Source organism: Echeneis naucrates, chromosome 11 (genome assembly GCF_900963305.1).
Source record: "Echeneis naucrates chromosome 11, fEcheNa1.1, whole genome shotgun sequence".
Taxonomy (NCBI): domain Eukaryota; kingdom Metazoa; phylum Chordata; class Actinopteri; order Carangiformes; family Echeneidae; genus Echeneis; species Echeneis naucrates.
Window position 1 is genome coordinate 4,702,838 of NC_042521.1, and position 288,358 is coordinate 4,991,195.

At 42.1% G+C, this 288,358-nt stretch overlaps 10 protein-coding genes and 1 long non-coding RNA gene across 16 annotated transcripts; 7 read left to right on the forward strand and 4 right to left on the reverse strand.

Annotated features, from left to right (window-relative positions):
• Nucleotides 1–5,476: 5,476 nt before the first annotated feature.
• LOC115050916 (prolyl endopeptidase) lies at nt 5,477–14,727 on the reverse strand. Its single transcript, XM_029514055.1, has 15 exons — nt 14,563–14,727; nt 12,298–12,372; nt 12,076–12,209; nt 11,875–12,005; nt 11,558–11,767; nt 11,343–11,464; nt 11,135–11,240; nt 10,407–10,598; nt 9,005–9,202; nt 8,444–8,547; nt 7,861–7,997; nt 7,316–7,410; nt 7,035–7,166; nt 6,278–6,434; nt 5,477–6,062 (listed from the first exon to the last, which is right to left on the reverse strand). The coding sequence occupies exons 1-15, from the start codon at nt 14,602–14,604 to the stop codon at nt 5,768–5,770; spliced, it is 2,130 nt and encodes a 709-aa protein (XP_029369915.1). The 5' UTR covers nt 14,605–14,727; the 3' UTR covers nt 5,477–5,767.
• Nucleotides 14,728–27,631: 12,904 nt separating this feature from the next.
• prdm1b (PR domain containing 1b, with ZNF domain) lies at nt 27,632–37,983 on the forward strand. Of its 2 annotated transcripts, XM_029514230.1 has the most exons (6): nt 27,632–27,732; nt 31,341–31,460; nt 32,961–33,201; nt 34,698–35,623; nt 35,738–35,866; nt 36,297–37,983. In XM_029514230.1, exons 1-6 carry the CDS (start codon nt 27,682–27,684, stop codon nt 36,855–36,857), a joined length of 2,028 nt encoding a protein of 675 aa, XP_029370090.1. In that variant the 5' UTR covers nt 27,632–27,681; the 3' UTR covers nt 36,858–37,983. The 2 variants fall into 2 exon arrangements, with proteins under 2 accessions (XP_029370090.1, XP_029370091.1); XM_029514231.1 differs by lacking the exons at nt 27,632–27,732; nt 31,341–31,460 and adding an exon at nt 32,511–32,597.
• Nucleotides 37,984–43,802: 5,819 nt separating this feature from the next.
• Nucleotides 43,803–77,812, forward strand: crybg2 (crystallin beta-gamma domain containing 2). Its single transcript, XM_029513397.1, has 24 exons — nt 43,803–44,089; nt 49,151–49,256; nt 53,576–53,728; nt 53,844–56,272; nt 62,129–63,248; nt 63,783–64,541; nt 68,379–68,426; nt 69,493–69,611; nt 70,737–70,935; nt 71,727–71,866; nt 71,988–72,114; nt 72,204–72,239; nt 72,366–72,505; nt 72,668–72,794; nt 73,717–73,871; nt 73,945–74,071; nt 74,152–74,184; nt 74,755–74,867; nt 74,971–75,100; nt 75,175–75,314; nt 75,590–75,713; nt 76,162–76,320; nt 76,405–76,564; nt 76,808–77,812. The coding sequence occupies exons 1-24, from the start codon at nt 43,896–43,898 to the stop codon at nt 76,894–76,896; spliced, it is 6,927 nt and encodes a 2,308-aa protein (XP_029369257.1). The 5' UTR covers nt 43,803–43,895; the 3' UTR covers nt 76,897–77,812.
• A 142-nt stretch (nt 77,813–77,954) lies between these two features.
• Nucleotides 77,955–83,552, forward strand: anxa14 (annexin A14). The gene is made up of 13 exons (XM_029513398.1): nt 77,955–78,859; nt 79,149–79,188; nt 80,009–80,105; nt 80,231–80,319; nt 81,024–81,137; nt 81,217–81,307; nt 81,405–81,484; nt 81,640–81,678; nt 81,905–81,995; nt 82,076–82,171; nt 82,254–82,309; nt 82,926–83,033; nt 83,121–83,552. Exons 2-13 carry the CDS (start codon nt 79,162–79,164, stop codon nt 83,178–83,180), a joined length of 948 nt encoding a protein of 315 aa, XP_029369258.1. The 5' UTR covers nt 77,955–78,859; nt 79,149–79,161; the 3' UTR covers nt 83,181–83,552.
• Nucleotides 83,553–87,159: 3,607 nt separating this feature from the next.
• Nucleotides 87,160–88,386, reverse strand: LOC115050547 (uncharacterized). Its single transcript, XR_003841207.1, has 2 exons — nt 88,200–88,386; nt 87,160–87,754 (listed from the first exon to the last, which is right to left on the reverse strand). It is a non-coding gene; the product is annotated as an uncharacterized LOC115050547 (long non-coding RNA).
• A 771-nt stretch (nt 88,387–89,157) lies between these two features.
• LOC115051265 (secreted 45 kDa protein-like) lies at nt 89,158–91,639 on the reverse strand. The gene is made up of 2 exons (XM_029514595.1): nt 91,523–91,639; nt 89,158–89,954 (listed from the first exon to the last, which is right to left on the reverse strand). Exons 1-2 carry the CDS (start codon nt 91,586–91,588, stop codon nt 89,547–89,549), a joined length of 474 nt encoding a protein of 157 aa, XP_029370455.1. The 5' UTR covers nt 91,589–91,639; the 3' UTR covers nt 89,158–89,546.
• A 2,537-nt stretch (nt 91,640–94,176) lies between these two features.
• Nucleotides 94,177–99,204, forward strand: LOC115051044 (mediator of RNA polymerase II transcription subunit 30). Its single transcript, XM_029514302.1, has 5 exons — nt 94,177–94,360; nt 95,092–95,327; nt 96,930–97,088; nt 97,288–97,377; nt 98,236–99,204. Exons 2-5 carry the CDS (start codon nt 95,103–95,105, stop codon nt 98,329–98,331), a joined length of 570 nt encoding a protein of 189 aa, XP_029370162.1. The 5' UTR covers nt 94,177–94,360; nt 95,092–95,102; the 3' UTR covers nt 98,332–99,204.
• A 1,419-nt stretch (nt 99,205–100,623) lies between these two features.
• Nucleotides 100,624–172,259, reverse strand: ext1c (exostoses (multiple) 1c). Its single transcript, XM_029514106.1, has 12 exons — nt 172,069–172,259; nt 161,793–163,221; nt 112,277–112,370; nt 109,051–109,158; nt 107,076–107,195; nt 104,968–105,100; nt 104,636–104,754; nt 103,955–104,050; nt 103,499–103,585; nt 103,227–103,387; nt 101,441–101,612; nt 100,624–101,352 (listed from the first exon to the last, which is right to left on the reverse strand). The coding sequence occupies exons 2-12, from the start codon at nt 162,737–162,739 to the stop codon at nt 101,167–101,169; spliced, it is 2,223 nt and encodes a 740-aa protein (XP_029369966.1). The 5' UTR covers nt 162,740–163,221; nt 172,069–172,259; the 3' UTR covers nt 100,624–101,166.
• Nucleotides 172,260–174,402: 2,143 nt separating this feature from the next.
• LOC115051020 (probable thiopurine S-methyltransferase) lies at nt 174,403–177,605 on the forward strand. 5 transcript variants are annotated; one of them, XM_029514259.1, is made up of 9 exons: nt 174,403–174,478; nt 175,046–175,171; nt 175,681–175,773; nt 175,941–176,073; nt 176,409–176,461; nt 176,529–176,603; nt 176,846–176,931; nt 177,049–177,093; nt 177,270–177,605. In XM_029514259.1, exons 1-9 carry the CDS (start codon nt 174,450–174,452, stop codon nt 177,395–177,397), a joined length of 768 nt encoding a protein of 255 aa, XP_029370119.1. In that variant the 5' UTR covers nt 174,403–174,449; the 3' UTR covers nt 177,398–177,605. The 5 variants fall into 5 exon arrangements, with proteins under 5 accessions (XP_029370119.1, XP_029370117.1, XP_029370118.1 ...); XM_029514257.1 differs by having other exon boundaries at nt 174,412–174,478; nt 175,013–175,171; XM_029514258.1 differs by having other exon boundaries at nt 174,435–174,564.
• Nucleotides 177,606–186,919: 9,314 nt separating this feature from the next.
• sdc2 (syndecan 2) lies at nt 186,920–226,179 on the forward strand. Its single transcript, XM_029514951.1, has 5 exons — nt 186,920–187,393; nt 219,056–219,170; nt 219,944–220,116; nt 221,190–221,319; nt 223,720–226,179. Exons 1-5 carry the CDS (start codon nt 187,334–187,336, stop codon nt 223,881–223,883), a joined length of 642 nt encoding a protein of 213 aa, XP_029370811.1. The 5' UTR covers nt 186,920–187,333; the 3' UTR covers nt 223,884–226,179.
• A 58,852-nt stretch (nt 226,180–285,031) lies between these two features.
• On the forward strand, nt 285,032–287,800 carry LOC115051313 (uncharacterized). Its single transcript, XM_029514679.1, has 2 exons — nt 285,032–285,163; nt 285,972–287,800. Exon 2 carries the CDS (start codon nt 285,976–285,978, stop codon nt 287,767–287,769), a length of 1,794 nt encoding a protein of 597 aa, XP_029370539.1. The 5' UTR covers nt 285,032–285,163; nt 285,972–285,975; the 3' UTR covers nt 287,770–287,800.
• The last annotated feature ends 558 nt before the right edge of the window (nt 287,801–288,358 follow it).

Here is a 288,358-nt window from a genome sequence, read left to right on the forward strand (position 1 = left end):
CCTTCTGTCTTTATCGACTCCTCCACTTGTTTTTTCTTTTTGAGCATTTAAAGCGTCTAATTTCCCCCCGCCAGCCTCCAGGGCGTCATCTCTGTACCATAATCCTCCTCTCCAAAGGCACTCACAACCGTGTGTAATACTCTGTATAGGACTCAGGCCAACTCTGGAAGAAGGCCCGATTCACTTATTTATCCATATTTATTTATGTTTACAGACTGTAACAGGAACCTCTCCAGAAAAGGTTTATTTAATTTATAGTATTTAAAAAAAGAAAGATGTTAAGCAAAGCAGTCGTCTTTTTGTTTTGTTTTGTTTCTGTTGGATTTGTTGTCGATTTTTTATTATTATTATTTTTTTTTTTTTTGTTCTACGAATGTGAGTTCCTGCGTGAACAGGTTAATTGTTTTGACAGGAAGTGAGAGGAACACAGGAGGATTTTATCTGTCAGCACACAGCATCTGTGTATTGTTCAACACCGGGTTTGCTACCGTTAAATGTACGTCCATCATCATCGGGTTTTGCCGTGTTACTTTCCAGTTTTTGTGTTGCGCTGTGGGTGCGGTTTTCTTTGTCGCTGTTGGATTCTCATGTTTAAGTTTATGTTAGTGTGAATATCACGCCGTGCTTGCGCTCTTTTCCAGCTGCCCCTTGCCTTTTCTGTCCTACCTTAGCACAGAAAATTCGAAGGAAGGAGTTTATCGGGGCATTATTTGATTCTCATCGAGCTTCACAGTCGAGGGTGAACACATTTTTGACTGGAATATTGTAACAGGTTTGTCTTTGGTGCAAGATGAGTTGTTGATTTGTTTGTTTGTTTATTTTTTTGTTTTTCTTTCTCCTTGTACTCCCTTTCTCTCTCTGTAAGTGTTTTGTCAACTTAAATAAACTCATACGTCCTTATTGATGTTATCACACACATGTTAACATATCTGAAGAAACACTCTGAAGGTCCTTAACGCACACACAAGACAAAGACGCACACACAGTCAGAAACAAACAACAAACTGGACCTCGTCACCGATGAATGAAACTCAAAAGTGTTTCCCCCTCTCTATCCCCACCTCTCCGTTACTGTGACCATCATATGTTTAATATTGTAAATATGTATTTGAAAATGCTAAATCTATTTTTATAATTTGTTTGAAGAACAATGTGTTGAATATAATATCTGCTCACTGTGTAAGGGTTTTATTTGTTTCAATTTAGGGCCATAGCTGAGAAACTCTGGTGTTTGGAATATAAAACAACAAAAAAAAAACTTTCTTTTTTTTTCCTTTCTTTTTTTTTTTTTTTTTTGGTTAGTTTTTGATGATTTTTACTTGTTAGAAGAAAATCTGATGGCTGTTGCAATATTGAAATGTGTTATTAAAAAATCTCCAATATAAGCAAAAACATTTTTTTTGCTCTCGTCCTCTACTTCTGAACAGGAAGTGAACGCCTGAGTGATGCTGTCTGTCTGGGCGAATGTCAGTATGTGGTAGTTTAAAAATATACAGAGACAAAATGATGTGATATTTCTAACACAACAGTTTTTGTTAGCATTATTAGATTTTCAATCAGAATTGTTTGTCCGAACAAGAAACAGAATTACATTTTTCACAAAATTTGGACCAAAGTAAGTTTAATAGCTTTTAATAAACAATTCTGTGAGAGTTTAATTGGTAATTTCAGTGAAATCAGTTACTGATTTTTACCCTAAATCCTAAATCTATAAAACTTTTTGAATTTCAATCGAAAAAAAAAAGACGATTATTGTTTTATTTGTTTTTCATGGCAGCTTACAGGAGTGCAGTTTCATCAAAAATTGTTCAAATATGCAGTCTGAGTCTCAGAACATGTTTTTCTTTTAAACCTGCCTTTGACCTTGGCCTTGGATTTTTTTTTTCAGAAAATCGTTAACTTCCCAAGACCCGGGAGACCCAGTTTCTTATGACTGCTTCTCTCAATTTATTTATAAATTTTTTGTGTGCAGTAGGTAACATCCTGCACAAGTTACACTTGGGGTTGAGGCAAACATCTGATACATCTCAAATTAACCACAACAACTGCATAGCTCGCTCCGCTTCACAGCTGAACCTTCAGGATTTCAGTATCTGGACGGAAGGGAGCAGAAGAGAAGAGATCAACTTTAAAAATGGACGAGCTTTAAATCCATGTACCTTTTTAATGAAAAAATGAACCAACAGTTACTCTCTTGTTTACCCTTCAGGCCATCTGGGCCTCGTCTATTTATTTATGTGCTATGAGGTCAATGCGCTGTATCAACCTAAGACAGACTTCGTCCTCTCCTGGTCTTTTTCTGTGATGGGGTTAGGGTTGGTTTTCTCTTACATACTCTCTCTCCACTCTTATTAAGTTCCTCTCTCGCCAGGACGCATGTTATATTACTTACTACTTTATTATGAAACGCCCACCTTTTAGACCAGCACGGAGCATATGGGAAATTATTGTAAATGCAAATTAACTTTGTGTGGGATTGCTGTGGGCAGCTGTGTGGTTGTGCAAATGTGGGCGCCTTGTTCTGCTCTGAGTCAGTGTGTGCGCGTGTGTATGTAAATGTGCTGTAAGTGTGTTGCCAGGCCAGGGGCATACATCCGAGAATCACATCTTTTTATTTATTTCATACAGTTGCTGCGGCAATCCATACTTTTTATATTACAGTCTTATTGGAGTGGAGGATTGGAGTTTGACACTTAATGAGTTTTATCTCTGAGCCATCGCTGGCTGCGGCTTTCTGAACCTCCCACGCAATCAAACATCACCTCCCACCTGACGCTTCTTAGCGGACCTCATCTGAGCAGCATCTGAACTTGTGCTGAAGTAACACCAGACTTGGATAAATCATTGTGAGAGGCTCGTAGCGGTTTGACTCGAGCTTGCATTCACAATGTAACATGATGAAAAATAACAGCAGGAAAAAGATTTTAGTGGCTTCATTTTGTGTTTTGATTAATGCTCAGCTCTGTTACACTCTAGGCAGACACCTGTATCAGACTTATACACTGAAAAATATGTTGCAACATAATGTGAAGGGTGAACTCCAAACAGCACTAACCCCTGACCCCTGACCCCTGACCTCTGAATCCTGCCTGCTCTAGTGAAAATTACCATAAACCATCTTTGCATACAAGCAAAACGGAGCAAAGCGCCGGTCTAATCAGCTTTTATCTGCCTCCTATTCCTTTGGAGTGAGATATAATTGTTCTTGGTTTCAAGTTTGGTGTCTTAGTATGCAAACATCATATCCCACAGTAACCCTCCTCAGTGTCGAGGCGGGTTGTGTCTTTGCTGATGTTTTATTAGGCTTCTCACAGTTTGAGCGTAAATCTTCAAATCAGATTTGCCCTGTTTATTCACTGTAAATGAGAGTGGGGCAGAGCGATGGGACCGACTGAAATCTGTGCTTCAGAATGCAGAGCTATAGATAGGAAAACCTGAAGTCCATCACTTTATCCAAATCAAGTCGACACTCGAGACGTGTGAGGCCTTTGAACAATGTCATCTGATTTTCTGTACTGTTTAACCGTCAGAATAATTTAGTGTGATCCCCTCAGGTCAAAACTTTGTTAATATATAATGACAGACAATTTTGACTAAAAGTGTTTCCATTATTACGCAGAAATTCACGAGCATTTCTAAAGTGAAGATTTGTTACTTAGTTTTGCATCATTGCAAATCATATATCTTTTGATTCTTTAAATGAGCCACAGCGCTTTAAAGTGACACAACATTGTGAAGGGTAATTGAATTACTGCTTCTTCAAGTTCTACAGCCCAAAATGTGCAAATGATGAATTGGAAGACTAATCAACAGATGTATTAATACTGAAAACAATCGTTAGCTGAAGCCCTGATGTGCAAGTTACAGCTGCCATCCTGTTTCATATTGCCATAGATTTGCTTTAGTCCTACAAAACCATACTATTTAAAAGAAATAAATAAGAAATAAATATATAGTACAAATAGTACAAAGAGAAATGTAAGAAATTCCAGCGAGGTAGGGAGAGAGGTAAAAGGATACAGTGGCACCTCTGTAGAGACATTAGTGATTCCCAGCTGTGGTGATAGGAAGAGAGAGCCCTCTACTCTTCTTGTCCTCCCTCCATCCCTCGTTCCCTACACTGTGTGTGAAGATTAAAGCGAGCAGAATAAAGGGGAGTGCGCTCCACCTCTAAGCTGGTGTGAAGGGGAAACTTCCCCCAGTATAAAAGTTCTGCTCACCGCTCTTTGCCAGAGCGTGCCGGAGCTCAAATCGGCTTTCAGAAATTAATCCCTGCATTATGGAGAGTAAAGTAAACAAACAGAACACAGGAAGGGGACCTGAGAGTGAGACAGTCAGGCTTTTGTAGGTGAAAGCTTGTTTTTCCTCTGAAGGCCATTTGCGAACGGAGAGGAGGAAGAAGGAGCTCAGAAGGTGACGAGGGGGTAAAGGAGAGAAATCAAGCAGCACAAGCTTTAGCGATCCGGTGGGACACTCCTGGGTGAAAGGCGTCACAGCCTTTTTTGCTGCATGATCTCAAAGCTCTCTGTCTGTCCCTCACATGTCCAGCTTATTACCGGCTTTGTCTTCCCGTGGTTTCATTCAACCACTTTTCCCCTGGGGCAAATATTCATTGTCTGCAAATCCTCATCCTGCTGCCTCCTCTGCTTCCCGCTCTCCTTTTCCCATCCTGTCTCTCTGCTGAGAGGTACTTAGATAAAGCCTGGGGTTCAGTCTGACGAAATCAGAAGTTCCCACTGAGCCGAGATTAAACTCTGAGTGACCGGATGGACAACTTATCTCACTCTCCGTGGTCGGCTGGCAAAGAGTTTCCATCTCTTTTTGACAGTTTAAACACTCGTCCGTCTGGCCGCCTCCTGAGACTCTCCATAAGTGCACTTTAAGTCTCTCTCCGACTCTCCATATATCTGCCGTCTATCATCGCTCCAATTCTGCACACATACTCCTGAAGATTTGTCCGCACTTATCTCCCCCTCTGCTACCATTTTGAAACTTTACAGAGGCACTTCCTCCCTTACATCTCCATCATACACATCTCAATCTAGCAGTGATTTGACCCAGTCCTCCCCCCACCACCACCACCAGACAGGCCGACAAAGATGGCTGGCTCATAAACAATGTAAAGGATTTAGCAGAGTTTTGTTTTGTTTTTTTTTGTTTTTTTTTAATCTACAATCCCTCTCAAAGAAGCAGCCGAGCAGAAAGACAGCAGACTGACAGCCAGCCTTTGACCTGGAGGTGTTGGCAGAGGGTTGATCGCTGCGGTGCCACACTGCCACTTGGTGGTACATGTGAAAATTAGATGAACTCATATATAAAGTCTGATACATGTACTGCACTTTTCATGCTTAATTCTACTTTATAATTCAACTACTGTACATCTAATTGTTTGGCCACAGTTACCGTTTCCATGTCATTTCATTAACATTGACACAAATCATAGTGCAAATCAAGTTTTATTGAAACTTTTCAGTTAAATTAAAATTTTGAAGCGACCATAAGTTGCTTTTTGTTTCGTTTTTTTTTTTTTTTATGTCATAGTTGGGAGCATTTCATTAGTAAAACAAATGACACTGAATAGCTGTTTCAAAAGCAGCGTTACAGTGAGTGTCAGATTTGTGTAATACCGTAGCCGTTGGTTCTTATTTTCTTTATCTTTCACTTATTTCACCCCACTCTGAACCATCAGTTCTACCGTTTCTATAAAAATAAAAATATATCAACATCCCTTTTGAAAAACATTCGTCCTCTCATTGTGATGTTCTCCTCACTCCTTCCAGCTGAGCCCAAGGGTCTCAGCAATGAAGGAAAAGACGTCAGTCTCCTCCAAAATAGCTTTGGCGGTGGGTTTTCCTGCACCGTGGCCGCTGCGGGTGTCCACCCTGACCATCAAGGGTTGCCGCTGCACTGGACTGCTGCCCACGCCGTACTGCAAGGAGGCGCAGTACTTGAGGGTGTGCAGAGGCACCACGCGGTCGTCGTGGTCTGCTGTCAGAAGCAGGACAGCGGGGTATGGAGTCCCAGAGTAAACTGGCTTAGGCAGATTGTGGAGAGGAGAGTACCTGAAAAGGAAGACCAGGTGGAAGGAGAAATGTGATAAAATGACTAAAAGGGAGCTGACGCGAGTGAATGACACGAAAGTGAAGTGAGCGTCAGGTGAGTTGTATGGTTATTTAAAAACTACCGTACTGCATTTCCTGTTAGGTGATGCCGGACAGGACAAGAACAGCTGTATTCTTTGTGTTCTAGTTAGATGTTGTGATTGTGTGTTTCATACTTGATGAGCCATTTGAACTGCTCGGGGTCCTCGGCGCAGCCGTAGTCGGTGGTCCAGGCGTGGCCGATGGTGAACTTGTGGAACTTCAACATATCCATCACCCCCACCTCTGCCACAGCACAGCCGTACAGGTCTGGACGTTGGTTCACGCATGCAGCTGTGTGTGTGTGCGAGTTTAAAGGTTGTGTCACTGATCTAATGTGCTCATAAACACACCCACCCACCCACACACATCCTCTTTACTAATCACTCCTAAATAGCCACTTTCATACCACAGAAGAAGACATTATTTGGGTTTGTGCAGTGCCATATGGCAGTTGGGCTTTAGTAAACGATGTGACTAATCACTGTTTAATGTTCTGTTTAATTACTTAATTAATTGAAGCTAAGCAGCTAACTGCTGTTGGAGGAAGTTGACATTAGTGATTGTGACAAAAATCCCCCATCAAGAATACAAAACATGGAGATCAATGCAGCTGGCGCTTTGCTTTGAGTTTCATGTAATCTTTTATTTGGGGGGTGTTTATGTGTTGTTTTAGTTAAACTGTGAGAGCTGTACTAATAAATTGGGAAGAAGAAAAGTAAAGCTCCATCAAAATATAAAAAAGAATTGTATAGCATGGCATAACAATGCATAGTGTTTGTATACCTTTAAAAGCATTCACTTGCCCATGCGCCCTCCCACCCTCTGGCTTTATCACTTCATTAGCCACCATATAAAAACTATTCACACACACAGAGCTGGTACAGTACTTACCCACTAGCAGCCCTCCATTAGAGGCTCCATTGATAGTGATGCGGCTGGCTGTGGTGTACTTTTCCCGGATCAGGTACTCTGCTGCACACTGGAAGTCGTCAAAGCAATTCTGCTTGTTCGCCAAAGAGCCAGCTGCAAAAACACAATAGAGCGTGCACATAGGCGTGTCGACCAAAAATCAAATCACACACAACTCACTTTTAAATTTTTACTTTCTCTCTGATGCAAACAACTTGTGTCTTGTGTCTTTGTATGTAGGTCGAGTCATCTTATATCTGAACCTTTGTGCCACGTGAGGCCGTACTCTCCACCCCCTCTGATGTTGGCCACTGCCAGAATCCCCCCCAGGTGTCTCACATACAGCAGGTATGCAACACTGAAAGAGGTGAAACAAACACACACATTGGAAAAAAAACAAAACAAAACAAAAAAAAAAAAACACAGATTGTTATATTCTAAAAGAAATGTGTTCACATTTAGGTCACAAGGCAATGCATCTTAGTGCATCTGGCTCTTTTTAGGTGGTTATTGTGTACATATAATTCAGCATTCAGCAGCCGTATGCAGGCCAACGGGTTGGTTTTATTTTGGACTGCGTTCATTATGTGAAGGCTCACATAAACTAAAATAGATATTGCATCTATATACACAAAGCTGATACAGGCGCCTGCATTGCTCACACTGTTTATACAGGAAGACAGGAAGACAAACAGTTACTGTTGTCATCGCTGCTAGTTTATTATTGATTGCTGGTCATCGTGGTTGGCTCAAAAAAGTTAGTGGTTCCAGAAAATTGACAGATTTTGTGTAGATGAGTTATACTTACTTATAATATGGCTGTATGGAATGCTCAAAGCCTCCATATCCATAGAGGAAAACGGGATGAGTTCCATCCTTTTCCAGGCCCTTGGCATGAACTAAGAACATCGGGATCTTTGTTCCATCTTTACTGGGATAAAATACCTGAAAAACATGCCATATTTTTTATCGAACACCTCTTCTGGATAGATACTGTGTGAATGCTTTGTCTGAGCTCTGCTTGTCTGTCTTTCTTGTCTAAAACAGGCTGTTCTCACAGACCATTCACCACTTCCTCAACCCGAATGAATGCAGTTCTGGGAACTCTGCATCATTGTCAAGAACGCAAACTGATGATGTGGTAACACATCAGAAACACAAATAAAGTAGAAGATATCGGCGCAAAGAATGAGTAAAGGGGAAGTGTGAACATAGAGATGCGTAGTTGGCTCTACAGATGTCTTGTTTGTATATTCGTTGTATGATGTGACACAACAGACAAATGATGACATTACAAAAACTAAGAACCAAGTAATGAGGAAGTGTGAGCATGGAGATGTGTAGTCTGCTCTGGGGAAACCAAGGAGATCACACAACAGGACATTCATTACCTGGGTGGTCTGGTAATCCTCTTGCTTGATGCCTTTTACCTGCACCTCCCTGAACACTTTGGGCTGTGGGTTCGGTTCGCTCAAGTCACAGTGGTAAATGATACCTGGGCAAGACAAATGAGGTTTTACAGGCTATTGCATGTTTCACCAATTATAATTTTGCTAATTATAAATTTAATTTTAATCAGGATCGGTCACAAGCTCGTGACTAATTACATTTCAAACTACATAACCTCCAGTCGCAGCAATATAGGTTATTTTATGCAGCATCTGGTCTTTATTTTCTGACATTTAATGTAACCTTTACAGAGCAGTACAAGTAAAAGAGGTTGTCATTTTAGTAGACAGAATTAGGCAGCAAATGTTTTTAATCAGGTAAGCAAAACTGCACAAAATACACTAGTTCATGTTCAGGTGTCAAGACTTCCTGCTATTCTTTATATGTTTGAGTTTTGGACCTCTGGATTTACATAAGAAGTCTTCAGACACTTTATATTTTTCACCAGTAGTAATTTTGCTAACATAGACATTTAAATACAACATATTAACTGGAGGGGTTACCTGGCGTGGTGAAAGAGGTGAACTTGTAGAAGAATTCGGAGTGTTTTTTCTTGCAGCTCACACCAGCCACCGTGCCAACGTCCAGCGGCAGGTCCCTGACCAGCCGGCCTGAGGACAACTCGTACACCTGCAGGATGTCCTTCACGTCATGGATGAAGTTGACCAGCAGGTGGTGACGGTTCACACAGGAGACAAAACCTGCAGGGGGATATAAAGATGAAGTGGTGCAAAGCGAACATGACGGTAGGCGGTTTTGTTGAAAACTGTCTCCCACTATCTGTGGGAGACTGAATCCGTGTTGTCAGACTTACTGAGTTATGAGTTGCATACAAAGACAGTGAAGGAGGTTTGTTTTTAAGGGCATGTGTTGTTGTTCTTTTACTTTTTGTAATTTGTACTTTTGAGTATTTGAGCAACATGGCACAAGTAAAATGTATTATTGTTATTATTATAGTTTGTGCTGCTATGGAGTACATCAGTGACCTCACTGATTACTTTGGTTAATTTGGATGTTTTTGTGCACGTGCAGCACAGAGTGAATGCAGCTTCAGACCGTGAATCCTTTTACTGGGAGCCTTTACTCATCAGGACCAGGAGGGGGCAGACTATTATGGTGTAGATGCAGGGCTGCTGCTCAGTAGATAGCAATGGTGCCGCAGAGGTTGCCGTTTCTGCCATTCCTTATAGCCATTCCTTTGAGTGTTGCCATCATCAAAACAATAAAAATACACGGTACACTAATTGATCAGCTCCTCTCAATTTACGCAGAAACCCCCCGCCCCAAAAAAAAACCACCAAGATGTTGTCACTCCCTGGCCATGCATCATTGGCAGAACTCAGTACTAGAACTCTTTTTAAAAGTCGTGGATGAGAATGGTATCAAATATTGAAATGCTGCTTATGGATACTGAATTCATTTGTTCCTATGCCAATAGTCATTTTTTTGCTATGATATATTCAATCATTTATGTATGTGCTTACGTTTTTTCTCACGCTACTCGCACAAAACAGATGTTCACTTCAGTGCATTTTGTTGATTTCAAAAGACCTTTACCATCATTTGAATGACTCACGGCAACAAAACAAAAGACCAGTGTGCTTATGGACCGAATTTCACTTTTTGAGCACAGTTCCCCAGCTGACAAAGGTGTTTGACCACAGAAACAGAACTTTCCAGTTGCGGTGGTTGAACTGGTGCTGGGACAGAAATTCAGTGAACAAGCACTGCCCATTTGTGCAGCTTGGGGGAGTTTTCACACAAGCAAAGTTCTGTCTTATAAACTAGCTGCGTACTATTAAGTCACAGATGTATTACATTTCCCTAAAGTGAACTGATACTTAAACCACAATGCTGACCTCATCTTTTGGTTCATGCTTTAATGAAATTTCCACCAAATCTCACCTAGGACATCTTTGTCATGCTGTGGTATCAGGGTCATCCAGTGCTTCCTGTCTGGCTTCTGGATATCTATGCTGATGAGACAGTATCGAGGAGCGTCCAAGTTGGAGCGGAAGGTGAATACACTTCCCTCATTGGTGACATAAGAGTACTGGGCGTCAAAGTTGTCAATCAGTTTCACCCATGGAAGCAGGCCTGGAAGAGTGAAGTGAAAAAAGCATACATATTCATATTTAAAATAACATGCAATAATTTTTATTTTCTTACATTCAGCATTCACTAACATTTACATTTTTATTTTATTTTATTTTTTTTCTGCATTACACTGAAAAACTGTTTCATAATATTCTAGCGCTGAAAGTTTCAAAACTCCAATGTGTAGCAAAAGCATTTTTCACACCAGAAGAGAGACCAGAGTGAATTTCTACATCTCTACAGCTGGTGAAGTAGTCACTGAGTCACAGACATTGGTTTCAACTCCTCTCTTGCTAATACAGCACAAATAGTGTGTTATGTAGATGGAGAATTAATATCTATTGATGCTCGTTCTATAAAAAGCTCACATAAATTTAACTGTTTTTCCAGCTGTTCAAATGCTACAAGTGTATTTATGTAAAAACTAAGTCTCCTGGGAAAAGCATTTGCTGTATCACTTAAACTGAAGATTATTTGTTTTTATTGGTTGCACAAAACAAGATGTGAAGACATCAAGTCAGTAACAAAAATCTGACCTGTGATGCCATTGGGGAGCTGCTGAAGGTCACAGTACCAGAGCTGGTTGACCGGCTCACAGCCTTCGGTGATGGACAGGACAGCATATCTACCATCATCTGATATCTGGAAAGATAAACAATGAAAAATAGGCAGAAAGATTAAACTGTAATGAAGCTTCAAATGGTCTCGACTATAAGAAGCGACTGAAGATGACTGCAGACTTACGGTTACTGAGCTGTGCCACTTTGGATGGTCAGGAAACTCTGCGACCAGAATGTCATCTGCCTGTTTGGTGCCGATGACGTGATAGTAGAGTTTCTGGTTGATGTTGGCGGTGGTTTCTGTGCCTTTAGGTAGATATAAAAAAAAGTTGAGATTTGGAAAATATAATTCCTATTAGTCTTTGTGTGGATGTTAAACTGTTTGCGTCGCTCCCTAACCATCTGTTTTTCCCTCCTGCCGGGGGTAGCGGTTGTAGAAGATGCCCTTTGCATCATGAGTCCAGGCCAGACAGCTGAATTTAACCCTCTCCAGAACATCAGGCAGTGGGCTGAGGTCATCAGCCTTCATGAAATGCACCGTCACCCAGTCTGAGCCACTGCTACTCAAGCCATATGCAAAATATTCACACTCCTCCGAAAGACGGCCCACTGGATGGAGATGAGGACCAAGGTAAGGGGGGGAAGTCATCAGCAGTGTAAATCTATTTCTATTCATCTATGAACGTGTGTTTTTGCACAATATGGGTGTGGCTCACTCTTTAGTGCCACAGTGCCATCTTCTGAGAGTTTATTTGGGTCGAAGAAGACAGTGGCAGGGGCATTCAGAGAGTCCTGCACATACAGCACATCCTGGTTCTGGAGACCTTTGTTGTGGAAATAGAAATACCTACAAAATAAATGTATAGGTCACTTTCCAAATATTTAAATTTGCTGCGCACTTTGCATTTCAACCCTACCTCTTTCCTCTTTTGTAAGGGCAGCTGTATTTGGGAAAGTCATAGAGCTCGGTGAGGCGCTGGTGAAACTGAGCCCGGATGGTACACTGCTCCAGATATGGCATAGTCAGTTTGTTTTGCTCCTCAACAAAGGCCTGAAAGACAAACGTGAGGTAAGGAGGGATGCAAGAGTGATCTCACGAGAGAAACGGTTTCTGTTTTCTGCAGGAGATCTTTGCATACCATAGTTTCCGTGCTATCAGGGTCTTCCAGCCATGCATAGGGGTCATTAATCTTAGTTCCATGGTAATCATCTACCTGTTGATAAGAAATACAAGTTAAACAGGAATTGACGGAACCATTTCCTTTTTAAAAGATGTTCTGTGGAACTACCTTGGATCTGCTTTGCCTTTGTCAACTGTAAATACATCAATAACTGCCTTGTTAGCATTAGGTTGGACAAACATTTTCCTTTTAAATTTGCCAACCACAACGCACCATTGAGTTCCTTAAACACAAGTATGTGCATGCCCAGACAAACCACCTGAATTTCTACTAACGGACAAATGTGTGCCTGTGGTACGATGATTGATATGAAGTTTTAATGCTGACATACTTCTGCTATCACTTGAGTAAAATATTATATTTCAATATTGTATTGCAGTTGTGTTGCGCATGGTGTTGCCTAATATCCAGGCTGATCACTTGGAATTGATAGATAAGTTGGATTAGCACATCTCTATCCTTCATAGGATTGAAGCCCTGAGGTAAAAAAAAAAACATGAGATATCTCTTTGAACACAACATGTGCTGCTCCTACCTGCTAGTTCTCAAGAAATCGGGGCTTTGCCCAGACCACAACTTTCACACAGCAGCATGCTGCACATGAACTATCCCACGATCTTTATGTGAATGTATGCTGTCATAAAGGTCAGAGGATTCATATATTTCAGCTTCCCAACTGTAATTACAACATATTAGGATCTTACGACATTGGATGTAGCTGAGCCAAAATACATAATTCAGATATCACATTCAGATATCAGGTTGCAGGATTGGATACTTAAGATAATAACACGTGTCTAAGTTTTCTCAGGTTCATTATTGCACTGGTGTGGTGATTAATACCCTGATGTATCTTTTTCTAAAATGAAATATTCAGAAGAATCTAAGAAGCAGAACTTTCTACATTTTCTGTGCACATTTTCAAATGGAACAGAAAAGCCACGCATATACTTTATTTTATCATAAGCAAGGTTTAAACTGGGAAATTACTGCTTCCAGAATAAACATAAATGGCTGCTGCACACATTTTAGCGTTCAGAAAACAGTGAAAATATGCCAAACTTATTTTTTCTCCCTCGAGTAAAACTGTAGTGTAAACGCTATGAAATCGGAAGTTGTTGTTTTGTTTTTTTTTTACTTTATTCAATATTTGCATCGATTACAAGTTTGCATATCTTGGACATAAACGTATCACACTATGCAAAGATTATAAAATAGAATTTCCGGGATGTAACATAGAGTTCTCGGTTGTGAGTTTTCGTGAATGAAATCCAAGCTGGCGTGTTTTTCATGGAGTTGGGTCTGTTGGAGATGATGGAGAGGAAGTTTGTGAAGCCAGGGGAAGTCCAGGGGAAGTCCTCTGTCTGTCCTAACAGACAGAGGACTTAAAACAAGTGGATAGAAGAGAGGGGCATTTCCTATTTTGTATTTGGAATCAGAATAAAATACTGAAAAACTGCTTACAAATAGTTTTTGTATAAATGGTCAACTAATTCCTCAGATTCATTATCTTGACTGAGTTTAACATTTAACATTATCACATTTAATTCCTAAGTAACCTCAAGGCTCAGGATTTATAGGGGTTAGTGTTAGGGTTAGGTGTGTGGCAGTGCTATATGGCAAAACAAATACATAAAATGATGGAGCTGGCATCAGAATCAGATTTATCGCCAAGGAGGTTGGAAATTATTCGACGAATGAACAGCGATTATGGAATACAAAGGATAATAATCGTATGAAATTATCCTTAGCTGATGCTAAAGAAGAAAAAACAAAGTTATTATTCTGTCTTGTGCATCCATTTATTGCATTAGCATTAAATAGAAATAATAACCTTGACTTAATTGATGTTTATTTTGTTGGGGGGGGGTGGGGGGGGGGGGTTATTAAAATATTAAAACAGCAGATACGGCCCTGCAGCCAACAAGTTAGCAATCGATGCTAACAGTCACACGGACGAGCTGATTCACCGTGACGTCACTCCGCACCGAAAGCGCAACACGACTACTTCGTGTTGAGTCTCACACCCGTGTGACACTTTTAAAGTTAGCTTTTGTTGTTGTTGTTGTTGTTGTTGATGATGATGATGATGATGTTTTTGTTTTTCGTCTCTCTGTCTCGCCATCGCCCTCTCTTAGCACAATCCCCCGACCCGTAGTTCGCCTTTCTCTTCCTGGTCTCGTCTTTTCAGCGTTTCTCTCAGTCGTGACTCGGACAACTGACCTTATCGTCATCTCTCCGTGCAGCCGGGTACTGAAAGGCCATCCTGGGGTTTCTCAAAGTCTTCCTCTGCCACGCTTTTCTCTTCCAACACTTTTTGGTTTTTCTCGCTTTATGCTTCTTTTCGCCCCGGACGCTCCGTCGACGGTGAATCAATGAGCCCTGAAGTGAAAGTGAAACCACAGCTCTCTACACACTCACACACACACACACACACACACACACACACACTCACACACACACACACACACACACACACAAACAGTCTGGGCTTGTTCTCTAAAAACATTACTTTAATTAGAAAAAAGAAAAAGACAGCATGTCTGCAGAGGAAAGTCAAATCCACCGCCCCAAAAAGTTTATTTTAAAAATGACAAAGTGGAATTTGTTTGTGTGAAACTAAAGAGAGGAAACTCTGAAATTGTTGATGACTACAGCCTGGTGCAGACGGCCTAAATGCACTGAATCATTATCTGTGCTGCTCCGTTTCCTGGGAGCACATCATCACTTCAACGGCAGCTGTGCGCCATCACACGCCTTTGACTTTACGCATTAATGTTATTTACTGGATATAGTCTACTCATGAATATTATATTTCCTTTTCCAGGGCAGTAGGGATAAGAAGCTGCATGTCTTACAGTAAAATGAAAACTAATGGCTCAGCTGTGTGACGAGAAAATAAGTCATGCACCTGCTGACAAGCGTGTGGTGTAATTAACAGTCTGACACACAAAGACACAAAACAATACTGAAACCATGAGCATATGGACACACCTGAGTCAGGAATAATCTTCAATTTATAGCCCCACACCAGCATCTCTAACAAATACAGCTATTTTAAATGTTTAATGCAAATCCTTGTTTCATTGAAAGGTTCTGTATTTACTGATTTGTTTCTCAATTTTCTTCTACAAGACCAGGTGCTGTTCCATCACTTTGACTGGATCAACCTGTTTTGTTATGGATACAGCTGTAATGGGTCTAAAACATGTTGAGGCATCGCACCTCTTGGATTAAGACCCCTGCCCCTTAAAAAAAAAAAAAAGGAAGCAGAGGGATTGAGAGAGAGAGAGAAACAACAAAAACAGAGTTTCAGACGTGTAATCTGTCTAATCCAGAAAGCTGTTAAAATGACTGCGGAGGAAGGAGGGGAAATATGGAGGAGAAGGAGCTATGAAGAGGGCTAATTTCAAACTAATTTAGCTAAGGTGATTAAGAGACACTGTGGCTTGATGAGAAAATAAGCTGTAGGAAGGCCTCTGACCTTGTTTCAGAGTATTTACCTCTGTAGAAAATGATTTCACAGACACTACACACAATAATTTGATTTTCAATCGTAAATTATATTGCTATTAAAAGTAAGACAATGTGAGCAACTCTTATATTTTGTTGTGCATACTTCATTCAGAAGAAAGATGAGCTTCTTCAGTCTTAGACATAAAAATAAACGTAAACGATAATTCATGTTATGAGGGAGATAAATCAGTCTTATAATGGTGTTTCGATGCTGACTGCATATTCTGTATCATTCATTCATTCATCTTCTACCGCTTGTCTGTTTCTGGAGGGCGTGGGGTGCTGGAGCCAATCACGGCTCAGATTGGGGCGAGGCCCGAGGTACACCCTGGACGGGTCACCAGTCCATCGCAGGGCCAGTATATTCTGTATAGTCACACCTGATTTGCTAAAACCTGTTAGGGTAAACCTTATTCTTCTAATCTGACTTCTCTGCTACATCTAATAACGCTGCATATTAACAAATTTCATATTATGTTTTATTAAGAGGGAATAATAAATAAATTAAGAGACATTTGGTGCTGAAGTGGCCAATTTAACCCCACAATGAATCACAGCTACGGCGATTACCTAACCACTGTATGGCAACAAGTGCTTTAATTGGCAGTAAAGCCTGCAGGGGATCCCTAATCTTTGGGACTGGTGGGGATGAAAGTGGACCAGGCCAAGCCAAAGGCAGATGGGCTGTTACAGCAGGTATTTGGGGCCCCAGACAGCCTGAGCCACCAACGAGCCGTGCAGCAGGCCGACTAGGTTGGCTGGGCCCCTTATGGAGGCAGGCTTCAGCATGGCCTGCATGGCGTGCTGTGCAGATTGGCCCTAATTGGCTGCAGAGAGCCAGGTAGTTTACCAATCTGCAAAAACAGAGAGATTAGATTAGCCATGCCAGATTACAGCGGAGCAGAGTCAGACAGTGTCATCTGACTCCCATGAAAAGCTCCAGACTCACCCACTGAGAGAGAGAGAGAGGATGAGAATGAAAAGGGTGGCGGTGGCGGGGGGTAAATTAAAATTAAATAATTATACAAATTAAAAAATAACACCAATATCAAAATATAAAAGCTAAGAATCTGTCTGGGAATGATAAGAAAATATAATGGGTGAAAGAACAGCAGATGTAAATAAAACGTACAGAAAAGTGAACGACATCATTTACCCTGATGGCTGCACTCCTCAACAGATGGTCCAGAGGGCAGCCGCGGAAACAGATAATCTGTTATTATTCTGAATATTTTTGATTATCGTCCTTGTTGTCATTTCAAAATCGTACACAAATCATCTCCTAACCTTCGCGTGATCCTGGGTTTACTGCTGCTCCAAAGCTAATATTGTTGGCTCAGGGGCCCCGAAGCAGCATTGTAATATAACTGAGAGTGCTATTCCATAAGCTTCTCATTTTAGAAATTGACAGCGTTAGAGATTGGGGCAGATTTGAAGAAGTTGTTTACAATTGACTGCTTACGCTGCTGCTGCTTTCAAGTTGGATTTAATCCACAGACACACACACTATCTCTCTTTCCAAATGGCCCTGCAGTCCATCTTTTCATTGAATTGTTCTCTCTATTAACTAAAAAGTGAATGACAACACAATAGTTTGAGTTCTGAATTACATTTCTTTTTTTTTTTTTTTTTTAGTATTTCTCAGTCTTCATTTCTTGCACTTTAGAAACTAGAAAATTTATGTACCCCAGTCTCTTTTTATTTCAATTAAACCCATAAGCGCTGCAGGCCAACGTTAATCAATGACGACCATGATGCAGTTGTGGCCTGATGCCAAATATTGATCTGTGGTTCGTGTTTTTGTTCTGCGGTACGCATGACGCCCTGGGGGACAATAAAAGACGAGTGAGATTAAGACAATTAGGCGGTTGATTGTTATCCAAAAGACGAGAACAAGAAGAAGATTAAATGAAGAGATTTGGGTCAAAGTGGTGATTTCCAGAGCAGGGAGGGGGGAGGAGGAAGGGTAAGGAGAAGGAGGAGGGCAAAGAAAAGGTACGGAGGAGGAGGAGGAGGAGGAGGAGGAGGAAGTATTGGGGTCAGAGAAACTGATCGCTGCAGTGTGAGAGGTTGTAGGAAAGAGAGTGGTTGGAGGAGGGACTGATTTATAGCAGCTACATAGGCTTAACCCAGAGAGCAAGGAGCAGTGTTACCTGGTTTATCTGATTCCTACGTTCGACACACCTGTCTGGGGATTTTCCTTCCCTGTCTAGACTTCTGGAAAAGCAGCTGCTTTGTTTTTTCTTTTCTATCTTCTCTCTCTCTGTCTCACTCTCATCCTCCAACCCCCCCCCCCCCCCCCCCCCCCCACACACACACACACACTTTGCTTTTCCTGGCCAGCCTAATTAGCAGACATTTTTATTGATCCGCTGGATTTGGTGCCGAAATCCCCTTCCCTGTCTGCCAGACAGATCTTGGCTAAAGTCGTTCTCCTTAGCTGCGGGTCTGCAAGATTGGGGAGGGGCAGATAGTATAGTAACAGGGCCCACCTGTTTACCACAAGCCAAAAGCGTGCACACCATGTTGCGCTCATATCACTATATTTTTATCCCAATTCTCCCCATCACACCATCCTCTACTCTCCTGATATCTTCTATAACCCCTTCCCCCTCCTACTGTCGCTCCTTTTTTCTGGAATGAAAAGTTATTAATTGCACATGTTGCAGGAGATGACTAGATTTAGTAATGATTATGGTTTTAGGGTGGTAGACTCTTATTAGTTGAGGAAGTGGGGCATTGAGATAAACACCCCTCTGATAATTGAATGGTAGGAAAATATTATGGACGCATTATAAACTGTAAATTAGCTGCCTCACAGGAGCTAATAAACTGCCATCTGCTGGCATTTGTACGCTGTTTTTTTGTTGTTGTTCAGAGTGTTGCGTAACAAGGATTGGTTTGACCACCATCTCTGCAATTCTTCCCCTCATTTGTTTCGCTCAAATGCATAGAGGGTATAACCCTCAAAAAATACAAAGCCACATTTCCAACCAGAGTTTCTTTCAGAGAGATATTTCTCCTCTAAACTGCTCTTAAGGTTTCACTTCTGCTAAAGGCCCAAAGTAGTACCTGTCTAATTTGTTTGCAAAAAGAGAAATTAAAGTAAAATGATTGTTAATGAGTGTTAATAATCTCACATTGTCATGTATATTAAGATGTCAGTCACTCCCAAAGAGTACTTGGGACATTAAGTTCATGTCATGTTTTGTTTTCAAGAATGTCCAGTTTTGCCATCTAACAAATGACTCAGTGTCTCACTGGCTGGGCTTGTTACGATTTCTCAATCTGCTAAGTGTGACATATCAGAACATGCGAACTGTCCTTGTGTCTACAAACATGCCCAACAAGTCGAGCATTTCATAACTTTATACTTCTGTTGTAGAACATTTTGAGGGGTACAGCACGAGAAAATGTATAAATGAAATATAGTACATGAATCTATTTTCAGAGAGAGAAAACTGTTGTAAGTGGTGCAGCAACATCCATGCGTTCCTATTTTGCCACAACTGTTGTAAGTGTGAACATTCACATGTGTAAAGTGAGAGAATCACAGTGTCAGAGATATATCTCACATTCATCCTCAGATTGAGCTGTTTTTTTAACCACCAATCTATCTCTGGAGATGTTGAAAGTGGGAGCTAAAAGGCATTTTTAAGAGCGGGAGGGGGACGGTGGTTTAAAAACTGACTGTGCAACAGAGAAGTACCACAGAAGAAGTGTTGCTGGTGAGCGCAAGATCAGTGTTGTTTCTCAGGAAAGGGAAAAAAAAAAAATGCATATGTCTGTGGTTCACAATCATGGGTATGCAATAAGTGTTAAATTTATATGAGCATGAGCTATGAGTTTGGCTCGATGCCTCATTGGTGTCAGATAAACTTGAGTTGACAGGGAAGCCTGCAAAGGTGCAAAGATTGTTGTGTTTTAGTCAACATTGATTAATGCAAACCGTTTGAAAGCACAGTGGATACTTTGCGTGTACAGTTCCTATACGGTTCATAAGCACTGCATGCATGGTAAACAAAATGATGATGATGTTGCAGATGAGGATGTTGTTTGTCGAGGCTTCTGGGTTGTCCATCTTCCTCCTTCCTCTTCTGTGATGGCATGCAACTGAGAAGAGGTGTGAAAATGTCAAGGGTTATTTTGGTCCATCACAGTTAGTCTCTGACAAACTCTGCTTCTGCTGATGAGAAAGTGTTCTCACTTTCATGAGTTCTCACTTCATGTTAACTTTGGGGAATGAGCAGATGTACAAAAAGCTTAAAATAAAAAATTAAAATAAAAAAACAGAACTCAAACTTCTGGGATCATTTGAAGTCATAACATTTGACTCTATACTGCGTTAATGACTGTAAATACAACGTGTCATACATGGTTACAGTAAATTCATAATTATTTTCCAGTGTCAGTTTTCATTGCTGCTTTGACTCATTAATGAAGTGCTCTGCAAGAACAGCAAAAAACAGGCACAACCAATACATGCAGCACAGTGTGTTTGAAACTGGATGATGAAATAGTTATTGCTTCACAATAACCACGCTTTGCCTGTAGAATGAAGGCATATTTTACATTTGTACTTTTATGATTAGAAATGTTAACAAAAAAAAAGGGGAACCGCAGTGTCAGTATTGTTAGTTTGATAAATCTGAAAGATAAAGTCTTTGAGCCTTTTATTTCCTGTTGCTTCATACCTAAAAATGCAGATTATGTTTATGCTTTCCCCACGACATGAATGCATTTTTATCTATAACCCTTACAGAAATGAAGGCTGCACTCCTTCCTCCTTTCATCTTTTTGTTTTGATTGTATCTATAAAGAGCAAATTTCACCCGCACACGCAAGAGCTTTTCAGCTGGCATGATGCCATGTTTTCAGTATAGTATGCTTTAATGGAATTTAACAATGATACCCCCGCCCTCCAGAAAAAGACAAAACAAAACACACAACACAGACGACACGAGAGGAGGAGGTGGAATCTATGAGTAGCAAAAACAATTCCCTACACATTACACCAATCTTAAAACAGATGGAGAGAAATAAGTTTAAGTTGTTTTGATTTAATCTTTTAGGGTTTAAAAGTAGTTGACAACACATCACAAGCCACCGCAGTTGTCTACTTTAAAACGCTGGCAAAGATTAAATATCAAGATTAAAATTCTGCCGATGTGCTTTAAATCACACCTGGATTATATATGTTCGCTGCTTTGACCTACAGGCCTACATCACAGATAAGACTTTTATGTACTGTCTGCAAAATATGATTGCTTCGATAAACTCTGTAATGGCATTTATCTGGAATTTATTTGTCCGACCCTACATGAAACCTTCCAGTGAATTTTCTCCAAACAGGCAACTTAACAGGTCAGACAAGTTCACTATTACTTGGACAAAGACCAATGTTGGCAAAGATTAAAATGTACAGTGCGAACCGTAACTGTGCACGATTCTTCAGCATTTTTCGGATTAGAAAATAAGGTGACGCGTCTCATTGATATATTGCCATGCCAACAATCGATCACCCTGTGGCACAGTGGGGCCCAAAGTGAAGTGATGTAAAAACAACAGCCAGCAGAGAAAAATCGTACAAGGCGACTTGGATTTCACACACACACTCTCTGACAACAAAGGGATTTCCAACCCCCGAAAGACCTTTGCCCATGAAGTAAGTCGGCCTCACAAAACGAAGATGCTTCCAGGGAAAACAACTGCCAACGCATGTCAGTGATGAAATACAATAATAACATAATCTTACATATTTAAGGATCAGCTAGTACGGATAATCCTACTGGTTAAAGGGATCTGATGGAAAATAAAGCCCGGCCTGGCTGTGTAAACAACAAGCCACCGAAAAAGGTGCTGGTTACTTCCTGTAGTAGGTAATCCACATCTCAGTGTGGGTGTAGTTGTATTCAGGGATGATGTAGTCCAGTCAGATGATCCTCTCTTTACCTCTGAAGGCATCAGCTGTTTACCATAGAAGGGCTGGAACAACAAAATTCAAGAGAGTGGGGAGGACTCATAGAGTCATAAGGAGTCCTGGCATGTAGAAATGAAGTCATCTAAACATAGTGTTGGCCTTTCTTATAATTTATGGGTAGTGCTTTCTGAAATATGATCAACCAGCTGGAACCAAAGTGAGCTGTCACATTTCTTCCATGACTGTATTGTTTCCACTTTCATTCTCAGTGAAACAAAAACAATGACCTGGACAACATGTTATTGTTACAGTATCCAAATGTGGCGCTGGTGCCATGCCTTCTCTTCTTACGGTGTTGAGACCCAAAAAATAAGGCTTTGTAAGAACTTCCTGAAATCTGTTTTGTCATAGGTATACTAGAATACAATATCATGAAACTAACTAACCAACTAAAAGTCCCCTCTGTTGTTTTGTTTATCCACAAGGGAGATGTCCTACTGTGTGATGTGTGAGTAAAATAGAAAGTACGTAGGACGATCAACAATGACTTCATTTTTCTCTACATGCACGTATTAAGAGTAGAAATTAGATTTCTGTCCTCTAAATCTCATTTATGTGGCATCTTGTAGTTCCATATAGTATATTATATCATATTATATTATATTAGGGCTGTCAAACGATTAAATTTTGTCACGTGATTAATCACAGGGCAGCTGTGGATTAATCATGATAAATCACCATTCCTAAGTGTGACCAAAGACAATCTAATTCTCTCTGTATATTGTTGGAACAGCAAGATAAATGACAGGATATATATAAATATGTATTTAACGCTTGTTTTTCATTTATGATAAATCCAAATGAAAAACCATTGCTGTTTTTTTTTTTTATTATTATTTTATTTTTTCAGTAAAAATTAGATGGATGGATTTGATGAAACTTCGCAACCGTTTTCTGAGCTGTATTTATAATTGAAAGCGTTCTCACCAACGTATCTCGATCGGGAAATGCCTTTCAGATTTATTTCAAATCAAAAGAAGCGTTATAGGGCTGAGGGAACACAATGCCTATTTCAGAAATACAGCCTAAATATTGATGATCAAATATTTTAATTGTTTTTCACAAAAGCTGTTAATGGCCTTTGATTTGTACAACAAGATTAAGATGAATCGTTGTTGTTCACCTCATCATGGAGGTGAAGGGTGCGGCGAAGTGCCAAAAGAGCAGCACATGACCAATAAGATAAACTCAGCCTGTTAGTGTGTTAATATAAAAAAAATTAGGCATAGCGCACAGCGTTACTCTGGATTAACTTGAACATTTTGTTCACTTTAGGATTGATTGTCATTCCTTTAGTGATTTCCTCCAATGTATCCAATAATTGACGCCAAACTAATAAAAATTTCCATCAGCTGTGCTGTGTTTAGAGCTAATAGCCTAATATTAACACGCTAACAGGCGACGCATATCTATAAATATTGTGTATATTTGACAGCTGTTATAGTTACCAAGTATCATGTTCAACTGTTTATCTATTTCCGGGTCTCGGGGGGTGCTGGAGCCAATCCCAGCTCGGGTGAGGGTGGGGTCACCCTGGACAGGTCGCCAGTCCATCACAGGGCCAACACACAGAGACACAGAGACCAACAACCACTCACACTCAGCCCTACGGACAGTTTAGAGTCAGCAGTGAACCCAAACATGATGTCTTTGGATGATGGGAGGAAACCGGAGTACTCACGAACCCACGGCCATCTTATTGTGGAGCTACAGCGCTAACCATTATGCCGCCGTGCTGCCCGTGGTTACCAGATACAGTAAAGTATAGTAAAGTACCATGGCTGTACACTTTGTCACTAAAATCAAACACTCCATTGGCCGCCTGATTAGTGACACAAGCAAAATCTGATAATGCAATCCAACCTGAAACTGAGCTTGGCTTTGTACCTCTAACTGCCCTACAGCTATTCCTATGCATTAATGTATAGGAATGAGAGCAGTCAAGTAACAGTCACTGGAACTTTCCCAGTTTGCACAAGCTTTTAATGCCTCAGGATTCCTGGAACATATTGCTCCCACTGACAAATAAGGACAGGTTCGTTCCTTCCATTGCTAAAGGCATTTTGTTGTGCCACACCTACTCGCACACTTTACCTCGTGCCAGAGGGTTAAAGCGATGTCGTAATTCCCTAAAAATAGTCAGCATTTTCCAGGTGGGTATATATCTTTGGGGATTTTCAAGATGAAAATTAAATCAATGAACCAAATCAGTTCCAAAGGTCTGTATTTAGTCATTTGGGATGGGCTTTTCTTGTTAGTGATCACAAAAATAGTAACATCTGTGTTGGCTGATACTTTCTGCACTATTTATCTGCCCAGCTTCACAAAGGGCAGGTAAAAAGACACCAGGTATGTTTTTTACATTCTTCAATGTGTACCAAATAAATTTAGACCGAGACTGAAAAGTCTAAATATGTGTGACAAAGCAATTCAATTAATTTCTGTTCCTGTGCACATTAACAGGAATAACCAAAACTCTGAAATTGACATAAAAGACACAGTTGAAGGGCTATAAGTTTTTCAATTCTATATTCTATATATATATATATATATATATATATCTTATCTTTATCCTATCATGTGTTCAAAACCACATCAAATTAAGGATTCAATAAGAAGTGCCAAATTAGTTAATCATTTACTGCCCATTGTTTGAGGCACATGTGTAATGGTGGAATCAGTAGTTATTGATGGGTAAACAATAGGATTAAATACTTGATTCTCCTAATTGCCCTGTTTGTTTTCTTGTAACTTGGCGGAAACAGTTGCACTGCATCCTCATCTAACCTTTACACCTTAGTTGTACTTTGCTTCTGATGAGTACTTTCGTTTGGTTTATCATGTTTATGAGCGTATTTGGGTTCATTGCACTGCAATCAACCATGTTTTGTGGTTGTTGGTCGAATGTTGAGGGCACTGGAGGGGTCTTTTTTTTTTTTTTTTTTTTGCTGATGGCGTGAACCAATACAGGACGCAATGCAAATTGCTTGTAAAATCTACGTTTGGTAGAACAGGTGTCAGCTTTCTCTGCACTATTGCTGACAACACTTGCAGTGAAGAAATAGGATGCTCGGCATTCAGACCAGACAAGGTAACATGCTCCTGGTACTTATCAGCATGTCGCAGGTCAGAACATTGTCTCATTTTCTACGTCTCAGACAGCTTCAATATAGCTGACCCCAGGTCTTTCCTCAACTTATCCTTTTCGCCTTGTCTGGTGCCCTCCCTTCATCCCTCCTTGTGCTAAGGCTCAGTTCCCCCTTGCCCCATGAGTGAGGTTTCCCTCCCTTGAAAGAGTGTGTCTGGACTATCTAAAGTCCCGGTTGTGATGTGCATCCGGGAGTGAGATGAGTCGCCTAACCTGCTATCCTGGAGTGACGGGTCTTTAGCCTCTGAGCCCTGAGCCTGAGTCCAGACTGTCTGCAAATTAGAGAAATTAGCTCAGTCAGGCGAGGGCCAGTGAAAGAGCCCAAATCCCAATTTAACCCTCCCTCTTCTTTCCACCACACACACACACACACACACACACACACACACAGACTCCTTCTACCAGCCCCATTACCCCCACGCCACACTACACAGTAAAGCTCCAGTCTTGGAATAGCAATCTTGCCATATGGCAAGTCAAGAGAGAAAGAGGAGGGGGGGCGGGGAGGTGAAAGATAGATTCAAATATAGTTATCATCTGTTTTTATAGTTACAATCTTTAATGTGTGATATCACGCCATTCTGTAATTGCATCCGAAGGGTTTTTTTTCGCTGACTTTTATGATATATATTCAGTATACGATGACAGGAATGGATCATACAGAGCGGGAAAAAAAACCTCTTTTTAGGAACTAGGAATTTAGTATTTGAGTCCAGGGTTGCCCTCGTAATGTCAGCTTTTGCAAAATTTACCCAAAAGGTTGTGCAACATTCAGTAAATGTGGGTAAAGAACCATCCTGTAAATTCCAGTAGTGAAAAGTGGAGAAATTTGACCATCAAATCACGATTGATAAATTTACCATGCAGTATTAAAAATGTTCATTCATGAGCTGTAAGATGTGACATCAGAAAACTTCAATGCATTTTGTCATGCGCCCAAAAGAAACATCTTTATTTTACATTTGATAGATGTAAATATAATAAATTTTATTCGTTTTAGTATTTTTCCAAGCGGTCCCATTTCCACATTCTCTTTTTTTAACACACCATATGTTACTTTATCTCCTCTCTCCTGTCTATCTTTATGCAGACCGCCAGGTGAGCTGACCCAGAGCTACATGTTGTTCGTGTGTGTGTTTGTGTGTCTGAAAGTAAAGGGGACACTCACCAGACAGGTGTCTAAGTCTCTTTCCTGCATGCTGGGATGACCTGCCCTACATCTGTACCTTTGAATAGCACCAATTACCGCAGAGCATGCATCTGGAGAGGAAAAAGAAAAGATCAGTTCACTTCATATCTTAACTGCGCCACATCAGATTTGTGAAACATTCTCCAGACTTTACTGAACTCAGAGCATTGTTTAAAAATGATGCTCACATGCATTTCAATGAATCCCAGTGTTTATTTTGGAGGTGTGTGTGTGTGTTTATGTGTGCGAACGGGGTCTTAGGGGTCTTAGTTAAAGACGTTCTACAGTGAGATGTAGGTCAAGAAGATACAGTGGCAGCAGATTGCTCATTAAGTGCCAAACCAAGCAAAAGTCTATGAGTATGTTTTTCAGTGGCAACAGGCCAGCCATCTGCTCTTCTTTTATTCATTCATTAACATGTCTTCTTTGTGTGTGCGTGTGTGTATATGTAAGCATTCGCCACAACAGCCCCTGTGCTGGCCAAGTGTACAACGTCACCGATGTTGTTGTCTGAAACCAACAGTTGTGTGTCAGATGGCTCGGTCATGTGACCGCCGCTGCCCGTGATTGGCTGGGGCGTTGAGCTAAAAAAGCTTGGCGCAATCCGGCCTCATGAGTTTCTGGTGACGGTGGAAGAGTGGCCGCAGCGAGAGCGGATACCCAAAGGATCTAAGTGAGAGGAGTCCCCGAAGAAACACTGGAGATAGAAGAAGGAAAAATGAAAACCATTAAGGGATGACATAGCCAAAGAAATGAGGATCCCACAGCCGAATGAATGTGTGAAAGTAAGTCACATTGTTTATTTTTGGCTTACAACAGTAACTTTGGATGGTTTAAAAGGTGGATAAATTACAGAGAATGAGCAGGATAGGCTGGTTCAACTGAATTTACACTGTGGGGTTGTATGCCAGCTGCAGTGTCAGTGAACTATGATTCTTTATGGCTCGTACATTTGAATGCCTGCCAGGAGGCATTCATAAATCAAAGTAAAATCTCAGGAACAGTATGGTGATTTTTTTTTTTTTTAAGTCACACCAGAAGATATAATTAATTATGATACAGGTATTACTTGTGTTGAAGCTTTTTGTCTAATATTTTCTAAGACTAATAGATTTTATAGGACGAGATCTTCCCGTTTTTATTCCTTTTAATATATGTGCTTAATCGTTGTGATATCATTTCTGTGTAATTAGATCTCTCTTCACTAAAATCTCTCTCCTTCTATCTCCCTTCTATCTTTTTTCAGATCTTGAGCTTCAACCAACATACCTAAGACAAGGGACCTATCCCAACCAATCCAAAGTGCTTTTATACCAAAGCAGCTGAAACCAAACAGAAAGAAGCCACGCTAAAGGTCTTAACGCCAACAGTACATTCTGCAACTTCACGATGAAGCTGGAAAACACACCAGGAGACATGAGCGGATGGAGAGAGGTGGACTTCGCCCTCAACTGCACCTACATAGTGCCTGACCAGGTGTCGGACCCCAGTTTCAGCCTGCCCAAGGCCATGACCTCCATCCCCCGCAATCTCACCTTCGAGTACGGCGCCGAAAACGAGGTAAGACTAATTCCGCCGCTTCAAATTGTTCCCCCACTGAGTTATTTGAACGTCTCTACTTCTCAGATGTTTTCATAAAATGAAATACAAATCACCTTATGGATCATAATCATTTAAGCCACAAAACTCTAAATTAAACTTTAAATTAGTCACCATTGCTGACAGCCGCATGGGACAGTCAGATTTTAGAGATTAAAGCTTTATACTTCAAAATAATAATACTTGTTACATAATATTCTGTTGGGCCATCTGCATTGGGCTGCTTGGAACAAAAGATCTGCTGACTAATGAGTTCTTCGCAAATGCAGTGAGGTGCACAGGCTTTGTGTGTGTGTGTGTGTAAATGTTGGTCAGTGGACATGAGGCCATTGGCAGCTTGAGGTTAAGGCCCTTTTTATGTCTTCTGGTCGCTTTAACTTCCATGATGCCATCCAAATGGTTGCATCATTGTATAGTTCCTGGCGAGCATATTGCCAGTAATAAACAAACACACACACACACAATCTAATTGCATTTAGATTTCCTCTTTTATTTCTTTTTTTTTTTTTACCTTTCCTGTGCTCTTTCCCTTTTATCTTTTATTTCCTTTCAGGGAGAGCTTACACAATATTCTCACGCTGCTCTTCAGTCAGTCGGCTGTTCCTGGGGTAATAAAATATGCCTGGACATATCTCGGGCTGCGAGGCTTTGCAATCATGAATAATAGCAAAGGTTTTAAGGCGAATCCTGGACTGTAGCCAAAGAGTAAAATAATTACCTTAAAAGGAAGAGAGAAAGCAATCTTACACTCACTTCTTCTTATCATTCAATGCCGATGACTGTGGTTAACTTCGCTGTCCCCTTCCTCTTTTTCTCTGGGTGACACTTTCTGCTGTCGTTCCTCTCTTTTTGCCTGCTGTCTTATCTCTTCTTCTGCCCCTGCAGTATTTAATGCTGCAAGGTGTGAAAAGCAAACTAAACCATTGTGACAAAATGACACTGACAACTTGCAAATCCTCAGCCCTTGTTTTAATGCCTGACACGCTTCGAAAAACCAATCACCACGCTCAACCTTTACACAGCCAAAACTTGAATTAGCGAGTTTAGTAGTTTGTTTGTGCTCACATGCAGCGATGGTTAATAACGGTGATGTTTTAAGGAGACTGTCTTGTTTTACCGACAAAAATTGCAATTCAGTGCATGTACCTTGGGATGTACATATGAGATCAGCATTTTGAAATGATTTAAAATTAAAAAATGAAAGATGAAAACGCAAACAGACACACACACACACACACACTCTCTCTCACATGGTTGCCAGTAATCAGCTTTGCTCAAAACCCGTCCATTGAGTAGTTTCCCTTCCTAAAGATGGTGTCATGTGAACCTTCCTCCTTGACTCACTGTCGCCAAAACTGGGGAATTCATTTCCCTTGCTTGTGAAACAAGCTGCTCCCAGCTGTGGCTTTGTGGGATGGTCTGCATCTCCTCAGATGTAAAAACACAGTTTACACAATTGCCAGGAAGGGAAGGAGGGACTTTTTGCGCAGGTGAGTAGCTGCATGACACTGAGACTGAATGAAAACAGAGAAAGGATTCGAACTTTGTACACGGAAAAATATCGTCATGCAGCTCAGCATGTTGGCTGCACTTTTCCGGCACCTGTTTGGCTGAGATTACCAGTTGGTCATTTTTTAACCTTGAAGTGTGCTGGGGGGGGGGAAGCAAAACAAACAAACCAACACCAGGTGAATTGGGCACGTGGCAGATGGGGCGTTAGCAACGAGTACCAGTACTGGTGTGGGGAGGAGGGTGTGTGGGTGTGTGTTTTTGTTGGAGAGGAGTTGGATTTAGGTTAAAACCAGATGATTAACTTTCATCAGGGCCTGATGCCAGGCAGCCAGCTAAGCATCAGGCCTCAACTCGGCAGACGCGCAAGCTATTTCGAGAGAATCCAGAAAGAGGACGAGGGATTCAAATTGGTGTGGGGGGTTGTTGGGGGGCGTTCAGGAGTGTGATAGCGTGGGTGCAAAAGACGCCCGTCCTCCTTTTCTTCCGATCTTCGACACCCTCTCCTCCCTCCCAACCTGGCTGGACTGAGCGGTTAAGTAGCAGCAGTGGTCCCAGCAGCCGCGGCAATTCGTTAGTCACGCAACGCCAGCGAAGCACAATGTCCTTGTCACACTGGCTCATCACATCCAGGAATCACATTTCTGGCATTGACGGCTGCTCAGTACACACACACACACACACACACACGCACAAATATGCACGAACAGGCACGAACAGGCACACACGTACACAGACACACACCCTTGTCGTCTTCTTTGACCGGTTGTTCTAATAATTAACAGCTTTATACAACAACTGAAAAAAAACCCAACTCCACCCATTATGGCACGCGAAAGTCTTTAAGTGTTTGTTCCTGTTGGTTTTGTCTTTGAAGGGCTGGCATTTATGCATGATGCCATGGAGATTCCTTTTCGTGGTTAGTTTAAATTTTAATTCCTGAATGGCAGGAAGCGAGAGTGCATGTTTATACTTGATGGGGGTCAGGGGGCATTATTCAAGGACCGGACACAAAGCTTCTCAAGAAAGCCAGGCTGTGCGTCGTGTGTGTGTGTGTGTGTGTGTGTGTGTGTGTGTGTGTGTGTGTGTAGGGTGGACCCCAACCAAGCCTGTGTACTTTACGCCAAGTGTGACCCGTAAATCAACATTTCTGCTAAATCTCAAAGATTTTTTTTTTTTTTTTGACAGTTGCTTTTTTCTTAGTCAGCTCACCGAAAAGAAAAAAAAAACACCTCAAAAGGTCAAACATGACACAACAACCTACAGAGAATAACAGCACATGACACAATACCATATGCATCACTTTATGCCCCAAAGCAACATATTCACATGGGTGGAAAAAAATCCCTTCATGTTTCCTTTCAGCCATTCAATTTTGATGCTTTAAATTACTGATTCCCAAGAATCCGCTTATTGCTCTGACTCATTTATACAATAAGGGACATTTTGCTGCCACATCTTTGAAAAGGCTTTGAAAAGATAAGTGTTCTCAGACTTAGCAGTCTCTTCTGTATTTGTGGCTTGTGTTTGAAACATGTGGTCTTTGATCAGCTTCAAAACCGGTATTTAATGAAAGAACTGGGTGTTCATGAGAATAACATGACAAATAAACAAACAGCAGCTACCTCTGTGTGTGTGTGTGTGTGTGTGTGTGTGTACGTGTGTTTGGTGTTTATGAGGACAGCAGGTCAGTGGAGTAAGTCAGGGAAAGTGTAATTCTCTTCATTCGTTTAACTTATTAGTGTAGAAAGTGGGTCACCTTGTGGGTTTTAACGTGACTCTGGAGCCGTCTGGGTCAACATGACAAAGCCAGCGTGACTTCAGCTCAGGCCAACAACCTGCCGGGGAGATACAGTGTGTTATACGAAGAGGTTTAAAATGGTACAGATTATTCAGCTTCGGCAGAGCTTGGAAGATAAACTTCTGCGTGCTCATGTGCCTCAAAGGAAGACTTTTTGTTTTCAATGAAGTAGGTCGCCATGCAATATTCCATGATATGATGAAGAAGAAAGATGGAGTTAGGACCCTAAAACTAATGATGTAATTGCCCTATTTCTCAGGTGACCGGTGTGTTCAGCAAAGAGTACATCCCTCAAGGGACTCGGTTTGGCCCCCTGCAAGGAGACATCTACACCAAAGACAACGTACCCAAACAGGCCAACAGAAAGTACTTCTGGAGGGTAAGGGAAAGGATTCATACACTCGGCTCGCCAACTCTGCTCAGCATGAGACTGGCTCTTAAAAGTTCTCAAATCTAGTTGTGAAAAATTGACCACAGGAAGAATCGTTTTTCTTCCTCTGTCGCTCCTGAAACATAAATAATAATAAGAGTGGTTGCCAAGTTACGTGCTCCACGTCATGCGTCAGTAAAATAGGAAAAACAAAAATGCTTTCACATAGAAAGGGATTTTGAAGAAAATTTTAGAGGAAGTTAGTCTACGCTGGTGGCACGTAATATTAGATTCACTCTCACACAGTCATCGGAGTCTTACCGGCACTCAGGCCAAATGCAACATGTGTCACACACAGAAAGGAAAGGCCTATTGTTCAGCTAAAAAAAAAAAAACAAAAAAACAACACACATCCACTCTCAGACAATCCTCACACCACTGCCCCCTCATATTTCTTTTCTGTCATATCCAAAGCTTGCTTGTGTCATTAAGGGAATTTCTTTCGTTTCTCCTGAGTCAATTCCCCCTCCCCAAAAAAAATAAAAAAATAATAAAATAGGGCATTATGCTGCCACCCTACTTTTTCTTTTTCTTTTTTTTAAACAAACTTCCGGCTTTATTTCCTGTAAACCTGCGCAAAGGTTTGTTCCTTCCGCAGCAGTGAAAGTCTGACGTGTAGTCGGAGGGATTATCTGATCAATCACATGACACAGGTGAGCAGAGGGAGGACGTGTGGATACAGGTGCTGCGTGCGTGCGTGCGTGCGCGCACGTGTGTGTGTGTGTGTTGTGTGTGGGGGGGGGGCACATTTGGCAGCCTCCTAACGGTTACGTTTCTCTTTCATTTTGTTTCGTTTCACGAGCACAAGCATACATGTCTTTATTATTATTATTATTACAATCAAAGTGAGCCATCGCGGGCTTGTGAGCCGTGACGGCGATCACAACAGCACCGGCACTTCAGACCGGAAGAGAGCGCGCGTGCGTGACGTAATAGCTGGGGCCACGCCCCCACACGCCTCAAATACTGAGAGAGAAACACACAGGAGTCAAAGAGACACAAAGAGCAGAGCTGTCAGTCAGAGGCCACAGGAGCTAAAGATCAGAGCCGAAGACGATACTGGATATTTAAGTGTACATGGCAGAGGTGATTATTCTGACTTTTTCCTTTCTTATCTTCATAATACATTATTATATTATACACAAAGAGAGACAGATAGATAGAAATTGGTGAGTGGTCTTTTGTCTCTATGAATTATTTTAAGGTTTTAATGCATATTTTTAGTAATAATACTGACTCATCTTTTAAATGATTTTTTTTTTTTTTTTTAAACAACAGAGATGTATGCGTCCATTGCAGGAGAGGGTCGAATTATATTTTAGTGAATTTAATCCACAGCTGATGTGCCTTATATTACACACAAAAATGTGTCCTCTTTGAATAATTTAACCATTTGATCATATTTTCTCTTTCTTTCTTTTTTTTTTTTCCCTCCCCTTTTCCTTGCAGATTTACAGTTGTGGTCAACTTCAAAACTTTGTTGATGGCTATGACGTCCACAGGAGCAACTGGATGCGTTACGTCAACCCAGCCCGCTCTCTGGCCGAGCAGAATCTGGTGGCGTGCCAGAACGGCCGAGACATCTACTTCTACACCATCCGGCCGGTGGAGCCCAAGCAGGAGCTTCTGGTCTGGTACAGCCGGGAGTTCGCACAGAGACTCTGCAGCCAGCAGGACGACGTCAAACAGAGTGAGTGCAGCCTCTTTCTGCATGCAGACGAATATGGACATAAATTGAACAAACACTGACGCATTTGAAGGGACTGAGCTTATATATTGGGTTTTAACAGTTGGATTTCTTGGAAGTGCAGCACAACGCTGTGGCTGCCCAGCACTTGCAAAGAAACAGCAACCATCATGCTTGGTGTACTTGATTCCCCCCGTGATGTTGCTTTATTCTTTTTAGGTAACGACTTAGCGAGCAGGAGTGAAAGACAGCTGACATTTCAGTGATAAAATAAGAGATTTAGATCTGCCTCATGACTAAACACAGTCTGCATCCAGAGATGAGAAATGTCACCCGCAAAATTCTTTCATTTCAAAGTGAATGAAGGCAGTAATTATTCTGTGAATAAGACCTGATGTTATCTTTCACCAACCATTGGTCTGTTACTGTTTCTTCCTGTCTTGCTTTCCCAAGAGAGCTAAATATTTATGTAAGATAATGTGGAATGTGTGCACACCACGCATAGACCAAACAAGTCTCAGTATCACGAGATGTGATAAATGTTGAAGCAGGGTGGTGAAATCTTCAGGCACTAATGGGTGGCCAAAGTACCTCCGTGAGTCATTTTTGTTTAGTGGCAAGTCATACTGTCGTTGTCCTGAATTGTTGTCAGTTGCCGCAAAGTCTAATGAGTCACACCAACTGGATACACCAGATGCATCATCATGGATCGTGGTGACTAACGCTAAGGCGGTATCATTACATTGTTTAATCAGCTTAAATGATCTCAAAAGAATTCACTATCCATGTCATGTCAAAGTCCAGGTATGCTCAGTGTTTGTCCTCAAGTTTGATTTTCTGATATAATGTGAATGCAAACTAGGTGTTGGTTGTTGAAGCTTAGTGGCACGCAAACCCAGAGGAAATTTTGAATAAAAGGAAAATAGTGGCTGTCTTTAAGATTAAAGACATCTAAAGGCATTTTGACATGTAAATCTCTCGGGTATGCTTTTGCAGTAAATTGACAAAAGTGTGCGAAAACAGTGGCGTTGTCCTTTAAATGCCTTTATATGAGCAAAAGATTTTCTCACAAGAGAAAGAGAAGGAAAGAGGGAAGAGACGTTTCACATTTCTTGTGGTCAGTACGGGAAGACAGCTATACTCAGAAAAAGTTTCAAGCAACAAAACTTAGAATCATGCCACAAAAGCACACATAGATGACATAGCACAAAGACACCCACACAACTTACCACCAACTCATCCTCCCGCACCCAAATTACTACTGTGATTGACAAACAGAAACCTACTCTATACCATTGACTCGTCAACTCAAAAGTGAAACTACTATCATTTACCATAAGTGGGAGAGCCTTCTGTGGGAGGATGTCGGTATTTTCATGTGAGGCCTTTTCACTCACTGAATTTGGCACATTTCTCTTCAGATATATGGAAATCCGTATTAACACTTGTTTAATGCCATTGTACACTTATCGCAATGTATCACAACTTCTTCCTCACAGAATACCTGAGTGCTGAAGAAGACCAGGAGCCTAAGCACCTACCTCAGCAGATGTGGCTCAACAAAAAGACGAAGGGAGACGTGAAAGAAGAGAAGGACGAAGAGGCAGAGGAAAAGATTGATGTGGAGATGTTGGAGAGGGACACGCCCCCCGATACACCTGACGAGCAGATCGTGGACTTCAGCAAAAAGGTTGAGAAGCAGGAGAGGGGTGACAGGGATGCAGAAAATCGAGAGATTGTTCCTCCCCCTCAGTTTGAACACAGAGAACCCGCCCCGGGCTCAAATCACCCATACCTACCGAATCACCACCCGGCATTCCCACACCGAAGTGTCCCACTTCATCTCCACGGCCTCTATGGGCACAGGGAGGGTTTGGTATCCTCGTACCCTCTTTACCCCCAGTCCAGACCCCTACAGCACCCTTACCAGCTTCTCCCCCACTACGGCCCACAATATCCTCGCTTCCTCCTCCCGTCGTACTCCCCTCCCTTTCCTGGGATGCTGCCCTCAAGAGGATCCCTCCCTTACAGCGGATATTTGGGCACAGACGGACTCCCATACCCTCCAGTAGGCTCACCCGGTCTACTCCCAGTGTCCCCCCCATACCCTCTGTCTCCACAGGGAGGTCTGAAAGAACTGACACCAAATGTATCGCCACCACGAGGTGCCCCAGCCACCCCAGAGCTTTCCCCTCTCCCTAAGCCTAACAGCCAGCACCAGTCCCCAGAGCAGTCCCCAGAGCAATCACCCTTCAACTGCGAGGAGGCAATGAACCTGAGCCTGACTACAACCAAAAGCACCACAGCACCTCGCAACGGCCCTGGGCACAAATCCCTGCCCTACCCGCTAAAGAAGCAGAATGGAAAGATCAAGTACGAATGTAACATCTGCTCAAAGACTTTTGGACAACTGTCAAATCTCAAGGTAACGCTGAATTCCTCTCTTTTGATTCTTATCGATTTTAAAGTGTCCTCATCATATTTTTGTCATTTGACACTAGAGCTCATTACATTTCTTTGCATGTGTGTGTTATTGCAGGTCCATCTCCGAGTACACAGCGGTGAGAGACCATTCCAGTGTAACTTGTGTAAAAAGAGCTTCACTCAGCTGGCCCACCTCCAGAAACACCACCTGGTCCATACGGGGGAGAAACCACATGAATGTCAGGTATGCTGAAAATCATTACCCATGTCTGTCTTTTAGTATCGCTAACTTTGACGTATATTTACAACTGCAAGCCATAAAAGAAACACTGCATACACAATACACACAAATCTCTGACTCGCATACCTTTCTGGCAACTCACAAGTTGTTTGTCATTGAGCAACAACCCACCTTTTATGTAATGAAGCGTCTGTATTGTATTTTGTTTGATAATGTGACACCTTGGGTGTGAGAGCTTTGTTGGATACAATGAAAGTAAATCAATTTGTCTTGTTAAATGAAAATACTCCAAAGAACAGGAATAACATGGTCGACTCTGATACTGCGCTATAAATAACATCAGTCATCACACTCAACTGTGCTTCCAGATAATCTCAAACTTGTTTGTGTTGGGGATCTGTCAGGTGACCATGTCTCATTTCATGTTTTCCAGGTGTGTCACAAACGCTTCAGTAGCACCAGTAACTTGAAAACACATCAGCGGCTTCACTCTGGAGAAAAACCGTACCAGTGCAAGCTGTGCAGCACTAAGTTCACCCAATACATCCACCTCAAACTGCACCGCCGCCTCCACAGCAACCGCGACCGGCCCTACCGCTGCCAGCTCTGCGCCCACGCCTTCTTCCACCGTTTCTCCCTCCGCATCCACCAACGTAGCTGCTGCCTGGCTCCTGTCAACATGCATATGAAAGAGATGGTGGAGCGATTTGACGCGAGCCAAGAGGCCGACACACTAACAGAAACGGCATCCGCACCGCTGGTGGAAGAGGCCGTCGAGCGCTGGTTGGCTCGTACCTTGGAGGGCGAAGGGAAGGAGGATCAAGAGGCGACCATACTGCTGAAAGCTTTCACGGCGGCTATTAACACACCAGCAACGCCCGTGGCCCAGCCAGCGCTACCCGCCTCGCATCACAGCCCTCCAACAGCCTATCAGGAGAGGGCCAGCGTTGTTCATCTGAACAAACGGCTAACAGTGAAGACGGAGGGACAATGAAAAAGAACTGGAAGATGAGAAAATAAGAACATACATACAGCATGTTATCAACAAAGAAAACAGATGTAGCCAAATAAAACTTCCTGTTCTGTCCATGGTGGGCATAACAGGGAATATGTACTTTTATAAGCAACTGGGCACAACACCAAAAGAAGAGCATTCCAAAGACTGGGCGAGGGTATTCACTGATTGTACTTCCTCCCAAAACTCAGTTTAGAAATTCTGAAAGGGGAAGGCATTGTTAAACTGTGAAGTATTTAAAACTCTTTTCACTCAGGTAGAGTTGTTTGCTTTTTGTGCTTTAACTTATTATTTATTTAGTTTTATTGTAGTTTGTTTTTGCTGTTAGTGGGTTGTTTATTGTTTTTTTTTGTCTATGTTGACAACCACAAATGGACTCAGGAACAATGACAATGACATGAACCTGTGGATTAGTCTTTGCTTGATTTTGTTATTTGACAGTGCGTTTGAGTTTCGGGACGAATGTGCACAATGAGTGGAAGTATATGTGATAGAGAGGAAATGGTGATAGCACAAATCTTCCTGCTCCTGAGCTGTTTTATTTATTGATGATTAAAAAGGGAAAAACCAGCCAGATTGAAACTGTGCTAATAAGAATTTTGCCAAAACTACAATCAAAGAATGTGTTTTTTGGATCATTGTTAAACTGAATTACCATTAGGAGATAAGATTCATATTGAGCATTATGATGCTATCTGATGTTTCAGCTATTCCTCAAAAATAGTGCAAACGCTACTCTGTGAATATCTGTAAAGCTTCATCCAAATCTTAATCCAGATTTCAGTACCTCATGTTCAACACTGGACAACAGAAACAAGCAAAACAGCAGCACAGTTTTCCAGCATTGTTAATATTTTTTGTCACTTAGCACACTCTCTGCGTTACGTTAAATAAGAAGATGGGAACTATTCTTGAATATTGCTAACAAGTTGGTAATGTCTTTTCTTATTTTGTAGATTCTCTTTCTTTCATCCACTATTTTTCGATGCGTAGTTTATTTTTTGAAACAGGTTATAAGATGTTAAGAATTTATATGTGAGAGAATATTTTGACGATACTTTTATATTTACACAATGTAGCATATTAAAAATATTGTTTCTAAATACCTGGTGCCTTGCGTCGTGCTTTTTTCACTGTGAGAAAATATAGCTTATATACAGGAAATAAAATCCACTTCTTAAATTCTCATGATGAATGAAGCATTGCTTCTGGTAGTAAGACAAGTCTTCGATAAGCATTACATAATCATAAGTTGCCTACAATGAGACAATAAGTCAGGAAAAGTCTTGCAAAATTTGGAAGTTGTTGCTGAAATGCAAGATTTTAATGATGTGACAAATCTTTTGAAGCACAAAGAGGTAACTGTTCAAACATGACAAGACAAAAATTAGAGCTTTTGTGAAATGTAGTCTCGTCTTGTTATGAAGTTATGAAGATTTGCCAATAATGGCAAAGAAAACTTTAGAGACAAAAAAGAGAGCGAGCGTGAAGGAGAAATTCAAAGTCAGAGAAACACCAGTGTCAGTTCAGATTAATACTTTGTGAGGACTGTTGGAGCCTGATCAAGGTTAGGGTGATGACTTGCTGTGCTCTAAAATGTCCTCTAATTAGCTAATGACACAGAATGAACTCATTTTAAGTTCTTATGAGAACCATTTAACTGGAGGAGGTCATGCTTAGTCATGCTAAGTCATGCCTATTTTTATGGTTTTCTAGGTTTGTTATTGGAAGTACACTGACTCTGCCATCGCTGTATAAAAAAAAAAAAATCACCAGTTTCCCAGCACACATGTTGGTACACAAAAGAACACACTAACACAATAACTGAACTTCATGATGGTGCAGTTTCTAGGCACATACACCTTTCACAACATCCTGCTCACTCCCCCTCTCTTGCTGGTAATAAATGAACCCCAGGAAGTCCCATGCTGCATCCGTCTGGTTCACTTTTCTGTTTCTTTTTCCAAGGAAAGGCAAGGAACTCGACAAAAATTCAAAGCAAAAGCACAGTCCATTCATTCTACCAAAAAAATGTGACAAGGGTGACTCCTGTTTCTGTTGTTCTTTGCACTGATTACTTGGAAAGAGAGGGGCGTGAATAAAACCACTACTGACAGTAATTACACAGAGAAACACTGCAGGTGTTGCACCTTTATCGCCTGTTTAGCTTTGTAATAGTTGCATCAGTTTAGAATTGGGTTCGACTTCCATAAATGGAAGAGTCGCATGGTCAGACGTTTCAAGTGAGGTCACAAGCAGTGATTATCAGCTCGAACTAGAGCGCCACTCTTCACACGTATAAAACCACGCTCATTTCTTCTGCTTGTCTTAAGACAAGAACAGCGTGATACATTGTGCACAGCAGGCATACCTGAATGAACATGAAACCTCAAACTTGATCATTTTAGTCCCATGGCAATGAGACATAGTTTCAATCAACAAATTATATAGCAAAATTACTGTAAGCATGGTTCGTTCTTTACAGTAATTCTTCTCTCAGCCTTTCTCTCTCTACCTTTTTTTTTTCTGTTTCTCAAACTCTCTGTCTCTTAACCACATGCTTTTTTTTCTGCTGCGCAATGACTCCTCATTCTATAGTATTTCCTCTTCTGATGTATACACCTACACACCACTGACCAGAATAAAAACACCTCAGGCCTTTTAAAGTGTGCCGTCAAGCTGCAGTAGTGACAGGAAATCCTCTCGCTCTGCCAGACTGCCTGTCTCCACCTACATATTTATACTACTGTGTTATTAAGGCCCAGAAGAAGAAGAGGATATAATAAAGTAGATAAAATATCTGTGCGTTCTTCTGATAATGGCAAGAAAGGAGAACCGTGTGCCAGCCTATTTATACACCACATCCTCTGTCGAATAAGCTGCATAATATGCATATCTAGCCTTTTTTGATTATTGATATCGCTTTGGTCCGTAAGTATCAATGGATCAAAATGATAAAAAGTAGTTTTTCCTGAAATTGTTGTAAACTGTGTATAGTGTCACATGATATCGGCTGCATTAAATTTCTCCTTCTGTGCTTCCTCCAGTAGTTTTCCCGAAGTTCAGGCTGTGGACGTTGGTTTGGCTTCAGCGAGCCTTCGGACGTTAAAAGTCCAGCCAGTTAACCTTCTTAGTCAAAAAGAAACCTCCTGTTGGCTAAGTTAGCAGCAGGCCCCCTCTTTTGGCCAAACCAAGTGCAATAAGCCTGTTCCTGTGCACTTTCTACTGTGGCTGGTCTGTTTTTCACCCGTCAGGGACATTTCCAGGCCTACAAAAACAAAACAGGAATTAGATCATCACGATGTGTACTTAAAAAAAAAAAAAAAAATCAGGTGATTGTATCTGGATATGATAACCTAACCGCTGCCGCTGATAAACCAGCAACAAATCATAAATATAACCTTTAATTTATATTGCAAAAGTTTGACTTTATAGAAGTTTATTAAAAGAAATTTTGTAAAAAAAATGTGACGATCTGGGAGTTACGTGATATATGCATGTACACCATATACATATCATTATAACAACGCTGAATCTGATTCCAGTAAGAGCTTGTTCAATTAGCTACTGCCATTTACAGTAAATCCACAGCACCACTGTGGTGTGCACCACCAATTAATTAGGCGATTTCTGGGGTTAGATTCCAAGAATCCTTCAGTGACTTCAGAGATCTCAAATAAAGACGCGGTGGAGCGGGAACACACAGCAGCCTGCTTTCATGTCCAACCCGGGGCCTTCTGCTTCGTGTCATCCCCTTTCACTCTATCCTTCCCTTTCTCTCTTTCACTATGGCTGTAAAAAGGGCGTAAATACCCTCCCTCCGTCTCAAAAAACGATTAGTCCATGAAGAGTTCATCATCAGGTCACAGGATAATACGTGAATATTTCGACGTTACAGTCACATATTGTATCCACAGAGGGACAGTTTCCTGCACATTCGTGGATACAATCGGAAATCAAAAATTTCTGATTCTGATAGCAATTGAAATTTCCATTGAAGTCATTATCTACTGTTACTTTGCACTAAGCGTCATATCAAAAACGTATTTCTGTTAAACTCCGCTCGATCTGTCCTCCAGGGGGGAATTTGATGCTAAGATTAGACACATTACATCTCAATAAGTCAATATAATCAGATCATTGATTTGCATGAACCTCTTTCTCAATCACACTGAATTACTTGTTCCAAGTTTAAGTCACTCTGTCTGGGCGTTTAGTGTGTCATTACCATGACAGTCATCGGGAGTTTTATTGAGTGTTGTTTGGACACATTCATTGTCAGGTTCAGCCACCTTTCATATCCATCGCTTTGGAAAAAAAAATCAGTGATAAAATCAGAGTGATTCAGCCCATGGGAGAGGCAGGAAAGGAATGAGAGAAAAGAAGGAACTGCAGAACAAGAAATGGAGGCAGTCATTTGCCTGAAGAACAGGAAAGCTTCATAGTATACGCAGGAGGTGGCTACCTTCTTCACAAACAGGATATGGCTGGTTACAAAAAAACTGATTCATACAAAAAATTTTCTCATGATGACTTTGGTTACCGTATTACAAAGCAGATGGTTAGAAAGGATGATTATATTTATTATTTATGAAATGTGTTTTAAAAGACAAGGAGGGTAAACTCAAAAGCAAGATGTTAAATTTGCCAAGCCTTCTTACTCTTACCTGGAAGAATCTTGGCTTAACCAACCACCACAAATGTTTTAATTGCTTTCCATTTCATTGCGCTTCAGAACTCATTTGTTATCTTTATCTCATATTCCACTGAACTACACAGGAACATGAGATGACTTTCTGGTTTTAGCTGACTTTAAGCTTCAGAAAAATGCAATGCCACGCTCAGTTCTGAATTACTGATAGGCCGGCCTGTCGTTGTACAATGGATTCGCTGCTTTTCATTTGTAAATCACTTTGGGGATTTTTTGAGTCATGCTTTCGCTGACTTGAAGTCAGTAGTAAAGGCCATATATATGGGCGTGAGGCGCTGATGGTATGGTGACAGTGCAGCAAATAGCTAAATGGGTCTAAAGGTACAAAGGCACAAAGATAAAAAAGAATGTTTATGTGACTGTGTTCGGAGAGTTCACTTTGGTAAGGAGGGTGTTCAACACTACTGATCATTTCTGTCTACTCTGAATGATTAAAAGAGACCATGCTGATAAGCCATGACATATAAAATACTTTACTCAAAAAAATATTTTTTTAAAAATGCATTTCCCTGCTTAAGCTTTTTTTTGTTGTTATGGATGGATTAAGTATCAGCTGACTGATCAAGGCTGGATATTTGCCCTGTGGGTTTGTACTAAGATAAGCTAAACAGCTGCTGGTTGTAAAGGACATAAAAATGGAACGGCAACAAACTTTATATTTGATTGTCTTCTGGAGAACTAATATATTTGTTGCTGTATGTTGACCTTTGCTTTGTTTTGGGTCCTTTTTTATTACCTGACGTTGGAATCTTCTGTCGAACTGTATTCAAGATTCACATACTGGTGATACTGTTAAGATGACACATGTTGGGTTCTCCTACTTGCAATCAGTTTCCACACAGAAATTTTGGGGAAAAGTCTGTTGTAAGAATATGATGCACAGCGCACACAGATTAATTTGCCACTGGATTTATTTATTTATCCCCTCATTTATTTCTTTATGAGACTAATTTCCCTATCAAACAGGAGACTCTCAGTCTCGTTTTTGGAAATGGCTGGTGGATTCCAGGGGATCATATAAATGCTATGATGTCACTTTAATTAGCCTGAAGTCCAGATAAAAAAAAAAAAAAGATAATCTTTTCAGTCTGTTATCTCGTCTTATCAATTCATCAAGCTCGTGAAGTCTATCCTGCTTTCACTTGTGTTTTGCTTCACACTGCCTTGTCGATATGCTGAAACTCCGGCCTTTCACTGCATTGCAGCAGACGTTATGTCAAAAACATATGTTTAAAGTGAAAAAATAAATTAAGTTTAATAACGAGCAGGTGATGAGATGAAGTTTATTCCAATATACTTCACCCGTAAGGGATAAAAAGGTCTCAGCAGTTGCGCTCTGATATTTAAACTAATAACGCCTCACTCTGGCTCATCAGTGTCTGTGTTTAGATTGAGCAAACTGGCGGCGCCATCATGAGGCAGAAAGGCCTCATGATGTTTGTGTATGAGATTGGGTTACAAACTGTATGGAGACCACAAGATGTCTCTGTTGATCCAGGTTACTGATGTTCTTGTGTGCTATGTGGAGTATATGAACTAAATCAGTCTGGGCTGATACCTGCTTCAAGTCAATATCAATTGCTGTTGTTCTAATATTACACAATACCAGTCAAAAGTTTGGACTTCCCATTTAAGTGACCAGCAAAGAGTGTCCAAACTTTATGGTGTATATCTCTCTCTCCGACTATCTGATCAATCTTGTTCTTTTTAATGAAGATGGTGACAAACATTTCAACGTTAGAATTAAAATTTTAGAGCATTAAGATGCTATAATTTGCTAAATCTTAGTCGAACCTAGAGGTTGCGCATGCGCATCATCGTCGTTTTATCAAGGTTAAAGGGATTGGTGATTGATTGATTGACACTTTATTAATCCCAAAGGGAGAAGCTGAATCGGTCACCACGCATAAACAGCCTAAACAGCCTACAATAATGACCAACACAATAAGTTATACACATAGTGTGTGTTAAGAAGCACACTGATTGCAGTCTCCAATAACACACACTTTCATATTCCACAATGCGAACTACACAATCACTCATGCTGAAAAGAAATAACCTGTTTTGGTTTTCTTTTTATTGTTTCTGCAGGTCTGCAGGACCCGGATCAGAGTCCCTGCGGTGGGCGTGGCTGGTCGCCCCTCGGGGGGCGTGTCCCAACACCTGAGCTCTGAGCGCGGCCGCGCCAGCCTGTCACCTGTCAGCCAGATCCATCTGCTCCACCGGATCCACCTGAGCCACCTGATCCTAACCCTAACCCTTCTGACCAGACCCAGCCCGGCGCTCGGTGGCACAGTCCGACAGCGATGGCGCACAAGAGCTCACCCAGAAAGTCTCTGAAAAGCCTCTTCTCCAGAGGCGAAGCCCAGCCGGGCCAGCCGGCGGAGAAGGATGCGAGCCAACGTGGCGGAGAGAAGAAGAAGTTTAAGTTCCCCAAGCTGAAGATCAAGACCAAGAGGAGCTCGGAGGAGGCAGACAGCGGGAGCCAGCAGGCGCTCAGGTATGTTTCCAGAATCCAGCCTTCGTTCCTGTGCATGTGTCATACGGCTGCTTTCTTTAAGTTATGTAATCTGCAGCTGTAGAAAAAACTAATTTCTGTTGGGCCAACTCACCTACATCTTTTTTTTTATTTTTTATTTTTTATTTTTTTAACAAATCAACCCACACTGCCTGTTGTGTTTCTTCGTTGTACAACCAGTATGGCACAAACTGTGTGTGCTTTGGTGTTTCTTTTTAGCTGATTCTTCACCCCACAGATGGAAGTGGACTCATCATCATCATCATCATCATAAAACAGGCAGTTCATTAGCCAGCACACAAAAATCCAAAAACTCAGATAACTGACGAAGACCAGTTTCAACTCCAGTTTTTTTTTTTTTTTTTTTGTTGATCTGTTGAAAGAGGGACTGAAATGTTGATGAAATCCAGTCTGTTCTTTTCTAATCATTATGTAAAACTGTGCAAGAGAGCAAATGAGTTGGTGACATGAAGCATTTTTCATTTCTCTGAAAGCTTCTGGATATTTCAAGCTTTTTTTTTTTTTGAAAGGCCTGTTTTTATTCAGGATATATTACAGCTACAGATTGGACTGCTGAAGTTTTAATTTGCGCACGATTCAAGTCTCAGTTTATCTGTTCAAAGTGGTTACTTGGTAGCATGATCTATGTTCCTGCCCCCCTTTAGCGTGGCCGTTTACAGGCTAGTAGTGTCGTTTACTGTTTAAACTGAGTGTCTTTGGATTTTGGATTGCTTGGATTGTAACTGTTTTCAGAATTTTTTAAAATACCAAGCATACATTTACGAAATGTGCGAATCACCGTTAACCTTCTTACCTGCCTACTCCTCTTCATCGCCAATGGCACGTAAGGCTTCAGTGAGCTGTCTCTATTGTGTTGTGCCCCCAGGTGGTTTTGGGGCCTCCCGGGTTTTCTTTCGCCTGGTGGTGCCCTGCCCCGTTCTCAGCACAGGTCCCAGCCATCTTAAACGTCCGTATGCGGTTTCCTTGGTGACGCTGCGGCTCTAGGCGTTGGCGGTGGTAGATTCTGGCGTGTTCGTCCGAGGCAGCCACTGTGGAAAACCGACTTGACCTTAGTTTTGAGGATGTATTTCCTGGACCTCCCGCCCTGAGCCATTCCCAGCTCTGCTTCGATGTCTTTTTAGGCCTTGTTGTCCTCGCTGATCATGCTGCCCACGTCTCTGGAATCTTAACTGGGGGGGCAGAGTTTACGCAGATCACTTGTGTTCTGGAGGTGTTGAAGCCGAGGCCATCTGAGGTTCATCGTTAGCTTCGTGTTTAAATGACTTAACCGAACGAGAAGAACGCAGGACACAAGCAAATTTTGGCAGCTCTATCCCAAGTCAGATGCTGCAAGCAGATTTTAGTTTTTGTTTTAATTATTTAATTATTTTTTTCTGTACAACAACAGCAATCAGCACATTATTGTGATCAGAGCTGCTACAGCCATCTGGAGAAACGCTCATTTGTATACAGCAAATTCAGCTTCACAAACACTTTGATCATCAACTTAAAACTATTATAGTGTTATTGTCAATACTGACTCCTGCACAGCACATATGAGAATAAAATGGATATCCAAAGTGATGATGTATGTTTTCTAACTTACAGTCAATGCTACTCTAAGTGAATTGCACTGATGAGGCGGGCACAGCTACCTAAACTGTCTTTGTTTGAACAGGGATGAAACGGGATCATGAGACAGATATGTGTTACCTAAACATACAGTGTGACCTTTTACATTTGCAGCTGTAGTCATGCAGACAGGGATGGGTTGTTGTTGTTTGTTGTAGTTCTCAAATGAAACTGAAGCCTGGATGTTTTAGAAAAGGCAGCCGGCGGCTGATTAAAACGCCCCCCTGCCACCGACCACACCCCGCCGTTAGACCCTCAATAAATACAGATCCAATGCTCTTCTTCATGAGCCTCACGCAATACACAAGGGAAGGTGTGTACACAGACATAGTTGTGAGTCAGCGTCACATGCCAGGGCCATGTTGTCATGTTGTTCATGAGGTTGCAACAAGGGCAAATTTTAACAGTGTATGGAGGGTTCACGTTCAACCTGGAACAATAAACACACCAACCTGCAACCTTTAAGTCATTTGTTTGTTATTTATTTTAATTCGAACTGGATCAAAGAATTCTTTTAAAGCATTCATGGCATTTACTGCAGCCTACCCATTTTTTTTTTCTTGAGTGGCTGATATTTACAGTGTATGAGTAGGTTTTTAATTACTGGTATTGTAGGTGATGTCCGACATCTGAGAGTCCGAATGGTAGACTGGATCTGTTTTTGTTGCCGGTTAAGGATTAAGTTATAATCCACCTCCAGGGTTTGATCTGGCTGGAGATTTAAGCCTTTCATGGTCTCGGAAATAAATCTTCCAAGTTATTTTATTTTGTTTTGTCTTGGCAGCATTTCACAAAGTTAAAGGATAAGTCTAAGTCAGTCAGGTCTTCGTTTTAAATTCTAACCCCGCCGTATGAATTTCCAAAGGAAACAGTCAACTGTCCTTCTTGGAGCAGCTCGAACACACCCAGACTTTCAGTATGGGGGACTAATAGAGATACCGTATACAGAAACCTGCAACTCCACATGCCTGTTGCATTGTTAAGACGTTACTAATAAATGACCCACACACAACCACACACACGTTCACGATCATTGTGCCTCGAGATATATGCTAATGTGGCTCCACTCACCCGTGCTGAAGTGTTACCACTTCATTCACAATACCTGAATATAAATGAGTCACTGTATTATGGAGCCTCAGCCAGAATGAACTATGACATTATTATGGCCTCGCCTGCGAAGTAAAGGGAGGTAAATGAATAGGAAATATATAAAACAACTGAGACTGATGTATATAAAGTCAATTTATGGGCCATGTTTTGGTTCAGAGAACTCAATGGGCAGTCAGGTTGCTACAAAATAAAAGATAAAATCACATATAATGGGCCTATTTATCTGTTGCTGCGCTAGAAATGCACATCTCAGAAGTAAATCTAAGAATTCGAACCAAACACAGGCTGCAGTACTACAGTAGATGAACACGACAGGCTCTCTCTCTCTCTCTCTCTCTTTTTTTTTTTTTTTCAGAAATTTAAAGTTGGGATTCATCCCCAGTTAATGTTTTGCTTGCCATTGTCGGCCATTATTGACAGTCTGGGTTTGACAGCAGCAGGGGAATTAATAATGCAGGAATAAATGAAGTTAAGTAGGGCTTTGTCTTTAAAAATCAATGGCAGGCTTCGAGCACTGAATCTCAGATACTGCTGTTTAGTTCTATTCAGTCCACTCTTAGTTAAACAGGAGAATTGACTCCAAGCCACACGGCAGCTTAAAGAATTCTCTAACTGATAACATTAAATATCAGTCTGACCAAAGCTTTAGATGGAGGGGGGGGGTGACCTCTGTCTCTACACGTACTATCGAAGTCTTCAGTCATTTCTTGGCATATTATTGGATTTCACTAAATCTGCTGCTGCACTGGTCTGTTGTCCATTATTCCGTTATCTAAGTCAAGGGAGTTGGAGTAGCTCGAGGCATTTTCAGGTTTGAAGAAACACAATTGTTTTGCATGAAGGGCATTACAAAATGAATGTCAACACAACCTCATCCGACCTTTGGCGCGTCTGTATTGAATGGACAGCCGCTGACAAAAATTAGTTGCTGGTCATAGAGTGATGGCTTCGTGTTGTGTAAGTATTATAATATAACTTCTGTATCTGTTTTCCCGCCAAGTCACGGGAGCAAAGTGATACTGACGGTTTTCAATTCAACTGTATTTGAAGCCCAATAAAATACTGAGTGAGTAAACTGAAAAGCCCATTTTGTTCTATTTTTGCATACTGAAAATATGCCATGTGACTGTAGCTACTGTTTTCAGATAATATGCAAATAAATAAAATCTACTGAAGCAGCTCTGTCTATCTAACTCCTCACTCTCTCGCTGTCTGTCCACTAGACTCGTTCTAATACAAACACACACTCAACACACATCCTGTTGAACTTAATCCAATTTACTGTAAGATGTTTAATGACGTGAGGGAGTTTTTCTTTTGGTCGGATTGTGTAAACTCGTACGGTGTCCTCTCCTGGTGAAAAAAAGCTCTGGAGCTTTTGTCACCAACATGAGCAGAGAAAGAAGATGTCTGCGTGACAGCAGATGTTTGCCAGTCGTGCGCGTGCATGAAAATGCACGTTGGCTCAAGTCACACTGAACTATAAATGTGCTGCTGCCACTAATATTTGCTTGTCGCTGACTTCCTGCCTTATCCAGGTGTGCGATGGTCAACAGCCTGCAAATATAAGGACACCTTTGTACTGTTTATTGATATGATGACACTTTCGGCTTATTAATGGAGCTGCTCTGTTGACTGTTGAGACCCTCACATGACGCCAGCGTCCCAGGGGGGGAGAAGGAAATGAATGGAAAGACAAATCACTTATTGTCCCACTTGTTGTTGACAGACAGTAGTGTTGTGTTGATGCATGTGATGCATTTTGATTCTCTGCCTTGGGGCCTTACTGCGTGGAGTTGCTTTCCTTTTGCCTGTGTAGGAATCCCTCGGGGTGCTGCTTCCTCGGACATAATTTCCAATTTCATTTTCCCTAGCCCCCATCTGTGACCCTAACAGACTGGCGGTACAGATTATGCATGTATGGGTGGACTTTTTTTTATTTTTTTATTTTTTTTGCTGTTGACACATTTAGTCCCAAACACTAACTGAGCTGCTCCAAGAAGAACGAGTCACTCTCTGCTCAGCCGGTTTTATTCAACATTCCCCACATGCTGATTCACTGCTGAATTTTGCTAAGCAGCATAGACACCTATGTGCAATCAAGTTGAGACAACTTATAGTTCAGCTTCTATATAGGTCTGTCAGTCCTTCCAACCCTCTCTACCCATTTTTGTCGTACATTAACACACTAGCTCATTGCAAAGGGTCATCTCTGTTTACGTAACCTAAAGAAATGATTAGTTACATGATTTAAGAATGTATATTGAAGAAGAGTGTCTCATAATCTGTCTTCCTCAGTGCTGCTGAACCCACTGAGACTGTTGAGAATGGGGAGGCCTTGGCTGACGGCGTCGTCCCAGACAAAAAGAAATCCTTCCTCTATGCTACCGCACCCAGGTCAAAGGTCAGTTAAGCCATCTTCACCCTTGACCTCTTTTCACAGCTGCTACTACTTATCAAGACTCAGGGAGAGTCCAGCTTTTTATAACTTTAAATTCTTTCAGACACTATTGTTAAACTTTTTTCATGTGGGGTTTAGTGTGTTAGTGGGTTTTGTGTGCGTACGAAATTGTGTTTTCAGAGAACTACAGTACCCACAAGCAACCTGATAGGAATTATTTAAAACAAGCTATATTCAAACACAGTTTCCTGACATTAATAAATTCTACATCAGTCAGAAATAAGTAGTAATTAAAAGCACAAACTCTTAAGATGTTTGGTTTCTGAGGTACATTAAAAACTGAGCTAATATTAAAGATTTTATAAAAAAGCTCAAATCCGGCTCCTGCAAAAAAAAAAAAAAAGTGTCAGTATGATTTATTTATTTATTTATTTACGATTGCGTCTCAACTTGACAAATGACCCTTTATTCACAAAGTCAGCCATCTATTCTGGTTTAGAGCAGGAAGCTGTTTTTTACATTGTGTTGCTCCTGGCATATCAACTTGAAAATGCAGTCTGTCTAGATGGAGGATGAAAGTGAGTGATGGTGAACCTGATCTGTAGGCGATGGTGGAATCCATTCAGACAAAATACGTTTAGGTTGTTCATTCATTCATCAATAAAACATCTGCTCTACTTGCATGGCGCCACTATCCCAGTAACGATATGTATAAAAAGATGGAAACTCTTCTGTCAATCGTGGTTTTCAAAAGGAAAGAGTTGATTGATAACCACGAGTAACCGGTTTAAAGCACGCTTGTGTGTCCTGCCCTGAAATTATCCTCAACCAATGACAGCTATAGAATAATTTCTGTTGGTTTTAAACTCTAAACCATTTGTAAACTTTGACTTATGATACGTAACTTTCCCACATTATATATCAACTTTTTAACGCTAGAAAAATCTGTGATTTTAGTCAAATTTCATTTGCTCATTTGACAACGACAATGATAATGCACATTTTTAAGATATACTTTATATCTCACTTCTAACTGAACGAAGGAGTTTATTCATCTGTTGCCTGGATCTTAAGTTCAGAGAGAAAATGGCTCACATTCACTGCAAGTTGTGTTGTGTCAGACTAATTTAGCCTGAAGCTTTTGTTAGTATTGTGTTTGTATAGTGTGTTATAGACAGAACGAGATGTCTGAATAATTTGGCCGCAGGTAAAAACTTCCCGACCATTTGGATCTTAAGTCATCAGCGAAACAATTGAATTGACTGAACTAAATTGACCCCTTGCTCCAAAAGTTAATATCAATGGTGACAAACACATTCTACAAGAACTCCCATGATTCCTCAGTCCTCACTGATGCCTCCAAATATCGCCCTTTTATTGTTCTGAGTGACAAACTCTTTGTGGCAGAAGTGGCGTACGGTCCGTTTAAGACAACTGAGAATTAAATATTGATCTCTAAACCTCTGATAAAGTTGTCTCCTCTTTCTCTGCAGCCTGAAATTCTGATGAAACTTAGTGGCAATTCATCTCAAGCACACGATATAGTCCTTTATCTCTGTTTGGGTTTCTCCTGCTGTGGGGTGAATCTAAATGGAAGAATTAGAATCAGATAGTATACGCTGTGTATGTTAATCATTTGGATAGTAAAGATAAGAGTTTGACACCAGTGAGCTAAGCGTGTAGCAGTTCAGGGCGCGCTCATGGCTTTGTGTGTCGCTCAGATTGTGGGACAGACTTCTGAATATAACCTGTCTGGACAAGAATAATCACGGCTGTTAAATTCTGTCGGTGAAAGATGAGCCCCCTCTTGGTGCCTTTATGATTCCCTCTTCAACAGCCGCTGCAAAAAATCTCCCTCCCGGTGTTTTATTGTACTTAGCTGTGACTCAAAAGTCACTAATAGCGCCAATATGTGCTATTCAAAGAAGTACAAATATTTAATTGCTGCTATTAGACATGCTGACATTAGACATGCCTGTTTGTGATAGATATGCAGAGAGAGACAGGGAAGCAGGTTAAATATGGAAAAGAGGATTTGTGTTCTGACTGTTTGTATGTTTTTGTGTTTATTTACATGTCTTTTGTCTCAGCTGTGCTTTTTAACTGCCCCTCTGAGATAAAAAGTGAATTGTCTTCTTGCCTCCAGAAGAGGGTGCTAGCGCTTCACTGAACAGCAACGTGGTGAAACTGACTCCTTGTAGCTGAGCAGATGATATAGATTTTTTTTTTTTAAATCCAAATTAAGGTCTCTCTTTTAATTATAATTAAATGATTGTAAAGTTCAATAGGTGAAAGCTGTTGATACTGAAATGTCTGGGCTGTATGTAATGTCAGACATCCCGGCGTTAAAAGTAAAAGTGACTATCAAAAAACTCTAAAATGACTGGATGATTTGATCCCATGTGTTGCATGTCAAACCAAATGTGCTTTATGTGTTTAAAAAAGCACATTCGGTGTGACCATTACCTCTCTAGACCTGGAGGCGTGGGACCAGGTGGACAGTCTCCAAAGTCATTTGAAGCGGGCGGCTTGAGTCGTAAAAACTGTCGCTTTCCTGATTCAGGATTCACGTATAAGGATCATTAATCCTCTCTTGAATGTGTCGGACTCATCCATCATTCTTGTTCGCCACATTTCGAATGAAATGGAGAATAGCTCACTTTGAACAGAAACATTTTAAGCTTAAGTTTAACCGATTTCAACATTGTAGACAAGGACAGTAATCCCCTCCCTTTAAATGCAGCTTTTTCTGACGATGCTTTGTATTGTATTCTTGACCGTGAAGTTGGGCAGAAGCTAAATAACAGTGAACACTAACGCTCACAGACGTGTCCTGTCACTCTGCATTTACTCTGCCTGGTGGTGTAGACTCATTATCTGTCCCATTTTCTGCACAAAGACGTTTACCTGCTTCAAGGCGCCCCAGAGACGTATTTAACAAAGCTTAAGTTACCTCGTCTGTCCACTGAACGCTCAACTCAGGCTACACTTTGATTGTTGTTTTTGCCTCGCATACTTTCCAAATTATCCATCAGAGAAAGAAGAATTTTTGGAGGCACACCCAGTTTAAATCTGACAGACAGCTTTGTGTGCCATTCTTCTTTGTCATCACGGTTCAACAAAGCAAACGTAGAATAACCTCTATCTTTTCAATCAATGTTTTTGCGTCAAACAGCATGCTATAGTTTCTTTTGCAAAAACATCTTGGGGAAAAAAGCCCGAGCAGTGCGAGGTGCTCTTCAAAGATGCGCTGACACTCTTTTACATGGTGGCTCTGCCAGATTCAATCAAAGAAAGTGGAGATGTAGATTCGTCCAATGTCAGCTGCATCTAAATGAGGCAGCCAGTCACCTTTAAAAAGATGAGCCTGTGTGTTATCCTGTCATTCAAAACCAGAGCCGAACAGAGCTGTGCATGTCGACCCTGACCCAGACTGATCACGACAAAACAAGAGTTACTGCCGAGAATGAGAGCTACGGCCACACTTTTGGGGGCTCGGTGGTTTGAAAACATTACAACTCCACTGAGAGTGGTACGATTTGAAGGAGCAGCATAATCGCGATGAATAAAAAGAAAGATGGCCACTATTAGAAGGCCGGGAGCAGCTGCTGCCGAGCAAATCTCAGTATGATCATATGCTGACTCATCCAAATTGAGTAGTAATGGCAGCAGCAGGATTGCTTTTATCAGATTATCCCGGCCTCTTGAATTTTAGGATTGGGATAATGATCCGATTTAGATTTTCTCACAAGGGATGAGCATTTATTCGATTTCCAATCTAATCTTTCCAAATGAAGCCCAGTTAGACGTCTCTGCAGGGCTTGAAGCTGCGATCAGTGAGATAAAATGAGGCTAGACTAAACCTCTATACTGCAGCCTGCTGTACAGTACAGGCCAAAAGTTTGGACACACTTTCCTATTCATTTGAATGAGAAGGTGTGTCCAAACAAACAAACAACCAAGATGCAGCTCTAGGTTAAGTAGATTGTGTTCGACTAGTCTTGCGTTTTGTTTTAGGGTGGAGCAGCTTTAGCTGCCTGGAATGAAGTCAGGGTGTCGACTCTTTTTGTTTACAGGTGGAGGAATTTTAATTGTGGTGGTGGAATAATTCTTAAATGTGTTAAGCCCTCATTCCTAACACAGACATGAAGAATGAGTGAATGTGTCCAGTTAACACTTGGCACAGAAAAGGCTTTTTTTCACACAGACGTTAGTGTGAATAGATACCATGAACACACTTTGCATTTTATTTATCCTCCCCCTTTCTCATTTTCTGTGTTTCCATCTCACTCAACCCCTCCATATTTCTTCCTTCTGCTCAGAGCAAAGAATTCAGCTACTCAGAGTTGGACCTCCGCAAGCCCAAAAGGTTTGCAACCTTTTCTTTTGGACTCAAGAAGAGGAGGAAGGATGAAGACAGTATCTCAAAGAGCACATTTGGCCTTCACAGCCCGGGCATTAAAGAGCAGGAGGAGGTAAGATCTGATGGCATTATGCTTTTCCATATATAATCTGTATCAAGGAATTATTATTACTTCCATCAAAGTTTCAGCATGTTCAGCATTTATGAGTAACAATATATTCTTATAGACTAATCTGGACGTCAGTCAGATGGAGCTGGATCAGGCCAACTCAAAGAGATTCAGCATGTCTCAGCCAGAGCTCGACACCAGCGTTAAATTTGACATCCCCTCTCCTCCCGCTGTTGCCACAAACCAATCAGAGCCGTACTTCACGCTCCCGAACCAATCACAGTCGCTTGTCACCATTAACACTCAACCAGAGTCAGAGGAGGCTCTGAAGAACGGCTCCAAACTTTTGGACGTGCACGAGGAAACTCCGAAAGCTCCCATTGCCTCCATTCCTGAGCTGCAGCTGGATGATCAGGAGTGGAACAATCCTGTTGGCGATTACTCATCCAGTAAGGCTGCCACATTTCCTGCTCCTGTGACTCACGCAGCAAGCATCTCTGTTGATACTCAGGCTGCACCGAGCCCTCCGGCCCGCCAGCATCCGGTCACCCATGACGCCTCATCTCCGGAAGCAGCAGTTCTCACCCCTCGTGATAATGATTTCCTCCAGCAGCCTTACACAAACAACGAGATCTCTCTCGCTGAGTCCACCAGTGCCACATTATCACATCATCAACCTGATGCCCCAGACACAGCCGATGGCGGGGAACCCCCCTCGTTGAGTGTTGACTCCAAAACTGACGCCACGATTACAGAGTCGACCCCTGTTCCTCACGACGACGATGACAGCTCTACCATCCGTGAAGTCTCAGCATCTTGTACAGACGGAATTCTTCCCGAAGCTGCCAACAGTGTCACAACAACCTCAGCTATTAGCAGCAAAAAGATGACTCCTTCCAGCGCCGATGTAATTTATGACACGTTGTACGAGTCGCTGTTCCCTCAGAGTTTTACCTCCGAGGTAATGTCGTCCCTCTCAAACCCTCCCCCTCAAATCTGTACAGATGTGAGGCAGCTGAAGGCCAACCCAGAGCCCATCATGCTTAAAACCCTTCACGAACATTACAAAGAGACTAACTTTACGTACTCTCGCCCGTCTTCTTCGCGCGACTCTGCGGCCTGTGGAGTGGATCAGGCCGAAAGACGTTTGCCTGAGAACTTTGAGGTCGCCACGTCGAATGAGCGATTCACCCGTCACCAGAGTTCTGCTGTGACTGACCCTCAAGCAAACAAAGATATCTCCCCCTCACACAGTCCAGCAGGTGAAGAGATTCCTTACTCGGAGCTGATTTGCTCCCAGTCGAAGGTGAAATCAGACAACCTAAGCCTCTTTGGAGATGCTGGTGGGGCAGTCTCTGCGGTTCACAACTCTGCCCCTCCTGCTCCTGAATATGTAACACCCCAGGGGACGGATACTCAGGTTACTGGCTCCAAAGGGAGAGTGATCCTGGTTAAAGAGTCGCTCTCAGACAAAACTGCTGTTGTTTCTGACTGTCCCTCTCCCGTGCCTAATAAAATGAGCACACTTGACGACCTTGAGTTAAAAATTGAAACAAGTGGAGGTCCTTTTGCCGGCTCTGGATTGGTTGAAGCACCTGAGGGGCTGTTGAGCCCGGTGTATCTAAGCTTGGGATCAGACGATGGCAGTGTGGTGGAAGTCTACTACAGCGCCGAGGAGGACCACGTAGAGGAGAGCGGGGAAGAAGACGTGTACACAATACAGGAGGGAGAGGAACTGTGCGCGGCAGAGGGCGTGAAAGAAATTGCAGAGAAAGGAAGAAGCGGGAGAGACGAGGGAGATTCGAGTGATGAAGAGGAGATGCAACGTGAGGCGTCAAAGATAGAAGCTGGAACATCTGAGTTTCTCAGCTGCAATGATGCAAAGAGAACGGAGGTAGAGGTAGCAGCCGCAGCATTTCCACAGGTGAAACAAGAAGGGGAGGAGGGAGGAGGAGAGGAGTTACCGGCCACACTGGTTCGGCAGGGGATGGTATGCGACGTGGGTCCTCCCTCCTGCGAGCAGCATGTGCAGGGGGAGTGTTCAGATGGAAACTTGACCAGAGACCTGGAAACAGAAGACCACTGGAAGGAAGAGAAGCAACCCCCAAGCCAGGAGATAGAAAATCTGGCTTGCAAAGACACAAGGAGTGTCAGATTTGTAGATACTGCCTGCTCTGACACAGCAGAGGATGTGATCACACCCACACCTGGAGAGGCAGGAGAGCAAGTTTCTGCAGACAGGAGGGAAGAATCAAGCCAGGAAACCAACAGCAACGCCACGACAAGCGCAGGAGCGGAGTTTGTCAGGGACGTTTCAGCGCACATCCCTGAGCTGCAATCAGACGCCATCGAGATCGAACACAATAGGGCTCTGCAGAGCAGTGAGTGGGCAGATACAATTACCCCGAGCGCAGGCAGAAAGGGGTCGGGGCCGGAACAGGCAGCAGTCGAGCTGTCTAACTCAAACCCAGAAACACTCCGTCCTGAAGCTGCTGCAGAGGCGACCTCAGAGAGGCCGGCAGAGGCCCAGACTGACCAGGATCCGGGGTGAGTCCAGATTTTAAGCTCTTCGTAAATGATGAACTTGAAGGTTACATCGAGTAGATTTGAAGTCTGAATGAAGTGGTTGTTTTTTTTTGTTTGTTTTTTTAATGGATAAGTTAAGTTGAGCAACTTTTCAGTTAAAGAAATCGTAGCCAATGAAGCTGTCTAGGCATGAGCCTGTAGCCCAGAGGGGTAATGCCATGCAAACCTGCGCTGATATCTTGTCAAAGTGAAGTGATACACATGTGGGCAACCTTAGAAGGCTGCTCTCACATTACCATGGAGCCATCTGATAAGGCCCCAAGTGTGTGGTGGATAAACATGTCCTCCAGCAAAAAGGTCAGCTGGATCATTTTGTTTACCAACAGACCCGAGTCTGGGAACATGTCTGGTCTAATTGATATATTTTAAGAATATAATCTACCATGTGTTCAGGTCTGAGCCATCATTCAGTATCAAGTTGTGAGGTGAAGACCTTGTTGTGATTCAGGCTTCAGTTATTATTATTGTTATGATTAACAGTATTGTTGAATACATCTATACAAGTCCAGAATGATGTCTTCATGTTGGTGCTTCCCTGAATACAGCTCACTTTCACACATATCGTTGGCCAGTCTGAACAAACTGAAGAGATTTGATTTCTTTCTGCACGGCGTCCTTGATGCTGCACCACCTTCACCATCTCCTGAGCCGCCGCCTGCAGTAGTGTTTAAGTCGATACGTAGAATATTTTACGGTCTGCCAGAGAGATTCAGGTGCTCACAACCTTCATATCTGTCAAGCTTGTGATCCACATTTTATGCAACAGCATCAGATGAGCTGAGCCACATCCCAAAACTCATATACGAGTCATGACCTAATTAGTTTATGAAAGAAAAATCCAAAGCACTCCAGTTTCTCAAGTCAAAGCGTGAGGCTTTGCTCTGTTTTATCATCATGTGTTGAATATTTTCAGGTGTTGGTTGTATAAAAAGAATATATTTTTAAAAACTGAGTGTGTGATGGGAAGGGTTCACTGCGATGTCTCTCAGACAATCCATAAATGGAAATGAAAAAGTTAACCCACAATAACAATAATTTGTTAGCTCTAAATACTTGACGGAGTTGTCAAATGCACTGTCACCCGTGAGAGCGGGACTCATACTGGAAATTCCTCTTCGCATGTGAACGTATTTTTGCAAAATGTTTGCTCGGAGCTGGCACATGATCAAGTATTTTAATTCTTAGGAACCAAAAAAAGCAGAAGGAGGTGGATGAAGGAGACATAGCCGCACCTCGTGCAGTCTTCTCCAGTATTTTTTCTGCAGATGTGTGTTTTCTCCGTGGCCCCCGCTCGCTGCTTGATTTAGATCCATGCTAAAACCTTTTCAGGCAGACAACATGACGGCTGATGGGAGAGGTAGATTTTTCTCAGCAGGATGAGATTTTCCCAGAAAACTTGTGGCACATGATGTGACAGGTGCAGCCAAACTGTAGGATCATAATGTGGCAGACGGCACAAAGTAAAAGCTTCAGTCTGCCTCGCCGTAGTCACAACAAAAGTGCATTCTTTTGGCTACATTTATCTCAGGACTTTTCACCTAAAGTTTGCTGATTTTTGTCAGTGTGATCTTTCACTTATTAATTTAGCTTGACGATTGCTCAACGTTGCTGCACAATAAAACCACAAGATGGGAGCAGAGTTAAAGCAAAACAAACACATTAGGGTCTAGTGGACACTTTGAGAAACAGGAAATGAGGGAAGCCAGATTATGTTGGCAAGAAAAGTGAAGCGATTTTATATGTAGTTTAACAAGAACGACTTGAACACCCCTGGAGACATATACAATCAGAATAGGCCAACACAGGGCCTGTCGGCCTGACTTTTTGCTTTTGCATTGAAAAAAAAAAAAAAAAAAGACATTTTCTGATGCTCTGTATATGTTTAGTCAAGTTGACAAGCTGAGATTTATTGCTTATATCTTGCCAAATAGTGAGTTGTGAATGACTGTCAGTGTTATTTATTTATTTATTTATTTATTTCGAAATTGTGCCAAGAAACAATTAGTGGCCTCCAACAGCAACACGGTTCCTGGTGAATGGGCATGCCGATTCTTCACTGGAAGACAAGCAAGGCAGCCAGGATTCCTCTGTAATGAAGGGGAAGGATGAAGTAGAGTCCAACCCCCACTGTGTTCCTAAGGACACCCTGGTAACATGGCATCGTGATTAGTGCTGACGCCCCACAACAAGAAGGTTGCTGGTTCGGTTCCCGGCCTGGGACCTTCTTTCTGTGCAGAGTTTTTTTTTTTTTTTTTTTCTCTGTGTGTTGGCTCTGTGATGGACTGGTGACCTGTCCAGGGTGACCCCGACCTCGCTCAGCGTGAGCTGGGATTGGCTCCAGCACCCCACACGACCTGGGAACTGACGAGCGGTTGAAGATGAATGAATGAATGAACCTCTTCATGAATTGTCGATGCTCTGAAACATCTATGAGGTCTGTTTAATTTGAGAAATAAAAATTGTGAAACCTACCTGCAGTTTCTGGTAAGATTAGAGCTGGAGCCAGTTGAGCCACTTGTAGCTAGTTAGTCAGAAGTCGGGTTGATCCTCCGAATTTTCTGCTTTTGTTCTCCTTTCAAGTATGACTGACTGACAGCTCACCAAACACACAGGTGGAACGACAAACTCGCGAAGAATTCCTCATAGTTGAAAATCCCCATCTATCTGCAGGGTGTTTAAAGTGGGTGTTGGACCACACCTTGACCTGACCTCATCTTCAGGAGGCTGTCCATCCGCTTTGACAGACCAAGATCCAAGGCTAAGTAACTCTAGGAATGCCTTTTTTTTTTTTTTTTGACATCGTACATCAACAAGTAGTTGGAGCCTTTTCAGTCTTCATCTTCCTCGTCTTCTTGTCGTGAAATTCGAGCCTTTGACTTCACTGGCAGCTGATGCAAACCCATAATTTACATAGCTAGTCATTGGAGGGGGAATATTTTAATCTTTAAATTCCAATTATAAACTTATTTTATCGAGCATAAAATAAGAACCTCCATGTTTTTCACCAGCATCATTCACATATTCCTCATATGTCCGTAGAAATGAGTTCATATGGTATTGTTATTGCTTTTAGCCTGATCGTGACAGTAATTATTTGAAACACTGCTCACAGCTCATGTCTTTAGTTAATTGTCTGTCAGCAGCTGAATAGTTGTGATGCAGTTAGTTGTCTGCAGTTAAATTCAGGACTGGTTGCTGATGTGACGTGTAACTCTCTCCCACTGAGCTCTATAAAACTTCAGGCCTTTGCTGGTGTTTGACAGCCAGACAGATGGCGGCTCTCGCAAACATCCCACTGCTCAGCGACAACTGCTCCGCACACACGTTCAAGCATCCTTAAATCCCCAGTCAAAACACGCTAGAGGGCTACACATGCACGTTTTCTCCGCTCATTTATATTCATATGAATCAAATATGTAAGGAAAGACACTCGAGCTGATCTGAAATGTTTATTTTTTTTCTCCTTTTTAAATTACCTTCCTCTCAGTGGCTTCTCATGTGCGCTTCATCTGTTTGCTTGGAGCAAACATCCCAAATCGATATGCTCCACCCGAGATGTGCCGTTTTCCAGGGTGTTTGTTTATGACTTGTGTTAATAGCATTCTGTTTTGAATTTGCAGCAGATTTTTTTTTCTAGCTGTACGTACACATGGTTGTCATTCCCCGACGTCAATGCCAAGGCGAGGGAGGTTAAAGAGAAATTGTAGGAGTTGTTTGTTTGCCATTGTTTTGCATATTAGGCTTGGTTCATTGTGTGGAGGCCAAATTCCAGCTCAGCTATTGGGGGGGCGGGGTTGGGGGGGGGGGGGGGGCCCTTAAATACTTTAACAGTAAAGTATTTAAGGCTGTTGATGAGAGCAGTTACTGTTGAACACAATTTAAAAAAAATTCACTAAGACATTAAGATAAAATAAATTATATTGTTATATAATGGTAACTTTCCTTTCATATGTGACATTTCAACATTTTGTGTCAGTCAGTCCCTGAGTGCCGTAAGATTTGATGTCTGTGTTGAGGCTGGTATTGGCTACATGTTGATGCACGTGTGCGTGTGTGGAGCTTGATTGTCAGATGTGCCAAGCGTTTCTTAATTTAACGCTGCAGTGAACTGGGAAGAGGAGCTTTTGGATATCCGCCATCATTTTTGTGGGTGTCCCGAGGTGAGGGTGTGGCTCTGGTGGTTCAACCAGCGGTGTGCTCACCATGTCCCAGAAGTACTTTTCTTTGGAAAAGAAAAAAGAAGAAAAAGAAATTGAATTCGTCTGGGAGTGGGAGTGTGTGTGTGTGTGTGTGTGGGGGGGGGGGTGTCAACAGCCAATATGAGATCCAGATTTGTTATGAGATGGGGCTTTCAGCGGCTTTCAGTGTAGATTGTGCTGTAGAAAAAAAAAAAAAACAAAAACTCATATTAAAGACTAACTAACATTTTGGCTCCAGTCAATGAGTTGCCAGGTTTTTGTTCAAGGACACTGATACTCAAACAGTTTGCACCCTTTCCCTTAATGATGTTGTGCCCCACTATACAGTTCATATTACATCCTGCAGGTATTTCACATTTTTTGTGCGTTTTGTGTACTTCTCCCTTCTTCCCTTGTTGCAAGTGACTGTCCGGCAGCAAAACGCCACACAAAAAATGACGCTTGTCTAGTTTGACTAATTAACTGGTTTTCAAATCTTTGTGGTGGTGAGATTTTTCTATTCTATGTCTCCCTACGTGTGGCATCAATACTGCACCCATGATCAAAGCACACTGTGACCTTTGCGTGAGTTTTATTTATTTTCTTTTAATCTCATTAAGTTCTACACCTGTTTCCCAACCCTGGATAACTAGATGAAGATGGATGGATGGAAGTTATGCACTGCAATTATTTACGACCTTTTGCATAATCTCCTGTGGGCCTTGACACTCATGCATGCCACCTTTAAACTGTAAAGACAAGTAGCAGCTTCTGTGCCACAAAGTTGAGGTGAAATGTTACTGGCAGTGAGTCACGATGTGTATTCTTTTGTGCGGTCTCAAAACCTTTGAGAAGAAAAGCAGAAAACCTTTTGGTCTTTAAGATAACAGAATCTCTGACTGTTAGAGGTATAAAAGCCAAATGAGTCATTTACGGGAAGTTTAAAATCTGAATCATCCCTTCACTTATCAGATATCTTGACCTTTAGTTGTATGCATATTTTGGCGCAGCAAACAATACAGATGGCAGTGAAGATTTTATTTTGTTGTGAATGGAACAAATCTATAGATATGACTGGTTGTCTCATAAAATAAAATAAACGTCTATATATATTTCTTCTTTTTTTTATTTGAGACTTTCATGCCAACAGCACTAAATTAAACCTTGATTTCTTCTGCAGTTAGTGAAGAAAGAATGACTTTGTTGAGCCTTGAATTATCATTTTTGATTTTTAGTTTATTGTTGGAAGAGCAACATAAAAAAACTTGCTGTCCATTTTGGCTATGTTGACTTTGAGTAACTTGTCGGCTGACAGCGGTTTGTTTGTCTTGTAGCCGCTCCTTCCAGTCCAAACTAATTGGTTTTATTAATTGTAATCTCGATGATTCTCTGTTTAACACAAGCAATCATATTTAACTGATCATTGTCGGGCATACAGACAAAAATAAATTTAGTCAAACAACTGTTGCAATTATAAGAGGTTTGTGGACTACTCAACATAACACATATTCAAATGTGTAATTTGCATTGTTTGCATTATGTGGCCAACACACCCTAAAGGCATCATAGTGCTTTGTGCACACTGGACCAATTGGCATCATTAAACCAGACTGTTTTTCCTTTTCTGCTGATTGTCCAGGTCCCTGACAGTTTCAAGGACGAGTGCAGCAGCTTCAGAAAGTCAACAGACAAAAGTCGATCAGGGATTGGTGGACGAAATGAATTCAGGCTACGGCAGCCTGAGCACCAAAGTGACCATAAAGCACTTGGCCCCCCTTAAAGAGGACGAAGCCACCAATCGATTCCATAAAGTATCTCTGATTGCTGAGGGTGATAGACTCAGCCAGGACACAGAGGACTCAACCAAGACAACCAGAACTGAATCCGATGAGTACAAGTGGAGGAATAACTTTGAGGGGGTTTTCCAGTATAAACCACAGCCAGCAGAGGAGTCGTCTTTTTCTGACTCTCTGAGTAACAAGATATCTGACCCCTCCTCTTTGTTCTCCTCCTCTGAGGCCACAGCGCACAAACCCTTCAGCAGCATGTTTTCCTCCTTCGCCCCTGCTCCAGAGGAACGCTTCACCCTTGACAGCAGGCTTTATGATGGGACGAATGTTTATCTGAGCCATGAGAGCGAGCCAGAGGCAGAACCACAATATGAGTGGAGGAGGAGGAGTGGCCTGGTGGAGCAGGAGGAGCCTGCTGCACCTGTGGGTGAAAGGAGGGGAGAGGCAGAGTCAGAGAGGATAAAGTCACGCTGGGACTCACAGCAGCTCCCTGCGTCCGGCTTCCCCTCGCCACTTCGAACCAGCCACGCTGACGCCTTTGAGGAAGAAAACGGCGACTGTTCATCTGAATTCACTGGAGTGTTCAAGGCCACGCTTGTGGTGCTCGACCCTGCAGCTCCCCCCTCCACTCCCCCCGGCTCCCCCGAAACAGACTCGCCCATCCAGTTTGAAATGGACAACCTGGTGGACACCCTGAGGAGCATGGGGCCCTCCCTGAGGCCCAGGACCATGGGCCAGCGTCTGCCCCCCCAGGGCCCAATATCATCCCTGCCTCCCATAGTCGAGGATGCTTCCAGCCCTGCGACCGCTGATACCCCAGATTCCGTCACCAGCCCAGCAAAGACGATGGACATCACGCCTGCCGAGCCTCTCAATGGAGTTTACCTGCTGCCCGCTGACCTGGGACTAAAGAGGAACTCCTCCAGAGACACCCGCTCACCGCTGGAGCTGATGAAGCAGCAGCAGCAGGTACAGCACCCAGATTCTTCAAATTGATGTATAGAAGTTTAATTCTGCTTTGTAGAAACCTCATATCCATAATTCCTCGATAAGCTTTATGTTTGACTGTAAAGGTTCACCTGGATGAAAAGGTATATTTATTCACCTTTAACAAAACATGGCTGCTGTTCATTTATTTTTCAAAGGTCCAATAACAATATGCTATGAAATGCGTATAGGCCTTCAAACCTACACCATCCATTTGCAGGGGAGGGCCAAAAAAACTGGTTTGTACAGAGAAAATTATAAGCTAACAACCCACATAAACACTGTCCTCCAATTTTGGTTCACAGCAGACATCTCTTCAGAGTCAACGCCTGACTGATGAAAAACTTCTTCTAAAAAAAAAAAAAAAAACTCAACTCACAATGTCAGAGACAAATGTCTCTGAAATGTCTCACAATAATCACATCTTGCATGGCAATATTGTTTTCATTTGTAACCTGGCTAAACCAACCTTTTATGTCATTGCTCTGCTGACTGAATGTATTGGATCACCTGCAGGATCAGCAGCCCCAGTCTGGTGCAAGAGGCCTGAACTTGCCCCAGAGAGCATCTGCCATCAACAGTAATTTAATGAGAAAACCCTCTGACTCTTCCCCCGAGGACTTAAAGTCCCCGGTGCTAAATGGGAACGGACTGCTGTCATCTTCCAACACAGGCTCTCGTCTAGAAAACAGTGTCATCTATGGAGGCTACATGTCATCATCCGTTGATCAGACAGCGGAAAATGGAAAGGCCCAGCGCTCGCTCTACCGCAGTGGCTCTCTGCCAGAAACGGGCCCGTTAAGTGACCGCGTGAGCGTTGGACCAAAAGAGCTCACTGAGATCAGCGCTGGAAAAGACCCGGTGGGGTCCCGCTTTGACCGTATCTCCTTCCTTTTGAGTTCCTCCACCTCGGGCTCCATGACCGGAGCTGAAGACCCCAACGCTCGCATGAGTCGGCCTCCGCCGCTTGGCATCGGCTCACCCACCTCCAGCAACAGCCCCACCCGCCTCCTCAGCCCCACCGGCTCTGTCGACCTTCACAGGCCGTTCGTGACCCCAGACTCGCCCTTATCTTTGTTTAACCAGACTCATGGGATGGGGCTGGGAGCGGGTGCAGGCAATGGGACTCTGGGCACTCCCATCCTGCAGCGGAGCTTCAGCAGCGAGGGCACAGTGAGGGGCCAGCAGACTTCATTGTTCAACAGCGTGCAGACCAAAGAACCTGAGCTGGACAGGAATTCAACTTTGAAATACAGAGCCTTCCCTGATGCATATGTAAGTGTTTCCACTTCTGCCTCAGTACAAAATTCATAAATGATGTATGATGCAGATGTATAATATTGTTAAGGAAAGAGGGAATATTAAAATGAATAAGGATTAGAGCATTTCTTTCTCAGGTAGGTTGTTGAAGTAATTCAGGTAGGATCAGGCACAATACATTTTCCTGTAGTCCAAGGCGAAGGTAAGTGTGTGGGTGCCATAATAAAACAAGCTGTCTTCCTTTTTATTTCACATTTTGTTAAGTGAAGGATATATCCCTTTCTTTTTATTTTTGGAAGCATCCAGCAGATATAATGCATATTTTGTCACCAATGAAAAGTTTCAGCGAGTCTTGGAGTAGCCACATCGGTATGAAAACTTCTCTAAATCTGCGTTTACTGCAGGCAGCTCTTGGCCTCGCTTTTGGATCTGTCTGCCCGGTTGTTGCAAAAAAAAAAAAAACAAACAGCAGATCAGTTTACAGTAGACCAAAGAGATGACTTCATGTGGGCTTTGTTGTGCGCGCAGGAAATGGCCTGGTTTGTGGAGCTGCGGTTGTCGCCCGCATACCTTCAAATACTGTAACATTTACCATATCTAGAACTTCTTGATGCAAAAATTCACAAAGCCACATCAGTCAGTAGGCATGGAAGTGGTTGCTAATGGCTCTAGTAGTAAGCAGTGCATCAGTCATCTCAAATTGGTTCTGCAGTCATCATAGATTTGAAAAAAAAAAAAAAAAAGTGTAGTCACTAGGATCCAAAGTACTAATCGCTACCTGCCAGACACACGTTCTTCCCACTTAGTGTCACAAAATCACCCAAAAAAGGGTGTGTATGTACGCTTATGGTGCTTGTGTGCACTTGCTTTTCCATGCCAGCATTTGCGTGTGTATGTGGAAGGCTGAACTGCTTCGGATGCATATGTTGAAATGGTTTTTATTGGCACTCACACTCACCAAACGTTCGATCTCTTACACAATTTCAGCTATAAACCATTAGAATTAAACAACACACCTTTTGCAATAGTCGGGAACCGCAGAAGTGTCACCTGAGGGGAAAGTTGGGGCGTTGTGACAGGCAGTAAAACCGGCACCTCGCAGTTTGACACTCTCTATTCTCTGCAGCACGGTATTTCATTATTTATCTTTCTCCCTGCGTAGCACACGATGGTGAATTCATATCATGCAAATATGAAAGGAGCATCAGCTGCACTCTGAGGTGTGGTCACTCACTAGTATCCAGCTGCCCTGTGCGGTTTCAACCCAAATGCCAAAACAGAATATTCATTCGCAGCCAATTCATGCAAAGAAGGAGCCAAGGTGACACAGCAGTGTGACCGTATACGTAACAGATATATAAAGTAGCGTCCCTTCCTGTGTTTCCATCTAAGAGGCAGCCAGTTACATGAAGTTCGATCTGTCTTATGCCACAGGACCTGGACACTATCAGGGAAGGTGGTGTGTCGGTGTCCTGCGATGACACTGGGTGTCAACAGGGACGTATTTTACAGCTTCATCCTGCTTCACTTCAGGCAGTGGGAGGAAAAAAAAAAAAAAAGGGAAGATGGATGAGGCATTGTGAACAAAGAGAGTTAGGACTTCTGCCTATTAAAGGATTACATCCTGCAAACTCCTTCATGCAGTCAAACCATCTGTGACAATTTTGTCAAGAGGTGGGCGTTGGATTTAATCTTGGCAGCTCACTGTGTGATGTTTTTTTTTCTCTCTCTCTCTCTCTCTCTCTCTCTCTCTCTCTCTCTCTCTTTTCCCTCTGAACTCTGAGCTCCACACCCATCGCATTTATCTGTCTGTTCCTGCAGAGATATGGCCACACCTCACCTTTTGTGTTTATCCTCATATTTGCTTGATATGTGATGAAGTGGAGTTGACAGAGAGGAATAAGGAGGTGACAAACTGATTATCTGTGTCTGTGTTTGCCTTTGTCCATCAGTTTCCTGACGTTCAAGCATATTTTCAAGCTGCTGAAATTGCACATTTCATCTCCGGTGTTTATGAGAGCAGGACTTGTGCTCAGGCTGCTTGGGGGGGGAGGAGGAATCAGAGCGGGAAAAGTGTCTGTGTGAGTTTATATTTCAGCTGGCCATCAAGGCATCACTCCTCATGAATTATGCAATAATGCAGCGCTGAACCTTGTTTTTAGCTGCACCGTTAAGTCAAGGAGAAGCTGAGGAGGCTGGATCTGAAGCAACAATTTTAGAGTCTGCTTCAAATGCAACAGATCTGATATTATCTTGAAATTTTTATTATCCGAGTGTCACAATGGATTGATTATTTTCTAGTTTGATCTGATACTAATCATTCAGAGAGCAGATTCATTTGTCATTTTGTTGGTACATAATTCAGTTGATACTCATTCAGCAAAAAGGCTTTTTGGTTACTTTGGCTTCATCCTGTGGTGCTCAGGTCTTTTGGGCATTTTCTTTGCATTCATTGTTTCATAACAGGCGTTGCAGACAGACCTCAGTATTTGTCACTCACCAGCTCGGATCAGCTCTTCTGCTGCAACCATCCACGAATGTGGCAGCATGTCCAATGATCCGTTGTCTTTTAGAAACAGCCCCACCTTTGGGACACACATTAGGACATAAAAGCACATGGTTTTACTACATGTGGACCTTAAATAGTTAAGGCATGTGTTGTTGGGTTGACAGCAATGTGGAGCAGGTGAAAGCAGAATTTGGCTGATTTGACAGTTCATTAATGCAAGCATATTCAAAAAGTGTCCAACAACAACACTGAGAGTCTGAAGTCTCCAATTATTCATAAAACAGAGTGAGCCAAAACAATGAGAATATTAAAATAAGGGTAGAAAAAAGTATTTGACGCCTCACCTTTTTCACCTCAAGAGAAAAAGGAATATGCAGGAACTTGGCAGTTGAAAGGTCAAGCTTTTGTACTTGCTGTGTTTTGAAACATTATTTGTTGCACGCTTTGTCAGCAGCAACGATGAGTCATGCCTCTGTTTACTAGGTCAAAGGCTTTCTGACCCCCCCCACTGTCCTCGAAAATATAAAGACACTTTTTTTATTATTATTTACATACAGATGTCATTTTTTCCCTGAAGAGGCGGCTAGATTAAACTGTGGCTGTATTTTATTTTATTTTTTTGAATTTATCTAAGAAAAACTTTTCTGAACGAGCAGAGCAGACTCTGGAGGCGACTGAAATAAAAGGCCGGGTAGCTGGCCCTTTTTGCGGGGTTGGGTAACATGATTCGGATAATAACCTGTTTCCTATGGTGCTCTCAGGGAGCAGGAGAGGCCAAGTGATACCTGAGACCGAACACACACACACACACACCAAATTACATCGATATTCCCGCCAGGATTTGTTCAGCGGGATGTGTGCAGCCAAGAGTGATTTCACTCGCTCTGTTTAGCTCCTGCTGTTGCTGTGGTGTTGGGACGCATCAGTTTAACAAGGTACACGGTAGGAATGTATTCGTACCTGTGAATGAGGCGCTTGTTCTGTTATGAAGGACGTGCTCTTTCCTCGCACACACCCCCACCGTGGCTACCCCGAGAACCTGTTGGACAGGGTGACAAAAACAAAAGCAATGTTTGGATTGCGAGGCATGTATAAATTAGAAACTGTTGTACCAGGGACCAATATCAGTGATTGCTGGGTCGCCCCCACGGTCTAACCTGCTGAACGAGGCTTTTCACTTTTACATGTATGCATCATGAATATGACACAAAATTAGTAAAAATTTGTATTCAACCTTGTGCTGTCAGTGTTGCTTCAGGATAAAAACAAAGGGAATGGACTGTCACATATATTAGTTTGTGAAAAATAAATTGTTTTTTTTTTTTTTTTTTCATTGTCAACAGCTCACGAAAGAGAAGGAGCATGGGAAGCTCAATCCTCGTCCTGGAAAGGTGAGTGTCTGCACTGAAACACGTGGAATACATGTGCAAATCTGCATTTATGCAAGACTTTAAGTGGCACGCATACATGTCCTTATTTTATTTCACTTTTTTTTTTTTTTTTTTTTTTTCAAACAAACAGCATCACAAATACGGTTATAAAGTAGTTTGCAAAGTGCAAAGATCTCTTCCTGTGAATCTCTGTAATCTGACATGCCCCCCCCCCTCTCCTTTACATAACACTTAAGTGGTTTATTTAAGGGAGCAAAAGTAATTGGTACAAGGCTTGACTGTACTTTTTCAGTCTCTTACATAATTGTTATTTCATAGACATTTATTTTTCTTTGTCAGAGACGGGTTGGTTAAGCTATTTATTTGCCACCAGAAAACAAGAAAAGGTCACTAGACATCTTCGTTGAGGTTTCAGGCTCTGATTGATGCCAATAAAATTCCATACCTGTCATTTCCAAGGTGGCTACAAACGGTATTAACATTTAAATGTCAGACCTGCTCCTGCATGCAGCCGAAGAGCTCTTTCATATCCTCGCCGAGGTCGTCCACAAAGGAGCCGGAGCGCTAGAGGTGGAGCTAACATTTAGGTTTACATACTGGGTCCTGTTCCATGCTGCAGGGCCTCAGACCTGAATGGGCGAAATATTTATGAGATATGTGAGCAGGTTCTTTAAGAAGTTCAGCGTTCTCACACTTCACACTTAAGAACCACCTATAATATATTTGTCTAGTGCAAAGATGTAGTCAGCTTTTTCATGCTGCAAATGTTGATGATGATGTTCAGGCTGTACGACGTTTAAACCGTACTGTTGCTGTTTGGGTGAAATGCTTTCTGCTTGGATTTGAAACTGTATATAATGACGTTGGGTGATATTTAAGCCATCCTTTCACTTCCCATGAAGGTTTGTTTTTTCGGTAGCACAGGTTGAGTTCTTGTCTGCAGTAATTCTTTGTCATCTTCATCTGCTCTGCTTTTGTATCGTTTCTGACTGTCTGAAGCAGCTGGCCTTCTAATCAACAGCCCTTTGTCAGAAAGTCTGAGGTGTCTGCGTGTTTTTTGCTCCAGATGTACATTTTTGACCGACCGGGGATGTGCGGCCAGAGGATCGAGGTGTGCAGTGATGTCGTTGATGCTCAGTCCTGGGAGCTGCAGGAGACCATCTCCATCAGGGTTGTCAGAGGAGGGTGAGTGGTTTGCCCCCCCCCCCCCTTCACTACCTCATTTGTACACACAATATGGATGGGAAGGTGGGATATGCGAGTTGCTCAGAAATACCACCACAACAGTCTGCGATAAATTCTTTTCCTCGTTTCATCATAGAGCATTGAGAACTCTTTGTAATTCTAGCGATAAACAAACAGCTCTGTCTTCCTCATGCCACCAACACGCATTTGGCACGGCATTAAAGTTGAGGCTAAGTGAAGCAGCTCTTCAGCAATGCAAATTTTGGTAGACAGACAGACAGACAACGTTGTTCGTCTGGAAAAGTGAGGTGTGAAACTGGACCTTGGCTTTTCACAATAAAGCCCTCTCTGCGGGGCTGCCACTGATGCAGCGCGGACGTGCAAATGCCTTTGATAGCCAACACACCCACGCACACAAGCTTGAACACACTCGCCTCGGATGTGGAATGTTTTCACCGAAGGCAGCCAACAGCGTGAGCCCGCACAGACGCTGATGGCACCGCTCTGACCTGCACACACAGCAGGCCTGACATTTTACTATGAGGTAATAATACTGTCAGCTCCTGCAGCACACACCGCACCGCTGCCCATACCACAGCTAATGCTGTAATTCAAGCCTAATGCAAGTGGCATTTGTACTCCATTAATCCTTGATTAAAACAAAGCTGTGGTTTCTTTCACTGAAGGATTATTTAACCAAAGCAGCGCTACAGCGACCGAGAATGATCCACTTATGCTGCTTTCCACTCTGTTACATTTAAGAGAGAAATATTGAGAGCTGACTTTTCAGTTAACTACTATTGTTTACTCAGAGCCATGTAAGGCCTCAGATGAATGTGGCACCTCAGTGGTTCATTTTATTTCACTTTACCTTTTTTGAAGATGAAAGGGATTTCCAAAAAAGTGTAATCGTGTGTGAAAGTGTGTAAAAGTGTGTCGTAATTTATGTCACAGAACTTTGTTGGCTCTTACTTTCCTCCCACATTTATCATCTAATGACCCCTTTAGTTCATCCTGATGGCTGAGGCCCTAACGACATAGGACGGGAGTATATCTCCCACCGATGAGTCTTGGCCATCTATCTCTGACCTCTACTCCTCCCCTCTCTTCTTCTCTCCCGTACAGATGGGTGCTGTATGAGAAACCAAATTTTAAAGGGGAGAAAATCGCCTTGGACGAGGGCGACATAGTGCTCACCAACCCCTTCAGCCCTCCTGAGGAGCTGCTGCAGAACGGACAAGAGGATGGGGAGACAAGTGACCAGCAGGCAGACACCCAACCGGCTCGGAAGTTTGTCATTGGATCTGTACGAAGAGCTGTCAGGGTTCGTTCCTTCCTTCCTCCTGTTTATCCCTGTTGTCACACAGTCGAGAGCCGACTTCCTTTTTATTTAAGGCTCTTGTCTCATCTCTTTACCGTTGTTGACTGCCAAGTATGTTTCAAGCATTTTCTGTATTGTAGCCTGGAAATAGTTCTGCTCCCTCACTAAAGAGCACCCTCTAGTGTCCAGAATAAGGACAACAACAACCTGTTTGCTCTCTGTTGCTCAGGCTCAGATCGTGAAGCGTGATCTATTGAATAAACTAAAAATGTTCCAGTCGTTTGAAAATAGCCAGGAACGTTTTTATCTGTAGGTATCCAGCTAGCCAGAAATGTTTCTTCTAGATGTCATTATCTATGAAGTAACACAAAGTTGATTTATAACACAAGATCTTAAAGAGCTCTAAGAAGAAGAAGTTTCGTTTAATCACACTGGAACATATAGAAATAATTTCACCATGGCATTTTACAACTGATGTAATCAAACCAATATACTGGTTTATTAGTTTGCTGTATCAGTATTTGAGGTAGTTAAAGAAATCATTGATGGGAGGCATTTTTCTCATCTATATCTTGGTTACAATTCTTAACAAAGCAAAGAGATCCTTAGAAATACAACAAGTATGGGATGACTGAGAAAAATGAATAATGGAGATATTGTAGTTATTGAGAATGGGGCCTTTAATTGGGAATACTTTCCACCGTGCAAATTTTGCAGGTGGCTTCTGAATTCCCTCAGGACCTGCTGTCTCCTGGATCACATGATATTAATGGATGCTCTCTATTCTCCTGTAGGATTACAGTGTCCCAGAAATCTGTCTATTCCCAGAAGAAAATGCCGAGGGGAAGAAGGTCATCTTCCGAGACACTTCCGATGACGCCCGGATTTTCGGTTTCCCCATTAAGTCCAACTCTGTCATCATTAACGCCGGGCTGTGAGTTACGAATCATCAGCTGTGAAGAATAAGTGGCTTTCGCTGCCATTACTAATGTGCCATTAGTGCTGGTCTGCCGCTTTGGGCGGTTTTTACTCACATTAACTTTTCTGCCATCCAGATGGCTCGTGTACGCTGAGCCCTTCTTCCAGGGTGTACCGCGCGTCCTGGAGGTGGGGGGGTACCCCAACCCTGCGGCCTGGGGGGTGGAAAACCCCTATGTGGGATCCCTGCATCCACTCAAAATAGTAAGTGATCAGCTTCTCCATCCATGTTCTTGAATGTGTAAAAGAACATCCGTTCATTGTTGACAACATGTGGATGTATTTCACCACAGGGCGAGCCACGAGTGGAGAACATGCACGAACCAAAGGTAGGAAATCACTCTGCTTTCTGAGATTGCTTCTCTAACAGCAGTAACCTGAGCACTGATGGCGATTATTGAAGCTTAAAAGTTTGCTAATGCATCCCAATTGTGATTGCGGCTACGCGTCTCCAGATTGAGATCTACGACAAGCCGTACTTCTGCGGGAAATCCAGGATCATAACCGCCAACATGAAAGACTTCATGACCAGAACAGACAGGCAGCAGACTGTCTTTATGTACAGCGTCGGCTCCCTTAGAGTGCTGGGAGGAATGTAAGTGCCGCTCTCTAATGTCTGCATTCACTGGTCTGTGAAAAGACACATTAGGGATCATTAGGTAGTTTTGTTAAATGTAAAAGTGCAAAAATTTGGGGTGGGGTTTCGTTCATGACGGCCAACAAGCATCGGCTCAGGTGTGAGTGTCTTATTTTGCAGCTGGGTGGGCTACGAGAAGGAGGGCTTCCGGGGCCACCAGTACCTGCTGGAGGAGGGAGAGTACCACGACTGGAGGGTGTGGGGAGGCTGCGACGCCGAGCTGCGCTCCGTTAGGGTCATACGAGCAGTAAGTTTGTTCGGTAATAAGATCACTATCATCATCATCATCATTTCAATTGCTCCATTAAAGAAGAGGGAAATCTTGGCTCCCACTGGGAGGAAATTGGAGAATTAATGGTCTGGGGATTGTTTTTACGAAGGGGGAATAAGAAAACACTCCAGGATAATGGCATTACAGTATGGGTGGTTGCACACTTGGATTTGCTCATGCAGACCTCTGATCTGCTGGTGACGTCCAAAGTAATGCCAACCACAATATGGGAAAGAAGCCACCACCTCTGCCTGCTATTGCATCAACTGCAAACTGCCTGGCTGCACAACGAGCTGAATTCCTTCTGTTTCATTGTTGTTCGTGAGCTCATATACTGCTTAATGGCATTCTTTTCATTGCCAATAAACTTCTGTTTCTTGAATAACCTACTTGTATGACACGCTATATGGACGTCATTGTCTTATCTGATTTGAAAAGTCACTTTGCCCTCCCGTCTGACGAGCGAAGCGCCTTTGTGATTCAAATGCAGAGTGCCAAAAGTTTAATTGATGCAAACGCCAGATGGCTTTCCAGACGGGATCAAAGTGATTTATTAATCCATTTTAATGCTGCATAATACAGAAATGAAAATGCAACGGCTGCCTGCAGGAATGACCTGAAACATAAATCACCTGACGGGAGTTAAAGCATTCTTAAAGAGGGTGCCTGATTTTATGTGTACTTTTCATCTTATTGAATGAAATAGCTAAATTAACATCTTGTAGTTGAAGTAGGACTTTGGTGATGATATTTAACTATACTTTTAACAGTCAGACTAAATCAGCCATTGTCAGTCATCAGATTTTAGATTTTTTTTTTCTGTCAGCCAGAATTTTAACTTCTCACCTCAATTTTTGAATCCACAGTTTGATTTGTGTAACTTTTTACTGTCCTGCAGGACCTCTCAGACCCCATGATGGTGATGTTTGAACAGCCAGAAGAAGATCAGGACGGCATGCAGGAGAACACCTTCGAGGTGACTGAGGCCATTCCCGACGTGGAGCTATTTGGATACAAAACCTCCACGCGCTCCATCCACGTAATCAGCGGAGCGTAAGTTGATTTTCACTAGTTGAAGTGGGACTCTAACACAGTGATCAGCTAACTGTCGGTCTTTCCCCTGCAGATGGGTTGCTTACTCTCACGTGGACTTCTCTGGGGATCAGTACATCTTAGAGAAAGGGTTCTACAATAACTGCGCCGACTGGGGCTCCCAGGACACTCACATCTGCTCAGTGCAGCCCGTCCTCCAGGTGAGAGCCGGCGTGAAGAGGACGACGCAAACTCATGAGTTTCATACGTCACTCACGTCTTTGCTTGTGTTTCTTTGTAGGCTCCAAGGGACAACATGAGGTCCAGGACTGAGGTGAATAGATTGTCCTGACACTCTTTTTATTTGATGTACATTTTATTTCATTCACAGTTTTTATCAGGGAAAATCGAACGAGACGAAGAGAAAAAAGCCTCTGCTCAAACATCATGCAACTACCAAAGAGATGCGAATGGAGTTTAAAGGAGTGTTCTTCGCCTTTTCTTTGCTCTGCCTTAAGAGCAAATGCTGAGCTTAAAACTTTTGGCACAAACTGACTCATCTGCGCTTAACACCACGGAGGGAAAACTTCATTAATTGCACAGAATGAGTCATTAAACTAATTCACTTCAGGGGGAAAATAAAAAGAAAAGAAAAGAAAAGACGTAAAGTTTCCATCTGTCAGTAATTAGACATGCGGATGTTTGACCTGTTATGTCAGCAATTTTTTTCATCTCAGTTATCCAGTGGAAATATTAAGTAACCGTGTTCTAAAAATAGCTGTACTCTGTGATTATGAGGCTGCGATTAAAAAAATAAAGATAAATATAGCACGAATGGTGAAAGGCTTTATGGCTGTAAATGTGCTGATCTCTCACTCTCGTTGCCTCCCCTTCTGTTCATCAGATAATACTCTACTCTGAGCCGGATTTTCGGGGCCAGTGCCACATCTTTGACCGCAACCATGACTCAGTGTCAGAAAAATTCCTGATCAAGTCCTGCCGAGTGGTGGGGGGACAGTAAGGAACTAATATCTGAAGTCTAGAATACATATAAGAAACAGTTAAATGCGGAGAAGGGAAATTCCTAAAAAAAAAATAAACCGATAATTCTGGGTTTCAGCTGGGTGGTCTACGAGAATCAGCAGTTCTCTGGGAACATGTATGTCTTATTGGAGGGAGACTACCCCAACTTAACCAGCATGGGATGCCCCCCCAACTGCACCATCCGCTCCGTCAAAGTGGTACCAATGGTGAGAAAGCTTTTATAAAGTCTTTTCTGTTCTCTCTTTTCTCTTGCTCTGACCCTCCTTTTTTTTTTTTCCAGACCTTCTCAGTTCCCTCCATCTCCCTGTTTGGCCTCGAGTGTCTGGAGGGCAGAGAGATCACCACAGAGACGGAGATCGTCAACATGGCCGAAGAGGGTTTCAACGATCACTTCCTGTCCGTCAGAGTCAACAGCGGCTGGTTAGTGTTTGGCTCGCTGTGTTTGTGTGTTTTTTAGGGGTGGATGATTAACCACGGGCTGTTTTTGCATGTATTTGAATTTGCACAAATGTATTTCCACTGACGTGGGTTTAAGAAGAGGCTTCGTGCTTTTCCTTATGAGCGGCAGGCTTTAATGTTTTTATGGCAGGCCTGGATATTCAGATGATAACTAAACTAAACAAGAATAACATGCTTGGTTTCCTCTGTACGTGACAGTCAAATCTTTTTTTATTTTTTGTTCTTATCGTTTGCAGCTGGGTGGTATGTGAGCACAGCAACTACAGGGGGCGCCAGTTCCTCCTGGAACCGATCGAAATCACCAACTGGCCAAAGTTCAGCTCCCTCCACACTATTGGCTCGATGTATCCAGTCAGACAGGTTTGGTTCACCAGATCTTTACATCTTTACAGCACTCAGTTGACGCAGCACCCCCTTCCTCCTCCTCCTCTCCTAAACAGTTGGAAATAATTTCATTAAAAAGACAAATCCGGTCGAGGCAGATGGCCGCCCCCTGAGCCTGGTTCTGCTCGAGGTCTCTGCCTCTTGAAGGAAGTTTTTCCTTGCCAATGTTGGCAAGTGCTTGCTCATCGGGGGATCTGCTGGGTCTTTTTAAATAATTTTATAAAGAGTTTGGTCTAGACCTGCTCTATATGTAAAGTGCCTTGATGTAACTTTGTTATGATTTGGCGCTATAGAAATAAATCTGATTTGATTTGATTTGATTTGAAATCTCATCCAAACTTGTGGATTTCAAGTCATATTTGAAAATGAGAATTAGTTCAAAAAGACAATTTGAGTTTTAAACTGGAATTATTGCCTCTTGCAGAAGCGCCACTTCCTGCGCATCAAGAACAATGAGAGCGGTCACTACATGTCAGTCCAAGGCGGCATGGAGGAGCTGAAGTCGGGACGGGTGGTGGCGACAGAGGAGGTGGAGCCGATGAGCGACATCTGGTACTACCAGGACGGCTTCATCAAGAACAAGGTAGCAGCGTTATTAAACGCTTATATTCACGATGGCAACTTCTGGGCATGGCTTGACCATTCTTCCTGTATGTGTCCTCTGCAGTTGTCTCCAAATATGAGCCTTCAAGTGATGGGCAACATAGAGCCGGCGGCCAAGGTGGTCATGTGGACGGAGACTCGGCAGCCCACCCAGACCTGGACAGCCAAGATGAGAGGCCTCATCACAAGCCTCACTTTCCCCGGCATGGTCCTCGATGTCAAAGGTATGAAGACAGAAGGAGAAATTATGGGAACTCAATGATTTAATTTGAATATCTGAAGAGCTAGTATTTGACAGCATCTTATTATATAGCCTGGATTCATAAATCTTACCTCCTCCCTAAATAATTTGGGGTTTTATAAATATTTATATTGCTTTTACTTTATATTTATTCTAGTGCTTCCATGATGGCCTGAGCTCTGCCAATAAGCTCTCTCCTTGTTTTGTTTTGTTTTTATTTTAATAGGTGGCAAAAGTTACGACAAGGACCACTTGGTGATTATGCCTGAGAATGAGGAGCGGCCAAGCCAACAGTGGATTATAGAGTTACTATAAAAGCCTCATTTTCTCCTTGACTCAGCTTCCCTAAGCAGTAATGATATTCCCTTAACATTCAGGAAACCAGCTGCTGTGTCTGCCTTATGGTAATTTATTTCAGTGCCTGTAATTTTTACTGAACTCCATCATCCATTTTACAAGTAAGGCCACTGAAACACTGTGCGCACCCAACAATTCGATGCTTTGCAAACTTTTTTTTTTTTGTTTGTTTGTTTCTGTTAGCTTGCACTCGCGTTGTAAAATTATTCCATTTTCTGTAAGTCAGAAGGAGACTTACTTGTTCGCAAGGGCGACAACCAAGAGAACTGCATGGGCCTCGACCAGCGACAGCGACTGAGTTGGATCGCAAGTGAGATTTCTGAGGATGAGCTGCTATGAACACACCGAGAAAACACTTGTTTTTGGTGATCAAAGAGACGATTTGATGACGATTTTCGGTTTCGGATTAGAGTTTCCCTGTTTGATTTATTCCAGGCCCATACAAAATTTCCTGGCCATCGAAGCAGCTGTAGCTTTGAGACTTTGATCAAACTAAGTCATATTTTTTTCTGGACACAGTTTTCCTGGAGCGAACACCACGTTGCTGCAAGTGTTTTATACAGATGGATGTATGAATGACGCCATGAGGAAGTGTAGTATAGAGACAAGACTTTTCCATGACAAGTTTTTAATTATATTTTTATATAGACACACAGAAATATATATAAATATAAATATCTCAGTTTGTTTTATGGGAAATGTTGCAGTTATATTAACAGGATATGAAACAGGTTTTGGGAGTCCAGTTTCTGGTATTACATTCTGTTACTCATCAGCTGTTTGTCAATATTTGATACTAAATGAGATGTGAAAGGGAGTGGTTTTAACATATTGAAAAATAAATGTTAAATTAAAACAAAGATGACTAACTGATTGGGAACGATTTTGTATTATTTTTTGGATTATTATTTTAAATCTTAAATGGGATAATGGATGTTTGGTTCACTTCTATCTTTCCATACCAACTGTGTTATGACTCTGACGTAAAATGTGTCTGCATTTGATGTCAGTGTGTGCATGTGCTTTTTCCTCCAAATATTTAGCTTCCCCTAATTAAAAAAAACAAAACAAAACAAAACTGCCTTGTTGAGCATGAAGTAGAAAATTAAAAGACCATGAATGAAAAGCTAAAAGCTGTAGATGTGTAGAGCTTGTGAAGCAGCTGAGCAGCACAGAGGGCCGAGTCATTCGTTCAGTGAATGGTCACGCTCAAGCTTTGCTTTCTGTCTGAAATCACTTTACAGTGAAGTGCGTGTACTTCTTGTCTTTCTCTGAAGGAAAAGGAGGCAGATAATTATTTTAGCAGCAGCTCAAAAGGCCTTTTGTTAACTCGGGTGGCAGAAACTCGTCACAGCACAAAACACCATCAGGTTATACATGAGCCCAGCAGAGTAAGGATGATCTGTTTTACCCTGAAACCAAAGTCCCACCCTCACTTCCTGACAGAAATGACTGGCATGTTAACAGATATCTGCTGAATCCAGGTGAAATGGCAGCGGACACCTAGATATTCTTCTCTTAACCTGATGTGTCTCTCCCAAAACTGAAGAATATCTCCTCACTAATTATTTAAAGTGTCGGCCAAATTGGCCACAAAATCTGCAGCCCGTGGTCATTACGCAGCAAACGTCAGCTGTAAACAAACCAGTCTGTCCGGATTCCTCCTCTGTGAGGAATGTGAGACTTTTAAAAGTGGGTTGTCTGAAAAAAAAAAAAAAAATGGAACACGCCGATGTCTTTGTGGATGCTTCGCAGTGATTGGTCAGGAATTTGATAGGCACCTGGTGTAGTGGGAGAAGGCGTGCCATAAACAGGGTGGGACTGAGATACAGAGCTGATTATAGGAAGGTGTAAAAGAAATGAAAAAAGGAAAACTTCACTAGCCCCTCACCTTTGTTCACCTGCCACAGCTTTCTTCCAGGTAGGAAAATCTAAGCATTGTTTTTCAGAAAATGGAAGAAAATGATGAACTGTTGTGTCTTTGTTTTGGTATGTAGCCTCTTAAAGATAAGGTAATATAACTTCTTGGCACAGCTGCACTTTTCAGGGGTGAACTGTCACTGAATGATTCATTTGGACGAAGATTCAACATAACTTTTCTCTCTGGCAGCACCACATTGGATTTTGTGTACATTAATGTCATTTACTGTACATGTTTGTGCTAATAGAGGTCAATAGTATGGACCACTGATCTCTGTTTTGTCTCAAAGGTAAAATAAAACCATGGACCCTGACTACTTCAAATCTTACGTGAGTAGGCTTTTTTCCACTCTCTCCCCCCTCTGCCTTTGTGTTGCTGCTCTGTTTACTATGAGGCCACATTTGTAGATAAACTTTGATTAACGACGTACCTTCTAACTTTATCTACAAAAGTTACTATGAACCTGATGCCTCCAGGCCTGCTGGAATGCCACAGCGTGATTTTATGTTTCCTTGACCATTTTAAGGTAGAGAGAGGCAATTCAACTACTCGGCCAAATTCTTCAATTCAGTTTGATAGTATTTGTACAGTTGTAAATTATCTGTAGGCCCTTTACAGAGAAAGACAAGACCTTCACAATATTTTAAAAACCACCAATGAAGAGAAAAAACTCAATTTTAACATGAGGAAACCTCCAAAAGAGAAGCAGCCTCAGGGTTGTCTTGCCACAACAGGTTGTGTTGAAAGGAGAAGCATTACAGTGAAAATAATAATAATAATAATGCTCAGAAGTGTAGTGGTGTTATTACTAATAACAGCAGTGGTGATTGTGTGTTTACTGCTGCTGAAGTATTCAGTCCTTTTTGTTCTCTACCAGCTTTCCAACCTACTATTTCACAATTTTACAATATTTAACATTCTTCAGATTCAAACATGATTAAAAGTGACTTGCATCTTGCATCTCGACTTCTGCTGATGCAATTCTGGTATGACTGAAAGTCTGTTATCACGCCACTTTGTTCCTCATCACAAATTCCACACGTTTCCTGTCACCCATTTATCACACTTGTGATAGAATCAGACAGGAAGCATCTACTTTTCCATTATTCATTGCTTTGTCTCTGTTTTTGTTCCCCGTTTGCCGTGCAGGAGATGTGCTGGGGCACTCTGGGAACGGTGCGACCCTTCTCCAATTTCCACCCTGATAGAGATGTCTCAGAGATCCAGGCGGCGCTGGAGAAGAAAGGTACGTCTGCTATCAGAGTAGAACTGGTGTGGCAAGCCAGAGGTGCAGACGTTAAGGGATTGTGTGCACATTGCAACCCCCCCCCCCCTCATAACTGAAACGCAAACATTGTGTACCTGATTCAGATGCGGTGAACCTGGTGAGAATCTTAACCAATCGCAGCAACGCTCAGAGACAGTTGATCGCCAGTACCTTTGAAGAGATGACACACAAGGTAAAGAAACAGATAAACATCTTTACAGCAACACTTTTTAAAGTTATGTTATCCAGAAACTAAAGCCTCAAATTCATAAGAGGTATTTCAACCTCACAGCCGCCTCCCAGTGTAGAATTTATCAAACGAAACATCGTTATGGAACGCAACAAAAGAGCAGAGCTGGACTGATAATATTGTGTATGCCTCAAATGGCAACTGTCTATTTGTTCATCTGTAATATCCACATGTTTGCTGATCAAATATTATGTAAAGCAAAAGGCTGTGGACACACCTTTATGTAGAGAGGGAGTTTAGCAGTAAATGGATATCCAGTATAATGTCCGAGTGAGTCGCAGGCTGGGACAGAGCTCCAGTGAATAAATGTTGCCAAAATGTTTTCATACTTTAAATTCTGATTCTCACAAAATGAAATTCTCACAAATTTTTTGTTTCACCTTGCTCAGACAGCCAGGAATGTCCTTCACTTTTACCACCAACAAAAGTTGAAACGATACAGAAGTTGGCATCAATTTGGTCATAACTAAGGCTCAGGTGTTGGTTGAGGTGCTGCTGTAAGGTTTCCTGCATTTTAATGCACTATGAGAACCCCTAAATAAATTTAATATAAAAGTTGTTGTCTGATGCCGTTTAATAAATGTGCATGTATAGAGAAAACCTGAGAACAAATGTAAAATATGACATCTCTCTGCGTGGTCTCCCAGGAGCTGGTAACTGCTTTGAAGAAAGCTCTGTCTGGAGATGTGGAGGTTCTGCTGCTGGAGCTGCTGATGACCCCTCTGCAGTACGATGCTCACCGCCTGCAGCAGGCCATGGCGGTGAGTCAGCACCTGTGTGTTTGCCTACTTAAATGTAATTGTATGTCCATATTGAAGGTGTGTGTGTGTGTGTATGCAGGGTCTGGGCACAGATGAGGAAACACTAATGGAGATCCTTTGTACACGATCTGGGAAGCAGCTTCAAGAAATCACTTCCTCATACAAACAATGTAAATCACTGAGCTTTAACTTTATGTTTTCCTCCATATGTTAAAAAAAAAAAAATGTAATTTTAACAATGTTTGCTGTTGTTTGCCCCTTTTGTAGTTTACAACAAGGACCTGGAGAAGGAGCTGAAAGGAGAAACCAGCGGAGACTTTGCTAAGCTTGTTGTGGCTTTGCTAAATGTAATCTGAGTATTTATTTTCTTTTACCATGACGCTTAGTCTCGGAACTAAAACTGCCTCAAAGATACACTACTGGCCATTCATTTTATCTACACAATTTACCTTTCATAATATTGATATGTACTTGATTTTTTTTCATCACTGTCTCCCAACAGAAAGAAAATGTTGCTGGTGTGGCTCAAAAGGACATTGAGGTATCTGATATTTCAACTTTGCATTATGATGCCAAAATTGGCAAAAGAAAAATTGGCATACTTTGCATAAAAAAAAGCAATGAAATGTTGAACGTTGTCTTATAGAAGAAGAAAACTGGCATGTTGTGCTTGCAGTGTTTGCACAGAGCGTGCAGCAGGTGTAAACCTAAGCTGAGTGAAGCCTCTGAACATCTGATGGTATTTACTTCTGTTTTTATGCTTTCAGACTCTGAAAGCATCACTAGGTGGGAAAAAAGCAGATGTTGGACCGTGGATTAACATCCTGACCTCCAGAGATTCAGACCATCTCAAGACAGGTGGGACTTCACCAAACTTTTCTTTCTTCTTCACCATATGAAAATGCTCACACACCCCTGATCTCACATTTCACTCACAGTGTTCATGGGACTGGAGCTGGAGAACGGACAGATGGTGGCTGAGACAGTGGAGAAGCGATTCTCAGGAGACATCCGACTGGGCTTAAAAGTTTTAGGTAAATATTGTTTGTATTGTGAGGAAATGATCAGTAGATGCTGGGTAGTGACCGTCATCTCTTCATCTCTGCGTCGTCACAGTGCAGTGCATCGAAGCCCCCGATGTTTACCTCGCTAAAAGAATAAACAGCATGAAGGTAAGATGCCGTCATCATCAACTGATTGATTGTGAAAGTTTGATCTCAGGATGCATTTTTTTATTCAGGTCAGATCAGCTGTTTCATTTGTTTTACAGGTAGGTTAAAAAAGAGTCATGGATCAGCTCGGCAGTGAGAGCATTGCCATACACAGATACAGATTGAACATGACATAAAAATTAATATGACAGAGAGATGAGCTATAAATGAAATATAACACCACACACATATGGTGGAGATGTTACTTAAAATATGTTACTTCTAATCCAAAAGTGTAAGAAAAGAACATTGAAACTCCTGTCTAGTTTTATTACATGGTCACTGTAGGCTTAACAAATCTCCATCTATCTATCTGTAACTTTTACAGAACAGTGCTCAGTAATTCAGACAGCAATATTCTGGAAAGCTACTGCCATGTACAATCTTATTTTAACCACCCCACGTGCCATTTGTGGAATCGTGGGGTTAAATAAATCCATATATCGTCTTCTCCATGAAGCGTGTTTGACTTCAGTCACTGTCCTAGATGTGTCAGGATTAAAGTTGTTGTCCTATTGACGACAAACCGTGCAGGAAAAAATACATAAATGTTGAAGCACGTGTTTCACTCTGGCAGACATCAATAGTGCAGGGGATTATGGTGTCTCACTCCGAGGAAGATCTGCTGTGCATCCGTGCTGCCTACATTAAGTTAACAGGCACTTCTCTCTACACTGCCCTACAGGTAGGTCACATCTGTAATATCGTTTTTTCATTCTTTCAAGGGAAAAGAACGACATCTTTACACACAAGCCTCCTCTTTCTCCTGCAGGAACACTTTAAAGGTGAACATCTACAGGCTCTGCTGGCTATCTGTCGATCTGAAGATTAGTCTTTTGTGTTTGAATAAATCATTTTGTGAGTTGTGCATTCAAGTCCTTCCTAGTTGTGTTGAGGTCGTCACACAAACACACGCAACTAAACCTAAGAAAAGAAGCTGTTTGATATGCTGGATATTTTATGAGGGCAAAGTGTGCATTTGTTTTTTATTACTGTTAAATCCTTTTCTGGATATCATATCTAAATGTTTTTAATATGTTTCCAAATGATAACTACACACAGAAAACAATGCACCCTGCGCCTTTCTCTTCATAGTTTAATATAAATGTCTATTTAGCATCAACTTATAACTTATATTTTTCAGAAGTGTAATAATTTTAGATGTTATGTTCATTTCCAAATAAATAATGTTCATCTGAATTCAGAGTTGTATAATTTGGCATTGGCTCACTCCTCCTTTTCAGACTAAACATTTAAATCACTTTTTCCAATATGGTTGTGTTATTGGCATATTCCTGATGCTGCACACAGGTCAGATCCTTCATATGACATGCTTTGTTTAAACTGGATGAATTCGTCAGTACAATCGTGAATCACTCAATAACACAGAGGAATTGTAGAAACAGATCCTTTTTCTCTAAGACATTTTTTCTACTTACTGCTCAACAGCACAGCTTGTACAGCAACAATGGCACAAAGGAAAACAACTGGGAAGCTTTGAATCCTGAGCCTCCATTGTGCCTGGTGAGGGGTTGGGTGGTTGCTATTGTCCTTGCAGTGCTTGGAGCAGCTGTTGTAGTAGCTGGTGTTACAGTTGTAGTTGTTGGCTTCACAGTTGTACTGGTGGTTTGCATTACAGTTGTAGTGGTTGGTGACATTTTTGTTGTAGCCGTTGGTATCACAGTTGTACTTGTTGGTGACACAGTTGTAGTGGTGGATGGTTTTATGGTTGTTGGTGTTACAGTTGTTGGAGTAGTTGGTGTCATAGTTGTCGTGGTGGTTGATCTCACAGTTGTAGTGGTAGTTGGTCTCACAGTTGTTGTAGTAGTTGGTCTCACAGTTGTTGTAGTAGTTGGTCTCACAGTTGTTGTAGTGGTTGTTCTCACAGTTGTAGTGGTGGTTGGTGTCACAGTTGTCGTTGTTCTTGGTGTTGCGGTTGTAGTGGTTGGTGACATGGCTGTAGTGGGCCTGGGAGTTGTCATACCGGTTGTAGCGGTCGGAGCTCTGGTTGTCCGGCTCATGGAGTCAGCTGTAGTTGTGGTGAAGGTCTGAGTGAGAACAGGGGGAACAGATCCTTTTAGGGAGGGTCAGCTGAATTCAGAATAAAGTGGAAAATGACCTCAGCTGACGGTTTATAAATGTACTGCTGCACTAAAAGAAGACAAAAACTGGTACTAATCATGATTCCAGGCACGCAAGAAAGAAAAAAACATCCCAGTTATAAAGTTTTACAGATGAACATTTTGTCAAAGGAAGTCCAGAACTATTGAACATGTTGAATAGTTCTGTGCTTCCTTTGACAAAAAGTATTTCATCTCTTTCAAACAGCAAAACCTAAAATCAAATTTCATGACCCCCTTTGAAATAGCAGAAAAAGAAAAAGTAGTGTTTTGTTTTCGTTCTACTTACCATCCAACTTCATTTGAACATGAAGGGATTTCTTAACTGAATACTTGTTTTTTTTCCCATCAAATGATAATACATTAGCACCACTTTGATATCAACATGAAGTTCATAATTATCCACAGAGATTTTCTTTTCCTGCATTTACATACAAAAATGTGCTGATAAATGGTTAAAAAGGACGTTCATAAAAACTGAACCTTTGTGATTATATATTAAGAAAAATGCCCCCAAAAATTATTCTGCATCTGCAATAAAATGGTTTTAAAAAGAAAAAAAAAAAAAGATTTGATGGTTTATTAATTACGTAGAAAACTCAGCTCTTCCACGTAAGTTTGATGTGGTCATTTCTGAGTTTGTGTAGTTACCTGAACTAATGTCAGCAGAACCAGAACATGAAATCCCAGAGCTGGTGTCTTCATGGTGGATAGTGGAGGGGAGGCAGCGATGAGACGAAGTAGGCTGATGGTCTCTGGAAGTCCTTCGTTTGGAAAATCTCTCTGAGATGAGTGGATGCTCTGTGTTCTCTTTCATACATCATCACAGCTCTATTTCATGACGTGCAGGTTTAGGAGGAGTTAGGGGCATGTGTCTGTCGGTGGCATTCTACATTTACATAAACTTTCTGTACTGACATTGACGCATTCAATGGGCTAATAAAATGCTTCACTAAATTATTACTTACTGTGGACATGAGCATATACATTAGTTATAAGAATTCATTCTCCTATCATAAGAAACCTCTTTACTGTTATATTTGATATATATATTCATGCACTGTCAACTTTGTTTAATTCTTAACCGTAATAATGGTACATGGCATTCTTTGAAAAATTCCTGCTGTGATAGAAATAAATGAAAAACAATGAGTGAACTATTAGTAATGGTCAACAGTTTGGTCCAATGAACTGAGACGCTGAGATTAATCATAAAGATAACATTTTTATTTGGCTTTGTTCCCCAAGGTCGAAAAGACTAATACAAAAATAGCTTGACAATCCCATTTCCACATCAGGGATTGAGTCGGAGGATAAAGGTCATCTTACTTCCTTGAACCTGACTTTGGGTTTAATTTGTAAAGAAGAAACTCTAACCCTTTTTAATGGCTTATCACCTGCTCCTGCTCAAGGCGGTGTGCGTAGATATATATATCTCAACACTGACCTTGATTTGTCTCTTTGTCTTTCTGAGCAGCATGTTTTCTGTGTACAGTCTTATCGAGCACCACGGCGTCCAGGAAATGAGAGTTTTAATGTATTCTGTCACTGACTGGACCTGCTTAGTCTTTTAAGTACGTGCCCACTCATTCAACTGACTGATGCTTTATGTATCATGTAATATAATTTAATATAATGTAATACAGCTCTTTGAGTAGCCCCGTCCTATTGTTCCAGTGGTGTATCAAAAGGACTAAAGGCATTTCTCCTAAGAAATTATTTCTAAAACACAATATAACCTTGATGAAGTACAGGAGCTGATAGGTCAGCTCGCACAGCTTAAGTGTCTCTTTGTTCTCTGAGCTCAGTGCCGCCATCAGTTTCACTTTTGTTTCTTTTGAACTGACAGAAATTTAAACGTTTTAAGTGTAATTGAATTCATCTTGTGCAGAGGCCAGCCTTACCGCTTTGATTTATTTATTTATATATTTTGTCAGAAATGAATTTTCCCCTTTGCTTAGCGCCTTTTAACATTACGCCAGATGATCCTATCAGAAAGATGTGGTTTTTAAGCAGTGATATCGTTTTCACTGTACATGCTGACTCACTGTTTGTTGACCTTTTCATCCTCCTCTTCTTTCATGAACTAAGCGGGCCATTGTATCCTGCAGTAATGGTCTTTAGCTCTGTTATGTGAGATGTCTGAGTGTTTTTTTTGTTTTTTGTTTGTTTTTTTTTTTTAATTAGCGTAAAAATTCTCATTTCTCATTTTCGGTGTATGTAAGAGGCCTCTGTGTTTGGGTGTTGGCTCTGTGTACCTTAGCGCAGCAAAACCTTCCCTCTTGAATAAGATCTATCTCTCTGCCCTGATTTCCCAAATATTATTTTACCACACAGCATAATACCCTGAGCGACTATTGTCCGTGGTGTGTTGTGCCAAAAAAACCTGTCGGACCAAAGAGACTGAGCATATCCATCATTCATATCCTGTGTGGTGAAGCATTTAGTTTTAATCTCTATTAGTTTTTGCAACACGGATGCTCTTTTTATTTTCATTCTGATGAATAAACGTGACTCAAACCTGGTATTACATATTGGTAATAGTCAGGGAATTTATATGTGAAATGTCCGTTCTGTTTATTCAGTGTTTATTGTGCATGCACATTACCCCGTTTTACTTCTGTGTGCAGGTAATTATATTAACACACACACAGACACAAACTATCGAAATAAAGACAACACAACTACAGCTTGACATGACAAGGAAAAAGAGATTTTATGTAATATTATATTTACATATGTTGACTACGTTTGATTAAATAAATAGTTTCAAAGGAGACAACAAATGTGCCAACAGTATAATTCCTTAAAATAAAAATAAACATGCTTAAACTCATAATGATTTCTGGGCTGCTGCTGTTTTTCTATCCCATATGAATGCACGCTGTGACTCCTGCTAAACATTGATAGACTGACTTTTTCCACATTCACCTGTTAATCAATTTAATCATAAAGCACTATTTTGTTAAAGACAAACAGCTCAAAAAGTATTTCCTAAAAGACTAAACTTTCTGCATGCAGCTCAGATATACAAGTGGGCGAGCTCTGACTGTGAATCTGTAGAGAGCACTCACTGCCAAAGTGCTTGAAGAGAAAAACATCCAAGCAGCAGGCTGACAGAGGTGAAGATGCGGCTCTGTCCGTTCTTTGTTGTCATGCTGGACATGTAACCTGTGTCGGTGGGCACAATGGTGGCATTACTGATGGCAGTATCGGTGGATATGTCTGTAAAGGGTTTGGTCGTGGTTGTGGAACTGCCTGTTTCACTGCTGACCATGCTATCGTCCTATGAGGAGATTGAAAGGACAGACAAAACCCAACAATGATGTAACAAACCACTGTAACGGACAGCTCAATATTTTATATATATTTAATAAAAATATTCACAAAACCAAGTTTCTGTTTCAAAACTGTATTTATATTGTATTTATCAAAAATCCATTCTTAATGAACAATAGAGGGCGAAAATACAAAAAAAAAAAGAAAAATGATTAAAATTGCCATTTCATTAGGCTGAATCGTGGCATATTTGGGTGAACTTATTCATTTATCTCAGATATTATTTTTAATCTACGATAAAAGTAGTATAATAGTAGTTTACAGGTTGTTTTTTTTATTGTTCTTTAACCACTGTGACTGAAAATGACCAGTTCAATCAGAATCAGTTATAGTTCACTTCTTTTCTGGCTTCATGTGCATCGCTCTCTTTACCTGCATTAAATTAGTTTTACCTCAGTGCAGACAAATCCCAGCAGAGCCAGTAAAAACAGCCCCAGGACACTGGATTTCATTTTGGATGAGAGCTGATTTCCTCCCCAAGACAAACAGAAAGTTGGAGCGGGTTTAAAACCTCTTTAAGTCGTATGCGTGTCCTTGCTTCAAGTCTTAGTTTTGCAAAGTGCATTTCCAGAGCATGAGCTTTTATAAGGTGCTCAGATTATTCACCTGGTACTGGTTTACTTTCAGGAAGTCTGGCCTCAGTCTCCTCCCCACTGATGGTTGACCACAATGCAAAAACTTGCACTAAACCAAATAAAATCTGTGTGGACTGGGTGGTAAAGACACCAAATCTAAGTTCCTCCAACTGCATACTTTTATCCTGTCAGTAAGGTTAAGAAACTTTTTTTTAATACTTCATATTTTTAAATGAGTTGCAGCAAAAGTCCTAATTGCTCAACTCTGGGCTGGCTCTCTTTGAGGTCAAATACGTATCTGATAATAGAGCTCTGTGATTCGTCATCGATTTTTACTTTAAATACGTTTTTCTTGATGCCTAAAATATTTTCACTTCTGATATTATGCCAGTTTTTTCAGTTTTCAATAAATCGCACAACATGACAATCTGAACACTATATTTTACCAAACCGATTTTTACATACAGACAAAGTTATTTAAATAGATTTGAATTAATACCTGTCATGTCTGAGACTGTCCTTAGGCAGACCCATTGGAGAAAAACAAATCAGAGTCTTGAAGGTGACTTGAAGAAAACATCCCAGTTTGAATACCACGCTTGAATAAACTGAATTTCCTTATTTTTTTCATAGAAAAGCCAAAATGCAAATGAGATCTCAGTTGTACTTGTGCCATTGCTATCAGTTTGTGTGTATCCAAAGTTCTTTTAAGATAAATCTAATTGTTTGAAATGTCTTTTTGCCTCCCGGCTGCTAATTTGTGTTTTGTTTTAGCATAAAGAATAGATTTAGAACCCCATTTCACTTTTATTTTCATTTTAATCCACATAGAAAAGGCATAGAAATTCCATCTCCTCTGTTTACATTCAGCATTTTGTAAAATGTTTGAATCATTTTTAGTTTGAACATTAGAATTATAGTTTTACACATCATTTAAAAAGACTGTGAGGCTATATCGAAAAAAGCTAAATACAAACAAAGCATTATAATGCTAAATATGCGACTGTCATAGAAAAAGCCCAAACTGCCAAAGATTAAATATTTATATTATAGAATGGTTAATATGTGACCTTTTTACCTTCATATACTTAAACAGGATTTATGGATTTTCTGTAAAGGCCAGTTCCTTGAAATGCAGCCTGAGTCATTGGAGGTTGTAGATTTTCAGCCCTGTGAGCTGTAGATCAGGATTGACATGACGGGCAGCAGCATTTGACCGTAACAGCCGAACAAAACAGGTGACGCTCCTGAAGCTGTTGTACCTTCAGCCACGGTACTGCTGGGTGCGGTGCTCCCAGTCGGAGAGGGCTGCATGGTGGATGCTGTCGTTCCAGAGTTGTGGTTCGTTCCAGAGTTCTGGTTCGTTCCAGATGACGTGTCGTTCTGGTGTGAGGTAGTGGAGGTCTTTGTGGTGACAGCAGAGGTGGAGCCAGAGGTGGTAGTTGCCCCTGAGATTGGAGTAGAACTGGAGAAGGTGGAGATCTCTTGAGTGGAGATGGAGACAGGTTGTGATGTGTTTGCTGTAGGTTCGGTGCTGGCCATTGTTACGGTCATATTTGTTGTGCTTTGTCCCTGTGAGAGAAAAGAGCATTTTGCATTGAAGGTCACAATCACAGTAGACACACACACATACAAAGTATCTTCTCATGCGTGTGAGGGGAATAAGATTTAAATTGAGCACAATAAAAACATATGTCACCATTGAACAGCATTATAATTGTCCCAATAACTTCTCGTTTGAACCTTTGTTAGTTATCATGAGCCACTCCCGGGCGACGCTGGCTCAGAGCGGAGCACACCGCAGACAGGTCACCAGTCAACACGCAGAGAAATAGCCATTCACGCTCAGGCCTTCGGGCTATCTAGAGTCACCAATTAACCCAAAGACTTTCAAAATGCTCAGAGAGAACTTTAGTGCTCTGATTCCACTGTCCAGGAGAGTCAGCCGAAATCATAAATATACCAAACCCCAGAACTATATGCATGGCCAGATCCAATGACAAATAAGTGAATAAACACATGTAAACCCATGAAGAAAGAAAATGTGACTATATATGATCCAAGATAGTATTAGGCATGAACTTTATTCTAACATGATAACAATAATGAGAAGATAAAGCAGCTGTAGTACTTGAAAATAAATTTAATTCCTGCCCCACACTCTGTACGCTCGCTCACTCAGTGCCAGTGCCGACATTTACTGTCAGTATTTCCTGTCTGTATCATACTTCCAATCTGTTCCCCAGATAAAGCCTTCCTGTAGTAGAGTCTCTGTGTTTCACAAATCATTCAAAGCTGGTCAAGCACCTGCCGTTCCAGCTGAATATGCTTTGCATGTGACTGTGGTTGACAGAGCCTTACAGTACCTTTTTCCTGCGTACACGCTGTGTCATAATTGCCCACTGAATGTCTGCGCCGTATCCACATCTATCTCTTTTTCTGCGTTTCATCTCCCCTTTAGTTCAGACCCAGAAACATCCAGTCTGTCAGAAAATGGGAACACCCCCCGCGGCTGACACCGAGCAGCTCCCAATGGCAAAAGAAAGGATTAGTGATGGCTGACAAAATAAAGCAGGTCTGATAAATTCAGTTTCACAGAATTGTGACAGCGGAGGAAATATAAATACATTCTCCAGTCGCCGAAAAGTAGATTTGAGGCAGCTGATATAACAATTTAACTTTAAAAGTTTGGAAGTTTTCAGAGGAAAACTTGTTTTTTTTTTTTTGTTTTTTATAATTCGGTGCATCCAACGATGTCATGTTAAATAACCAAAGTTTCTCTTAAAAGTCAAGAATGTAATAACATTTTTTAAATTTGCATTTGTAATTCATTAATCTAGCCCTCATTTTTATACACAATAGTTCTGTAAAGAAGACAGACTTTTGTTTTCTCTGGCAAATACAACCCATTCTGGAACCTCCCAACTGCATAGACTTTGAAATGCATTTAAATGTTAAATTTACCTCTGGTTAATTTGAATGCAACCACATTTAAGATAAAAGAAAGAGCAAGAGTCAGCTAAGCTTTGTGGTGAAAACCCACACAAATCACTGATTCAGTCAGTTTGGAGAAGATTAACTGAATTTAATCTCGGGTCATAAGTTTCACATATTCTCTGCCAGGTTTCAGCGTCTCTTACCTCAGTACTGCAGAGCAACATGCAGGTCAAAAAGAAACAGCGGACAGGCATCCCTGTTTTCATCATCTTGGTTTTCAGTTGCTCCCCCTGAGCTCTATGGTTTTCCCCACCTCTCTCTGTGTCCTTTTATACCTGCTGGCTCACCATAACAATGATGCTGATAATGAGGTTAGGCATCAGGAAGTGCTACGCAAAAATATCCATACTGACATACGTTTCTTTGCCTGGACTGTTAAAATTTATATCCACTGGACTGGATGTGCTGTGTGCAACTTTGAAATCTGTGGTCTCCTCAAATACGTGCAACACTGTTGGTGCCATATAAATCACAAAAACTTTCTTCTGTGCTCAAACTACAACTTTGTGTTACTAAAGATTGTTTTCAAGACTGTTATTTTTTCCTTTACTAGTCAAACTTGATTCATAATATGTGATTATTAAAGCTTCTACTGTGCTTTTTAGTGACCACAATTTGATATTATTGCTACAACTCAAATTGTTATGGTTATATTTTCATTATGATAATTATTACAGTGAAACTTTTTAGTAACAGCAATTTATGTCCTAACAACTTGAAATCCTTACTTTAGTCGACGAATGTCAGCTGCTGCTTGCCCGTAGCATTTTAATTGGAAACGAAAAGCTTCCTATTCACATTAAATTTTTCACTTTCAACCAGGATGAGATATAAACGGAAAAAACAGATAACCAACAAAAAGGACAATGGATAGATAGATGTTACGTGGCTAACACAAGTATCGTTCATTATAAACTCTCATGATTGGATTATTGTGATGAGGATTTAGTGAATAATGCACATTTGAAATCACCTCACCTGTTACCATGCAGCCAAAGGAGGTGTTGGTATAACTGAAGCAGGCATAAAAAGAATATACCCCTCTGATATTTTAGCTTTTGATGCCAATTTTATACAAAGTCTTCAGGTAAACCTATGTGCTCATTAATTATTTTACAGTTAAGAGCAATACTGTGGCACAAATGAAACCCACTACGCCACCGTAATCATCAAACTATCTCAAAGTCAAAGAGATAGGAAGTAAATGTGTTCCTGTAGCGGGATGCTTTAGGTGCTTTGAAATCACAACGTGCCCATTGTGGTGCTTTATCAACTGTGATCTCCAGGCTGAATATTTCCTGGTATCGCTCATTTCAGTTTATCTTTCAGATAACCCAATGTCCCATGTCATCCCTTCCACAGTTGCTGAAACATTAGTTATTGTTACACATTAACGTGTATGTGTCTGGCTCCTCCCACCCATCTTCTTTTGCATGACATTTAAACACTAAACTCTGAATTGCGCTCCTCCTCATCTTAGTGCTACGTGGTCCCTTTTGGTTTGACATGTTTTATTGGATGAGATTTACTTATTGCATTCAGTAACATTTTATTGCTCTTGCAAGTGGAAGGAATTGAAACCCACTATACCACCATCATAAAGAAGGAGAGAATGTAGTTAGGCGGAGGAGAAGCACACATTTCATCTGAAAAGAATCATCTTGAAGTTCACTTAAAATTGTCCAATTTGGGGGGAAATTGTTTCAAAATCAAACAAAGGGTGACAAATGGGAGTTTTAAATTGAGGCATTAAATACTTCATTAGCCATAACTTATTAAAAGGGTTAATTTAATGAACCAATTTATTACCCTTTAACCATTTTCAGTTGCTGGCAGATCTATTAAGGCTTAAATGTAAATGATCTCAGCATGCAATTTTTTTAACAGAAATATTACCGATAATACTTATTACTTTTGTTTTCGGTCATATTAGATTATGACCAATTTATCTTAATGCTATTTAGTATCATGCTGATGTGGCCATTTTTAAACATTAAAGTTCACAAAGGCCCTTTTCAAACTAAACCACTAGATGAACTTCCTTAAAGTACAAAAAATACAACTTTTTGTGTATTTCATGTGAAGACAGCTACATTGATTTAACAAATGAAAAAGCAGCTGAACACATGAATGCTTACCAATTTGCCGTCATTCAGTCTCTTTGGTCTGGCTGACCTGAAAGGCAAATAAAAACTCTAACACATGCAACCTTTATTTATGTCCATCATTGCGTGCCTTTTTTTCCTTCTGCAGTTATACCTTGATAGGTCTGTATTTTTTAACTGTTTGAGTTCAAACAAAACTGGGTTGTCTGCAGCTCTATAGTACTGAATACAAACAATGTTAGCAAAATTGGAAAAAATTTGTTTTATTATTCTCACACTAACGGGCATTATATGTTATGATACTATGCAGAATGGGAGTGTAACTAAGTTCGCTTAATCAATTGTAGTTTTATATTTGATATATTTAACAGACCTCTTTGTACTGCTCCTTACTACTATATTTATCTGCCAGCTAATTTAAAGATTAAGATTTAAATTGAAGACAAACAGTTTTTACATTTATACAATAACTATAATATGTATCTAATGATAAAGAACTAGCTTGTGGTAATTCAAAGTACATTATACTAATATACTGATATAGTTAATGTACTGATAATAAGTCAGTTTTTGAGCCTATGAAAATAATCGATTAGCTTCATTTAAAATACTTCCGCCATCAATTGCAAATTGTTCTTTAAATTAATAGTCACCCAACAACTTCCGGCTCCAGCTTCCCTCCAGGAAGTGACGTCACGGACGCGCTTCCGCTCTGAGTGCATAAGCTTTCCGAAACTCGGCAGCGGAAAGATATCATAATGTATAATTTAAAGTCATATTTATATCAATAGACTGATACTTTTACAGGCACTAAATTGAAGTAAGGGGATATTAGAAAGAGAAAGAGCATCCAACCGAAGGGCATTGTGGAATCAGGTAAGAAGGGTTTTCTCTCTTCGTCGCCACGTATTTAGCTAGCTATACGCTAACTAGCTAGCACGCCTCTGCGTGTGTCCCTATTGTTTGCGCTAACCGGGCTAGCCGCTGATGCTAACCTCTGTCCCGCAGTCATTCAAAACGCGGTTTCATTTACATTCTTCAAAGATTGGCGTGTACAGCTGTGAACATTTTTTTTTGTCTGAGCTGCTTTAGTGATCTTCTGCAGTTGGTGTGTGGCAGATGCCGTGTAGCACATCGTATTAAATGTTAACGGCTTAAAACTGTGGTTTGTCCTGAGTGGTTAACAGGGTGACAATGAGGGTGCTTTCACTCCACAATCACACTTCTGTACAGCTTTGAGGTGCTTCATTTGAGAATTTCTTGAACCCATTACAGTTTGAGCAATTGAAAAAATGTATGTGAATTTGGCACAAGTATCAGGGGTAATTGTGGTGGCAATTATATGAAAACAAATAATTGATGCCTTTATCTAGAAAAGAGTAAATCTGTGAGGAATATATAGAGAAAGTTTATTCAACTTCACCTCAACACTTTTTAACATAAAAAATGTGCCTACAATTAAATGCACAAGTAAACACTCCATTGCATTTTCTTAGATTTTTCGTGAACATGCAATCCCTCTAAATAACTTTGTAGTTGTTGGGGTCGCTTGTGTTTATGGCTTTCATCAAACAATTTCTAGGCTCAGTCACATCCCTTTCCTACAGGTTGTGCCGTTATGGCAGCTTCGTTACCTCAGAAGCCAGGTATGGCAGGGATGCCCCCTCAGCAGCAGCCCCACCTGCCCCCCGGAGCGGCTTCAGCCCAGGGTCAGCAGCCAATGCCCCCTCAGGGAGCGCTGAGAGAGATCTCCCCAGTGTTCCTCTGTCGGATAGGACAGGAGACCGTCCAGGACATTGTTACCCGCACCATGGAGATCTTCCAGATCACACGAGCCACACAGGTAATGGCAGGGCGTCTTACAGTATCAGCTAGTTGTAGAGGCTTGATCCGTCTCAACAAACACTTCTCATCAATATTCTACTCATAACTTCAAAAGCATTTATGATCGAACCTTTGACTCTGAGCACCTATGGTAGTTTTTGTTTGTATTGAATTATACATAAAACCTCAAAGAAGGTTAGAAGCCTCGATAATATGTTTTGGAATTTTTCTATATTTATTTATTTATTTATTTAATTAAATAATTATTATTTTTTCTCCCCACAAAAGTTTAACTTTTAGAGCCTGTGGGGTTTTTTGTTGTTGTTTTTGAATCACTTTTTAATCACCTATTATCTCTGTAACATCACATTGTTGTTGCATATGACTGGAAAAACTGGATTGATTTCCATTAAGGTCATAAATTGATTAAGTAAATAGTTAACGCTAGCTCTCCGTCTGCCATTAAAACTAATCACTAGTTATTCGCTGTCATAATTCATCACAATTCATGTGCATAAAATGGGTTCGGGTTTTTTAAATTTTAATTTGTTTGAGAAAAACCTGAATATAAGGTGTTTTGTTTTTTTTGTTTTTTTTTTAACACTGTCTCCTGGGAGGTTTTGGCATTTACCTTTTGGGCTCGGAAGGTTCTTCTATCCTCTGTCAGTCTGCATTTGCGCTGTCTTCTTTTCTGGTGAATCTACTTGGCATGCTTGTCAGCATCTGTCTTACTCATTCTTCCACCTACACCTGACTTGTGTCTCTAATTGTCTCTTACTGTGTTTCTCAGTTTATCACTGACCTCTTCCAGCTTGTCCTTGTCCATTAAACTGAGTGAGTTGGGTTTTTTTTCTTGAGTTGAAAACTCAGTAAATGAGCGACATCAAAACCACTCGTGCTGAAATGCCTCTTTATCAAGGCTTGATAGATGATCATCTACATGCTTATATCTAACTTAATATTTTCTAGGATTAACTTTTGCATTACAGTATACATGACAATAAAATATGTCTGCTGTCTTGTGCTGTACAAATTGGCCAAAATATATTGGTCAAAACTATTCACCCATCTATTTTTGTGCAAATGGCAAACCAATACAAATGAGACACATTGGCTTGCGCTGCTTGAATATATCTACAAAACCCAAAGTCTCTCCAAACTGTATTTTTTTAAATTTTTTTTATCGAGTGCAGCTCTTATTCCCCGCAGCAGGTTGTGAACTCTCTTCCATCATTACCAGACGGTTGTTGAATTATTTGCTAGTTTCAGCTTGACCTACATTTCATTTTCAATCAATGAAAGCAACATTGTGTGACTCCTGTTTGTCATGCAGTATGTTCAGTGCAGCAGCCCTGGCCCACGCAAGTACTGGGAGCCAGACAGCCACAGTAGTGCTGCTTTTTCTCTCATACTCAAGTATTTATTTTCACAATCAGATGCCTGTGTTTTTTTTTTTTTTTTTTTAATAAACATTTAAATTATATCATCAAATTTATATCTGTTGACATGAAAAACTGAATTTGCCTACTGACAACTGCTCTCTATCTACTCATTAACAGCCATATAAACAAAAAATTTCAACAACTTTTCAACTGATAAGTGACATGTGTCTTTGATGCAGCTTCCTAATGGTGTGACTCAGAGCCAGGCGATGTACCAGGACCGCTTTGGTAAGCTCCAGGAACACCTGCGTCAACTCGCCCTGCTCTTTCGAAAGCTTCGACTTCTCTACGAACGCTGCGTGGAGATGACTGCTGACCTGCAGGAGGGGCCAGCAGAGGTTAGGAGGAAATTCTAAATTTCTTTTTGGATATCATGTTAAATGTGTGTTGGCCTTTTAATAACCAAGATAAAATATGCTGAATATAGACCATCTTTCATCTGCATTTCTGCTTTTTCTTTATGTATGTGTCACATTCTTACAAAGGAAGAGAATATGAGCCATTTAAAACTTCTTTGTATGCCTTCTATGTCTTCAGCTTGTGCCATATGTTGGAGACGAGCTGTCTTCTGTCAGAGTGGAGCCCTGCAGTTCTGCTGTCAACCAAGAGAGAAAAGAAGTTCTAGAGGTGTGTTTCTGTTTTCTTCGTCTAAAGTAACATCAGATAATTATTCCCATTTCTTTAACATGTACATTTTCGCATCCAGGTAGTGTCACATCATTCTTGCTGTGGTGTCAGATTGTTTCTTGTTTTATTTTACCTTTTAAGTTGGCATATTCTGTGTAATGCCAAACATTCTAATAGTTACAAGTGTAGAGTAAAGGTCCTTCCTTCACTGCTGCCTCTTGTAAAATAACACCAGTCTACGTGCATGTGGTAACTACCTGTCATTTGACATTTGACAGAGATTGTTTTGACATTAAAATCCAAACAGGCCAATACCTGTTATATTTTTTAATAAAGGGACAAAAAAGGTTTAAATGACAACATATGAACGGTGTCTCTGAGCAACACCAAGTCTGACTGTTGAGGGGAAAAAATCCCCAGCCAAAGCCTCTAGGTGGCAGTGCTGATATGGGACTAAGACACTGCTGCTTGGTGCTGAAGGAGTAATGAAAAAAATCCCATTATACAGCATGCAGCCCAAGTAAATTTACTGAGTGTTCTTTTTATTCTGTTTTCGTAAACCTTAGACCTGATTTTCTAGTAGGTTGTTTACAGGCGAGTCAAGAGTTTGCCACCAGGCACCCAGTAACAAAATAGAGGAAAATTTACCTGCGGCAGACCAAGCCTTTTACTTTACCGACTACATCAGAGCTTGGCAAAGGCAAAACAGTGTTTAATTCCCAATACTAGGGACCAAGCAAATGTCATTTATGAAGACAGAAAATCTTGTGTTTTTTCTGTCCTGATTGCAGCAGGTTTGAAGAATTGTAAAATGCTTCGTGCCACTAATGGATGTCATGCCTTTTGTTTGATCTGCAGAAGGTACGTCAGAAGAACCAGGAGATGAAAGTTCTGATGGATCAGATGAGGAACCTGCTGTGGGACATCAATGCCATGCTGACACTCAGGAAATAAGTCTTCGTTGGATTCACTTTTCATTAAGAGACAGATCCCTCCACAGGCATCCAAAGTTTGCAATGGAAAAACACAAAATTAAACACGGGAATTTCTCTTGGATTTTTGGATGTGGGACTTTCCACTTAGGTGCACTTCCTTTCTGTTGGCACTTTGTAACTGAAACTGACACGTCACAATCTGTGGCTAATTAACTGTTGAGGGGAAAACTGATAGAGATGAAAGCTAAAAAAAAGGATGCACTTGTTTCAACTTGTTATACTCCAACACAAAGAATGATTCCCTTTTTTTTTTTTTTTGTACGGGGCACTGGTCTATTTTGTGATCTCCAATTGCTTTACAAATGTTATTTTGTCAAGCTGTGTTACGGACCCCTTTGTTTTCATAGTTTTTAAATAATGAGCTGAAATCTGTATCGCCTCAGGTAAAAACAACAAAAGGTTTTCTTAAAACACCATATTCACGGTGTTTTGCCCCCAGGTGCTCACTTGATACCAGACAGGTTTGGATTCAGTGCAGGTAATTCTTATGGAAAACACAGTGGCTGATCTGACAACTGTGTTAACAATAGGAACAATTATTCTTATTATATTCTCTCGATGTAAAAACACTATTTCAGAATTCAAATTAGCCCCATGGCAGCTATTGTATCTCAGGTGCTTTGTACATAAATAAGTGTGTGTGTGTGCGCGTGTGCACATTCCTGCGGGTGTGCATGTGCTTAATGAGATTATGTTGTTGAGTGCTCGGCAGCACACCTGTTTACCCTGAGGGTGTGGAGTCTTGCTTGCCTGTGAATTTATTTTTGTAAACTGTAGAATGAGGTCTGCCTACTTTGTCCATTTTGTATAAAATAAACTCACAGAAAACCATTTCTAAACAAGTGTGTGTGTATATATACTTAAAAGTCTTGCTTCTCGATACAGGACTGGCATACTCATCCTCTTTGGGCTCTGCTTCATTGTGGTTATTCCAACCCTGAGGACTGACGTGGGAATGCATGTTCTCCATCACAACTGAGATGATGCGTAAGTACATCAAAGCGTATCCACCTACGCATAATGATGCACACTCTGACCCCGACCCCTGGTATTCATCTTTGTTTACACACCAGCAGCTTAGCTGTGTGGCGCTCCTACACTATAACGAGGCAGCAAAGTCACGAAAACGCATCTTGCATGTAAAATAAGGTTTTTTCCGTTGCTGTAATTATATTTAGAAAAACTCATTTCGCCCGCTGTTGTCCACCTGATGAGTAACTGTCTTCAGGTCAGTGAGAATCTCTGGATCTCCATGCCAGAGCTACCTTACTAAATCTTGCAGGCCTGTAGACACACCGGTGCCAGGGCTGATAAATGCAGACCTTGGATGGTCAGCAACAACTTACTTGGTCTTCTAAGAATCAGCACTTGGGTGGATATAGGCTTATTTTGTTGTTTCTGATTAATGATCTAATAGCGTGCTCACATATGCCTGTTTGACCTTATCTCTCCCCTCTCTCTTCCCACTCTCCCAATTATTTAGGGCAAGTTATCTCTCTGCAGTGTATAACACTATCTTCAAGGGCTGCTGCTTCGGATTTGAGGTGACATCGTGCACAGAACGCCGTATTGATGGATCCCTCCTTCCTCCTCAATGAGTTCAGCTTCAGCAAACATCCTCAGCATAAGACATCCTGGACTCCGGCGCTTGTGCTTCACCACAAATGGTAAAATTTTTCCTGACACCCAGAAAAGCTGCTCCATTTAAATTCACAGATTAAAAAAAGGGATTTTAAAAGCGGAGGCAAGGGCAGGCTTCACACCACAAATTATCAGTGTACCCAGCAGATAGGAAAGTGTACTTGTCTCAGATGCCTGTTTAACAATGGGCTCGTGCCAGTTGTTGAACTGTAGAGATATAAAATTTGTAGTACGCTTAGTTGAGAGTAAAATTGAAATGACTACTGAATCAACAGAAAAATCATTTGCACCAATGTTGATACTTAAACAAGGGGCTAAAGATTCAGATTTCAATTTCTTACACAGACTGACTGTTTCAATGTGGACATTTCATAGAGCAAATTAGTAATTTCTTTTCTCATTCATTCAAATAATCAATATTGAAATTAGTTAGTTGCTCTACCAGGTAAAATCAGTGGAACCGAAAGCAGGATTTCTAATGCGTGGCAAAATTGATCTATAACTATCTAAACTTTCATCACTGTCGGTGCGACCAGGAGTAGCTGCCCCCTTCAGTGTGAGCCAAGTGAAGTGGGGAAAAATAACTTGAATGGTCTGCAGCAACATTTCAGGGTTTGCATTTACAAATCATTTTATTGGTTTTACAGTTAGCATTTTCATGTGAAATGATCTGTTTCCTTGGCAACGGTCCCCACATGGTAATGTTGAGACACACATTGACATCCAGAGTGCATGACACCAATTTCCGTCCTTTGGGTGCTTCTGGCCTTAGTTATTCCCGTCTTTTTCCTCACGATAATGGCGCTGACATCAGAATCACCCACACGGTGTTCCTGTATTTGCTGTCCAATAGAAATGATCCTTTCTCAGCAAGAAGCCCAATTACGCTCCTTCGAGGCCCCTGACTTCCCTCCGCTGTTGTCTTACCAGGAGGTGGGAGAATCGTTTGAAGCCGTTCTCAAACTTTTGCTTTCGTATTTATATGCATATAGTCCAGAGCAGTCCGCCAGGGTCTGTCTGATGATTGTACTTTGTCAACATCTCAGACAGTCCTTGAGTGCTACATCTTGACTGCCTTGATTGGTCCAATTGTCTGTCCAAAAGGCCACTAGACAGATCTTATGCCCCCTCTCAACGTTTTCTTCTGCCAAGTTCATGCCCTCTCCAGGTCTTTGTACTTCTTACGGAAGACAGACACTTGATCTTTGAACAGCACGGGGTCCAGGCGGAACTGAGAGTGAACCAGGGGCATGTAGCCAAACCAGTTGGCGAAGGTGTTGACACACTCCTGCCGCTGGTTGAAGTGCTCTGGGTTGGCCCAAGGGACGGTTTTGGTACCCTGGGAAGAAAAACAAGATGCCTTCATTAGCCACCCGGTCTAAAACAGTTGCCACAGACTTAAATGACGAGGAGCAGAGGTGGCCTACCTGTGGACCGGGCAACTCTTTGTACTGTTTCCTCTGGGCCACTTTGATTGGCGGCAGGTGAGTTACCGCAGAGACCAGGAAGTTCATCAGGATGTCCTCGCAGTTGGAAGTGCGATCCACCAGAGTCCGCAGAGACTGAGGCAGGTAGTGAGTAAACAGGTAGTGGTAGTACCTGTGGAAATGTGTTTTCAGGATCGTTTCAATGAGAGCAGATGACCTAATGTACTTCAGAGATTAAAGGGACATAGATCAGACACCACTTTAACCAATGCTGCTGGTGTTAATAATAAAAATATGACTGGTTAAATTAAAAAAAGTTTGCTTCGTGGCCGTCAACTGCATAGACACAACAGAACTTTCTGTTCAATATCACTGATTTTGCTGCTGACATACCAGCCTCTTTAGCACATTTCCTGTTTAACATCAACAAAAGGAAACTAAGCAATGAAAGAAAACCTAAGTACTAATTCAGTAAAAGTTTTGACCCTGAAACCTTTACCTTTCTTAAACACAAAGGCTTTTAAATTTTTTTTTCTTATTTTACTGTCAAAGGTGAGCTTGTTGTCTACTATAGTGCCCGTGTTCTATCTCTAACACTGATATAGTTTAACTAAAGGTGAAGCAGCGGTGTCTAAAAATCAATACACATTATTTTTCACATTTAGTTTGGTAATGTTACCTAACACCAATTTAAAAATCAATGACCTACAGGATGACTGAACTTTTCGGCTGACAACCACATGCACATGCTGCCGTTTCCTCTCTGTGACACACAATGCCATGATCTGTCTTGCGTGATTATGAAGGTTCAATAAATAACTTTTTCTTATGAGCAGATCTGCTAAACAGATAAAATGTATTATAGTGAAGAAAGGGATCTCTGCATGATTTATCTCCGGCAGAGGCCAGGCAACAAGCACCTTTACAGCAACAGGGATCAAAACATCTAGAGGAAAGATTAGATTGTGTGCAATATGCTGATGACTTGTATCAGGGACAGTTTAACCATTTATCTGCTGGTTGATATTTACAGTGTACAACAAATCAAACCCCTGTGGTACAATGCATATATTTTTTTTATTCCTCACCCATTAAGACTTGAAGATATGAGCGCAATGTTTTCCATTAAGCTGCTAATTTTGTATTGCATTGATGAATATTTTATTTTTGCAGCCCTTCGGACTGACGTCATGTGCTTTGACTAATTTTGCGAATAAAAGGCGCATCTTAACTCACTCGGCTCCTCGTTATTTCTTCTTGCTAGCGGTGTGAAAGTGTGGTCGCGGTAACGCCGGAGAGTCCTTAAAATATCAGTGGGCCTGATCAATGGGCTGTAAAGATTCAAATTAGCATGAAACTAAATCTTTTTCATGGAAACTGCTGAAGAAAATGACCACATTGTCTCAAAATGTCACAGTTTTAACAGCTTTTAAAGCACCCCGTCTGAGGCAGGGCTTGCTTGAAGTATTCCCCCTTCTTTTTTCTAATTTCTTTTTGCTTTTCAGTTTGATATTCATCTCTTTAAAAACACTGTCCAACTCCTTTAATCTGTTTTGATCTAAGATGCTTAATCATTGTCAGGCCTGTCTGCCTAAATAAGAGTATCTGCACAGTGTGTGCGTGTCTGCTTGTTTTAAGTAAATAATGAAACCATATTTGTGGGAAAATTAACCTCTGTGTTTGTTGATAAATTATGAATAGATCCCTGAAGAGAACTGCCACTGAAAATTCTGTGGCAGGCAAGCGAGTTGAAAAAGGGAAATGATTTTCAATGCTGTTGGCGTACCTGTGGTAGAAGGCAGCTCCAGTTAGGACGATGGAGTAGTCATTGGTCCATTTGGATGTGTAGCCCCAGGCGCGCTTCAGGGGATCCCAGAAGTGGCTCCTGGGAGGGTAGCCAACGATCCGCTCAGGGAAGCTCCTCCACACCAAGAAGGCAAAGTTCACCTACAAGTACGGGCGCAAAAACACTTCCTCACTTTTTCAGGATTATTTTTTATTATGATGAGTGTGCGTATGTCTACTGGGGTGTTTATTACTCAACACGGTGACACATACCTCACTGGTCAGCAGGACTGTATCCTCGTCCAGACTCAGCACCGCTTCTGTCTCTATGGCAACGTGAGGTAGGAACCGACTGGTAGTCTGAGAGAGAAATGCAGTGAGAAATCTTAGTGCTGCTGCTGTAAGGCTGTATATTGAGAGCCATCTGCTTTGAGATGATGAGAATGAGTGAGATAAGTGAGAATCACTCCAGACTTTGCCTTAAGAGCAGTTAAAAAAAAATTAAAAAGTGAAAGAAGAAATGCTGAGGATAAGTGACATTTTTGAAATCGAACGCTCGAAGGATTGGTGGACATGTAAGGCACGTGGGCTGGGGGGAACCAGTGGAAATGGTGACTGAGATATTGTCAAAAAGAGGAGACATAAACGGAGCGACTGAGGGTTTGGCATGCTGTCACTCAAACGTCACAAAGAGCCTTTGTGTGAGTTGCAAGCAGCTTTGGGCCTCACCTTCCTCTTGCCGTCTGTCACGGTGAGCGGGACGGGCATGGGAGGCCATTTGCTCCGACTTGGTGGCGGCTTCTCGCTGTTCCAGAGAATGATGATCTGCAGCAGCAGGAGAGGGGAGTTTTACACATCACATACAGCGATGCATCAGCCTGATCAGAATTAATTACTGACATCGATCAACCAGGAGGCCCGGCAGAGGTGTGCGTCATTAAAACTATGTTAGGGTGATTGGTAAGGCTTCAGCGTGGGTGACTGCATGTGGGCTGAAGTTTTCCTCTCCTTAATATAAACCATCCCACCCACAGGACACTTTGGACTTTGTAGTGCTGAGTTAGGTGTGTTGCAGTGGATACTGGACAAACCATCCACAGTTTGAAAGCTTTAAGTCGCTTGTGCAAAGCATTTTTGGACAAAATACACAACACTGCCACAAATGCTGACAGAGAATTGGTCCAGTCCTGCAAGTTATGACTCAAACGTGTTTTCCCACACTAACGGAAAACGGAAAATCACATTAGTGACATTTCTGTCATGCTTCTGACTTTAAGATCATATAATTTAAAGAGCTGCCTTTCAAAGGAAACCGAGAGACAGGCATGTTTTTTTTTTTCAGCTCATTGGACAAATATGAATGGGGGGTCATTATTTTTCATTTTGGTCAATCCTTTTCTTTTTATTTACCTGCGAGCAGTACTTCGACTTGGAGACCACCTGAAGCAGCTTCATGATTGGCTGAGACTGGGAAACCAACGGGGAGACAGCATGTATGACGGCTGTGAATTCCTGACCTGGACTGGCCCCTGAAAAAGGCCGCAAAAAAAACAAACAAAACGTGAATAAAAAGGGATGACATTTCCTTAAAGCCAAGCGCAGACAAAGAAATATTTGATTATAATTTGCTTGTGAAGTGTTGATTACTACAAATTACTCTGCCACCATGGCGCTGCTATAAGAGTCCAATCAACAAAATTTACATGTTGAGCTGGCTCATTTAAATCAAAGTGTGCGCTCACCCAAACCCAGGTAGTAGAAAGGGAAATGTGCGAGGTGAGTGGAGTACTCTGGGAGGACCAGCAGACCTCCAGGCAGGGAGTTCCACATGTACTTGTTTCTCGATATGTGAGAAAACACACGGTCTTTAATGATCTGGGAAGAGACAGAATAAAACAAACGGATGAGGTTAAATATGGGTTGTAAAGCAGAGGAACACAGTGAGGTAGCTGCTGAGCTCGTCTGCAGTAAACCTGCACTACATTTTTTTTTTCCTCCTTCTCTAAGCTGGGAGATGAGAGTCTAGCAGATTAATGTAAATGACACAGCAATTCAAATCCACACACACACACACACACACTTGTGTTTGCATATTACAGCCATTCCTGCTGGCGTGCCCCGTGTACTTCCCGCTTTGCACCAACAGGAGGTGTCCACGCAGCGGTGAACGCCATCGCCCGCTGTGAAGCCCTGCGCCTGGCTGACCCCAGGCTGACTGCACAGCTGGCTCCCATGGGGAGAGGTTCCCCGTCTACATGCTGTATGTATATAAGCAGCTTATCACCAACTTCCAGAACCTCTTCTTTATTATCTCCAGCACAAATCCCCAGCAGCAAATACACAAGGGGCTGCCAGACTTACATTTATAAACATCAGAGTGCAAAGCCTACCACTCAGTGTGCGATTTCTTCTGATTGTGCCGGGGTTCAATCTGTTGTTTCCCCACATTTTTTATGTACTGAAATTGACTTTGGTGAGGAAAAACGCTCATGTAAGGAGGTTATCGTCCCCTCTCGTGTATCATCTCACCGCTGGGCTAACCTTCAAATGACTTTCTGTTAACTGGAGCAGATGACTTTGGAGTGTATTTCCTCTCAGCTCGTTCAAAGGGAGGCGAAGTTAAAGCAAAAGATGAACAAAAGAAAAGCTGCTGGATGAAAATGGTGACAAAAATAAATCCAAGCAGCACGTTGGTAAATGGCAGTGGCTCTTTCAAAAGATGAAAGTTGACCTGTACTGTTGGGAAAAAGAAACGGCTCCCACAGTCTTTGCTGGCGAGCAGCGAAGGCAGAAACTGGCAGGTTGAGATCTGCTATGTAATGATATATGTTTTTCTATACATCAGGGGATTTCTCTCTCCAGCAGATCAGGATGTGGACTGCTTTGAAAATGTTCACATGACAGCACCAGACGGAGCGGAGATAGTAAAAGAAGCAGAAAGGTAGGTATGACACGGCACGACGGTCCAACCCCGTAATCATCACGATAGAAGGCTGGCTTGAGTCGATTGGGAAAACGCCCAAAAAAAGACTTTCTGAAAGGGGACTGATGACAGCACACAGGCGGTAAACTGCAGAGAGGTGGCAACTACAGCTATGTGCTCAACAGAAAACCTGTGTTTATAACAGTGGCTTTTTTTTTTTTTTTTCCACTAGAGAGGCCAGGGGTGCTGCAGATTCCTGAAGGGATTTGTATGGTGATGACAGACATGCTGAGTATTCAGTCCTATAAAACATTTTTAGTATCCAGCAACCAAAAGCAACATTCACCCATAAGTACTTGCGGCGGTGCCTGAGGGAGGTGGGCGTCAACGCTACGGGTTGATTATGACAGCAAAATCAATTCATTCCAACGGAGTCTTTCGCAGCAAACAAGCAAATGTTTGACCGGTAGCAAAATATCTTTGGTGGGAAAGGAGCGAGCCAGAGGCTGAAATGAAAGACGCTATTGTAGCTTATTACACTATCGCTCCTGTTGTCAGAGCAAGAACTGCATGGGCTGCTTGACAAAAGAAGAACGGTTTTTAGGCAAGTTAAGAGGACTGCACTTCAGACTCTAAGTATATGGATAGTTACACAAGGTCAGAACATTTAATTTGAAAGAGAAGAGTGGATGATCCAGTAAGATGAAAAGACTTTTAATTTGAGTATGTTTACGTCAATACAGAAAGATCTGATCTTATCTGATCTGGATGCCTGAGAATCTCATCCAAATGTTGATTTCTCATCTCAGTTTGTGTCAGTTTACAAAACAATATTTTTATAATTTTTTTTTTTTTTTTTTTTTTTTTTGCTTTGTCACTTCCTGGTCCGAGCGAGCTTTCAGTCTGAATGTGTTGAAGCTGACTGACCTCCAGTGTTGTAAGGACTATCTTGTCCACAGAGGAAAAGTAGGCTTCCCACAACATCTGGGTCCTCTGCCGGAGGGCCAGGACTCTCTCATTCCCAACCGCCCTCACTGTGGAGGGCACCTAAAGAGAAGAGAGATACAAATCAAAATGAAGAACATTAAAAAAAAAAAAAAAAAATCCACAAAAAGCTGCTTGTTTAAATCAAATGATATCTCTTAAAATAGACTGGATAAGACAGAATGGGAAACTGCATAAAGCATATTGATTGGTGGCTTAATCCGGCCCCTGGAAAAAACAATCTTTGATTCAGAGCTGATTTGAGGCTTGCTGTTTAGATAATTAGACGTTAATTAGAACGGTCTAAATTAGGGGTTTTGAGTGAATCACCAAGATTGATTTAAACACTTGAGATCAGTGGTTCAATCAAAGTGGAAGAAAGTGAGAAAAGATGGAACAGTTGACACTTTAATTGTTGTCTTAACACAACAAACACTTTCAGAAGCCCCCCGCCCCCCCATTAATTTTTTTTTTTTTTTACTGTGGTTTAAATAATGTGGCTCTATTAACCTCTCACTTTGTTCTCCTTTACATTTCATGGCTTTAACTGGCTTCCTCGTTTTCTTTTCCCCATGCACATCTAAAGGAACAGCTTCCCTCTCGGTGTGTTTGAAGCGTCTGCCTCTACACTTAGCTTTCTCTGTAAAAGCCTCACACTCCTTAACCTCCGATCATGAACGTGCGTGTGTTCAAAGTGACAGTTTTGCAGGTATGCGGAGTCAGGTTGGCTCATTCAATCCAATTGTCCTAATTTAAAAATGTCTCCGCTTGCCTCAGCTCCCTGGGCGTGTTCCTGGTCATTTGCTGAATGCCAATTCACGGCTACTATTGATCAAGATCGAAAAACGATGCAAAGCAGACATGATGTAATTTGTGTGAAGGAGAAAAAGAGAAGGAGAGGGAGAGCGATAGAGAGAGAGGACGACCATTGTAGCTGAGAGTGAGCCGGCTTTGCTTGCTCATTGTTGTTTATTCGTGTGAATGAATGCGTCTGTGTGAGAAGAGACAGACAAAGAGGATGAGTGCTTTTCAACTGAGGCTGGATTAAGGCCTTTATGAGTGTTTAATCTCAGAGCATCCCAACCTGTAACCACGCCGTGTGATACAGGTAATACCTGCTTTGTAGCCCCACACGGTCGATGTTACCCGCCGTTCTTGATTACATTTATGAGGTGATGTCTTTGCTTCGCGCCAATGTAAAGAGGACGTTATTGGCACTGGGACTGCAAGCCCATGAAGTCTGCTTCATTGCTTTTCTTATCAGAAAAGTAATTTTTCTGTTTATTTTGACCATTAAAATAGAAAAAAATCAGAAACAAATGGGCCTCCACTGTGGTTACATGCAAAACGTGTCTCTGCTGTATCACTGTTGAAGCTAGGATTAAGGAACTCATTGACATTCACAAAAACACAGACAATTTGACCTTTGACCCTGTGCCATCACTCGATTATTTTATCCCATGAGATATTTGTGTTTAAATCTACCATCATAATGAGTGCATACATTGCATGAGGTTACAGTGACCTTGAACATTGATCTTTAACCTTCTCCACGCCAATGAACTCATCTTAGAAACCGAGAGAATGATGTGATAGACAGTCAAACTGAAGGGAGGCATTTCTGAGCTTTTTGCAGCGCAAGCTAATCCTAAACAGGTGTACGGTTTCTTCTTACATCACAGGGGGAAACAATTGTCGGGTTTGTCTGCGAAGATTCCTCCTCGTCCAGGTGGCGGTTAATCTATTGATCAGGACTGAGAAAGGCTTTTGGACGAGAACCAGGGCGTTCAAGAGTCTAACGCGAACACGTTCCTTTAGCGTGGCGCTTACGGATCATTTCTGGGTTATATGGTGATATAAATTCAAGGAGAAATATAGTCTGAATCAATCGGCGTGTGTAATGTCTTATTCACGTTACCTGCAGCAGTAATCGCTCATCTCCTTCAATGACGGCCTGGTTCCACTGTATGATGTCAGAAAATGGCAGCTCCCAGCCATTACTCAGCAACACCGGGATACACGCCGCCTGGACGGAAACACACACACGTTAACACGTATATAAGAATGTAGAGGCAGCGATAATGACAAACCAACTGATACCACGCAGAACAATCCCTGTGCAGAACTTGAGCTCCGAGCAGCTGCAGTTTGACTCCGAGTTCAGCTCCTCTTTGGCAGCGAACGGCATAACATGACACACTACAGCTGCATGGATATAATACAAGCTGTATGAGTTCAGTCCCAGCTGCTTGGCACTGTGATATCACCAGCTGAGCAGATAATATGATCAATGCTCCTGTGTGTAAATGTATGTGCAGCTGGGTGTGTGTGTTTAAGATCCCCATAGGGCAGCTGGAATGAGTTTTGTCCTATCTCTTCTTTCCCAGGAAGCCTTGGAGATTTTGTAAAATACAGTAAATCGCATACATGCCAAACGCAGATGTGTCCGACGGGGCCGCGTGCACGGGAAGCAGGTAAAGTGAAGGAAAAGAGCGAGGGAAGCAGGGATGGGAGGAGAGTATGCAGGAACCAGTCGATGCGCGGAGACACCGAGCTTAATTGAAGTTGATTTTTGATGTTGCCTTATCCCCTCGTTCTCTGACAGGTTTTTGATGTTGTTCCACTTTCTTGCTCTCTGAGCCCTCCTTTGGTCTTCCCGCTCTCTGCACGTCTACAGGGTTCTGCCTCTGTACTTCTTTTTTTTTTTTTTACACTTCTCCGATGCACTCTCATTCCATCCAAGCTCTTTTCCTCTCTCTACTCAGTGTGGTCTGGACTCTGGACTGTTGATAGGTCTGGGTGTTATCTCTCCCCCCACCACCACTTTTTTTTTTTTTTCTTTTTTTTTTTTTTCTAATTAAACCACTCGAGAACAGCAACAGCAGCCAAATTGGTGGAGATCAAACGTTCTCTCCGGCCCAACGGGAGCTTCCACGCTCCTGCATTTCATCTGAGAACAGACCCGCTGAAGGACACTCCGGCAAATTGGAGCCCTTGTATTTGTGTGTGTGTTCCTGTCGGCCACAGGTTACAACAAGGTCACACGAAGGCTCCCATAGTGATAATCCAAGTCCTCTAAATTTGAAATGTAGCTGGAGGGCTGGCTGAGTCTTCTTCCCGAGAGAGAGGAGGAACTATGAGGGTGAGTTTCGAATATTTCAAGCACCCCACTGCCTGGAGGAAGGGTAACATGAAAGCCAGTGTGCTGTATAGTTGTTTCTTGTTTGTTTGCATTGGGAGCTGAAGAAGGGGAGGTTTGGGGCGACTGTGTAAGTGGAGCAGTGGGCAAATGTGCGTGTGTGTTGTGTGTATATTGGAAAGTTGGCAGTAGGTTTGCCAACACACCAGTAATTGCCAGTTCTTTTGTGGCCTTGGCTGGCATTGAAGAAGAAGAAGAGGAAGGGAAAAAAATAAAACTTGCACAACTGAAATTTTTTAAAAGCAGCTTGAATGGAAAAGAGGGCGGGAGGAAGAGAGAGGGAGGGAAAAAAGGACAAAAAAAGAGGAGACAGGAGGCCAAAGGGACCATGACTGCAGCCGGCTGCCAAGCCAAGTGGGTTGTGTGTGGAACTGTCCATTCAGCAGACATCAGCGGTGGGGCAGGCTGCCACTCCTATGGATGCTTCCGGACCATTCATGCACACACACACACACAAACCCCGAGAGCAGTGCTGCCAGGGAACAGTGTAGCAGCCAGAGAGTTCAGTGTTCGGCAGATCTAAAAACAGCCACTACTGCTTCCTGCACTGGTGTGAGACTGTCGACTTGGGTGGTACAGAGAGAGAGAGAGAGAGAGTCAGAGTCAGTCAGCAACCAGTCAGTGTTGTTGACCGGTTTAAACTCTTCACTCATTCCTCTGCCAGCGGTTCATTCATTGTTTGTCCACTTGAGCACAAATGAGCGATTCCACTGGTTTGTGTGTGTGTGTGTGCACGCCTCCCTGTGCGTGAATGGACCCATTTTAGCTTAAAAGGCCTAGCAAATAGCAAATAAAGCCTTTATGGTTAGACTTGTACTCATCACAACACAATGGTCGAGGGTAAGCACTTGCAGATGTGACCATTAAGGTGTCAATGATCAGAGGACTACATAAACATCGGCTCGGGAACATAAACATTCTGCATCCTGTGCATTTCCATGTTAAACTGTATATGAGCCAGAGCTCATTCATCCGGGATGGTATCCTGTAAAAGTGTCATTTGGCTACTCTAAGCATTGTTTAGAGGGAAATTCTGGAGCTAATGTCTGGATGACTGTTGTGTTGGCATGTTGCGTTTTATTGTTTGTAACATCTGGATTTAAGTGGCAGCCGATGTCTATGAGTAAGGGAACTTTAAACTCGTGATGAGTCAAATGGATGTTGATTATTTGATGAAATAAATTAAACTTCAGGAATATACTTGCATCAGGTATTTGGGAATAAATACATAAATGAAGTATATAATATGCTAAACAAATACAACATTACATGGACCTACACAGAATTTTTTTTCTTTGAATTTCTTAATTTAAAATCAATTCATTAATTTTGCAGTTAAATGTGCTGGCTGGGCAGGGAGCAGCACTTGAATTTGATTGCAGTAACAGATGGGTGTGTGTAGGGATTGTGTGCTTTATACACAATCTGGCAACGTGGTTACAAAACAATTGTTCACAATAAAGGTCGAAGGCCGTGCAAATTACAGGAGTTTCTTCTGGGACAAACAGGACATTACATTGAAATACCAGAGACTCTTGGGGGGGAAAAAATGTTGGCGGGTCTGATGAAAACACTTGGCCTGATAACTTCAATGTTAAATTCAGAATTGCTCCAGTTTTACTGCTGCTGCCATCTGGAACGTAAGCAAAACTATCGGACAACTGTAATCAGACTCTGACTCTCACGATCTAAAGGTGGGTTGTCCAATCCTGATTGTTGCCTGGAAATACAGACAAAATAAATCCAGCTGTCAGCTGAAAAGCACTTCAGCAGGATATTTCGTATTCACGTGGCATCCCACCCACCGCTCATAATAAAAATTTGTTTGGGAAAATAGTGTTTTAATATTCAGGGAATGCAGGTGGAGAGGATGATAATATGGCCATTGAGACTTCAATGATTGATATTGTTGATGCTACATAACCTACAGATAATCTAAATTTACCTGCAGCGACTCCAGGAAGCGGAAGGAGCCCAGGCGTCGCCCTCGAGGCACCAAACAGAAGGTGGAGTTGTGGAGGAGCTCCTGGTAATCAAATCTATCAAAAGAAGAGCAGTTAGAGTACATTAATAAACTCCATATGTGGATGTGTTCAGTCCATTTTCATCTTAGAGAGGCAATTTTTTTATTTGCATTAAATGTCTTTCTACTCTGGTTTATCACCTGAGTCTTGCAAAGCTTGAGACAAAAAAAGTGACACCAAGAGAAGATAACTGCCACATATGAGTCCAGGGAGAGCGTTTTTCTGCTCCTACAGTGAAGTCTAACAATCGGTGCAAGAAGTGCTGCGTGGATGGATTTTTAAAACATGTAACCTGATGTGACTTTGAATATATTGAGGTTTTTTTTTTTATTTTTTTATTATTATTCAGCTCTGAAAACGTCGCCACAAGAGTACAGCCGTTATTGACTGAAATAACCAAATGATGGCAGAGAAATCTAATAATCTGCCTGCCAGTGTGGCAGCACACGCTCCCCCTGATATATGATATTCAACATCTGTCACACATAAAACAAGATTTTTGCAGCTTTTCATTTCTGATGTTTAGTCATAATGGCTCAGATTACGAGTCATAAATCTAACCCCCCCCCCCCCCCCCCCACACACAGACAGGTTGGCACCACTACAGATAGCTACTGTGTGTTGGAAAATATATCCATCACTGAGCTCATAAATAAATACACCCTAATCTCTGCTCTGTATTGATTTGTGTTGTGGACACGATGGCCTGAACTTGTGCCAGAGTAAGAAATTTTGAGCGCGTTACTCCCACTGGCTGCTGCTCTACATCAACCGGCGAGCTCCTCCGCTTCATGCTCATATTTCATGCTTGTGCTTTGTGAAAAGAAAAAAGAAAAAAAAAAAAGAAAGAAAGGAAGAAAGAAAGAGAGAGACAGCCCGATGGAAACGTCTGCATCAATGCTCTCCTTCATCCGCCGAGTGGATCGGCAACGGACGAGCGGCGTAACGGTCTCACGGTGAAGAGTCGACGGATTAGGAAACAAACTGACTCTTATGGGAGAGTTCAATTTTCCCCCTCAGTCTGCTCCTCCTCATCTCATCACTCACTCCACCCCGCCTCCACTTTGAGGTTTTATTCCACTCAAACTTTCCTTCATCCAGTTTTCTGCTTGTTTATTTCTAAGAAGGAGCATCAGTGTGAAAAATGCCTGCCATTAATCTTCCCAGTGGCTTTAGTCATTTTATTTAACCCCTCCACGAGTGACGAGGTGCAGGCCTCCTGGGTGAGCAAACTGGAATTTCATTGCTGATGCTGGCATCAATTGCTTCTGATACACACACACTCATGCGTGCACAAACACTGGCATCAAATTTACTGAAAGGCAGCCTTGTTTGGTGTCCCCCCTCTCCCATAACCGTCACACCTGTTGATAGAGCTGTGCCGTTCATATACACTTGTGTGTGGCTGTGTGACGGATGTTTGTGTAGCAGAGGTCTCCGGCGGAGCGCTGATGTACATTTGAGATGAATCTGCAAGCGTCACGGCGGTTAGAGAGTTACACAATGCATTTTCTGAGGGACTTTGTGTTCAAATCTCGCTCTGAGCCAGGGATTTAGGTAAACACACGTGTTTAGCTATGTATGAGTAAATGAAAATGTAGATTGCATGTGTAAATACGTGGCAATCTTGTGTATTTGTGCGTTAGTGAGCAAATGAAAGTGTAACAGAGTGTGTGTGGCTTTCAAAAGTAAATGTATTTGCTTTTTCCAGACTAAATTTATTATACTTGGAAATCGTGTTGAGATTACATTAATGCATTCCCAGTTGTGTGAGTGTGTGTGTGTGTGTGCGTGCTTGCGTGTGAAACAGAGAGACCCCTTGTGTGTTATAAACGTGTTGAGACTGAGCTGTCTAGTCTGACCCACTTCTTTCTCTGTGCCTGCTGTTTGTGTGTGTCTGTGCATGCGCATTTGTGTGCGTCTTTGATAATGCATTACTGCAAGTAGGCTTGCGCATGAAGTGGTGTGTGTTTGTGTGTAAGAGTTTGTTTGAAAATCCAGCAGTGTGGTTGTCCAGTCTGCCTGCTGCTCTTTAATGAGGGAATGTACTAAAATGCAGAGAACAAGTAAATCATTTAACAGCACTTTGTTTGTAACAACAAACGACCAGACCCGCTGTGTCGCTCCTCCGCTCGCTTCCTCCTCCCTTTGTCTCAGCATTTTTGCTGTGAGTGTGCAGCTTTTTGTTTGTTTGCCCACTGGAAAAAGAAAATTGCAGTGTAGGTTTTGTGTACACTCAGATGTATCGTACATTACTATCCATTAGATAATCCTCGATCTGTGTGTTTAAAGGCTGGCTCATAAACATCTGAGGCCATTCATCAGTTTATTAATTAGCAGATTAGAAGAAATTTGGAACCAGTGATGATTTTGATCAGATCACTATGAGGGGATCATCTTAGGCTTTTTTTCGGCTGTATTCTATAGGATACAGATCTACAGGATAAAAAAATTCCTAAAATAATCGACAAAAATAATAATAATAATAATAAAAAAAAAACAACACTGATATCTGTATTTTTTATTTTACTAATTTTTTCCCCATGCAGACTGTTTTGGTTGAATTTTTCCGAATTTTCAATATTTTTCTGCGTTTGTTCAGTTATTTAAAACCAACCGTGAAGAGCATCCTTCCCCAACCACAACAGCTCAGGGAGAAGTCACTGAGAAGAAGACGCCACATGTCGGAGTAAGCTGGAGAGAAGATAGGCCCGTGTGTGTCTCACTGATGGAAGCTCATATAAAACCCATCAATCCTGCTCATTAACTTAGCCTCTTGTGACCTGAGATCTGAGAGCTACGCAGCTCCACATTCAGCTGCGTTGTGGTTTGCAAGCTTCTATCATCTCCAGTGAGTGAGTAAAGAAATGTTATTTGAGTGAATCAGCTCTTGAAGTAGTTCTTCTTACAGTCTATACAGAAAAACAACCCCCCCCCCCCGTGTGTGCCTGTGATTGGTTGTGTTATGGGGGGAGGGGCCGGCTCGATAACAATGACTCACTGTGTATTCATGTGTGTGTAATTGCTTGTATGTCATTTCGTATTGTGCGTGACAGGTACTGTAACACACCAGACTGCCAGCATGTTAATGTGGGTAAGCATGCATACAGTATGTGCGACATAAACACTTGGGCCTGCACTTACACTGGAATACAAAGGGGGTTCAAACGGCTTGTGCGATTGTTATCTGGCAGGCCTCATTGTGAATGAGCTGAAATCTGCGTGCAGATGTGGATTACATTAGATTACATGTCAGTGTTGATATACGGGTAGATTATTGTAGTGTCAGTGTCCACATTTGGAGGAATGTCCTGAATTTACGGGCTACAAATGCAACGAAGGATGCAAAATGACGTATGGAGGGCTGCAAACTAAGAAATATTCTGTGTTACTTTCATTTACATTGTGAAAATGCAAACAAATTTAATTTACAATCGTATAAAAGGCAGCATATTGTTCCACTGAAAGCCGCAATACTCACTGTATTCATATCAGCGCTGTTTCCGAGGACGATGTGTGTATGAAAGGGGTCACAATTAATTATCGTCCGACTGCCGCTCCCCACCACTTCATGGGCCCGTCTGAGCTACTTCAGCTCCAACTTTCATGCCCCCCCGGCATCAGTGACATTTTCTCGACACACCAGGCAGATATATGGAGCAAAAGAAACTCTATTAAGCCCACTGTACTCTAAATTCGCTACGAGCCGGTGAACACAGTGGAGCATTTAGCAGCTAAATGTAGCATAGCAACACAGAGCCATTTTCAACGCTGTGAGTGGCCAAACGAGAAGTAAATACATATTTAAGATAATGGATCCAGCAGATATTTGCTTGTACTAAACAAAAGAGTTGAATAATAGACTTAATTGAGTAATTGCATGAGCACTGATGTGTATAGTCTGCAGAAACACGGTGTGCTGTATGTTCAGATACTCGACGCCTGACTACATTTTCATCCCATTTGTATACTCATTATTGCACATTGTGCGTTTGTGCTTTTCTGCTGAAAGACTCTGATTGTGTGTGTGTGGCAGCATGTGAGATGTGCATGTGTGTGTTTGTGTCGGCGCACGACACCTCACACCTTTTTCCAATCTCCCAATCTCCCCACCAGGACAGACGTAGTTAAATATTAAAGATCCAATATGGAGCCAATCAATTTCAAGGGATAAGAGAAGAAAATTGTGTAGTCACAGCAAACATGCACACACACACACACACACACACACACAGATTTAGGTCTGATGTCTTCACACTCCTATCATTTCTCATAAATTTGTCTCAGATAACCACAGACTCAAAGTGAGACATAAATAGAGACACAGGCCAAAGATCCAGTGTCACACACACACACACACACACACACACACACACACACAAAATTCACAGCGGGCTTTCTCTCTCTATGTCAAAGCATTGGACTCAGTGTGATACCACTATCATCCAAGCTGTGTTTTTCTGAGATGGCAACACTCTGAGTTGCTGACAGTTTGTGCCTGTGCGTTAATGTGTGTGTGTGTGTGTGTGTGTGTGTGTGTGTGTGTGTGTTTTCCGTTGTCTGATAAGCAAATCTGCTTCTCCTCAGCATCATCCTCACTCCCTCTCCCTCTCCCTCTCTCTCTCTCTCTCTCTCTCTCTCTCTCCCCCCCTTATACGGATCAGCCTCGTCCGCCCTGACTTGTTTCTCTTTCTTCTCGTCCTCCATTTTGTCTGAGCCTGATTTTATGCTTTACTTTAATAAACACATCTGCCATTTGCTCAGCTCCTTCCCCATTCCCCCCTCATGCACACTCAACATTGACTATTTAATGAATATTGACTGAGCGTAAGTGGAGAGGTGAGGGATGGAGGGAGGCGGGTGGAACGGAGGCTCCTTGATTGACAGCAGCTTCTGGTCAGTTGATCTCCTGTCTGCTTCCTGTAAAGGTCAGGTGTCAATAGAGCCCGAATGTGTTCTGGGTGTGTGTTTGTGTGCGTTCCCGCGTTTGAAAACCGAGTGTGTGGTTGACCAGGGTTATGGATTAGCTGCCACAGCGCTAACAGGCTACCGTCAATACTTCTCATTGCCATGTACATCTCAGTGAGCACAAAACGACCACAATGACTGTCTTGATAATGTCAACACGCATACATGCACAAACACACACCCGACATTAAAGTCAAAGCACTAAAGCGAGACACACACACGTTGCCGTTCCATCGCTGTAGCTATAAAATACAAAGCACCAGTTTTGTGTATCGTCTTCTTTCATTTATTTGCGCATTGTGTATTCTCCCACCTCCAAATCCTCATTATGAGCTAAGCTTGCAGCGTTGTTTGTTTTAACAACAATTTAATATTCATGTATGGTTGTTAAAGTTAGATCAGTGCAGCACAGCCTTTTTTTTTTTTTTTTACGTCTGTTTGTTGTTAATGGTGAATTCCTCGACTTAAATGAAGCCAATATGGGAATTCATTAAAAAATAAAAGAAGTGAAAAGGTGGCCTTCATTAGATAATAAATAAGACATTCTATATAAATGAAATTCAAGATTAATTAGACTTGTTTGGGACATTTTAAAGGTCCCATAATTCCCTTTAAGGCCTTTCATTTGAAGCTTTGATTCTGTGTGTTTGTGATTTTGAGTATCAAAAAAAAACAAAACAAAAAAAACATCAGCTTTGTTCGCTTCCTCTCCAGACTTGTATCAGCAACAGGCCGTTGAGCCAATAGGAAGAGTCTCCTCTAGTGGGGTGAGCGTTCAAATAAAAATAAATAATATTTAAAGAAAACACACAGGGGGGCCAAATCCTACACTTCAGTGCTGAATACAGCGACAGATTTGCTGTTTACATCTAAAATTGATAGAGATCCTGAGTCTGAATATGGACCGTGAGAATTTCTGTGAACACTGATAATTTTCTTTGTATGAATAATCACAAGACAACATAGAAGTCTCACTTTATAAATGATGTGGACTATAAAGTAGATGTGGGTTCTTTCAGGCTAAAAGCAGAAATGCTTTCAAATGAAAAAAAGAGCCGTACTTTGCCAGTACTGTAATACTGCCCATCTCCTGTATCATAGTGAGGTACGACAGGCATAAAGTCTCCATGCTTCCACTTTGGCTCCACAAAGAAAGAATGGTACAAATCCGAAGCCAATGCATGTGTCAGTGGACTAACTGTTGGAGAGCGTCGCAGTTTGGAGAAAGAATATTTGAAAGCAGAAAAACGACGAGGCAGTCAAAGATGGAGGGAGGACAAATGCCACACGCAAAAAAAAAAAAAAAAAAAGGTGGGGAGGGGGGAGGCGTACAGCAGATGAAGAGAAATGTGTACGCAGCCAGCTGCTCCAGCCTCTAGGACTCAGGAGGAAGGGAGGGCTGGAGGAGTAAAAGTCACAAAACTACAGCTGTCTGCAGGCAATGGGTCAGGACCGCAGTAACAACCTACATAAATATGGCACCCAACGAATGAATCACGATTCGGACGACTAAGTCCTTCCCTCAATTGAGAAATGTGAAGAAGTAATTAAAAAGGTTGGAATTTTTTAAAATGGGAAAATCAGATGTGGGGAGACAGACGGACTGAGAGGCAGGAAGCCGAAGACAGTTCAGGTTTCAGTGTGCACAGGAATGAGTGCTTCAAGTATCCGCTTACGTTAAAGCGAGAGAGGGAGCGCGATCACGCTCATCCTGGTGCGCGGGACAACGTCTCACAGAGGGGGCAAAGCTCATAATCTTACGTTTTTCCTCTTCCTCATCCCTTCTTTATTTACCCCGCCCCGCCTCGTTTCATTAGTGAAAAAAGGAATCATATCAGGAATTGACTCAGCATAATCTCCGCGGTACGGAAAAAGATGGACGGGTGTTAGCGTGTAAGTGAGACATGATTCGACAAGAGAAAGCAAAAGATAAGGTGTATTCAGATGTTAAATCCGATCCTGCAGCTGCTGTATGCACACGTAAGAAACACACACACACACACACATCCAGACCAAGCCTCACTGCCTGTCATGGTAGCAGATGGACAGATAAGCCATCTCCTTCTTATTCCTTCACTTACTTGCACTTCATCACCTTGATGGAACTTTCACAGAACCTGAAATGCAACAGCAGCATCAATACAATTGTGAAAACTAGATTGAAATTTAGTTCTAGAAAGAGATATTTTCCCATAAAAGCGTGTCAAACTGAAAATGGAGCACTATTCACGCGGCATTTGCAATAAATTTTAAAACAAACTTCAGAGAAATCAGCATGAGAGCGTTGTAGCCTGGCTTTCGCAGCCAGTGTGAGATTCAGGAAATGCTGAACGGCTTCATCACATCTTGAATTGGATCTAGTGTGCCTGAACTACGAAATGGAATTTCTATTTAGGGAGAGATCCAGCGGAGATTTCAAAAGAGCTTATCAAGAGGAGGCAACACAAGAAACCAGAGTAAGACATTTCACTCTGATCGTCTGCAATTCAATGACTTCTATATAGCCGTCCTTACTCACTAATTGATCCATCGTTGGCTCATCATGTGAGACGGCAGAAATCTGTGGGTGACTTTTGGTTGCTTAGAGGTTGATCAGAAGAGTCGGCCGATGCATTAGTGAACACTATTGGCTTATATGTTTGCATGCTGCTGATAAATGCCTCATAAGGGGACTTAAAGTAAAGTGTCAGAGGAGGGAAGACGGATTTTTATTAAGTCCTTTTAAAAAGGTTTTCCTTACTTTGATTATTTTTAAGTTAGTCATGAATATTTCATAATATGGAGAAATACTGGTTTTACAAGCTTTATGTCCCAGCTCTTAACATAATTTATTGAAAAGTAATTGACAGCCACAATTCACATCAAATCTTTAAATAAATATGAGGGATTCTAAAATGGGGTGGTACAAAAACGTTTGGCCAGCATTCAAATTTGGCTTGTATGCCCGTCACCGTTTTGGTGTTTCGAGACAGGCGGTGCTGCTTGAAGTCCTCAATTTTTATTCATTTGTGCGCCTTTGCCTTCCTCTCCTCTCTCTCTCTCTGCCCTCTTATCAAGCCCTGGCCAAAACACAAACACACACACACACACACCTACGGCTTCAGAGCAGCGTTTCAGTTATTAGTCATCCAGTGGGGGTTCTAACTTCTGCCACCTCTCTCAGGCTCTCCCAGACAAAAAAAAAAAAAAAAAAAGGACAAGACAGTTATTTCTGATGCCGCCGGTGGAGTCGGCCTCGCTGTATCAAAAGCCACCATTCCTCCGTGTCGCTTCACTATCTGGCAGCAGACTCACTAATGGATTTTCTGCCACGCAGCTTTGTCTTCCTCAGTTACCAAGAGTCATTATTGTTGAAGGCTCGAGTGCTGAGCTAAAAGGATCCCCCCCCCTTTTGTTCTGTCTTTGCATTAGGATGCAATTGTTATTCTCTCTGTGACACTGTACCGAGAGTGTCACTGTTTACTCAGGAGTGACAATCAAATTAAATAAGAAATCTGTTTATGCTTTCCTTTTTGTAACCAGCTTTCAAATGCCAAGTCCGTACGTACAAAGCTCTTTGACCTTTTTATTCTCAAGACACGCTACATAACATTTTCTACCGCGCATATCTCTTAATGAGGGAACCATACATCATTCATTTGGCTTTCCACGGGCTGACATGAATGCAGCATGCCTTCCTCGCCTCTCTGGTGTTGCATTAATCAGTCGACGGCATAATTTACGCTAAAATCAACTCACATTTTCAACTTCGAAATAACATAAATTATATCGACAGCCTGGCAGACAATGCAAACAACAACAACAACAACAACAACAGACTCACCAGATACCTGTTACCAGGGGAGCAACTCTTCCTCAGCCATAATGAACTTGAAAATTTTTTTCTCAGGTTTTATCAGTCAGATCAGCAGGCTTTGCTATCATTTTAAAGTAAGACTCCCAGTGGGGGTGAGATGAATCCCAGGGGCTACAGAGTGATTAGGAAGACAGAGAAGCCACCCCAAAGAGTGCTTTCTCTTTTACAAAATACGTTTTAATTTTAACGTGCTGTTTTTCATGCGGTACTTAAAGTCAAATGAATGAACACAGAACATAAATTCAGCTTCACTATTCATCCACACATATTGCACTGCACTGCAACTTATATTCTCCCCTTCAGCCTGTCTTGTTCATTTTGCATATTTTTACATTCTGGCTTATTCCACCATTTTAAATCTAGTTCAGTGTCTTTTTTATATTCCCTTAGGTTTTTGTTATATATCTTGCCTTAAAGCCGTTTGTGCCTTTGAATGGTGTTGTGTTATGCAGAATAGTGACATTTAAGTAAACCTGCCTTTCCTTCAGAAAAGTTTCTTGCCACATCACATTTTTCTCCCTACTAACTCAGACATTGCTCAGTATGACACCATCTTGAATAAAAGAAATACACTCCCGTAATGTGTGCGAGTTTTATGTTGTCAGTACCAATTTAAATGTGTTTATTTTATCATTGTTGCTCTGTCAGTACTAGATCTTTGTTTCTTGTTGCTATTCAGGTCAAAGACAGGGAGCCACTGATCTAAAAGACCAGCTGTTAGGGAATTAATTGGCTCTTCTATCTTTGAACCTCTGATGCTATACTGTTTTTTTTTGTTTTTTTTTGGTATATGCAAATCTTTGCTGTTGCTGCATTTAAGATTTTATATTCCTGCATTCCTGCCATATCCTCTAGTTATTATCACTGTTGACATTACTGAGGTCCTGAACTCTGGTAGATCCACCCCGTATCCAGACCAGCCCGCTTATGTCCTATCTGTTGTTGTTTCTGGACTCTGCATGCATACCCATCATGTGCACAAATACTCTGACCGCAGAGAACCCTGTCATTATGTACAATCTGTCTTCTGCTGAGTGTGTTATGGTTGGTTACTTTTAATACCACTCTGCATACGCACTCACAGTCCAGCTCTTTGCCTCTTTGTCTTTATCTTTCTTCACTCCCTGTCTCTCGTTAATTACTCAAACGGGAAAACTAAGCTCTCTAATCTGAACGTACATGACCCCACCATCAGCTGATCCCTTAACACGGTTACTGATACCAATCCTGCACTCTCTCACACACACATACACACACACACACGTAGAGAGCAGCACTCAAACAGATAGATGCCTGTAAATATCTAAAATACAAATGACAGGAGGATTTAAATTCTGAATCATGAAGGGGAAGAAGAATAAAGGTGCAGGAAAGTGCATTTCTTAACTTTCAAGTCTAGTGAAGGAAGAACTATGTCACTATTTTCTCCTGTTTTTTTCTTCAAAATAAAGTGAACAGTCTGTTAAAACTAAACTGGCGAGATAGGAAAAGCTTTTTATTTTTACCTCAAATTTGTCCTGCACTCATTTAATAACAGAATTGTGGTTTATGCAGATTAAGGCTACATTAAATACCGTATTTCAAGTAGTTCCAGCTCGGGCTTATCAAAATGCTTTTCACTAAATCTATTTAAGGTAGCTTTAATTTTACATAAATCCTCGTTTTTTCATGTTTAGCTGAAAACTATTGAATAGAGAGCAGCAGAAAAAAATGCAGGTTTTTAGCAAAAAGCCCCTGAAAACTGAGTACAAAAAGACAGCAGATTAAAATGTGGGTACTTAGGCCTTATCTCTACAAGCCCACGCATCCGCACAAATACACTTTTCCTTGGGTATTAACACAGTGGTCAGGAACACGTTGTAGCCCGTGATAGGGTGTGACAAACTTCATCGTATGCGGTTGTTATTTATATATAGAAATGGGAGCACAGCTGTCTGTGCTAAAAGCACAGCAGTACAGGAGCATGGCTGTAAAATCAGTGGCCCGCTTCCCTCTGCAGGACAAGATGACGAGGAGGAAGGCTGGAAAAGGAGATCTCAACATAGCTGCTGAGAGAACTCCAGACTTGGGAGAGGGATGGAGGAAAGGTGCAATTTAAGGACAGAAACTGGTTTAATTTCATTTGGTTGAAGATTAGACACAATGTACAAGATCAAAGCAAAAAGAGGAACAAAAAAGTGAAATACAACTCGAATCTTCATCAACTGTTTTTGGCACCGCTGGGAAACGATCCCCAGACAGTACTGCGAGACCAACTCGCGCTGATGCGCTGGGAAAATCCTCTATCTCATCGACTCATTCTGGCAAACTGCAGCTCTGTTGGTCAAAAATTCACTCATTCATTTATCTTCTACCGATTATCCATTTCTGGGTCTCGGGGGGTGCTGGATCCAATCCCAGCTCACTCTGGGCGAGGGCGGGGTCACAGGGCCAACAACCACTCACACTCACACTCAGACCTACAGACAGTTTAGAGTCTTTAGACGTGATGTCTTTAGACGGTGGGAGGAAACACACACAGGCACGGGGAGAACATGCAAACTCACTTTCAACCTCTATGCCGCCGCGCAAAAAAGCTTAACCTTTCCAGTAAAATAACATCTGTGAAGAGTGCTGCATCATAACGCCACGCGCCGTGCTTGGTTTTAGCTTCAAAAACATCAGTCTGGCATTATGGAAAGACTTGAGGAGAAAACTGATATTGCAGCACTAAAGGTACAATAAATATGGAGCTAAAGCAATCGGTAGCTTACCTTAGCACTTTACACTTATATTTATGTGGACAGAGGGTTAGGGTTAGGGTTAGTTCATTAGTGAGCTTCAGGGATGCTGGACACGTCTTTGTGCAAAGCTAACAGGCTGCAGCTACTTTATATATTCAACTCTTTAAAGGAGTGTTAAAATCTGCCAGTGGCGCAAATTTTTCATCCGTTCTTCAATAAAAAGTCAGTAGATTTAGCAGAAACGAGTGTCGGTATATTGAAAGAAGACAGACTAAAGGAAATGCCTTCACCAGAGTAAGAAAAATTAGACAGGAATATTGAAACACATTTGCATAGTAAACAGGCTGAATTTGTTTATGCTTTGTATTTTTCCTTGTTTGAAGAAAATAAGACTTAATGGCAGATAGAGCAGACTGTGTGATTTCTGCGTCTCGGTGGGGAAAGGTGAGGAAGTTCAGGAGAGGAGGGGGCACATGAGGACAGGAACGGAGAGAGAAGACATACTGGGGCAGAAAATAATACAGCATGCACTCTTTGCAGGAGAGGATGGAAAGAACGAAGGAAAAGCTCAGTCTGCCCACCTCCCCCGGTGTGCAGAAGGTGTCTGCTGCAAGTCTAGCGTGACTGATCCGAAATCAGGTTTTCTGCCTATAAATATAGACTTTGACGCTTCCACTTCTCCTGTTTTTCACACCGTGCGAGTGCGTGGGCCACAACCCCGCTTTCATTTTCCATTACGGGCCCGATACTTTATCCGATGTGCCCGTCGCGGAGGGAGGGAGGGAGGTCAGATGACAGAGGATCCCCCGAAACACACAGAAAATGAGAGTCTTTCATTACTGTGGTTCATACGTAATGATTCTGAGAGGGAAGGAAAGATAGGCATAAGCTGGAAGCAGGAGCATTGAACACGCGTCAAGACGGTCTTTTGGGTGAGACGAGAGAGGAATTATTTATAGTGAATTTACACATCAATGACAGTTTTTTCCCCCATGTGATTTGTGTGCTGCATGCTGAAAATAAAATGTGTTGGGAGCTTGTAAAAATGGTAAGAAACGCTGCACTTGTGAGGCTTGCATATGCATTTCATGAGAGCGAGGAAGAGAAAAACGGTTTGTGTTCATGTCATGCCATTGTGTGCCTTTAATTGTTTAGCCGCGGGAACGTGGCAACAAATGTTCTGTTTGTTTCCTGCCAGCCTGAGATGCAGCAGACTTTGGTCCTGCTGATGAGACAAGCCAACTGCCAGCTCACCGGGAAGTCTATTAACAACGAAACAAAACGCATCACACAGACGCACACGCTACGACATCCACATATAGCGACACAGAGACGCGGACGCCGCCAAATTCCATCAGCTGCACCACCTATAGTCCTTTAAAGCAAACAGACAACAACAGGCATCAGCGACAATAGAGCTGCTTTTGAGAACGCGGTCATTAAAGCTATTTTAGCTCCAAACAAATACAGCCACATATAGACAGGCAGCTGTACTAACAGTGATGGTTGAAACGCCCATACAGTACACAGGTGGGGCCACAATAGGTATGGCTCCCTTTGAAGGGAGCTTTTGGAGACTATGGCATCATTTGTGTGTCTGTCATTATATAGATGTTTAAAATAAACTTTTTATACCCTCACAAATCCCCAAATAGCTTGTCCGTTAACATTAAAGCCGTGACACAGCGTCCGCCCCACCCTAAAGTTCACATGTGATGTCGAAACTCGAGCTCAAAAGTTTCCAGGCTAAACACCTCTCCCACTTATTTTCTACCTTAATGGATGATGCCACGAGAGTCGAACTGTGGCTCTGTAAAAATAGAGAATGAATCTGGTTTTTGGACGTCAAATGGCACCGACTTTAGGTTTTACAATGAAACATAAAACAGGGCGGCTGGTTGGTTTATGGAGCCATCTCTAAATACAGCCTCTATTCATCAAGTCTGTCCATTTATCATAAAGCTTCATGGTCAAATATGTGGGATTGACTCTCAGATGGCATGTCTAAAACTTATGGTTGAGTATCTGTCGTCACGTGGGTGTCCTGGAAATGAGGAACTTTTTCTTCTACAGCCTGAAAGTAAAACAATTAGTTTCGTACTGGTATCCAAATCCAGGCCCCAAAAACGTTTAAAGCTGCACCGATCAATATTTCTAGATTAATGACATCTTAAAAAGCTATCTGTAATGCAAGGGGTGGTTGGCTCTTCGAAATAAAGCTCACACAGAATCACCTTCAGGCTCTGTGGTTAAACACGGCTCACTGGACCTTTAAATTCAATTTTTACGTTATATGGCTCTCAGCTCTGCATTTCTGACTCTCCAAAACCACAGCATTGACATATTATCACCTTTTAAGTCGATATGAAGGAACTTGAACCAACAGTTACCTTTTTACAAATGATTACAACTTGATCAGTTTTGAATATTTATGAATTTATTTATGAATGAAGAGTTGAAAAAGCTAAAATGCTGTGTCAATGTTAACATGACTCTAAGAACGTATGGTCCAGTTTTAATATATTTTATAAACAATTAGAATTTTAATATTAAGAGTTGAGATTTAAGGGAGGAAATTGCTGCTAGCATGGCTGAATGTTACTACACGTCTCTTTAATATTCATCCTCAGCCATCCTCCAGCTCCAAAACACCAAAGTGAAACATATGCACTGTAATTGCATGATATCAACCCAGATTGCTGTTGAGGTTGGAGGTGGGGGGAATGTTATGCATTGTTGCGTGTGACTGCTGAAGATTGTTGAGGAAAATTCTCCACTGAGACTCCCTGGTGTGAACATAATCTGTCTCGCTGATATTTCATCTTCTATTAATAGTTGTGGGGTTTTAGGGGGTTTTGCATATTTCAGTGAGCCGCCTCCTGTACCCAATAACATCAGAAAACAGAGTCATTAACACCAATCTGACGACGTGCACTGATATTTATATGCAAACTGGCTGACTAATGCCCGAGTGTGACGTTTAGATGAAAAAGCATAAAACGAACACAATCCCTGACGATTCCAAGATGATAAAAACTTTAAATGACCTTTCCCGGCTAAAACGGATATTACAGCTACCCAAGAAATACATTTCTGCTAGAATTAATCTCATCCCTTGTCATTCGGGCTTCGGACAAAAGCATCTGCAAAAGGAGCAAACGTAACGTCAAAGTAAATAACATAACGCACAAATCTGACAAGTTTCATCTTGGCAGCTTCCACATGTGGAAGATATCAGCTCGATACAGGGAGAGCTTATTTCAGCAAGGGTTTAGAGGATATTGGAGCTCGCGGTGACCCTTTCACCTGTGAAGGATATTGAATGGGCAAAAGACAGTCTGAGGCCGGGTCGCGGCAGACACGAGCAGATAAGTGAAGCAGAGAGGATAGAAAACTAAAGACGGTGACACAGACAGCGAGGGCCGGGCAGAGAACAGATGTGCTCCTTCGGCAGGGTCATAAACATGGGTCATCCAACTCTGGAGATGGCTGAAGGCTGCAGGAAATCGTATAGAAAAGTGTGAACAGTGTGGAGGTAAATAAGATGGGGGGATCACGACATGCCAGCTGGAGGGCAGTGAATGCAAAAGACAAATATAAAGCTCTTTGATGGGTTGAAAAAGAGAGAAAGGTAGAAGTGGAGAATTAAGAAAGCAGTGAGGGAGAAAGAGGGAGCGATACGGAGACTAAATGGTCTGCTTTCTGCAGCAAATGTGCCAGCAGAGGAATTCATCACAGGAGGTACGGCTGGCAGCTCATCTACACTGCAGCCTTTGTTTTATGGCGTTGACACCGCCACCGCTGCTGGCTTTTCATCAGTCAGGGCCCTGACACCACCCTGGGGAGTCACACATGAACAGGCATATGTGTGGGCGAAGGGCTCAGTGTATCTGCATATGTGTGTGTGTGAGTGTGAGTCCTCCACCTGTATATCGCGGTGTAGTGAGTGATGCCATGTGTGTCGAGATCATACAGATTAGTTTGCTAGATGCTACTATTGGGGGGGGGGCGCGTCGGAGTATTGTCTGCCCCTGATTAAATCCTTAAAGTACTCAAGTAATCTACATAAGCACCTCAGTGTGAGGCAACTGTGGATGTTTCTTTTTTTTCCCTTCTTCTCCTGTGTGGCAGATTATATTTTTCTTTGTGGCGCATGCCTTGCAGCTCCCAGCAGTTTGTATTTCAAACACAAATTCTTCATGCTCGAAGGACAGCAGCGAAATTTCCCAAAGACGCCCTGCCGGGTGTTTATTTAGGTCAGAAAAATCCAAGTGGTGGCATCAGCACTTCCAAAACCGAACGGTTACAAGACAAGGCCTTTATCACACGTGCTTGTGCGAGTGGGAATTTTTAATTGCCTGTACCAGCAGTGGCAGTAAAGCCAGTTACCATAAAATAATCTCATGTTTTTCAGCAGGGATGCACAAGCACTAAGTGTGGCTGCTCCACTTTCTGTCCGTCTTATTGGGCCAGAAATGAATGAATGAAGAAGAAACGTTGTGAAGTGCAGATCTAAAATTGCCCAACGTCCTTAAACTGCTGTATGTGCTCTGAAATCCATGAAGGCTGCTGGTCAAAGTGCCACTCTCATGATTCATATTTAACTACATCTTTCCTCCTTCGCCCTTCATCCATTATGAAACTTTCACAATCACTGCATACTTCTTGTATACATAATATACCATGTGTATGCTATATAAGGCCACTTTATTATGTCTTCAAATCATCTTTTTTTTAAAGAAAACAAAAAGGACATTTGCAGTGACACTGCCATTTCGAGTAAAAATGTTTTAAATACTATTGACATGGTTTTTCTACATTCTCGCCATCGCCATTTCTTCAAATATCTGCTTGTGGCAGCTTGTTACTTTGTGTATTTTGTTGCAGGGATAACAGCATATTCAACCATGTACACACATTGATGCTGCAGAAGCGTGGGTATACCTCATTTGGTTGCAAATGGAAATAAAGCACAGCTCATGCCTTATGAGGCAAGGCGAAGAATAACTTAAGCCTGCTGTGCTGTGGCAGCGATGGTCTTATGAATGCTGCTGTGCATTCGATACGAACACTGCTTCTGTCAGGTGACTATGAATGACAGCTCGCGCGTGCCATTCAGGTTCCTTTAACTTTCCAGGCACTTTGTGTTAACAGTCTTGATATCCAAATGCAATTCGCTTTCATGAAAATTACTGCAAATGAAAATTGTAAGTCAGAAACTGGTAATCATGACTATTCGGATCCGGCCCTCATTCAGCCGCAGCTCATAGATCGTATGCCTACATCTTTCCTACGCCTCCGCCGGCCAGATAACCTGTGCTGCTTTGTTCTGATGCCGTTCACTGCAATTACCTTCCTAATTCTGACTGCTGCCATGCTGTCCACGGTGAGTCTGCTCATTAACCTTGGAAGTGAAGCCTTCACTTCAACCTGTCTGCATATCTGAAAATGTGGCACCTTATTTAACATCAACTCTGTTCAGACTCCTGCAATGTTAAGCAGAGCACAAATCAACAAGGCTGAAGAAGATAACTGAAGAGCTCATGTGTGCGTGACCAGTGGCCCATGCGTGCGTTTGTGCGCCCATCGGTTTCGTGTGTTTTCAGACCCGGACGGAAGGTCATCGGGTGATTACCTGTGGTCGTCGGAGGATGAGGGAGGCCGTGACCTTTAAAGGAACGGCTCAGTGTGAGGTGAAGAGCTGTCCGGCTGGATTTTCAGTAACTCTGATTACTGGTATTGCTGAGGTTGTGTGTAAGCGGGGCGTATGCATAGAACAACTTATATTGTGTAGTCTTTCCACACATTTGTCAGGAAACAACAGATTTTCCTAAAAAGATTGAAGGAAGGTTCTGAAAATACATGTGTACTTTCTGAATTCCTATCCTAGCTTGTGCTTTGTGACCCCTCTGATTTAGCTGGAAAGGCTGCAGTTTATCGCCAGGCCCTTTTATTGCCATGACATCTAGGCATTCTTTGTGCAGTGGGAGAGGAGATCCTTGTATTTGTGCGACGTTTGGAGTCTGCGTGTACACACACACACACACACACACACACACAGTATGAGCATATGGAGTGGCTCTGACTGTGTGTATGACACCTGCATAAACACAGATTGCTCAGATAAATAGCAGACACGAGGGGTCACGTTGATGGAGTCAGTGGGATTTTATGAGTGAGTGAGTGTGTGCGTTTGTGTGTGTGTGTGTGTGTGTGTGTTTGTGCGAGAGCTGGAGGGAACCAGTGACAGGTAAGTGCATGTGTCCAACGGTGTTCATGCTCGCTCTGACTGCCTTACAGCTTCCAGGCACAAACACTATCAACTACCGACCCTTACAGTGTCACCAGCTCACCTACATCACAATAAAACACGCACACACACACACACAAGCTCACAGCCCGGCAAACACACAAAACAGGCAAGACCACACATTGTGAGGTAAACCGCGAAGCATGCGACCACAATTGAGCTGGACACACAGTCCAACTGTGTGACCTCACTTGTTTTGCAAAAACCCGACCATATATCACCAACATCACCACATCTCTGTGGGAGGTATGTGGGGAATGCTGGGTATTTTGCTTGTAGTCTGGGATTCCTAAAACAACTCTGGGAATGTGTTGCTTATGTGAAATCTTTAAGTGAAAGCAAAATTGAATGACAGCTGAAGATATGTTGAGGGAATAATTTGGCATTTTTTTTGTTTCGCGAGGAGTCCGTTAGCCTAGCTTAGCATAGAGGCTGGAAGTTTGTAAAACTGACCTTGTTGTTTAGAGCTAGATGAGAAGACGGATACTGCCGTCTGCACCGAATTCGCTTAGTCTAGCTTTCCGTCGCTTAGCATTAGGCTATTCAAAGTTAGTATGCAAAACAACCAGCCAGGTTTTATCTAGTTAGTGGATAACATCTTAGTCCTCAACATAACAGGAGTTGGTAAGTCTTTACGATAAGCTGAACAAACCTTCTGCTGGTTTTAATTTCATTTTTATCACAGAGACATAACAAAGGTATCAGTCTTCTTATCTACGTCTTGGCAAAAAGGTAAGTAATCCTACTTCACAACAGGTCTCTGGTAGGAAGACCCTCTCTGCCTTCACCCACACCCAGAAATACGGTCCCTAAGCTGTCCACAAACGTAACACAAGGACGCCTCTGACGTGTTCCTGCTCCAGGGTCCATCCACAACCTTCAGTCTGACTACACAGAAACAACTTCTCTCCTAATCACAGCAACAATGATCCATCTGGGATAACAGGAGTGACGTAACATGAGCTTTATGATTGGACGTTCTCGTGGAGAACGACTGTCAGAGTCAGCAAAAGCTACGGCTTGTGTTTGCTCCCCCGGTGAGACACAATCACTCTGACTTTGAAGGGTTGTACAAGCATGTTGTCTCCTCTGGCGGTGCAGGAGGCCGGCTCCCCGGACGAATGCTGAGCGGGGTGGCGGCCCAACCATATGCTCTCATTTCCACCCGAAGGACCCATGAGAACAGGAACTGCGATGGTTTCAATTGCACTTATTACTTCCTGAAATGATTCGTACACTCCACTGTGCCACATACAAAACCATGTGCTTCTGGCCATGCTCCATCTAAAAAATGAGCTCACTCCAAAACAAGATCCAGCTCTGTAACAATGATACAGATTCTCTGCTTTGAGGTTTGTTGCTGAAGGATTATAAGGCTCATCTCTGACATGCATAAGCAGCTGTGTGGCTGTAAAGCACTTCAACACACAAGGCGGCTTCTGAAAATCAGACCCCCACTTCTTTTTTTTTCTTCTTCCTTATATACACTAACAATTTGCGCTCCTGAACAGAAAGCCATTGCTTTCACTTGCACTCAAAGCCTGTCCTTATAAAGAACATTTGCAGGCTCAGACAGGGTCAGCCAAGCCTACTTAAATGTCCACAAAGTCTCTAGTTACCTCTAACAAGTATTTTAGTCATAATACTTTCTGGCACATTCAACCGTGCTGCTAAACAGACAGAAGAGCCATTACACAAACAGCTGTCACCCTTCCGGTGGTGTAAATACAATGAGTTGGCACTGGTTAGTGTTGCCTGATACAAATGTACATAAATGGTGAACTTTGCCCATTTAGTCTAATTAATCTACTTAAAAAAATAAATAAATCAGTGGCTTCAACAGTAACAGTGGCCACTTCAAGTAGCAACTTTGGTGCAAAACTTACATATCATGACCTTTACATACCTTTACAGTGGATTGGTGCTAGTTTTACACAAGTTAAGGACCTGAGTTCGTGCTGCATGAATGCACATTCACATACACGCACGCAAAGTCTTATGACCGGCGGTTTTGAAAGAGCAACGGGTCATGGAAGCACGGAAACATCAAGAGTCCGAGACAGTAGCCCACATTCAGGCTCCCTTCTTGGCCGGGCCATCGCCAACTTGAGTAGCTACTCGGTAGAGCGAGATAGGAGACAGTAGATGCAGTGTGGAGGAACTGGCCTCGCTCCAGAGACTCTCCAGAACATTCCTCTGAAAGACGACTGGCTGGCTGGCTGGCAGGCTGGAGGGATGGTTGCCGGTAAACAAGCCAACAACAAACAACAACATCAGCTCTATGTAATTCCAGCAGAGAGGGAGAGAAAAAAAGATCTGTTCTGAAAGGAGATTAACTCACGCTATTCCTCTGACCTCTGACAATTTTGCCTCAATTTGCCAAATATGGAAAAAAAAAAAAGGCTTGATTATGCTGTGAGTGGCGACCTGCCTGCTGACTCTGTTGTCAGATTTCGGGATCGATGACTTCACTGGAACTGAGGCTTATTTTATCGCATCGTTATGGATAGAATGCTCATAATGTCAAAAACTTTATCTGAAGCGACACTTTGATTGTCGTGGCACATTATTTGGAAACGTAAAACTTGTCTGACAGCTGTATTCCTGTCAGAAAAGGAAATAAATTATCAGGGGTTTTCACAAGCGCCAGCTGTCGACCGGCACAACATCTGATTTCCTTCCAGCTGGTTTGTTATTTAATGGCAAGTTGTGAAGTTGTTGTTGTTGTGTTTTTTTTTTTAAATGCAAACAATTTATAAAAATCTGCTTGATAATTTGAGGATATAGCAGCGGGGTTAAATGAGGATAAAGCTCATATTAGTCTGTGATTTCGGCAGCAGAGACAGCTTTTGTGATATATGCAGGTACATGCAGACTTAAAAAGATCTAACGAGCACAACAGTGAACAAAGAGGATTCATTTACCTCAAGAAATAACCTGGTTTGAGTAATTAATGGTTTGTTATTTGCTGTGTAGTCAGCAGATTTGCTGCAAATCTCAACAGATTAAAACTAATCGGTAAACCAAACCAAACAGGCCGAGACTCGCCCCCTTTTATCTGCAGTTAAGTTGCCCTGTGCACGGCTGACAGCGTCTGACTGACTGGATCTGCACAGCAACTGCTGCTAGTCCACACACATCAATCATGTGCTGAAAAAGCACAGCGTGGGTGGAGAGTGCCGACACTCATTTAACCAGAATAACTTATGTGGCTAAATATCTGCGCAGCTTAGTAACAAGGGTGCAAATGTTGCGTTGACTGTAGATATATTGGGGTTAAATGACACTTTTGGGCGGAAGATGTTCGTAAATAATTCGTAAAACTGGTGTAATTGATATTGTTATAGGAGAAATACACACATCTACCCTCTTTTTTCTCTCAGCTTCGAGCCGTTGTGCTGTTTCTCTGTAGTATCAGCCAGCTGTCAGCACCAAAGCAAACAAGATGACGTCTCCCAACTCTGATTTAACCCTTTAACACACAAGATTTGTTTGTACAGTTGTTTACCGTGTGTTGAAAGACCGTATTAATGGTTAACAACGAAGGAGTGAATTCATCGACTTCTGGCCATTGTGGAATTATGTAATCACCTGATGTTGGCTGCCAAGTGCAACTTGTCAGCTTTCAAAAACCGCCAGGAATTTCTCCGATACGGCAAACATTCGCCAACTTGCGATAATTTGGAGCGAGCGAATAAAAATATAGCAGATTTCGGGAAACATATCCTGCAGGATGGACGGTGGATGGAGGTGAGCTGGGCTTGGGGCCTGCCTGAGAGCACTGACGACCTTTTTGGGACATCACAAAGGAAACAGGCTGTGTGCGTTCCTCCATAGATTGAGCACTGTGATCCTTTGACAGTAATATCTTACCTGCCTTGTAATTAAAAGAGACTTTGAAATCTCTTGGACCTTTAAGCAAATCATGTTTATAAAGCATTTCATTATTTTAGGAAATGTACGCTTAAACTCCTGTATATTGATAATTATAATGGAGAAAAATATCTTTGCAGGGTAGGTGGACAAGCATGTAAGCAGCTATATCTGTGTCTTAATGCATTATCGTCCTGAGACATGGCGACATGACGTCAGTGTAGAGCCGATATGTCCGGCACAGCTGCCGCAGCGGCAGATGTCTCCTGCAGAAAACACAGAAAGATTAAACATCGACTGAAAGCGAAGAGCAACCGAATCTTACTTTTATTGATTCACCCGCCCTTCGGCTAGAAGAGGAGTGCGGTGCATGTGAATGTGCAGCTCTCTGGATGGGAGTCCACCCTTTTTGTCGGTGCACACTAGTGTTTTTTTTAATGTTTTTAGTCGTTTCTCTTTTTTTGTGGGCCACTTTTTTAAAGTTTCTTTTAAACTTGTGTGCATTTCTCTGCATTTGCGTGCTTTGATTGCAAAAAATCTGCATATCTGTGAGTGTGATATCGGACGCACTCTTTATTTGTGTGTGTGCAAGTTGCACCTGTATACATTCCATATTTCTTTATCTTCAGTATGTGTATGTCTCTGTGTTGTGGGGAAAGGCAGGTGGTTTTCGTGTCTCCCAGCATGGCGTTGTGTTGAACGAACAAGGTTTGAGGGTGAATTCATAATGAACATGTGATTAATGAGTAAACACTCCAGTGACAACAGGAGGTCCTTCAGACGGACTGAACCCCGCTGGGCCTGCCGTTGTTAACGTATTGTTAACGTATGGCACCTGTGTGCCTCAGAAAGTAACGCTGTGGATATAATCCCGCCCAGCGTGATTCCCCTGTCAAACTGCACTAATACAAACACACACTCGCAGATACACACACTGCAATTAACGCATTAACACTGCAGTTTTGTTATTGCAGTTGCCACCAAAACATCTGTTCCTGTCTGATGCTGGGCATGTGACAAACACACACACACGGGACTGCACACACAGCCGGGTATAATTAGAAGGCGTGCCTCGTTTGTGCAGTTAGACCACCGATTATTGATTACGACAGAACTGCATTCAGTTAAAGCTAATTACAGAAATCTGGGAGCAGTCTACAGTTTAGCAAGATCCACTAAACCGATTCACCAAATCCAAAAGTCGGTACGTAGAAGTAACAAATGGCATATAAGTGTTGTACAGTGAATCTGAAAACTGAAATCATTTTCCTACTTATGTTTGCTCACCAGAAGGTTAGTTTGAAATCTGTATTGCGTTTCTTTCTCGCTGTCTCTATCTGGACAATGATGGACTTAATTGCCATGAAATATACTACACAATCAGCTAATGTCTGCGTCCCATAATATTCCATTGGATGAAACTGGCTCAGGTGTCACCGCAGTCTATCAATCAATAACTTTATTTGTCTGCAAAGGGCTATTGATTGTGCATAAATGAAACAGTCATGCAGCATTAAAACACAAAGTATGTGAGCACATTAAAAATAAGAAAAAACAGATAACTCATTTATACTGGGGTGGCTGCATAATGGGACGGGACCATAACCTCTCACACAACGGCTGGGACTGCGGAAGTTTTCTGCTGATTTATCCGCAGTTCACCACTCCCAACAATCAGAGACCAGAATATCCGGTGATGTCAGGGGCTCAGATTTAAACCTCCCAAGAGTGTACTAGGCCACCCCTACGAATAAAAACCTGCTTTACTGCCATTTTGAAGCCTGAAGTTTGTAAATTTGCTGTCGCCACATTTGGAAGAAAGGGTGGAGTTGGTATGAGATCTGAGCTGCTCCGGGTTTTCTCTGGCAGGTCGCCGTTTTGGGGTGCCGTCTGTCAGTCACACAATAGCAACTGCTGCCTTCTCATCTATTTTCCTCTGAAAGGGACCGTGATTTTAAAAAATGATTATCATGCTGTATGAAGAAGAAAGAAGAAAGGAAACCTTTTACTGAGCTGATGAATGAAGTGAGATGTGGGAGAATTTCCGAATAGACTTTCATACAAAGTGAATTCTTTTTGCAATCAGTTGTGCATTGGCTCCAGTTTTTGATGTTTATATCCACTTTAATATATAATTTATGGTTAAAAAACAAACAAACAAAAAAAGAAGCAAGCATCCAGTGTTTAAAAAGCTACTACCTGAAGGTGGAGGCCAATTAGGGAACGCCCCCCAGTGTGAAGCACAAAAGTGCATCCATTCTGTAAACCTGAGAAAAAGTGGCACATACAGAGTGACTTTCTGCGCAGTCACTTTGAGATTCGCATCAGCGTCCCACCAAAAAGAAGAACTCCTCGACTCCCCCATCTCCATCTCTGAACCCAGAGGATCACACAACAATCTCACTCCCTTTTGTCCCCCCACCGACTCCTCCACCACCTTCTGCGGTGACACTGGGCCAACGTTTCAGCCTTCCCCTTTGAATGTTTCATTTTAAATAATTCCCTCTCATTTTTAGCGCTGGCAAAAGCCACAACGCACAGCCGAGCCCACACGCAGGCACGACACAAAAAAAAAAACGCACACAAAATGAGGCGTAAAGTTAATTAGACGCGGAACTGAGAGAGAGCGTCTTCCTGCTGTGACACAATCATCGACACTGCACCGCTGGGGGGGGGGGGAGAAGGGCCGGAGTGCATGCATGTTTTTGCATCAATATACACACATATACACCCACACGTAAGCTTACGTACAGCTAAACACACATTAATGCACGCAGGAGTATAAGACAAAACCAACAATGATTCACTGCTGCGAAACTGCTCAAATTACAGCAACACACACTGTCGAGTCATGATCTGACTTTATAAACTGCTCTCAGATGACACAAACAGTTGACCACAGCAGCTTTCTGTTCTTTATATCTAAGCACCGACACACACAACACAGTGATCCTCCGGTGTTTTCCTTGTTTTCCTCAGCTGGGTGCAAACTGAGTCCAGCCATGCACTGAATTCATAGCAGCTTCCTCGTGTCCACATCACCCACAACCCTTTGGAGTACGTGTGTGTTCATTTGTGTGCATTCTCTACATCCTCAAGTTTGAGCTGGATGGAGAATTGGTGGTTTGAAGTTCCTCTGAGAGATTTCTGCCCACTCCCCACTATGATGAATGCGAACAGACCCTTGTTTGTGCTGCACAAAACACTGAAAATTGTTTTTTTTTAATCCAACAGCAACATATTGTTGTGTAGACAATGTTGCTGTTACTCCGGCCAAACCACATTCCTCAATGTAATGATTTTTATTTATTTTTTTTGGAAATACTTTTTTTTTTTATTATTATTCTAACTGGACTTGAGCAGCCCTTCACTGTTACCTTTGAATAAAAAAAGTTTAAACTTTAACAACACACGCTTCATAAATAAATGACAAAGTGTTTTACAAGGACACGAGCCAAGAAGGACTTTTTGCTATTGCTTCTTTATGTGACAACCACACTTTTGGATCACACATATGCCGTCTTGCTGCTGTATACAAATGCATATTTATATACTTAAAATAGTCCCCAACAAATGCTCTACTTCGTAGAAAAAAACAAAAAAACAACGGCGAGAAGCTGTTTTAACTAATTGCTTGGCCTTTTCTGACATGGAAATTATACATTTGTGTCCCATTTTTTTTTTCTCTGTTTCAGTCAACACAGCTGAAAAAAGCTTTAGGCTGAATTGCCAGAGACGGGCTGGGGAGGTTGGAAAGTAGCCTACCGAGCAACAGCCTTGACAAATGGATGGTTGGTTTTGGTCTTTTCATGGGACTGTGACCATAAGGAAAACATAGAATAACACTGGCCTCATATTTCAAATTTTGTAAGCTTCTGAAAATACAGCAGCGTACATTGGCAGGCATGTACCACAGAAGTAGGTACAAACTCGCTTGAAAGCATATAAAACCTTTTTGATTTATTTCACTGAAAACAACAGATGCAGTTTATGTAATTACAGTTTATAAAACATTTCTGAAAAATAACGCAAGAAAGGAAAAACAACTCCAAGCACATCAGTCGCCGTCTGCTCCTGAGACACTGTTACTGCTGATAAATCCCTCTTTCTTCTTTTAATCTTTCTCCTACTTTGCTCCATCCCCCCTAAAACTCCACATCAATATAAAACCGCATGTTTTCCCTTTTCCTGACTTTAATTGTATTTATTTATTTCAATATATGAAATGTTGGTCTCTTCGTTTTATATTCAGGCAGACGTGTGAATAAAAGAAGGGAAAGAATAAAAGAACGGGAAGGGGGCACAGGAGGGAAATGTCCAAATGTTTGTTTATGCCTAATTGGGCCACAGATGAGCCAGCGGCCATCTCAGATAGCAGTCTGTCCAGAAGGAAGGAGGAGAGATGCATGAAGGAAGGGGAGGCGATAGGGGATAGATTTATCGCAGAGGAGAAATGAGGAGCAGCGGTGGGGTTCAAATTAAACAATAGAGAGAGGACGCAAAAGAAGGAGGAAGCTGGTGAAGCTGTTTTGCTCTGAGGAGGGAATATCAAGGACGGGACTGAGAGAAAGGGAGGAGAGAAGCAGTGAGTGGAATTTAAGGCGCGCCGACGGTGGCTCAAGGGAAGTGATATCCAGTAATTAAACAACAAGAGTTGTGCGGTGCGCGTGTGTGTGTCTGTGTGTGTGGCCAAATTACAAAAGTCCTCGTACTGCTCCCCACTGAGCACATTCACAACTACACATCGCATCTAATTAGAACAACATATTGGAGCTACCATTCTCGCTGAACTTGCCTTAAGGGCTCATAGAGGTGCAGAAGTAATGTGCAAGCATACATAAAAGGGCATATCCAACAAATATGCAAATATGTTTTAGTGCAAGGCTGGCGAATCGCCCACAGCTGAAAAGCCTGAATGCTAAGATCAAAGTTGGTGATGAAATGGACAAAAAAAAAAAGAGCCGACTGAGGGATTTTAGAAAGGGAAGCAATGAACCACGTTCACACTGACCTAATGCAGATAAGGTCTGTAATGGAAACATGGAAAGTCAGCGGTCATTGCTATGTGCAGTAAATACAGATTGGGGGAATGTTTTACTGCTAATTTGACCTCCAAGATCTCGTTCCAGTGAAATTTGAATCAGATTGAAACAGACCATGTGATTTAAAAAAAAAAAAAAAAAAAAGGGGGTTTACATTCTGGGTTGGTCGAGGAGAAAAAAAAAAAAAAGTAAAAGGATGCAAACTGAGAAGACAATTATGGCTTCACTAATCTATATTTATATATTCACAACTGATTAAGTCATTATGGAAAAGGCATCACTTTTACTGATGTATCTACACCCAAAATTGTGAGTAGCTCATTTTAATGCCCCCAATGCAGCAGGAAAAAAACCCTCAAAATGAATATGACAGAGCGGCACCTTTATTTAGTGAAAGTTTCAAGAAGAATTTAAGCGTTAAAGAAAAAAAAAAAAAACATAGAAACAGGAAAGCCAAATTTAAACTTCAGTTCATTCGGGGATAAACTTTCCCATGAAGCTCACGGGTTCATAGAGACACAACAACTGACATCAGCTTTCCTCCGCCTCGTTCTATTGGAGTGAAATTGATTACATTCCTCCCCGGCTGTCCATCGACCACTCCCTTCTGGCAGGGGGTGACAAGTCTTGCTTTTCTTATTGTATTTTTTTTTTTTTTTTTTTTTTTTAATACGATGGTGAAAAATTTTCAATTTCCTGTGGGTGGTTCAAGTCTGCTGGCTGTCGAAGCGGGATGATGCTGGGTATTTGATGTCGGCATCGTCTGGTTTGAGTAGGGCGGACTGGGTTGAGGTTTCTCTACGGGGGACACCAAAAGCTCTTGGGGGTGAAAAAGTACAGAGAAGAGCAGGAGATTGAAGTCACTCCAGCTCCCGCCTCAGAAGCTGACAGCTGAGAGATTAGTGGTTAATTAAGTCAGACGAGTTGACTGGCATGCGGGGGTACAGCCCTCAAGCCAATCAAAGTTTCTTTTGGTCGGAAAACAAGAGCAGAACTACCGCAGCCTCTGGGGAGGGCTCTGTGGAAGAAACTAGATTGGAGCAAAATGCTGGATGAATACTTCCTGACTCCCCGGTTTGTCATCCCTCTCACACATCTGGAGAAGCTAGATAAGGAAGATGTAATGAAAACAAAAACGGTGATTGACACATAACTCCTAGCGCTGTGTGCAAATTTCCAAGCCATGCAATTTTACATTCTCAGGTCTAGATGGATGCAAAATAAATGAAAAAAAAAAAAAAAAGAATCAGAGGAGGCAGGAGGTAAAGAATACAGGAGGTGATGCTGAAAGAAAAAGAGAGGACGAAAGACAGACAGGCAGGCAAAGAGATTTGCATGGAGCATTTTGAAAATGTCACGCCTCGGTAGGACCATAAACACCATTATCCGACCTCGCTGCTCGGCCGCACACACGCGGGAAGCCGGAAGGGAAAAGAAAACGTTGAACCACGCACTGAGCACCTCGAATAAACTCTGCAGCTTTTCCTTTTGATAGCTCCTTCAAAGCGAGCTCTCTGCTTTTGAAAGATGTGAATAGCACCTTATTAACATCAAACAGGTCACGGAAATCACATCTAAAGTGCGGGCACGTCTGGTGAAGGAACAAGGTCAAAGCAGTGAAATTATTTTTCCTTTTTTCCCAATTGTTCCTTTTCATGTTGTACTCCAAATAAAGTGAAATATTATGTCACCGTTTTGGGAAATAAAGTCTTTGGGTTCTTGCTCAGGAGTTGATGCCATCGTACACTGAAGGTGCAACAAACTCCACCAACCAGATAGCTTAGCACAAAAACAGTTCGCATGCCTCTGACCTTTTTACGCCTTTACACAAATAAACAAGTTACAATGTGTTAACTTGTGAGCTTTGCAGGTTCTGTTAAGCAGATTTTGTACGCTCACCAGGCGAGCTGCTTCCTCCCAGTTCCAGCCTTTGTGCTATACCATCTGCCGGGTATCGCTTCACATTTAGAGATAAGACGAGTGAGTCAGTCTTCTGGTCTCACTTTCGGGACGAAAGGGACTGAGTGAATTTCTCAACATGTCCCCCTAAAATCGAATCAGAACGACATTTTAACTGCCTTTAAAAAATATGATGTTTTACCCCATGAAGGGCAGCAGCAGTAAAAAGATACACATTTCCAAGCCATATATTACTACAGTGATGTACAAAGATAGCCAAATGTGCTTTAAATTGATAGACCACTTCTTCATTTTGATTTATTTGTAACTCCAGTGCTTTGTGTGCACATTTTAATTTTGCTCCAGACTCAGGACTGGCAGTATCACTTCCTTTATATATATTAAAAAAAAAACAAAACAAAAGAAAAAACCACACACACACACACACACACAGGCACAAAAAAAATCCTGAAGCTTTAATGTGTAAGTTCCCTTTTAATACTGTGCCCTTGGCAAAGTTACCACAGGCGCAATTCTAATGGGTTTAGTTTAATTGTAGCCACTGTGCTTCAGAGGTTAGCCCACATGGCAGCGAGATGATGAATGAGGAGAGAAATGAGCATCCTTGTGTTTCAGTGAGGCAACAAGGGACAGGAGACATTTTAGAGGATGACAGAGCATCGTGGCATCTGTAAGGACGTGTGTGCGCGCGCGCGTGCACGTGCGTGAGAGAGAGAGAGAGAGACTGAGACAAAGAAACCCCTTTGCAGAAAACTGTATACACATTGAAAGCAGAAATCTAATATTTGACATCAAAATAAAGCCCCCCCGCTGACATTCATTAAGTCCCTTCTCTTATCTTTGCAGTATATTATTTTTTGTTGTTACTGTTCCTCTCACCCAAATTATTGTCTAGTTGGCTGTTCTTCCGTTTCATTGCAGGTTTCTGGTGCCAAGTTTACTTTGGCAACAACAACCCCCATTCTCTGTTCTTGTACATTTCATGCTTTGCTGCATCAATCACAGCTTTGTTGCAGCTGATGGATTCTAATCAAGAGTTACCTATGACTTAATGAGCAGCTTCATGACTGAACCTAGACCTCATTTGATATTTATTCGCTTATACAGAATGGTTTCCTGGATGAAAGCATCTGAGTGAGGATGAGGGGCTCGTCATTGTTAAATTTAATTTGTCTTTAGTTCAGCGTTTCAGAAAAGTTGTACTTCCGCAGAAGTTTTCTCCTCAACTTGCACACCGCGCACACACACACTGCTGAAAGCGCCGCTGATCAAATCATCACTTTTACCGACTCGGTTCACTTGGCACAGTCATCATTAGCACCACTTGCTGCAGAGTTTAGTCCGCCTTGCCATTAGCCACCAGCCGCCCTACAGCACCGGAAAGACTGCAGAGCTGAACACGTCCAGTTGGGCCCAAGGTTAGAGCCGAGGGAAAGCGGCGAGAAAGCTTAGAGAGCAAAGGAAGGGAACATTAGGGATGAACTCGAGCAATCAGCCCTTGGCAGAGCAGTGGCTGAACAAGGTTCAGTGAATTAGCAGTATCTTTTCCCAGCATAGATCAATGAAGCATTACCGTAAGAAAGAAGGGGGAGATGGAGAGAAAGTAAGATGGTGCAACAGAAGGAGGGGAGAAAAAAAAAAAGAAACAGAAGGGAGACGGCAAAAAACCAATAATCTGCCTCAGCCTCGAGCATGCCTTTCTCTCTGTGGTTGTATCTTTCAAATCTTTCCAGTGATATCTCCAGTCAAACAGGGAGATCACATATCCAGGATGGCAGGCTTCCAGCCAATAATCAGGGTCAAATCCATTTCAATACAAGTGAAGGCCTGATTGTGAGCTTAATGAATTAAGAGGCTACTAGCTCTATTGTACACCCACAGTCGAACAGCCCACACACACACTAATGTAAATGGATTTGGATTTCCATCGAAGCCCACATATTTATGTGGCCAGAAGTCCTCGGAACGTGATTCAGACACAGCATCATACAGGCCTGCGGGTTTATGAAGTGATAATATAACATTTTGAGAGTAGCCACAGTTGGGACAATCCCAGACACATTTTATCTGCAGGGCCGTACTCACTGGACTCACTTTCCTTCCAGTTTCCTTTCTGTACTGTTTTTGAATAATATGACCACTGCTCACCTCCAAAGTCATGAAAGTTGACAAAAGGTGGATGATCCCCAATACAAGGTATTCATTTGGTTTCATTATAGCCTCTCTTGTAATTGTTTTTCTATTGCACCCAGGATGAAAGGATTCACATGATTGTGCGAATGTCATTACAGCCATTACTCACTGTCAGTCAATCCACAGCCACGACAGGGGAAATGAAACTTCACCAGGAAATAATACCTCAAGAATGATTACAACCTAGCAACCTGGCAATGCATGACAAATTAATAGCCTGACTGAATAAAAGAAGAAATGTTAAAAACGCAAACGCCTAAATCCTGCAGGGATTCCAGAGCAAGGAACTGTAAGTGGATTTGGTTTGAAAGCAATATATTAAATTGTATGCCTTCCTCCACGGCCAGCGTGACCAAGGCCAGTTTCCTGGCTGTGGTAGACTCACTATACACATGAACAAATGAAGGCTCGGTAAAAGTCAGCCTGGGACTTTAAACTCAGTCTAGCTCATGTGGAGTCACGCCGTCGTATCTGGCCAGTGTCACATTAGTCACACTCAGGATTGTTATTTACACAATTCAAGTACAGATTTGAAGTTGATTTTTATAGCAGAGCTTTTTGGATAACGCTGTAAGAAACACTTTTTTTCCATCTCAAGCCACAGATACAACCAGAAAGTAGCTAAGAGCATTTAACTTGGAGCAAATACAGTGACAGATAACCTTGACTGGATGCTTCTGTGATGCAATCCTGCCGCTTATTCGGGACTCACTGAATCCATTCGGCTGCTTTGCTCCTCCTGAGTGTTTTCTGGAGAGCTAGGTGTACACCTACAGGTTCTGTGGGTGTCGAGGGGTGGGCGTTGCACAACTTCTTTTTTTCCCCATCTTAAACATGAATGTCTAGCTGTTCATTGAGACATTCGTGTTTATTTTCATCTTTGTTATTTATGTAAAATGAGTGGGGATCGGCTTGCTGCCTCCACAGAAGCAAGCGTGCGGGGGAGCGTAGTGAGACCACCACAGAGAGGCAGGGTGGGCCGCGCTGCCTGCTCCACTGAGCCGAGCGCCACAGCACAGCCATATCTATCGCTCTTCCTCAGTGTCTCCCTGATGTTTCTTTTTTCTCAGATTGAGCCACTGGCCCAATTTGTGCAGTGGCCTGTCGGGAAAAAGCTCCAGATCTCCCAGCGGCTGTTCTAGCATTGAAGAAGGACATTTATGGGAAGATCACAGTAGAGTTTAGAGACGTGTAGAAGCCTTTCTGACAACTTGATGAATTCATGGATTCAATTTCTAGTTTCAAAATTTCTTAAAACACTTGTTTAAATTTAGGGGTGAGGGGAAAATCGATGACGAAGGAGGGTTTGTCTTTGTGCGTGACCATCGACCCACCCCTCACTTCTCAGCTCCACCTTGTCGCCCAAACATAGCTCCTCTTCTGGTTTCAAAATAACTATACAGTGATGACAAACTCAAGGTTTCAAAACTGCAGACCTGTAACTGACGACATGCTTGCTGGTTGTTGTTTTTCTTTCCATTAACTTGTCAGTTGTTTCGCTGCTGAGTATGTTTGCTGGCTAATCCAGCAGTTGGTAAACTAAGTTTGCCACCCATTGCCATAACTGTGAAATAAGATCTGGAAATAAGAGCTTCCGCTGAATTTAGTGGATCGGCAATAAACTACAGTAAAATAAAAAACATCCTGTGCCTTCTTCAGTAAACCTTAAAGAAACAACCTCCGTCAAGGTCTCTATCGTAGTTTATCTAGTGCCTTTGATCATATCACATAACAATCATAAACAACTTTTCCCAGTTTTCATGGATTGTTAGATGTCAACATTTCCATTTTATCTGAGGACTCGAAGGATTTCCTGTCCATGTCATCGTAAAAGTCTGCCTGCCTCAAAGTTTGTTCTTAACCTTGGGAGCAGCTGTTGACAAAGTAAAGCAGATGCTAAATGGACCTTGAAGTGAATCTGCTGTCTCCAAAAGTCAACAATAGACTTTTGAACGTAAGAGCAAAAGTAATCCAGTTTCCTGTTTCGAAACCAGACGCTGCGTTAATGAACAATGAACAAAATAGAAGAGCGTCTATGTGGGATGGCACAATTTTCACTGCTGCCACCCTGCTGAGGTGCTGCTGAGTAAGACATCCCCATCAACGCCTCTCCCATAGCTTCCCCCTGAACTCTGACTTGGGAGGACTTTTCTTCCTGGATCAATAAAACACAGCATGTTTAATCATCATTGCATTAACCTAAAGGGTGATGTGGCAACGAGGGCTCTCTCACGGGAAGTTGCATTTTATGGGATGCTAACAACATTACTCCCTCTGGCTCATCTGCCACAGCAGCTCCGTAGTAAACCGACAACCACAACGTTGAGAAATCAGAGGCTCATTAGCCAATCCATTCGCTCCTTTTTCTCTCACCGACTCTGTCGCTTTCACTAAGTGGCCCTCTGTTAGAGACACACACACACACACGGACATATGCTCAGAAACCTGGACCTTGTTCTCCATCCTTCACACAAATAAGAAAATGACCACATCCAGTGCCTTCCACAGAAAACCGTCCTTGCCCCATGGAGTATGGATTGCATTCCAGGGAGGGTGCCTCCATAGATCACACAATGTTTATTGGCGCCGTGGATTCCCCTGAGTTCATTAGGCTCCAAAGGAGGAGGAAGAAGTGCAGAGACTGAATATAGATTGACTCCACCACTGTCTGCTGAACAGGCCCGGCTGCTCCATCAGCCTCTACCCTATTAGAGACCATGATGGAGTGTGACAGAGTGTGTGTAAGTGCAAGCGAATAGTAAGTGGGCAGAGGTTGAGTGGCTGTGGGTAAAGGGAGGCGTAACGCAATGGGGGTGTAGGAAAAAGTAGAGACACTTGCTCTGTACTGCATACCGCATTTGTGAATCTCTTGTTGTCTGAAAGCATCTTTAAGGCTCTACTGTCTATCTTGTCCTTTTGTGACTGAAAATCAATATCAGATAAAGTTCCTTGTAGTACACTGAATCAAGCAATTTCAGAGGGGGAACCATTTTACTCCACCACATTGATCTGCCAAAGTGTAGCAACTAGTTGCTTTGCAGGTTCAGAATAATTTATATAAACAAAACCAATCTTTTTGGCCTTGTAGTGAAACACATTTATATTGCAATATTTGACTCTTGATTTCAGCAAAGTATCTCAACTCTTATTCTCCTGAAATGGGTGCTGCCATTCCCAGATTTATGGAAGGATTGAGGCGATCAGACTACAGGAAATGACACGAGGAAGGGCGAAAAATGAAAAGGGGGAAGACAGACAGACAACAGCGTAGCAAAAGACAAGACGACAAAAGAAGGAAAAGAGGGTAAGTATGCAAGGACTCGTCTTACAGTAAAAGAGGGAAGGTCACTACACAAAGAAAGACACAGAGTGATCTGGTTACTGGCAGCCAGTGAATAGAGACAGAGAGTGATGACCAGTGGACAGCTGGACACACAGAGGCAGAGCTATGCCGCCCGGGCACACGGGGGAGGGGGACAACTTGAGCAGGAGCGTGTGTGTGGCGTGGCTCCATGCATCTTGTGTTGAGAGGATGATCAAGAGAAAGAAATGTCAACGACAGGAAAGACGGACCGACATACAAGGAGCATGCATGTGTGTCATCTTGCGCTTGGCATGGGGCGAAATGTTGGGAGCGACACCAAACGCGACTACAGGACTGTTAGAGGTCATTATAGTAGATGCCAACCGCGAGCTAATAGTCGGAATGGCACAAACATATCGTCGCGGGAAATAAATAGAACAGGGTGAGGGTGACCCGACTGTGTAGAGTTCGGTACGGGAGTGCAGGAGGAAGGATACATTTCATTTTCAGGCAATTTCCTCTTTGGCTATACTGGGAAAAATGACCATGATATTCATGTGTGGAGAACATGAGTGCTCTCTGTTCTGAGTCTGAACACTGTGGTTATACTGAATGCACCTGCGGGATGAAGCCACCATCAAGGCACAAAATTAAATAGTCTAAAAACCTGCCAAACTAACAGCATTTCCATCTTCCCTAGCTGTACTTTCCTAATTAGCACTGAGCAGATGCTAATAACATGCTAAACATTACTCCTGCTAAACATCAGCATATTAGCTTTGCCATTTTGACCATGTTAGCCTGATCACCTTAGCAAATGAAAACACGCACAGCTTTTATGGCCGTCGATTGTAATGGTTTATTTATTTAAATTGCCAAAATTATATTAACTCTTAGACACGTCGCTACGTATGACAAAGCAGGTTTTTCCTGCCTCGAAGCACCTGCCGGCACACACAGATGGCTGTGTCACTAAAAGCATGGGACGGTGCAATGGCAGGCTTTGAACTTAATATGCTTAATGGTGTGTATAATGTAAAGGAAATGAGGACTGAAATGAGCAGCGGATTGGAATGAGTCAGGACCTGCTGTAGTGTGAAGGAGCTCAGTGTGCCAAGGCTTTAATCTACAGGAGAGACTTTTAGGTTGAGCAGGCAGAAGCAACATAAAGGCCATTTTTCAAGCAACGCGCAGACCTTACAAAGTATGTGTATATTCAGCGCTGTTGTGCGGCGTGCTGTAGGTGAGCGTTCAGCGTAGTAGGCCATCTGACAAAGCGACGCAACCGGCCATACATCATGCTACTCCGGAGTGCAACCCTGGCCTGTGGCGTTTGTGTCTACGGTGCAGTTTCTGAGACACTACAGCGCAGGAGACATTTTGAGAGCAACTAAGGGGGAAGTTTTCACTCTCTCTCTCTTTCTTTCTCAACTTGTTTCTCATTCATCATAGGTGATGAGGAGGGAGACAGTTGAGAGGTGCAGAGCAGTCCCAGCACGGCTATCATTAAATAAAAGTACACCACCAGAGCTCATGAGTAATTCATAATGTTATACGCATTCTTCATTTGCTAGGTGGCAGAATAAAAGCCCTTATCTGGGGCACACATACTGTATTATCTCCTGCTGGGCTTGGCAAGAGTAGCACAAGCAAACAGACAGTCGTGCACGTGACACCCAGCTCATGAAAAGTGTATTACATTGCATTTAAGAACTGGAAAGGCCTCTGAAAAGCATATTAATCTTTTCCTAACATGTGCTGTAGTAAAACTCTGGGAGAAAACAATATAATAAGGACTTTATTATTTGTAATCATGATTTTGAACTTCGCAGACACCCTTTCTCTGTGTAACACTTTTAGACAAGGAGGTGAAGTTTCCAAACCCCTCTGAGACAGTTGAGGTCAAGATGTTACGAGGAACGACACGTGCACTTGCATACTGGCTCGGAGAACAAACGGCCTTTCCACACCGCCCGTTCAAAAGGGATCGAGTGTACTCCTTTAATACTACTTCAAGAAAAGATAAGTACTCCTCAAATAATGACATGTCAGTCAGGTCAAGTTCCAGCAAAGTCTCTGAACAGTCTGTTATCTGCCGCTAATGCCATTTCAGACACCTACAGTGACGATCAAGTGGAACTGAACCATTCGCTTCAGTGTACAGTGTGAGTGAGAGAGAACAGAGGAGTGATTCTGAAGAAGTACAGCACGAACCAAAGACAAAGAAGCATTTCATTACGGGGGGGGTCGTCTTTATCTGTTGCTTCTTGTGAGGTAGAAAGTTAAAAAAAACAAAAAAAAAAACAAACAAAAAAAAAACCAAACAAAATAACAAACAAGCTCTGCTGTACAAGTTTCATAAACAGAAAGACCCACATATGCGTAGTTAAAGAGCACATCTGGTCAGAAACTCACCCTTTTGAGAGGACAGCACATCAGAAAAAAAAAAAAAAACTTTAGTTCTCCCTGATTGACACAACACTAATAAAGGACAGTTGCTCGTGGATCTGGGTCTGATCCTGGATCTGATTTCCCATAATGTGATTTTCTGTAATTGCTTGGGCTTGGGGAATTTTTCATCTGTGTTTGTCTTTGACGTCTTGGCTCATTAGCTGACGGCTCTCAGCCTTTCCTTCTTAGATACTGCAGGAGCTGTGCAGCTCGTCAACGAAAGATATATTTATTCCCAGAATGGATCAGCCACGCAATACTGGCACTTATCTCAGGCCAGGCTTCAATAGTTTAGCTTTAGTGATTATGTCACTAGCAGGTAAAGTTGGGATAGTGATGGTGCATGTGTGGTGTCGTGGTTCAGAAAGGTTGGCGGGGTGTTTAGCCCTTTGTTTACCCCCTCTGTGTGCATTTGCGTTGGAAGGGGGGATAATATTGTGCGTTAAAGTTGCTTAGTGATGCTCTGCACTGCTGGTGGCTGACTTTAAAGAAAGTATATCCAGCATGCCATCCTGTTCAGGTCAGCCTCTAACTCCTTTAGTGGTTAGTGAGGCTGTTAGATTGGTGGATTACGACCACATGGCCTTTTTCTAACAAACCACAAACGACAAACCAAACTTAAACAAGACCATCTCTGTGAGGCTGTCTGCTCATGATGCTGCTCCGCTTGAGCTAGACATCAACTTAAAGTAATTAAACCTCCAAACAACCATCTGCCAGATGGACTTTCACTGTCTTTTCTTATTACTGTCTATTCCGCACATGCACACAACAGCCTGAACGTTGATAAAAGCTGATTGCACTCAATAATTTAACACACACAGCTGTTTCATTTTTATTCGATTATTTTTATTTAAGGTGAGGTGGCCTTTTGTTATTCTTAGCCTGCTAACATTGTGTTACTGAAAATTTTAATTAATTTACTTGTAGCTTTTGATTCCTCATTCATTTAAATAAATAAATCCCATAATTGAATTTTATGATTTAATCAATTTGAAGCTTGATTATATATAATAATATAGGCGGAAGAATAAGTATCTGATTGGACTCATCATTGGCAGATGTGACATATTAAAGAACACAAACTGAGATCAGGATCAAGACCTCCTTAATAGAAATATGGATAAAAGTTATTTGCGTCACGCACAGAAAATGCTCATAATTGCTGATGTGCGAGTGAAATAATTAAGTGACATACACGGAGGTTTGGTGGGACGATTCATCCAAATCCCAGTTTAACCCCAATATCCCACTGCGTTATTAAAAAAGGGGGTGCATGGATCATTTTAATGCTGATAGTGCAGCGTATATTAGCGAGTCCTTTGAACCCTCCAGTGGTTGGGATTATCACTATGTATCAGTCACTCATCTCAAGACGAACCAATCGGACGGCTCCATTCTACATCAAAGAGAGAGAGAGAGGAAGAAGAAGCTGCCATTAAAAAGCCTTTTCATCTTATTGCAAACGTACACTACACGATATTTTCTGACCTAATTTTACACCACACAGCTCAAGCAATTTAGGAGTTTAGTCAGAAAAAATAAAAAAAATCCTCAAAATGTGTTTGGGACGGCCTAATTGTGTCAAAATCTGGCTTGAACTGTGTATTTAAAAGTCACAGTTTGGCTGCTGGATTCTTTTTCACGCTGACGATTTGATAGGCTGAACTGTTAATGATTTCTGAGACACTTTTCTTTTTGGTGAGGTTTCTCAAAACACATTTTACAAAGTTGTCATCCATTTTCAATTCATTTTAATATTCTCCTCTTGACTCATTTTGCTCCCCAGATGTCAATAAATCAAAAAGAGACAAACATATTACAAGTCTCTTGTTTTCCTCCCCACCGCAATGACTACACTCCCATAGCATGTGGTGGTGAGGTCAAAGGTCAAACGGATGCCATCAGAAAACCACAGTAAACAAGTGAAATCCAGAGCATGAAGTGGAGCCGGGACTACTTCACTGCATAAGCAATGAGAAATGCCTCTCTTTTTTTACCCCCCTCTCTCCTAAACTGCATTGTCATTGTCAAAGCGCTTACGCTCCAGTTGGCCTGGACAAAAGCAGGCAGGGTTGCCAGAGGCTTTTCCTGCTATGATCTTTGTGGTGTTAGCTGGGGTTGATAAAAGGCCCCGATTAGCGAGCTGAATGGGCCCCCATTAAGAAGACATCCACACTACTGAGATAACCCTGGGGCCCAACGGTTTTCCTTAAAAAAACAAACAAAAAAAAAACTAAACTGATTGGCACCTGACAGACGAAAGTCTCCCATTTTATATATGCAGGAGTTTTAGTATTAGTTTGAGATGCAGTAATTGAGGAACATTGAGCTGATGCAGAAAAAGCAGCGAACAATTCAAAAATATGAAACTTTTTTCACCACCAAATTACCGCTCTGGTTTGGTTCTTTCCTCTGTGTCTGCAAACAGTCCAACATCATCGTGAGCTGAACAAAATTTCTTTAGAAAAAGTTCCTTTTGTATTGGTTCATTGCTGGATACAGCTGAAATTTCAGCCACGACAGAAGTAGAAGGGTGACACTGAATCCTATCCCACAAGCTCTACAGCAAAGTGCTCCCATATCTGAGCGGAGCCCATCGGGCTGGACACGTTGCAAACACTGTTTGGAAAGCTGTTTGCTCACAGTGCCGCAATCCAGATTTGAATCATCTGGGAGACACCCAAAACGTCAAGCACAAATCAACCACAGCCAAGTCCCATCCAAAGAGGGAAATATTCGAGCTTCCCTAAGTACCCTGTCGAGCTTGTTTGTGCGTTGTCGACTTCAGCCAGGCGTCCACTCTGTATAATTTCTGGGGAAAAAGACATAAATTCTAAAATACTGTCATAATAGGGTCATAACTTCGAGACCTATTGAGTCCCACATTATCAGTGAGACACAGAGCTCCTACTGTGACTGTGCTGCGCTACTTATCCAGTCTACGTGGATTAAACCTGAAAATCCTTGAAATCCCTAAAAAATAAATTGAGGCTCGGATTTCTCACTAGTTATGGTTTGCACCTGTGCGACTTTAAAGCTGCCATTGCTTCCAAATTCCCTGAGACGATCAGTCAAAAACGGATGTATTTTGAAGTGATCGCATGCGTCTGAAGTTGAAGGCAGCTAAGTCAGCCAACAGACAGATGATATACAGGTAACCAAACAGCTGGACGATATTAGCTCCACAGTAGGACCACGATTTAGGATTCATGAAGACGCTCTATTTCAAAATTACATAAAAAGGTGACTCAGCATCAGTTGGAGAAAATGTTGAGCATAATTCTAGCACTGAAAAATAAATGAAATGAAGACTCGAGTTTTTGTTTGTGATTTTGGCTAAGAGTAAAATTATCAGACTCCCTGACTGCTAAATATGCTGTCAGTGTACTGTTTTGCTGCTGAGCAGTCAGTGTGCAGTGAAAGTTTTTCACTGAAATCAGAAGTCTGTGCCCTCAGGGATAACTAGGAAAGTGATAAAAGTTTACCAGACTGATGATTATTGCTACGAACAACTTCTTTCGGATTTTCGCGTGGTTTTCGTGTTATGAGGTAAATATTAAAAGTCAAACAGAAATCTGAAGTGCAGATATTGACTGTGGCTTCCTCGTTGAGAGCAGCATGTTTGGCCACGACTGATGTTCAAGACCTGTTTTGTTCTTTATTCTACTGAAGTGGGTAACAACTGAAGCCTTGTTTGACGCACCGAGGCTCCCACACCATAACGCATTTCCTCCCTTAACCTTTCATACGCTGTCTGGCTCATCAAAACAGGCGTGAGGGGTGATGGGTGGGGCAGTGCCAGGGCAGCGAACACCTGGATTAGAGAGAGCTCGTCTGCGTCTGCAAGCATGCGAATGTGCGCTCATGTGCGTGTAACTAGCACGGTGGCGTGCCAGACGACTGTGTGTAACACAACTGACACAGCTGTGCTGTTGGGGGGGAAAAAAAAAAAAAAAAAAGAAGTTTTTCCTTCGCAGAGAAGCAGGGTCTGTTGATAAATCATGCATACTGGAGCTCAGAAATATGGCAGGAGGCTTGCAGTCGACTGTAGGAGGGCTGTGCAGCGCAGCGTGAGGACGAGAAAAGGCAGAGGTGGAAGACAAGATGCTGGGAGAACAGTTTTGCAGAGGATTCAGAGAAGGTGTGAGGAAGAGGCAGAGAGAGAGCGTTTCGCAAACTGCAGATATGTTCGTGCATGCAGCCGCCCGGGCCAAACAGTCTATCACAGCAATTAGAGTACAGCGAGTTTTGAATACAAGGATTACATAAAACTCCTGAAAATTAAGTAAAGCCTGAGTGTGCGAGTCACACCTACCAGACGCTTAATGTTGTGATCTTTTTTGTGTATTGAAGCCTTTGAAACCTTGACTGCCTCATTTTGTGCCGTTGCTCCACCGTCACTGGTTTTGCTGGTGCGACTTGCAAATAAGCTTGTTTGTTTTTTTGCTCTCCCTTCACATGAAATGCTGTGAGGCAACGGGGATAAATCATAACCTATTTTGGAAAATAGAAGGGGCGAGACTGACAAGAAACTGACACTGAAATAGCAGCGCTGAGCGAACATTGAGGCTACAAATACGCCTGGAGTTTTCAGACTGCGAGCAGCATTTGAGATAAACAATGACAGGACGGGATGAGAATTGGACCACAAAAATGAGAAATGACAAACAGGTTGCAATTGACTTGTATTTGAGGGCCCAGCATTTCATTTTTTCAAGACGAAGGAATGAAAGCTGTGGGGTTTTGTTGTTTTTTTTCTGCTGTTGAGCTAAACAGTGTGGGGAACTGCAGTGGGGGAGTCAAACAACACAAACCCCTGCCAACACTACGAACACTTCCAAGTTAATTTTACAGCCAAAGTCATCATTCCCAGAAGTCAGAGTCGAGTTAAATATATTTTTTGACCTTACAAATATGCCCCTTGGACTTGATATCATGTATCATCCTCTCTCATAGGTGTGGCTGAAAAACAGAATAACCATCTAGGAATTTCAGATTAGGCGGGACCCAAAACTAACAAATTATTTCATGGCCAAAGTATCTAGTTGGAGTCAGGTCATCTGTATACTTTACTGCACAATGAGAAGTCTTGCAGAAATAAACATAAAATTTTGGAAACCTTATACTGCGGTTTGGATGCAATAACCTGCAATAACAGAAATGTAGTCTCAGATGTGGAGAAACATTATTCATTATAGATCGTGCTTCTGGCACCTGAACAGTTTTCCGCCTTTTATCTCTGATTTTGGTCTCAACCCACTCTCACAGGGGATATTGTCTTGGCCTGCATAAAACATGATGTGTTTTTCTGAATATTAAGTTTGGAAAAGACAGCATAGGGAGACTTCTGGTTCCCGCAATGCTGCTTTATAGGTTGTTTTGTAGTTTTAATATTTCTACTGGCCAGTGGGGGTTTTCAAGTCTGTTTATCACGCATCTTTCAGAGTTGGTGACCCATAAATGTCTTTGAAATATATATATGTATATATATATTGTTTAGCCTGTGGGGGTTTCAGAAGGGTTGTGATGAGAAATACATTTCTGATGGCTAAAAACAAGTTCATCGACAAATCTCTGTCACGGATGGCGAGGTCAAAGGGATCCAAGCTAACACCGTATTAGTCCTGATCAACTATGTTACAGATGTGATTGCGATTTTGGATCGGATCCAGTTTCTCTTTGAAAATTCATTGATGCCAGTCAGCATCAGGTGGGTATCCCATTGCGTCAGGTCAGAGACTGCCAAGACTGTTGTTGCTTTTACATAATATGTGTTGCGCCGCATACAGAAGACAGGACTTCATGATGAGTGTAAAAACAGGAGTTATCCTTAAAAAGAATCCTTTTCTTCAACACATCTGATGGAATACAGAGGGTCATCTTATTTTGAAGGCTTCTCAGAGTCGAGCCAATGCGGTATGTAGCTAAAATTCTCCACCCGTCAGTACAATTGTGCCTGTCTGTCTTCAGGCGGGGAGTGTGCAGTGGATTAAAGAGCTGGAAACTAACTGGAAACACAGTAGATGAGAACAAACCGAACCGTCAAACTGCCACGCTGTAAAAGCAAAACAGCTGAGAGGAACTGCACAGTCCAGAGATGATTCACGAGGTTTGATCACTGCAAGCAACCTCTTTCACATTACACATTGTCATATGATCCATTTCTAATAAAAAAAAAAAACACGAGATTACAGCAGCTTTAAAGAAAAAAGGGGCACATTACCAGTAATGATTAGAAAGACAGGCGTTTGATTTCATGCCCCGGGCCTGACCGGCTCCATAGTACGAAGCACTTTGTGACTTTTTAAATACATTTGACCGGACTTGACAAACACACAGAGGGAGGAAGAATGATGTGTGTGGGATTAAGAAGACACGAGGCTGGAGAGGAGGAAAAAGAACAGAGGATGGAGTGTAAAAGTGCCAGGGATTCATAACGCTGCCTCTCATTTCCAAGTATTCTAAACAGAGACAGCAGACGTGGGCCACACAAACCACGCACGCACACACACACACACACACACACACACACACACACACACACAGACCACAGTATCTTGAGAGGTACAATTTCACAGGCCCTAATTACAGTGGACTGCTGAGTTTCTCCTCTGGTTTGCCAAAATCTCAAAACACACAAGCTGAGCACACACTGTTTACAGATCCAGACACGCACATGCACAGCTGTGCATGTACACACCCACATATTCTTTATAAAATGTGCATGCATTGAAGTCGTAACTACACAGCAATGTGAGGTGGGGTTTTTTTTTTTTTTTTTTTTTAATGTCTGCCAGCAGATAAGGGTGACGCTGTTTTCCTTTCCTCTGCTGATTCATTTTTCACACACCACACTGAAATCCTCATTACACTGCACGTAGATGCGCATGACGGCATAAAAGTTAGAAAATTTCCTGCTCAAATCACATATGCACGGGGGCATTTCTAAAGCATTTCCTTCCAACTTTCAGCGTGGCGAATATACTACTAAATCACTCCTCCGGTCCCGCTTTGTCTGATTAGTATGCCGCATTCATCCTGAACTGTTAGCCAGATTTTCAAGTCTGATTGCCCACTTTCTCTCTTTCGACCTTGAGCTGCTTCAAGGAGGGTTGTGAATAATGACCCATCAGTTTCTAACACCAGCCTTTACATTCACTGAGGCCATTTAAGACAAATAGAGGTAGACCCCCCCTCCCACCCTCCACCAGCCCCGGACTCATTTCAAATTTTTTTTTTTTCTCCAAACCTGTCCATCTCTGCTCAACCACCATCAATTATACTTTAGAAACACCCCCTTGGTTATTTCTCAGTCCAAACTGGAACCTCCGTGGTACCTTTTGTATCATCCCCCGCTTTCTTCCCGCCCTCTCCTCTCTTTTGCACTCTTTTTCACACTTGCTCATTTACATTCACTGTACAATGCACGTTTCTCTTCCCTTTTCTTAGAGAATTCTCCGAAGTGAGGGGAAACTAGGCCATTAGGCTGCCGCACAGCTTCTCCCCTTGCTTCAAGTATCCCCTTCTCTTCCAATTCCCCTCCTTTTTCTCTCTGCCTCCGTCACCCTCCCTCTTGCCCCGTCTCACTCTTGCCTTTGCCTTACGTTGCCTGCGGTATCCCGTTTGTCTTTCCCACAATTTTTTTTTTTTTGTAATCTTCCTCATATGACATTCTCCTTTTCTTTTCCGTCTCTTATTGCCTTGGGTACCACGGTGTCCTACCTCCAACTTGTCTCTCTCAGAGCTGCTCTGTTGTCTGGCCTACCATCCTTAATCCATGCACACAAACGTGCACACACACACACACACACACGTTATTACACACCATCTGAATAGACCCAAAAAAGCATTTCCACACACCTTCTGTTTCCCTATGGCATATATTAATGGGATTTTCAGGTATCATTTACCAACTGTTCAACAGTTTAAAAGAGTAAAATTATTTTAATAGAAATGACTGGGAGGGAAGCAGTTTAACTTAATCTGATTTTATGAACTATTTTACTAACAGCCATGGTGACATTATTTGTTATAAAATCAAAAGAAAGTGCTTTCTACATCTATTCATAAGTACAAAAAAAAAAAAGAGGTTAGGAAAGTAGGAAAACGTCTTAGGAAGGGACTGGCATGGTGATGCCCTCAAAAACAATCTGAATTGGAAGTCTAAATGGTTAATTGTGTTTTCCAACCAATCTGGGTTTAATGAAGGTGGCATATGTGAGGGAAAACTTTTCCTCACCTCCATTTTACCTGAGAACAGAATTCATCGGGTAAAGCCAGGTGCTCTATAATATCATTTTTTTTCTGTGTGCACAAGAGCAGGGAATGCATCGACCTCTCAAACGTGCAAAACAGCCTGACAAGTGAAGGCACATCTTCTCCTTCGTAGCATCCAGTCAACAGCTTTTACCAAAGACTCAAAACATCAAAAGAGACCAAGTGTCCCCCAATACTCGTTATCTCGGTCAGCATCACCCAGCCAGTCCGGTGTCGGCGCCTTCTAGCTCGCACAAATGTCAGAATAACACTCGGGAAACATACGTGACAGCCAGCAAATGAGGCTTTCACTCACATACTGTCTTGTGCTTCTAGCAGCGACGATTTCCTGTGAAAGCTGTTGTTTGAGCGTTAGTTTTGGTGCTGGATGTGTGCCATTTCCACTAAATCTGCTAATTGAGATGAAGGCAGAAATCTCAGATATCAATAATAAATACATGATTAAAGGGAGTGAGGCATTAAATCTTTTGGATAAATCTATGAGTTCAAATAAGGGTCAGATCAAGATTAAATGTTATTTGTATATCACCCATTGCACACCTAGGAAAATTCTATTTTTTTACAGTTTTTTTAACATTAAACATGATTTCAGTGCTTCAAGTCTCACTGGCCTTTTCTGCTCTCGAGTAAGTGAACCATTTAACATTAATTGGTACTGAAGAATGAAAAAAAAAAAAAAAATATATATATATATATATCATACGCAATTATGATGAGTTTAAATGAAACTGAACTCAACAAACTAATTAAAATTTTTTGAGCTCTGCCCATTTTTTCATTTGTTTGTTGTAATAACTCATAGTTCATTTTTTGGGGCAGGTGGGCGGTTCAGTCAGGTTGTTATACGGGTAAAATACTCCTCTTATGATGCTTCTGTCTGAGTTCCCCTCCCCCTTACGTCACCTCCTCCTCCTCCTCCTCCGCCTCGTGTCCTTTGTCCGTTGGTTGCTCTCTTGTCCAGGTCCCTCAGGGCTAATCTGTTGTTGTGCCAGATGCATACGCTCATTAACCTGGCACCACCTTCTAAGAGCATCATTGACCGTAACACAGTCTTATAGGTGAAACACATGCTCGACATACATAACAGTGACAACCCAGACACAAGGCCACATGCTTGTGTTTATTGTTATTATTACCGATCATATTTATATCATAATAATCTGTATTAATAAAATAAGTGCTTCTTTATTAATCCCATCTATGGGAAAATTGTTGTTACAGCGGCAACCTCAGGTATAGAAAAAATCCAAAAATAGAAGATGGGAGTAGATGTACTCGAAAAAATATTTTTAAAAATTAATAGCACAGTGGCTGGATATTGAAAAAAAAAGAAAAAAAAAAAGATCTGAAAGACTAAAAAAATAAAAAAAGACAAAAATAGGAGAGAGTATGCCAAAATAGCAGACAGACAGTGACGCAGGTTGTGATTTTACCTGACGTGAACATGGTTTCATACAGAATTCCTGCCTGACTTTTGTTTTTCTTTCATTCATTTCGATTGCACACTCTTCGGCCCCCTTCCTCCCTTCCTCCATTCAAAGGATGCTAAAAGAGAGCTCCCACCAGCACCGTCAGCACCCCTCTTTAAAACCTTCATCCACCCCACCCTGTCCAAGCCAAGGAGCCCCCAGTTTGTGGAGAAAGGGACTTCATACAAAGAGAGGAAAAAAAGTCATCCCATTTATTTTTTTGTTCTTACAAACGGCAGCTGTCTCTCACATTGGCTCCCCTATTCACACTCTCACACCCTCAGAACATTTGCTGTGTCCAAATCTACGGCAAAAAAATACCACATGGGACCCCTCTACCTCCTCTGGCTCTTGCTATCCTCCCCCTTACACACACACGAACCCCCCCCCTGCCCACCCAGGTGTCTGAGTAGTGGGCTATGTGGAATAAATGAGCTCATTCATACAGTGACAAGCGGCTCCATCCCAATGTAAACAAGCCTAAGGTCGTCCGTTACAGGCCTCAGCTAGGAGCGCACTCAGAGTCTGAACCACAACCTTCCCGCCAATTTCAGGTGAGACAACATATGAAAAGTCAATCTGGACAGATTTATGATACTTGCTTTGAACGTACAAAACCTGGAAAAACAAAAAATAAAAAAATAAAAAATACAACTCCAATAGGCTTAGAATAGAGTACAGCGTCAGTGGATGTTTTTTTTGTTATGCTAGAAAAGTCCGGCCAGTCCAGCAGAGAAGCATTTCAACTTTGCAGATGCAGGAGAAAAAAAAAAAAAGACAAACTCTAGCCCAATGAAGAAAGTTTAAGTGAGAAGCACCTAATCCTTTAAGTTTTATTGTTCGTAAAATGAACTTAAAAAGGTGAAGTTTTCGTTTCAGTCCCATGTGAATGTGAGCGGAGCAGAAAATGTCACACTGCAGTCGTAGTTAAACTGGTAGCCTCTCCTGGTGTGACCAGGCCTTCACAGTGCGGGACAAACTGAGGGATACAACTTTCAGAAACACAAAGCTTTACTTGTCTGCAATCGAAAACATATCTGAACAGCTTTAGCTTCCCATAAGTCGGCCTCAATCCTGCGCTTCAGCTTGTCCTGTGCCTGTTTGTGAAAGTATGGAATTAATTCCCACCACAACCTCCAAACACTTGAATTATCTTTGTTTATTTGCCTGTTATGAAACAATAGCGCTGTTCAGAGCTCTCCTGAAGCTACCCTGTGGTTTTATTCTTTCTGACCCACGCTGCTATATAGTCATGGTCTGGCAGACAGGCTGCTGCTGCTATAACTCCCCTCTTTTTCTCATTCCTTTCATTATTTTGATTCGTACTTTTAGTGGAATTGGTCTTCTCCTGTCTCTAAATGTTCTGCGCCATCAGACTATCCTTGGCTTTCAGTTCCGTGGTCTGTGAATGGACAGGCACAGACTTCATAATGAGGAGCTCTGTCAGCACTTCAGTTGCTAATGCTCATTGCAAAGTTTAAGGTAAGGAAGTAGGAGTGAAGCACTGGGGGGGGGGGGGGGGGGGGGGGGGGCTGTGCTACAGGGAAGCATTGTTCCTCCATGTCAGCTGTGTTATTTCTATGGTATAGAATATTAGAAGATAATGACTTTTGCACAAGAGTTAATTGAAGCGAGCTAATCACACTTAGGCTTGGGTGTAATGTTCTGTTATGGTTGAGGCAAATGCTTGGAGCTGGTACCAAGAAATAGAAAATGTAATGATAAAAGTAATGAACACTTTGGGTGCTTGTCATTGCCAGTGCGGTTTATTCCACTTTTTACTCTGTCCATAACGCTGTAATTAGCTAAATGTAATATTTTGGACCTACGGCAGACTGTGTTAGGATTGGGATTTATGATATTGGTTGGATGTTGAAAGTAGTTTTTAACCAATTGTATCAGCCATATGCTTTCTTATACTCTTCATCCCTCTCAGGAAACCATCTCTTGGCATTCGGGGTCTTCCCCTCTCTTCAAATTGCTAAGGCCAACACATTTGAAGTGTTTGAGTGTACACTGAGGCTCTTTTCCAATGAATATTTAATAAAGTATTACATTATGGTTAAACCCACAAAATCAGGTTTCACCTCAAAGATGAATTCCCAGAGGGTAATAATTGTAAGAAGTAATACTTTTAATGAGCAAAAATATGCCACTTTGTTTGTTTTGAGTCGATGAATGTATTTCCATCTGTTTTTAAAGTCAAAATCTCTGTCTGAGCTTTAATAAGCTAATGGGAGGCTACGGAAAGTATTCAGGGGATGGGACTTGTTTACCAAGCAGCTGCTACAGTATGTATTTGGCTGAGGAAGTGTTCTTCTTTTTTGGCTTTTCATTATTAACTGAAAAATGGTGCTTACATTTTTGAAAACCACTTTGTGCCCAGTGGAAAGCAGAAACATATATCCTATTGTATTGTGCGTCTTTGAATTGTTTTCAAACCATGGCAAAGGTCTGATGTTGAAATTAATAGGCTTTAACAATAAATCTCAGACTCAGCATTGCTGGAATCTCATTTCCCACCGTCTTTTATCCCACCCACCCACCATCTAATCCGTATAAATATTAAGTAAAGTGGAAATGGCAGGCTTATTCCCCGCAGCACGACAACAGGCATTACATTACATTACAACCACTGATTAACTGCACTTTTAATAACGCTAACACAACAATAAGAGAACTGCTGGTGAGAAAGGGCCGAATCAAACATTTCCAGAGTCCAATGCTTTGATCTGAAAAAGCAACTGCAAAACACTCCAAACTTGAACAGTCAAAAACTGCTCAGCCACGAAAGAGACAAAAATAACCAGTGGAAAACCGAAGCCCCCGGCTCCCTCAACTTACAAAAAGTCTGAAATTTAAAAGAGCAAAGAAACAGCTTGTAAAGTCCCAAGAAGAGGCCGAACATGGCACCACCACCGCATGTTCCCCAAAAAAACCGCACTCAACATTGTGCTTCCCATAAATCCCTGACTCACACACCATGTTTCTCATTTTAACATTGCCTCATTACTGCCCTCCTCGCAGGCCACGTGACCTCTGTCTTACCTCTCGTATTCCATGTTGTCATGGTCACAGCGAGAGTCTTTGTGCTTCTCCCAGTCCTTCCCGTGGCGGCACGTCGTCAGCGACACGATGTCCTTGCCGTTGTGGATGTGATGGAGCGCGTTTCTGGTGTCAGAGCCGATGCCCGTCAGGTAACGCTTCCCTTTGAACATCAGCAGGTACTTCCTCCGCGGCGGGATGGTGTTCCTCACCAGCCAGCCCTGCTCTCCGCCCTTCTGCGGGTGATCCTTGGAGAACAGCGGGATGGAGACGTCGAAGCCCGGCCTGAAATGCTCCGTGTTGAGGCTGGCTTTGGCTAAAATGGCCTGGCCAATGTTAAAGCCCAGGTCCTCTGTGTAGTTCGGCCAGGTGCCTGAGTACAGGTTGAAGATCAGGTGGTTCCTCCCGTCGTTCCAAAGCGGGTAACCACGAATGCGTTCGTCCACGTTGGGAACAAACTGTCCTGATAGCTGGTCGCGGTCTAAGGTGTCTATCCCGAGCACGAACAGACATGCTTCACGGGGGTCTGACGTGTAGTACCGTGACTCACCTATAGACGTCAGAATCTTCCTGTAGCTCTCTGACACGTGATCGTTTTTCTCTGACGGATATATATACACCCTGAACCCTTCCCTTCCTCTGCGGCGACACCGTGAGAAGTCAAAACAGGTCTCCATGCGGCAGCGGCTGTCCTTATAAATGGCCGACCACGCCTGTCGCCGCTGGCGAGGTGACTCGGCCGTCCCTGGGTCTGTCTGGAGCTCGTCCAGGTGGGCATAGCGGGGCAGGAAGGCCCGGTCTGTCCAGTTGGGCCAGGGGCGCACCACCTCGGCCCGATGGCGCGTCAGCAGCCGGAGCAGACGTAGCTGGACTCCTCCGCCCCAGTAAAAGAGGACCAGCCAGCAGCACGCACACAAGCCCAGCAGAACATACTTCTTACGCGCCTGCATGGGGGCCTATCGCAGTCTATTTTTTCCCCCGCTCTGTCTCTCGCTATTGTCCTCTGTTTGTCTTTTCCTGTGCCCCTCAGCTCTGCGGCCTCACAGGGGTGGGGAGGGTGGTGGTGGGGGGGTCTGACTTGTGACCTCTAACAGGGAGCTTCTAATGGAGGACAATGTGTTAACAAGGACATCGCTGCCTCTGAGTGTGGCCCAGGCCACTTCGCCATGTAGAATAATGCGATCTGAGTTACTGACTCCCCTCTCTCAGTCTCTTTCTGCCTTCCCCATTGGATCTCTGCTGCACTCTCAGATGTGTGTATTAGCCCGTCTCTTCTGTGGCGAGTGCTGCTGCTGCTGCTGCTGCTCCTGTTGTGTGCATTGCTGCCGCTGCGCAGCCTGGCTGAGAGTGATGAAGGGTGATTTCTCTGCACTCTCAGGCCAAGCTTGCTGCCTCATGGTGCCTGGCGCGACTGCTGTCTGCAGGGCCCCTCCTGGATGGAAGCAAACAAACAAGAAAACAGATCAGTACACCGCCACATTGACTCTGCAATTGAACATGCTTTAAGTAACACTTCCGCTTGCCCCGATGGGTATAAACTTTCATTTTGGGAAGACATATTTAATCTGCAACCTCAATCACATTTCAGACAGAAAAACACAAATATAATTAAATGGCGATAAAGCAGCACAGCTGGGTAATGTTTCACTGGCAGCACAGAATTTCAAACCAACAAAAATCTCTCTTCAGCCTTAGCTCATAAAGAGAAAATTGAGAAAAGTACAAATCTGCACCCTCTCTGAGAGTTATCCTGCCCTGAGTAGCCACAAATCAAAACCACCGCTTCATGAAGTCTACCTAGTCCTCTGTCTTTGCCCCACATTCCTGTGAGTAAGATGGACATAAACCTGGCCATATGCGCTGGGATGTGCTCAGACTTCTGCAGTAGCCCTTCAGGACAGCAAGTTAAACCAGCAGACGGGACGAGATATTATCATGCACTTCAAGCTCCAGTTGAATGGAGCCAGATACAGTTGAAGTGCAGCGGAGGAGAAAATCAGAGAAGGTTTAGCATCTGAAACGGAGATTTGGAAAGGCGGAAGGAAAACACAGTCATATTATGGCTCCAAAACGTTTCTTCACCTTGAGGAGACGAGTTGAAGGGCTTTTTGTCTTCCGTTCATTTCACTGCAACGTTTTTTCAGCCTCGTGCTTCAGCCAAACATCACCCCATGACACCCCGCATATGTACAGTTACAGTGTGTGTGGCGGGAAAACACCTCCCGCTGAAGGGCAGTGAAACGTTTGTTCACCTTGAGGAGACGAGCTGAAGGGCTTTTTCTGTTACATTCACAAAATTGCAACGGTTTTTCAGCCTCGTGTTTTTGCCAAACATCACCCCATGACACCCATATATGTACAGTGTACTTGTGTGTGTGTGTGTGTGTGTGTGTAAGACACCTCACACTGAAGGGCAGTGTTCTTACTGCCAGCTGCCACACAAAGGCAGCTTTCAGGTCTCACCTGGCCGCTCTCTCTCTCTCTACCTCTCATTCACATTCCTCATTCCTGCCTCTTCTCCAGCCAAGCAGAAGTGATGCCTGCCTCCTCCGCTCGCTATTAAAGCAAACAGCACAAGGGTGTCGTGGATAAACAATGCACCCTCTGATTTCTCCACCTCGAAACGGGTAGAGGGAAATGATTCATGCATGAACCAAACTGCTCTGCGCATGATCATGTATGTCTGCTGTAGGATAGTTTTTGACAATTTTCTCAATCTATACATGTTTAAAGACGCAGAGATGTGAACACAAGGCGTGCTGTTTCCGTCTCTTTTCTAACGTAACGAGTTCAAAATAAACACACTACACTACACATTTCAGACTCGACAGCACAACGTGGATAGAAGTAGCGCTGTTAGCTGAATGCCATCTGCTTGTCAGATGATTTTTTGTGACAGTGGTATTCCTTGACAGTGCAGCAGACCGGCAATCTTGATTTAAATGGAGTTAAACTGCGCCGCTGTCACGTCTCCCACACTGCACCAGTTAATTTAGGCCGGGCCGATCTGCCTGTAGAGACGTTTGTGGGTGGGTGTTTTTTTGTTTTTTTGGCCACGGTTTCGTCTTCTCTGAACGACGAGCGGCAAACAATCCGTGGCGGGCCAGAAATAGACACCTGGGATCCCATTGCATACTCCTCATCAATAATTCACTTGCTCCTTTAGTTAAGGCATTGATTTTCCTTTCTTTCTTTATTTATTTATTTTTTTTCCAACTTTATATCCCGTGCCACCAACGCATACAATTACACTTCAATCTTCTTCTGGATACACTCCGCTGAGAGATGTGTACCAGCACTATCCTTGTGATTTGTGGTTTTGGGGATAGTTGATAGTGATGGCAGGAAGGTGTAATGGAAAAGTGATGGAGGGCATCATTACGATGATGGTAATGCTGATGGGTGTGAAGAAATTTATTCCGTCGCCTTATCAAATCTAATACCAAGTAATTTCGCGTAGGGACACCGTTGCTTTTGTCCCCCCTCCCTGCAGTTGCTTTGCCAAGTAAAGATTTACGAAGGATATTTACGTTAATTTAAATGCAGTGAGGTCTTTGTCTTACACAACAGGAAGGGTTTCCATTCTTAAAATGCCATTTCTCAATAAGACAGTATCATTAAAAACAACCTTCCTTTGGCACGCTTCAGTTCATGTAACTTAACAAATACCATCAGTCAAAGCTCGGGAATGAGAATATCTGTGAGGCAGTGAGGTTTTCTAGGTTTCCTTCTTTGCTTCTTTTGTGGGTAGGATACACAATGAATGTACAATGAAGGTCTGCGGCCATTAACGGGAAGAGCCAAAGTTAAGCCGGTGAAACCTGTGGGCATGCCTGGACCTGACCGGGCCCGACAACATCCCTGAAGCTGCAATTCAGCGAGAAAACACTCGCCCATGGGTGCACAGATACATGCGAAAAGTGGGTTTAAGTAGAGAGAGAAGTCCCTCTGTCATGGATCAATGATGGATCATTATGGTTGGGTGGCTCGCACTGGAAAAGAGCCACAAGGCTCATTGAGCAGAGGAGCCTGAAGAGAGAGGGTTCAAGGAAAGGTGAGGGCATCTCTTCTCATTTGTTTCCCTATCTAGGCCTTCTACACTTAATTCCCACTTGTCTCGACTGCCATCATTCCTACTTTCCATTTTCTCATCTCCTCTCCTCCTTTTGCCGTCCCAACCATATCTGACTGTGTGCCACTTTCAAACAATACCACTTTTGCAGTGTTTTCATTTTTCAATTATTCTTGCTTCATCCTCCGAGGGTTGGGTTGTGTTGGGGGATGGGGGGGGGGGGTAAGCAAGGGGAACAGAACACTTAATCACAGACATGAGGAAATACAGTCACCAAGGCCAACAATTCTTTGATCATTTGCTCGCCTTGAGTGCAAAGAAACCTATAGGAAGGTTCACTCAGAGTGTACTGTACAAGCAATTATGTCAACACTGCAAAGAAAAAGAAGTGTCAACACTGCACAGAGGGGGAAAAAAGTATAATAAAATCAGCTAATAAAAAGCAGCAGTTGGATCTTGTATCATCAGATCAGGACAAACTGGCTTTTCTGGATAATGTGCAGCACCTTCTTAGTAGAGAAGGAGTTGTTTGGCTGTCTCACCCCACCTCGCTGACTTCTGCATTTTTAAAGGAAGAAAACTGAACTTCTTACAAAAACGCTCAATGGAAATTTTCAGCATTTTCATTTCTGTTTACATTTTTGCTTTTTACCTGCACTTCTCATACTTCTCAGCAAGATAACTAGCACTCGACTACTGCATGCAAAAATCAGATCAGGCCCAGATATTATCGACTGTTTTCATGGAAAGAGCTTAACTTTGTTAGGCTCTGATGTTATCTGAAAAAATATGAGAGTATTAAATCACACTTGCTGACACTGCCAGTAACAACAAGAGCCACCAAAGGAACCAGGACTCAAATGTTATTACAACTTTGGAGGGCTGAACGTCTTCACTGAGTGGAATTTGAAGTTTGAATTATTGCTGAATACAATCGATCCTCAGGACGTGAGAAGGTCAATACTTACAAGGAGAACAACATGATGAATAAAAGGTGAGGCCGGAGGACGTAAAAGATGTGCGGAAGGAAAGACTGACAAGGGAGAGCAGGGCTTAATGATTGATATTTCATGTATGCCAGCCGAATTCAATCCATACACTTCCTGTCCTAAAGCGCTTCTTCTCTGAAAGCTTTGGGGCTTCCCTCTGCTTTCTCTACCTGCTGCGGGTTTTCACAGAGCTACACTATTAAGTCATTCAAGGAAATGGAATTGAAATTTGTCATCCCATCTTGCTCCCTTGAATTGTGTTTACAACTTTGGTTATGCAGGCTTTGACAGAAAATGAAAACCGACATGCTCTAAAATGGATGTAACTGATGATGGCCTTCTGTGGGAAATTTAGCTTTTGTCAGTTTTTGTTTTGTTCCCCCCCCCCACCCCACCAAATGGGATACTGCTTCTAAAGGGATTTCTCTCTGTCAGGGATGGATTGACTTTCCCCCTTATTCGTTCAATGTTTTGCCTGGCTGTATAACAGAAGTGCTGAGTGCGAGTGCCATGGCAAATACTCAAAAAATGAAATCCACTCATTCCCCAGGTAGAACACCCATCAGCAGCGTTAAGAGAAGCAGCGGCAGCAGCGGCATTATGAAGTCTGAAATGATTTGGGTAAGGATACAGAGAAAATTGTAAATCGACAACTGCTGGAACGAATGCCTCGTAAAAAAAAAAAAAAAAAAAAAAACTCCATTCCTTCCCAAATGACATGGTTAGCTCGTAAAGACAGCCGACCTGAATGATGGAGCCCTGCGAAACTCTGACACAAATCCTGGATGATTGCACCGTACAAATGCCAAGCAGGCCTTTCAGTGTTTCCTTCTTCTTCTTCTGCCGTTGTGTGTTTGAGTGTGCGCAAGCTCCTGTCTAAACTATACTTAAGCACACATCTGGCATGTGTGTTTTTGCTGGCCTAAAGCTGGCGACAAATGAAGTGTTCTGAAGAAAACACAAATCTTTGTGGCGAGGTGAAAGGTTCAGCCGAGCTAAAATTAAATCCCAGGCTCTGTTATTTCAGGCCTGGGCGATGCGACAGTGTGACCAGGTACCAAAAGATAGCCCCGCTGCGATCTCTTGAAATGAGGCGATGTCTACATCTTCCCGTTGTGTATGTCAGTGAATCTAGGGCGGTCTGAGGAGTTATTATTCCTTCCCGGATTATTATATCATGGGATAATTTATACTTGAACCTCTGTGGTTGCTGTGGTTACACAGAGTCCAATCAGAAATAAACCAGGAGGGTGTATCTGTTTCAGTGCAGCCAAACAAACTCACTTAATAAATAAATCAGTCAATAATCTGCCTTTCCCATCATACCATGACCAACTGCAATCTGATTTCATGCAGCGCACAGTGTGAGTAGTTTTCCACACAATCTAAACGGACCCGCAAACCTGAAGGAGTTTGGGTGTAACTCTGTGGTACGACCTCATCAACAACTCACTGAGGCTGCTGCTTTCTCGTTGCATAACTCCTTCGTAAAAATTAAAACCCGTCTGCAGTCGAGACTGTTGTTTTGCAGCTGCATATTTGATGAGCCACCGTGGCAGCAACCCGCCGCAGTGATAAACACACCACGGTGTGTGGTTTCTTCACAATAAAAGTCACCCCGCGTTTAATGTGGAGCGAGTAGCAGGAAATGTTGTTGGTCCGTTTTAGCTTCATTCATTCTCATGAAAAGTAGAAACATAAGATGAAATCATGCTACATTGCATGCACACATTGTTTCCTGTGAATCACTTGTGTGCGTTTGTGTAACCTGAATCCAGCAAATGAAATTTAATATATACAAATAGCATCAGTATTCAGGTATTCATACATTCAGGTGTTCGTGTAAATCTAAAAATTTTTATATAATTACACATTATTTAAGGGTCTGAAGATGAAATGATCTCAATGACAAGCAGAAAGTAATAATTTGGAGATAGTAAGTAGCAGAAGGTTCCATACAGTACGCAGTGTTTGTTGTGTATGTTCCTTGGTTGATAGTTACTGCAGGGACAGAGGAATTTGTGTATGTGGCCATTAAGTAAGTGTGTTTTTATTGGCAAGAGTGGCGGATGCCTGCATAATAGCTGCATTGCAATTCCATCACTTCCTGGCTATCTAGAACTCCGAGCAGGAGTGTGTGAGATTTGTCTGCTCGTGGCAAACCATAGAAATCCTGGTGTGGTTAAGTTAAAAAAAAGAAAGAAAATAAAAGAAATAAAGAAATAGCGGCTGTCTCCCCTGACAGACCTGCATTTAAAGCTCACCGCTGGGATGTGATCCATGCTCTATTTTCTGCCCTCACCTACTAGTTGCCCTTTGAAACTGAGGCACTCCAACTCCCACACAGTCCATATGCATATATAAGCGGACACACAACCAGGGAAAATATGCATAGTTTGTCTGTGCAGGACAAATTACTGTATAACAAACGATCTGTCTCCCTGTCTCCATGCAGTTACTGGAGGCTTTTTACTATTTATTTATTTTTTTAATTCCCATTAGCTGGACCACCGTGGAACCATGGTGGCCATAAACTTTAATCAAGCGCCAGTTTTTTTATGAGGCCATTTTCATAATATGGATAACAACACGTTCTGCTCCACCTTAACAACGCCATACTTGTTTTGCACGGGCAATGGGGGCTCTGACACGGTTAATAAGATGTTTACCTCAGCCTGCATGCCCTGCAACGCAACCAGCCTCCCAACTGCGCTCACATTCCAAAACCAGCATAATTACAAGCCGGGTTGATTAATTATGTCTCAACAATATGCTGCACTCCAACACCACAAGGGCTAATTAACAGAACGAACAAGACGGGTAGGAACAATTATTAGGAGGTTCAAGCTCGCCTCCTGAATTTGGCAGCATTGTTTGCAGTCATATGGACAGAAAATCTGTACATCAGGCTCCATCAACCCGACCAAGAAGACCCTCGCTGAGATGGACACATCCCTCTGAGGATGTGGAGAAGGAAAGCCTAGCGAGGGCTCTGATATTGTAATTACAAGACTCTGTGTTCTGTGGGGGGGGGGGGCTGTGCACCTGACACACTGCAGAAACAGCGTGCAGCCTTTCAAACTGGTCCTGCTCTCGGTGCATCCTGCCTGCAACTCGTCTTATCTCTGCGGCGTTGGTCTGGAGGCGGGCATATTGCAGAACTCATCAGATTGGCCTGTAAACAATCTGACCTTGACAACAGGCCGAAGATGGGCGATCTGACCCTGAGAGGGGAGGGGGAGAAGACGCCCATTCCAGACGTGGTTCAATTAGTGGAACGTCCCTGCCATCCAGAGAGTGTTCTAACAAAATAATCTTTTACTGCTTCCACTCGTCAATTTATTATTCATAACAATAATATTGAACTACAATGTGTTACCAACGCATAGTTTCATTTCTATTATCACTTATTTACTCTTCTCTCATGCAGATTAACTACTTTGTTTATGCAAAAGTGCAGTGGAAAGTGCACGAGAATACATTAACACCACACACAGTGACCCATCAGGGTTAATGGCTTCTAAAAGCTGCACACTGATATTCTCAACCCCTCTGATGAATGCCGTGATTATGCAGCTCTCTTAATGCCAAACACTCCTGGAATCGAAACATTGTCTGTCTTGGCCAGCGCTTCAACAAGACGATATTTGTGCTTCTCTTAATCACCACGGAGGGCATTGCAGAACCGTCATGAATGGAAAATCCCATTAATATGAAGGGGTTGCCATTAGAATGCATTTATTTGGTAAATCAGACGAAATCCACGCACAGCTTGCCGTCAGGATCCCCCTTCCCCAATCCAGCCTTTTTCTGCGCATCCAGGATAAAAAAAGGGCACTTCGTTTGGGGATCAATAATGTCACCATCTTTTTTTATTTTTTTTCCTCATGCACAAATAACAAGATATTTGTAATCAATGGCTGCAAAGAACTCTGGCAGTCTTGTTTGTTTCTTTGGGATTCATTAAGACGTGGAGCGGTCAGGAGGAGGATTATAAAAGCAGGTGATTTTCATCTCTTTTCTCAGCCATTTGTTGTTCTTCCTTCGAATAAATGGCTCCATCCAAAACAGAAAGAACCCAGAACAGAGCTGTGTTGTTTTGTTTTGTTGCTATTGTGCACTGCATTTACAGAGAGAAACTCTTTGGTTGGTTTATTTTTTTAAACCAAGGTGTTGTTCCAAAGTAGCTTTCGAGTAACGGGAGATTCCCTTCAGCTCTCGAGGAACAACTAATTCAGAATGACTGAATTCATTCAGAATTGACCGAAGAGGAGATGGTGCCAGTTTGATTCTCCTACTGGCTCACACACTGTCACTGTCTTCATCAGCAGCCTAAAGCTTGGGGCTGCTGAGCAAATAAAAATCTGGGAAAAAATATGCTAAGACTTCAGAGTCTGAAGTTTTTTGAGATTCTGATTTGGACCACGCTGGCTGCTGTTTTGCAGACAAAAACAGGCTGACAGCTGAGGCAGCTACTTCGAACATTATTTAACGTTCTCGGTTCTCGGATGGTGGCAGAGGAATATTCACTCCTGCAGCCTCTCTGTCCAATGGGAGCCAAAAGGACTTCATCTTGTTCTGAAGACTGTCCAACCCCCCCAAAACACACACATACACACACACACACCAGCACCTTTCTCAGTCAGAGCACCATGGACCACACATCATCATCATCATCATCATCACCACCACCAGCAGCCACCTGGATCCTCTGAAGCAGGCAGTGACAGTGAATTAAAGTGCCCCCGCTGTTTCATCTGCACAAACCTTTAAAATCTCCTGCTTCTGATCGGGAGTAACACTCGTTATTCCCATCTAAGAAATGGTAAAAAGCAGCGTGAGTGACAAACACTGACACACACACACACAACACAGCAGGAAAACACACTTTAACCCAAAACATCCACAGTTGTTTTTTTTTTTTTAAACAGTGCCTCAGGTGGATGTCGGCTAACAATGAAGCGTTTCGATGTATTTGGGAGAGCAGGAGCTTGCAGCGGAGGTTGGCTGTCTATTCCAGCAGAGAATAAGATCCACATGAGACAAAACGGGAAGCAGCCCCCCAATTCCCTCACTCCTCTACGCGCCGAATCACGAGCTGTGATCTCGGCCGAAAACAGTATCCATCTACAATGTCTAAAACACAGACAGCAGGAATCAGCCACCACGATCCCCGCTGCGCTCCGACTTCTCCCCCGGACGGAGAGCTCGCTCTTACCGGCTGGCGAACCGCGCTCTTCCCCTCTCCGGTAATTTTCCTTTTCACGCCACGGCCGGGCATTTGCGAATCAATTCGGCGTGCAAAGGCGCAGGTCCCCCCGTCGGCTTATGAATGATGAGAGTGCGTGTTAAAGTGTCCATTTTTTTTTCTCCCTTCCCATATCTCACAACCGTCCACACACACACACACACACACACACGCACGCACACATACACACACACACACACACGACCCGCCCCCGGGCGGTTGTGATTGGTTCACAGGCTCCTCGACGTCTTAGTCGCTCAAGTACAGAAAAACACTAACACACACACACACACACACACACACACACACACATCTGGATGCGACCCCTGCGCCACTGGAGCGCTCCGGGAACACCGAATTACGCACAGGCATCGAACCGACGTGGAGGAGCGTCACGTCTCTCCGGGCTCCTCTGCTTCTTTTTGTCTATTGTTGCCGAAGATAACAATTATGACACCTTTTTTTGTGTGTGTGTGTGTGTGTGGAAAGTGCGGTTTCAAATTCATACACTTGAGCACGCTGGGCCCCCATCAGGTGGTGATGGTGGGCGTCTGGGAGAATTATTATTGTCTCAGCATTTAATTCTACGAGGTAAGGGCTGTCCCCACAGACGAGCAGTGCTTTAATAGCATTATTACCGGCCTACCAGCTGTAAAGATAATTGCACCGAACTAATGAGCTTCTTCGAGGAGTGCAAAGGCTTGCTGCACCCACACAGCCAGCAGCAACGGTTTCATTGATACATACACTACTTTATATCTTCCAAATGCGACGTGCTTCTCTAACAGCCACATTTAACAAGGCCCAGTGTGGTAATATCACGGGGAACAGGGGCCGAGGTGACGGCACGTTGTTCCCACACTGCAGCCGGCATTTCTGAGTCTCTTGCGCCGCCCTGCGTCCGGAGCAGGTCACGTCCTCCTCCAGGCTGGGTCTGCTTCCTGACTCTGAGCTGAGGCCCGAGCAAGGGGGAGACTAATCACTGAACAAACCGAGAGCACAGGCTTTCTCAGGATTAGTGACAGCTGTCACAGTCTGGATGTGGTCGCAGCCAAAAGAAAAAGGCTGCACTGAAAATCAGAATGTCACGATTGTTGGGGAATAAATTCGCAAATAAATCCTATTGAACCCTCGTGATGTTGTTTTTGTTATCATTATTAGTAGTAGTCAAATAGTACTGGTAATAAGAGCAGCAGCTGTATTTAAGTAGCAGCTTGGCATGAGGCTGGAACCAAAAAGTGTCTAATTAATCACGACTCGTGATCTGTGGATCAGATAATCAATTAGTTCATTAATAAAGATACCACTCTTCATGCACTTCAGGGGTGCAGCTGAGAGCCGAAGAAAGAATGAAATGTAGCAGGTGACCCTTGAGTTAAGGTGTCTCTTTGGAAAAACACTCGTGAAGGTCACAAATGAGCCGTGAGGCTCCAAGTTTTGTCTCAGTTACATCATATCAGATGAATGAATATGATTATTCTACATCTAGATTCTCGTGTAAGTTAATCTATTCATTATCCTAACAGGATTTTAATTGGAATCGCAATCACAGGACCATTAGGAAAAGATGTACCTCGATAGTTGGAAGCAAGTAAATTTAATTACTGCATCGAGAGTCTGTGATGCTGTTGTTTGGGAACAGCAGCCAAGTAGAAAAGACTATACCCAGTTCTACAGAGCATAAAATTAATAAGCCTTATAATTTTGCATGGGCAATCCTCAAGGGACCCTTCATGGACCATTGCTAGTCTGCACAGAGCAACACATACATAAAGGGCAGTGGTTAGTTAGCCTTAGTGGAATATTTTGTGTTTTCATTGTTGTTGTGTTGTTTTTCAATTTCATTTTGTACACCCAGTGATCCAACAAAAGGGGGCAAAGATATAATCACATAAAAAAAAATGCATAAATTTGTAGCCGCTTGCGGATGGACTTAATATGACCAATATGAAATGATGAAATGAAGCAGAACAAATACAGTACGAACTAAATAAGCAGGAGAAAAACATGGTGATCGGCTGCCTCAGCAAATCAGTACACATTCAGTTGATTCAACTTTATGATAATTTTCATGGCTGAGTATGTGGTACTGTTAGCTTGTATTGTGGAAAACTGTGATTTTTTGCTATTTGGTCTGAATTCATGACATAAAAACAGTTGGGAGGAAAAAAACAAACGATTTCCCTTTTATATAATACTTTCTTAGCTCAGAAGCTTTCTAAAACAAATAATAAAAAAAAAAGAGGCTATTGTGGGATTTCCCATATCTTTAACATACCCTGAACGCAACATTAAGCTCCTCCCACACCGGAAGTTTCCAGGCTTCCTGAGGACATTGCTGAGACGGCTGCATGAAGCTGCTGCTGATCAAACAGAAAAGGTGCTTTGCTGCTTTGAATTCACAAACATGTGGGCGTCATGTTTTCTTTTAGGGGTGAGGTTGGTTTTATTCCAGGCTGCTTCCAGGTAAGCATGGCTCTTCGTCCAAACCGGTTACTTTCACGGACCTCTGTTCTCTGTGCCCTTAAAGCAGTAACTCATTTATTCAACAAGAAGAATGGCTCACGTTATGCAAGCTGCATACCTGAAGTCTGAGTTTTCTTAATCACGTGACTGTGTCATTTCAAGAAGCTGGATCAGTTAGTTCATCCGTGGGTTTTGTAACATTCACTCTGTATGGATGTGCATGACCTTTGACCTCACTTGTGTTTGTTCTGGCTTCTGTAGCCAGTTTTGTAATGATCTAACCAGTGAAATCAGACACACTTGGGGTGGACTGTGTTAACCCTCAAAACTGTTCCCTTCAAACTAGTTTAAAGCTCCGGCTTCTTTTATTTCCCACATGTATGTGCTGCGCGGCTGTTCCAGTGTTGGGTGACAACACGTGTCGTGCGTTCTCACCCGTCTTCTCCAGGTTGATCCTGCTCCTTTTGTTATCGTTCTGCAGTTGTTGGGGTCAAGAAGACGTAAACAGCATGCTGGCACCGCAGGCAGGTCGGGTCATGGCACTCGGCGAATGGGAGGAACGCTGGCAGGAGGACAGAATTGGTTTCCATCAGCCTCAAGTACACAAGTAAGAAAAAACAAACAAACAAAAAAACCTTTCATCCAAACTTCCTTGGAGGAGTAAAAAGACATCAAGATGCATTTGTAATTTAACATGATTACATCAGCTATGGATGAACTCTGGTCAGCACTAAATAAATACACTAAATAAATCACTGATTTAAAAGGCAAATCAAGTCTGTCACTCACACGCTGCACCCCGAGGCTCACTCTGTTTGCATGTTGGATTTAAATGGAACAAATCGTTAAGAATACGTGAGTCAGTGTTATTTTACTGGGATGTTTAAAATGGTTACATTTTTAACAATACTGTGACTTTGATGATGATGCTTTTGTTATTATTACATTTTATCAAATCCATTTTAGCTAAAAACAAAGTTAGATTACACATTATGATACAAATTGAACTTTTTTACATGGCTCTCTTTACACAAGTTAGCGGTTTTGTGTAAGTAACCAGCCCAACACCAGCCGTATTACATCTTGACCAAAGCATGCTATGTTCTTTTTCAACAGGATGCTGGAGACCAACATTGAAAAAGTTCTTGCAGGACGGACAGCAGTGCGCTTCTTCTTCCCTCTCTGTGGGAAAGCAGTAGATATGAAGTGGTATGGAAGTTTGTGTGATATCCAATAAGGATCATATCAGGTGTTGTTCATTTTCAGTCATTGTTATTGCTAAATAAATACCAGTTCCTGTTATAAATGCGATGGACAGCCTACAAGTAAACTTTTTCTCAGAAATAACTTCCCCTTTTTTTCTGTGTGAACACCAGGCTAGCAGACGAAGGCCACTCAGTGGTTGGGGTGGAAATATCTGAAAAGGCTATAAAACAGTTTTTTGAGGAAAACAACATGACCTACAGTGAGGAGCCCGTCCCTGCCATACCCGGAGCAAAGGTTTACAAGGTAGATGAAGTGCAGCAAACCGCTTTTCATATTTTTATTTTGCATGAATGTCATCTATGGTATTTATTCAATAAGACAGTAAAATTAAAGCTGCGTTAATGTTTTATGAACAAGGAATTTAATTGTCCATAAATGTGTCATTTAGAATATTTTCACAAGTTTTTGATTCATTGTTTTACTGAGAATTCATGTCCTGTAAACGTTTCAATGGTACCATTCAATCCCTGATCGTTTCATGAAACCAGATTCATAGTGAACATCTGAATTTTCAGACAACAGCATGCAGAATTACTGGTATGGCATGTTTCTTAATCCACTTTATATTTGTTCCACAGAGCTCAGAGAAAAATATCTCGTTATATCAATGTGACCTGTTCAACTTCTCCAGGTAGGTAACCTTTGTTGAGACAACAGGTGTGTGCTTACTTAGAATGACCTTTTACTCAATTCCACAGCTCCATCGAGGGTCAGTTCGGGGCAATTTGGGACAGGGGATCTCTGGTGGCCATCAACCCTAGAGACAGAAAAAAGTAAGATGAGACTGAATCCTCCTCAGAGGTGTTATGCATAAATAAATATATATATTTTTTATTTATTCTTTTAAGACAGTACAGCATAGAAACAGAGGCGTTGTTTTTCAAATCCCATTGACATTAAATCAACTGTACTTCAAAACAACTGTTTAAATGTATAATTTGACTTTCAGAGAAATAATCATTTATGCATAGACATTAACCCAGTCTGATGTTATTTTGTCATTTCACTGCCACAGGTATGCTGCTCTCATCACTTCTCTTATGGCCAACGACTGCAGATACCTTTTGGACAGTTTGCTTTACAACCCTGAATTATATAAAGGTAACTGACAATATTGTGTGTACTTGACTCAAAGGCAAATACACATATGGTTTTAAAGCAAAGGGAGTCGTTCCTTCTGTTTATCACCTGTTTATCTTAACGGATTTTGTTTTGCAGGTCCTCCCTTTTTTGTGCCCGATGAGCAAGTGCATAACCTGTTTGGTGAGTCCTGATAAGATCAATTATGTGATTGTGTTTATTTTTATTAACGAACCAAAATATGGAGAGCAGATTTGAAATGAAGTGACGCTGTTGGAAAAGTACTTTTTTGCCAATACGGGCAAAAACTAAATTGTGCTTTTTTTTGTGTGCGTGTGTGTTTCATTTCTTCTCCTCAGGGAGCAGTTGTGATATCGAGCTGCTGCAGTCGGTGGATGCCCTGACAGAAAGACAGAGAGCCTGGGGGCTGGACTACCTGACAGAAAATGTATACCTCATCACTCTAAAGAGCACTTCAGTCTTGTAGTTCACAGAGCTCAGAAAAGCTGATGTTTGCCCTTTTTCTTTGCCGACAAAGGTATTCAGCTTACACATCTTCTTGATACAGTACAGTCCTGTTTTGAAGGGAAAATGAAAATGTATGGTCATAAAACATTAAAGGAATTCTCATATCATGTAAGATTTGTAATGTAATCTATAATGTTTGGAATATTTTGAAAAATAAAAAATTTTGTAACAAGATATCTGTTGTTGTTTTAGTTTTTTTTTTTTTTTGTTGGATATCAGAGAGAGGTTGTGTATTACAGAAAATATAAAATTATTTAAAAATAAAATATATATAATATAATTAAAGTTGCAAGCTTTTGTGATGCATTTATCAAACTATATTTTTTTTAATTTTTCTAAGAATCTTCAGCACAAACAAAATTGAGCAGCAATATGTTCTTTATCAGAGCAGGATGTTTAATTGTTCATGCAGGAAAAAAAAACAAAAACTTTCACGGTACAAATCTAAGCTTATTTCATATTTAGACCTTGCTTTAGTTCCTTGTTGTTCAGGTCAATGAAAAATATTCTTTTCTTTAAACCCAACATAAGGTAAATAATTTAGTGAAAAACAAACTGGGCTTTTGGGAACATTTAATAAATTGCCTATTTGTCCCTTCGTCATGATCATTAACTGCTATAAAACTCAACAACATCCTGTGAATCTTAACAAAAGAATCTAATGTCGCATGTGCTTTAAAATGTGCTTTAAAATTGTCAACACCAATCACAGATGTAAGTGAAAATTTACCATTTACCATTTTAAAGCTCCCAATAGAAGTGATTTAATTTACTGTGTTTTCTGAGAAACGTCATGTTTATAGATAGAAACTTCATTGGTTGAAAAAAGCATATATAAAATAAATTAAAATACTGAGATATTGAGAGGAAACGGAACCAACCACACTGAAATATGAAATCGTTGGAGGTTTTTTTTGTCAAACCACAATCCTGAAATTTTTACACTTAAAATCTAAAATGGGATTTCTGAACCTGAGCGTTGAGTCCGATGGAGGATTTGTTTGTCACCTGCAGCTTGGCTGATTCCGAAACACAACTTTTAAAGCCCGTGTTTGTATATAAGTTTGAAGGTATCATTTAAATTCGGAGGGGACAAACTGCTGATCTCCTCCATTTCTAACTTCATGTGTTGTTCTTCCTTGAACTTTTGAGACTTTTGAGCCTGGTCTTTGTGTGTCCTCAGGTCTGTTCAGGTCTGCGCACTGAGCCATAGATGGCGCCAAAGACTGCAGCTCTGCTCATGTTGGAGTCACTGAGTGTCACAAACTCACTTTGGTCCTGTCCTGACAATGAAAAGGACAATGCTCTCTGGCAGTGTCGTCCTTTGTCTGTTTTCAGGAGTGAGAAAGTTAATGAAGTCCTCGCTGCCCTTCTTCTTTACCTATCTTGTTTCTTAAAGCACAAGTCCCTGCAAGAAATTACACATAATAATAACGGAGGGGTGTCTATTTTCCTGCATATACTCGAGTGTGTGACCTCTCTTTGTCTGTAATTTTACTTTCTCTCGTCTCCTTGGCTGCCTCACTCTGATTGTGGACATCAGCACATATCACGGCTGAATGTGTTTTCAGATTGTAGGCACAGGAAGTGCTCCTTCTACGATATTTTCACTCGGCTGTGAAGTTACCAGGGATTCATTACTGGCCATACCGTTTTTAAGATCAGGTTCATGCTAGGGTAGAAATATGCAGTGCTTTCTCCAGAGGCTCAGAGGAAGCCCGTGAAATATATTTAGCCAAATTGGTTGTTTTATTTTTTAAATTTGAGAGAAATTTCAGAAGGACAGCATTTATATTAATCAGACTTTAAGAATCTAGGAATCTCAATCATATGCATGCTTCAATGCGTTATTGTCATCTCACTGGAGTCAGGCACTAAATCCATCACATCGACCCTCAGCTGTTACTGAAGCCTGAGCTGCACTTAAAAATCCAAGTAACGTGCTGGAAAATGAATTCCACAGCCTTTGTTCTGTGCAAAAATGTCTTCAAACGGTAACCTGCTTCTCTGATGCCTGAGCAATCACAGTTAGACCAGTGAAGTTGCTGACTTCCTCAGTTACTCGTATCCAATTTCTCTCGTTGTGCCCCCCCTGAGAGGATCTCCTCAACTGAACCTTACAACGTACCGTGCTTTCAGAAATGTATTATAATTATTATATATATAACTATTTTTTTATATACTATTATAATAAATATTACAAATACATAGTTTTTTCTCTTCATCCAAAAGAAAATTTTATAACTTATTAAAAGTTAATTAAAAGTTATTCTATTTTTTTCCCCCAAGTTGTTTGAACAGAAATATCATATTGATATAAGGATTCAGACCCTTTAAACACCTTTAACAGCGATAAGAGCTCCCAGTCCTCTCAGGTATAACGTGACAAGCTCTGCCCACCTGGATTTGGGGATTTTCTGCTATCTTTCATTGCAGATCCTCTCCAGCTCTGTCAGTGGACAGCCATTCTCAGGTTTCTCCAGATGCGCTTCGCTGGTTTCAGGTCAGGGCTCTGGTTCGACCACTCAACGACAATATCCACATTGTAAAAATAAATGTAACTCTGTCATTAGTCTTCAATAGTTCATCAACTAAACTGTGGGCAAAGTTTTCTATATAGGTGCACCAATGCTCACTACAAATTCACCCCTGCAATTCAAAGGCCATATTTTTTTATCCTCCCTCTCTTTATATATATATATATATATATATATATATTATCATGTTCTGTAGAGTCAAGTTCAGTCCACCATCTGTGACTGTGGACAGCAGGGAGCAGAACAGAACGACATTGAGCACCAGTGCCTGGTGGCCTTAATAAATTAGTTAGTGGTCGGACATGTTGACACATCACAGGTGCTTTGCTTTGACAGGCTCTCTCCAGTATTTAGCCAGGTGGGTGGACAGGGAGGGAAATATCACGCTAACAGCAGTAGCTTATTACCTGCTCTGTATGTGACCTTTTTGGGGACAGAAATAGCTGTTTCGACCTTTCAGAAACGCAAAAGAATAAGTGGCTGCTGTGGCGTTTTGGTCAGGGGGTCAGAAGATGCTGCATGCTCGTTCAATGAACTCATTTAAAAAAAAAACAAAAAAAAAAACACGTATCATTGGCTGATTCCAGGAGCCTTTTGCCTTTAACAGCTTCTCCTGGGCGATTTTTGGCAGAAAGTAGGGCATCTTCTGTGCTTTGACACCTTCAACACAGCAAGGAGGAAAAGAGCTGATGGAGACTCCTGAAGGGCCTCCGCTCTCTTAATGGTTCAGCGAAGACGGGAGAAGCTGACCCAGAGGAGATGAGGGTGTAAAAGCACACTGAAGCGCAGGTACAGTAAAGTGAAATAAAGGTTGAGTTGGGGTGGCTTTAGTATTCGCTGTCACTCTACAGGGTACAAGGATTTTTGATTGATGAAAAGTAACTGCAATTTTATTTTGTTCCCTTCAGTTAAGCTGCGACTGAGTTCACATCGCTCTGATACATTTTTGATTGCTCTCCTCACAAGCTAGTCAAAAGAAAGGGTCACCTCCGGTAAATATAAGCCCTGGGGTGTTTGTGAAGTCTCATTTTATATATTTTATTATTGTGGTGATCAACCTCTGTGAATATTCGCTTCACCATTCATTTGCTACAACGGAAAAGCTAATATAACATTGATTAAGTTCAAGGTTTCATAATTCAACAACAGTTATCTGGGACTGTGTCACCCCCACATGTTGTCTTACATGATGGACTTGAGTCTCTTGACCAGCAGCGCTCCCTGCTGGTTTTAACGTTCATAAACTCCGACATGTAAGCATCGTCTTTAAATCAAACCAAACAATCAAAAGCTGAGCTCGAAACTCGCTCTCCCCTCCTGAGGGTGGACGCACACAACATGATCTGCAATAGCTTCTGCACCGCTTCGAGCTGAAATGATTCTGTGTTGAAAAAAGACATTAGAATCTATCTATCTATCTATCATATACAAATATGAAACAGATGGTTTTTTTTTTTTTGTTCTGGACTACCATGTGGACTTGAGTTTGAGTTTGGCTACCATAGCAGCTTTCCTGATTTTCATGAGAAAAAGCATCATAAATAAGAATGCCAAAAATAAGAAGAAATTTATAGAGACTTCTTCAGTATTTTAATATTTTGGAGAATTTAGGTTCCTGCTATAAATGACAAACGATAACGACTCTGACCTGTAGTAGGTGAACAATGCCCTCCGTCTTTCCCCTGATTCAGCATTTCAAATTTGTTTGCTTCCCCAGAGTGTTCATATCTACAGTTCATTCATCTTTTGTACTTGCTCCTTGATTTGACTTTTTTTTTTTTTTTTTTACCCAGAATATCCAAGAGGCATCCGGCTTGCTACAGTTGCAGTATTCCTCCGCTCGGGGAGTCTCTGCTGCCCCGGTCCAAAGAACAATCACCCCCCCATCTGTTCCCTCAGCAGCCGAGCCAGGACGCAGATCCCTCTGCAGATTGTGCATTGTGACATCAGGGCCCCCGGCAGAGGAGCTCAACCAGCAGCTGGCCAGAGTCAGATGATGTTTCCATAAATGGAGGCTGTGATTTATCATATTTAATGATATATGTAGCTGTCAAACTACTGAGCGTGTACTAAAGAAATCCTTTATTTTTTTTTAGAGAAACACAAGAAACTTGTGCGACAAAAAAAAAATGGACCAGACTCGGTGAACAAATTTTCACACTGCTCTGTGCTCCCTACAGATGATATCCAACTAGGCCAGTGAGCGGTGGTAGCTATCATGTCTTCGGGGTCATCAGGTGGGAACCTCCTTTCACCGGTGTTTCGTCTAGTTAGGCCCACAACACCTCCAGAAGGCTAGACCGTGAACACTGGCGTCCCAGCGTCACCCCCCTAATGCCAGCCATCACCACTCCTCACACAAAGACAACTATCTCAAACAGCACTGCTATCACCTACTCTGACCTCTCACCAACTGCACCAGTGAAAGCGGGGTGGGGATACAGACCCTGGTTCGGGTAGGGGGGGAGAAATAGAAGAGAGAGAAAAGTAGGGATGGGATACAGACCCTGGTTCGGGTAGGGGGCATGAGAGTATAGAGTGTGCAGGAAGTGGAGGCACTACAAGCTACGCTAGCACACCAGCAGATTCAGCAACCAAACTCACCTGAACAGCCAAAGCCAACACTCCAACACAGGCCAATTCTCCTAGGCTAACCGCATGGTGTCGAAAGTTGTATTTGTTTCTTGCCTATGATGAGCATGGACAAAACTTGGCTGTAAGAAGCTTTTTAAGATTAATCTTCACTTTACATAACTCAGTTATCAGCGTTTTCCTAAATGATCCTGTAAAAAAATTCCCTGTTTGATTTTTGGGTATGAAGAAGGGCGTGGAGCTGTAAATGTCACTGATGGATATTTCATTAAAACGGCAGAAGGAAGCAGTATGATAGTGACCTTTTTTTTCCTCTGTCTGCTTTTGGTAGAATTTTATGTCTCTCTCTAAAGACTGACTTTGGATAAAAAAAAAAAAAAAAAAAAATGTCAATGATGAACTGCAGAAATGTAAATTATGATAACAGCGACAATTAAATAAAGATTAAAGTTGAAATTGAAATTAAAATATTTATACTAATATGATATATATTTCCTCTTTCAATAATTTTGCCTATCATTTAATAAGCTGGGATTCTATTACAGCTTTCACTATAAGTAATAGAAATAATGAGTCATAAGTGAAATGTAAATTCTAGTTAAAGTTTTAGAAATACGACAGTGCCACTCACATCGAGATGAGGAATTCAGCCGCTACCTATGAAGCAGTTTCCTCCGACACTAAATGAGCTGTTTATGTGCACAAGAAAACAACAAAACACTTTTCCTGCTTCCGTTAGCTGAAGGAGCGACATGCTCAGATTTACAAATGCATTTGTCAGCTCAGCCCACAGGGTCAAAAACTCAGGTAGCATCTGAGCTTTTATCCAGCTTTATTCATGTGTTGCTCATATTCAAAAGCAACTCCTTGGATTGTCATCGCACACCCATACATCACATTTGTCAGGATTTGCCTCTGAATTTAAATAAGTTTCTTATTTGCCAGCTGGTGGTGCTGTTGAATGAAATGGAATTAAATTCAGCTTTGAACAACTTTGAAGGTCTTCACCTTGTATAGACGCTGAAGGATATTCAGTTCACATATGAAAATGAAGTCCAGAAATATTGCATGCATAACTCGCCTTGTTGAATTTGTGTTTGGAAAATTAAATCGTACAGCTCAGTTCGTCATCCCCATCTGCATTCTCCTGTTGTTTTTTTCCCCACTGACTGTTTCCCTATCGACAACACCATCAGTCTGTGTCCTTGTGCTTCCTCTCACCAGAACTGACAGGTATATGATCTGGTGTAGCATTCACACACACATACACTACTATCCAACCCAGCTCAGTACCAGAAGGGGCTTCGCCTTCGCCCCTAATTGTCTTTTTAATCTGGGACAGGGATGAGGCCTGCGAAGCTTTTTAAATTATTGTTGTACTTCATTTAAATCCACGCCTTCACACCCAAAAAGACGCTTCTTTGTTTCGTCCAGAGCTGGCCGGCACCACTGAGTTCTTTTCTACTAAATTCTGTTGTTTGTCTTTGTTCAGGTCACAGACTATGAAAAATTCGACAAGGACAAAGAAAAACGTACAGCTCAAAACGGATTTGTATCTCCACCTCCTTTTCCCCTGCTGTCTTGTCTTTGTCCCCTGATGGCTTCTTTCCCTCACTGTCTCATCACTTGGTCTTATTGTCTTTCTCCTCTGATGCTGTGTGGCCAATACCACGCAAGAAGGCAATCTGCCTTATCAGCCAACAGGTAATTCTCAAATCAAATCAAATCAGATTTATTCGTATAGCACCAAATCATAACAAAGTTACATCAAGGCACTTTACATATAGAGCAGGTCTAGACCAAACTCTTTACTGAATTATTTAAAAAGACCCAACAGATCCCTCCACGAGCAAGCACTTGGCGACAGTGGCCTTTAAGAAGCAGAAACCTCGGGCAGAACAGGGCTCGGGGGGGTGGTGGCCATCTGCCTCGACTGGTCGGGTGGGAGGAGGTTCACTGAATATTCAGCAGCTATTAAGCTGAAAGGGGACAGAGACTTTATTTGTAATCATTCAGGATATGCATTATGAATTAGAAGAAAAGGCATCTCATAATATTAAACAATGCCTTGAAGAAACTACCTACCAAGAGACTATAATCCGGTTTACAGAAAAATGTGAGCTAATGTGCACTGTCCCTTCTTTCAGATGAAAGTATGAATGTAAGAAGGGGTCGAGATTTTGGAAAATAACGTTTCCAATTCCAATCCCATGTCTACAAAGGGGAAACAACTAACCAGTCCAAACAAAGGCCACCAACTAGTACAGCTAAAGCTCATAATCATTTAAACTTTGTAATGTTGTTTGAAAACAACAACAGTAACAACAATTTAAAAAAGTTAGGTGGACCTTTTTTCCAGAAGTAAAAAAGCGTATAATTCCACCTGATTTTGAAGTTTTTTTTTTCTCCAAAGTCAAACTACTTTGACTGTATACAGCTGATGTGTTGTGTATCTGTATTTATTTAAAACAGTGTGACCTCAAAGCTGCAAAACCGAGTTCAGCACAATCATTATTGAAATAAGGGGTTACACATGAAAACGTGTCTTCATCAACAAATGCGGCAGAATTTGATTCCAGTTAAATCTTCATAAATTATTTTAGCTGATTGAGTTGCCTGCCCCCACCAGGGATTTTAAAATGGGACTAAACCAACATGCCAGTCAGGGTCATCATCCATTGATTGCTGTGAAAATCACAACTCGCCGCAGGACAAGTCAAAATGAAGTTTTATTAAAATGCCGTTTTTAACAGCTACGATTCTCTTAGTTTCAAATTAAAGCCTCACTAATATCGAATACAAGTAAAATCTCAAGAAAGAGGCCGATCAGTGAGGATTCAATACGGACATAGCGCAGAAATGTCCCTGTGCAGCAAACTCAGCTATAGTCTCCATATTTGTGTTATTGTTGTGTTTCCAAAATGGGATATCCAGCAGCGTTAACCAAGCTCTCCAATTTGTCTGCGACTCAGTTTAGCTTCATCTGTGTCAAAGGTTCATTGGTGAAACCATATCAAGAGTAAAATACTGTGGTTAAACTCGACATACTGTTTGCACTTAGAGCAGACTTTGCAATTTGCGACTCTAGCGCCAAGACCAGAGCTAAGTATCTTCACATTTTGTCCAAATCATTGTGGATACTTTTGTATTTTCTGTATAACCTATAATGCATTATTACCTCCATCAGTGTTGCTGTTACATGTCCAATTCTTCTGTCTGCGCTGACTGAAGCAACAATCTGAGGAGGTCATTTGCAAATTATGTGTCCAAGATAGTGCCATTGTTAATTATTTATTAATACTGATGGGCTATTATTGGGTGAGATTCTCTGGTGGAAAAAAAATGTCTCCAACATTTCATATTCTTTTAGTGAACTGGGAATTTGCCTGCAAAGTGGTCCACAACTACAACTACATGCATTTGTTTTGTATGTTTTGGAGTAAATACAACCAAAAACCAAAACAAAACGAGAGAACAAAGAGGGATTCACGCACACAAGGCCAATAAGAGTGTTTAGGTATAATCTTAAATCTATAAATTTACAAAATTAATTATTTTAGCTAATGTGATGTGAGGTGGTGGGGGTGGGGGGGGTTGTTATTAATTTTTACCAGCAGGGGGCGACCTCCTCCTAAAATGGCTGAACTGAAGTGCACTGGGAGAATCCGACAGCTGAGAACTGATGTTAACTCCTTCTGATGTTTGATTCCATCTCTGTTGGGTGCACTTTCTTCCCTACAAATAAAATAATAACAATAATAATAATAATAATTATTATAATAATAATAATAATAAAAACGCTGCATGCTTTGCCCGGAGAGCCTATAAAGGATGGCCTGTTGGTTTAATTACACACAGAGATGCAGCTGCGGTAAATAAATATCATCGCTCCCATCATGGACACAATGAAGCATGATTGTGATTTAGTGCGGCGGCTGAATGAAAATTGTGGGAATCCTCGTTATGGCTCAATTAATGATCGTTATCTCCGCGTGGAGATAAATGGCTCAATTAGCCTGGAGGCTTTTCTCCACGCGACCCTGTTATCCGACTTCCCGCGCTGGGAAAACTATAATCAATATTGATTCCTATTTAAAAAAAAAAAAAAAGAAAAAAAAAAGAAAAAAGAAAAATCGGCGCATCGATAAGCGGCTTAATTGGTTTGTTGTTGTTGAGCTGCTTGTCAATCACGTCCTCCGCTTTGAGGAGCGACTTTGCCGCAAGTTCTCGCGGTGACTTGGTTCGAAAGAGGAGCGCACGCACGCACGCACGGACTCACGGGGGCTCCGTGCGCGTGCTCCTCCACTTTGTCCGCGTTAGTTTTTTAAGCCGGGGGAGAGAGAGAGAGAGGTGTCTCGTGCGTATTTTCTCGTAGACTCGGCCACACTTACACGGAGGCGCGCGGTGGTGTAGTTTGCGGTTAAAGCCGCATTCGCTCGCGTGAATATAATTTTTTTTGTTTGTTTTCCGTCACAATTTATACAAAAAAAAGAAGAAGAGAATATTAGAAATAAAAAAAAAATAAAAAAAAGTGGACCGATAGAGCGAGAGAGAGAAAGAGAGAGAGAGAGAGAGAGAGAGAGAGAGAAGGAGGGAGGAATAACCAAAAACGCAACACGTATCCGGTGGGATCGCAGTCCTGAGAGAGAGAGAGACAGAGAGAGAGACAGAGAGAGAGAGAGGGGGGGAGACAAGAAGAAGAGGAAGACGGGAAAGATTTGACATTTCGTTCACAACAACGTGTTTCCGCTTCATAAAGAGGAATAATGAGGAACGTTTGGATAATTTTGACCCTCGGGCTGGCCGCCGTCCTCTCCGGGGAAAGGGTGAGTTTTTGTGGAGAGCAAACTTCCAGAGCTCCGCCGGTGGAGGGATAGAGGCAACTTGGGTCCACGTACTGCTGCTGCCCCCCCCCCCCCCCCCACCACCACGGAGATTTTTATTTTATTTTATTCATATTTCTTTTTATTTTTGTGCAGATTCTCGCCCATCTTTCTCTGTTACCGCTGCTGTAATTGAGTCATAACTGGGTTTTTCACCGCAGTTGGGACGCTGGTTGTTAATTTTCATTGAACCTCTGCGTTTGTGTTTCCACTTTGTAGGAGACTTCCGCAACAACACCACACATGTCTTTAGATCATTGAAAACACTAAAATACACTCGGCATCCTCTCAAAGATGCTGTAGAAGTCGATGTGCCTCTTTCATTCCTGCTCCAGAGGTTCCGTGTCTCATTTTCTGGTAACATGGAGCTGCTCTTTTAAACTAAAGACAGCATTTGGATTTCTCAGACATGTTTCTATCTGCTTGTTTTTACACCTCAAATACAACAGACTGAATTAACTGCCAGGTAATCAATAGCCAGGTAGGCTTTAAGGACAAAATTCACATGGAAACACTGAGAGGGCATCTGAGATAAAGGCTATGATCACAGAGCCCGGATGAAATCTACAGGAGAATCGTAGCTGTAAATCCACTGATGTTTTGTTGTTAAGATGCTGATTCCTTTTGACAGCTATGCCGGTTTTGGCATCATCGAGTAAATGCATTGTTATTGGAGCAGTAGAAGCTTATTAGAAAGATAAATCTTAGTTCGGCGTCCCTTCTGGTGGCAGGTGCTGAATTATTGGGACAAAAATGAACAGGGCTCCCCTGTGTAATTCCCCAGCTTTCATTCCGCACTTTCTCTCCCCCCCCCACCCCACCCCCCCCTTTCGCCCCTCTTATTGTAAAAAGCAGTTTGGTTTCAAAACTCATACAGTGTTTCTCCCTGTTGTTTCCTTTTAACCGGCTTCAGGTTCAGTCTGTGTGGTGCCCCTCGAACTGCGAGTGCGTCACCTTGCAAATTGGCCGGGTTGTTGGAATGACAGATTTTGGCACTTTCATGTGCAGCCCCTGTCATTATTGTCCCCTCCTGTTGTTTCTCTGTGGGTTGTGACTTGTCGCTTGGCGCAGTGCCTCCTCTGTTGGAGCCGCTTGTCCAATTAGCTGATTCAGACACTGTTGTTTTAATGACTCATTGTTTTGCATGAGGTCACCCTGAGTACATCTTTTAAAATGTTCTCTACAATTTTTCTACACCGAGGCTGTGTAGCTGTACACAACACTAAACGTCTCCAGTGGCTCCACAAACAAAGGGCAGATAAAGTACTACAAATGACAACCTCTGAAATACCTGTAGCGTCGAACGATCTATTGACATCTGACACAGTATCAGCAGCTAAAAATTTCCCAAAGGTACCATCTTTTCCAAAATTAAGTTGGATTGCAGTACATAACTATGTACATGTATGCACTACATATATTTAGTGGTCACCAAATGTATGACATCCCATGAGTTATTTTGGTAAAATGTGAAGTGGTTTATGACTGACAAAGACACACACAAGCGCTCACGCACACACTTCGAGCTGATCAATATCTTCCTTCCCTTTATCTGTGTCCCCTGAAGGCCCCAGTGGAACCTATACATGTGACATCGATTCTCAATATTAGTGCTGGTGGTGACCAGCAGTTGATAGCCCGCTGTAGGCACATCTGGCTGTGTTTTAATTACCCCATCGCGTCACAGGAGGTGCAGGATAATACTCAGTGGCTTTTGGAAAGTTCGAGCTGCCCCTGGCTCTGGAAAATGTCATCACCAAGCCAACCTTTGTTTTGTCGCCTACAATCCTATAAGGTCATGTCGTATGCAATGATTGTACTTTTGTCGAGGTACTCTTTATGCTCCTTTGACTTTCGTGTTTTGTTTTGCTTCGATTCTGTTCTGTTCTGCTGGAGTACTGCTTTGTACAACATGCGGCACAGTGGTAATGCTGTGTTATTATCATATCACACATTAGATGATGTCAGCCTAGCGAACATGGAGCTGCCGCGGTCTTCTCTCTCCCGCCGCTCTCTCCTCAGACGGCTTTTGTAACGTTTTCCACTCCCCTGCTTCCAAGAACTTTTGTGAGGGAGGAGGAAGCGTCTGCCTGGGCTAAGCTAGACTATATTAACCAGCCCACCCCGCCGTATTTCGGTGCACGCCACTCACCAGATGTTGCGGTCTGTAATTTGTGTCACGTTTTGGTGGGAAACGTGGGTGTTGTTCAACTCCCCGTACATCTGGGATTTACAGGAGGGGGGTTCTGGGTGCTGTCTCGCACTGATGCTGGACTCAAAGGAATCACTTCAGAAAGAGAGACAAAAGGAGAGGTGGAGGCTGGTTTTCGTGTGAGCTTCCAAGGCTGGATGAGGAAAACCTGAGGGGGAAAGGGAATCATCAGGTTGGAGGAAACAGCAGATATTCAGCATTAAATGGAATATATCTGTCCAATAGTGATTACACATATCTGCTAATATTTTTCACAGGCTGTTGCAGTGGACTGACACCATTCTTTGGGCAATGCAGAATGAAAGCTGTCTTAGTCTTTCCTCAAAAGGGCAAGTAAGGTCAGCGTTTTAAGATAAATTGTCATCAAATGGTCCAAAAGAAACAACACCCTAAAACAAAATAATTTCAGGGGTTAAAAGGCCAAAGCATCAAATACAAGGTTTCAACTTTTGAAGCCTTTTTTAGAAGGGAGAGGGAAAGGTGCAGGCTATGTACTATCAGGGGATGTGTTATCTTGATCCCACGGTGCTAGTCGAGTTTCATTTGCTGGCTTGAATGTTAGTTCTGTAACTTCTGTTTTGGTGGTGCTGAAATGAACAACAGTCTGATCTTCCTTTCAACTTAAGGCCATCTAATTCGTATTTGTAGAAAACTAACACTTCCTGAAAAGAATAGATAACCCTAACACTAATTCCTATTGGCTAGATAGATATGAAGGTCTTGTGAATCCTGAATGAATGTCCCTTTGAACTGCACTCAGTGTTTTGTTTTTTTTTTTTACCCTCATGACATCCTTTCGAAGGCTATCAAACTGAATTCAACACTTGGCTCATTATGTTGCACAGCACCGAGCTTTCAGATGTGTACGATGGAAATTTTCTTCAGTTTTCTGGTATGAAGGAAAGCAACATGTTTCATTCATCTTAAAACTCTTCATTTCCAATGCCATTCATGTTGAACAAGTAAAAAGCCAGTCTGTAGTGTGTGGGCAAAATATTTCCTCCCCTTTCTGTGATTCTTTCAACAGGAAGCAACATAGCAAAGAATAAACACAGGGATAAAAAAGACCAAATCAACATTGTAATATAAGTATACAAGGGTAATGATAGTGCAGAAAAATAAAACTATGTAGTGCCACACAGAAGCAGAGGCCATATGCTTTGCTGTGGCTGCAGCCTCTCCTGCTGTATATTTAATGATGCTCTTTTATTTTGCATTAACATTGAATTCCTCAAACTGAGGACCCGAAGCAGCTCTCTTGCATGCAACTGCCAGTTAGTTACTTTGACTGTGAAAAAGCTGCCACTTTCTTTCTTTTACCATTTATTTATTTTCAACAAAACAGCCACCAAGAGACACAGGAACACAGAGTTTCTTACTCAGTGGAGCAACCTACCTCTGTGCTAGTGTCCGACCCTTCAGGGGGTACATTTACTCTGTCCCTCTCTGTCTAGCATTATGTAATCGCTAATGGACTCCACAGAAGGCAAGGGCTGCTGGACCACTCAAAGCACAACAGCACCCCCCCCACCCCCCCCAAACACACACACCCTCTCATTTTCCCTGAATCCATCTGTGTCCACGCATGAACTCTTGTTTTGTCACCACACAGGCACACGCATACAAGCAGATAAACACACGTTAGCACACATTGTGTCATGCCTCCCCCGTCCCTCTCTACATTTCCTCCCCTCCTCCTGCCAAATCTCTGTGCCAGCATGGTCAAGATGCTGCCTGTCATTACCACACTGGATTGCAGAACAGCAGCACAGTATTTCCTCACAGGCAACTGGAAAGAATGAAAGGAAAGAATATATTTTCCTTTTTACACCCCATTTTACCCCTTCCCCTTCCCTTGAGATGCAACTGCCTGTCATTGAATTTGCTACCATCTGTGGGACGTATGTGTATTTAAAAGAACCTGACCCCCCTCCAGCCCCTTCTCCTCCTCCTCATCCTCCTCTCTTTTGTTGACGAATTAGAAGAGGCTTGTGCTTTGGCAGGAACTTGTGCATACTAGTGAAGACTTACAAATAGTCAAACTGTTGACGGCGCTTGTGTTTGTGTGTGCTGGTGTGCATCCATGCACTGTGGCCGTGTGTGTGTGTGTGTGTGTGTATATAGTCTACAGCCACATGTTTAAAATACACAGCCGTCCCAGCCACCGAGGCAGAGGAAAAAAACACATTTAGGAGATGCGGCTGCACCGAAAACCAGCGATGGCGGCGCTGGTTTTTATTGGGCCACGGCCATCTTCGCAGACTTATCGCAGGCTGCGGCAGTAGACAACAAAACCTGTGTGTGCATGTGGCAGTCTGGATGAAAATATTTAGACACAGTAGACCTGGAAGACTACTCTTTGTCTACTCTTTCCTCTGTTCCCACCCTCCTCTTCCCATTTTTCTTCTGTTTAATTTGCTTCGCAAATGGAAACTTCCTTGGCAGCACTGTGGTGAAGGGGGTTGTGGTTGTGACAAAGAGAAATGTTGAAAACCCTGTGTCAGGATGTCTGTTTTTGTTCTTTCTTTTCTTTCTCTCACTCTTTTTTTTTTTTTTTTAACTGCCCGCTGCCTTCCAGTTTCAGTCTGTAAGAGGAAAAAGAAGAGAGACATGTAGGAAAACGAGTGGGGGAAGAGTGTGAACTCTTCTTCCCTTTTGGTGTGCAGGTTTTCCCAGGCTAAGGCGGTGGGGGTGCCTGCCCGGTGCTTTGCTGTGCGAGGTGTGAAAAGTGCCTAACTTGGCAGGGGGTGAAATGATGGAGACAGACCCATGTGGTAAACAGAGTGCCAGTGTGTGTGTGACAACTTCACTGGTCTGCTTTATAAATACTTTGTTAGAATTTAGGAGTCAAGCATATTTATCTTTTCAATTACATTGAGAAAAGCATTGGACTTTCTTCTTTATGTATTATAAAAATGTCCTTGAATACATGTAGCTTCCTGTTATCAAACCATTATTGTTTTTGTTTTCACTTTTTCCTGCCATTATCAGTCAGCTCTCAGAATTTTTTTTTTATTTTTAAATTATTTTCTTCAGGAGAACAGACAAAAATTCGAAATATTCAGCTTATTATAATGAAAAACAAACAGTTCTGAAGTACTTGAATCTATTCGTTGTTGCTTTTTCCACCTTTTACTTTGTGCATCTGTGCATTGATGAACAGCAGCATTACTGAGTTCAAACTGCTGATTATATTCTATGGTCTCTATAAATCTTATACGCTAAACTCAAAATATACATATAGTTACGCTGTAATCACTCTAGCAAAGTGTTGGCAAGTCTGGAACAGAGATACAGAGTTCAAATATAAATACAATGAATAAATAAATGAAAATAAAATGGAAATCCGAGGAAAGCCTGACAATCTGCAACTTTCTGAAAGTTGCTGGGATAGCCCAGGTATGCGTGACCAAGGACATGAGCCAGTCTCTCTCATACTGTTTTTGTTTTGCACATTTGCTTCTTCTCAGTTTTTGTGAATGCAACAACATCAGTTGCCTGTGAGGAGAGTGTTTGGTTTTCGCAGTATGAACGACACGTCGTACAAAGTAGTTTAGCAGAGCGTACTTTACTGTGAGGGTGGTGTTAAATAATTTATAGTGTACAGAGAAGTCAAAGCACATAAAAATCAAAGGCGATGCAAGCTATTGTGAATATGAAAATCTCCATGCCCTGCTGCACCGTTTTTTGTTTTTTTTTTTTCGTTTATAGCTGGATTGAATGTCATTGGTGTGGATTGCGGTCAGTTAAAATTTTGTTGGTTTGCTTGTTAAAGAATGACGCGAAATCAAATGCTACTTATGAAACTGTCTTTGTTCTGCTGATTAGACAATGATTCGAGCGACAAAAATTGGTTCCATCTGTGAATTATCCAAAAACTGGCGGATATTTGAAGCAGTGATGTCAGCTAGGTTTTTTTTCTTCTTCTTCTTCTTTTCCTTCAGTCTAACTTCCCAAGATTTCAAGGCAAGGCACATTTAACACATCTGTGCTCGCTCATGTTTACGAGCGCGCTTTATCGCCTCTAAAAGGCGCCAAATTGATATCTGTGGTGGCATTCCTCCATGCGGAGAAATGTACTTCTGATGTCTGTTGTTTCCATTATTTCCCCCCCTCCATCTCAAATCAAAATGGCTGCGAATGAGCTAAAGCGCCTAAATCAGGCTTTCAATGCAGGGTGTATCACCGACTTGCAAATTACACTCCACGCAGTCACTTAATTTTCAAGCCGTCTTCATGAGAAAACTCAGCGATTCCAGAGGGTGTTTGGGAATGCAGATGAGCTGCAGAGGGAAATTCATTAGTCAACTCCCCACATAGCGCTGCCACTTTTTCCTCCAAATGCATGCTGGTGTGTAAACTCATCTCATTTTAGTGAAAAGCAGTGACTTAAAAGGCTCCAATTACGTGTTCATGAATATTCATCATTGACATGTGAGAACAAAAAAAAAAAAAAACCCAAAACAAAACAGGAGGTAGATGTAGTTTCCTTTCCTGCCTGTCTGTCTCCATGCGGTGTTCTTAGTAGACTCTGCAATACTGTCAGCTTTTAATAATTTCCTTTTGAGCACACAACCTGTAATTTAATAATAAGCCAGTTTTTCCATGCCTACAAAAACTTGCAATGGTTTCCAACACCCCACATATATCTGCCAAACACGAGTCGTTCAAGTCTTTGCTCATATATTCACATTGTAGTTTTTATTCCCAGTTTGATTTCAAAGGCGATGCCTCCTGCAGACTTGCCTCACTTCCTTATTTTGGTTTGGAGGAACGGTTGTGTCAAGGCCCCAACATCTGGATCCAGATGTTCCTGTGTAATGTTACGGCAGACGTCTGATATGTGAAAGTCTAAACTGTGACCGCATCATTCAGCCGGTCCAGGCAGTGACTCATGGTGTAAGGCTGAATGAGCTAAACTGGGGTACAAGAAATAAAATAAATCAATAGATAAATACTTGGCCAGTTCAGTTTCATTTGCTACTGAGGATCACACTGAAGGCCTTTTTTTACAAGCACCAAGCACCAAGTCTGAAACTAATCTATAGTCCTTAATGTGGTTTAGCTACATTACTCATTGTTCTTTTTCTTTCCCAAATGATTTTGCATTGGAAAAAGTAACACCTGTCAACACAGCTCCTGCTATGAATGAAGCCATAATCTCTATGGACTCTGTGATATTTCTCTTCCTTTATTTTTTTCTGCTGCCTGCCACCTCGTTTTCGTATCAGTATAAATACTGTGGAGAATTTCAACAAACTTAAAACATTAAATCACATCCTGTGTGACACAACTGTTTGGACAGCTAAACCCAGCAGAGTGGCATGTTTATCAGCATTGCCCCTCCACCCCACCCCTCCCATTCAGTTCTTCTTTGTGTTTTAGCTCAAATCTGATTTTGCTGTCCTGCTTTGGAAAGAGCATAGTTTTTTGTTTAATTTTTTAACTTGATGGTTTAAGCATAGTGAAGCAGCATAACTTTGACATAATCAAGTGACAGAGACGTGATTGAAAAGGCTGGTGAGCAGACCACGAGACAAGATAATTTTGTTAACTAATATAATGGGCAAAAAGGAACTGAAAACCTTAGCAGACTTTATTGCATTTTCTTAACAGTATTTCTTTAGTTTGTTAGCTGACGTTACATATGTACCATACCAAAGGAAATTAGGTTATGGTAGCAAAACAAGTGTATAAACTGAGAGATGTAAGAGTGAGTTTATGCTATTTCTATTTTTAAAACATTACATAGTGGAATTTTTTTTTTAAACTGTGCTATTTGGTAGGATCCTGATTACCAGTTTTGATTTATTAATTTCTTTCTTTTTGGGTTAAAACCATTATTTTCTCAATTTAAGTATAAAATGACGGGGAAAAAATGCCCTCACAGAGTGAAATCCGCAAACAGCTGCCCAACAGTCTAAAATCCCAAAATATTAACATTACACACACGAGACGAAGAAAAGCGACAAAGCTTAACATCGCTTAAGAACAAGCTTAAACCATCAAATATATGGCATGTTTTTTCATCTCAAAGATCTTTATCAACATCTAGACTGCTCTTTGTAATTCCAGTGGATAGTCACCATTATACAATGTTTTAATATTCTTAAAATTTCAGTGACGTATACAATGAACTTTAGCTCAGATCTTCTCATGCCTCATAGTGCCCCTCTGCTGTGGAGGTTGACGTGATCACAGCCATTAATTTGGCGATTTTACCAGGCGAGTTAATCTTTACTAATGCATTCTGTTAACAGCCATCTGTGTTCTCAGCACTGACTGTAAACCCTTTCAGCAGGGCACCACGCAGCATTCAGCACCCAAGCAGTCAGTCCTCCATTACGCCGAGGGATTGGGTTTATTATTCAGCCCAGAGAGGCTTTAGACCAGGGGAACCGTGTCAGATGGAATCCATTTTGATTTTAAATGCAAATACCGCTGACATGCTCATTGCCGGCGCTCTCCTTTTTGGGCGCGACCACACAGCAGAGCTCTTGATGGGTGGAAAATTTCATACAGAGATTCCTAAACAAACAGAAGCTGCGAGTCAAAATGTGTCCTGTCCGCAGTCAGGTCCGTGGTTGACCTTTTAACCTCTTTACTGGAAGTCGAGTTTTGCACGCTTGACCGTTTTGACGTGGCAGGCGTTTTACTGGGCTTTGGGGCATGGACGTTTTAACACTGAACACAGCTAAAACTTCTGAGGACATTATTACTTTTGTGTTAACAGCTGGCAAACTGTGAAGCAGCTTTTCTGTTATCCTATCTGACACTCTGTCTCTCCTTCTTTGGTTTTCTCCCTCTCGCTCCGTCTTACTTTCAAGCGGCCCCCCAACCCCAAAGCTAAGCCCTTTTGACAGTGTCATCAGCCAAGGTCACTGCTTGACTTTTAATTCGTGTCGTTTCCCTGCTACGGTTAAACCGATTTTCATGGTGTAATGGAGGCAGCCAGGCAGAGTGCAAAGCTTGATTACTTTGATGATGATAATTTGTTTAATCAAGTGATTGGGTGGCTGAGAGAAATTGCTGCATGAGCGCTACCCTCCAGCTTCAGCAGGATATCCTTTTTGTCTGTGGAGCCAGCGAACGCTTGAGCCAACTGGCTTTCCAGTGCCGTCTCTGTAGGGGTTTCCAGATTCATGACAAAGAATTAAATAGCGAATAATAAGAGAATGAGGGAAGTTTTAAGCTCTAAGCTCTACAACTTTTTAGCTAAACTTAAGTGATTGTATCCTTTCCCAGCAGTACTCTTCACTTAAGCCTTTAAATGATATTAAAGCAAATGCAGGAGCAATGATTCTTAATTTTCTCTGTTGAAATCAAATTTAAAGGTATTCTGTGGGGATGCAAACATGTTTGTTCATTTACAAGAAAACTTTCAGGGAAGGAAAACGTCACTTATCTAGTGGCCATGTGTTCCTAATTAGATTAATATGAGGGCAGCATCACACCACACTTTTTTTAATTGTTACAGCAGGTAGAACTAAGTAATGTTCTCCAACCTGCTGTGGCGTAGGTATCAAATTTCAGTCACAGTGTTGAATGAAGGCAAATTTAAGGAAAGATTTTGCAAATGAAGTTGAGTGCATTTGCATCTTGGTGCTAGTTTCCATTTCCGAATCATCACCCACCAATTTTACTCATCAGAATCACTGCATTAATCATGGAAAGAACTACTAAGTCTGTGACAGCAGTCTAGTTTTATCAACTGTGAAAAAATAACTTAACTTGAGCTTGGAAAGACAAACTAGGTGCCTGGAGGAAATTACACAGACACTCAACGGGCAGGAACAGTCTACCAAAACAACACAATGTCTCAATATCTCGCTGCTTCACTGATCTTTAACATCCTGAAAGTTAGTGCTGGTTTATCTTAAGTCTACAACAAAAGAGGTCTATTTCACATGTAATTACAAGCCTTCATGGCGACTTTTGGCATACGATGATAGAAAGACACTACTTGTTATATCAACATTTGCATTTTCTTTACTTGCTGCATTTACTCTGCCTTGCTTTCAAGATTCATTTTCAACAGTGTGTGGTTATACTGCACTGCCCCTTGTCAACACAACGCATCGAATGACCTCCACTCCTCTCAACACAGTAGTCACAGACACAGCCTCCACATTCACTGAAACAATGCACAGCTCTAAAGGGTCTCTTAGAGATTTTTGAGGATGACTGTGTGCTGTTGCTGCTTCTGCTTTTGCTTAGTGTGACTTAATGACCACAAGAGGCTTTATGACAAGTTTTCTTAGACCTGCAGTGCAAAAGCTACTGGAAACATCTGCTGTCTGGTGGGTTTTTGATAGTGGCTCTTCTTTACTGTGGGAAGCATCACCACAACCTCTGCCTCCCAGCTTTCACAACATGTCTCCTTCTTTTTTTACTTGAGAGATCGGTCTTTAAACTTTTTGCGTTCAGATACCATCTCTTTGAGCTGAACATGAGCTGAAAGTCTGTATCATAACTTCTTTTTTGTATTTCCTTCCTTAAAACCACTCATTAATGTCTGTCTTGGGACCTCTGTATCCTCAGCCCATCAGTTGCAAGTTGCTACAGTAAGACCTGGAGCATAGGGTGGAGCATCAGTCAGCCAGCATCTTTCAGAAGCTTTCAGGAAACTGCAAGTTTCAGAAACCACACATTCCTGCAGAATTACAGCACAGGGAAAGAATGGACAAAGGCCATATCGTGAGCAAGGGAGCAGAGGTTTGGCAGATACATTAAAAGCCATTTTTAGCTTCAGGAGTTTTCTTAGTGATCTGGGTCCTCCATCCAAAAAAGAGAGCACAAAAAATCTAGTGAAAGAGGTATGAAAGATCTGACTTTGCTAATTGTGTGTTCTCTCAGCTGAAAGTGTGTTTTCTGCCTTGATAAACTGGCACACTTTGAAAGTCACATCTTATTCTTCCACAGACGTCATTAAAGATTGAAAATGCAGTTGAGCACTGGCAGAAGTACTGGGCTTATTTTGGTGCCAGAATTCAATTATTTACAGAAAATGGAGCATGAATAAGAATTTTACCTCATCCTTTTCAAATATGAGCCTGAGCAAACACCAAATTAAATAAATAATGATGATAATAAGAATCATAAAAAAAGACAAAAAAGACAAATTATCACCAAGAAGGCAAAACAAGATTATTTGTTACTGCATTTGGGATGAACACCTCATCCCTTCAAGTGTGAGTGTGATGTCTCTTTACATAAACAGAATATAAAAAGCAGCAAGTCTTTCCAGTTGTGTGCTCATCAAAGCCGAAGTAGAACGTGTAAGGCACCCAGGAAAGATGTGTTTTTACTCATATTTCTGATCTCACTTGTGGGCTCTGTGTTGTTTGGGCGATAAGAGAAGAATGTATTTTGCGTCAAGCAGCTGGCCTGCATATGTAAAACATGGAAGTATTTTTCTTTTGTTGTGGAGCAGTTTGTTTTGTGCCGGAACTGAGTAGACGGAGTTGCGGTGTTCCTGTCAAACATCACTCATATACACAAAGAGAAACGCACACAGATGTGCAAGGACTTCCTCTGTGTATGATTGGTGAGTACGGGCTGCCTTAGGGATCAAGTACCAAACAAAATCACAGTTGTTATTTGACAGTGGAGAAATGGCTGGTTTATGAACTGGGGGAAGTTTTGTCTAGATTGCTGCTGCATGTAAACACCAATTTTCCACTGGCCAGCAGTAGAACGATGTTAGCTTGAGAATATATTCACTTACTTATCTGCATTATTTTTTAGTAATTTTACAGATTGCTTATGTTCCAAACCAAAACTGAACTAAATTTATGACACATGGCGATGAAAACCAGCAAGTCTTCACATTTGAGAAGCTCAAACATGCCAATGGTTGGATTTCTTACCGGTAATTCTTTCAAATGATTTTCCTGCAAATCAATTTATGGATTAACCAGCGTGTCATTTTGGTTTGCCCTGCCTGTACCGAATGAGTTAAGCTCTTATTGACACACTTTACTGAACAGACGTTGAGCTGCAGCGAGGGTGCCGATATGTGCACGCCAAGTTTGATTTGGTTTGGACTACACTGCTAAGAGGGGCTGAAGTGCTCTCAAGCCACAGCATGCTAATCTTCTGCATGTGCTAACTTAACCTCAGGTGACTTTCTAACACTGTTAATCCACACAGGTACCAGTGTCACAGCGGGCTGTGGCTTCATGCTCTCAGCAGGAACGTCAGGATTTGCATATGTTCAAGGCGTGCTGATTTGACAATGCAATCATTGCTTTAACTACAAATGAAATGAGAGAATGTATTGTATATAATCCTGGTTTTACAGGGTTCAGCAGGTTTATGGGTACACATTAACAGTGCAATAATCAACCTCCGCATTTGGCTCATAAGGCCTATGTTGGTGGGCCTTACAGTACTTTAAACTTCCTGCGAGAATTAAACCTGCACCTCAGTAATGATGCCAAGAAAACATTACTGTGCGTTGAAAATAATTCCTCCTTCAGATATTTTAGTGTTCCTCCTCCAAAGTTTTTAGTATCGACAGAGACTGGAGATTAGAGAACCTGTGTGGTTGTGGACCTCTAAACTCTTTCTTCACTGCATGCTGCATAGCTCATGTACCCATAATTAGACTGTGTCATTAATGTGCAATTACATGAGTCATGCTTAGCCCACGTTGCATCCACTCATTGTCACTGAGAATTCTGGATCCAATTGAGAGCTGACTTTTATTTATCTCCACATTTTCCATCTTGTGAATTTGCTGTCTTCTTTTCCTTTCTCTACCTACCTCTAGTAAGACTTGAAGGCTCTAAATGATGAAAGGATAGATCCACAATATTTTAGGTCTGTCTCCAAATGGACATGTGGTCAGATCTCCAAATGGACATTTTGTTTGGTTTGCTTTAATCATTCTTCGTGTAAATATGAGCCCTTAATAGATCTATTTTTAAATCCATTTTGATGCAAGAGATGGGGGAACAAAATCCAGAGTCGTCTTTTTGTTCAAAAATACACTTCAAAGTTCAACTGAAACTAATATGATGCTCTAGCAGTCCTCAGTTTCAAAGCCTCTGCGCCTTCAACACCCCTCATTAGATACTGTCTAGGGAAACAAACAGTCAGATTTGTCCTAAATAGGCTGTAACTTGGAAAGACCCTTAATCGAGCTGTTTAGCTCAGGCTGCTGAAATGTCACATAAACTCAAAACTTTGGCCCAAAATGTAAAACTTGATTGATTAGAGCGAGCAAAACCTACCGCAGTACTTTCAGCTTTTGGCAAGACATTATACCACCACTCACCCTCAGAGCGTCACCTGACAGCCTGTTTTTAACAGCCAAGCCACTTCAGGAAAAGAATGACTGACAAGATGAAAGTTCATTGGTAAATATGAGAATGAACTGAAGTTAGCTCCTGGATTTTAATGAACACAGTTTACATGAAACCATAGTTCTTAGCATGTTTACTCTCCAGTGTTTGGTATTGCATTTTGCCTTTGGTTTAAATAAAGGAGGATTACAGTGTCTTTGGACAGACTTCTTTTTTTTTTTTTTTTTTTTTTGCCAGAGCTTAACACAGTAGTGACCAGCACATCTACATCTGCAGCAGTCATCCATCCAACATTATCATGCAAAATGCTGCCCCTGACTGGATTAGAGACAGGGGATGAAATCCTCTTTAAACATAACAAAACACAGATGGCAAGTGTTTCCACTCCATCATTAAAGCAATAACACACACAGCGCTCTAACTTTGTTGTGCTTAGTTCAGGCTGAGTTGCTCTATGATCTAATATATGTTTAGGTTGTATTCAACCCCCTATGCATTATTATCTGGAAACAGTTCCGTCATACAAATCTGTTTTCAGCCTGTATCTGTGTCATTTTTTTTTTTTTTTTTATCCTTACAAAATGTAATTTAAGATGCCTCCTGCCACCCAATTTGAACAGCGTGCGCTTGACCACATATGCACAGTGACCCAGATTCACTGGCTAGCTGACTATTAATAAAGCCCTGTGCAATGCCACAATGTAGGTGGCGGCGCTTTGGATTCACGCAGACGGCTGCCAATAGCCATGGACTTAGCGTCAGAGCACACCATACCTGCTGTTACTTAGAACTTGGAAAGTGCACGTCTGAGTTTCATTGTGCCGTGAGCGCGAGCTAAGGCATTCTTTTCATCTGACAGGCAGGGAGTCTGCTGCTCTGTGAGTGAGGGTAGTGAGGGTGGAGAGCAGGCAGACACAGGAGGCGAGAAACAAGACAAAGAGATGGCTTGTTAGGAAATTAGACAAATTGATGCTGTTAAAAAATGACAGCCATGACACCTTTTTGTCAAGATTCGCAGTCTTGCTAATTTGTCTGACTGAATAGATGGTGCAGATTGTAACTTTTAATTATCCAATCTCCACAGTGGCTTGACAGAAGTATTAATTTTCTTGTTTGATTATAACACTTTTCATACTATTGAATTGAATACTATTATGAGATGGGTTTTGTAAGTTAAAAAATAAAAGACGTAAAAAAATAAGGATCGTTTTAAGATGTTCTGCACATTTAACTATTTCACACATTTTGTAAATCAATCCATTTTGTTAAGCAGTTTTGTATTAAAACAACATTTTTTTCCTCAGATCTGATAGACCTGATGCTTCGGTGAGTGTCATGCCAACAACAACAGACGCCCACACTCACATGTACACCAGTTTACATACAAACAGGCTCACTGCTGGTTGGGATTAGCCCTGGATAATGGGATCAGAGATCACCACCTGCCGCTCCTCTCATCCCTCCTTTGCCTCTTTATTCCATATGTTTATCCATTCTTTAAATCATCACTGTCCCCTTCCTCTCCTATCTACGTTCCCTCTTTCGGACACTTAGAATGTGTGTGACTTTTTTGATTATGCTCCTTAATCATCTTAGTGCCCTTCCTGTCTTTACATAGCTAACACATTACCCTGAGCTAGAAGTGATACCACTGACTAAAGGGCTGAATTTCTCCTTTTTCATTTTCTGGATTATATTTATTCTTCTGTAACTTCTCACTCATCCTCTTTATCTTTCTCCCTGCACCAATGTCTTTCTCCTCCATCACTCCCATCATCACGTTACAGGTTCCTCCCCCTCACACTGTAGTCCTGCGGCCCTGCCGACTCCCTTGAGCCCAAATCCTCTTAAGGAAAAGGCCTGGATAGGAATTCAATTGCTGCACCACAAGGATTGAACCAGATCAGGCGACAAAGCAGCAAAATCATTCTCTCTCCCCCTCTCTTTGTCTCACCCCAACACCGCACCCCAGCCCTCCTCCCTCCTTGCATGCCTTTGCCTCATCTACCTCCCTCTCTCTCACCCCTCTGGCTTTCATCTCAGATGATAAAGGCAGAGCTGGCAGTGGTGAGAGATTGCCGCCCTGGATGGAGGAATGTGGTACCTCGTCTTTTTTTTTTTTTGCCCTGCACACTGATAAGTGCATAAACGGTCCATATGCACTGACAGAAGTGGAAATTCGGTGTATTTAATTATAAACTTTGGCTATCTGGACTTCCACTCCTCTAGGCATATATTTGTGCTGCAACCATTAATTCATGTCGTTCAGACCAGATTGTAGCTGTCAAGCAGCAAAGCACTGCAGCTTTTCGGGTAAATAAAATCTGATCAAATTATAACTCAAACCTCAGACTCCCAAACTGCATCTCCACATCCTGCTCCTTCATCTCCATTCCCATCCACTATATCTTGTATTCTATGTGGTGAGTAAGACTTGGGCCAAACTTTGACCTGCAGAGTCCTCCAGAGAGCTTTCATGTTGCAGTGTTAATGATTTGGCAATGAAGAGCTCAGAGTTTTTCTTTTCTCCTGTTGGCAGCAGATTGGTAAAAAAAAAAAAAAACCCACATACGTAGACCCAGAGATGCTAAAGCGAGGAGGAAAAAAGCTGAACTATATCAAACTTGGACCTGGTGATTCATCCACATTCATCCCTTAAGCAAACACATACACACACTTTTCCTTTCTGTGCATATACATACAGCATGTGAGCACACAACTACACTAAAGCTAAAAACACACCAGAATCACTCATACACCATGCCCTTGCACATTTTTCTTTTTATAGCTAATACTAGTGAACTACACAAGCTTTTAAAAAGGTAGACTTGATCGAAAACATGCTGCCCTGATATTGACAAAGTGAAAACCTGGCAGCGCGAGGTGTGAGACGTGTTGTGTGACATGGAACACTAAAGGATTGTGTTGCTGGCAGCAGCCACTAATAGCACAAATCGCTGGCAACCCATCTATTAAAAAAAATAAAATAAAAAAATGTTGGCTTTGTTTTTCACTGAAAAACTGAATGCTGTATACTCAGTGTCCTGACAACTAAGAAACTAATTGATCTGTTTTGTGTTGAAGGCACTGTTTTTCAATCATGCTCATTTGACAGCTAAAAATGAATTGACCCTTCACCTTGTTGTTCTCTAAGAGTTGATTAGCTTAGCTCTAAGTCTGGAGCACATGATCTGTGATTAATAACACTGAAACAACGGCATGTGCATGCCATTGTTTCAATGATTAAGGGTAGTGAGTTTAAAACACTTAACACTCCCTCTTTATGTTCAACATCAAGTGTGTGCCAGGCATACAACAGCTAATAGGAGACGGGAACAGAATGTTATTCACGTGTATGTTTGTGTTTGCCAGATTGAACTCTAGAAAATTAAGACATTTGGTGTGCGTTGCTTTCGGTATGAAATTTTCATGATAAGCATTCGGTTATACTTGAACAGCAGTTCACCTCAAGAACAAAGAACGCAAACACAAAGCATGCAAAGCGTCATGAAACAAATTCATGCACATACACAAAGCCTAATTATAGTAATGGGGTTCAAACAAAATACATTCCTATAGTGTGTGTGTGTGTGCTTTGTTGACAAAGTGCAGTCAGCGGTGCAGGTCACAGAGCTCCGACTGACCCCATGTGCTTCTCAGGTCATTGTGATTCTATACTGTTGTATTTGTGTGTGTGTGCGCGTGTGTGTAATGTGTAGTAGAGAGAACACACACCTACACATACACACACATTTGCTCATATATCTACAAATATTTGCATGTGCACACAAATATTCATTTCAGTTGACTCATCCAGCAGCAGCAGCAGCAGGAGCAGGAGCAGGAGCACCTGTGTCAGAGCTGGAATGGTTGATATTGTTGGCCTGTTGTGGATTCAAAGGCTGCATTCATCCCTTTCCAGAGTACTGACTGACACACTGACGACCTGATAGTGTGTGTGTGTGTGTGTGTGTGTGTGTGTGTGTGTAAAGTAGAAAGTGAGAAGGCTGCATATGCTCATGCTGTATGAGTATAGGTCATTACACAGGCCAAATCAACAGTTTATAGTTTGCCTGTCCATGGACATGTGGCAGCTCATGTGTTCATATACACCTGATGTGTTTGTGTGTGGGTCTGTTTATGTATCCAAGGCACTGCACTGGCAGTGTGTGTTCGCCTGTGGCGCAGGTGTGTGTATGCACAGCAGAGGCTTATATAACTAATGTTGTGATTGATCTCAGCTGGGAGCTCTGTAAAAAGCTTTTCAGTTCTTCACTGCTGTTAAATAATAGTATGTAAATTAATTTATGCGAATAAAGAATAATTCTAACTGATCTCTAAATCCATGTGTTGAACTGATTTATAAGAAAAAAACATGCAAAACATATGGACCTGAAATGTTGCGTTGTTGCAAAGCTTTTGAAGTCCACAGTTTATAGTTCTGTTGTGACCACTAAAGGGCCATTTGGGCAATATGTTACAGCAGCTGTAGCTTATTCATTCCCAAAATGTCAAGGAAGTGGAGAAATATGCACCGGTGTCGCATTGGTCCCACCAGTGGGGGTCAAAGGTCATAAGCGTCTGTCTTCCACGGTTGGAGAGGTTTCATGAGGAGGAGACATAGCTTTAGAAGTGACTCAAAAACATAGTTTTTAAAAATACACCTTCCATTGATCGTTTTTAAATAATAATAAAAAGAACAACATGTATGAATTAATATGTATTTCTACATCCTAATATTTACGGATGGGTATTGCACTGTAAAATAAATTGAATTACTCCCTTGAATTACTTTCACCATTCATGCGGACAATCATCTCAATCATTCAAAATGAAAACCGTGAAATATGACCACCACAATCTACCGCAGTGTGATGTCTTCAAAGTGCCGATTTAGTCTAATCAACTCCAAAACCCCCAGACAGAGAAATCTACTGCAGGACCTCGTTATATTGCCGACTAACCAACTTGACACTTGGTTTCTGCACTAATAAAAATCCATATGTGGTCCTAGATACAGAAAATCGGCCATGAATAAATAAACTGCACCACAGGTAAGCTTCAACAAATAACTGAAGAAACTTTTTCCATCCATCTACCCCCAGTCCTCTTAGCAGGCTTCATCCAGTGACATGAGATAAAGGGAGACCTGTTTTCTCTCCCTTACAGATGGTCTTGGCACCCTCTGCCAGTATTCCTCCTTCCCAGCTTTTAAACCAGATGAGTCAGTCAGTCTGTCTGTTGGCTGCTGACGGCAGCTGAGCACAGCAGAGCCTCAGTTGTGGGCCACATGCTACTCAACTTAAACCTGTAGGCCTGCATCAAGGGAGCAGGCGGCCTGTTGTCACACAGTGGCAGATAGTGAATAGAGGTGGAGGAACAGGCACACATTCCTCCCTGCTGAGCTGAGTATTGCATAGCAGCCATGATGGATGAGAAAACACGCTCTGTATTCTCCTTCCTCTAACAAACACCATAGCTCCTGGGAGAATGCCTGCTAAGTTAGCACTGCAACGATTCATTTCCTGCTCCTATATGGACAAAAGGCAGGGGTCTCATATAATGTGCACCTGTGGACTAAAAGTCCAGCTCAGAGAGCGTTATGTGATGCAGGTGAAAGGCTGAAAATATGCACTTTTAGGGCCAAAAAGAAAAAAGAAATTTCTGCACCAACAGAGGGCCAGACGCCCGATTATTTTTTTTTTTTCTAATAAGATTCGGTGAATGGAAAAGGGCTCATCACGACCTTTTTGAGCTTTTGTCACAATGCTAACGTTCTCTCCAGGTTAAGTTGGCACTGTTGAGTTACTAATTTTCGCATTTGGAAATGAAAGGAATCAAATGAGCTGTTTAGGCCAGCTAAAGGTCACCAAGAGAGTCAGAGGTGGTTATTAATTCAAGTGGGAAACTGATGACGTCTGTTAAAAACTCAGTCTCTGAGTTGTGCGTTTCTGTTTGCGTCAGCTGTAAACTGCCTTTACCTGGGGCGTTCAAACACCCTCTGTTGCCGCTCGCTAGCTTTTCATCACTCTGTCTGTGAGCTGCTTTGAAGAAGAATGGTTCGACAAACACGTTCCTTTAGGCTTTCAAAGTCCTTGGCAATTTGAGTGGATGGCATAATTGTTCGTTTGTTCTTTTTTCAAACCATACTGGATATCAGAGCTAAAACATTTCAAAATAAGTCATTGGTACATTGATGCATAAATACCAATAACATAGCAACATTTTGTTGACTGCAAACTAAATCTGAGCTAAACCAAATATTCAAATAATTGATTAATAGAATAATAATAAAATAATAAAATGTACTTCTTTTGAAATTTACAAGTTTTAGGGACTTTTTCTCTGCATGAGTTTCAGTAAATGTAAAATGTAAAAAAAAAAAAAAAAAAACAGGTTGTCTTTGCAATTTCGCATTTGAGTTAGTTTTCGATGTTGTCGAAACCTCGGTTTTACTTGGCTTCTAACCCAAAATGAGGACACCGATGCTTTAAATCTCTGAACAGACCTGGAGCTTGAGGTCATATCACTCAACATTCAGCCAGTGAGCGCTCATATCAGGTCAGCTTTGGGTCAAAGAAGGATCTTCTTCACCTCCAGCAGTCCACTATCAGCTCTCTCTTATACATACAGCTGCTCACATTTGTGTGTGTACACGACTGGACTCCATTTTCAGCCCATGCAAGTGGTTTGAACCTCTGATATGTGGTATTAATGATATGGGCTCTGCTATCACTACCAGCTAAATGGAGAAACTCCAGATTGTTCCCATGCTGCGCCTCAGTGCTTTCGGGTTACTGGAGTCTTTGAGATAGAGAATATGAAACCTGTTTTATATAACACACTTAAATCTCTCGCTCGCTCTCCCTCTCCTCTACTGTGTTTTCGCTTCTCTACACTTACTCAGCTCAAGCTTTTCTCTTAAGCTTCATATTTCTCTCCTGTCTGGAGGGAAGAAAGCTGCTGTGCTGCAGCAAATCTTACTGTCCCCCCCCCCACTCCTCAGCACCAGAGATGACTGGAAGGTGAAGCCCATTTCCCAGTGTCTAGAGTTTCACAGCTGACAAAGAATCTAGGCTTTCCCGTGCGTATCAGAAGCCGATGGATAGACAAAAAAAAAAAACGGGGTGGGGGGGGGATTCTGCATTGGGGAAACAGCGCTTGCTAGGCCTGGGAATCTGCAGAGCTCCTTCTTGTGCAAAAGGCAGAAAGAAAGCTGGTTACGGTCCATGTGGCTGGATACCACAGCACTGAGGTATTCTCTAAATAGGGCTATGTTGAAGCCTCATGAGTTCCACATTGTTCCCCTCTTTATGAGCTCTGGCAACAGTGAGGGAGGAATTTCACAGTGAGGAGGTTTACATTAAGTTTACATTAAATCCGATCGGAGCCTTCAGAGAGCCACTTGATGGAATGGGACAGCCTTTAATTACAGCGGTGAAATATTTAGTGGTCTGAGATGAAGTAAATTAGCTGTAATGCATTGCAGCATGTGAGAGAAAATGTGAGAAAATCCATATTCTTTCATTGACTGACTCACAGCGACACACTGATATGAGGCTGCAGTGGCTCCATCCCGCTTTTTCTCACTCTGCTGGTGGATGCATTTTCCATTGTTCACCTACATTAGACCCAGAACTGGACAGTCGAGGGTGAGGGGTGGGTGGGGTGGGGGTGGGGTGGGGGGGGGGGGGGGGGGGGGGGCTGTTTTCTTTCCCTCTCTCGCTTGTTGGTGATCTGTCAGCATGTGTCTGTTTTTCTTGGAAGCCATGAAATTGACTTGCTTCCTGTTGGGAAGCAATACTGCAAGGGAGGAAATCATAGGCAGTCAGTGTTATGTCTCCCTGGTCTGTGGGAAGGAAAAATAAAGATTCATGTGGGGCTGGTTGAAAAGCAGCACATTCTGCTAGACGGGATCCTAATTCTGCTCATGCCGTCAGCCCTTCTCTTTGTTCTTGCTTGTGTTTGTTAGCTTGGAAGCAAAAATTAAGTCGCAAGTACACTTAAGATGCCAGAAAGTTATCGCCTAACATATGGCTCCAGTTTGAGTTGTCAAAGTGGACTTTGGTTTTTGGAATATGGAAAAACAAAACTTCTGCCATGTTTGTGGGACTTTTGCATGAATTATGATTGGAACTGAATGGTGGACTTAAGAGATGGCGGCCATTCACTGGAGTGAAAATTGCTTTCCTGGTTCGTGAGCCAAAAAGGTTTTCTAGCTTCCTGGTTGGCTTGCACGCTGTGCGGGCCACCGCACGTGCACATTAGTGTTTTGCCCACTGGCGCCGCATGCCGCCCATAGACGTAACACACTAAAGTACACCACTTTTCTCTGAGGACGCTGGGGCAAATTGGTTGTGAAGCTGAGCTTTGGCACCGTATCCAGCTGTCTTAATACATCCATGGGCCTGTACTGGGATAATGTTAACGTGATAATGTGTGGAGGAGAGGGATCATACATGGCAGCCTCATGGTGGTGTTGGAGGAAAGGATTAACCAATTTGGATCCATCTTCTTTACAATATTAACACATTTCATGCTAATGCTCATAACAGCGGTGGACAGATTGACCGGCATTGTCACAGCCAGAGCTCCGTTAGTGGCGTGGCTAAAAACAAACGGTTCATCGTTTCACATCTACTTTGTCCTCCAAAACCACCAGGTACTTTCCTGTCTGCGGCAACAAAATGTTCTAGCTGAGCAGTGAAGAGGTAGCTGATCTGTTATATTAGTTTAGAAAGTCAGTATATTTGTTCAGTAGTAGCAGGCTGACACATACACACATACGGATAACGCTGCTACATTTAATAGTCCTGCAGTCTTAGACCATTCCTTTAATCTTTATGGAGACATAAAGCTGTGCTAATGCACTCGTTAAAAGGATGATGTCAACCTTTTAATATCAGTGTGAAGGGCAACTTTAGAGGAATAAAGAACTATCTCATCTTTTCTCCTGCTTTTCATCACTTTCTCTTTTGGGCCTCAAAACATCACATTTCTCTCTTAAACTGTGTTGCATAGAGAAAATATTCAAATGGTTCCCTTTGACCTTTTTTCTGATGGAACTATAATAAACCTTTTATTCACTGAACATGTATTTTAAAAACGTTTGTTGTTTTGTTTTGGGACTGTTTTCAACTATGGATTAACACACGTTTTGTTCAAATGTGAGTATATGCAGCAGGAAATGCTCACAATCACTACAAAGATGGAAATGCCATTCAGTGAACTGTGTGAGTTGCTTCAGGCTTTAGATGAATCTTTTCACAGGATTAAATCAATTATCACTAGACTTTTCTCGTATTTGTACATATGCATAAAAGTGCTCCCCCACCTCCGTCAGTCGTAGGAAGGCCAAAAGCTGCACACAGGGTACCCTTGGACGTTGGGGCTGGAAACCCCGCCTGCCCCTGCCAACCTCCTTACAGAGAGGCTTGAGCCCTGTGGAATGTGATGTATGCCTTTCTGTGTCTGACGGCCGTTTGTTTTGGAATAGGAGACGATATGAATCTGGGCTGAAAGCACCAACATGCTCAGCTTGTGCTCAGGTTGTTGAGTAGAGGGGGTGGTGGTGGCTGAGGGGGTCTTTCACTTACAGGAGCAACATGATCCAATCTTTTTAGAGCAGACAGAAAATGAAAACAGTGAGGGGGTTGGGTGAGTTTTTGCAGATTATATTGTACAGAGTTGAACTGCTTCAATCTGAGACTCTAATGTATATCTCATATCTAGTTTAGCTGAAACAAACATTTCGAACTGGTTATGAGCTCAAAACCGGAAGTTCATGTGTTAAAGTGAGGAGGGTCGACATCTAGACAAGTCGATGTGTAAACCGTAAATGCCATCGTTCTTTCTTCATCTCAATTACGCTCTCTTTTGCATACTCTCTCTCTTCGCTCTGTGTCGGTGTCTCGCTCCCACAAACCCACCCACACAAACACACAGACTGACACACACACTCACCGCAACTCTGCTGGAGTAGCTCCAGGCCTTCGGGGCTCAGAGAGAGTTTGATTTGTGTTGACTTCCGGCAGGAACTCCCCCTCTCCTCAGCCCACAGCTCAAAGACTATCAATTAGTTCCTTATTATGATCCCAGGGAGGGCAATAAAAGTTAGAGTGGGTTCAAAGAGCACAAAGGCAGACACACACACACACACACACACACACACACACGTGTACACACGTACACAAACAGACACACTGAACTTTTTTGGCCTGGAAGACTTACAGTATGGGCACCCTCTCTTACAGTTCCGTAGGTGGTTTTATTGTCTGTTCTTCCTATTTACATTTGCCAAACAATGCTCACCGCCCACATACATGACTCACAGAGACCTCTTTTCTGCCTGTCTTGCCAGCAGTTTGCTCAGACATCAGCAGGTGTTGGGGAGACAAATTAAATGTTGCTGACTCCTATCCTGTCACTATTTTTTTTTTTTTTTCTTTTGGCTCTGTAAGTACTAACAACACCATCACGGACCTAGCTGTTACTCATACTACCTCTTCCATGAGGCCAGCAGCTGCCTGCTCTGTTGATGGCTGATGTTACATGAATGCACAGAAGCCAATTTGTCACCCTCTCCACACTCTCCTCAACTCATCCTCGTCCGTCACCCTGCTTCCAGCTTTCAAAACACCAGGGAGCCTATTGTTCACTTCCTCTCCTCCTCCGGGGCACTATAGAGTTGCAAAGTGGGAGGAAGTCATTCCTTGGCCTTAAAATCCCATTGAAATGTTTTCTCCTGAAGACATCCTCGGTGCAACACAACTGACACTTACTGTATGTATAATGCTCATTTTTGCGTTAAATGGACCTCAGCCGCTGTCCAACAACAGTGTAGTGCAAAATCCCAGCTGTTGTGTTAGCAGGAGATGTGTAAAAATGCAACAGGGAGCAAAGTACCACGCCACCGTGGAGGGGAGGGGGGGGCACAATTGCTGCCTGCCACACTGTGTTACTATACTGACCGCATGGATCTTTGGCAGCCAAAGTACGACAGATAAAGTGAAAGCCAGCAGGCCAATCTGCCACCTTCACCTTGTTAATGAGGGATTATCACACAATCTCATTTCCTCTCTCTCTCTCTCACACATACACACACACACACACACACATCCTGTCACACAATATTGGCTTCTCGTATCGATGTAGATATTTGTTCACTTGGTTATAAAAATGAGAACTGACTTCAGTCGCAGGCGATAACAAATCAGACAATATGCAGTGATGCTATTGCACTCCATATGGAGACTGTTATTGTGAAAGCTGACACTCTTGAACAAACAGAAACGCAAAGAGCTCCACCTCGCCAGAGTTTCTGTGACGGATCCATCTGTTTACGATTAATAATAATGAATAATTTCAGCCTTCGTGCTGAGCTAAGCTAACTAGCTGCTGGAGCTACATATTTAATGGCCAGACGTAAGAGTTGTATCAATCCACTCATCTAACCCTTGGCAAGAAAATAAGTCTATTTTCAAAACTGTAAATATGAAGCACCAGTCTGGAGACGGGTAGTTTAATTAGCACAGCTACACCATTTTTGTTTTATTACATAAATGAGATAAAATGTGAGATCCTGCTGGCATATCCTGAAGCAGCCACTTTTTGGGCATCACCATGCAAAAGCGGCATTGATCTTCTGAAACCAGCAAGTCTTTGGCATTTTGATTCAGTTTGTTTCTTCACTACTGTAACCACACCGGATTAAAGCAAAGTATAACATGAGGGTCGGAGTGTGCTTAATGAAATATAAGAAAAGCATATACTGTAGTTGCTCTTATGAAATATAGAGAAGCTGCAGTTGCGAAACACAATGCTTGGAAAGCAGAGATGGATGTTGTTTTCTTTCTAAGCTCCTTGCACTGCTGAGGTAGACTTAAATAAATGGTTAAGAACCAGAGTGAGCAGCAGACCTGTGAAGGAGGATCTGAGACCCAATCTGCTGGCCCCTGCACTTGTTTTCCTACTTTTCCTTCTCTCTGAAGTTCCCATTATGATGCGAGTCTGTGCATTCGTCTCGCACCTTTGAGATGTGAGAGCCAGATAAGGGTGTGTGTGTGTGTGTGTGTCTGTGTTGACACATATGCGTGTGCCCCATGTGCGCTTTTCATGCACACACAGATGTTCGAGTGTGTGTGTGTCTGTCTGCATTCCTTTGAGCAACACTGGCCTGACTTGGGAGTTGAGCTAATATTTGTTGTGTTAGAAGTGACAGCAGTGTGTCAACAGTAGAAAGTCAGGAGCCCAGGGTTACTTTAGACGACTCTATTTCCCTCCATACGTATCCCCTCATCCCCTCCATCCATCTGTTGTAGAAAAAGTCAGAGATGCAAATATTACACTGACTCACACAGATACTGTACGCACATACAGACACAGTGCCTTTCAAGCCCCACTAGGCATGGACATGGTAATTTTGACAGGCTTTTAGCAGAGCAACCTCCAGGCTACAGGATTGTCTGCAGCAGCGGGTTACCCCCCCCCCCCCCCCCCCCCCCTTCCCTTCCTCCCTCTTTTTTTTTTTTCCATCCTCTCTCTCCCCTTTTGTCCACACCCCCACTCTCTCTCTTCATCTTTTATCTCACACTGTCTTTTCTTCAGTGCCTCCATCTCTGTCATCTCTATTTTGTTCAGCTCCGGTCCGCAGCTATTCATGTCTCCTTCAGATTTGCAGGTCAAACAGAGAGCGACAAGGAGACGCAGACAGACAGCGTTGAAGCTGAGCTCCTGCTTACTTATTAGTTCATTAGTGGGCAGAGAGAAGCATGTAACAGCAGCAATTCTCACATCTAATAGAGTGGCTGTATCGCTAGCTACTAGCTCATTATGGCAGTTCCCCCTCCTTGTTCCTCATTTTCGCTCCTCCTCTCTCTGTCTATCCCGTTTTTCGGGTCATTTTCTATAAGCGTGGTCAGCCAGAGTAGTCTCCACTTGACTAAACGAGACCGCCTTTCCATGTGTCTTTGTGTGACTGCTTGACGGGACACGAGGCTCCACCAATTATTTCCCTGATGATGAAAAGAGTCAAGTCAGTTCCAACAAGGACAGGCCAGAGCTGATTGCAATTATAATCAAAGTTTTGAAAATAAATTTGAAAAGTGGACAACTGTGGTTTGGTTTCTGTAAAATTTCGAGTATGATCCAACTTTAGCTGCCACTTGTTTTTTTTTAGCTTCATAATAAATGCCACTCACGAGGTTTGAGGTTTAAATCCTTCACCCTCTCCTCCAAGGCCTCTTTTTTCTAAGGCATGCTTTTCTCAGTCCACTACAAAATGCACAGCTTGAGCTCAGTCGAGACTGAAGACATTTTGATCCATGTATTTCTTTATTTACTCTGCTGTTGGGTTTATAAATGATTTAACACAGAGGCAGGGCAGTGAAAATCAAACAGATCTGTTTTTAGCAATTAGAGTGGACGCTGATTATTTATTCTGATTAAAATTGAAGCGTATCAGAGGATGGCCTCCTCCTTTTATCCAAGAAAAAGAGTAAGTGATTCTGTGATTATAACACAGAGATAACATGCAGACCCTCCTCACTAACTACTGGTTAGCCTTACAATCAATACGACGACTTCAAAACTGACTGCAGGTGTTCAAATGTTTATTTTCATGGGTTCGGGAAACTTTAGTATCACTTTACCTTTCATATTTAGCGGCAACATAGATAGTGAGGACAGGATCACTGTTCAGCTTTCTAAGGATGGATGAATCAGTAGATTTCCTGAATAACGGATGTGATTCCAAATTGTTCAACATTGTGGTTGACCTAACACTGATCGACTTAAATAAACAATACGATGATAAATTAGACATTTCAGACTGGATCAATTTAACAAGTTCTTCCTGACCTAAGCCAATTCTGTAACACTGCAGGATTTTTCAAATAATTGCTCTGCAGACCAGCAACAATCAAACAACCTTGTTGTAAATCCTGCTTTCCTTGTTGCTGGATTGATGTCTGCTTCAGCTCAGAGACTGTGATAAGGCCTGAAAGCACAGACTACGTGGAAATGTCAGTGGATTGATAAAAAGAGCAAAGTTTATCGTGGCTGCTGCGTCTGTGCACACGCATGTGTGCATCAGTGATAGAGACAGTCAGCTTCATCAAGTTTATATTGTGTATACTCCCAAGAACACATACCAGTGAGTGCCTATCGCAGTGTGTCAGATAAAGTCAGGGAAGTTTATCGAGGTCAAACAGGCGACTTCCTCCTTTCAGATCTGTAATGATTTGGTGTTGTATGGCGTGTACAGTCAAACCTCTCTAATCCAAATTCTTTGTTCAAACTGCTGAAACATGAGGATTACAGAGGCAACAAGAGGACTTGGGCACTGTGGAGCTTGAAATAAACCAGGTCTCCATACACTAACACTATCTGAGAGGTAACATACAACTTGGGGCTTATTGTCATTGTTAAAGAGTTTATCTTAATAAAAATGCTTTTTTGCGGAGAGTTAGATGAGGAGATTGGTACCACGCAATGTTAATTTTGTTCATTTCATTCTCTATATAGATTAAAATAAGATAACAGGAACAGGGATTAGTGAGCCTTTGTGGTCCTTGGAGGTAAATTTTTGATTACTTTTTAGACTGAATAGCTGTTTCCCTCTGTTTGCAGTCTTTTTGCCCAGATAGGCTTAGTCAGATGGAAAATAATAGTATTTTCCAAAAGCATTCATTTGCAATTTTCTTCAAGGTGAATACACTTTGTTAATGTCTGTTTTTGTGTAATGCTTTTAAGGATGTTTTGTGAGAGTTGGGCTTTTCATGAGCGTTAAATACAGCGCGGAATGCAATGCATCTGAATGGATTAATGTGCATCAAATTTACGTTGTGTCAAGTGTTAGTTACTGTTTCTGAATACTCTTGTGATGAGCTCTTTTCACTCCTGCAGATCTTCTATAAATACGATGAAGCTCTAAACAAGCAAGTAATAATAGTTAGATGAATCAATAATGAAATCAAAGGAGGAAAAAGAAAAAACATAAAACTGTAATTAGGTACCTCCTTGTGCCTCACAATACACATTATTCCTCCATTTCTTTATTTAACAAGTCAGGTGAGAATGTTTTCATTACAGTTCTAATGTCTAAGAAGTCAACGTTTAATGGGCCCATGGGGAGTTACAGCTACACTGTTGTTACTTGCGTGCATTTCTTCACACAGTTGCTTTCATGTGCGAGTCATACCAAGTTATAAGCTCAATTGCTCTCTCTAATGTGTGTGTGTGTGTATAATCAATGAATCAATGAATGCTTGCATACATTTGTAAAACATGTCTAGTCATGCATGCGGATGTGTGTGTGGCCTCTTTCTCATTAGTGCCTTTTGTCAGCATTTGATCTGCCTCCTTATGGTCCATTGTGTTCATATCGCCAATGCATAAAGACCTGTGGTCCGCGTGGACCGATGAATTGATTTGCCAGGCTGTTGAAGGAGAGAAATGAGGGAGGGGTGCCGGGGTTGTTTGGAGAAAAAGAAGGCAAGAAAGGTTAAGATAAAGTTGCTTTGAACAAATTCTCTCTTTGATCAGGCGGCTCAGCGGTGAAAAGCCTTTCTTCAGGAGTCAGAGCCAGTTGAGAGAGGAGAAAGGGAGATACACATTGTTCTGTTTCATCTCGCCTCTGTCTCTCCCTTTTTTCTCAGTTGTTCGCTGTGTGTACTCCCTTCTCCTTTGTCATGGAGAGTGCCGGGCTTTTCTTTCAGCATTTCACAAAAGCACACACAATGACTTAAAAGCAATATTCAGGATACACATTACGTCTAGCTGCTACTTTCCCTCACTTAGTCCTCACCATTTTGATAGCTCAGACCTTTAATCATTTAATCATCATAAGAACCGGCAGATCAATCGATAATGAAAATAATCATTACATACTGTGAAACGTGCTACTATGAGACATTCATTTCCACCTCAGATCTCCTGACCTTGTATCATCTGTGCTATCACCAGGTTCAACGTTTAAACGTGTTATTAATGGTAATACCTGTCGGAGTAGTGACATTCCCGGCAGCCTCAGCTGCACTTTGCGCTTAAAAAAAGAAAAATGCACTAAACTCAAAGGTGGACACCAGACATGCTAAAGAATGATCTTAAAGCGAAGCTGTGCCTACTGCTACACCTCACTGTCAACTCTTAGACCGGTTTGAAAGGAAGTCTAAGTTTAAATATCCGTTTACACCATAAATCTGCTCATCCTGCCTCTTAACTGTTTCTGTGTTTTCTCATACACTTAAACTCATATAATCGACAATTAAAGGACTTCTAAAGTTATAATGAAAACGTTAGTTGTAGTGATACTTGCTTTAGCAAAACAAGAGTGCCCAAAACCTGATAAAACATTTTCCTTGCTTTCTCACAGCATTCCCTCTTTTTCATTTAACATAAAAAAAAGTCTTATTTCCTGACACCCAATAATTTCCTCCAGTCAATACTCATCCAGCCCCCGGTTTATCAGCTCCTCCTCAGAGCAGAGCTGGAACTGTAGCAACCAGCTTAAATGGGTGCCAGACACTCACACACAAACACACACACACAGGGATGATATATTGTGGGGTCTCCCTTTTGTATTCTTTTTTTCCAAAGCAGGACTATCAGTATAGAGGGGGCAGTACAGCCAACCACAGATTGGTGAATAGGAGTTGAATGGATGTTGCCATGGATGCATTTATAGCTATTCTAGTCACACACACACACCGAAGACAACACTTTTAATAGTTAGCATATGCACACTCTTTTCTAACAACTGTCATATTCGGGTATGGAGTGTGTATCTGGTTCTAACACTTCTACTCGGATTTCTTGATCTTATTTCTCATGAAAATCTCAATTTACGCACCACGCGAGGAGCAGCTTTTTAAACAAACGGGCTCTGTTAAACTCTGGTCTTTTCAGCCGGCCACTCCATTAAGCCTGAACACAAACATTCCCGCTAGTCAGCTGAGTTGTCAAGGTGATGATGCCGTGGGAGGGACGGGACGTTGTGCCATCACCTGTGCTGTTGCTTCATTTGATCATAAAACAGGGACACGTGTTTTTATCAGCCAAAGTAGCAGTATATGTCATGGACGATCTGCTGGTCTGTCCATAGTTTTGCTTTCAGCCTCAAATTGCATTAACAGTCTTGAAACCTGGTTTTCTGTGCCCAGAGGATGAATTCTATGGATTTTGGTGATTTCCCTGACCTGACATTTGGAGGGTGAAGTGAAATATCTTGACTCGATCTGAAGCAATTAATAAAAAATGTGCCGATCAGAAAATATATAAAAATTCATACTGATAATGAATAGTGCCAACAATTCTCCGTGTGATACTTTTCCTCATCTCTTTTGATTTTGGTTTAAGCTTTTTATAAATCCGGCTTTTAATAATTTCATCATGATAATAACCACCAGATTAAATAAATGATAAAAACAATCGTCTCGCCGACCACAAAATGCTCTATCACAAGATTTTGCAGACATTCATTTCCACCTCAGGATGAATGCTAATATCCTGTGTTATCTATTAACCTTGTATCCTCAGTGCCATCATCAGGGTCAACATTTAAGTGCATTATTTATGAAACGAAGTGCCAAAGTTAAGCCGCACTTTGTGCTGGCATGCTCACGCACTAGACTCAGGAGGTGAACAATAGACATGCCACACATGAGCGTGCTAATATTGCCATTGTAGGCATGCCTTACTTAGTAGTTGACACAATAAGACAGATTTTTATTTGGATAGTTTTGACCGCAGTTAGCAGCCTGTGAGTTTTCTAAACGGCAAATTTAGCAAAGATTTGTGCTGTTCACGCTGCACTAATGATATAAGCTTTGGATTGCTACCCCAGAGGGTTTTATGTTTGCCAATTAAAGAAATAATCACTGGCTGGAGTGTTGGTCTCAAAGCGGAGAGGTTGTGATTAATGATTTAAAGGCGAGAATAAAAACTTTCCCATTAGACTTTCTAATTTATTCATATTTAGCTGCCAGTTTAGAAAATATGTGCTGTGTAAAGTGCAGAATGAAGACTTGAGAAGAGTAATAATAATGACACAAGTCCTCAATGCCATGTTATCTCATTGCTTTGCAGATAGCAGAAGCAGCCAAGACATCCTCTCAGGCTGATGACTTGTACCTGGATGACGTGGGCTCAGGAGGTTATTACCCTGAAGATGATGATGACTTTAACTCAGGGTCTGGCTCAGGTAAGTTGCGTGTGCGTGCACGCACACATACACACACACACACACACTCAAATTTAAGTAAGAGACATTTTGAGAGCTCAGCAGGTAATTACCCAGAGGCACGATGACACTCATTTTCAAGGCGCTGCAAGCCCATTTTGTGATCCTCAAGTTTTTTCTTTTCTATAATTTTCATTTCTTTTTCACCAGCACTCTGAAGTCATGCCATCACTTTCTCTTCATCTCTATCCTTTCTTTCCTCTCTTTGTCTCCCATTCTTTCACCACCTCTCTTTCTCTCGTTCAATTTGAATTGAGATTGCCTTGTCACCCAGACTGCCGTCAGCAGTTGTGCAAATCTCACATGTATTATTTTTATTTTAATTTTTTTTTTGGCTCCTCTGCTCTACTTGCTTTAAGCACCTTTACAATACTCATTCGTCATTTAAAAGTAACTGTTCCTTTTGAGAGTTGTGTGATTGCAGTGAGAGAAAGTCATGCCAGGTGAAAGGAGATGGGACAATGATAAAAAGCTCTTCCAATCTTGTATATTAACTCTACTATTCTACTGTGCCACAGTGAAGTCTAGAGGAGAGCCAGGCTGTAAACAGTACATAAGAACTAAACATGTAGTGGAACATGGGTCCTCTGGATATTAAATATTAAAAGCATACATCCCCACATTAACTATTTATGTGTAAACACAGCATAGTGGCCAGTTCCTGAATTGGTAGCTCTGCCAAGCAAACATTTTAGTAAACACACGTTACTCACCTGTCACCCTCTTTCTCCCAGGTGGGGGTGAAGACGTGGTGTTGGAAACGGCGACTGTCAGTACGGTTTATTTTGAGCCCAATGCTGTGCAGCCCACCCAGGATACCACCAAAGACTTCACCCCCCGGGTGGACACAGCCACGGTCAGAGAAATGGCAAAGGAGAGCACGCCCAGGAAACCATTCAGAACAGAGGTGAGGAGTACCCTGAAAAAGTCACAAGAAAAAGCTGATGTTTTGTTCAAAGCATAACATAATTCCAGTAAATTCAAGCACAGACCAGCTGCTTCCCTTTGCTTTTGTTCGTTATGCTAACAGCCTCGTGGCACTAGCTTCATATTTATAATGACGGTTGTATTGATTTTACTCTAACGCTTGGCAAGGAAAGTGACAAAGTCTATTCCCCAAAATGATGAACCATTTCTTGAAGCTGAGAGTCACCTGCACTTGATTTGTGTGGTCTAGCTGATTTGCACTGATGTATTTTTAATACCACCATCAATAGATTAGACCATTAAATCACTATTAAACCAATAAAATAACTACACCCAAAATTGCTATGCGCCTCATAGTGAGCGAGTATATTATGACATTATACAAATTAATGTCAGTAACAGTCATAGCTCATTTATAACTACCCTGAGCGTAGCACAGGGCGTTAGTATATCTTTATCTGACCCAGTATATGTCATCAAATCCTCTGTAATACCAGGAGGTGCGAGGTGGCTTTCAGGATAAAGATCAAGTGCTCACGTCAGTTCTCCATGTTTTCTCTCCATTGCAAATTATGGAGGATTACATCCCTCTCAGACATAATCACATATTCTGGAAGCATTGTGGATCTCACTTCTGTGTTGCTCTCCTACTGTACCATGATGGATGCTGCATCTGTTTGGGATTACTTGTCAAGGTCTCAACTCCCTAAGCCTGAGCCTACCTGGCCCTCTCCCACGTGTTTTCCTCTTGCCTCCCCCCCCAGGGCAGCTGGTTCGATTTCTTTCAGGCCCTTTTCACCCTTCCTTGGTGTTACTGGAATAAGTGTGACATACATGGACATAACAAGGTTTTTCCCCCTGAACATTTTGGGGTGTGCATAAACAATCCTGCAGGTAGCTAATCAGATGCTGAATTACTTCCTTCATAATTACAAATCAGTCACACTGGAGAGAGGGAGGGGGTCGGGACGCACCCAAATGAACTTAACTCCTCTAAATACAAAGAGTTAGAAAGTCAGTTATCCTTTCCCTCCTTCTCTCCTCCTCATCCAGGCCCCTGTGCTAGTCACAGAGGACATGCAGAGGAACCAGATGACTAGTACAACTTATGCTCCCGGTTCAGCTCAGGAGGCCGTTGAGGTCCGCACTGAAAACCTCTTCCAGAGGACAGAGGTGTTGGCAGGTATGTAATCACAATCATAGTCATCACATCACATCAAACCATTTCATCTTTGCACATGTATTGAATATAACACATTTATTAATTAAACATTGTACACAATTTTGTCCTTTTTGCATTTGACTCCAGTGAACTTTTTTTTCTCTTGTTTGCGTGTTTAATTAGTTTGCTGTCAAATATGTGACAGCATGCCTGCATATTTCCCGTCAAAAAGAAAAGAAATGTAATTTAGCTCATCTCTTCCCTACAACTTTCCCATAATCTAAAAAATCAGTTTCAATAAACTCTGTCTCTGTGGAACCTTGTAGAGTTCACGCCATTGTGGGTGTTTTGAGTGTGTGAGTTGTGTTTCAAATCCATGAAAGAGGGCGAAAAGGAAATTATCTTACTGGAAAGCATTGTGCTCTCTCTGACGGTGGCTCTCTCTCTTTCCTGTGCATCCACGGCAAACATTGATTGGCGCCTCACTTTCACTTTGTTGTGATATCCATCCGGCACCGGCAATATGCTGAAACAACATCAACAAGGAGAAATCAGAACAGCGTCACCTCCTTATCCATCTCCTATAGATGGGCCCGTTTCATCTTTTGTATATTGTTCTGGGATTGTGATAGAAAACAAAATCTGATTGCCAGTATAAAGACTTTAGCTAAGTTTTTTTAAAGTGGAAATATATGTATACCCTGGTCACCTCTCTACCTCACTCAGTTTCCCCTTCTCCAGATCATAACCATTGCGCTGCATGACTTCTTCAAAAATGATTTCCCGTGATCTAATTTTCATTTATTCACATTGCGTTACTGCTTCTTGGAGCTCAGCAGTTGGGTGCCTGCCAGGATCTTAACCCGTGGGTCCAGTCAACATGTGGAAACCTTAACTGGAGCAGAGGGCAGATTGTAGCACCAAGAGAGACCTTAAACAGATTAGGGAAGCTATAAAGAACCTCATACAGGCATAATTGGGAGGCAGAGAGAAATCAGCCCATGTGGCGGGTTAGGAGCATTAGCGAGGAGAGTCGGGGTCAAAGATGGAGGGGGGAATTTCTTAACACATTCTTGGTGGATTTAATTCAGTGTTCCCCTGACGCTAGCCCTCTGCTGGCCTGAGTGTCCTTTACAACAAGTGTAACCTCAAACGTTTCTGTTTTTGTGTCACAACCGTCTGTCCAACGTTGAGTCAGAGCTGTTCACAACATTTTGTCCTGCATGAATATCCCATTTCAGTCACAGGCACATAATGTATGACTGAAAGAATAAGTAAATTCAAAGAAGCAAAATCATACTTGGTGACTTATTAGCTTGAAGAAGAAAAAAAAAAACTGACAAAAGCAACAAAAACTGTGTAAAAATCAAAGATGGACTTAAGTTCCTTCCTCTTTCAGGCTGTAAGTCTGAGTCCTCCTTTATGACTTTAATAGAAGAGACTGTTTTGTGTTACTCTACAGCCACTTGACTTTCTTTCATTTCAGTCCAGCTAAAATGATTCAGTGAGTCAATTTATTTATTTTTTCAATCAATCTCTTCACACATTTTAAAGATGGATTTGTGACTAAAGTGGTCCAGGATATGTCCATAGAAACCCACACTGACTGTCTCAACATTGTGCAATTAGACAATTTGAATTGATTTCATCTTCTAATTTTTGCTGACCACTTTTAGTACAAGGAAGACAATTGCTCCATGTCGTATCTCCTTTGGAAATAAAACCCTGATGATGCCAGTGATGCCTTATAACAAAGTATCCAGTACCAGTATGTGGAATTTAAAAAATATATATATCATATCAGCGGTCGGTCAATATTTTAGTCCGAGGCAGTGACATTTATCAGCAAGTTCAGGGCCAGGACTGAGTTCATGCCACTCCTGACTGGCTGTCGTTTGTTTGTCCCCACTGGATTTATTTGCCTTCCAAAAAGGGAGCCAATCCCCAATCAGCAGTCACTGATTGGAACACCGGCCGTGCCGAATCAACCACCCTCGGGGCAGCAACTCAACTCTGTATGCCAATCAAGGATTGGAGCGTTAATAACCCCTTAATGGACCGCTCACCTTTAAACTCACTAACACATGAGGGGACGTGAAATGAAGCATGGAAAATGATCGACCCTGTATCTACTGAGACAAATTGCAGGTTTTTCCACTGGCATTTAGTTACTGCGTTTAAGTCCACAGGGAATGATTGTAGTTTGCCTCTCAGTTTTGCTAATTTTGGCTGTTGTATTGTTTTTGTACCGTGTTCAATTTTTTTTTTTCCAAAGATCACAGAAAATGTGTGTTGATAACCTTTATGCTGAACCAGGAAGCAGCAGAAATTTAAGGTCTCTTCTGCAAGACGACAGACACTAGACATCGATTTCACCTTGTGAGCATCGATGATTAACTTTCCTATCTTTGCCTCCCTCAGCTGTTATTGCAGGCGGAGTAATCGGCTTCCTGTTCGCCATCTTCCTCATCCTCCTGCTGGTCTACCGCATGAGGAAGAAGGATGAGGGCAGCTACGACTTGGGGGAGAGGAAACCCTCCGGCGCAGCCTATCAGAAGGCCCCAACCAAGGAGTTTTATGCATAAAAATCGCCCTCCTGTTACAGAAGATTGACAAATCTGAAGGGGACTGTCAGAGAGGCAGTCCACGACAACAGCAAATCTGTTCAAGCACGACAACAAACAACAGCAAAATGTTTTCAAGTCGATTAAGGAAAAATAGCTTAAAGGAAAGCTTTTGCATAGAGTATTGTAATTAAGACCTTTTCTGTCTTCTTTTTTTTTTTTTTTTTTTTTTAATGAAAACCAAGCATTTCTCATTTTATGGCAAATCTCAGTGTATTTAAACTTTTTGTGTATTATTTGAAAAGGCTGAAAAAACACAAACAGGAACTGCAAAGGCGAGGAAACAGACCGCGTCTGTCTTCTGTCAAGCCATTTGACAGAAGACAGTTGCTGACTATTTTTAACTGTAGCAGTATGTTATTTGTAAAGAAAAAAAATTTTAAAGTGGAAATAATTGAATATAATTATTCTGTATCAATCCTACGTTCATTTTTTTTTTCTTTTTTTGTCCTAGCATGTCTGATGTTGATCTCTAAAGGTGTATTACATTAATTTATCTTTTCTCTGATGTTAAAAAAATGCCTTTGTAGTTTTGATGAAGCTCTTTGGTCTTCATATTAACGCTGTTAACGGTCAATGTAAATGTTCTCCCTTCAGGTTACAATGTTTATTATTTGCTCTCACGTTTTTTGTTTCTTGTTTTTTTTTTTTTGGAGGTTAAACATGAGCGTTTCATTATGTCTTGTTGATTTGTTTGTCTCTTCTCAGTGTAGCCTCTTTTCTTTTGTTGTTGTTATTTTTTTTTTTTTTTTTGTCAATGGCGTTTTGATTTCACACCAGGAATTGGTCTTCAAAAAGATAAAAATAAGTGTGTCAGGGCTCGAGAAAAATCACAAAAATCTCGCTTTCTTGCTTCTGTTGCACGTCTTACTGAGCTTTGTTTCTTTTAAATGCATTCTCTCTCTCTCACGATGCACATTCACTGCTTTTGCTTCCCACCGCTATCGTGCAGCTTTGCGTGTGTGTTGTGTTTTGGGGTGAAGCTTGTGGTGTTTTTGGCCCGTAGCCACATATCTCCCCTGTGTGTCCCTAAAGTTCACTGAATGCACCCAAACTCTGCTAGCAGTACCCGCCCCCTCGCTGTTTACACGAAGCCTCCTCCGTTCACTCCCACCTTCTTTTTAATCAGATTGGATCACGGCCACTTTGGCTGTCAATAACACCACCCCGTTTCCTGATCAGCTGTATGGAGCCACCAGGGCAGCCTGGTGTTTTTGTTCATGCTTTAGGCCCAAAGATCTGCTCAGTGAAGGCCTGCTACTGCCTGGACACAAACAGTCCAGGCCGGGGCTCCCCCCCCCCACAACACCTCCAGAAACCTGGTTTCTTAGAGGGATTGAAAGATAAGGCTGCACAGAAAATGTCTGACTCATCTGTGATGGTTTGAATAGTTTTTGTTGCTCACATTGAGGGCTATTTGTGGTTTCATGTGGTTAGTGAAAGCATTTCAAAATGGCCTCTGTCAAAAGAAGATGTTTCCCAGGTTAACATACTGGATGCCATCTTTCAGCGCCAAATGAGTACAACCGAATAGATGACCACAAAATGGGTTCTGTCTTTCTTTTTTTTTGGTAACGTCTAAATGAACTAACTCTAAAGAGACGTGTTTAGTCTAGCAGGTTTGTGAAGTTGCCTTTTTCAGCTGTACAGTAACGTGAAGTAGGTGCGGTAGATGCTGTCACATCGTCTAAACTCCTAACACCACCCACATGCAGCTGTTTGTCTCTCCACCCTTCACGTTCCTCTCTTCTTCCCGTCAGTCTCTCTGTGATCCTTTACTAGTCCACTTCCTTCTCCTGTCCCCCCGTTTCTGTTGTCGTAAGACCTAAAGTACTGAACTATACTGAAAAACCCAAAGACTCACAGTATTTCTACTCCCACCATCTTCCCCACCACACGGCCACATCATGTTGTTTCCTCATCCTCTTTTTCTTCACTCTTTTATTTTTTTTTTCCTCTCTATTAGAGACCTGACCTTTGAGTCCAATTGCTTATTAGTATATGAAAAGATATATAAATATATATAAATGTATATTCACAAATGTTTTAAACCTTCAAAGTGCCTACCATTTGGAAATGTACTTGCTCAATGTGAGCATGTGGCGGGTGTGTACACAAAGGAGGGGTGTAAACGACTTGACTGGCATTCTGTGAGCATGGATGACTGTAATGGTAACTTTTTTTTAGTCTTACAAAAGCTGACAGTATTGTACCTATAAGTTGAAACAACACTACTGAATAAACATTGTGGCCTAATATCTAACCGCCTGTGTCAAATTGTTTCACAATTGCACTTATCATTTTTTTTTTTGTAAATCAGCACTGAGCCACTCACAGCCTGAAAAGCATGCAGCTGCTTCACTGTGACATCAGCAGTCACCGGTGCGACTTTACGGAGGCGGGGGAAAAGTAATGGCACTTTCTGCTGTAGATTGACTCATTTATCAAACATCGCGGCTCCTCAGATGTGTTTTGCTAAATTTTTTGCCTCGACTGCTGGTCAGATGAACGTTTTGTAGATAACTTATGATCACAGTTTTTTTTTGTCATTTTCCAGTAGGTATCAAGCAGGCTTTGAACATAGATTTCTGCTTGGACATGATACCTGTTTAAAAGAATAAAACAAATCAGTGTTTAAGTCAAACATTTGCTAGGCCAAATGCAAAACATTTCAAATTAGCTTGTATTCTATTGGCTGATTTTTGAACATCTGTTCAATGTTCACCTTGTCTGTAGTCTTTGTGCTAAGCTAGGCTAATTGCTAGCTGGCTGCAGCTCCAAACTAAACAAACAGACACGAAGATGGCCAATCTTCATCTATAACTCCGCTCTGAAAGTTGAAATCTAGTAGAAATGCAATTTCATGCCAGTATTACAATGAATTAGCATATCAGTCATGCTGTACTTTTGTAATCACAGATGTTTTTTTTATAAATACCTTCGAGCACAGCTTTCTCCTGGGATCTGTTACTGAGGGCTTTTGTCTGAAAAAATTGAGAGCAGACTTTATTCGGCTCATTAACTACTTCAGAAATGTTTGAGACAAAATGCTCATTTGGATAATTAGTCAAACATTCTTAGTGTGGTTCCACTGAAGTCTTGTCACAAAACTGCCCTCTCTGAGTCTAGAAATGAAACAGAGAGCATTTAAAATGTAGCCCAGCCTTTTAAGCTGTGTATCACGTCCGCTCTCTGAACGTTACCTAAAGTCTAAGGGGATTACCAACGTGCAGATGAGTAATCTTTATGTGGTTATGTGCTCCACCGTATCATTTTAGGGCCCAGATCTCACCCTGTTATAGAGGGAGATTAGAGTAACGATGGGGATTAATCTCACAGAGGATTGCACATCTCGTGTGGTGCCATGAGTGGAAAGAGACACCGGCGAGGCTCACACGAACCTCTCCGCGGTGGGAGGGGCCACGATTTCATGCTCATTACCTGGCATTATCACCTGAAACCCATCACAGCTTTTAAGCTTATGTGTTGGAAAAATAAATGAAAAATATCTGAAGTTGAAGAGCGGCTCATTAAGAGAAAGTCCTGTTTTGCCCTCTCACTTGTTTTTTATTATTTAAAAAAATGCAGCAATTACATGAAGAGGTTATTATTATTAAAATCATTGCAGAGAAAAAAAGAAAACAAACAAACAAAAAATATTGCCGCGAATTAACCTTTCCTCTCACTCGGGGTGCCAAACATCACACATTGGTTGACATTTAATCTAAAGTTGGTGGTGATTAGGTGGTTACAGTTGGGACTATTTATAATACTGACCCTGAAAGACGCCCGTGCTTACTGAACCGGATTGTAATGAAAATGATACAGAAAGAAAGGAGGACTTGACATGCATGGATCAGTGCAGTTGGTTGGAGTTGGTGTGTCAAGCTGACACGTACATATTTTGTCTAACCCGAGGAGGGGGGGTCAGATCATCGGGGGCAGGATGACGTCACGTTGTTTTAAGTGAACACTCCTCGTTCTGCTCCTTTCTGAGGAACCAGGTCAGTGTGCTCCAATATGGTATGTGATATTTGCCCAAAGGGAGTTTATACAAGACATCCCACCATGCTAAGACCCTGTTGAGGTGGAAGGGGGGGGGGTGAAGCAGTGAGCCAATGGTAGAAGCCATGACTGTTGCTGTTGCTTTTGCAGTCGCAAACATTTCCCAATCTGTCCTTTCCTCGCTGTGCAGCCACGTTGGATGTGTTTGCCTTTTTTAGTCTGTTTGTGTCAAAGCGCAAAACCACGGCTTACGAGCTGTTTGTGTTTTGTTCAGGATAATGTAAAAGGTTCAGCATTTCCTGTTTATGTCAGGACAGAGAACAGAGATGCAAACCGCTCTTGGTCAAAGATTTAGGTGGATGACTTTTAGATTACATTATACAACCTTTTCTTCTCTCTTTTCACTTTCTGTCATCTCCTTTGTCGACACCCTCCCTCCTCCACCCCCCCCCCCCCCCTCCCAGTCTCTCCCTTTGTAGCTGCAGAGCTGATTCAATAAAGCTGTCAGCCTTCAGCTGCTAGTCAGTGCCAAACCATGCAGAAATGTTAAGGAAATGGCGTCCAAGGTAAACACGCTGTCAAGCCTCATGAGAGCTCATGGCTGGAGACTAAGCCTGGACCTACTGGGGCGGACACGTAGGACCTCCCTGACCCAAAACACCACGGTGGAGCAGCATAGTAAGCAGACACAACACTGCACCGGATCGGGCCAACGCACCAGTCCAAGCCTGCGCCTCGAAAAAATAGAGGCGTGATCATTTTAGTAAGACGAAACTCGTGTCCTAATCCAGGCTCCGACCTCAGCTTTCACAGCCACACGCCGCAGTCTCAGCTCTACCAGCTGCATCTGCTGCCACACGGTCATTTACACAAACTGATTTTCGACATTCACGTCAGGATTGCATTTTTATATTTTGACGCTAGATTCACTTCTAGACTTGCCCTGACAAAGACAAAGGAAAGCAATATTAGAGCAACACACCAAAGCAAATTAAAAGCAACCTGCGATACTGTGGAGAACACTGATGTCCACAGAAGATTCCACGACAAGCCATCAAATAGTTGGTGGGATACTGAGGTCAGCACAAAGTCCTGGCTAAAAACCAGTTTAGCTGATCTTAGCTGCACGAAGGTGGAAGAGAGGTTGCACTACACTTTTACAACAAAAGATCGGAAAACATCGGCAGGAGTGCGACAGGAAGACCTAAATCTCCGTCAGGCCAAAACAAGAGGAAACGTTAATGTTAGCCTGTCACATATGAAAACACTTGGGATCCCCAGCTCCGTCCTGAGTGATTCAAACCAACCTTTGTTTTTGCTGAATGCTCCACACTGGATTTAAGGTTGCACTGGTCAAAGAGGCCTTGAGGAGATAACCTGCAGGAGCAGTATTTCCTAAAAGTAAAAGCAGTCTCAGAGCCGGTGTAATTCATCCCCGTGAAGGAGGTGAGCTCACTGGAGCACTTCTTAGGATCAGAGGTTTTAGTGCTCAAATATGCTTAAGAAGTAAATCATGTCTGGATGTTGTGAAACTGCTACAATGCACTGAATTAGCAGCAGTTTTGTGTGGGCTTAATCTCTATCTCCTTTATTATTGCTCCACTCTAAAACCTGAGTCAGGTGTATATATATATATATATATATATATATATATATATATATATATATATATATATATATATATATATATAAAAAGATAATTTGGGCCTTGAGGGTTTAAAGCTTAATGATGCTTTCTACATTAGGCAAGGAAGCATGAAGTGATTATGCAACAATTTTGCTTAGTTTGGATCATCCAGTAGGGAATTTGAACAATTTTAATTCCTTGGCTGAAAGTATAAAAAGAGAAGAAGAAGAAAAAAAAAAGATGAACCAGTTTAAGAGTTCTGGTGGCTATTATGAGGAAGATTGCTGAGATTTAGCAAATGAAGCCATCACTGGTGCGTAGAGCCAAAGATTTGGGAGGGAAGACGAGTGTAAATGACGACTGCTCGCACACTTGGATGATGAGAAAAAGGGGTTCTTCTGCTCTGTGTTGCCAAAAACAAAAGCCAGGAATCAATCAAAAGGTAACAGAACATCTGCGTCTGAGACTCCCCCATCTCTCAAAACACAAGTCTCACTTTAATTTCAGGGAACGTGATGAATACTGAATGTTACACAGGAGGACGGCAAACTGACCGCTTTTTATGAGAGCACAGGCGACTAATAGACCTACACTTCCATGTAGGTCAGGGTAACTTAGCAAGAGGCGTAAAGGGCAGGCGAGACAGGTTGGTACGGTGAGCTCACTAAAACGGTCTCATGTCAGCTCTTTATGTGATATCAGTAAGATTAGAGGAGAGCTCTGCCATGGTCACACTCCATTAAAAGTGTTAGTGCACTGATTTATTTTCAGAAGCTCAAGTTTTGTTGATTTGAGTCATCGAATCACCTGGTTTCTTTTCCTTTTTTTTCCCAGAAGCTATGAGACTCTTAAGAATTATTAAATGAAGCTGAACTGAACAGTTTTACATCTTTGGGAGCACACAAAGCAGATTCTGTGTATGTAACGATATATTTTGCCCCAAAGGACGGCCGCTCCCTGACAAACTATGTTGTGCATGGTTGCTGAAACAAAAGCAGAAGTATCATTTTCAACTCTGTCTATACAGATTATCAGATAATAAAATCTAAACCTTCTGCTCCAAAAAACTCCAGCTGTCCCAGATTTTCCTGGTGTGATTTACAGCTACGGGCCGAGTCGGAGGGGGAAGTGTACAGGCTGCACGCTGGCTGGCTGGCTTGGGGGGGGGGGCATCGGCCAGTCAGAGACATACACAAGGACGATCAATGTCTGTGCGAATGCGATGCCAATTTCTGCAGCTGACATTGAGGTGTCATAACATTTCACACACTGCAGATGTTCGCGCAACCTCAGTGGTCTAAAGCATCTGGTGGCGAGGGTTAGGGCTAGGAAGCAAAAGGTAGTGATACGCGTTCATACATATCTGGAGGAGGATATAAATACGAATATGGATTAAAATGGATCAAAGAAAAGCGTTCACCCTGACTATCAGTCCAGCTCCTAGATGACGAGTTGCAGACATTTTTGGATGTGTATGAAAACGGAAATATTTCTCCAACCTCCTCTTTCTCAGGCAACCTGATTTTGTGTGCACCACTGCGCATTATATTTATGTAGTGCCTAATGTATAATTGCCATTTGTGTATAAATATTTATGAAATATATTTCTCCTGATTCACCAACTTGTTTTGTTACTCCTCGCAGACTCCTGCATTGTGAGCTGATATTTATCGAGTGGTTTACTCTCACATTAAGATGGCTCCTCGTATATAACCAGTCAGAAAGGGTGTCGTGCTTTTTGCCACTTTGGACTCCTGCCTCACCTGACAGGAGTACAAAGTTTTCTCCAGCTCCGATCTTAACGGTGACACGAGAGAAAAAGTCATTAAGATAATTTGCCTTCATTATCTTGACAAGACGAATGTCTAAACCAAGTCTAGTGACTGAGATCTTTCACACCTGAACAAATCTCAGCATCACCATTAGGATGGATGAAGAGACGCGCTCTCAGAAAGCGATCACCACCGACTGTAGAATTACTGGTGGGATAATGTCTGTTACAAAACTCAGACTAATACAAATCAGAAATCGCTAATATAACCCTTCACACACACACACACACGACAAACTCAATTTAGAAAAACGACGAGCTGCTCGCTTTGCCATTTAATCACCAAGTTTCTTGATTAAATGCTGACTGATAATGAATGCCAATGTGCCACCTTGCTTCCTCTTGATAGGATTTGGAAATCATTTAATTTGCTTTCATACACTCACAAACACACACACACACAAACGCAGCCAGACTTCTTATTGCCATCTTCCACAGGCTAAGCCTGCAACATGATATTACCGTCATTTCATTTAAATGAAGCCTGCTCATTGGGGGTCCTTTGAGAGAAAATGGAAGTTTTGTTTTTGATTAGGGGGCCTGTGATGGGAACGTTTATAACCATTATATTCTAATTAGATCTGAAGCTACAGGGAGGGAACGTCATATGGATTTGTCCTCACCGCCCAAAGGAACTCTCCTTTTTCTAGGACTGGAATATTTATTTCAGTGATGGTTTTAATTATGGTTTCAGTCGCACTGAGGCCCCACAACATAGAATGCATCTGCATTTTTTTGCTGCATTAAGTGAAGTTTGAGTAAAGATCAATGGAGAGAAGAAAAGCTGAGTTTTGATGTAGTATAAAGTTATATAATTATGTTTATAATAAATCCCATATACAGCTCAGGGAGCAGGCTGAATAAAGTCACAACATGCCGATCCCATCGCTCTCTCGGTTTTCATATTGTTTGAATGTATATTCATCACAGAACGAGGCAACTTTGCGTCTGCTGAGCTGTGTCAGACTTCTTCGAAGGCCTGGCTTCACACTGCTGCCTTCGTACTACAGCCGTTGCCATGCTGTACGATGAAAGGCTTGTTATTTCAAAATAAATAATCTTTCGGTGACGTTAAAACCACGAGGCGAGGCGAGGAAAGGGGATGGCTCTTTGAAGTGAAATCTGGATGGAGGAGGAAAGTGGAGAAAGTGGTAGCTCAGCTAAATATTTGTTAATGCTCAGACACTTGTCTGCAGTGATGTGCAGAAAGCGCCGTGATGACAGCAGTCGTTGGCAGCTGGGCTCCGGAGGAGTCCCGTCACATTAATCTGCCGGTGATGGATGTGCTGGTGTGTGTCTGATGCATCTGCAGGATGTTTTTGATGAAGACACACCGAAAAGATCATTAGCAGCGAGGGCTCACCCCTGACTGTTAATGACCTGACCAGCCCCCCCCCCCCCGGCCGCTGCCCCACTGAGCCTCACAGATGCAGAGAGCTCTCCAACACAAAGGCTGACTTCATGCCCAGATCTGGATCAACATGATCATCTGGGTTTAGTTCAGCGTCTGCTGAACGAACACGCTGAACTAAAACGGTTAACATGGTGCACATCATACCTGCATAATGGCAGACAGTTGGCATGTTGATATTAAAACAGATGGAAGCTGCCAACGCTGCTGTATACTCTCATGTTGCACTTCTGGCTGCAGGGTCTCTTTCTCTTTTCCAAGAGAAACACAGCTTTTGTTGTTGTTGTTGTTGTTCTTCCACCTGACATATGTCCACGCCTCTGCATCCAATCTGAGCAAAAAGACACCTTTTTTCTTTGATTCACCGTCTATGAGACTGCAACGTGTGCCTGTGAGTGTGCACTCAAGAGGATGCAGTATGTGTGCAGTCGTCATCCTGCTAATGATCAGCTGTGCTGCTCTCTGAAGTTTTTTTTTTTTTTTTTCCCCCCTCCTCAGCATGGTGTGTATTTCATCGTGACATTGATTGGACCTGATGTGCTCAATGCGTGTCTGAAAGTAGAAGATCAAACGCATCAACAGAATCAAACACACATCATATCATTTCACACTGGTTGTGTTTGCAGAATCAAATGAAAAACACTGGTATTATTAATTGACAGCAGAGTCTGAATTTTTGAGGATTTGAATGCTGGGGTTTCACATCGCACGGACCGCTTCTTCAGCCGTTTTATGTTGCACAAATTCTGAAACATCCCGAGATCGACTGTTTTGGAACCCGGTGTCTTCGGGAGACAGCTGATAAATTATGTGACACATCACGCTGTCACGGCAGGCATCAAACTGTGATGTAAGCGTTCGCCCCTGTTTCTATTCTGATTCTTCACTCAAGCCTGTGTACACCTTTTCATCCATCCCCGGACTCATCCATTCAAGCCACAAAGAAGAAGAGCGAGACAACATCGCAGATTGCACTTGAGCAACGACAAAAGGAGATGGATTCGAGGAAAACACGTCGCCCATTCAACCCAAAGGAGGTGGCTTTCTGTTGCCTGCATGGCTGATCTTTCGCCCTTTGCATCCCTTTGTCTCTCCCTCGCCTGTCTACCTGCTGTTTTTTAATGGCTGAGTGGAGGCAGGGGACGAGAGAGAGAGAGTGAGTGAGACAGACAGTGAAGAAAGGAAGGACGAGGAGGATGAGGATGGGGGGGGGGGCTCCCGTCTCCAGGCAAGGCTTTAATGAAGAGCCTTTGAAGTTTGCTGTGATTGAGCAGCACCCGTGTCCTCTTCAAAAGGGACCAACATCTCTCTGAAGACATGCCGTCGTTTCATCTCACTTCCAGTTTCTCCATCTCTCCCTCTTTATTTCCCTCCCTTTGTCTCTCCTAATTCCATGTGAGATCTTCACCTCTTTCTCCAACTGCCCCCACCCCCCGTCCCCTTTCTGCCTGTGATCAGGACATGGATCATGTCTCTACCAAACTGACTGTGGTGGTCCCGTGGGGTTAGCTGCAGAACTTTGACGCCCATGGCGACAGTACGGGATGGGCTGTATGGAACGAAGAAGTGTGAGCGTGTGCGATGTCAGTCGTCCTTGCGTGCATGTTTCACCTCAGTCGCATCAGTACATGAATCTGTATGTACAAAAAGACACATTAAGATATGCACAAGGCTGCGTTCGGCCTTGAAGAAAAGATACTGACCCCCCCAGCAACGATACTACTCTGTTATCTCAACAAAGGTATCCATCAGTCCATCCCTCCTACGCTCCTGCAGGATCCCCTCCCCCATCTCACTGATCTCGAGTCCACAGTAGTGAGCTCCATATACAGTCTATGACTCCTGCCTGAAGCAAATTATTAAGGCCATGTGTTATCAAAAGGAGCGTACACTGTGCTACACATGGTTTGCATTTGAACCGAGGGGAAGGGAACATCCAATTGCAAAGCTTTCTGCATGTGAGCTAAACTATTATTATATCGCAGCAGCCTTCAGACAGACCACACTCCAGCTCTCCCATGTTTTAGCTCATTAACTAAGCGGAATAAACTCTGGCTGTACTATGAGAAAGAAACAACAGTTCTTTCCATTGTTTAGGCTCGGCTCCACAGTTTGAATTAAATAGATCTCAAGACGACTCGCAGCAACAAGAGATTAAACGTGTTCTTTTTTTGTTTTCTTTTTTACTTTGAATTACTTAAAGGATCCATTTGTAAGTTTGCTCTGCTGCCCAACGTGGCTTCTAGCCCAGAGTGGGTGGTCGCGATTGATATTTTATCAAAGCCCGAGCGATCACAAGCACAATGGAGGCTGCACTTAGTCACCATGAGAAAAAGATGAGGACTGCCGAGGCTAGCTGGTTAGCATGATAACACCAGTAGAAGAAAAGATCTGATAGAGATAAGACGAATATGTTTCTGAGCAACATTGAATGTAGATATAAAGAATACTAAACAGGGCACCTTTAAATTCAATTTTCTACAATCCAGCCACGTCCCTTTGTAACTGCTTTTATAATGTGGCCTATTATGAAGATTTTCCAACAGCTGTGATAAATGTTTATTTTCTAACACACCACGTCACATCAGCGCTCTCTCTTTAGATCCACGCAGTCATGAGCTTGCTGGGGCCGAGGACGGCATGCGTGAATTTTACTCTGGATTTCATGGAGCGGACAAGAGGCCAGAGACGGTCAGTCAGCCATTGGCAAGCTCAGTCTGTGTGATTACAGCCCCCTTCTCATCCAGGTCCTGTTTTTGCGGCATGGCCAGTGAGAGATTAATGGGTTGAAAGAAAACATTAGCCCACCGCCATGGTTCACGCTCACCTCTCCGCTGCTGCCTGTTTGAGCGTGCCGTCCTTGCCCTTTTCTCCCCTCTCGCACTCCATCTGCCTTTTACACCAAGTTCAGTCAACGACATCTCATTCACAAATGCCCACAGTACTCCTTGACACAGATTTTTGCAAAAATGATCACACCTTTGCAGCTCAAAAGGATAAAATTTCCCTTTTCTTTAAGCAAAAGACAAAAAAAAAAGCACCATATTAGCAGACTTTCCATTAGATAATCTGCTTCATGACACTGATGGGATGTGTTATTTGTGAAGGCTATAATTTGTGTAAGTGTGACCTCAAATATGCCAGAAAAGCAGTACCTAAAAAAAAAAATAAATAAAAAAAATAAAAAAACCTGCTGCAAACCATCAGACTGAAGTATTTTTTAAAAGGGCCTTTTCTCAGTCTGGTCGCTCTTCCCTGTCAGCTGCTCATCAGAGCAGTTGTCTGAGGTTTTCTGTCCCACCGTGCTGCTTCTTGCCTGGAGAACAACTTTGATTGTTAACCCATAAATGATTCACTGAGTCATATTTTTAGGCTGGAGCCATTTTGAATGACGTATTTATCAAGTGAGCTGTTAAGTTTGTGTGCATATCTGAGTTGGCATGAATACGTCGGCCAGAAAGATGTTTTTTAACTTTGGCTGCTTTAAAGTGCTTTTAAAAATATATTGATTTTGCTGCCTTGGTTTGGTGCTTTTCTAATCTTTCTGAGAGCAGGAAGCTTTGAAATGTGGTACAAAGAAGAGCGAAAATACAGTCGTCTATTGATTTCTGGTCCTTTGGTAGATTTTTGTTGAACTGAAAAATATTTGTTTTATTTTTCTTTGTTCTTTTGTTTTCTGGGAAGAGCAAATCTTTGTTTGTTGGGAAAGCTGGTAGTCCAACTGATGAACAGCTGAGGTCATCACTTAAGCGTTTAACCAGCTGGGGGACCCGTGTTGTTGACCGTGGCGTACGTTCCTCCGCCCCTTTGCACATTACTGTTTCATCACTTACAATTGCTGAGGATAACTAGCTGCCATAACTGTCTGGCCATTTGTCCTCTTCACAATGAAACCCCTGAAAGAAGGATTTCCATCTAACCTTCTCTGTCTAGGCTAGTTAGCCGACATATTCAAAACTATGTGCTTGTTAAAAAAAAAAAAAAAAAAAAATTCAGTGCAGGATGTAAAAAGTTCTGTGGATATTTTCATATAAAGTGCGACTTTTGTGCCTTTTGTCTGTATTTACTTGTTTTGGACAAGCTATGTTTCTCTATAGCAGCTTAGACTCGACTTTATCTGATGTTTTCTAGTTTTTCTAAGAAAACAGCGGAGACTTGTACGATTTATGGGCCTAATCTTCAAAGGTAAGACAACTTGAAAAACGCCATTTCTCCAACGCGCCACACAACGGGCCGAATGATTGAACTGTTCCTTGTTTATTTTCCCACCCTGGAGCCAGTATGGGGGCACTAATGTACCTGTCACCCAAACTATGGACCACACTGAAGTCAGACGTCAAAGGCAGGACTTTCAGCACAAACAACACAATTACCTGCTTCACAAAAGTGCACACACACTCCTGACGTGTCGAGACCCGAAAGACAAAGTGAAGCCGTCCAGTCACGTTTACCCAGACATCCATGGGTAAGAAAAAAAAAAAAAAGGGGGGGATTCATAATATAGAAAGGAAGGCTCTTCTTTAAGGCTCATATTCATTCTGGAAAAGGCAGCTGTAACATTTAATATTTGGTGAAAAGGTCTTTTGTGTGTCCTCTAAAGTGAGACTTTGCAGCAAGGCCTCCATGCAAAAGGTTCTACTTTGCAATGAGAAATGGACGAGTCACGTAACAGCAAAGGCCAACGACCCTTTCTTGTCCATACTGACGGTTATCACCGGCTGAGCATCATAATTCTTTGTCATTTTTTTTGCTGCAATACTGAAAGCAACAAAAACAGTGTCCCTCAGAATCATAAAACTATTAATTTTCGCAAGGATATTAACACCGTTATCACACAGTGACTAGTTTCTGTATTACACCTATTGTACTTGGTAGACATCCTGTTTTACACACTGTAACCACAAATAAACATGACGCAGAGCACGACAACAGGACATCCAGAAACTGGCGTGTTACGTCTCAACATTTTATCAATTCAGTTTGCAGGTTATTTTCTTTTGAAACTGCGTGGACTTTTATCACCAGGGAGCCCAATATCTCAATATGCGAGCACACCACTTTGAAGTGTATGAGAAAAGTATAGGCGTAAAAATGAACAAAAACTACAGTTTGGTTAACACAAATCATTTTCAGTATCTCTTCTGAAGCGTCATAAGATGCTTTTCACCTTCTATGAGTGGGGAAGGAGGCACATATTATTCTGCGATCGTTCCTGGAGAGTGCCATTTTTATGTTATGATGCCTTCAGGGAGCCCCTCTGAGGCCTATCATCATGTGGCCATAACAGGCTTATGGGAAATGGGGCCCTGCTGCAGAAAAGGAGCGAGAAAGAAAGAGAGGAACAGATGACGAACTGAAGCAGAGCGAGGGACTGAGCGCCATTATAACCACACACACGAATCCACACTCAGACACCGATGTTTTCCTGTTTTGACTTATTGCTTTGCGATGCACTTTTCACCTGCAAAACATCATGAAAAATACATACGTCCACCTCTTGCGATAGACTGAGACAGCTAATAATCCAGAGAGCTGGAGACGGGCTCTGTATGTTTCTCCACTCACAGGAGTGTATTACTACACTTTTTTTTTTCCCTCCTCATAACAATTACTTTGACGAGCAGCAGTTGCAGCGGCGTGACACGTTTCATAAAGAAGAGAAATGAGGCTCGATTACGCTCCAAGCTTCACTATTGCTAGTTATTCAGATATGTGACAGAGTTCACGCGCTCTTTAATGGCACTTTCCTGTGTTTTCAGGTACAGAGCGCTCCTCCATTTATGATAATGCATTTCTGAGTTCCCTGGTTCTCTGATTACCTGAAGCTGGCTGTTACGACTGACTGTAAATCACATTTGTAGTGAAGGTAAGAGTGGGTGTTCCAATGTGAATAATCTGTATTTCTCTCTCTAGCATGAAAAAGTGAAATGTTTTTCCTTCATTCCTCGGGAACATCAGATAATCTTCTAATGCCTTCAGCCCCCTCCCTCCCTTAGCTGTAAATTCAAGGCAGAGGATCCAAGTATTTCACTCATCACATGAATCTTTACCAGGATGCTGAGCTGTTCAAAGGGGTCGGAGGTCGTCGCTATGGAGGCTGTTATGGCGCAGCATAATTCATGATCTGAAAAGAAAAACATGAATCCCAAGCTGTCCAAGCAGAATTCGTCATAAGTTTTGGCTGGACCAGCCTCGTAATCTGGACTTTCCCTGACTGACTGGCCTAATTTTCATTTCCATCAGTCAGCCTGGTGCTAAAGGTTGTACTAGCAGGGTGTTTACAGTTGTTTTCACATACAAAACAAACAGGGTCTACGCCTGAAACCGGACTGAGCCGGCCAGTCCAGCGAGCTGCTCTGGTCTCCCTGTGGCTTTGGAGCTGCAGGGAGGCGGAGGAGAGCTTCCACTAGACCGCGCATCACCTCCATTACAGCAAATAAACAACTTTTATTACATGCATCATTATTAATGGAAGAAGCAGAGGAATAACTTAACATCTGAGCAGCAGAGGTGGAGTGAGAGGTAGAGAAGGTTGTAACGAATGCAAACAGAAGTGACCTGGCTTTAATAAAAATGGGGATTTGGGATTTGACAGGTCTCTGCGTGAGAGACAAATTCAGAATGATGTTTCACCTGATAGAGTATATGTTTGTTGGATTTAGTCATCCTCTCTGTCTCTCTCACCACCACTGTAATCAAAGTTTAAAAAAAAAAGACTAACAAAACGTTGTTAATTCTATTTGTGTTCTTCAATTAAAAAACATGTCGCGGTAAGCTGTTCATTATAAACACAGGCTGTTGACTGACTGTTTTACTGTAATCCCCCAGCAGCATCCTGAGCTGTCTGGGGAGGAGGACCAACTGGTCTGATATGTCATCAGCATATTGTATGAGATTTCCCAGAAGGACAATCCACTTTTTAGATTAAAGCTGCTCAAATTCACATTTTTATTCTCGCATGTGAAAAATGTGTGAAACAATTACAAAGTAAAGACAGGCCATCGGCGCCTCCGGGCTTGGCAGAGGACAAAACAAAGGTCAAAAAAGAGCGAATATTGGACACAAACAGCTTGCCTGTGTTTGCCCTGGCAGCTAAAAATGTCTGCCCTGTGATTGCAGGGTTGAGAAAAAGACCTTGTGTCACTATTTGCTTAGTTGCTGCTGGACAGCGAAAACAGGCCAAGTAATACGCCGTTTCTCAGTGTTGTGTGTGAGACAAAGCGTTTCATGTCGCTGTGTCGCTGAACTCATGTTACACACTGACTCCTCTGAGCTCCACCTCTCTGTTTATTCACAAAATGTTATGTTTGGGCCTACGTGTCACAGATTACAGTTTGTTTTGAGTCAGTTGCTGAAGCAGTTATGTTTGGACCATGACTCCACCCTGAGCTGCAGCACCAAATCACCCCTCTCACCCCCGCTGCCCTCACACCCATCTAACTATAACCTTCTTAGAGAAAATTGCATTTCTTGCAAAGGCAAGAAACCACTCCCTTGCAAAGTTCTAGTGGTTGCATGCGACTGCCTATAAAAACAGACAGAGGCCTATTAGCACTAAATTAGCCGTTTACCCGGCGTTAATTCAGTTTAACAAGACAGGACTCTTAGAGGCGGTCTCAAATGGAACATTGTGGTGTTTGTACTGAAATTAGTTTATTTTTATTTTCACTCCTCTCTTCCGTCAGCATCTCCGCGGGTTTTGAATAATTGATAGTCATCTCCATCTGCGGTCTCGCTCCTGCTCGAGTCGTCCACAAAGTCCGTCCTGTTAATCTCTGTCCAAACGTCTCCAGAGGGGACTCAGACAATGGTGTGACTATGAACAGTGCAGCAGATGTTTATATTTTTATTGCCTTTATTCAATTTTACAGAACTGCAATTTCAATAAAAACATGTATTATTTGTGCTGACTATTTAATTTGGTTAATAATAAGGCGCTCCGAGACATCTGGATTTGTCCAATGATTGACGCATTCATTTGACCCGGAGGATGATGATCCTAACAGCATTACTGATCCCAAGACATCGGCATGAGGTCGTGCTTTTTGTTGAAACATCTGGAAAACTGACGGATTGTCATGCAATTGTTCATTCAGCGCCGCTCAGGAAATGATGACATGCTTGTGATTGTGAGCATGGTAAAGACTACACCACGTCATTTAGCCCACTGCTATTAAAGCCTCACAGAGCTGCAGGCACACGTGTGAACAGAAATTGATTTTCAAATCTCCATGAAAGTAAACATTTGCTGATAAGATCTGCCATCCCTGCGATGCACATCACTACGATGGGGCCGGATAGAAATCAAAGATAAACGGTTGCATATTTCTTCTCCCGTCTTTTGGCATAAAAAAAGTTCTCCCAGGCACTTTGATCTCAGAAACAAACACAACCTTCACAGCTGTTTGCTGTCAAATAGACCCCTGCTGTTAGAAAACCAGCGACTGCTCTTTAACCTTCAGTCCAGCATTAATGCACCAACAAAACCAACAGGATCGCGGAGGTTCTTCATAACAAACCAAGCATATGGCTGCATATTCATCAGTGTATTTACCCGTTTTTCTGTGTTTCCTTACCCAGACTCCCCTTAGCATTTCAACCAACTATCCGATGCTAAGAATTAGGCTTCGTACACACAGAAACACACACACTACTGAGGAGCGTGGTTCTATTGTTACCAAAGTGGGTAAACTGCCCAGGACGCAGAAAGGCTTCTTTGTTTCTCCTCTAGACAAGAGAGATGGGTGCACCATCACTTGAAACACTCCTCGTCTGGGCTGCGCAACCAACAGACCCTAATAAAGCTCTCAGGTTTTAGATTACACCCAATCAACATACCATGAGGGTGTGCTTCAGACACACTCCTGACAAGCAGAGGGTGCAAGATGAGTCTGGGTTTCTGTTTCTAATTTTAAAAGGGGGATTCCACTCAAATGAATCCTTTCGTCTGTGTTTTGTGCCAATGCTTCCAGTATATAGGGCGAGATGACACTGGGGAAATTCTGAGGTATACTGTATGCATTCAATACTCCTCCAACAGTTACCGCTGCATTTACTGGAAGAGAAGTGTCATACTGCATCGCTTTAAATGATCTGCATGTACAGCTGTGATTTCATCTCCGGTAATAAGGGAGGAATTCAAGGGTATAATTGAGAATTGCTGGTATTCACAACTGTTTGTGAGGATTGGACGCACATTAATCCAGACAATCACACACACAAGCAGAGTTGGTCCCCCCCCCCCCCTTCTATCACCGCTGTTTGACAGCAGACAGGGCGAGGGCGGGAGATTTGTGGCATGTGTTATGTCACACATCGATGCTTTATACCAAGGACAGGTGTGATGGTGCTCTCAATCAAACGGAAATATACGACTAATGAAATCTGACGTCTGACGTGGTTATTTTTATACCTCACAGGTATTCAAACTAGATGTCCTTAAAGGCCCATTTTCTTTTTTTTTTCTTTTTTTTTTATAAAACCCTTGTCTCTGATTGTCTAAGCTGCACTAAAACAAAAAAGCCACTCTGAGTGCTTTTCACATTATTGCCAATGGGATTCTGGATCCATTTGATTTTGCTTGCTGCATTTTTCTTCGGCTTTGTCAAACCTTCATTACAGTTGCATTCGACCTTACTAGCGCCAAACACTGGTGGTGTTGTGCTGTATGTATGTATATCAGTCATACAGTATGGATCTGAGTAGACTATGAACTGTGCAGTGGTGTTAAATGTCAAGTGTTAGTATCAGAGAGTTAAAAACAAGTCATGCGCACCTTCACGTGAATGAAACTACATTAAAGAAGCTGCCACAACCACAGCATCAATGAACTGCAGCTATACAACGTACAGCAGAAGAAAGGAGGAAGGAAGTAAAGTGAATGGTTCGACAGTCATTACAAGAATAGGTTGCTAACAGTTTTGTGCAGATGCAAATCCTGTGGGTTTAGGGGAAAACAAAAGGAAAGAAAGAACACTGCAGACAGACGTGCTAGTTTGTCCTCACTTGCGTGACTAAAAGCCAATCTGAAATTGAACTAAAGCAGAATTTTACTGAAGCTTGTTCCGTGTTAAGACTGCAGTTTCAGATGTGATACATCAGTCAGAAATGACAGCGGGAGGAAAGAAAGAGACTTTATCAAACCATTGTGGCTTCAAATACCAAATTTTCCAAAGAAAAAAAAATTAAACACTCCTTTGCATCGCATAAATAAAAGGCCTGTTTTTGGTTTTATAATTCATTCATTTTGTAATTACGAGGGAAGAAAACTGCTGCGGAAGGGTGTTCATGTGCAGAGAATCACACTGAATTTAAAACAATCATTAACACGAAGGAGATCATAATTAGACACCCTCAAGCTGCAGATGTCAGGTCTGTTTTGAGAGACCTTCCACAAAAAGTTCAATTATTGCACTTTAATGTCACAAAGCTAGACGCTAATGTTGTTTTGCACCAGCGGAACAGACGGCGGTTATAGGAGGCTGCTGTTAAACGTTGAAGTGAGGCAGCGCTAAGAGGGCGCGTATGTCCTCAGACATTTTAACTGGATAAATACTAGTTAGAGGCTATTTCTTTTTCCTGTCCGCATGCAGCCAATCCATTCCAGCTTTTCCCACAAAAGTTGCTTGTCTCATTCAAAACTTTTTAGTTTTTACTGCTATATCTGAGGTAGAAACTCGCTGAGTGCTTAAAAAAAAAAAAAAAGTTTGGATATGACAACTAAAACTAAAAACCTGTTCCTCCGATGTCCAAGTGTTTACTCTTAACCTTTCAATCCAAACAAAAAGAGAAATGAGAGAGTGACGCAGACATGCATCTTTGCTTTGCTGTAACTTTCTGTAATTATTTTTACTGTTGCTGCCATTTGCCTCAGAGCTGATGCGCCACACATTTCATGGAAGGTGGAAAAGAGGGCTTTAAGTCATTTCAAAGAGCAGCTGACACGAGCTCAGCGGGTTAAGGAGCAAACCGTGTATCTGCGATGCAAATCCATTAAAAAATAAAAAACAGAAATGCAGCTGTAGTCAGAGCCAAGAATAAATCGTCTCCCAAGAAGCTGATTCTGACCGATGAGGCTGCCAGAGAAGAGGCGATGAGTCGACAGTCACTAAGTAAGAACTAACCACTCCTAATTAAGCCGAAACAAAACGCTTAATCTAGAAATGATAACATCTTGTGACTTTCATGCGTCTGTATTAAAAGAGAAGACCCTCTGGGGAAATGTGACTGCCGGTGTGTTAATTTTTTGTCTTTAATTCATCCTCTGTTGTTCTCTGTTCAAGCAAATAAATGCATTAATGCAGAGGGAGGAACAATCAGGACACTGCTGACGCTTTACTTATTTAAACAGAAAGGCAGTCATGCATGGAAGAAGTCGGGGAAACGTGTATTTCTGTCCTTACAAGAAGATGGAAAAATGTACTCGGTGTAGCAGCAGGATGCAGCTGATGCAGCACACATGCTGTATGCACACGCACACACACACACACACACACACACACACACACTGCATTTATGAACAATAAAAAAAAAAAAAACCTCACGCGCATGCACACTAACACACACACACAACCTCCTGTAACCTCTTGCCTCGCTCATTTCCGCCCACGCACACACACACACACACACACACAGTTGTACAGCAGCAAGCGTGATTAGAGCAGGATGTATGTGGCTGAGGCCAGCTGTGGTGAGGCAGCTAGTGGATGCGGCGTATCAGTCTCTCAGCCTGCTAAATGAAAACTAAATGAAAGGCTCTCAGATGGTGTGAGCGTTGCGTAAGCGAGGAACCCGAGCGAGGTCCCGGGATAAGCTGATTACGTGGCAAACTCATATTCATTTCCACATCCCTTAAAGAGCCGAGCGGCGCGGCTTAGTGGGTCTCATTCCTCTCTGCTCCATCATCCAATCTGCTCCTTCCTCCTATTTGCTCCATATCTTCCTTTTATTCCTTCTCTTTTTGGACTCTTATTGTGTGTAGTCAGCGTCTCTCACTGTCACTGTGTGTTGTGCGCTGTAAGACATCTGCCCTCACATGCCTGCCGTGACTGCAGGAGTCAAAGGCGAGTGCTAAATCTGCTTTTGATAGCCGTGGTGACAAGACTACAACCATGTGCCACTGGTGAAATTCAGACACACGTGATTGTGCATATGTGTTCGTGCACACAAACGCAAATATAAGCACAACACTTCACATTGCTCAGCCTGATGTAATGTACAGCACCAGGGCCAGAGCAGCTGTGAAGGTGAAAGCAGCAGGACAGCTGGGGTTGTTATCCAATTGCCGTCGTATGTCCTGTGCCTTACCGCACGCACTCTTCTGTGGAGAGGCTAATGGTGGCCGCGCTGTCAGGAGGTCAAAGTTGACATCACAGAAGAAGCGGTCGAGGAGAAGTGTCTGAGCGCCGCGAGGCTTGGTAATGGTTGTTTCCACTCCAATAAAGAGGGAGAAGGAAGAGGGGGCTGATGGGAGACTGGGGCTGAATGAGCTTAAACAGGTGGCATCAGTTCATCTGGCCTTTCCTCTCATTATAGGATACATCTATACACGTGTGTGTGTGTGTGTGTTGCTGTGTATGTAACACAAGGTCTGCTATTGTACAGCTAATCCTTTGCTGAGGCCACAGCAAGTAAACGGAACAACTGTGCTCACCATGTGACAGACATACAGGAACGAGGGAAACTTCCTGATTTGCTTTTAAAAACTACACCGTGCCGTGAAGCGTCTATTTCTGGCACGAAGGGAAGCTCAGCAGTGAACACGAACACGGTCATATTTGGCTTTTTATACTAGAAGAGGAAAATCATGCATCATACAATGGGGATTTTTTTTTATTCCTTAATTCAGAATTGTGAATACATCGTCTGTCAGCTGTAGTTAACTGGTCACTTCATGTGTTAATATTTCTAGCAGAAATACTAATAATACTGACTGTCTGTCTGCTGCCTGCCAGCCACCCAGCCGGCCTATTATCAGAGCAGTGACCGCAGAGTCACAGTGGCTGCCCTTTATCCACACATACAGATTCATATTCACCGCAGAGCCTCCTCGGTCTCTTATCATTGCCACGGCCTAGTTCTGTGCCATCTGTGTCCATAGCAACTGGACAAAATAAGTTACTTATTACAGGACACGGGCTCAGCTGGCAGGTGGCGCACAGCGAGCTTTGTCATATTCTCTTCCAAACAGAGTGACAGACTCGTGAAGGAAGTTGTCAGCTTTCAAGGAAAGAAGGTAGAATACTTTTGGCGTTCAGGATTCAAATCCTCCTTCAGTCAAGTCAAGACTCGCAGTGACGGATCCTGCAGGTTGAGGCTGAGGCTAATTAGTGTTTCTTGCCTTGGTCCTGTTGAACCTGAGTGAAGCTCGAATCAAACACAGTTTTCTGGTGGAGAATCAGATCCAGCCGGGACATGAATGTTAATCCAAATAAAGTGCATCACTTATCATGATCATTGAATTAGCCAGACTTCAAACATGCTCTGTCTGTGTTTATCTACGTTGACCTCTCTGAGCACCCTGAATCTGCTGACTTTGCATGTTTGAGTGTGCTTTGTTCTAGTCACACCAACTGATGACTCTTCAAATGGCTTTACAGGCGTCTGAGAGAGTGAGGGAGAAAAGTGAAGGGGGGGGGGGGGCGCTCTTCATGGCAGCTGTGGGTGAAGATTGAGAGATAGCATTGCAGATTGTCAAATTCCTCCCCTCAACCTCCTCCGTCCTCTGACGAACATCTGCGTGGAAGCCGGCAGGCAGGCCGGGACATCAACAATGGAGGACATTGAATGACTCTGATAAGCTCTGCTCCTGCTGCCACCGCGCCGCCATCGCCGCCGTTATCTCAGCGTGCTTGCTCACCTCCTCCTTCGCTTTCATGTATCCAAAGTGCATTTTTCCTCCGTGCCCCAAATCTCTCCACACACCTCGGTATCGCTGCTGCTGTCCCCCCTCCTCAGACCTTGATAAACTCCCCTTCACCGGACTCACCCCTGTTATCACCCTGCTGTTAACCTGCACCATGAGGGCATCACCAGATGTGTTGGGGGGCTTTCGTTCCCATGCAAACTGAGAAGCCTTCTGTCTTTGTTAGATAATTAAATAAAACGAAAATCTACTGTTACAGACACTGCAGGAAACATTTTATGGTATTTTTTTTAAGGAAAAATTCCAAAGAAAGTTTTCTAAAATTGGAGAAGTTCTTGCCGACCTTTACAGACCTCAGGTTTGTGACGCTAAATGCTGATTCTTTAATCTTTAATAAGACTCACCACCCACATACATCAACTTTTTGAAATAATGAGGTATCATATCATACAAAGACTCAGAAATGATGGGCTTTTGCAAATGTTGCAAACTGAAACACAAATCAATAACTAATTAAACTTTTATCTGTTCATCTTGTGGATCGGGGGCACATGAGACCATCCCAGCTCACACTTTCCTCGGACAAGCTGAAATTTGGTATTTCAAATTCATCATGAAGCAAATAATCCATAAGAGTATTCATAGCTTTTTGTAGCTTCAGCGGTTAAAGTAAATGAGACAATGAGCACGTGATCGTGCCGCTCAGTCAGAAATGCTGAATTGACCTCATTCGCTTTATCGCCGGCCAACGTCATGGCAACTAATCCCTTAAATTGCTGTCTTTGTGTCAGCTGTACACACACTGAATCCACCGCTAAATATTCATAGATGGGACATCACCACCATGTTTGCTGGGTTCTGTCAGACCAATTAAAAGCAGCCAATCAGGGCAGCTGTAGCTTCATTACTGGAATGCTGGATTACACGTGTCAGCGTCCAAACCGTAATGAGCCGAATCCTCCACGTAACAGGCACGTTAATTCACCCCCCGCCACCTCATCTCTCCTCTCCCTGTTTGCAGTGATAAACGTGTAGAAATAGATACAACAATCAATCCCTCCCATTCCTCCAACTGCTGGAGTTGGAGTTTTCATATAGATCACAAAGCTTCTCCAGCAGGTTTGATTTTTTTGATTTTTTTTCCCCCCTTACATCAGAATTAATGCAGCAAGGGAACAGGCTAAATCACACCTATAATCCTGTTTATAGGTTAAGAACCACTTAATCTCAAAGGGTGATTCAGTGCTGTGGCTGCAGGTTGCGGGAGCTTGCACAGCTGCGTGAGTCCATCAGGAAGTCGTTTTGTAAAAACCATTAACAACGAATTTCTACACGACCACAAACACGTCATGAAAATTCCATAACTGGGCCACAATACCAACTCGTGACAAATTTACAAAATTGGGTTTTTATGCTACGACAGTTTTACTAAAATGACAGGCTGAGAATAGAAAAAGATTTAAAAATAAAAAATAAAAAATCTAGCACAAATGATTTGTTTGCCGATAACAGGGACATGACCTGATATCAGATAAAGTATTTTTATACATTATTCAATTCTCCCTTCTAATCTCGTCTGTCTTTGTGTATCTGTGCTGCGTGTAGGTGGGTGCAGAGTGACAAACTAAACACATTGTTTACCCTCTAGTCACCAGGCACATCATTAGCAGAAGCGTGCCATCTCCAACATCCTCACACACGAATGCAGAAGTTAGGCTGGTAAAGACACACAGCAGAACAATGGAGCACTTTCACATCCATTTTTAAGCGCAAGGCTGAAAGAAACACCGAAACAAGTTTTCGTATTTATCATGATCTTTTCCAGTGACATCTGAATGAGGTGACGTAATAAGTGGTTTGTTTGTGCGCAAACTTTATTTCCCCTATAGTCACAGAAAGAGGAGGTTTTTAATTTGAATTCCTGGCAGAACACTTCAGGTACACAGAGAGCTACTTTTTGAGCCAGTTCTCTAACTGTGTCGAGAATATGAGCAATGCAATTACTCCATTAGGCCTCACTGGCATTTACAAAGGCCGCGTACCCTTGAACATGGAGATGCAGGAGCGGCGCTGTCATATTGAGGTCTATCTTTCTGATCCCATGGCAACCTCAGCCACACGGTGCGTGCAGAGGCACCAAATCAAGAAGCGCAAATTATTTCCTCATCTGCTGGGACAATAAATATCATTTGGGGTCATTCACAAAGAACTTTGACTCTGGCTTTTTATTACAATACGGATAATGATGCATGCTGTTTACTCAGTTTGGCACAATCTAAAAACCCATTGCTATGATATTAAAAGGAGGAGAACGCTAACTGCATAAGCAGCAATCAGTGAACTGGACACATTTTGACCCTCAGTAACGTGCCCGCTAATGAGCCCACAACGTAAAGCACTTTTAGGGGGGTAAGCGGTAGATTGGATGAGGATGAGGAGAACAAATTGGTGTTATTACCTCGTCTGAGCTTTTTTTCCCCCCCCCAAGAAAATTACATGTCAGTGTTCTGTGTTTGAAAAATCCTAATCCAAGCAGAACCCAAAGGATTTATTATAAAAGAGAGGGTGCAAACATATACCCAGCCCCCACCCCTCACAAATTGTTTGCGATGGCTTTGCATGTTTTTTCTTTGGTTTACTTTAACTCTGAAGTTGGTTGAAACTATTTTGTTTACGCTGCAGATGAGGAGAAGCTGTCTAAATCCTCCCTAAATCCTCCTGCCACGACTGATCCACAATGACATTCCTCTCCGCAGATGCTCTCATGCAAAATCATCAAAGGGAACCTATGACGGAGGTTATTTTTGCATAAACTGAGCTATTGTTGGAGATGGGAAGCAGATCGTCACAGTTATGAGAATCATCCTTTGGGAACCACGAACATCTGCAGTAAACTTTGGGCTGTCGCGACTCAGACGCTGAGCTCGGTACTAACAGCACACAACATTTTTAACAAATTTTACAGGAATCAATCGGCAGCTTGTGAAGGCATTTCACAAACAGAGACCTCCTGATGATGCCAGACATCAGTCGGAGAGTCGGAGGCTCACCAAGATCAATAGTCTTCATTAAGGCAATACATCTAATGCTAGAAATACTTCAGTCTGGATCAAAGTGTAGCCTGTAACACACCTCTCTAATCAACACCGGCTCAGTATTGGCAATTACTCAATAATACATCAGGATCATAACTTTTTAATGAATCCAGTGAATTCCTCAAAAAATTCTTTTAGCATAATTCACAGAAGGTAATGTTGTTGTGCAGGAGTGGAAAAAAAAAGAAAAAAAAAAAGAAGAAGAAGCGGTTTCACATAGAGTGCTTGTTAGCGTGTTATAAGTCATGCCTTGGATTTCAAGTCAGACATGTTTGACCCTGCTGTGCCGGAGCTGCTTCATCCTGAATATTTGTGGCAGAGGTTGTCATATAACGACAGCACCTTTCTTAACCAACTCACAGATGTAACGCTTCCCCTACTCTTCCTCCTTTTAATTTAATGCTTTCATCCTCTGCTCTCCTCTGCTCATCTGACTCTGATCTGCCTTTGCTTATCTTATTCAGGCGGGTCGCTGAGCGATGGAGCCCCTTTGTGGAAAAGACGCATCCGAAGATAAAAGACAAGTTTAAAATGCCGGTGACTCGGCCGAGATGCTGTCAAATAAATTGGGACGACGCCTCGCTGCTCCCATCAGACGCTACCTGCTTCACTTGGATTCACGGATCGGATGGGTGAGCGGGCAACCGGCGAAGGTGTGATGTTTCTTTCCTCGCAATCCTCGAGGTGATTCGTGTAGTTTTACGCTCTCAGACATCCATCTGCGTTTCTTCTCCCGACCTCTCTCCTTTAATCACCTCTTGGCGTGCTTATTTAGAGTAAGTGATTGCCTGTAATGTGAGAGGCCAGGGCGCAGGTCCTCATTGAAAACCATACATCTCCTCCTCACACTATCACCGGCTCTCTAGGTGTGAGTGATGATCTCCATATGCCCAGACAAACCCTGATTCTCGCCAGTAGGGCTCTGTCTATTAGTCATGCCTGCATGCCATCATCGCGATGTGTCAAGTGCACACCTGGTATGTGAATGTGTGTGAGAATATCTGCAGTTGTTGGTGTGTTGCTCATGCTGGAACCTCATCACCGCCTCACCTTCTCAGCTACGTCGGCTTTTTCACCACAGCTGCTCGCAGGTTGCTTACATTGACCTTGTCTGCAGCTCTCAGCTCACCTGAGAAGCATTTCCTGTCTATGTCACACTGCTACAGATAGCTGAGAGGCAGAAACACACAAAACTCACAAAAGCAGCCGTACAACCATTTAGACTGCCAGTTTATCATTCGTGTAGCTGGTTAAAACGCAGACTGCAGCTCTGCGGTAGCTTCATGAAGGTTATAATGTTCAATCATCTTTGAATTATCAGTAACATTCAGTTTCCTCTGAAGGTTTCTGTAGTCTCTGCTGCTAACTTAGATTTTATGAAAATATGGTTCACTGCAGAGTGGCTGTAATAGACCGCATTACTTTCAGCTAGGTGTGCCTAATAAGGTAGCAACTGAATGTATTTTGAGATGGAAGATGGATAACTTTGAATCCTTTCTTTGTAATACTCTGCCAAAATCTGATTTATGAATACAAAGCACCTTTAAGCTTGAGATTTGGCTGTAAAAACTTTGTGTTTAGCCTCTTCAAAGAGAACGGTGGCAGCCATCAGCCTAGATTCAGTCTATAAAACAGCTAAACCACTCCGCTCTCTGTCTGGACATTTCAAACGGGCATTTGTCACAAAGCATAGTTGTCCCAAAGCCATTCCCAGGTTTTGTTTCGGTTTTGTGCTCAATCTGTTGGAAGGTAAACTTTCCAATTTGAGTTCTTGGACCAGGTTTTAGTTCAACTTTTGCCATCTTCCCTTTTATGAATGTGCAAGTTACTCTGAGTGTGGATTCTTTTAATAGAAGTGGTAATTCTATTTCTTCCCCTAAAAGCATTTTATATTTGGTAATATGATCTGGCTTCTGCTGCGGACCACTGACTTTAATTTGTTGGTGTAAAAACATATTCTCTTGCAAAAATAATATAATACTGGCAAAATGTGATCCTTTATTGCAGGGGAGAGAGAGAGCATTCATTGAAGTTACAGTTCAGCGCGCTGGCAGTGGCTTTATGATACTTCTACAGGGAGGGCCAGGACTCCTGCATCGCAGCAGCCTGCTTATTCACTTATTTTAAACAGTCGCAGAGCTTCCGCGTGTTGCACCGCCGCAGACTTGTGTGAGGGAATTGATTTTTATTTTTATTTTTATTCTTTTTGGATTTTCTTTCAACCCAAAAGTCAGAGAATTTTTGCTTTACATGTAGAAGCTTTGTCACATTGTCCTCTCTAAACTGCATGTTTGTGTCACTGTCACAGAGCAAACTATTTTCCGCTCCCTGAGAGCTTTATATTGTCGCTACTTCAGACATCACAGGTCTCTGACACCCACGGCTGCGGCTCTATTTTGTCAGACGCACCCAACAAGTAGCGCCGGAGTGGCAGTCTCCGCACCGACACTCGAAAAAACATCCAGACCTCTGCTAAGTTGAACCATCTGGAGCAGCAGAGAAGAAGAGAGGAGAAGCAGAAGGAAAATAGGCGGTGGAGAGATAGACACAAAAGCTTTCAACGGAGGTGAGAGAGGAAATATCACCAGAGGAACGCACTGGGATACAGACTCACTGGCAGGAAAGGAATTGTATGAAACTATTTCCTCCTTGCCAACAATTCACATAGGTTTCTGACTTAAAAAGTCCTGGCTGCTTTTTCAATTTAGGGTTAGGGTTAGTGTGCCGTCATTCACTTACATTAACATCCAGACTCTTCTGTCTGTTGTACATTTTTAAGACCTATGCCATTTATACACACACACACACACACACACACACACACATATGCAGGCAGTTTAAAAAACTGGGTCGTGTGATATATGTTATAAAAACCAGAGTATGTGTTTGGTGGAACGCCAACGAGTGGACTGTTATGGGATCAATCAGAGCCCAGAATGGCATCTGCTAATAAGTTGTACGCACACACGCACATGGCCACACAAACACATACATGCATGTCTGCATGCACACACACTCACAAAAATGTGAAACTTAAGCCAGCTCTCACCACCACACCCTGAGAATGTGCAGCACTACACTCCCTGCCAGAGACCACATTTAATGAGACTGCAAGGGACCAGAAGCAGAAGAGAGAGTCTACCGAGGGACAGCGTGCACACACGCACACGCGCGCACACACACACACACACACACACAACACAAACGTTCATTAAGGATATGCATGTTTCCTCTCATGGTTAATTAATATTGCCTACATGCATATCACTATAGAAACACTTGAGCACAGAGGTGCTGCAGTATTCTGCTGGAGAATTCACAAAGCAGGTGGGTGCACAGAGCTGAAGAAACTAAATAACAGCATGAGGCGGCACAAGCGCACACTCACATATGCTTTTTATTCTGCGGGTAACTATATTGTGCTGTGCATAAATATGAGTTGCTTAACTTATACACTCTGGTTCCACTTGTGCGTAAGTTTGGACGTCTCTCTTCGTCTTACCATACAGTAAATATATAAAGCATTGCACATGCACTGTTAGGGTTCATGGGTTTGCTGGTACACTCGGTGAAAGTGGAGAAGGCCTTTCAGCTGTAAAGAAGCTGTTCTCCATCTGATGTCAATATAAAGGGCTGGTTTCGCAAACTACTTGGAATTACTTTCTCTGGAAGAAGTAGTCCCAATGAAAATAGACTGAAACTCTATATATACAGCATATACACACAAAAAAAGTTGCACACACCCCCCCATGGAGTGTTCACTCATTAAATCAAATACTCCTGAGAGGCAGGACAGAGAGGAAGTAGAGGAAGAAGCGGAGTGAAAACTGAGGTTGGCTCTAAAGCTTTCTCATTCTCTAAGCGGCGTTTGACTTAATGACTTTGTTTGACTGTGTTGTGCTGCTCTAATGTGATGCAGCTACAGCTGGGCTCAGACATTTTGCCTGACTTTTGCTGCCGCTGCAGAGCACCACAGCGTCACGTGACGTTAAAACCTTGCGGGATTACAGCGGCTGCAGTGTTCTGAGTCAGGTGCCCCAGCCTCTCTCCTCTGGGTGCAGCCTCTAATGATTCGCTTTAGGCTTCACTCAAATGCGTTGCAGGTTTTTTCAGATTCATTATTTCCTGTGGTTATTTCTCATTATCTCTCACTATGAGATGGGATCTGTGCAAGGTTCTACATTAAATGGAAATATTTCCTTGCTGCTGTCACCAAATATTTGCCCATGGGGTGAAATGTTGAGTCTCTGTAAATAATATAAAGATCTCTGTCTGGACCTGCTCCGGATGAAAACTGCCCTGAGATAACCGCTGTAATGATTCAGGACTATATAAATAAAACCGAACTTCACTTCACTTTTTACAAATGTCCACCAACACTGAGTTTTCATCTGCAGCAGGAAGCAATCTTTTTTAGGGTTTGTTACCGTCATAGATGCAGTATCCTTGTAGGTCACATGTTAATCCTTTGTTTGACCCACTCCAGCTCAGATTGGGAAAGGGCCGGGTTCTCCCTTGACTGGTCTATCATAAGGTCAACATATTGAGACGTATGGAAGAATGTAGAAACAACGGCCAATATCAGAGTCATCAGTTATCCTCCAATAAACGTATATGTCTTTGGACTGGGAGGTACCTGGAGGGAACCCACACAAGGAGAACATGCAAACTGGCAGAAAAAGCCCTGCGAACCCAGAACCAGGAGGTATGTTGTGTCCTACTGGATGGCAGTGCTTTCACGATCCACCAATTCTGCTATTCCCAGCAACAAGTTCACCAGAGTTCGCTCTGCAACTAACACCTCCTCACAGGCTGATGTCTTCTCTACCTCATTTCAGCACGTTCCTACTCCCTCCTGCTACATCTCAACCTCATTCCCTCTAACTCACCTCACACTAATTCTTCCTCCCTTCCCTTTCCCTTTCTGACTGTCTTTATCCTGGTATTTTAAATTCCAGCCCCTGAAGTCTTTCCGGGTGTGGGCAGTCAGCCAGGACTGAGCAGTGTTTTAATCTGTCTGTCTGCTTCCTGAAGAAGCTGTATTCTTCTGTATCTGAGAGACAGAAATAAAACATTGTGTCTGGGAGGTGAGGCGGGGTGTGGGGGGGGGGGTCAGTAAATGGCTTTGTACAGAGCCAGCACTATTCATAAAGTACCTAAATTGTTTGGATCTTGAATATTCATATACCTGTGACTAAATCTGCAGCTCGGAAGCTTTTAGCTGGCCGTGGATGTATGCAGGAGAGGAAGTAAACAAACCGCTTTAGGTTTATGCATTTTCAAGGGATCAGTATAGATAAATGCCACTTAGCTATTGACATTCATGGAGGTTCACACTTATACACATAGTAGCTGGAACTAATGAAAATATAACCTTTGCAGTATGAATATGTTTTAAAAGTGCAGCATTTCAGTATAAAATAGCAGAAAAAACCCCAAAAAACCCAATTTTCCATTTACAACAGAGTGAGAGCTTCCAAGCAGCCATGGAAAACCTAAACCAATCTATAAATTAACTTGCGGGTCTCGTGGTCAGCTAAGTCGGGGGGCTGATGGCACCGATTTGTACCGACGAGCCTCAGGTCCGACAGGCTCTCTGCTGGGTGTTGGTGGTGTTTTTTCTCAGCATCCCTCTGTACTTTTTGTCATATTTGATTTTTTTCCTCCCAGCGTGTTTAATATTGTGGCCTTTGGATCTCTGTCACCATGGTGGCTCATACAATAGATGCCTCCTGCTGATATTTATCATGCTGCGGTCTCTCCGGCTCCACAGCCCTCTCATTCTCTATCTCCACTGCCTTGATAAATAGGCAGTCCACTGTAACACGACCCGTCTCCTGCCTACATACCTGAATAATAACATGCATGTGGATGAAACGTAGACAGGTCAGTGGGGATGTGACCTGCTGTCTGTCCGGGGTCGTGACCTCTGTGTGACTTCAACTTAAGACCTAAACATAACTTGGGACGGCGCCTTGGGTAGACACACACACACACGCACACACACACACACACACACACACACGCACGCACGCACGCCCACACGCACACAGCATTGAGACGAGATTTTCTGTGTCAGATCTTCAGACAGTGAAGACAGTGGAGATGAGTGTCTGTACTCGTGGTATTTTTAGCCATAATGACCCAAAATAACTTACAAATCATTGCCACATGGAAACTGGGGCTGACTACAAAAGCTGTTTGTGGCAACATCGTGAAACATTTATGAGACATAAAAAAAAATAAATAAATAAAAAAAATGCTTCAATCTTTGAAGAAAATAGTTTTAAATAAAATAATTTACCTTCTATTCTCAGCAAAGAGAGCAATGATATCTCTGCCAGCCTGACTGAGCTTTCATCGTATGATATCATAGTGTCGAAAATGATGCCATTTACCCTGAAACAACCTCTTCTTTCAAGACTGACTAATGACTCGCTGATGCCTATTACTTCTTCCTGTGCTGTGACTAATGATGGCCCAGTCTCCAAGTGTCTCCTTGGCTCCACCCTGGATGAACTGTGACCTCTGTGACAGCATGGCTGACACTGAGGCGGAACCAGCTGCTGCTACAGATATTTATTGCTGTTCACCTGCAATTGTTGAATTTTGGTTGTATTTGACCATGAATGAGGGGGACTAAGAGCTTCAGAGTCGTATTGCATCTGTCTTTGTGATATATTATTGAGCCAAGGTTGCAGTTAGCTTTAGCTATATAATGTAATAATTTTTCTGTAATATCAGTATAGAGTAAGGCTGCGTTCAGACCAACTTCCTCCATGAAAATTCATCTCAAGCAGGCCAGGCAACCGGCCCAATAGGTGGAAAATATAGATTCTGTTCCACTATTTCTGAAATATAGCCAAATAATTTCAAGTATATAGTCCTGGCACACTAATTTGTAATGAGAATGGAGCATTTCAGCTGTTAAAGTCACGATTGTGACATAATGTAGAATTGTTTCTGTATCCTGGCTGTGTGTATTTATTCACCTGAGAAGGCTTTACAGTTGCGGATCACTATGTACCTTAAACTGGAACTCTTTGATTTCATCTTGATAATTTGTTGAAATATTAAATGCGTTGTGTCTGTGTTGTGCTTGTCCAAACAATGATTGTCCTCTTTCAGTCAGAAAAGTGGATGGCAAAACAAAACAGCGCGCAGAAAGATGCCAAATGGCTCCTTAAAGCCAAGAAGAAATAATTCTACCTCTTTCACATAACCAGCATTTACATAAAAACATGAATTAGATCAACTTTAACCATACCAACCATAAGTGCAGCAAACATGAAAAGATTGATAAAAGCCATTTTTAGAAATGTTTACGGGTTGTTTATAAAAGCACTGACAATCCATCTTGCTGCAGTATGTTGTTGTTTAGATAAGAGGACTTGCTCCAAATGCACATTAAATTAATGTCTGCAGGGTGACGCAGTGTCAACATCTTATGTGTGAACTTCAGGGGGAACTTTGTGAACTTTGGTGCACTGTGATCTTTGTCTTTTTATGACGCTGCAGTAAAAAATTTGCTTTTATACATTTTCCGATTTAAAGTTCACAGGAAACTGAAGCACAGTCATCTCTTCGGGTAACCATACAGATGTGACTCTGGCTCCATTCACAGCCTGATCCTCCGTATCTTTCCATCAGCATTTTTAGTGGAATACGCTTTGAAATAATTGTCCACAACTGTCAAATTAAATTGATTCAATTTACAAAGACCCATTGGAGCACATAATAAAAACAATGAAAACCATCATCATTACCAGTTTTTACTCAACATTTATTCTTCCTTACCTCGGCTATTTAATAACCCTGACGCTTTTATTACCGTCCCTGCACTGTAATAGGGCCCTCATTGTTGAGATGCCATGTGGCCTTGAGCTAGTGGGAATGGTGGGCTAGTTTAAAGATGGATCTGGTCGGCATGTGCTGTTAATACAATTTTCTAACACAAAACTCAAAATGTCACCATGGCCTGGAGTTGCGCGAAATGTTCTTAGCCTCAGTTTCAAAGCTAGAGGTAGGAACGAACATCAGTACCTTCTGATAAATACACACAGAGAGGGATATCGATGCCATTTCACTCCCTCAGGGTCTCAGTATTGATGCAAACTTTAACAGCATCCTCAAAAACAAGTGGAATGTGAATGAAAGATTGACATTCATATCTCATAATATCCCTCTGCATAAGTCGCATCTTTAACAGGTATCTTGTGCTTTGAGCAGTTTGCAATCCTTCAAATCCTTCAATCCTTCAATCCTTCTGCAATCCTTCAAGAGGAAAACTACTGCACATGTGAGCTAAAGGTGCTGTTGCCCCTGACATACAGTGAGACACTGAGAAAAGCATGTAAACTCCACATCGATCGTTTTTTTTTTTTTTTTTTTTTTTGGTTGTGGTTGTTTTTGTGCAACGTGTGCAGCAAAGCAAACACACACAGAATAGATCAGGTGACTTGCCCTAAAATAATCCACTCTGCAGCTTTGTCTTTTGCTGTGACTTTCACCCTTCCTTTGTCCGGTTTTGACAGAGTGAGGCAATGTTAGGTCCACTGTCAACAGACAGTTATGGGTGAAATGTCCTTTTTTCCCCTTTATTGTGCCTCACTTTGATGGCGTCTGTATTTTCTATTTTACTGAGAGTCATATTTCTACAATGAATGAGCGTTTCATGGAAACTCGGGAGACAATAAAGAGTGCTGAAACTGAATAGTCCTGGCACTTGGGTCTCTGGGTATAACAGAAATACCAGATGCAGCCAAGTGTGCAGTCGGTGGCTCACGCAATGTCAAATGTTGGGGCACGCTGCTGCTGTCTCAGGAGAGATGGACAGTCAGCTCAGTGCACAACAAGTCAGAGGACATTTCGTCTGTGTGGGTGAATGATCGGATAGTTTGCTGCAGAAAAGGCAAAAATAAAAAAAAATCACATAAAAACAAAAAACATTGAGAATCAGCCGTGAGTTTGAGGCATCAGCAGATCTGACTTGACTACTTCTTTTGCTGACATGTGCGAAACAACTTTAAAAGAATATTAACGAGCTAATGAATTGATTAATGCTGCATTAACACATTAGACACCAGAATATGAAAATAACCAGAGCGGCCGCTGCTGAAGGTATGAGGGGTGTGTTCAGGAGCAGTCGCATAGCACCTGCATTTGGAAAGTGTGCATGGTCCAACACACAGTCACTTTGGTTATGCATGTCCGATGCTTGGAATGTTAAAGTATGCTCCAGGTTGTGTCTTCAGACATTTATCGCGAGCGAACTGAAAGCTGTTTTGCGGTAGCCAGATTGGGCTAACGTTCGCTCAGGTGTGAAATGGACAATTGAAAAACATAGCTGAAAAGTTTTGTGTAAACACAGCGTGAAATGTTAAGTGCACCACAATACAACACCTACAGGAGCAGTTTGACATTTTGCAGAGTGCAATTTTCTTTGTTGCAAGATCAGTAGCGTTCTCAGGCCCGTGGGTGAGTAGCAATGTGGAATCGGGACATTGTTAATCAATCCAAAAGCTTAAAAATGCAGCTTCTACCTACCACCTCCCATAAAACTCACTAATACATTTTATCTGTACACAGACAGACTGCCGGCTTTTACAGGTAATACTGCTGTTACAGTGATTTATACCATACTAACTACAAAGAAATCCCAGCGGTGTGAACTTGAAGCCTCCAGTGGCTCTCAGAGGTTTTTCACAATGGCTCTCTCAAAACTGTGTCATTGTGCTGCTCACTGAGGGAATTCTAATGAATTCTGGGTGAGAGAACCGCTGCAGAAATATCTTCATCACTTTTCACATGCGACTCTGGGCACGAATGCCTCCCAGGAGAATTTGCACAATTGATGAGGTCTTGTGTGTCTCGATGCTACGTTGGATTGTGGCCTGTCAGAACAGGAATAAATGCTCCTTACTCCCTGCCGTCTCTTGCCTCAACTCTAAGCGAGAAATCGCATTTCTCATTTCTATTTTTGAAAGAAAACCTCTCTGTTAAAATAACTTCAGCCTGAAGTGTTGAGTTTTTATAGCAAATGTTGTGTTTCTTTTTGGGTCTTTAATTGGTTCAGAGGGTCTCTCGTACTAAATAACTTAAACCCTTCATCCTCATTAGTTCATTCTGTTTAAGTATTAACATCGATCTACCAGCTGACTTGGGGGACTGGAAACAAATTACCCCCATGCATAGAAGCCAAAGTCACAAATCTCTGCTATTAAGTAGCAGTTTGTTTGATTGGGTTATCATGTGGTATCGATTCCAGCAGCTAGCATGAAGACGTTAAGTGTGAGGTTTGTTAACTGGGCAGAGTGGAGGCATACTCAGTCTGATCGTTGTTATTTCAGGGCTGTCCTGATGTCAAACTGAATCACTGCACCCTCTTTGATCGGGTTTTTTTGAAGCAGCGGCTTAACATTCACGGCGTGTATTTACCTTTATAAGTGAGGTGAAAAACGTCCTCATTAATAACGGTGGATTTTTTTGTCTCTGAGCTGTCTGCCTGGCATTGGTTGGCTGCCGCCTGCTGAAAACAAACTAATGCATCCACCCAGAATAGGCCTTCACAGGCTGTCGGTGGCTCATTTCGCAGCAACGCTAATCTCAATATCAAACGCTAACATTCAGCTTGCATAAGTAGCAGCATGAAAGCAGCTTATATTTTGAAAGAAAAGGGGGAGAGGACCAAAATGGAAACTTGTTTGTGTGTGACAAGCTCGTGTACCTACAAGCATGTATGTGTGTGTTTGGATACGAGGCTGACACGCATGTCGGTATCCCAGCACAGCTGAAGGAAGGGGATATTAGCGGGATTGAATTTCACCGGTTGAACTTTGCCGTGTGATAGGTTTTTGGTGAGTGAGGTAAATCACACAGACGGGTGACAGCTATCAGGGAGGTGTCACTTCAAACAGCACCGTGACTCCTGAGGCGAGTGAAGAAACTGTGTTTTTATCATGCGTCCCATTTATGACCCTTTGTTTCTTTATTGTGAACTCAGAGATCTCTCACGTATGATTCCTTCATATTCCTTCATTACAAGGCATCCTTTGTTATCAGATTGTTTCCTCTTTTTGCTGCGCACTGGCAGAATTAGTGCATCTTATTCATATAAGCTGTCATCCTCAACAGCACACTATCTCCCAAAATCCCACATCGGTAACTTTACCTGGTCTGCATACTACAACTACGTAACATTAAATGACTCCGCCCCTCTCTCACCCCCCCCAATACTGCCTCCATCATTGTGACCTCCTGAATTGACTCCAGCAACTCTCTTCTCTTTGGCCTCCATCTAAAGTCCCTTCATAAACTCTGCTGCCCGTATCGTCGCCGAAACCCCCATCATCCGCCAACTCCACTGAGTCCCGGTCAAGCGACGTATAGAGCTCAAACCGATGCTGAGGGTTGGAAAGTGGAAAGAAACAGCAGCCGCTCTTGCAAAAGGTTTTGTTGATGTACGCAGCCACCCCGGTCAACACCATCTGCAGAGACTACTGCGTTTTGTCACCCGTCAAAACACATCAAACCTCCATTGAAACCTCTTCAACATCACCTGCAGCAGAATCCAGGCGTTTGGGTCCACATCATTCAATAAATCAAAAGATGCCAATCAATAAACAACTTCTCATTCATTCTTTCATGAAAGGGAAACGGTGCACCATCAAAGCGATGCATTTATCTTCCTTACACTATGTGAGGTGGATGATTGTCACAAACATTTTGCATACACAATCAGCCTGGTCTGCTCATACTTTGGGAGATTTGAGATTTAAATATTGGTTAAGCCTCTCAGCACCCAGAAACGGCCCAGTGCACACTGAGATGTGTGTGTGCCAACTTGTCTTTGTCTGTCCTATGTCTGTATTTATTCATGTGTCTGTGTGTTTGAAATAGGACTTTACTACAGTCCCTTGGGTACTCAGTAGCTTCCTCTGTCTGGTTCCTCAGAGCCTGTGGGAGCTCAGAGGCTTCAGAGTTTAGCTTAACTCTGTTTCCTACACACACACACACACACACACACACACACACACACACACCACACACACACACACCACACACACACACACACACACACACACACCTGGTATCGCTGTATAGATCCGCCATCCAGCTTGTCCGCCAATAGACACCCAAAGATGGGACCCCAAGAGGTCTGAGTCAGGCTGCCTATCCATTCTCTCCATCGATAATTTGACCCGCAGCCACTCAAAAACACCTCTCTGTCACACCCAATTTCTTTCCTGCTTACAGACACTATAGAGACAAGAAGGAGTACACTATTAAAATATAGCTGATAAGATACTGGGTGTGAAAGCAAAGGGCTGAAGATTTCATCATGTGTTCACAAGTTATTAACTAAGTGACGTTATTTCTTTCCCCATTTCAGCTGAAGTGGATAATTAAATAATGCCTTAATGAATATCTTTATTTTTATATATAACAGCAGGTAGAATGTCAGACTTTTGGAAATTAATGGTAAATAAACAACTGGAGGAACAACGGCCTCCAACAAACAACAATAATACAATTTTCCATCTGAAAAGCTGATTGATACTTAAACTTTATGATCGTTGGCACCATGAATGGAAACTTAAATGCAAATTATCAGTTGGGAAGGACACTACAAACCAGCAGGAACAGGGTACCAACGCCAAGACCTCAGAAAAGGATGAAGATATGGGAGAGCACAGTGAGAATCAGAGGCAGCAGCACATCTACAAACATCATCACAAAAGCACAATGATGCCGAGGAACCAAAGCCAGAATCCTGTTTGTAAAGCAAACCATGATATATGAAGAAGACGTTTCACTGCTTCATCCATTTGTCAGAATTATAGAAGCCATTTTAGTGTGCATGCATCATTCTGCCTCTGCAGCATCTGACCATTATTTACATGGGCTTCAAGTTCAAAGTCCAAAAGAAGCCTCTACTATTACAGTGCTACTACGTGGAATCAGGTATGCATGTGTGCAAAGAAGAAAACTGATCTTCAGGCTGCTGACACTGAAATTGAGGCATTTGCGTTTTGTTTTGTTTTTTTTTTTTTACATTAAAGAGTACAAACTCAGAAATCATACCGTCTACAGGGGGGCAGACATGTAAGAGACAAAACCTTCAGAGCAGCAGGCTCAAACAGGTAATCAGCCAAACCCTCAGCCAGCCCAGGAAGCAACTTAACACCCCGGGGTCAGGATCATGACACCACTCTTCACCGGATGCTTTTCGTCTGTAAGTGCAGAGGAGATCAACGACGTAGGTCGCCTCAACAGCAGGACGTACACAGCCGCCCCCCTCGAGATCGCTCCCTTTTGTTACACTCCGCTTTACTGTGCAGATTAATGAAAAATCTAAAGACTGTAGGGTGTGAGTGTAAATTTGGAGCTGGTTTTTATATAACTCTCTTTTAACATTTGGATGCAAAATTATTGTGAGTGACAGCCGCTCGCAGCGTTCTCCTGATGGAGAATAGAAATGATGGCATCTGACGTTTTTCACACCGCGTTGACCGAGTGGGTTTACTGGTTTTAGCAGGTTTTCCGTCTGTTTGATCTAAAGCCACCGGTGAGAACAGATGGTAAGGGAGAGGGAGAGAGGCATTAAAAAAAAAAAAAAAAAGACTGCAGTAATATTTTGAGAGCCCTGGTGATCTAATAAGTGCTAAAAATGTGTGAAAAATCAGCATAAACACGCAGCAGTGTGTCAGTGTTCACACAGGTAAGCAGCGAGCGTCCATCCTGGGTTTTGCTGCGTACCAAAGACAATGAAGGCTAAATAATGCTTTTTTTTTTTTTTTGAGGACATAGCTAAAATTCATAACAGGAGTCTAATTATGTTATCAGTGTTGTATAACGTACATGACAGCATTCCTGCGACAGGTGGGTAATCTCATGAAAAGTGTTTTGACAGTCCATCAAACCACAAACGCCGGCTAGAGTCTAATCCTTTCGGCTTCATTTTGAATGTCATTCTGTTTTGATTTTAATCTGTTATATGAAAACCCCTCAATGCCGCCATCTTGCACACACACACACACACACACAAATGTATACCGACTCATCGTTCAGACACACACAGAACACTCATATCTCTGCTGTCTTCCTCTCAAATTCACCAGGCACCTCTTTCCTGTAGGTATATTTATTTTGCTGTGCTCGCCTGGCAGGCCCGCATCACGATTCCAATATCTATTCTTAGTATTCTTTCATTTGTTCAACTTCTCAAGAAATAATCATCTCAGTGGTGCAAGCTGCAAACTGTCAGATTAATGATACAGAGGCAGCAACAAGAAAACGCAACAGTGGCTTTGTTTCAGCTGAAGTAGGAACCTTCCAGCTTCGCTGCTTCATGCGATCTAAGATTGTGCATTTGTGCGGAAAAAAAAATTGGCAAACGTGCGTCTGCTTGTTTTATAACGGGAGATGAAACTGAAACAGGACAACCCTGGCATTGTGAAGCTGATTATGATTTGCTACAGTTTCTCTTCTAAGCAAAGCAAACCCAACACTTCCCCAACGCAAACATTTTTATCTGCCATCCAAAACCGAAAAACTGACACATTCACATATGAATAAACATGATTTTCCAACGTCTGCCTGACAATCATGTGCCAGCATTTTGTAACGAGGTTAGTGCTAGACACCTGAACTTCTGACTTTAATAACTACGATTCCAAGAGACGAACTGAAATCATCAGGGCTGCTGGCAAATTAGTGCTGGAAGTGGAGCAAGTTTCAGCCAAGTTGTTTTCACTAATTTAAACAGTTTAAATAGACCTGACAAATCAAATCAACCCATCCCACATCTCCCTTGTGGTTCAAGCCGAGCACATCCTGTTACCATCACAAGAGCTAAGAAAATGTAAATAAGACACTTAATACACAACTACTGTAAGTTTCAGAGCATTAAGTCTTGACTACATAGCAGTTTATAGATAATAGATGAGAACTTTTCAAACTAAAATCGCATTTCATTTGCTTTATCATATCAAAGAGATTATAAAAGAAAAAATTAATGAACTTCACTGGCTGAGGTGACAAAGTGTAGGAAGGACAGTGAACAGGGTTACACAACTTTCTCATATCACAATAACTTTGAAGCTAATTTAAACTGTCTGATTCAATGCGTCCACTCAGTCAATAGAGGTCTTCAATATTTAACACCTACACGCAGTGTGATTAAAAAACTCATTAGAAGTGAACAAAAAAAGGCAGCATTTCATTTTTTTTTATGTTTATTTCCATAAGTCTTCACTGTCTCTCTCAAACGCACGCACGCACGCACGCACGCACGCACGCACGCACGCACGCACGCACGCACGCACGCACGCACGCACGCACGCACACACACACACACACACACACACACACACACACACACACACACACGCACGCACGCACGCACGCACGCACACACACACACACAACTACCCACTCTCTCAATTTTCAGCACTTTAAATAGCCCTCTCTTTTGCTGGTCCATCACTTCAGGATACACTGTGTACAAGCTCCAGTGAGCACGTTGAATGATGGCATATTTACCTGGTTTTCCTCCTTTCTCAGCTAGAGTTTGAAGTGACTCCCCTCATGGGCCATGTTTGCATCTTCTCTGTTGCAGCCAAGGTAGATTAATCATTAATCAGTCCTCCCTCTGTCCCAGCCCGTCTGTGTGGGCTCATCCTCAGCTGAGAAAACCCCAACTACCTCCCTGTTCTTCCTGTCTTTGTGGGGATTTATGTTTGTTTGTTTTTTGTTTGCTTGTTTGTTTCATGCTGCAAACAATGTTTTAATCCTCTTTGGATTGTAGACATTTTAATGAAGGAAACAAAAATTACATCTATTCACTTTACACTAGAGAGAAGGATATGGGATGCAAACTTCTAGTTTGGAAACTTTTGCTGTTGGTGGAACTGTTTACCTCAGAATGTGATTAATGAAAACTCTTAAGCCAGGATTTAATGTCTACGAAGTCTAATAATCCAATTATCGCAGTCAGAAGTGTGTGCATATCAATTTTTTTCCACACTAATATTTCAACTTTTGTAAGACTTTACTTCTTCAAGGTAAATTGACCTTAAATGCATTCAAATCACAATGAGCACACTGCAGTTCTCATCACTGCTATGTTGAATCAACAGTTACAGCACAGACTAACAACTGAGGTCTAATCAGCGCTTAATTACAGTCCGTCATCTACCACAGTGTGATTTTCCGCTTTTACTCATTAACAACGGGGTGTTGCAGATTGTGGGAGCGGAGGACTGCAGCCCGCACAGCTGCTTTTCCCATTGCCACCTCTCCAAGACTGTTGACTTCATTTCCTGCAGACCTCGCCCCAGGATACTTCTGTGGGGTTTTTTCACTGCTCCACTTTTCTATTCTTCCTCTCGTGCCCCCCCCGATGGTTCTCTCCGGTGTTTGTTTGCTTCTCTCTATGTGTCTGTCTCTCTGACTTTCACACACTGTGGTTTCTTTATTACCTCCTCCACCCATCTCTCTGCTCTGACCTGATATCCACTCACCCGCACCTTCCTGATCCTGTTTGCCAGGAGAAAATACTCAGGCAAATTTTTACAAATCAAAATTTATATGAAGCACCTTTAGATGAGGAACAATCTGCTTACCAAAGTGTGATAAGTAGTTTGCGGCTGAAACATGGACCATGTCCATTGGACTAAGGAAAAGGGCCGTCATAAGTTGAATCTTTCCAAATATGACCTAATCTACTGTTTTCATCAGGTAATTTCTGTGTGCACCTCACTGAAGTGCGCACACGTATGCGTGTGTGGCCCCTTCTTTAGCCATGTAAATGACTTTTTAAAAGCAAGCGGTTCATCAGCGGGTCAACCTCGAGGAGACATTGGGTGATTTATGGTGTCTGCAGGAGGGAGGAGGAGGAAGGAGGAAGGAGGAAGGAGTGGAGGAGTGGATAAGGGCGGGTGGGCAAATAACACCCCATCCAGAATGGGATGTTTTGGCAGCCTGCATGTTTGGTGCCCCTGCCGTGACAAACTGTGATGACATGGTTGATAAAAAATAGGCCAAGGTGCTTTGAGAAACACAGAAACGCAAAAAAAACAGGAGAACTACTGGCTCCGCCTCTTTCGCTTCATAAACAATGACAAAGGGATATTTACTTTCCTTAAGCAACTATTTAAGTCATTACAAACTTGCATTTATTGCTTATTTAAAGCCTTCACATGATTGTTTTACTGTACGGCATTTGAATGACAGCCATGACCAACCTCTACACTCACATTTCTTCCTTTCATCTCAGGCCTCACTTTAATCACACTCATTTTCTGATTTCCTCTCCATTTCCTCCGGTCTTTTCTGCGTTTCAACCCTGCTATCAGACTGAAACGCTGATTAAAAGAGTGTATTAGTCATGCTGGACTCTACTAGTTGTGACATTCACCACAGGAATTGTAATATCGTCTGTAAAGGTGAACTGTGAGGTATTCCAGGTGACAGGTTTCTGTAAGGATGGATGGAAAGCAAAGAGAAAAAAAAAACTACAGCTCAAACAGCCAGAGTATAAAAGTAATTTGGTCTCTGATGTTAATGATAATAATGATAGGCCAAGTCTACAGTGATAACTTAAGGCGAACATGCAAAATTAGGCAGAATTTCAGACACTCCACCAGGTCACTGATGGGGCGATTTACTTTTGTAGTGCACAAGCTGAATTATTTGCAAATGTGTCTGGCAAGATACTAAAAATAAATAAATAAATAAATAAATAAATAATCTGCCACTCAGATGAGTTTACCGTACTGTACAGGGATAAGGTAGCAGTCTCCACATCCCATTTAGTGAAACCTTTTCGACAGTGATACGGACCTTTATGCCTCCCTGGGGATGGAGCTTCTGATGTAGTGGGAGGGGGCGTTAAAACGCTGCCAGGTCATTTGGTGGCCTGTGGCATGGAGTTTCCAAATGTTGGTGAAAATCTGTCAAAGCAATCACCTGTGAAGCTCTTTTGAGGTGACATAGGAGAGCTTTGAAAAATTCCGGGAGCTAGTTCCTCCTCTTCACTTATCTTTCTACCGTCTCTGCCAGTTAGTTCACAGTTTATTCTTTCCTTTCTTCCATTTGCGTGATTTACTTGAGTGCAAATTATAACTTAAGAAAAGGCCATCTATGTTCATGATTTTGAAACTCAATCATTCTCTGCAGCTTATTGCAAAACAGCGAAGGATGATGACGTTTAGAGTGACTGCTTCTGCTCATCTGCCACAGATAGAGCGGTTGCTGAGGAGCGGTCAGAGCATCGATTATTCATACCATCACAGAGAACTCGTGAGATGTGATACCAAAAGTAATAATCACTCTAAGACTACTTAAAGCCAAGTGTGATGGGAAGAGGGTTGCACTTTTGCTATTCATTCATTGTAATATGCAATATTTTGCTGAGTATGATGCCAAGACCTCAGCTGGCAGCAACTAACTGTACGCTCCCTCCATAAAACCCAACTACATAAGGGCTGGGAAAGACAAAGAAAATATCCCTGAACCGCTGCCTGTGGCGCCGTCTGCCAGGCACTTCAGTGTGGTGCCAGAAATCTGTAAAAAGGGAAAACTACTTGAATTTTCATTTGACAGCAAAAATGCCGGTTATATCTAACAAAACAAAAACAAACAAACAAACAAAAAAAGAGCTAAGTGGCATGCAAAACGTCTGGCACCATGTCTGGAAGTCCTCATTGGATCCAGTGATCACAGAATTATAGTCACTTGCAGTAGGATTTTTTTTTTGTTCTGCAGACTTGTAAAACAAAATATGTAGACTCAATATGTGAAGGCAACGACACTGAGGAGAGTGGAGTGCGAGTAGAAAATGAGAAAGAATAGGAATAGAAGCAAAACTTCCACCACTGGAGCTCTTTTCAGTGGCTGTTCCTTAGCTGGCTATTTCATGACAGTGCTACTAATCTAAACATGAGTAAGGTCTTTTCAGAGAACCTGCTTTTAAACTGGCTCATCGTTTCTCCTCAAAGAAAACATTGATGGAGAACGATTTCAGAAGGAATTTAGAGACCCTAACTTGCGCAACCCAAATCTTTGCTAATCAATTTTTCTGCCTTCATTTCTCAATATACAATTATAAAATATGTCTGCTTCATCTGAAATCAGGGGAACATGCAAATAGAGAGATAAACGCAGCTGCTCTGCAAAAATGAATGACCAGTTCTCACAGCTTTTGCCAATTTCCCCAAAAATTCTAATCCTGTTGATTCACTTTGGGTCTAAATCATTTCCCTAAAAACACAATGAATATATCCGAGTATATTTAGCACATAAATATTTAGATTAATTTTGGTCTTCACCCGTGGTCCTGTTTACCCTATATTTTTGTTTTCCTCTTTGGATTCATCAGCTCAGTGCTTTTCCTATGGGTCTAGTGTTTGATGTGGAGTAAAAGGCTCCAGGAGTTTATGAATGAATATTTTAAAGGGATTCAGTGAGGCGGCAGAGCACAAAATGGTTCCTCTGTCCTCTCTACAAGTCGGTCAGTCATCCTGCCGCAAGCCCAACTCTGGTATCTCATAAAAGCAAAGCTGCAGCACTCTGCTGGGAAGAGGAGTTGAGTACAGGGAAAGGCCTGTGCATATATGTGTGTTCTTCAGGGAGAGAGAGAGGCTTAAGGAAGAGAGAGCGAACAGACACAGAGCGTTGAGACAGAAAAGCAGAGGTGCATGTTGTGGCGAAGGGTTTCTAAAATGGGAATTTGTGTTATATGAACCTGTAGTTCGCCACAAAGGTGTTGATCAGTGCGGCGCCAAAATCAAACAGGTGCGAGAAAGCAGTTTAGTCACCATATTTCACTTCATGTATCCATTGATGGCATGTTGCAGAAATCAGCTACAGAAGATCAGACAGAATTTTCAATGAGGTTTGTTTTATGCATCAGAAAGTAAAACCGTTTTCTAAAAACACAGCTAAAATGGAATCTGTACACAAACACAAATAACAGCACTGAGGGCACACAGAGTGGCTCTCTGCTGGATTTCCCGGTGAAGTCAAAGTCTATGTTTTCTGTACTCTCTGTTGCATAAGCGTTAGCAGTCAACCAATCCTCCGAAACCTCGGAGTCAGCGTGACGCTCGTATCAGTGCGAGTTTGAAACCTGAATCTACGTGCAATGTGATCTCTGCTCTGCTCTTCGGGTTTTTTGGCTGGAGAGCTGAAATTTCTCTTTGTCTGGTTCCAACTAGTCATTCTCTGTTCGGTTGGAAGACGAGTGGAGAGGGAGGTCATGGCGGTGGGATGCTGCAATTCAAGTTGCATAAGTGTTTGTCTGCGTCCTCATCTTTTTTCATGTTCCATAAGGCGGAGATAACATCAGAGAGGGCTGAGAGATCATCTGAGGTGGGCAGCTGATTTGGGTGCAGCGGGGAACGGCCATGATGAACAACAACATGTAATTACTAAACAGATACCTATAACAATAAACATCAGTATTATTTTAAGACATAATCTTATCTTCACCAAGTCAGGCTTGAGCCTTGTCAGAGTGAATCGTTTTGACACTAAGATGTATTGGAAAGCAGCAAAACCTAGTGCTTATGCACCGCTCTCCACGGCAGCCTCAGAGATTATCTTGGGGAAATCCCATCCCTCAGGTCATTTTGTGCTAAATGTCCTGAGATTGAGTTGAGTCTGGGAATGCAAAGATCTCTCAACACATTACACCAGACGTCTCAGCAGAGGCACGAGCTGGGGAGCTCAGATGGGACAGGTGTGATAAATGCAAACATACAGGAATGCTTCTTCATCAAACGGAGCCTGGTTCAGGGGCAGTGTTGTTTTTTTTTCCCCTCATTGAGACATACGCAGTATCTGTGTGTGCTAACGTGGATGATGTTGCTTTGGATCCCTGTAGTGCTGTTACAGCCTTTAATAAATCAAATGTTGCCATTACCTCAGTCCACACACACTGTTCACCACTTCTTTTTATGTTTAGACTGTAAATGTACTCATGCAATGTTACATTTCAAATTAGGAGAATATATAAATCTCTATCTGAGTCACAAGCCAATCCGCCGTGCCAGCACGCTGAGGCAAAATCAATGGCTGGCAAAACCTTCAAATACTGATAGTTGGACATGATACACCATCATAAAAAAAAAAAAAAAAAAAAAAAAAAAAAATCAAATAAAACATTTGATCAAGTCCAAAATTAAATAAAAGTGCTTATGGTTAAATGTGTTTATTTGTCCCAAAACATTAATTTATCCATTAGTCCATTGTGTAAAGTGTTAATGAATAATAACTTGAGTTTCACAGCTTCTAGTGTTAAAAATAACATGTATGGTAAATATGGTAACGTTAAAAACAACTGACTGAGATGCTGTAAAGCGCCAAGCCCACAATTGGCCACGTGGAGCTGCTCATTGGTCAGCGAAAGTCTTTGTGGTCCATGCAAGTCTATTAAACATAAAGAAAAGAGCACAACAGCAAAATTCTGTGCATGCTCAGCAAAGAACAAAAGAAAACAAGACCCTCCAGGAACAGTGTGTGAGCTCTGCAGGTAAGGAACATTTCTGGTAGCCACCGAAGCACGTGGAAACAGTAATACACAGGTTTTTAAACTGACAGTAATCAGCTTTCAGCTAACCCTGGAATGATGATTCCTGCGTACTTAAGCACAAAATTATCAGTATTCTTGCCATTTCATATTACACACTTAACAGATCATGATGCAGCACGGTGGCACACAAGTTAGCACTGCCGCCTCAAAACAAGAAGGTTCTGGGTTGAAACTATTCAGAAAAGGCTGGGGTCTGCATGTCACCATGCAGGGACAAGAGGATGCAGCCCAGAGTGACCTACTGTACTCTGTAAGAAAGTAATGGGGGAATAATAGGAAAAATAAATAAATCACCAATGCTGGAAAATTTGAATGAAACCACAACTTTATCAACTTCCAGCCGGCCCAGCAGTGTTGGTTTAGCCATTTCTGAAACCAGTTTATTGTGTCAGTTAAAGCTATAGTCATTTATCAAGTGCAGACAATAATTTTAGCACAGGAATTTGAAATTTGATTATGTCACTGTACATTAAGTTAGCAATATATTTTTCTCCTGGTCTCATTTAAGAATTCTTGAGATCGATGGTGTTTTTCTCTTAGTCCGCCTAATAAAGACCTGCTGAATACCCTTAAAAGTTTGTTGATTCTGAAAACAGGAAGGCAGGAATGCCTTGGTTCATGAGTTTCTCTGTGAGCAAAGCTTTAGGTACGCAGTGCCCGGGGCAACTCTCACTACAAACATACACAACCCAGGACTGTAAACACATGCTCGCACACACGTTGAACATGGTAAGGAAGCAGCGAAACACACACACACACACACACACAGATGCATGCTTACGTCCATGTGGTGAAGAATGCACACAAACTATAAATGTATTCACAGGTTTGGAGGACTTCGTATAGAGTCTTCCCAAAAGCGCACACATAGGCATACACACAGAGGTGTGATCTGCCAGGCAAGGTCGTGAAAGGCTGCAATGTGAGAAAACACCTCGCAAAGCAAACAGAGTCTCACAAGGAAAGTGCTTGTTCCAAGGCCAGACCTCAGGGCCGTGCTCCTCACATCTCTGTGAGAGGAGAAGAAGGAGGCGAGGGAGTGAGCAGACAGGACAGGAGGGGCCGATGAGGGAGCGAGGGAGAAAACAACTAAACAACAGAGAGTACAGGGATAAGTGAGGAAATCTGGCGGTAACTGACACACAACCCTGATTAGCTTTATGAAATTAACCTGTAAGCTGTGAAAAAGCTTTTTCATGAGAAAAACTTAATTCAAGCAGTTGTCCGGTCTTCAGTTGGCAACTGTACAAAGCAGAGCAGGTCCGTCAATCTTTGGATTTGTGCACATGTTGAATTAATACTCTGTGTTGAGGTTGGAAGGTGGTCTCTTCTTCACAGCCTTTCAAAAACCAAAGCCAGATGAGGAATGAGTTCAACTGTGTTTTTATCTGCTCTGACAAAGAGCTGGATATCATCATCATCATCATCATCTCATCAAGTGACGTTTGAATTCATAGCAGGGCTTAAAGGGGGACTACAGGTTATATCCTGCCCGACTTTTTTCAAAGTGACAACGTACAAAAAGCATGTAACACAAGCTAAATCTGGTTATCTTAGCATGAAATAGCATTCTCATCATGTCTTTTTCTTATCCACCTGAGAAACCTGAGGAACTATTTTGCTTGTTTATTTCTTTCCTCTGCGACAACGACTGGAGATACGGCTTTAGTCTCATATTGTTGACCACGTTGGAACTGGCTTGTAATTTTAAAAAGTCAGATAATGTTAGTTCGATTCAGTAGCTAACCAGCTGATAAAATCTGCCAGTCAGTTGACATTTCAGTCAGAGAAACAGCCACCAGTTTAAGTCTATTGTGTCTGAAATCCACTGGTCCACCGTGCTGCCCACAAAAGAACAGCTATATTATTTTTGAAAATTATAATGTGAGCGAGAAAGGTACGTTTACAGGAGAAGAGAGGAAAGTCACGCTAAAATTACACAGATTTCTCCCTCACCAGAAAAAGTGGAGTGTAAATAAGAAATGTTCGGTTTCCTGTTCAGTGTCTGACATTGACTCGGTTTCTTTGAGCTGCCTATGCAACAGGGCCCTAAACCTCGCTATGCTTCCTGCAGAGACAACAATGAGCCACGATGTCTGGAATCCAACATCAGTTTTTTTTTTTCTTCACCTCTTTCCTCTCTCAAAACGCTTCCATTTCCCCCCCAAGCAGAAGCAGACTGTTTTGAGAAATGTGAGCTTGTTATGCTTTATGATCTGCAATCTGGTGTCTTATTGACACATCGCCTCTCCTACCACATGAGAACGCTTCAGTAACATTATTCAACATTCCTTGCGGCCTCACGCGGGAAAGGCAAAAAGGTTGGTCGAGGATGTGGGTGTACTTTTCTGGCATTTCTAGTTCTTTTAAACAAGCTACTTTAGGACGTTTCCAACTCGACTCATTGCGGGTGACTGGTATTCACCTCCGTGAACGTGGATCTTGCTTTAAAATTCGTCCATAAAAGCGAGCTGTTGCCAAACATTATAATGACTGCTCTGGTTCCAGGGATTTTTGAACATCAATAGCCTGCCCGACAAAAACCAGTGTTTTGTTTTTGCGGCCGGAAAAATACCCAGATGTACAGTAAATGTCATTAATTCTCTACTCGCTTGTGTTTCAGTCCTTGTTCAGTTTGCTGCTAAATTTGTTTTTCCTCTAAGCTATGATAATTATTTCAGACACGTTTTCCACTCTGGAAAACTTTACTCTGATTGGATGACGTGTTGCCGAAGTGCTCAGCCTCTGTTCTCCTCTGTTGCTGCATACATTTTGGATTTGCTGTGATGCCTGGCGAGCGGCTTACAGGATTCGTTGTTTATGTTGGCCACGGGAGAGCTGCCAGCTAAAGCTCCTGGAGCCCAGCTGCAATGAAATGTTATACTGAATATTTCCCCCTCAAAATCAAAACAAATCCAGCGTCAATAGCATTTATTAAACATCCAGAAATCTTTCCTGTGTTACTGTGTATTGTAGATGTTTGCGTTATTGGCAACCGGAGCTGGGGAACACATTGCTCACAGAGCCGTGTTTGTAATGTATCTTATTGATGGCGCACATTAAGAAGGCAGCGTTCTCACATTTTGAAATGGCATCCAGCGTTCAGAGCTTCCTGTGTTCTCTATCTGTTCTCCCTCTCCCTGAAGCATCTGTTAGCCATCAGTGAAACACCACTTCAAACGCAACACAGCACAAAAACTAACTGGATAAACTGGGCTGAATAAATAGTAATCAAAGAATACGGCATCGATACCAACTGACAATCTTGACAGCGTTTGTAGAATGAACGATTTTCTCGCCATTAAAATCTTAAAGAGGAGGACATAATTTGTCTCATGAACAAACACCATGTTGTCTGTTGTTAATGTGTGTGTGTGTGCGTGAGAGCAGCATGTAACCAACCAAAACCACTGAGGAACTGAACTGGAGGTTCATACAGATATATGCTGCAAATCTTTGTATCAGAAACACTTCAGGGTCCACCACATTACCTCTCTGCTCTGTATTTGCTTGTCATATGTAAAAATTTTTTTCGTGCTCCATCATTTTTTGGATTCACCTTATATAACACTGTTAACAGTAACACCGCTAAAGTGTCGGGTGTCCATGAAATGTTTCCAATAATCAAAAATGAGACTTTTTTTTTTCCTGTGTTGGGGCCTTCAGTGTCCGCCGTGTGTGTATTTCTACTCCTTACCACATGGAGTTCTTGGATGTCCAGAATCTGGTAGCCTGATCTGGACCTTCAGCTTCTGCAAGACACATCGTTCCCGTTGTGATCCAGAAGGACAGATTATCTCTGGCATTCCACATCTGGAAGCAGTTGAGTGTCGTGGAGCGGCTTCTTCTGAGAAATATACAAATATGTAGGACAAAGTGCACACGAATGAGGATACATCGCCATACTGGACAGTATGCCACTGAATTTAGCTGCGTCCTGATGGGAGTATTTCAAATTGTCTAATTCTCTGTGTAATCTTGTTTTCTAAATCTTATCTAAATACTTTAGGGACAGGCTCGTGTGCATTCCTTCCAAAGGTTTCCTGAAAGTATAGTATAAGGTGAAAACCAGCAGCAGATTAGTGTATTTTAGCGTTTAAGCAGCAAAACTGCCAAAATCCCATTAGCCGGCAGCTTTAGAAAAAGTGGGAATGCAACAAGTTTTACATTGTGTAAAACCTCTCACCTATTGTTGTATCACTGCAAATGAGAAGCCATGGCCCATAAAAACACAACCTTCCATTGTTACGCTTCTCCTTGTTAACACTGTTAATTGTGTGTTTTTTAGCTGGTGGAAGAATTTTGTTTCCGTCAGATGGAGCCAGACTAGCTGCTGTATTTCCAACTGCTAACTTAACGAAGGCAAACATTAGCCGTCGGTTATCTGCTGATGGCAAGAAGGTCGGCGAGCACGTTTCCCGACATGTTGGAACTATTCCGTTTAACAACATACCACAGCATCACCCGATAGTTTGACCCAGTGTAACCTGGGCCACATGGACCTGATCTGAACCATCACCACGGGTTCAAAACAAGCTCATGGCTTTTTGTCAGATTTTATAATCACATTTATTTCTTCCATTACTAAAATGGCATACCAAGCATCACACAAGTAAGAACTTATGTCAAACCTATTTTAAATACTCAATTATCACTTGTAGCAGTGCTTGGAACGCCTTTGTAATCACCCACCCTCTACTCACTTATTCCTCAATCTTATGGGAACGCAGTCCTCCGAGACAAGTGCTATTTCAAGAACGCAAAGGAAATTGCCTCTTCTTTTTTTTTTTTTCTTTTTTATAAAATAATCAGTATGTGAAGTCAAGTGAAGAGGCAAAATGTTCTGACAGGAACCTTGGCGCTTGTTATATATAATGGACTAGTACATCCACCTGTGTAAGAGCACATGCACACCATCATGGGGATAATGGATTAACATCTGTGGATTCATTAGCACCCTCCTATACATGTGAATTTTCATGCCACATGCTGTTGCTTTTTGGAGTGTAATGTGTGGCTGAAAGCTTTTCTTTTTGTGAAATGATTCATGTGAGCACACAGCGTGATAATCACCAGATTGTTGCTGCGCAATCAATCAATTAAAATAAGCTGTCAAAGGCTCATAATGGTTTTAGCACATTGTTTCTTCCGTTGGCCCGTTGAATTGGCTGTGCGATTGCTACATAATTACTCAGAACCATCTCAGGTAGCTCTCTACGTGGTTAAGCTGGCACCTGAACATTAATGTGTGCTACGTTAGTTTCAAATGATTTGTTTGAAAGCAAAGCGCTTCTCACCGGAGCCAGCGCCGCTATAGATATATATATATACACATGTACACACAACTGAATTTCTAAGTGATGATTAAGCATTACACCTACAGGAGGGTGAGAAGCAATCAGAGATATGGTTACGTAGAAAGACAGATCTGATTTGTGACTGAGGAAGCTTTCATTGCAGTGGGATAGAAGTGGTGCTGGAAGAAGGCCCGTTTCTTCACTATAAGTTCTAACATCACACAGGTTAGGTGTTCCATTTCAAAAGTAGACAAGAGGCACAAAACGCATAAAGGTTTCTTTGAAACTTCAAATAACAGTGGGAAATACCCATTAAAATGACCTTCAGTTTTCCTCTAAACAACCTGTGGTCCATAAATGACAGAATCTCTGAGCTGCATTTAGGTAGGACTTGGTGTACTTTAAATAAATGTACTTGGCTGTCATTCATTTATAACATAAATAATTTGTTAGTTCGTGGATTTACTGTATTCCTCCACTGAACAGATTAATTCCTAAAACAACCGCCGTGTCCCTCAGGAAGACAGTGAGAGCTTCTGCTCATTTGTGCAAGCTAATTTTAGTTATAAGTTACATAACTTCACTGATTGGGAGCTTTTATTCATCCAACCTTACACGGTAACGTGTCAAACAACCTCCGAGCGCTTCAGCAAAACATTTCAAAGACAACACAAACAGTTTGACTTTAAAAAGTCGAAGAATGGAGCTTCACTCTGCGAAATCTAAGCACCAGGGCGCACTTACTCAACAATGTCAACAAGATAACGCCGCATGATGAAATATTAAGAGCTAGTGAGTCACAGCTGTCGGGGTCTAATAAGACGAGGCTTTGCGTGGCAGTAAAGTGTTTGCTTTTCAAGTGAGGCTACTGATGGTGTCAAAGTCTCAGCAGTCACTATCCAGCTCTACCAGCTGGAGGTGACAACAACATGGTTTCTGCTGAGTTAAAAAAAAAAGGAACAAGCAGGGATGAATGATCTTTGCTTCTATCATCCTTTAGTTCAACTTGACTTCAGCCAAAGTGCAATGATTAACAAACATCACCCCCTTGTTGTCTTGCTTCCAATGCGTTAGGCTCCAGTACGGCCCCGTCGGAGTCGCTGATAAATGATGTCTATCCTTGTTTGGTGATAGCGGTGGTGTCCCTTAGTCTCACAGCTAATTAAAGTCATTCTTCAGTAATATTCCTAAATCAACCGTTTCCTCTTGCCTATTTCAGATCTAATTGGAAGCATGTGCACTCGACCCAAAGAGCTCCTTTTAACCCTTGACACTTCAAGAATGTGTCTGTTGCGGTCATTGATTTTCTTTTGCTGCTTTTCGTTCTTTATTCTCCCAGCGAAAGAAAAATGTGCCACTGTGAAGCTCGTGTCATCTTTAATTATGGCTATGTTTTGTTATTGTTTTGTAGATGTAGAGAGTGGTTATAATGCTTCTGGGAGAGTTATCTTCACATCGCCTGCGTGCATTTTTGTCCGTCCTTGGGTCTCCATGACAACATACAAACTGTACGAGCGTGCTTCTGCCCTTTGCTTCAAGAGTTAAGCTTAGGTTGTGAGAATCTGGTGAATTAAAAATAAATAAATAAATAAATAAATAAAAACTCCACTTCACTGAAAGAGGTGGCAGAGAGAATTGAAGATTTATCCCAAATGGTTTCTTACACGGACGTCTGACAAAATAACACAGATAGAACAAATACGTCTGTCTGTGCTGCCTGCAGAAGATTTGCTGTTCAAATGCAAAGTGCTTTTTTTTTTCCCCTCCCTGTGATTTCACGCTGATTTCATCACCAGGACAGAGTTGTGTACTAATTCTCTCTGATACAGACCTTTTACTTTGATTTAATGCTTCTTGTTTACAGCTTAATCTTCTATATTACACACATAATTAAAATCATCTTGGGAATATTAAAGCATGCAACAACCCTTTTTTGTGCGTATTAACTAACTGGTGTGTCTCTTACATACCACGTGAACACTCAGGCTCTGCTGTCAGAAAGACTGTGCAGACTAATTGGTTTTGAGGGAAAATTATTCTATAAAAAAGACCATATTTTTGGCTGTTCCAGTTCCTTTGTTATTTAAATGTTGCTCTCCATTTTAGACAAATTGCCTCCCGCCTGATTCCACTGAGTGTAACGCAGAAGACTGCCGCTTCAAGCCCATTACCAACAAACACATTGCGGTTAGGAGCGGCCTTGCAAGCTTCAGAGGCTTGAGAATACTCTTTTCTTTGAACAGCCTCGGACTCGGAAAATGTTTTGCCTGTTGCAGTAAACAGTGGCTCTGGTGTTTATCTGGTTGCCTGTGAACTGGCTTTAATCATTAATGTCATTCCATTTTCATGGACGTGCTGGATGTTATGAGATTTTGTTTCCAGATCAGTTCCGTTTTCTGCCTGACACACACACACACACACACACACACACACACACACACACACACACACACACACACACACACACACACACACACACACACACACACACACACACACACACACACACACACACACACACACACACAAAACTGTCCTAAAACTACATTAGCATGCAAGATCATTTCAAAGACAAATGTTTGTGATACGGATAATGTTTATTGCTTGAACAGAGCGATGGCTGTGACCCACTGATGCACCCAAACTTGTCTTCCTCATGCTAAAAACAAATGCAGGGATTTGAAACAATCGGAGGAGAGAGGCTGGGAGGGAGATCGATTTCCTCGGCTACCGTTTCTGATCTATTAAGCTTCGCCTATCCTTTTCCCTCCTGATTCACCTGCTTTCTTATGGGACGTTAGCTATGTTCAGAGGGGACATAAAGACACACAGCCTCTCACACTCTTCTGGTCAATGCATCCATCTTTCTGCTGTGTCTGCTTTGAGAGTGGAGAGCCACTGTACCTGTGCAAATGGCTGTTTATAGGATGGTCTTTCACTGGACTGTCTTCATGCAGCAAGGTGGAAAGAACTGCAAGGACAGAGAAAGACAGAGAGAAATCATCAAGGAGAGTGGAGGCAAACACTGCACTGTAACACTCAGGTAGCAGCGACGGGAGATGTTACACGAGAGGCTGAGCTTTATCAAAGAGCACTGGTGCTATTGTGCTGCAGCCATGGCCACCATGCGCTTGACTTTACAAAGCTTTTATGGTGGATCTGTGTGTGCCAAGATGAGCACAAGAGCGTCATATGCTGATCTGCAGGGTCCAGGGGAAATTTCTCTGAAGTAAACAAAGACATACTGCTATAATTTAACTGCAATTTAACACACAATGATATTAACTGACCAAACCTGACATGCATAGCTTCAAGATAGCTTCCAGAACCATTTTAAGATATATGAAAATACTAAGCTATGATTATTCATTTATTCATCTTCTACCGCTTATCAGTTTCTGGGTCGTGGGGGGTGCTGGAGCTGATTCCAGCTAATATTGGATCAGGGCAGGGTCACCAGTCAGGGGCCAGGGCCAACACACAGAGACAGACAGAGACCAACAACCACTCACACTAAGTTAGAGTGCATGCATGCCTTTGGACGGTGGGAGAAAGCTGGAGTGCCCTGAGGAAACCCACCAGACACGGGAAGAACATGCAAACTCCACATAGAAAGGTCTCAGGCCAGGAAACAAACCCATCACCCGTCTTGTTTTGGGGCAACAGCGCTAACCACTATGAGAGATTTTTCATCAAAAACAAGTCTATGAATATGCAAATATATTTAAGTTAAACGATTAACTAGGACAGTCTTTGCTATTTACTGCCTCATAGTGAGCAGCAAAAAAGAAAATGGACCCGCAAAATGAAATCAAACATAAATAGCAATACAATCCACTCAACTCATTTTATTGCAGGAGTTATGCCCTGTTTGGATGTTTCAAAAACATAAATAACAAAACATGGCTAATTTATGCTGTTTAGCTGGTGTGACTACAAGGTTGGCATAAGGGCAGAAAACTCGCAAAATACTGATGATCCCAACCAGCAAACTGGCAGAAACAACGACATAATGAGCAGCTGTGACTGAACATCAGCAGCACATTTCATTTGCCTGCACTTTAGTCTACACTTCATTCTTTTCTCAGACTGCTTTTATCTTGTTTCATACAATGATTTATTCAACAGTGCCATGGAGTAATATATACATATATATTAAGAGCAGGTATACACCATCTTAAAGTTCATTTTCATCTGCAGGGGGACAGGCTGCTGCAGAAACGCACAGTCACACCCAGCTGTGGTGGTATTAGTCATAGTAACACAGTAACCCAGGACCTGTCGCAGCAGCATGGGAAAATATTTAGATGTGATTAGACTAAAACAACAACCAGAACCAAATCAGATATTGCACTGGGATGTAGGAGCCAAGCTAACCACAGACTGTTCTGTTCTGCATAAATCCCAATGAGTGGGTCCTCTTGTGCCCATCTCTGCTTAGAGTGCTTCCTTCTTTTGATCTTATATTGGATGTGTTGTCATGAGTCTTCAGACTTTTCCAATTGATTTACAACTGGTGTCGAAGTGATTTGCCACAGCCTTTAAAATTCCCCTCTAAAAATAGTGTCAGACTGGTTAGAGGGACAAATGCTGCTGGAGTAAATGTTTAAAGACTCACTTGTGTAACTGTCTGTGTAATTGTGTCTTTACAATGGTCACTCACTAACTGGTGGTGGAGCAATACGAGCAGTAACATAATGTAAATCCAACATATCTCATATTTTATGATATAGTTTCCGAAAGTATAAACCATAACTTGAGTCTTTCCCCCCAACAAGTGGCATTCGAGAAACAAATATAAACATCACCAATCTGGCAACTAGTGCAGGATCAGTGTTGTGAATTCTACAATGTTGACCCTCATTTCGAAGGCCTGCGTGTTTATCATTGCCATCAAACTAAAGACACCTTTGAGATGATGATCAGATGTCAAAGGTCTAGTGGTGGTGCTTGGCCACAGCGGCCTCTGCTGGGTGGTAAAGGTACTGCACACAGGGGTAGACACGAATGCCCTGAGTTTTATTAAAGGACGGACTGCTAATTAGTTTAATTCTGTATTAATAAACGTGCTAGTGCTCATGCTTACCTTCGGATAGTGAATCCGGTCGGCCAACTGTTGTGGTGGATTATAATTGACATGGATCCCAACTGCTTACTCAGGAGAGGCTGTGGGCTACATCTGTCCTGCCTTTGCACAGCTGCTGGTGAATAATGATAGCAATGTTTGGCTTTTTAATTAAACTGGAATGTGCTGGTGTTTGACAGATTAAATCAGATGCCAGTGTTGAATTTACACCTTAAATATTTTGAAATAAAAAGGACTAAGGAATACAGTCAAATAAATATCTGGGACGACAACATCCAAGGAAAGCAGAAACGTTCAAGAATCAAACTCTAACTAAACTTTATGGCAACAGAGAAGTAGTTTTATTTTACTATACATCAAGCACAGACAGAGCAGATGCAACACCACCACCACCACCATTGTTGAGAGGCAGAGTATGCAGTCTCCACATACAGTAAGCGATGTTTTTCCCATAACCTGCTTGGAAAGACCTAATTTAAACTATTTTCAGTCTATTTTAAAGTAGACACTCCCTGATATAAATCAAGTAATTGCTAACAGAGTCTCTGCAATACAGTTTCAACTTTAAGCACCACAAAGTAGTGAGCAGCCATTACAGAGGAATAAAATGATCCCATTTAATTCATCTCTATTGAGTGGTCCAATAGTCTCCAAGGTCAAGAGTGTTTCAGTGCATTTTAGGCTTTTATGTCACAAAGTGTTGGGATCCAAAACTAGCGCTGTCAGATTAAGTCTGATTCTGATGGAGCATTAACAAAGAGGGGGCAAGTCACAGAGGAGACATGAAAGTGTTTATTGGATTTTAAACGATAGCTTTAATCTTTGAGCAAAGTTTCCGCAACCTACAGATGGACAGGGTTTGTGTGTTATCAGTACAGTTTTTTGCGGATTGTGCTACTGTATTCTGACAAAAAAATACCCGTGTGTGAGAATGACAGTTAAATCACGATGCCAGCACGAAACAGCTTTCGGGATGTCAACTTGTTACAGCTCCACATGAAATGGGATTAGAGAGGAAGTTTTTACTTGGGAGAACAACTAAATCTGGAACAGAGCCAGGAAAAAACAACAAAAAAAAAACAAAACGTATATCATGCTTAAAAATGTGCTTTTCTCTCCTTTAAAATCAAATTCATTTGCTCCGAGACATCTAGATTATGTCTCCTCCTCTATTGTGAATAGCCTGTAATATAAGCTTTTCAGTATTAAAAAAATTAAATAAAATTGCAACCTATGAATAAACAATTCCAATGAGGCCAGAGCATGTTTGAGAACAGCCAAATCCACCAACTAACCAGCAAACCAACCTCATCCTCCATCAATGCCCTGTCATGACATCACCCTGCTTCCTTTCGACTGGTATGTGGTCTGGACTCTTAATTCTCTGGCTCAAACACTGATGCCCTCAAAAGGGCTGGGCAACTTAATCCAAAGTTGAAAGACAGGAAAATAGTAGCGCTCGGCTTTAGTGGGGTCCCCTTCCTCTCTCTGTCTCTCTGCAGCGCATCACTGTGAACGCTCGCTGCCTGAAGAGCACCGTGATACAACGTGACATTACAAAGTTCAAATTGCCCCCAAATTAGATAGAGCTAGTTTGCTTTGGCTGCACTCACTGAGCCACAAAAGCCTGGGCACTGTATAAACTCCAGAAACGTCTCTAATGACAGACACATGGTACAGAAATGTAGCCCACAGCTAGATATAATCACTGTCATTTAGTGTTAGAGCAAATGAGTGCAGGCTATTAACACCAAGACCAGCACGGACCTACACCGTCGGTGAGGGATCTGTGTGGTGACTATGCACATATTAACAATAACATGGCCTACATGTGCTTAAAAACCTCTAGATATGCATCTGTTTTACTGCCTTCACCTGCAACAAGCAACAGTTAAGTTGGTACGGCACACGTCATGAACCTTAGATTACCCATATTTGGTCATTTAAGTTTGGTCTCTGTTTCACATCCATTTTCAAAGCCTCGGGTTGGTAGATTTCACTTGGGAGCAAAATTGATAAATAAATAAAAGGAAAAAGGTAACATTTGCAGCTGATTAACTGATTAGTCATTCAGCAGGAAATGAATCTGCATCTGTTTAAATGATGGAGCATTACAGTACAGTGTAATTGGAGCTAAAATTCATAATCTAGCAATCAAGCCACAGAAAAATGATCAGCCAATTCCATGATGAACGAGCCATTACAGTAATGCGAGTCATTTTTCAGTGAAATGCTTTTGAAGAATTGCAAAAAAACATATCGATGGTTCCAGCCTCTCAAATGTGATGATGTGATATTTCAGTTCAAAACCTGATTAGTTGACATTGAAAATAATCTCTATTTGCAGTCTTTAAAGATCACCCCCAGCTCGGAATATTGCAATATACAAATATATATATATATATATATATATATATATATATATATATATATATATATATATACACACACACACACACACACACACACACACACACACACACGTATTGTATTTCATTAACTATTTTTTTCACAAGACTGAAATTAGTCCTAATCATTCAGACTAAATGATTAGTGTTTACTGGTAATTGGGAAAATATTTGACAGATTAATAATTCAGGATCAAAGAGGATGTTTTTCCAGAAATGATTAATGATTGTAAATGAAAATCATGGCTTGACTGAGTAAACTAGTTGGTAGCGAGCCATTAGCACCAAGATGTGCAAAAACGTCCACCTTAAACGGTAAACGTCACCAGTCCTATTAATTTTCTGGGCTGATGTGCAAAGTCAAGGCAGGAAAAGCCGGGATGAAACTAATTCATGGCTCCATGAAGGCCTTCTTCAAACAAACGCTGCCTCACACCCAACAGTAATGAATGATATCCATTACACCTGTGCTTGTCCTCAGGGGAGGCCTATTTTAGTGCAAAAAGTTCTGCAACCATTTAGTATTTACTGAAGCGTTTCTTTTCTTTCTTTCTTTTTTTATTCTATTAAAATTATGTTTGGTACGTTTTTACCTTTCTCTTTGAACGCGTTTGATTCCGCAGTCATCCATGACATCCAAACATTTCCGTTTCCCGTCCGCTCCCTTATGTGTCTCAATCGCGGTTTCGCTCATTGATCCTCTCCGGCTTCCGTAGTCGAGGGGCGTGTTCTGTTTCGGTTTCAGGAAGTAGCTTCCCCTCTGACAGCAGCGGCGAACAGCGCAGCTCTCCTGAGAAATGGTCTGAATTTGCCTCGTAATTGTGCCGACAACACTCCCAATGCGCATCCAGTATTCCGTGTCCTGTCAAAGTTTACCACCGGGAGAGTTTTGGGCTCCCCCCCCCCCCCCCCCCCCCCCCCCGACCACTTTGCTAACAGGATGTCAAGTTAGCCAAAGCAGCTAATGTAGGAAACAGTTCAACTTCAGTTGGATTGACATTCACAAGTGTTCAGTTACAGAGGTGGGTAAAAACAAACAAACAAACTAAGTTAGAGGCTCTTACCTTGTCTGTTGAGCTGGGAGTGAACTTTTCTGTTAAAGTTGAGAAACAATTTCAATCTCAATTTAAAACCTGAGATGAGATTGTAGTAAGTTACTTTGTTAGTAAATAATATTTCTGATCATTTGATCATCATCAAGTTTAAATAAGATGCATATAATAGCTTTCTTTTTTTTTTTTTATTTGTGAAAGCACAATTTAGGAAAATAAGATCATCAAACACTTATCCTCCTGCAGGAAGGTCTGCAGGACATCTTGAAAAGTCATTTTATTAACATTTACAACTGCACACAAATTTGTGACATTCGCAATCGGACACAACAGACAGAGTTTTGCAGCACTCCTTCAGAGGGCCAGTGGTCGATCAATTCTTCTCCTAAAGAACAGCTGAAAAACTCATGCTAGACAATAATTATTTTAAACCTGGCAAGCCAATAGTTGCGCTTATGAATAGCTAGAACAATACTTAGCAGGCGACTTCTTCTAGATAGTGATTCCAAACTGGTAGGACGAGATAAATAAAGATAAGTCTTATTGATAGTTTCTAGATTAAATGAATAGTAAGCAATCAAAACAATAATCAGCATATGATCCGTGAAAGAAAACCATCATTAGTTGTATCCTTAGCACCAGCATTAACAGGTAACCTTGTTTGTAATATCCCATATCATAGTATCACTGTAGACAAACAGAAAGCGTCACGTCACCAATCACCACTGTGAATGCATGGTAATACTGCAGTGGTGAAAAAGCTTTTTTCTTCATGCAGGAGGATGCCACGCTTGCAGTCTGGTGTGTGGAAGCATTTTACCCCAGCTGTCAAAGATGGCAGGGAAACATTCATGTGCAACTACTGTTCAAGGGCATACACAAAGAATGCCACCAAGATGCAGATGCATTTGGACAAATGTAAGGAATATTCTGTGGTTTCACAGCAGTCACCCGGCCCAGATGGAAGCTCCTCTGCCTCGATCCCTGTTCCCTCCTTCTCGTTCTTACCATGTGGCACTTCTGGGGGACAGTTCCTCATTGATTCAGTGGATCAACGCAGCCAGGCGTATGCAGATGAGAGCCTGGCGAGAGCCCTGTATGCCACTTCCTCACCCCTCACTCTCACAGACAATGTTCATTGGAAACGGTTCTTCAGTGTGCTGCGGCCTGCTTACTGCCCACCCACCAGAGAGGCTTTGTCCTCTCATCTTTTGGACTGTGAGTATGACAGAGTGCAAAACCAGGTTCACGAGGCAATAGGGAAAGCAGACTCTGTTACCATCATCGCCAGCAGCTGGTCAAACATAAAAGAAACAAGGACTATCATTTATATTGTGACTACTCCTGTGCCACTGTTCTATAAATGCACAAAGACAAAAGAGGAGATACACACAAGCACATTCATTGCTGAGGAACTGAAAGATATAATAAATAAAGTGGGGCCTCAAAAAGTCTTTGCTATCATCACTGGCGATGCACCAGAAATGATTGCAGCTTGGTCTCAAGTTGAGGAAGCCTTCCCACATATATCAGCTATTGGCTGCTCTGCATGTGCCATCCAGAAGCTCTTTGATGACGTGGCATCACAGCCGTCTATCAAGGCATTGTGCAGGAGAGCTGAGCAGGTGGTGAGGTATGTTCGAGAGCGAAAAATCCTATCAGAGACTTTTAGATGCTGGCAGTCGACAAAGATAGGAAAAATCTCATCTAACAGAACAACACTGGCACTTCCTACAAGCTCTGACTGGACTGGGATGCTCAACATGTTCAGCAGCCTGCTGGAGGCTCAAAGCTCTCTCGAAGAGATGGCCATCTCTCCCACGTTGAACGTTGAGGCGTCCATCAGGACCACTTTACAGGACCTGACATTTTGGAAAGGGTTGAGTACCAGTCATAACTTGCTCTACTTCATCGGGAATTCTGTGGACTACATGAAAAGAGATGATGCTGTTCTCTCTGGTGTTGTTGACATGTTCAGCAAGTTAAGATGCCACATCGGAGCCTCCCTTCCTGGCTCTGTGCTGCACAGCGCCGAACAAAAAGCTGTCATGGCGGCGTTAGATAGGTGTCAGGAGTTCTGTGTAAAGCCCATCCACGCAGCGGCGTACATGCTGGATCCAAAGCACGTTGGACAGCAGACGCTCTCCGGGGAGCAGATAAACAGTGCTTACTACGTGATATCCAACCTGTCACACCATCTAAATCTTGATGAGGGTAAGGTCCTTGGCAGCTTTGCAAGGTTCTCAGCCAAACAGGGACTATGGAAGGGAGCCGGCATATGGAGCTCATGCCAGCACGTGTCTGCATTCACCTGGTGGAAAGGGCTGTGTTCCTCTGAGCCTCTGTCTGCTGTGGCCTCTGCTATACTCCAGATCCCTCCAACAACCGGCCCCTGTGAGGGGCTACAGTCTCACTTCTCCAATACTAAGGCCCAGGGCTCTGTTTCAGCTGACAGGCTGCAGAAACTGGTAGCTGTACAGGTCAATCTTAATCTTTTAGAGCCAAGTGATTGTGAGTATGCTCCACTGGAGAGTGAGGAAGACAAGAAATTTTCATTTCAATCTGAGACTCAGTAGAAAGACAATGGAGTTATCTGTAAGCCTCGTGGAGCCGTCCAGCAGCAGTCTGCTGCGTCATTATATCACTTTTTATGATACATAATGTTTTTCAGTTCACATGATGCAACTGAAATGTATGCTCTTTTTTTTTTTTTTTTTTTCAGGCGCCTGAAGATCCAATCATCCTCAAAACATGTGCTAAAACTAAGGCTTATGCTTTGAGTAGCATTCCACCTTAAATTTTGGCAGTAGCTGCTTGTAGCTTTGGAGCTACGCAGTGAATTTCTCTCCACCTAATCTCATTAACAAGTAGATGAAAAACCATCTGGCTTCTTTTGCTTGGGACAATCAGGTAGATACATCATTCCAAACACAAACTACTTGTTTTCAGTTCTAGTTAATGCTGTTCTCATTACAGCCTGCTACATCCATGGTATTGTCTAATACATCTTCGTCAGATGTTTGGCCTGTAATATTCAGATATTCTGATCATGTGTTCAGCTATGGTTGAATGATGTTCTCACTGAAAAGACTGTTTTAACCTTTAAAATCTAGTAGTAAGTTTATATGATGGTTAATTAGTGTGTGTCAACTTTATGATCACAAC

What these genes read in the sequence shown, in the direction of transcription:
- LOC115051020 (XM_029514256.1), top strand. Translation starts at nt 174,506, where the DNA reads ATGTGGGCGTCATGTTTTCTTTTAGGGGTGAGGTTGGTTTTATTCCAG. An exon ending in CATCAGCCTCAAGTACACAA is followed by an intron (nt 175,172 to 175,680) that starts GTAAGAAAAAAC and finishes CTTTTTCAACAG; the next exon opens with GATGCTGGAGACCAACATTG. An exon ending in CAACCCTGAATTATATAAAG is followed by an intron (nt 176,932 to 177,048) that starts GTAACTGACAAT and finishes TTTGTTTTGCAG; the next exon opens with GTCCTCCCTTTTTTGTGCCC.
- anxa14 (XM_029513398.1), top strand. Translation starts at nt 79,162, where the DNA reads ATGGACCCTGACTACTTCAAATCTTAC. An exon ending in CTGACTACTTCAAATCTTAC is followed by an intron (nt 79,189 to 80,008) that starts GTGAGTAGGCTT and finishes TTTGCCGTGCAG; the next exon opens with GAGATGTGCTGGGGCACTCT. An exon ending in GCCTGCAGCAGGCCATGGCG is followed by an intron (nt 81,138 to 81,216) that starts GTGAGTCAGCAC and finishes GTGTGTATGCAG; the next exon opens with GGTCTGGGCACAGATGAGGA.
- LOC115051313 (XM_029514679.1), top strand. Translation starts at nt 285,976, where the DNA reads ATGCCACGCTTGCAGTCTGGTGTGTGGAAGCATTTTACCCCAGCTGTC.
- crybg2 (XM_029513397.1), top strand. Translation starts at nt 43,896, where the DNA reads ATGGCGCACAAGAGCTCACCCAGAAAGTCTCTGAAAAGCCTCTTCTCC. An exon ending in CCCTGCATCCACTCAAAATA is followed by an intron (nt 72,115 to 72,203) that starts GTAAGTGATCAG and finishes ATTTCACCACAG; the next exon opens with GGCGAGCCACGAGTGGAGAA. An exon ending in TGCCGAGTGGTGGGGGGACA is followed by an intron (nt 74,868 to 74,970) that starts GTAAGGAACTAA and finishes TCTGGGTTTCAG; the next exon opens with CTGGGTGGTCTACGAGAATC.
- LOC115051044 (XM_029514302.1), top strand. Translation starts at nt 95,103, where the DNA reads ATGGCAGCTTCGTTACCTCAGAAGCCAGGTATGGCAGGGATGCCCCCT. An exon ending in TGCAGGAGGGGCCAGCAGAG is followed by an intron (nt 97,089 to 97,287) that starts GTTAGGAGGAAA and finishes CTATGTCTTCAG; the next exon opens with CTTGTGCCATATGTTGGAGA. An exon ending in AGAGAAAAGAAGTTCTAGAG is followed by an intron (nt 97,378 to 98,235) that starts GTGTGTTTCTGT and finishes TTTGATCTGCAG; the next exon opens with AAGGTACGTCAGAAGAACCA.
- ext1c (XM_029514106.1), bottom strand. Translation starts at nt 162,739, where the DNA reads ATGCAGGCGCGTAAGAAGTATGTTCTGCTGGGCTTGTGTGCGTGCTGC. An exon ending in GACAACATGGAATACGAGAG is followed by an intron (nt 112,371 to 161,792) that starts GTAAGACAGAGG and finishes TTCTTTTGATAG; the next exon opens with ATTTGATTACCAGGAGCTCC. An exon ending in GGAGCTGCCTTCTACCACAG is followed by an intron (nt 101,613 to 103,226) that starts GTACGCCAACAG and finishes ACATTTCCACAG; the next exon opens with GTACTACCACTACCTGTTTA.
- sdc2 (XM_029514951.1), top strand. Translation starts at nt 187,334, where the DNA reads ATGAGGAACGTTTGGATAATTTTGACCCTCGGGCTGGCCGCCGTCCTC. An exon ending in TAACTCAGGGTCTGGCTCAG is followed by an intron (nt 219,171 to 219,943) that starts GTAAGTTGCGTG and finishes TCTTTCTCCCAG; the next exon opens with GTGGGGGTGAAGACGTGGTG. An exon ending in GGAAACCATTCAGAACAGAG is followed by an intron (nt 220,117 to 221,189) that starts GTGAGGAGTACC and finishes CTCCTCATCCAG; the next exon opens with GCCCCTGTGCTAGTCACAGA.
- LOC115051265 (XM_029514595.1), bottom strand. Translation starts at nt 91,588, where the DNA reads ATGATGAAAACAGGGATGCCTGTCCGCTGTTTCTTTTTGACCTGCATG. An exon ending in TGTTGCTCTGCAGTACTGAG is followed by an intron (nt 89,955 to 91,522) that starts GTAAGAGACGCT and finishes TTTCTCTCACAG; the next exon opens with GGACAAAGCACAACAAATAT.
- prdm1b (XM_029514230.1), top strand. Translation starts at nt 27,682, where the DNA reads ATGACCTCCATCCCCCGCAATCTCACCTTCGAGTACGGCGCCGAAAAC. An exon ending in GCAGGACGACGTCAAACAGA is followed by an intron (nt 33,202 to 34,697) that starts GTGAGTGCAGCC and finishes TCTTCCTCACAG; the next exon opens with AATACCTGAGTGCTGAAGAA. An exon ending in GACAACTGTCAAATCTCAAG is followed by an intron (nt 35,624 to 35,737) that starts GTAACGCTGAAT and finishes GTGTTATTGCAG; the next exon opens with GTCCATCTCCGAGTACACAG.
- LOC115050916 (XM_029514055.1), bottom strand. Translation starts at nt 14,604, where the DNA reads ATGGCCTTTCAGTACCCGGCTGCACGGAGAGATGACGATAAG. An exon ending in CACCTCTTTCACCACGCCAG is followed by an intron (nt 8,548 to 9,004) that starts GTAACCCCTCCA and finishes TGTCTTGCCCAG; the next exon opens with GTATCATTTACCACTGTGAC. An exon ending in CAGTTCAAATGGCTCATCAA is followed by an intron (nt 6,063 to 6,277) that starts GTATGAAACACA and finishes CTTCCTTTTCAG; the next exon opens with GTACTCTCCTCTCCACAATC.